The sequence below is a fragment of the Pelobates fuscus genome, chromosome 3 (genome assembly GCF_036172605.1).
Source record: "Pelobates fuscus isolate aPelFus1 chromosome 3, aPelFus1.pri, whole genome shotgun sequence".
Lineage (NCBI taxonomy): Eukaryota > Metazoa > Chordata > Amphibia > Anura > Pelobatidae > Pelobates > Pelobates fuscus.
This window is the reverse complement of record NC_086319.1, coordinates 300,803,707-301,092,064: the sequence shown is the minus strand read 5'-3', so window position 1 is coordinate 301,092,064 and position 288,358 is coordinate 300,803,707. Positions and strand designations below refer to the sequence as shown.

Below are 288,358 nucleotides of genomic sequence, written 5' to 3'. Positions count from 1 at the left end.
CTTTTAAAACACAAGTACACATATACATTGCACATGTCTTGTTTAATTTATTAATAGACTGAATAATTCCAGAGAAATCTGGGCTCAAGATGTTAAAGCATTGAAACAATTATTTTCAGTAATTTTTGATGACAGGAAAAATACATGATATAAGATGACAATGTCAGACATGTCTCTTCTCTTGAACCAGCTCAAACTTCAGAGGCAGTCTGTGGCTGCTATTGGAAGAAAGTCTGATCTAGAGTATGGCTGCTCTGCTCCACCAATCCTGCTTTAATGACCTCTGGGCAGGGGAGGGCTGGCAGCCTTAGGCCTGGGGGGCAAAACCAGTCAAGTGGCCCATTGCGCCACCAAATCAGTTCACCATCCATGCCCACCTTTTCCTGGTTTTATAACGGATATTGATGTTATGCTAATCAGTAGCTCTTTGCCATACCCGCTCCTTCACGGCTCTGTCTTTCAATGTTGTCAGAGCGCAGGCTGAGAATCTCTGAGCCTGTGCTCTGACTCACTAACTGAGCGCCGGAACCACGAGGGAGAGGATATGATCTGACTGCACCTACTGCTGGTGCGCACCAGTGGACCACCAGCGAATCGTTTAAATTAAATATGCTGGTGTACCCAACTTGTGAGCTGTGTTGGCCGCCGGGTGCCTCTGTTGTCATGGCACCCTGCGTGACCGCACAGCTTGCCCACCCCAACGGCTGGCCCTGCTGACACACACTGACGTTACTACTTAGACATCCCTCAATATTAATACAGACATCAGAGTAAACATCAATAAACTGTGGAAACAGAGCTGATCCCCCCAAATTTATAAAGGTTTGCTTAGAGGATTTATTCAAGATTAAATCATGCCTCCTCCTCTCTCCCCCATGCGCTGCTCTGTAGGCTGGGAGGAAGTGAAGAGTAATCACAGTCTCCCAGCACAACGCCACCTGTGGCTGCATGGGGAACAGCTGTTTAATGTAATGCTTGCAGGACGGCTAGCTGCCGCAGAACCTCTTTGTTTCCGTCTCTGCAAAGGGCTCCAGGCACTGCTTGTTGTGAGTGTGAGCCACTGTAAATTAGGGGCAGAGGGCACTTGCACTGCGGTCAAGACGGGTCTGGGCAGAAGGAGAGTGCAGTGCAATCAGTGCACTCCCCTCCTGTGGGTCACCAGTACACTGGTGCACCTGCCCAGGATCAGAACCGGTGCAAGGATTTTTGCCGCCCTAGACAAAATATAAATTTGCCGCCCCCCCATGTGACATCACAATGCCCCACCCATATGATCTGCCATATGAACTAACGCCAGTGCTGCACACAGTGTGTGTTTACATTAAAAAGCCTGCAGGGACCAGCCATAGACACCAGAACCACTTCATTAAGCTATAGTGTCCCTTTAATGTGAGGTAAATTATAGATTAGTGTCACTAATAATATACTAGATTGCCTACTTACAATTAGATGAGGATGATGATGGGCTGCAGTTTGGCTCCACTGGTCTGGTGTAGAACAGGATCTCTGGAGGCTGTTTGCAACTGTGGTCACAAAATTCAATGTTCTGGGAGAATTCGAAGCAGCTCCATTTTTTGGGGGCCTCTTACACAGCTCAAGGTCTGGGCCCCAGTGCCTGACGGTGAGTATGCCCATAAGGCCCACTCATAAGTCCACTTATATGTTCCACCCACCCATGAGTTCGCTCACAGGGAGTGGAGTGTGTAGGGGATGTGTTATGTGTTATTGTAGAGGATCTAATATGTGTGCTTATGGTATGTAGTGTATAGGGATGCCAGTTTGTGCAGGTGATGCAGTGTGTATTTGTGTATAAGGGATGTATTATGTGTTTCTGGTTGTGTGTAAGGGATGCATTGTGTGAATCTGTGTTTGTATGCATAAGGGATGCAAGGTGTGTGTTTGTATGTGTGTGCATTGAGTGTAAGAGATGCATTGTGTTTCTGTGTGTATGTAAGAAAAACAGTGTGTGTGTTTGCATGTGTGTGTAAGGGTTTGCATTGTATGTTTCTGTGTATGTGTGCAAATGATGCATTGTCTTTGTGTGTAAGGGTTGCATTGTGTGTGTGTGTGTGTGTGTGTGTGTGTAATGGATGCATTGTGTGTTTCTCTGTGTGTAAGGGAAGCATGTTGTGTTTCTGTGTATGTATAGGGATGCATTGTGTGTTTCTGTGTATGTATAGGGATGCATTGTGTGTGTGTGTGTGTGTGCGTAGTGTGAAAGAGCTCCCTGTCTTGCCCCCTGTCCTGTAGAGCAGTCCCTTCTGCCCCTTAGAGCTCTCCCCTGCCTCTTGGTGGTCTCTCCTCTCCCCCACCCTCCCCTAGCGGTCTCTTCTCACACTCACCCACCCTCCCTGTGCTCTTCTCAACCCCCCTCCACCATCCCTGTGTTCTTCTCACTCCTCCCTCTGTGTGTTCTCCTCACCCCCCCTGTGTTCTTCTTACCCCCCCTCCCTGTGTTCTTCTTACTTCCCCCCTTGTTCTTCTTACTCCCCCCTTGTTCTTCTTATTACTCCCCCCTTCTTCTTACTCCCCCCTTCTCCTTCTTCTTACTCCCCCCTTCTTCTTCTTCTTACTCCCCCCTTCTTCTTCTTAACCCTCCTACTTCTTCTTACTCCCCCTTCTTCTTCTTATCCCTTCTTCTTCTTAACCCCTTCTTCTTCTTACCCCCTTCTTCTTCTTACCCCCTTCGTCTTCTTACCCCCTTCTTCTTCTTACCCCCTTCTTCTTCTTACCCCCTTCTTCTTCTTACCCCCCTTATTCTTCTTACTCCCCCCTCTTCTTCTTACTCCCCCTTCTTCTTCTTACCCCCTCTTCTTCTTACCCCCTTCTTCTAATTACTCCCCACTCTTTTTCTTACTCCCCCTTCTTCTTCTTACCCCCCTCTTTTTCTTATCTCCCCTCCTTCTTACTTCCCCCTTCTTCTTACTCCCCCCTTCTTCTTCTTACCCCTTCTTCGTCTTACTCTCCACTCTTCTTCTTCTTACTCCCCCCTCTTTTTCTTACTCCCTCCTCTTCTTCTTCTTACTCCCCCTCTTTTTCTTACTCCCTCCTCTTCTTCTTCTTACTCCCCCCTCTTTTTCTTACCCCCTCCTTCTTACACTCCCCCCTCCCCTCTTTTTACTCCCCCTCCTCTTACTCCGCCCCTCCCCTTACTCCCCCCCTCCCCTCTTACTCCCCCCCTCTTATTATCCCCCTCCCCTCTTCTTACTCCCCCCTTCTTCTTACTCTCCCCCCTCGCCTCTTCTTACTCCCCCCCTCTTCTTACTCCCCCCTCCCCTCTTACTCCCCTCTCCCCTCTTACTCCCCGCTCCCCTCTTCCTACTCCCCCCTCCCCTCTTCTTACTCTCCCCCCTCCCCTCTTCTTACTCCCCCCTTCCCTCTTCTTACTCTCCCCCCCTCCTCTTACTCTCCCCCCCCTCCCCTCCTCTTACTCTCCCCCCTCCCCTCTTCTTACTCTCCTCCCCACTCCTCTTCTTACTCCCCCCCCTTCTTACTCCCCCCTCCCCTCTTCTTATTCCCCCCTCCCCTCTTCTTACTCCCCCCTCCCCTCTTCTTACTCCCCCCCTCCCCTCTTCTTACTCCCCCCCTCTTCTTACTCCCCCTCCCCTCCCCTCTTCTTTCTCTCCCCCCTCCCCTCCCCTCTTCTTACTCTCCCCCTCCCCTCTTCTTACTCCCCCTCCTCTCTTCTTACTCCCCCCCTCCCCTCTTCTTACTCCCCCCCTCCCCTCTTCTAACTTCCACCCCCCTCCCCTCTTCTTACTTCCACCCCCCCTCCCCTCTTCTTACTTCCACCCCCCCTCCCCTCTTCTTACTTCCACCCCCCTCCCCTCTTCTTACTTCCACCCCCCCTCCCCTCTTCTTACTTCCCCCCCTCCCCTCTTCTTACTTCCCCCCCTCCCTCCCTTCTTCTTACTTCCCCCCTCCCTCCCCTCTTCTTACTTCCCCCCTCCCCTCTTCTTCTTACCCCCTCCCCTGTAGCGTGGCCGAGCTGCTCTCCGGTCCCGGCCAGAGTGATGGGAAAGTGCATGCTCAGTGTGCACTTCCTGTCAGTCCGGCCGGTTATAGGAAACAGAAACTCCGCGCGGAACAGGAGTTTCTGTTTCCTGTAACCGGCCGGACTGAAAGGAAGGTGCACACTCAGCGTGCACCTTCCCATCACTCCGGCCGGGACCGGAGAGCAGCTCGGCCACGCTACAGGGGAGGGGAGAATCTGTTCTGCAGCCGCCAGAGCGCTCTTTACAGAGCGCTCAGGCGGCTGCAGCATTTAAAGGGCCGGCCCGCCGCGGCCAGTCTCAATGGGATTTAGGGCGGCCTGGGGGGCAATTGCCTCCCTGCCCCCCGGCCCAGCCCGCCCCTGCCTCTGGGGGAGTGGCCACAAATCTTCTACCCTTCACAACAAGAGAGCTGAGATCTCTGCTTGACCCGCTTCAGTCTGGATTCTACGCTCGTCACTCTGTTGAAACAGATATGACCAAAGTATCTAACGATTTAATTGCTTCTAAATCTCGCTGCCATTACTCTATCCTAATTCTCCTTGATCTTTCTGCTGCCTTTGACACTGTTGATCATCAACAGCTTCTTCGCATTCTCCGTAATCTCGGTCTACGAGATACTGCTCTCTCCTGGTGCTCCTCCTACCTCTCCCAGCGCTGTTTCAGTGTTTCTTTCTCTGGCTCTGCTTCTTCTCCCTAACCCCTCTCTGTCAGCGTCCCCCAAGGTTCTGTCCTTGGTCCCCTGCTGTTCTCAATCTATACTGCCTCCCTTGGTAAACTCATCAGCTCCTTTGACTTCCATTATCATTTATATGCAGATGACACGCAAACCTACCTGCCCTCTCCTGATCTTTCTCCACCCATCTTGACTCGTGTCTCTGACTGCCTCTCCGCGGCCACCTGCAGATGGCATTATACATTTCTGCATGGATCCTGTTCGGGGAACTATCTTATCAGAATTATTATTTACCGGACTGTTTTTTTTTTATGTTATGAAATATATATTTTTAATATTAATATTCTGTGCGTATATTTGAGTATACGTATATTTCAACCATCATTCTGCAAGGCTGAGTTTGACGGCCCAGACCTAGACCATGTTGGTCTGAATTTATGACACTATAAGCCAATGGATATACCTGGTATTTAAATTACTATGATCCTGTCTATCTACTATGTCCATGCTGATGTCATATTATTTATGAATGATCTGCCTAACGTCTGCAAATCCTCAACTGTACACATGTATGCAGACGACACTGTAATCTACGCTAGTAAACCCAATCTGCCTCAGCTTGAGGCTGTGCTCCAAAACCAATTCACAGAGGTAGAATAGTGGATAGCGGATAACAAACTCTTCCTAAACACTGACAAAACTGTTACAATGATCTTTGGAACTGTACCTAAAGTACGTAAACTACAAAATCAACAACTGTGTATCAGAACAAATTCAAATGGCACACTGACAGCAGTCTGTTCTTTTAAATATCTAGGTATGCCGTTGGAGTACCTTGTGCCTGTCTGTAAACCTCTAAATGCACTGCAAAAATACTAAATATTTTTATTTTTTTTAAATTAAAATACATCACTAAATATCTAGGTATGTTGCTAGACCCCAATCTATCCTTTGGCCTTCACATTGAAAAAATCTGTTCAAAACTTTAACCAAAACTAGGTGCCCTGTACAGAAACAAATCCTGCCTAAGCCCTACAGTAAGGAAACAGATGCTAATGCCGGTCATTGATTATGGGGATGTAATGTATGCACCCGCACCGCAAACCCACCTTAATAAACGTAATACATTATATCATTCATTCTGCCGCTTTTTACTAGATTGTAATTACTTTAACCACCACTGTGACATGTTAGAAGAGCTAAACTGGCTGTCGCTGGAATCCCGACACAATCTTCATCTTTCCAGCCTTGTGCATAAGAGATTTTCTGGGAAGCTCCCACCCTACCTGAGTAGAAAGCTCTCCCAGGGTGTTCCCACCTCCTATAACCTCCGATCCAGTACTGGCACGATATTTAGCATAGCCCCATACCAAAAATAAAGTGGCTCGATCCTCCTTTTCCTACAGAGCACCGCAATTATGGAATAACCTCAGGGACACAGTCAAATCTTCATTCAATCTAAACTCTTTTTAAGAGATCTATGGCAACATACCTCAGCACAGAATGCACCTGTCATGGTTGAATATATTTATTACCTGTTATGTATTAAATGTATATATATATATATATATATATATAGTTTGTATATTGTATTTTTGTAATATTGTATCCTATTGTAACAATGCAATGTTTTGTGGACCCAGGACATACTTTAAAACGAGAGAAATCTCAATGTATCCATCCTGGTAAAATAATTTATAAATAAATATCTGTTCTGGTGGCACAAAGCATGTATCTCTGAAAAGCTATTTAGCCAGCAGCCAAGCAGTAATATTTCAGTGACAGATAAACCTCTTCAGGAAATGCAAATGTCACTTGTTATTTTATAAATGGTTATGCCACATTCATGTATTTAGTTTTACATGAAATTTAGATTTCTCTAAATTATTGTCTTCGAATATTTTTTATCAACACTCTCTGGGTCCCTCTAGTGGTGACATTCAGTTATATGACAGTAGAGCTAAATAATCATTAAAGTCTGAAAGACCCGTTTTGAGTGCGTATTTCATCCCAAGTTTAATCATACTAATTAAATTTAAATTATCAAAGGGTGTAAATACTAAATGTGTGTGTCTCTTACCTATATAAAAATATTGGGAAAATTTTTACAGATAAAGTATGATGAAAATATGACCAATGTTATACATGAGTGAACACATGGCTGTAACAGCCTAGCTTAAAATATAAAAATAGCAGAGCCAACTGTCATAGATTTTCACTAAAGTGAGAATTCCATGTGAATTTCAAATTTACGGTCAAAATAGCCAAAATGGAAACATTCTCAAAGTCACTCCTGCTTTCAGTCGCTGCTGGCATTTTCATGTAAACACTGGAGGTGCTTCCTGTGGCAGTGCTGCACAGTGCTCTGCATGGAGATGCTAAAGTTCCTCATAGAGTTGCTTTAAGAGTTGCATGGAGATGCTGATTGGCCAAGTCGGCGTTTGGCCCTCCCTCTATACCGCGTCCTTGCTGATTTCAGCCAATCCAATGCTTTCCCTATTGGCTGAAATAAAAAATTCTGATGATGTCAGCAATGAGGCAGATGTGTGGACCCACGTGGCACTGGAAATAATGTTTTATTACCTTTTAAGATGGGGGAGGGGGGAGTAAGCCACCTAAATGATGGTTTTAACACTATAGGGTCAGGAATATATGTTTGTGTTCCTACAGTGTTCCTTTAAAAAAAAAACACAAAAAAAACTTTGAGAAAACGTATTTTTCTGTAGAGAGTATAAATGGGGCTGTCTAAGCACCACAATTACTTCATGCATCATTTGACAATTATTTATTTTAAACCAGCAAGCAAACACTTTTAAACAAATATACAAAACAAAAGTAAGAAGAGCTTTGAAACGTATGTAATAAATGTTTATAAACTTAGTATAAACGTGGTCAGATTGAATTGTTAGAAATGCCTCTCAGCTAGGATAGTTTCTTCAACCTCCCTTTTACAAACTCTGCTCAGTTTCAGATCACTCCACTAATGACAGAAACAGGGCATCGTTGTGCAGCAGCAAGAGAGAGAAATCCAATACCATCGCCTGCTCTGCATGATCACACTGATCAGACTCCATCTTTTCACCCCTGTCAGATGTTGCAAAGTGAAGAGATCCTCCAACTGAACATGTGTATACCTGTCAAGCATGCCCAATGCACTTTTCCAACATTCCTAGGGATAGGACACTGATTGGTTAGATCAGTGTGTCCCCTGAAGTGGGTGTGGAAAACATAAGAAAGAAGAAGGTAAATATGAGTAAATTATATTTACCTGCTAAAGCTTTTGAATGAGACTATGGTCTCAAAATGATGCATGTCTCTATCATGTAGCAGTTTTGGTGTGTAGAAAATGCCTCTTAAGCATTAGGAGTTAAATGCAGATGTTAGTTGCACTAGTCTCAAACAGTGCAGGTGCCTTTCAAACTGTGCATTACAGAGAACCAAGATAAAGTGCTTAATGAATGTATCCAGAACCCCAACATGGCATAATTTCCCCCAAAATACATGTTTTCAGCTATATGTGTGTGTTATATTACATGACTTTTAAAAATATTAGGTTAGTGTTTCAAAGATAATAGTGTAGCAAAAAATGCTGTACAGGATTGTAATGAACTATTTGCTTGTTCAAATAATGTATTTTGTCATAATATGGTTTTAGGAAATTATTGTTTAGCTGAACATTAATTCTTTTTTAACTATTCTTCCAATATTCATATTGGATATGAAGTGCTCAAATAAGCCAGAAGCTACATTATTAGTAATGACTGTCTTTGTTGGTGTTGAGTAGTAATTTATTCAGTCTTTTTAAGTCAAGTGTATAATACAGAACTGCAGAATATAGATTATAGGTTTTTCTCCATTTGCTTCTGGCACAATACTTAAAGGGACAATCCACTGCTGAAATAAAAAATGTAAAAAATCTTTTTTGTAGATAAACCCCCACTGAAAACATGCATGCATTTATTATGTTTTTTTTTCATTGGGGTAAAACAACTTGCAAAATCTGCAGATCTCTTGTCTGCGCTCTTTGCTCCCCTCCTAACCCCGCCCAGACTTTCTGTGTTTGTCCAATCACAGACTTTCCAATGCAGCTCAATACAAAATCTTTGCTAAACAGGTGCTGTAGGCAATTGCTGCCTCTTGAGTATACCCTGTTTCCCTGAAAATAAGACATCCCCAAAAATAAGCCCTAGTTTATTTTGGGGGGGATGCTCGTAATATAATCCCTACCCTGAAAATAAGCCCTAGTCGCGAATCACCAGTTCGCTAATATACATTCAGGGATTTTTCCCCGAACGTAGATTCATGGGATTCCATTTGCGAGTAAGCTAATCTATGTTCGAAAGTGTTTCTGAACATAGATTCGCAGGATTCCATGCACTATTGAACTGGTCTATGTTCGGGGGAATTCTCCCAAACGTAGACCTGCTTTCCAGCGAATGCTTGAAGCCACTTTCCCCCTAAATAAGACATCCCCTGAAAAATATTTATTTATTTATTAAATATTTTACCAGGAAAGATACATTGAGATTTCTCTCGTTTTCAAGTATGTCCTGGGTCCACAAAACATTGCATTGTTACAGTTAGGGTACAATAAAATACAAAAACAATATTAATACACAATATATACAAAATTTAACATAGAACAGGTAGGAAATATATAATCAACCATGACACGTGCATTCTGTTTTGAGGTATAAAATAAGCCCTAGTGTGTTTTTCAGGGGAAAAATTAATATAAGACAGTACGGTAGCTCCACTGAGCTAACCAGCCAGGAACAACAGGAAGTGTTGTCTGATTGACAGCCAAGGGGTGTAACAAGGTAAGGTTATAAAAACTAACGTTTCTTGTGAAACCTGCACCTTTTGCAAAATAAAAAAATAAAAAAGTATTCACTCTTCACACATAAAACATTTTAGCAAGCTAAAATGCTTTAGGGGTCCAGAGTGTCCTTTAAAGAATCACTGTCACTTCCCTGGCATTTACACCACTGAATAAAATAAAATTATCAACAACTTGTTCATGAGATGCTCTGTTTCTTTTAAATTTAAAGAGTTAACAAATGATAGCCACATCCAGTTCAGACAAGGCATGGAAGGGGCAAACATTGGGTAATTTCTCCTCTGTATGCTTTCTCTATGACGACTGCCTGTTGCAGAGGACAGAGCTTGTAACAATGATTGACAGACCGGTAAGATGGAGGTTCTCAGGTGCAGGAGCCTCTGTAAGGCCACTCTAATTATGAGGTTCCAGTGTGAAATTTACCCTACTCTCAGCACTCCAGACGCTTGCATAATTTTTTAAAGACCATTCCCAATTTTTTTGCACCTTTGTCATTTTCACACTTTTCTCAGCCGACCAAATACTGGTGCCAATCTCTAATTTTGACTCACCTGCATCAATTTCTTGTCAATTTATTTCATCCATATGCAGCATCCCCACAATTAATCCTAAAATAACCTTTGCGCCTTTTATTAATTATAAGTTGGTATTTTGTTCAACACACCGCGACTACGCAAACCTGACACAAATGTGAAGCAGAGACTTGCCCATATATAGACCCCTCTAGTTTTTGGACTAGTGCCCTTTTATGATTTAAACAACGTTTAAGTGCGTTGTTCTTCATTTAGTATTATTACTGTACTTTAGAATTGTAAATCACAGATTGCTAGAGAAACTAAAATTGAACACCAGGTGGCCACAATGCATACGCTACCAGTTGAAACATAATTGAATCAACTGGGGTATAGCACAAAGAATGAGGCTAGAGAGTGACTGATCTTAAACAGTAAATTTAATCATCCTGCCAAAAACTTTGTGGCCTGAATTCATCGCAGAGTGATGAGGCCTAGCATTTTATATCTTCTTTCTAAGTAAGAAACACTAGCTAATCAATCAAACGTGTGTGTGTCAAGCATACTGTGTTAGGCAGCAAACTCCAAAGAATATCTGCTACATTTTACTGGTTAAAGTCTATTAATTTGTATCAGAATATCACTGTCCCACTCTATTACAAATGTACTGCCTAAAAACCTAGAGCATAAACATGCTGTTATTTTCCACTTAAAGGGACACTATAGGCACCCAGACCACTTCATCCCATTGAAGTGGTCTGAGTGCATTGTCCCTGTCCCCTTCACCCTGAAGCATTTACTTCACCTCTCGTGGCTGTCTACCAGACTTAAGGTCCGCTAAATTACGCTGGACGTCTTCCAACGTCACCTAAAACCACATAGGAAAGCACTGATGCAATGCTGATTCCTATGGGGAAGTTCTAATACGATCAAGGCACTCTCCACGCATGCACATTAGCCCCCCCCCCGTCAGCTGACGAGGGGCATCGGTGCTGGAATCAGGTAACTGATAAAAGGTTCAGTTCTGGGGTGTTGGAAGTGGGGTGGTCAAAAAGGAGGGGGGCACTATGGCGCTAGGAATACAACTGTATTACTAACACTAAATTTTACCTTTAAATCCTTTTGGAATGTAAATCGCTTAAAGAATAGTAAATTCAAAATTGTTTCTTTCCAGCACATAGCGTATCTAACCATGGTTTTCTTCACTAACCATGGAATTTGTATTCTGAGAGACCAGAGCACTTCCTGCAATGTCATCGGCTTTCCAAGAGAACTGGGTCACTGTTGTTTTGCATGCTGCTCCAGTGCACACAGATATATATGCCTGGTCGCATGCATGACTCGATGTGAGAATAGCCACTTGTGTTCATGACACCTCGAAAATGTTATATTATATTTAATTTTAATGTTATTATTATTATTACTGTTGGTATTTATATAGCGCAAACTTATTCCGCAGCTCTTTACAATATAAAGGGGAAAATTTATTAATAAAAGGGACAATTAGAAAATGGTAAATGGTAGATAAGGACCCTGTTCAGATGAGCTTAAAGAATCATTAGCATTTTTGCTTAATTTGATATTATGTATTCCCAGTTTTGGTGCAGGTTCCGTAGGATGTGTGAATACAAGGGCAATGTGGCAAAACTGGATAACTGATTTATGTCTGATTATGACTCCTGCATTTACTGCTGTTGTAGCTGTTGGTAGTCAGTACCACGGACAGGGGTTAGGCTATGAAGGGCATTATCACTAAAAAGGGTTACAGCTGTCCCATCCCCCCAAAAACAAATCTTACAATCTCAGCAACATTAAACTAATCTGCTAAGCTGTTAATAGACCAATGATCAATGAACTGCATTTTTCATATATTCATGAATAATGGTAGAATTTTAGAGGCAGACAACAATTCTCGAATACGGATTTACGTCTATGTAGAGTATTTTGTTTTACCTTTGTGTCAACATAACAGCAGAGACTGCACCGCTTATGATCTTTCTCTCTCTCTCTCTCTCTCTCTCTCTCTCTCTCTCTCTATATATATATATATATATATATATAAAGGAACAAGGTGTCACGTATTCATCCGCTTATAAAAATGTGATTAATGGAATTTACTGTTCTGACAGGAAAAGTTGTGCCGAGCAACATTGCTGTCCTGACAGGAAAAGTTGTGCCGAGCAGCAATCAACTCCACAGGAGGGTTAATGCTGAGCAGCAATTATGCGAATGGGAACCTGATAACTGCCTTTGGGGTCAAAGGCCGATTACAGCCTATCAGATCCAAAGGAGGGGTATTTAGGCACAGTTCTCATCCTGCTCAGTGCCCTGTCATGGTTTCCCTTGTGGTTGTCCGAGAGCGCGTTATTGATTCTGGTTATTTGACTTTGGCATTGTTTTTGACTTCCCTGTTTTCTGGTATCCCTGACTCCAGGCTTTTCCTTATCGTTGTGTCTCTTTCTGTATCCCATGACCTTGGCTATTCCTAACTATTCTTTGGTACGTTAGTCCGGCCATTCTAAGGTCCGGTATACGTTACCTATCAGTTGTTACACAATTCTACGTGCTGGATCATTCTGTAATCCTGACACAAGGTCCTAATATATGTTATATACAATACATTGAATAGGATATATATCTCAAGTCAAAAAAGATGCAACTTCTTATTAAAAAGAAAATAAATAATAACTAAATGTGGTATATATAACACAAATTAATAAACCTACTGATATAAGCTTATCACGTGCACAGTTCTGTGACTTCCTCTGTTTGATCTAATATGTGGATTTTATTTATCCTTTTTTCTAGTTTGATATATATGCTATGTACTGCTGTTTTTTACCATAATTTTGGAAGAGCTGGTGAGTTGTATCAGTTAGTCGACTCATTTTTAATTATATAATTGTTTGTTTTAATTATATTATTTATTTATAAAATATTTTACCAGGAAAGATACATTGAGATTTCTCTCGTTTTCAAGTGGGTCCACAAAACATTGCATTGATACAATAGGGTACAATAAAATACAAATACAATATGAATACACAATATATAACATAGAACAGGTAGGAAATATATAATCAACCATGACGTGCATTCTGTTTTGAGGTGTGTAGAGAGGGATCTCTTAAAAGACTTTAGACTTGGGGAAGATTTTAAAGTGTGCGGGAGGCCGTTTCATAATTGCGGTGCTCTGCAGGAGAAGGAGGATCGGGTATCACGTGTGTTTGAATTAATTTTGTAATTTTTCATTAATTGATTATGTGTGTATATAAATGCTCATTTTCTGATGTGGTGTTAGCTTGATAAAGACCTGGGTACAGGTTGAAATGTTGCGGTGTCCAATAAACCTATTAAATCTGTCACAGTGAGTGCCTGAGATTTTGTCTTTTATACTTGTTCTTATGGGATATGCTGACCCATGCTCAGTTAGCACCCTGTGATTTTATGATTGAGTGCAATCCTCTTTTTTCTTTTGTTACTGTTGATATTGTCATGGTTGCCGTTACACTTACACACAGGAAAAAGGATACCAACAAAGTGAGAGTTCAAAAGCAGTATTACTGGACCTTAAAGTGCCCAGATTTAAGAAAGAATCAAAGTAAGGAATAGATGACGTCAGAAATACAGAGATACGGATTCACCAAAATTCATCCAGGTCAGGATACCAGAAAGATTCAGGTCAAAATACAAGCTGGGTCAGGATACCAGAGGTTAAAAGAGTCAAAATGAAACCAAGGTCAATGATAGGAAATCACAAGAAAGTCGCAGGTGCACTAAACATGAACAACCATAGGGCAATGAGTAAGGACCCGAACAGGCTTTGAATAGGTTCAAATGAGTTCTCGTAGGTCCACATCATCTCTGCAACTCCAAACAACATGGGGTCACCTAGATGACATGGTCCCTTTAAGGGTGTGATGTCATTATTTTCAAATTTATTTAAGGACACCAAAGAAAAAAAAAAGTTACCTGTGCTTTTTTCCAAATCCCTATGTACATTTAAACAAATGGAGGTTTTTAGTTCCCTCCAATGGCCATGAGAGGGTATGCCCACCTGCCATGTCAAGGCAGACCTCTTAGGTGGGTCCTAACTGTAACCATTCATTAGCCAGAAGCTCAAGGAAGCAAGGTGAATGGTTAGAGTTAGGACCCACCTGAGAGGTTTGCCTTGACGTGGCAGGTGGGCATACCCTCTCATGGCCATTAGGGGTAACTAAAAACCTCCATTTGTTTAAATATACATAGGGATTTGGGAAAGAGCGCAGGTAACTTTTTTTTCTTTGGTTTTTACTGTATGTATTTGAGCTGATGTGTACTACGGTGGTTGCTGCCGCCCAGGATTAATGGGAGTTTGAGCGCAGGACTTGTTTTGTGTATTTATTTAAGGACACGCCCTTAGAGTGGGCAACGTCCTAACATCTCTGTTGGAGCATGCAGTTCTGTCTGCAAACCAGCAGAGGGAGCTGTTCGGGGGACCAAAGCTAAGTATTTTTCCTATTCAGGCCTGAGGACAGGAGCATTGCGGCTGCACAAGTGGTCCAAGGAGGGGTGCAGCATGGGCGCCAGGTGCAGGAAAGTCCATGACAGTTACCTGGTAGCCTCAAAATTATTATTTTTTTATTTTGTGTAAACATTTTGTGTGTTTATTTCCACATTCTGTCAGGACATAATTCCCTTCTACAGGATGGCATGAAGATGCCTGAAGTAGCTGCTGGCAGTGATTCCTTCAAGATGATCTTCATATGGGGGGTCTGCTTCTTTCACTTGAGCATCCAAGTTGAGTCCTTGGTTGATAGTAGCATTGATCATCCAAAGAAAAATCTAGCAACTAATGATAGATGGTTGGAGGACACGTAAAAGCTGGAGACCCCTATAAAACTAACCTTAAATGGTTACTCCAAGCACTATAACCACATAATTGATTTGAAGTGGTCATGGTGTGTGGAGTCTGTATCTGCCGGGTTTCACTACGAAACGCTGCACATACAGAGATTAACACTTTTAAGAAAAGTTTTACTCCATGTCTAGCAGTGTCATTAGTCAACCTTGAACAAAGTTTTGGTCTTGCTAATGTAAATTCTGTGCAAAATTGGTGTCCAACACCAGCAGGCACAGCATGCTGACGCCAGACAACTAATGGTGACATACCCCACTGCCTCCCCTGTCTTCACCTCAGTCCGTCCTCACATCCCCTCCAGAGAGGGGAGTGACTTCAGGCAAAGAGAATAGGCCTGCTAAGAGAACTTGGACTAGATGGTGGAACGTAGTTTTAGCATTCATTTATTTTTTTTAATTTTGGCGTGGCAGACCATCGCAGAAAGGGTAAGTCTGACCAAACCCAGTGATTTATGGATTTTTGTTTTTTTATGATTGTTTTATGGTTTTTAGTTAAAGTAAACATTTAAGCTTTTATTACTGAGCAATGTGCTTTGTATGCATACCTATTACCTTTTCCCATTAAATTGAGGTACAGATTAGTACAGAGATAATTTTACCAAAATGTATATATTTACACATCCATATACATGTACGTTACAGGATTAGGCAGCATGTACATCTGCTATTGCAAAGATACATTAAATTAATATATGTTGTGGCTAAAGTCACTGAAAAAAAAGATAAACAAGCAAAAAAGGCGCTAAGTAGTATAAATTAAGGTGTAAATATTAAAGTGAAAAAGGTAGAGCAGCACCTAAATGTGTACAAGCTCACAAAACACCATACAAACAATATAAATAAAAAAGGTGCGCTGTACCTTTAAAAATTTAAAATGCGAGTATAAAACACCATACAAACAATATAAATAAAAAAGGTGCGCTGTACCTTTAAAAATTTAATTTATTTATAAAGTCACTGAAAGACTACAATACTTCCCTGGACCTCTGTTCCTTCCCCCCTCCATAGAGCCCAGCCGACACTCATGTCCATTCACAAGTTATTTCCTAAAACAGCAACGTACCGAACGAGTCAGCGAAACTTCTTGTCGTTCACCCTGGAACACAGAGTTCTTTGTCCCGGTTAACTTGCTCTTTGGTTTTCATACCTTTCCCGATACCACAGAAGAGCGCTCTTTTGAGGGGAGCCATGAGGTTGGGAGAGGACAATCGCTACCTATGAGCCAGTGGGAGCCCCGCTGCCACAGCCGCACAAATACGCAGTTTTAAATCCCACCAGACACAGAAAGGCCTGAGCAGGATCAATGTGTAAAAGAATGGAGACCCCATGCGGGGGGTCTGGGCATAAAAGGCTGCATTCTGAGCAATAATAACAGATTACCCCCAAAACTATGTCTCGTCTGGTTACTGGGGGAAAGAGAGCTATAATAACGAACGGTTCACGAGAGAAGATTCTAGCGGAGGTAACCAGTCGGGTTACCAGGGGTCTGGTACATATGTGATTTAATCTTTGTTTTCCACAAAGAATGGTGTACAAAATCTTGGCAATGTACTAATTGCATTTGTGCTAATTATTTGTGCATTTTAATCACACAATAATGCAGTAACTAATAAAAATATATATTGACAATTTGTAAAACATGGTATGGAGTGGTGGCAGACAGAGACAGTATCCTAAACATAATCACTAATAATAAGCATCAGACTGATATACTCATCCAGGATGACTAAAGGCAATTTTTGGATGAAAGGATTTATTGATATTTGCTTTAGCACTGACTGTTTAGGGAATATAGTTCATTAACTATAGACTACAGAGTGTGTTTGCCTGGCACTGTTCCATGGTCCTGACTTTACTTGGGAAACTTTTGAAGAAAGGCAATTCCTTTGTTTCTTGTACAATATCACAATGGTGTCTGCACGGGGTGATATTAATTGATTTGACAAGTGCAATGCCAGTTTTTCCTGAACATATGAAACGGTTATATGTAGTGCTGGATTAAGAGCCTAGTGGTGATTGTGACAAACACTCTTGTCCATGGACATTTGCCATGAACTCCTGGAGGAGTGTGGATGCTGGCCTCCTGCCCACCGACTATGGTCCAGGTCGGAGACCCCGTTCGGGTATTACCATGCCCAGCCACCATTTGCAGCTTACCCTCGGTGCCCCTGGTTCGGCTCTTTCCCTTCTCTGTGATTGAACCAAACATTAGCTTCCTGGCGGCCGTTCGCATGAACAAACCCACCCAGCAGTACTTAGCCGTGACCGGAATGGAACTAATTTCGGCATGAGGACTACATGGTTCGAGGTCAGCTCAGCAAATGTTATGGAACTGTTTTCGGTTAGGTAATCTTGCGGTTCCCGGAGAACTTTGTCCAGGGGTTTTGAACCACTTTGCGACCCGCAAGGAGAGAGCTTTTTGGAGGGAAGGTGCCTGAGACTAAGTGGAACAAATGTTCCCTGAGAGCCAGGTGGAGCACCCCGTATTTTGGCCGCAGGAGCTCCCAAAATTTGACCGGCAAAAGGACCAAACGCTCTGGAACTATTTTGGGCTATGATCACGTGTGGGGCAGGTCACAACTTTGTCCCTGTGGCGTTTCCCATATACTGCAAGGATCTGAGGGCTATTTGTACAACTTGGGTGCTCAGATCAGGGTTGTTTGGGGATGTAGGACATGTGGGGTTATTGTATGTTTTTATTATGTTTTGGGATACTTTTGTGTTTGGCTCTCTGTTCCTGCGAGATAATACGCTTACCGATCTTCACTCAATTATCTCCCAGGCACAGAGAGCTCTGGGAGGGGCTTATATTTTATTGTTTGGAGACCCCATGCTGGGGGTCGTGTATATACGCAGGCAACTTGAATATAATAAACTAGTTCCTATTCACCCTTCACGCAGTCTGGACTGGTGTTTGGGTGGATCATCTATACTCTCTGCAGGAGAGCTTACTCACTTGAAGCTGTACCCAGGATCCTGTCCCAGGGCTGCGGGTTGGGGCTGAAGCACTACTGGTGTCCTGGTGATAGCTAGGAAGCGAGCTTGACGGAGGTACCCAGTCGGAGTGCCAGGCTGTCTGTCACAGTGATTATGATGGATCTACCTACACCATCCTACAGCTAGACAAAAAACCTTGTATTCCTCCCAAATGTCCTAAATCTGCAAAAAAAAAAAATGTTTGGCATTTGTATGGTATTCTGCTTCTCAAGGAACCAGCTCTCATTTAAGGGCAACACGACCCCTTGTAATCACCAGATGTATGGTGGATGTTTCCATCGTTTTTCAGGTAAAATATATTAAGAGGCAATAAATAAATAACTTTGGTTTGGCAAACAATAGATAAAACATTATTAAAACCAATGTGATGATAAGTATAAATATCAAAGGGGTCTTATCTTCTTCCAAAATATGTTTGACCCTTGGGGCTTCCTCATGTGATTCAGAGTGTTAGGGTTGTCCCTCTGATAGCTCAGGACGAGGTAGGCAGGGGTGAATATGTGGACCTGCTGTCTTTGGTCCCCATGGATAGAGAATCTGTGGATAGACCGCGGAGAAGAGACGTGCATGATTTGGATAAGAGCAAACTACTCCCTCACACTTTTGGGAACTGGTTACAGGGTTTCATGCATTTTGCTAGCATTTTAACTATACGATTCCATGAGAAAAAATTAGTTGTTTGTATATTTAGATTTAATTTCGGGTGCTTATAAGGTGTACGGTGGGCAATGTAAGTTTTATTATGACCTGGTGTTTCGCCAAAACATACTGGCTTTTCCAGGGATGGACTTTGGGATTCAGGACAGTAGCCTATAGCTACTGTTAAAGTGACACTGTCACGCCAAACGTATCTTTATCCGACTGTTTAATTTTCTCTTTCTCTCTAAGAATCTGTTCTTTTTTTTCATATCTGATCTAGTTTTCTTAAATACATTAGATAAAATAGGGACTACTTTGTCTTATGCATTTTTCCTACACTTGACCTTCTTTGACCAAAGGAGGAGCTTAGGTCAGCTCCATTTCCTGTGGTCAAATACATTTTTCCACAATACTCACCCTCATCTGTGTACTCGTGGTGTCTCCTTTCACTATTCCTGAACATCATGTCATGTTTACAGGGTTCTGGCAAATTCACAGAATTTCGTGGGAACTGAATGCCCAGAGTTTCTCCATTTGTGTTCAAATGAAATTCGGTAATTTTGTTCGGTTCCGAATCTCATTAGGAGAATGAAATTCCGATCCGATTCTTGCCGCGGCTGCATCTTGCAGCCGTTTAGTAGACAGCCCCCTAATTCCCACAGAATTAAGGAGCTATCAACTAAAAAGCTGAAAGACCAAAATTGGTCTTTCAACCAACTTGAAGTAAAATTATTTAGTATTAGTAAATAAGGGAGATAAAAATAATCTACTTCCAAAAAACAAAAAAATATACTCTTACCATCTTATCTTATATCTTAATTACACCATAACGAGATAACAAACCAGTGACCTTCTGGTACAGCCCCAGCTGGGAAATAAAAATAAACCAGAGAACCATACAGCAACACAAATATAACAGCTATGGACATGACCCAACTCACCACCACAACTCAACGCCAACCACCTGTATTTGGAGGCGTACACAACACTACATGACATAAACTTTCTCACAAAACGAAATATAACCAAAATATAACACTGTGAATGTATGCGTGCAATACGCGAAACCTGTACAAACACGTGTGTATCTATTCAAGCCTTAACCAGTAATTTCATACTGTTCCCCCCCCCCTTCCTTTCTGTACCCCCTTTGTTACTTGGTTTATACGCTGACAAAAAATAAAAATTGTCAAATAATTTTTACAAATCTACTTCCTACTCCTACTCGCTATGCCACGAGTAGAGGCATGTCTACAAAACAGTGCACCCATGAAAATAAACTAACAGGGGGGACATAGTGAGGTGTATAGGTAGAATTTTATTTTATTGGGAGCGATGACAAGAGTCGCCAATGGATGAGGGCTGGGGGGACAATAGGTTCCCCCCTTTTGTCACTTAGGTCCCCACCCACTACTCATGGGTGGAGGTTGGAGCAGGGTGTCATGAACTTACCTGTACCTGATGCCCGCTCTGCTCTCCTCTTCGGTGTGTGCAGGTTTTACTCTGGTCCTCAGGCCGCGTGGCCCGATCGCTCCACTTGGCCATGCAGCCTGAATAAGATTATGCTCACATGCGGTCCGCAAACAGTCCCCTCTGCTGGTTCGTGGGCTGAACTACAGCCTCTTAAAATACATTTTATTATTATGACGTCATGCCCTTAAAGGGACTGCATCATCTAGGCGACCACATGCTGTTTGGGGTCGCAGACATCACGTGGACAAATGAGAATTCATATGAACCAATTACGACCTGTTCTTGCCGTTACTCATTGCCGTATCGTGGTTTCTGTCCTGATACACGTTAGTGCTAGTAGCAAGTCTCTCTTGTTATAGCATGATATTTACCTCGGCTTGTATTTGACTTTACGTAATTCTGATATCCTGACCTGCTTGTTTCTGACTTTGTCTTTATCTGTTTTAACTATAAGTCCGGCCACTCTAAGGCCCATTTATACATCTATCTAGTACCTCTGTTTGTGGGATTTGCCATTCCTGTAAGTTGGGGTACGACCCCTGTGACGGGGGAAGGCAATAAGTCATCCCCCCCTTTTGTCACTTAGGGCCCCCTACCTGCCGGTCATGGGTAGGGCCCAGGGGGAGGCAAAAGGTTGTCCCCCCTTTTGTCACTTAGGGCCCCCACCCGCCAATCACGGGGCGGTTCCTTTTTAATCCATCACGATTTTCCTATGGTGACTTGATATCAATTTATTTTTGGATTGGTACTGCAACCCAAGCAAGTTTTCTTGGATTTCTTATTGAGGTGCTTCAACAGCTAGGTAGATGGGTATCAGATCATTTTCAACTCTGTTACTCTGTATCATGTATAAAAAATAATAAATTAAAAAACAAATTGTCTATGGTTTTCATCTGTTCAGTTTTATAGATGAGTATCCCTGATATTTATGGATCCTGGGCTATTTTTTAATATATTGGGCTGCTTGTCGCACAGAGGATAGGAGAAATGGCCGCAATTCGGAATCTGATTATGAGGTTCTTCAGACTGGAGAATTGTAGGTGCAAGTTAAATATGGAGTGTCAAGATTTGTTTGCCGCACATGGGGTATAGTGGTTCGACATGAGGATCTGAAGGGTGATAATTCTAATGTAATGCGGTCTGACTGGATGCACTTAACTCCTGCAGTTTAGATATCTTTAATCTGGGCTTATAGGGGGGTTTTGAGGTTGGAGGGGGTATTCCTTGCCAGTGGAATAGAAAACATGAGGTGCCAAGTCGGCTTGGGCCGTCATAGTCTGCTCAGGGCTGATGGCAGTAGGTGGACTGTGTTGGAAAAATGTGGAAGACTGCCCATTGAGAACCCCCCAATGGTCAGCAGGTTGTTAAGAATGTTAAAATGCTTGCTGATTATAAGTTTGTTAAAGCTGGAGCTGTTGCCATTATCCACATATTAATGTGTTATTTGGAGACATTATTATGTGGTTGAGATGGTTGGGTTCTGGATCAGTGATCATGTATTATTCATCCTTATATGCTAATACTCCATGCTCTGAAACGGTTTGTCCCCATTTTTCCGTACAAGATGAATGAAAACTGTAAATTTGCATATGTTATATTTTAAGGCATTCTTGAATTGCACACTATACAGAAAATTCCTGTTTTATCCCATGTTTCTGCACTAGAGTTTACATAAAATATTAGGAAAATACTGCCTCAGACAATTGCATTTATTGCCTGCTTACATGCCTGATATATTTAATATGGTATTATTTTACATGTAATTGTAACAAATCCCCTATACCCCGGCTGAGTATATCCGCTGTAGTTCTCCCAAATCCCCAGTGAAGCAGTGATTATAGCTCCCAATTCCCCCAAACATCAGCCTAGACTTGATAAAGGGCAGAAACGAATGTGTTTAATCTGGCCAACTGGCCCACTTATATACAAGATCAGGAGGCTGGAAAACACGCCCAGAACACTCCCACAACACGCCCACAAAATGGTTACAAATTCCAGAGTCAGCATGACTAGGCATAAAATAAAAAATGTAAAAAACACATAAAAAATACATACAGGAGGCGGGGCCTGACAGCCAAGATGGCCGGACGCGCATTCTGAATCCTCCTACACCGGCAGACACGAATCCACTAATCCTGCCCAAAGCACAGGGGCTGGCAACTTCAGGTGTTTGGGGCAAGACGCAGCACCTTGCAGGGATTACAGTGATACCAGTTTGGCTCCGATCCGACCTGGTAAAGCCTGAACCGGCCACGCGGCCTAAAATGGAGCGGTGCCTGCAGCATGGGGGAGGCGGCCGATCACCCGGCAAGGGATCCGCTCCCACCCGAGATACACACGCAGCCCTGCTATCCCCCCCCATGGACCGGCGGGGGTTATCCCGGTCCCCGCTGGGGACGGTCACCCCCAACCAGGCGACAAACTCAGCAGACAAGCAACACCACATGGGCCCACCCAAGATGGCGGCTCAGACGCGGCCCGCGAAGGGGAGAACCCGTATCAAACCGCCTATACATACTCTGGAGTTCTTTGACCGGCTTGGTGCGAGCCTCTGGTCGGCACTCCACATTAAAGGCCAGGCCTTCAAAATGATATTGCAACACGCAGCGGCGTGGATACGCCCTACAACCCGCCACCGCTTAAACAGACACCCGCCAGCGGCTCCCAGGACGGCTACCCGACGGTGGCTACGCCAGGCACCCAAACGGCAGGGACAAGCAATGCATCACCCGGGCCCTAGCTCCAGCTTGCACGCACACCAGGGGGAGACCACCCTTCATGCCAGAACCACCTCTCGCCCAGGGACATCAGCGACCTGCAAAGCGGCGCCATACCGCATGGCCGAACTCCCAGACCTCTGCACCCGAGAGAACAAGACGGCTGAGCCGACATCCCACACAAGCTACTCACAAGCTCTAAAAGCCGGCGTCCAACCAGGCTTCCAGCTTCCCTTCCACGGCACAGATGCACACAAGAGAGCAGCAACCATGATCGACGATGCCAAGGCCTCATGGGACTTATCGGTATGTGATCTGCCAGAGCCGACCACAGGTGTAGGTTGACACCCACTGACTCCCGCTGCCGCACGGCGGCCTGGACTGCTGACATGCTACCACATCTACGCAGCCCTTGCGGACTATGTCCCTCCAACTCTTTATTTTTTATTTTCCATGCCTTGACCTTCTTGTGACAAGCGAATGTTAGAAATTTTGATAGTTGTTTTTACAGCGTTTAATGTAATGCTAATCACACACCTTACTGTTAAACCTATAACGTTCCACTTACGTATACAGCTATTTGCACGTAAGGAATAACCGTATAACAGCAACCTTATCTGTGGTTAGCCAGCAACGTAGGCTGCATAACTAACTGTACATAGCTTCTGACCCAACCGATAGATAATAGGCAGCGGGCGATTACTAGCGGAAGGTTTAACATATGCTGGAGACTATTTCTCGTGTTTGTATTTGGTATATCACCTGTGGCCTGTTATTTTATTTTTTTTTATTTTTTTGCCCTATCTACTAAGCGGTTCAATGAAGGCATTTTGTGGCCCGCCTCTCTAGCAATACCAATCCACTTAGGCTGCCTAAACTACCCTCCGCAGGGCTTCTTAGCCTACGAAACTCAATTACTAGCATACATTGCATACTTAAGCTTATACTAATCGATTCAGAATGTTACGCCAGATGCAGCCAAACACTAACATATATATTACGTAGCAACATCAACTTGGACAACTAGCCTGCACTCTGTTCTCTATTACCATTGTAACCTGTATTCATTATATTAACAGTCAGCCTTGATAGAACTCTGTGTTAAACGTTAAAATTTTTAAAATGTGCAAAGTTTTTCCACTGCCTACTTGCTGTAAACATGTGTTCAACTCTACATACCCTGACTATTGTGGCACGGTGTGCTATTTGTGAATTTCCATGCACAAATAAAATAAAGAATTAAAAAAAAAAAAATACATACAAAACAAATAGGAACCCCCACAAATTATATATCGTTAAATAGCCCTGATCTGAGCGCCCAAGTTCTCAAAATAGCGTTGTTGATCAACTTCCGGGAGCTCCTGTGGCCGCAATACGGGGTGCTCCTGCTGGCTCCTAGATAGCATTTGTTCTCCTTAGTCTCAGGCATCTTCACTCAAAAAAGCACTCTCCTGGCGGATTTCAAAGTGGTTCAAAACCAGCAACCAAGTTGTCCGGTCACCTCATGCGGAAAACAGTTCCATAACATTTGCAGATAAGTCCCGCTGAGGTGACCGGGAACCCACAAAGTCCTCATGCCGAAATTAGTTCCATAGCGGTCGCAGCTAAGTACCGCTGGGACTTTTCATGGGTTTGGTTCATGCAAATGGCCGCCAGAGAGCCAGCTTACAGTTCCATTCGCATGAAGGGAAAGTGCCGAACTAGGGGCACCCAGGGCAAGCTACCCATGGCAGTTGGGGAGATTTAACTCCTGAACAGAGTCTTTGTATATTGCCCATAGTCTGTGGGCAGGAGGCCAGCTTCTACACTCCTCCATGAATTTGTGGCAAACGTTCAGGGCAAAGAGGTGTTTGTCAGAGTAATCTATTCTATAAATTTGCCATATGTCATTGTTTCATATAAATATGATTTTCCTTTATATGGTGTAGTAAATTCTACATAGAGGAAAGGTAACATGGCTCATAATTAACCTTTATTAAATGTTTTATATTTAACTACTGTATGCAAGGGAGGGGGTATATCTGCATTTTCCTTCATTGCATGAGGAAAATGCAAAATGTGCCTCCAAAGTCCTCTTTCCCAATGTATAGCATTTAGCAGAAGCAGATTCCTTTAAAAAGCAGTGGAAAACCTCTGTTTAAAAACTATTAATTTAGAATGAGGTTTTAGTAATATGCTTTGTAAGCCCTTTGTGATTTGCCCAAATCCCGTTACTAAAACCTCATATTAAACATATTAAATTAATAGTTTCTAAAAAGAGATTTTCACTGCTGTTGAAATTAATTTTGTTTTCCAGTTTGTAAATCTGCAAAATTAGGACTTTCTCCCTCAGATATATTAAGACTTAAAACTGTACTGGGTTGGTAACAAACTAGACATATTAATATAATTTGATGTAAACCTGGCAAATTAATATAATCAAAAAAGAAAATGTCTGTGTGGTTTTAACACTTGTGTTATGTTGCGGCTCTAGTAATCTGACAAAATTAAAATGGATCTGAGTAATTTTTTACTTAGGGCAGGGGCAACTTTCGGCACGCCAGATGTTGTGGACAGGGCCGGCCTTAGGCCTTTAGGCGCCCTGTGCGAAAAATATTCACAGCGCCCCTCCATGGTCACATGCCCTCGTCCATCTTGTAAAAAGTGCTAAGCCTCCATTACATAGGTGTTACGTATTAATGTGATTTCTGGGCATATCATGCATATTCACGTATATTAATACATTTGTAAATGTTATAGGCATAATAACACATATAATAATATTAATAATACACCCATATTAATATACATGTATATTTAAATATTACTCTCAGAAATCATGTTAAATTCTACTTATTATGGTACACACAATTTCTGGTATTTTTAACCCCTTAAGGACACATGACATGTGTGACATGTCACGATTTCCTTTTATTCCAGAGGTTTGGTCCTTAAGGGGTTAAAGAGCAGAACACACACACACACACACACATATATATATATATATATATATATATATATATATATATATATATATATACTAGAAGAATTCCTCCCACATGTATAGATTTGCATTAGGAGTAAAAACAAATTTCTAACAAGAGTGTCCTGTCTCCCTGAAGTTGCCATGCCATTATGTTGTGTGTGGAATAGGGATGCAGTGTGTGTAGGGAAAATAGTGTGGTGTGGGATAGGGATGTAGTGTGTGTAGATTATGTAGTGTGTGTGTGTGAGTAGATTATGTAGTGTGTGTGTGTGTGTGTGTAGATCATGTAGTGTGTGTGTGTGTGTGAGTAGATCATGTAGTGTGTGTGTGTTTGTGTGTTAGAGTGTGTGTAGTTAACACAGTAAGGGTGGGATAGTGATGATTTGTGGGTAGGAGGGGGTGACATAAGGCTTTAAATTAGGAGGTGGGAGAGCAATTTTAGGTTTTGTTTTCTTAAATTAATTGTTGATTCCCCCTTTCTGCCCCCCCTCCCTCTTGCATACCTTTGGGCAGGGATGGGAGAATACCGATTACCTGGTGGTCCAGCGGTCTCTGCGAGCTCTTGAAGTTCTGCACCTTGCAGAACAGGAGCCCTCCTCTCGCGAGCTCCGCGTTGATAGTATGAGAGCGTTGCCGCGGCAACACTCCGAATGCCGAGCTTGCAAAAGGAGGGCAGAATCAAAGCGCTCACTGCTCGCTCCCATTATCCAAACAACGGGCCGGTGAGAGAGGTCCTCAATAACCTCACCAGCCAATACCAAAGCAGAGCGCACTCTTAAGGGCCGGCCAGGGCGCAATCTTTCACCCACCAGGGCGCCCTGAGGTAGGGCAGGACCTGGTTGTGCAAGCTGTGTCTGCTGCCCGGCGCCCCTGTTGGCATGGCGCCCTGTTCGGCCGCACAGCTCGCACACCCCTAAGGCCGGCCCTGGTTGTGGACTTCACCCCCCTGATGCTTTGCCAGCATTATGGCTGCAAGAGCATTATATGAAATGTAGTCCACAACATCTGGAGGGCCGAAGGTTCCATTATTGCATGTCAGGATCATTTTTAGTTTAAACTTTTTAAATATTTATATAAATATATATATTTTTTGTCAATCTGTTTCTATTGTCAACCCAACGGTAAGACATGCATGACAGAAAAGAAAACAGGAATACATGACAAAACCGGCATAGCATATCACATCACATATAACAGTATAGGTTGCAACTGGACTGGGGTTTTATAGTGAAATACCAAGGAAACAGTAGCAATATATTGTGGTTGAACTAAGAATACTACCCTTCATAGGGAGACCATCGGAATAATCCATAATCCATTGTTGCTGAGGGGCAGAGAAGACCATACGCCTCTTGAAACACCCTATATGGGGAAGGTGATATCACCAGTAAAACAAAGATCAAGGCTTACACCCACTATAGTATGTTGCTCGGAGCTAAAATCAGTGGGTATGGGGGGGGGGGAGAAGATGGGTACGTACACCCCTACGCCAGCAGGAAGGAAATGGGTGGAATGTGTCTCAAAGGACATCTGTAAGAAGTATTTATATTTTAATCATGTTTCATCAAACGCTATTAATTGTGTCAGCATACGTGTTTTAAATTCACACATTAAATGGAGTGAGAATATAACAAGTACATATTGTGATCTGCTTACGGCAATTGCTGCCCACCTAAAATTGGAATAAAACAAAAAATAGTTCAATACAGCAAATAATCCCCCTGCCTTCCTTATAAGAACTCTATAGTCACCCAGACCACTTGATCTAAATGAATTGGAATCAAATACTGCTATCAGATGATTGGAGAAGCACAGTATTTTGGTGCTCATGTGCTCTCCAATCCAATGCTTCTCTACGAAAAAAAGCATCAGATTCGACAAAATTACACGTGACGTTCACATTCTTGCTGACATCACTCAATTCTGAAGCAGCAGAGTCCAGGTGCTGTAAAAGAGGTGAGCAATATTTATTTTACTTTATTTTTACACGACACAATAACAAATGTTATTTTGGGGACTATAGGTTCCCTTAAAATACCCAAACTCACAGAAAAAAGCTGTACACAGGTTGTGTATTAATTGCCTTTTCATAAAACAACTTAACAAAAATAAATGCTAAACTTATCTTCTTTCCAGAGAAATGCCTATCATGGAAATGCTTTGTGCACTTGATTAAATGAGGTGGTGACTTTGCATGCACCATTACACCTTGCACATCTGCCTACTTTGTTATAGGTTTGTCTTATGGAGAGTTCTAGTTGTGAGCACCAATACAATTTTCAGGGCATTCTTATCAGCACTGGGTTTAAAGCAACCCAGAAACTTTTTGGGCACTGTAGTGTCCTAGCTATATTTTGTCCTTTTTGTGCAGGACTGACATTTGGCATCTTCATGCTCTGCAGGGAGATGCAAAATGCTCCCAATAGAGATGCTTTGACTCAATGCATCTCTATGAGAAGATGCTGATTGGTTCAGTGTGGTAATTGCTGCACATGTGCACTACCTTGTCCCCAAAAATCTAACTATCTAGTATAACACTATAGTGTTAGAAATACATCTATGAATCCCAAAAAACTCACTCGTTACTGAAATGAGTGATAATGTATATCTGTCTGTCACTGATTTCCTCTAGTATCTAATGATCTTACTACACTGCTCTGCTGTCTTTTACATTGTATATATTGCTTTATGTTTGGACCGGAGTTGCTTCAATGGAGAAAATACATTATTTTAGTTAGGGATCTGGCCAAATAGGGGGGCATTCTAAATAGAGGTTTAAGTCATGCTTCCCTGCATGTGTTATCTCTAAGGGATTTCAAAGGCGTCTGTTCCTTCCTGGAGAGATTATCACCAGGAAAGGAGTCAAGATTATTAGTATCAATGCTGCCAATCTCACTTTTTACTGCCTCCAAGAATAAGTCAATATTTCTAAATGTTGAAAAATTAGGGGTAAAACGACTTTTAGCTTTAAGTTCTGTATATCTTATAAGAGGTTGTGTCTCATTTTCATCAAGGAGAGACATCAAGGCATTAAAACCTTCGATGTCGCTACGAGAGAGGCCCATAGACCTTGCCTTCTTTTCTTTATTTAATTCATGAAATTTATGTAACGCCAGTTTCCATTCAAACAAATGAAGATCTTTTACCCAAGTAAATCTGTCAAAGGCAGGGGTCGGAACAAAAGAAAGGTCTTTTTCTAACACTTTAAGATGGAACTCATCCAACTGGTAGGCAGACAAATGATGATTTGTAACTTTGGAGTACTAATGAGATGTGGATCAGGTTTAGATGCTAATAGCGTCTCTTCCTCCCCCCTTTTCTCCCTTCCCTCCCACCCCGAGTTCTAGATCGGTATAGCGTTTGATAGTTTGGGAATTCCTCCTGATGGTCCTTCTCTAAAAAATCAACTCCTTTCTTTAGGGTACCCCGGGGGTTAGGGACAGAGGGAGTCAGGGTTTGTAAAATAGGGGGTGTCGTAGGAATCGTATTCTGACGTTATGTAATTCTCAGAATTGCGTCTCAGACGGCGAGCTGGAAAGTTATACACATTACCCGTTTGGTAATCCCTAGAATCTCTGATAAATTTCTGGTGTTTCCTGAATTTAATTGACTCCTGATATCAATCAAGGTTCAGTTTCAGTTTGTTTTCCAAAACAGAGAAACTGGATTCACCTTTGAACTGGTTAATTTTCTCAATCTCCTCTCCCACTTTTACATTGGTGTTTTCCAAATTCTGTTTTTCAAAACAACAAATGATCTCCATGAACCTTTTAGAACAGGTGCCCACCGATAGCTCCCATTCTTTCATAAAGTCGGGGTTATCGGTATAGGATGTATGGATATTTCTTACCCTCAAACCTCTCGGGATCATGTCTTTCTTTATATAATTCTCTAGGGAGGACACCTCCCAACATGTCCTGATCTGTTGTTTGTATAGTTTTGTTGCTATATTAAATGATTGATTAATGTCCAAAGACGTATGATTATTCTCAAGATTATCGTTCGAGAAGACATTCTCGGTGTCTTTGCACCGTGTGTTGATATCCTGTTTATTCGATAGAAAAACGGCCATAGTAATGTCAAAAATTATCAAGTGATCCTCATGCTATATTATCAAAATGTGCATTGTATTTTCTCTTGTTTTGCTTTTATAAGTCACTGTAGATTGTCATAACGAGTGCATATGTTATTGGGGCAATGCAACCGCAAATGTAACTGTCTAACCTCTTTATGCACGCAAAAATAAAGAATAAAAAAAAAATTAAAAAATTATGAATTGATGAGTAACCTAGGTATTAAAACCATAAAGCTTAAATTGTCTACTTTTTACCTGGCTTTGACGGATGTTCGCTTTCATTATTTATTTATTTTTTCCAAGTATGTGCTTACATAAGCTTATAGGGATTTGCTAGGCTGCCTTGAAGCAGCAGTTTAGTATTTATGGCCTGCCTGTGGGCTAGATAGTAAGCCCAGGGTTTTCTAGGATATTGTCTCCTTTCCTCTAAAGTTACTAATTTCGGAGGGGGCTTTTTAGATTCAAGGTACTGCTGTTATATACCGCTGTGGATTTTATGTATCTTTTAGTCTCACACTAGGGGATATATCACTATTGGATTTCCCCTATAGTTTATATTGCCAAACGAGACATATAGCCTCCCAGAGAGTCTGTACAGCAGGGTCGGCTACATATCTCTACACCCGCTTGTGCTTCTTCGTAAATTTATTTTCCACCAGTGAGTTATCTTGATATACTCTATTGAGACACTATTTATAATGACCACAGTTTAACTCCAGTACCATATCGGTATTTCTACTATCGCTAGGTACCATGATCCCAGCTATATATATTACTTACGGATTTTATCGTTTTAGCGCGACTGTTTATTTAATTTTCATCTTTTGTACGGAGCAGTCTGTACTTATGTTCCGTTTCTCTTATATATTGGTCCACATATCGGATGCTCCTATAGTCTTACTTGGTCCTCTTTAGAGGCCTTACTACTATTTATTTTAGCGGACTTTATACGTATGTGCACATACAATATATATATCATTTTCTATAAGATTAAGGAACATATCCCCAGGTTTTTAATTCCTCACCACAATTTTCTATGGTGTTTCTATCCAGGGTAAGCTTTATACCTATTATATATATTTTCTTTGCTTAATTTTAGTTTAATAAAGGTTATTATCATTTTCTTTGTTACGTTTACTTTAGGAGGTAATCTTCTAGAGTGAGATTGAATCCCATTGACTTTTGAGTGAGTGTTTTTTTCTATCCCACTCTTTCAGTTGGTAATAATGTTATCTTGTTGATTTTTAAGTCCTATGATTGTGCTCTTCACTTTGGCTGAGATCGTCAAACTTGATGATCTCAGTCAATCCAATGTTTTCCCATGGGAAAGCATTGGGAGGCAATTGTGCACGCATGGCAAAACACTCCGCCAATCAGCATCTCCTCATAGAGATACATTGAAGCATTCAGCGACCCCATGCAGAGCGTGGAGATGCTCAATGTAGATGTTGCACATTGCGTAGCAATGGACTAGGAAGCACCTCTATTGGCCGTCTGAGTGACTGCAACTGGAGGCGATACTAGCAAAGTAAACAATGCCTTTTCTATGAAATGTCAGCATTTACAGTGCTCGGCTTGCAGGGACAGGCTATAGACAGGCTATAAACTGAAGGGGTTCTGGAGACTATAGTGTCTGTTTAATAAGACATCTTTCTCTCACCTGTCAATCAACTCAGAATTACAGGGAAATCACCTGCGTTTCTCTATGCCCCAGCCCCTTTGTCTCCCCTTTACCATATCTTCTGTGTGCCTCTTTTTTCTGCCCCAGCACACTGGCGTCTATTTCCCCGCAGGCCCTCTGTGTGTCTCTTGTTCACCTTCCTCAGACCCTCTGCGTGTATCGGTTCCCTTTTCTCAGCCCATTTGGTCTCCCCAAGCCTTTTTGTATGTCTCCCCCACCCCTCTGTGTGTCTTTTGCGTCTTTTTCTTTCCCCAGCACCTATGAATGCTTTTTCTCTCCCCAGGTCCTCCATGTGTTTCCTTTCTTTCCCAGTTCCTTCATGTGTCTTCTCCCCCTGCCACTCCATTTCTCTTTATCCTACCCCAGCCCCTCCATTAATGTCATCCCCCGAGCCCCTCCATGTGTCTCCTTACCCTCAGCCCATCTATGTGTCTAGTTCCCCAGCCCATCCATGTGTCTCCTTACCCTCAGCCCATCTATGTGTCTAGTTCCCCAGCCCATCTATATGTGTACCCTTACTCCCCAGTCCCTCCATGTGTCTTCTTCTCCCCAGCCCCTCCATATGTCTCATTTGCCCCCCAGCTCCTTAATGTGTCTCCTTTACCCTTAGCCCTTCAATGGGTCTCCTTCCCACCCAGCCCCTCCATATGTCTCCTTACCACCAGCCCAAACATATGTCTCCTTCCCCACACCCCCTCCATGTGTCTCTTTCTCCCAAACCCTCCATGTGTATCATCCTCTGAGCCACCCTATGCGTCTTAACCCTCAGCCCCTTCATGTGACTTCTCCCCCCGTCACCCCATGTCTCTTCTTCCCATCCCAGCACCTCCATGTGTCTCATCCTCCTAGCCCCTCTATGTGTCTCCTTTCCCCAGCCCCTCCATGTGTCTCCTTTCCCCTGCCCCTCCATGTGTCTCCTTTCCCCTGCCCCTCCATGTGTCTCATTCTCCCCTCATTGTCTCCTTCACCCCAGCCCCTCCATGTATCTCCTCCCCCCAGCCACACCATGTGTTTCACACCCCCAGCCACTCCACGTGTCTCACACCGCAACCCTCCATGCGTCTCCTTCCCTCCAGCACCCCCATGTGTCTCCCCCTGCCCCTCCTTTACCTTCTTGTATCGTGACTGTGTTGTGGACCGTGGTTGAGGAGCTCATGTTTCACTCCCCAGTCTGACAGGAAGCAGTTCGGCGCTCACTGAGTGCACTTCCTGTCAGGCCCGGTAGGAACACAGAAGCTCCTCCACCGTGGTCCCCAGCTCGGCCATGCTACACTCTGTGACTCTAAGGAGGGGAGCACTTCATTGACTTTCACTATTAGAAGTGAAGCTGCTAGCCTAGTTGTTGTGTGCAGAGCGTGGAGACGCTCAATGTAGATGTTGCACATTGCGTAGCAATGGACTAGGAAGCACCTCTATTGGCCGTCTGAGTGACTGCAACTGGAGGCGATACTAGCAAAGTAAACAATGCCTTTTCTATGAAATGTCAGCATTTACAGTGCTCGGCTTGCAGGGACAGGCTATAGACAGGCTATAAACTGAAGTGGTTCTGGAGACTATAGTGTCTGTTTAATAAGACATCTTTCTCTCACCTGTCAATCAACTCAGAATTACAGGGAAATCACCTGCGTTTCTCTATGCCCCAGCCCCTTTGTCTCCCCTTTACCATATCTTCTGTGTGCCTCTTTTTTCTGCCCCAGCACACTGGCGTCTATTTCCCCGCAGGCCCTCTGTGTGTCTCTTGTTCACCTTCCTCAGACCCTCTGCGTGTATCGGTTCCCATTTCTCAGCCCATTTGGTCTCCCCAAGCCTTTTTGTATGTCTCCCCCACCCCTCTGTGTGTCTTTTGTGTCTTTTTCTTTCCCCAGCACCTATGAATGCTTTTTCTCTCCCCAGGTCCTCCGTGTGTTTCCTTTCTTTCCCAGTTCCTTCATGTGTCTTCTCCCCCTGCCACTCCATTTCTCTTTTTCCTACCCCAGCCCCTCCATGAGTGTCATCCCCCGAGCCCCTCCATGTGTCTCCTTACCCTCAGCCCATCTATGTGTCTAGTTCCCCAGCCCATCCATGTGTCTCCTTACCCTCAGCCCATCTATGTGTCTAGTTCCCCAGCCAATCTATATGTGTACCCTTACTCCCCAGTCCCTCCATGTGTCTTCTTCTCCCCAGCCCCTCCATATGTCTCATTTGCCCCCCAGCCCCTTAATGTGTCTCCTTTACCCTTAGCCCTTCAATGGGTCTCCTTCCCACCCAGCCCCTCCATATGTCTCCTTACCACCAGCCCAAACATATGTCTCCTTCCCCACACCCCCTCCATGTGTCTCTTTCTCCCAAACCCTCCATGTGTATCATCCTCTGAGCCACCCTATGTGTCTTAAAGGACCACTCTAGGCACCCAGACCACTTCAGCTTAATGAAGTGGTATGGGTGCCAGGTCCAGCTAGGGTTAACTAATTTTTTTATAAACATAGCAGTTTCAGAGAAACTGCTATGTTTATCAATTAGTTAAGCCTTCCCCTTTTTCCTCTAGTGGCTATCTCACTGACAGCCGCTAGAGGCGCTTGCGTGATTCTTACTGTGAAAATCACAGTGAGAGCACGCAAGCGTCCATAGGAAAGCATTATGAATGCTTTCCTATGCGACCGGCTGAATGCGTGCGCAGCTCTTGCCGCGCGTGCGCATTCAGCCGACGGGGAGGAGCGGAGGCGGAGAGGAGGAGGAGAGCTCCCCGCCCAGCGCTGGAAAAAGGTAAGTTTTAACCCTTTTCCCCTTTCCAGAGCCGGGCGGGAGGGGGTCCCTGAGGGTGGGGGCACCCTCAGGGCACTCTAGTGCCAGGAAAACGAGTATGCTTTCCTGGCACTAGAGTGGTCCTTTAACCCTCAGCCCCTTCATGTGACTTCTCCCCCCGTCACCCCATGTCTCTTCTTCCCATCCCAGCACCTCCATGTGTCTCATCCTCCTAGCCCCTCTATGTGTCTCCTTTCCCCAGCCCCTCTATGTGTCTCCTTTCCCCAGCCCCTCCATGTGTCTCCTTTCCCCAGCCCCTCCATGTGTCTCCTTCCCCCTGCCCCTCCAGGTGTCTCCTTTCCCCTGCCCCTCCATGTGTCTCATTCTCCCCTCATTGTCTCCTTCACCCCAGCCCCTCCATGTATCTCCTCCCCCCAGCAACACCATGTGTTTCACACCCCCCAGCCACTCCACGTGTCTCACACCGCAACCCTCCATGCGTCTCCTTCCCTCCAGCACCCCCATGTGTCTCCCCCTGCCCCTCTTTTACCTTCTTGTATCGTGACTGTGTTGTGGACCGTGGTTGAGGAGCTCATGTTTCACTCCCCAGTCTGACAGGAAGCAGTTCGGCGCTCACTGAGTGCACTTCCTGTCAGGCCCGGTAGGAACACAGAAGCTCCTCCACCGTGGTCCCCAGCTCGGCCATGCTACACTCTGTGACTGTAAGGAGGGGAGCACTTCATTGACTTTCACTATTAGAAGTGAAGCTGCTAGCATAGTTGTTGTGTGTGATAACCCAAAGGAGATGGTGCAAAGGGCTCCTTCTTGGTCATGTGACCATAGAAGACCAACATGAACTGCATAACCCTAGCAGTGAATGGGGCACAAGAAAGGAAGAAGGAAGAGGAAACGAGAGGTTCAACAGTAGAGGCTGATATTTCGGCCTCTATAGGAAAAGGTAAGTAAGGACTAGGGAATTGGGATTCTCCTCACAAAAAACAAGGGACAACTTGAGAATGAACAGGCCGAGAGTGGCCACAAGACAAACTAGAAAAATGCCCTATTTCAAAAGATAATCAAGCAGGAAAAGAATAAGATCCAACAGGATCCCAGTCAGGTTACAGGTTTGCCGCTTTCAGCTTTTAGAAGTGGCAATGGAGCAAGTAATATGCATGACTAGCATTTCTGCTTGAAACACTGACCATCCTGAGATATTTGCACTTTTGTGCCAGGGTCTAGTTGCACCCCCGACAGACTCTGCTCTGGGCTGCCTAATATCAATTCTGTGCAAAAATGATGTCCTGTCATAAGCACGCCCTGTGCTCTGGTGACAGACGTTGCCAAATTCTACCACTACTGAGAAGCCTAGCTCCCCCCACCTTCCCTCGGTAAGCTCCCTCCCCATCTCCCCATGCTGAGAATGACGATAAGTTTTCTTCTTTAATGTGCATGCGCTCTGTGCTGGTTGAGAGCGGTCCAATCAAATGAGGGAAGAAATTACTTCCAGAGCTGGGCAAAGCTCTTCTCAAGCATTCCACGCCGTGTCCAACATGACGTTCGACATGGCGTGGAATGCTTGAGAAGAGCTTTGCCCAGCTCTGGATTCCAGGTAAGTTTTTACTTAATTTAAATAGATTTTGGGGTTATAAAATGGAGGAGGGGTACATGTGGTTCTTTTCTACTGCCATCAGTGCTCAGATTTGCACAAACAGATTTGATACATTGCTCTGCAATACACAATATATTGTTCTGCACTGCTATATATAGTGCATAGTTCTTCACTGATACAGGTAAATCATTGCTATGTACCAATTAAGTCAATATAAGTTGTCATGCAGGGCTTGTACAGCTCTGAACTGATGCAATGAGTACATTAATCCACTGATTTAGATTACTCTGCAGTGGTGTATCGAGTACATTGATATGCATGATGTAATCAATACATCGCTCTGTGTGGAAATAGTTAAAACACTGTTTTTCACATATGAAGTCAATACATTTTTCTACACAAATGCAGTCAGCACATTGAATTGCACTGAGGCAATCGATATGCTGCTCAACACTCAGACAATCAATACGCTGTTCTGCACTCAGTCAATACTCTGCTCTGCACTCAATCAATACACTGCATTGCACTCAGACAATCAATATGCTTTTCTGCACTCAGTCAATATGCTGCTCTACACTCAATCAGTACGTTGCTCTGTACTCAGTCAATACACTGCTCTGCACTCAGACAATCAATATGCCGCTCTACACTCAATCAATATGTTGCTCTGCACTTAGACAATCAATATGCTGCATTGCACTCAGACAATCAATACGCTGCTCTACACTTATTTATTTATTTTATTATTTATTAAAAATTCTTAAGAAACGCAGTCTTGTTACCCATAGGGTCTCGATGCGCATACCAGCAATAAAAACAGATAAAACAATATCCAGCAAACAACAGCATTAAAATCAAGTGCATTTAAACCAGGGTTAAAATTTTCATGTAATCCCGTACGCCTGAGCAAATAAGACTGTTTTTAAGCTCCGGCGGAACTTCAGTAGATCATTCTCAAGTCTTAATGTCAGGGGCAGGGAGTTCCAAAGTTGCGCTCCCTGAACATCACTCGTCCTCCCTCCGCACTTTTTCTTTTTGAAATTTGGAATCTTCAATAAGTCCAAATCAGCCGATCTCAAGGATCGACTGGGAGCATAGCGTGTGAATTTATCCTTCAGATAGTCTGGTCCCATGCCATGGATAGCCTTGTATACCAAACAACCAGTTTTAAACAGAACCCGTTCACGAACGGGCAGCCAGTGCAAGGCTCTTAATGATGGAGTGATATGGTCATTGCGGGCCACACCCGTAAGTAGCCTGGCAGCTGCGTTCTGTATCAATTGGAGCTTGTGTATGATGTTCTGGGGCAGTCCAAGGTACAGAGCATTGCAGTAGTCCAATCGACTACCGATGATGGCGTTGACCACCGAGATTTGATCGGAGGGGGCAATGAATCTAAAAGTAGACCTCAGAAGTTTCAGGTGGTAGTGGCAAGAACTTACCACCTGATTAATCTGGGGCTTCAGTGTCAACCTGGAGTCGAGGATGACTCCCAGATCTCTGACCTTGACGGCAGGACTCAGAGATGGAGAAAACGAGTCCGGCCATGAGGGAAAGATACTATTCACCTCCTGGTTACTGAAGATGATACATTCAGTTTTGGAGCCATTGAGTTTTAGATAATTGGCTCCCATCCACGACTGGATATCCTGTAGGCAGGAGGAAAGATTGATTTGATCAATACGCTGCTCTACACTCAATCAGTACGCTGCTCTACACTTAATCAATACGCTGCTCTACACTCAATCAGTACGCTGCTCTACACTCAATCAGTACATTGCTCTACACTCAATCAGTACATTGCTCTACACTCAATCAATACACTGCTCTACACTCAATCAATACACTGCTCTACACTCAATCAATACACTGCTCTACACTCAATCAATACACTGCTCTACACTCAATCAATACGCTGCTCTACACTCAATCAATACGCTGCTGTACACACTGATGCAATATATAGCTCGGCTTTGATCTAATCAATACAGTGCTCCTCGCCTATAAAAATACAGTTTTCATTGTTCTGCACAATCAATATGCAATTAGTATGTTGCTCTGCACTCATGCAATGAATACACTGCTCTACACTGCTGGACATAATTAATTGCTCTGCACGGGCACAATCAATACATTACTCTCCACTGATGCTTTTCATTCATTGCTCGGCAGTGTAGCAGTCTGTGCAGTTTTTTTGTGTTGTAGCAGTCAGCACACTACAGTCATGTACTGATAGACGTACACATGCAATGATGCGTGTACTATGGTGCTTTGCACTGGCATAGTCAGTACACTGTTGTATACTGATGCAAGTTAGAATTACTCTGCATTACTCTCATGTAGTTAATATCTGTTTCTGCACTCTTGCAGTCAGCATGTTTCTCTGTACTTTCAGTTCACTGACTCAACTTCATCTTAACCACCGGAAACCCAAACTTTTTGCACTAAAGGTTTGTGAGCAGATGAGAAAGAGGAATCAAGCAGAACAGAGGGAGGGGAGCCGAGAGTTGGGGCTAGTTAGGTTCCTCTCGCTCAGCCTGTCAGGACCCAAGGTCCAGCCTGGGTGGGTGGGGAGTGTAGGGAAGGGGGTGCATGGAGGAGGACATCTGGCTTCCCTTCCTGTAGAGGAGGCTCAGGGCTGGGAGAGCGAATCCTGGGGACAGGCTGACCATGGAAGATGTAAGTTACACATCACCCTGTCTGTGGATCCTCCTTATATGTCATCTACTTGTACAGCTCAGAGTTTGGAGTTACAAATCCATGGAGAATGTGTGAGTGTTGGGATGCCTTTTAACCCCTTCACTTCTAGTACAGCCAATATCCTTGGCAATCAGAAATGTGACAGCGTGCAAGTGGCAATCGGCTAGTCACACATTTAATGATGCCATTGCCTAGTCGCTTTCTCAATTACTGCCAAGTATTTTGGTTTCTGCAGATAGGAACGAATGCCGAGTGCTGATACACAGTGTAAATCGAGTAAAAGAACCTTTTTGTTAGAATAGAATGTAGGAAACTAAACTTCACCAATAAACTTCTGCAATGAGTATTAAAGAAGTGAAGATGCACACTTCTTAAATCTAAAATATTAATAAGGCAGTGCAGATACTTGTACGTAACCTTCAAAATGGAATATCCCAAAAGTTATATAAAGCTCAATTTGTAGCATCAACTTTAATTATAAAATCGGAGGGGAATCATAAGATATTGTGTCTTTTTTTGCATTTAACTTACGGAGAAGATGAAACTGTTAAATAGGTGTCTTTCATACCACGAGATCATACCACCGCACACTGCCACAGCAACTCGCATAAAGATGCTGAGCTCGTAGGTTCACAGTAAAAACAGAGCCCCAAGGAGTCTGACTTTGCGTTGTACACCTCTGGACTATATTTGTTCCACAAACGCATGTCCCTATGACAAAAAAAAAAAAAGAATAATTAAATATAAGACGCGGGATAGTTAAAGATCCAAAATGTTTTCCTGAATGTACAATGACATATTTTGTATATTCTACCCAGAACAGTTTGTGGTAGCATTCTCTGTGTGTCTGAACCCATTGCCAATACCGATGGTAATGTAAAATAGATTTTGCCAATGTTTTGTAAAAAGATGCTCTGCAATAGGAATAATCAACATGCTTGTCATCAGCAGTTTTAGGGTTACATTTCCCGTTGTTTCAGTATACCTATGTGTGAATTTGTCTCTGCAGCAGAGGGGTTAATCTGCTAACAGCTGTGTGTCAAGCTGCTGTGAGCTGTCTATGTGCTAGGGCTGTGCTTTGAAAGTGGAAATGTTTTGCGGCTGATAAAAGTTTCTAACTGTGGCCTAGAAAAGGAACACTGCGTGTTAACTCATTGATTCTAGAGTGCAGCATAGAATATTTAGGGAAGTGGTGAAAACTGGCAGGGTTAATGAGTACCAACAATAAAATCTGAAATGTAATACTGAGACAAAAACAACCAATCTATGACTAGAGCCCAGTTAGAGAATGTTTCCAGATCTGCTGTTTTTTGCCTCAATTTTGCAAGGCAGATTTTAATTTGGTAGAATTCAGAGTTAAATGAATAACCCTAGAAATGTTTAACTATTAACTATATGATTTTCACGTATTTATCTGCTATACTCCGTACACAGCTGGTGTGAAATATACTCATTTTTAACTCTCCCACTCCCCAAATTCTGTTTAATTGTATTTTGTTTTAGCATTTCAGCAAATCTATTTTGTTATATTATGATAAGCACAGGTAGACGTAGATAACAAAAAACATGAAATCTGAAAAAGTATAACAGTATCTGACGGTTTTTAAGGTCACAAAGTTTCTTAAAGGTGAACATATTTTCCATATAAAGATCCCCTGGCAAGGCATGTCACAGTGTAGGTGGGGGTAGCAGGTGGGAAACCAACCAATTCAATTATTTTAACCCATGCCTGACTGCACAATTGGGTGAATTGGAGAGAGCATGCGGCTACATCATGGCTAAGAGGGAGAGAGGGAAACTGTGTTTCATTGCCCTTGTTTGTACATGGCATAGTGACAATAAAATGTAATCTGAATCTGAGAATCCGTCACCTACCATACATGGGTGAGAAGCAAGGGCAGCTTTTTCATATTTTGTATTTCTTATTTAAGTAGAGAGCGTTCATCAGACAAATATGATCTGAAGGTAATTTAGGGAAAACAGAATATCATCTCTATATTGTTTTAGACAAACTGCTTGCACGTAGATAACATTTTATGTTACTTTAAGATTTAAGCTGAAATCCCAAAACAGACATATAAGCTGTAGATATCTCGTTTTTCATAGGGGCGCAGGGTAGACATTTTTGATGCAGATATAATGTATACCACTGCTAATAGCACAAAATACAGGAAGAGCAGGCTGTCTCTACATGTGTGTGTGTGTGTGTGTCCCTACATGTTGCCACTTCTTGGTGTACTGCCTTGGAGCATCAGGAGGGCGTGATATGGCATCACATCATCCCAGTGCTCTGATTTAAAGGGACATTACAGTCACCAGAACCACTACAGCTTAATATAGTGGTTGTAGTGTCTATAACATGTGCCCCCAGGCTTAGCACTATAAACACTTTTCAGAGAACAAAAATATAAAAATGTTGGTTGGAAAACAAAGAAATATGGAGGGGGATATATAAGCACTGAAAAAGAGACTGTCAGGATACCCACAGCTTCAACATATTTAGTATAGCGCAATTCCTTACTAGAGAAAATATAATGCAGGAAATGAATAGAAGGCGTATTGCCAGTAAATAGAATTGTCAGGTTTAACTCCAGAAAGAGTAAACAATTGCAGTCAAGGCCTAGCCGAGGTCAAGGATACCGTAAAGACACTACACAAATAAATAATTCGGTGTCAATTGACAGCAACAACATATACACACACTTTGGAAAAAACAGCGACAGAGGATGGAAGGGTGGGACAGGACATTCTACAGTGGAGCCAATAAAAGATGCAGGTTAATAGCACATGTCATCCTGGTTAGTTCTCATTATAGACAGGGAAGTGATACTCAGTGACAAGTGTAGTGGTAGAGAGAGCACTAGAAATGTGGATAGATAGGGCAATGGAATGGTGGCATAGGGATGGAAATGGAAAAGGAAGTGGGTTTGTTACCATCTTAAGTGCTGAGCTCGGCCCACCATCCACAGTAATGTTGTCGTAGGGTCTTGGTTGCGGTGTTGTGGTTTGGGCCGTCGGGTGAGGACCGGGATCACCCCCACCGGTGCATAGGGGGGGGAACGGTGCCTAAGCCACTCAGAGCTCGGACCCTGACTGGGCTCCGTTTGGTAGGATAGGAGGGCAGCGGCCGTCTGCCCCACTCACCACCAGGGAGGGCCCCGTCTGAGACATCCATGGTTTCTTCTCCAGGGGACTGTAGCTCGGTGAGCCAGCCTCTCCCTGGATCCAATGTGCCCCAAGCGTTAAGGTCCGTCGCTGCCATTCTGTTTCCAGGCTGTAGGCCATGATTTAATGCCTTAAATTATAAAGGTTTTGCAGGAGCTCAGCCTGCATGCGACTATCCAGCTCGGCGGTTCGGCCCCGCCCCAATAAAAACTAATTTTAATCATTCTTGTAAATATAATATAGTAAAACAATTTTTCTATGTTTCGTTTTTTATATTTTGCTCATAATGTTTGGACTTGGCACGACAGAAAATATTACTAATACTACAGTGTTAATCATAAAAAATATATACACAGTTATACAGGGAGTGCAGAATTATTAGGCAAGTTGTATTTTTGAGGATTAATTTTATTATTGAACAACAACCATGTTCTCAATGAACCCAAAAAACTCATTAATATCAAAGCTGAATATTTTTGGAAGTAGTTTTTAGTTTGTTTTTAGTTTTAGCTATTTTAGGGGGATATCTGTGTGCAGGTGACTATTACTGTGCATAATTATTAGGCAACTTAACAAAAAACAAATATATACCCATTTCAATTATTTATTTTTACCAGTGAAACCAATATAACATCTCAACATTCACAAATATACATTTCTGACATTCAAAAACATAACAAAAACAAATCAGTGACCAATATAGCCACCTTTCTTTGCAAGGACACTCAAAAGCCTGCCATCCATGGATTCTGTCAGTGTTTTGATCTGTTCACCATCAACATTGCGTGCAGCAGCAACCACAGCCTCCCAGACACTGTTCAGAGAGGTGTACTGTTTTCCCTCCTTGTAAATCTCACATTTGATGATGGACCACAGGTTCTCAATGGGGTTCAGATCAGGTGAACAAGGAGGCCATGTCATTAGATTTTATTCTTTTATACCCTTTCTTGCCAGCCACGCTGTGGAGTACTTGGACGCGTGTGATGGAGCATTGTCCTGCATGAAAATCATGTTTTTCTTGAAGGATGCAGACTTCTTCCTGTACCACTGCTTGAAGAAGGTGTCTTCCAGAAACTGACAGTAGGACTGGGAGTTGAGCTTGACTCCATCCTCAACCCGAAAAGGCCCCACAAGCTAATCTTTGATGATACCAGCCCAAACCAGTACTCCACCTCCACCTTGCTGGTGTCTGAGTCGGACTGGAGCTCTCTGCCCTTTACCAATCCAGCCACGGGCCCATCCATCTGGCCCATCAAGACTCACTCTCATTTCATCAGTCCATAAAACCTTAGTCTTGAGATATTTCTTGGCCCAGTCTTGACGTTTCAGCTTGTGTGTCTTGTTCAGTGGTGGTCGTCTTTCAGCCTTTCTTACCTTGGCCATGTCTCTGAGTATTGCACACCTTGTGCTTTTGGGCACTCCAGTGATGTTGCAGCTCTGAAATATGGCCAAACTGGTGGCAAGTGGCATCTTGGCAGCTGCACGCTTGACTTTTCTCAGTTCATGGGCAGTTATTTTGCGCCTTGGTTTTTCCACACGCTTCTTGCGACCCTGTTGACTATTTTGAATGAAACGCTTGATTGTTCGATGATCACGCTTCAGAAGCTTTGCAATTTTAAGAGTGCTGCATCCCTCTGCAAGATATCTCACTATATTTGACTTTTCTGAGCCTGTCAAGTCCTTCTTTTGACCCATTTTGCCAAAGGAAAGGAAGTTGCCTAATAATTATGCACACCTGATATAGGGTGTTGATGTCATTAGACCACACCCCTTCTCATTACAGAGATGCACATCACCTAATATGCTTAATTGGTAGTAGGCTTTCAAGCCTATACAGCTTGGAGTAAGACAACATGCATAAAGAGGATGATGTGGTCAAAATACTAATTTGCCTAATAATTCTGCACTCCCTGTACTGGGCCTGTTCTATGCAGAAACAGTTGTACAGAGATCTTTAGACGTCCTTAAAGGGTACCTGTCATGACAAATAAAACTTAATCTTAGATGATAGAGAATCAAATTTCATCAAAAATTTCTAGCAATCTCTAGATTTTACTAAAATCAGTTAAAAAATTTGTTGTTTTCCCCTCCTCGCAGGCAGTTCAGTCTGTGCTGAACCTGTGCCGATCAGCATAGAGAAAAAAAAGCTGTGCTCTACATGTCTTTTATTCTCATTGTGTCTCTCTTGCTTGAATGCAGAAACTGCCTCTCTAGAATTAGAGAGCACATATGACAATGTTGTGTACAGGATCTGTGTCAGGATCGGGACAGGGATCCAACACGCAGAGTACAAACAGTAGCCAGATACGTATACCGGACCTTAGAATGGCCGGACTAACGTAAGTAGTACAGTATAGAATGGTCAAAGACAAGCCGAGGTCGAGGGTAACAGAAGACAGGTAAGCAAGAGACAAGCCGAATCAAGGGTAACAGAGATAAGCAGAGTAAGGTAAACAAGCCGGGTCAAAACCAAAAGGGATAATAGAATACACAAGCACTGAGTGACTAGAACAAGCTAGAACCACGACAGGGCAATGAGCTAATGAAAGAAGCTCTGTTAAATACCCTGTTCAGAGCAGTAACCACGCCTCCAAGGCGTCCTGATTGGTCCTGCAGCAATTGAGTGACAGGTCGTTCCGGAGGAGTGTCCTGATGACAACTTCCTGCCTAGATGCTGTAAAAGGCAGTCACTCCCTCGCGGCCGGCCTTGCATGACCGGATAGACCGTGGGGAAGGGAGCCATCAGGCCGTCTGGATGGAGGAACAGCTAAGTCTCTACCTCTTTCGGAGGTAGAGACCACAGGTACCCTGACAATCTGGAGGAGAGAGAAAACACGCAATTCCAGTCTTGCACTAGAGGCAACTTCAGGTAACACACAAACAACCTTTGGCTCCCACAAGAAAAAAAATAATATTTATTCTGCCACAACGCAGTATCCAATGTGATTAATTCTTGAAGAAAAAAAATACACTGCTCAAAAAAATAAAGGGAACACAAAAAATACCACATCCTAGATCTGAATTAATTAAATATTCTTCTGAAATACTTTGTTCTTTACATAGTTGAATGTGCTGACAACAAAATCACACAAAAATGAAAAAACGGAAATCAAATTTTTCAACCCATGGAGGTCTCGATTTGGAGTCACACTCAAAATTAAAGTGGAAAAACACACTACAGGCCGATCCAACTTTGATGTAATGTCCTTAAAACAAGTCAAAATGAGGCTCAGTAGTGTGTGTGGCCTCCACTTGCCTGTATGACCTCCCTACAATGCCTGTGCATGCGCCTGATGAGGTGGTGGATGGTCTCCTGAGGGATCTCCTCCCAGACCTGGACTAAAAACATCTGCCAACCCCTGGACAGTCTGTGGTGCAACGTGACATTGGTGGATGGAGCGAGACATGATGTCCCAGATGTGCTCAATTGGATTCAGGTCTGGAGAACGGGCGGGCCAGTCCATAGCATAAATGCTTTCATCTTGCAGGAACTGCTGACACACTCCAGCCATATGAGGTCTAGCATTGTCTCACAATTAGGAGGAACCCAGGGCCAACCGCACCAGCCTATGGATCTCATCTCGGTACCTAATGGCAGTCAGGCTACCGCTGGTAAGCATATGGAGGGCATGCGGCCCCCCAAAGAAATGCCACCCCACACCATTACTGACCCACTGCCAAACCGGTCTTGCTGGAGGATGTTGCAGGCAGCAGAACGTTCTCCACGGCGTCTCCAGACTCTGTCACGTCTGTGCTCAGTGTGAACCTGCTTTCATCTGTGAATAGCACAGGGCGCCAGTGGCGAATTTGCCAATCTTGGTGTTCTCTGGCAAATGCCAAATGTCCTGCACGGTGTTGGGCTGTAAGCACAACCCCCACCTGTGGACGTCGGGCCCTCATACCACCCTCATGGAGTCTGTTTCTGACCGTTTGAGCAGCCACATGCACACTTGTGGCCTGTTGGAGGTCATTTTGCAGGGCTCATCCTGTTCCTCCTTGCACATCCTGTTCCTCCTTGCACAAAGGCGGAGGTAGCGGTCCTGCTGCTGGGTTGTTGCCCTCCTACGACCTCCTCCACGTCTCCTGATGTACTGGCTTGTCTCCTAGTAGCGCCTCCATGCTCCGGACACTACGCTGACAGACACAGCAAACCTTCTTGCCACAGCTCGCATTGATGTACCATCATGGATGAGCTGTACTACCTGAGCCACTTGTGTGGGTTGTAGACTCTGTCTCATGCTACCACTAGAGTGAAAGCACCGCCAGCATTCAAAAGTGACCAGAACATCAGCCAGGAAGCATAGGAACTGAGAAGTGGTCTGTGGTCACCACCTGCAGAACCACTCCTTTATTGGGGGTGCCTTGCTAATTGCCTATAATTTCCACCTGTTGTCTATCCCATTTGTACAACAGCATGTGAAATTAATTGTCACTCAGTGTTGCTTCATAAGTGGACAGTTTGATTTCACAGAAGTGTGATTGACTTGGAGTTACATTGTGTTGTTTAAGTGTTCCCTTTATTCTTTTGAGCAGTGTATAGAACATTTAATATGGAAAATCTGTAATGGTGACACATGTATCACAAAAAAAAATGAATTCTCAGAATTCTGATGACATCTCACAATTACTTCTGATATCTCAAGAATGTGTTCATGACCGGTGTATAGTCGCCATATGGGCTGGCGGAACCTTGGACAAAAAACCCCCCCACATACCTAACCCAATAACACACTGACACCTGGTATATGGGAAAATTTGTCCACAGCTTTATTAAATAATTTATATAATATATAACGATAATATTGCTTTAAATAAATTAACATATAAACATGGGTCATTGCCACCACCTTCCGCCCCTCTCATCCGTATCCTTCTTTTTAATAGAGGGCAATGACCCCCAACATAACAAATACAAATATATAACGACATTTTCCAACCTCGCCAACTTGAACCGAACAAGTGCCAACCATAAGTAACCATGGCAGGGGTATACCCGGATACCCCTGCCCCACCAGGTTCTGAGCCACCTCCAGGACTCGAAACCACCATTGACCATAATTCCAATTTTTTCCTGTTCCTCACGTTCCTCATAGGGAGCCTATGTCCTCTCTCTCAGCTCCCTATCCCGCCACAAGCTCAGACCTTGACCCCTTAAGCTGTCTGAGCTCCGCCACCCCGAAGAAGGAACGCCCTCTGCATCCCTTCCTGCAGACCCAAGTTCAGCAGGTCGTAACCTACAGCCGAAAGGTGTACACCGTCCGAGCGGTAATACCCATCCAACCCCTCCTCCAGCTCCTGGTGCCTTACCACCACTCCCCCCAGTTTCCTGACAAAACTCGCCATCAGGCTGTTCACCTTACCCCTGCATCTGTCAATGGCTACCGGGTCCCGTGCGTACCGCCACCGCCGCCTCGGAACAATCTCAGACCATACCAGCATCACCCCGGGAAGCAGATCAACCAACCGGTTAAGATCCTGCTTCATCCATTTTACCAGCCTCCGCTGTGGGGTGAGGCCCAGGTCATTACCGCCTGCATGTAAAACCAGCATATCCGGCCGCGCCCCGCCTGCGACCATACCAAATATTGCCCTGCAGACGTCCCCCCAGCAGAAGCCCCGATACCCCCACCAGCGCACTACGAGCTGGTCCTCCGGAAAGCCCAGCTGCTGGCCTTGAGCTCGAGCTGCAGCCCTCCGTCCAGCCCAGAAAATGAAGGAATGACCCACGATCCAAGCGACCCAGCCTGGGGAAGAAAGAAAACACAGGATAAAAACCACCCGTACCCCCCAGGCCGCCCCAATGCCCCTTAGCGTTCCAACAAACCCAAGCGTACATATGAGCGGAACCTAACAGATTCCCATCTCCCAATCCGCTTGACTACCTCATCCCCCAAACCTAGCCTCCGTGGCCGCCCCAATACGAAAGGAGTGAGTACCGTATGTGCCGGCATCCAATCCCATCCGACCCAGACCCAGACTGAAAACTTTCTGAAATTGGAAGCGAGAGAGCGACGAGCCATCCGCGTGGACCAACAGGGACCCGCCAACCGCGGGCCTCTGATCCAAATACTCCGACACCGCAGCTACTGGGCACAGTGCCGAGCCCGGCAGAGCCCCCAGCGTAACGTCCCGGCCCTTACCTTCCACATCCGTCTTGGACCTAGCCAAGTGTACCACCAGCTTCCCATCCAGTATACGTACCCCGGACACCTGTAGGCCCCCCGTGGCCGCCCGGGTGTTGCTCACCAACTCCCCGACGCGGAACGCCCCAAAGAAAGCCAAAAGAAATGCCACACGGAATAGCGACACTTCAAACGCATTGAAACAAATGGTGGGCAGCACCTGAACAAGCCCTTCCAGCACATGCACCGACACCGGGCGCCTAGCGTCGGGGGCCCTCCGAGCCCTCCGATACCCTTTGAGTGCTTGCCGGACAATAAACGCCTTGGTAAGGTCCGCTCCCCCATGGAGCTTGAACCAGAACGCCATTGCCGCCATGTTCCTGTCAATCACCGCCGGGGAGGCGCCCCCCGCCAGTAATTGAAAGGTAAACCACAAGAAGGCGTCCAGAGGCGGCTCCCCTCTTACCCCTCGGCCCAGCCCGCCCCAGGAACGTTCCCATGAACTCCAGACCTTACTGTATGCGGCCCATGTGGCCGGTGCCAGCGAAGCCTTCACGAGTCCGCCAAGCAGGACGCTCCTAGCTGCCACATCTCGATTGGGCACGGCTGACCCCTGTCCTGGGCCTCCGGGGCCATCATTCGAAACCGGGACCACTGAAAACGAGACAGAGCGTCAGCCACCTCGTTCAAGTACCCTGGTACATGGCGCGCGCGAAAGACCACATTCAGGGACATGCACAACAAAACAAAGCGACGCAGCAGAGTCACCACCGGCCTCGATGCCGCAGACTGATTATTAACCGCGTGCACCACGGACATGTTGTCCGAGAAGAAAACTACCTTCCTGTCCCTCAATCGGTCCCCCCACAGAGCCAACGCCACCACTAGTGGGAACAGCTCTAGAAACGCCAGGTTACGCATGAGGGGGCTCCGCCCCCATGCCTCCGGCCACTTTTCTGCACACCAGCTCCCGCTGAAGTAGGCCCTAAAACCCACGCTACCCGACGCGTCGGTATACAGCTCCAGCTCGGCTGTCGACACGCCCCCTTGCCGAAAGAACACCGTCCCGTTAAAGTCCCTGAGGAAGGTATCCCACACCCCCAAGTCCGCCCGCATGGACGAAGATACCCGTATGAAATGGTGAGGGGAACGAATCCCCGCGGTAGCCGCCGATAAGCTGCGGCTAAACACCCTACCCATGGGTATCACCCTACAGGCGAAATTGAGCATACCGACCAGCGACTGCAGCCGGCGCAGGGTCACCTTCCGTGCCCGACGCACCTCGGCCACCACGCCGCGCAACCCTTCTAGCTTTGCCAGCGGCAGCCGACATTCCCCCCGCACTGAATCAAATCTCCAGACCCAGGAAACTAAGGCACTCAGTCGGGCCCTCAGTTTTATCCGCCGCCAGCGGCACCCCAAAGCAGCCCGCCACCCATTGAATAGTACCTAACAAGTGCTGGCACGCGGGAGAGCCGGCCGGCCCCACACACAGGAAATCATCCAGATAGTGTACCACCGCTTTATCTCCCGCTTCCATCCGCACCACCCACTCGAGAAACGAACTAAACTTCTCAAAGTAAGAGCACGAAATGGAACACCCCATGGGAAGGCACAAATCCACAAAGTAGCCCCCCTCAAAGAAGCACCCTAACAGGTGGTGGCACGCCGGGTGTACCGGAAGCAATCTAAAAGCAGCCTCGATATCCACCTTGGCCATCAACGCACCACGCCCGGCTCTCTTCACCAGCTCGACCGCCTGGTCAAATGATGCATAAGAGACCGAGCATAGGTCCCTGTCAATGTCGTCGTTCACCGACTCCCCTTTAGGATAGGAAAGATGGTGAATGAGCCGAAACTTCCCTGTTTCTTTCTTGGGGACCACTCCGAGGGGAGAGACCCGCAGGCCCTCCAACGGCGGGGCCGAGAAAGGCCCCGCCATCCTACCCAACCGCACCTCCTTGTCCAGCTTCTCCCGAACCACCTCTGGAAACTCCACCACCGACTTAAGATTATGGGGGCACGCAGTGCCATCCCTCTCCCGAAAAGGAATGACAAACCCTTGCCCAAACCCCGCCCGAAGCAGCTCCGCGTCTGCCCTGTTACCGTAGCGGTTTAGCCAGGGCTCCATCGCGTCTAGTTTCACTGGGGTTAGCCCCCGAGGTAGTGGGAGACCCCCCGCCGCCAACCGCGGCAGAGGCTCCTGTCCCCCCGGACTTTCCTTTCTTGAAACATCGCTGGAGCCCATGAGCCCCACCGCAGCCCGAGCACTCGTGCTTGAAGCGGCAGGCTGCGCCCCACTTGCACTGGCCCTCGTTAAAGAGCCAGCATAAGCCCTTCTGCGAGGCGGCCGACGAGGAGGACTGACCCTTAGCGCCAGCCGCGTGCTGAAAGGGCTGCGCCTTCTGCGCCATCATGAGCTTCATCCAGAGAGGCAGGTCCATCTGGTCCCACCGCATGCCCGGATTCGCCGCCAGCCGCTGCCGGAACTGCTCATCGTACCGCCACCATGCCAATCCGCCATAGGTGCGGTACGCCTCCCATATGCCGTCCAAGTAGCAAAACAGGGACGAGCAGGAGCCCGGCGATTTTTCCCCGATTACGCTGGCCAGGATACAGAATGCCCTTAGCCAGTTACCAAAAGACTTCGGTATCTTGCGATACCTCCGCCGTTTCTCCTCCTCCTCCTTCTTTTCGTCCTTCTTGTCCTCCTCCTTGAGGTCAAGAAAGTCCTCCAAGGGAAGAAGAGAGAAGATCTCGCAAAATTCCCCCTTCCAGATTTTATCTTTCACCTCCTGCTTGAGGTGCACCCCCAGCGGGCCCGCGAAGGACACATACGCATGCTGCCTCGCCGCTTCCGTCACCCCACCCGTCAACTCCGCCCGTTCGCTTCCCGCCTCACCCGCGCTGGAAGCCGACACAGCTTCCCCGCCCGCAACTGCCGCCGGGGTCCCTAGGCCGGACCCCGCCTCACCTCCCCCTTGCGTCCACACCTGCCCTACGCTACTTTGTGTGCCACCCCCCGCTCCCCGTGAGTGGAGTAGTGACTGCAGTGTTTGTACTAGTGCACTGGACTGTAACGATTCAGTAGACTCACCGGCCAAGCCCCTGGAGCCGAGGATACCCGGGGCTGCGCAGTCCGTCACTGCCCGTCCAGGATGAACGCCATCCGCCGATGTCCCGCCAACCAGGGAGCCCACCCGGTGCCTGGAAAACTCAGATGAGGAGCGACTCCGGGACCTGGAAAGAGGAGAAGAAGTCCTGGGCAAGGCGTACTGTTCCCCCACTACCTTCCCGTCCCGAACCGGGGAGCGCCTGCCAACCGCCAAAGCCTCCCGCCGGGTATCCTCCCGCCGTCGCGCCCCAAAGGCCCTGAGAGCCCTGCCACGTGGACTACGACTCCTACCGTCACCTTTGGATGCCAACCCCCGTCGATGCAACCTGGGGGACCCGGACCCTGCCGAACTTCCCGACGTTGCGCGCCTGCGCCGGGGCCTCCGTCTGCGCGTCCTGGGGGCCCTAACCGGCGAGGGGCTAGCACTACCAGACTCTGAACTAGACCCGCCCCCCCGCTTCCTGCCCCGCGCCCCAACCCCGCTGCCGCCCGACCTACCCCCGCTCCTACAGAAACCAGACCAGGGACACCTCCCCCGGGGCCCTCTACGGACGCGGACGGTGACACCCCGCTCCCCGAGACAGCTATCCCCGACCGACCGGACCTCGGAGCCTTACCTTTCCCCTTACCCTCTACCGCCCTCCCAACATCCACCGAACCCGCAGGCACTACCCTCCGCCCCGCAAGCGAACTACCTAGGGACCCCCCACCCTCCCCCACTGAAGTCTGCCCAGTCTGCACTCCGCGAGACCCCTTTGCAGCATCCCCTTGGGCCGCTCGCCTACCCGCCCCCCCGTCCGCCCGCTCCCTGGAATCGGGCCTTACTCCCCGCCTGCCCACCACGCCAAGGGGACCCCCGGGAGGGGCACCTGCACTTGCCTGCTGTACGTTGGGCCCGTCGCGGACCGTCACAGTCCGCGTGCCGCTGTCCACTGCCAAGACCGATGGGGGCGCCCTCCTGGGCCGCGACCCCGCCCCGCCAGGCCCCGCACTAGGCCGTCCGGCCGCCATTTTGGATCCTGCTCCGCGCACGGCCCCATCCGTGTTTGGGGGCGGTGCAGCGATGTCCAGGGCAGCCGCCCGTCTCGACTCACCACGCCGAAGCCCCGGCCGCACACTGGGAGGCAGAGCCTCGACCAGGCAGCTCCTGGGCCTGCTGCGACTTCCACTGGCTGTCTCCTGCACTCCCGTGCCACCGACCTCCGGTTCTCCTCCCGGGCTCAAACGCCTCGGGGGCCTCCTGGCCCGCGCCGGGCGCGAGTCTCCGGCCTCATGTCCCGCCACTGCAGCAAGGACCGGGCCCAGCTGGGCCTGCACCCAATCCACTCCTTGTTGCCGCGCCGCTGTCCTGATCCCCTCCAGAAGCTTCTCCACGACATCCATGGCCCTGCAGAGGAGACAAAGAGAGAACCCTACCCAGCAAGTATATAGAGCACCGGGATGCACACAAACTAACCGGGTAGGAAATTAGAAGTGAACCTCACAAAATGGCTCCTCCCTTAAATAGCCAAACCCCCATATCCCATAACCCACCTGTCCTGTCTGTTCCTCCTGGGCCCGCCTCCTAACCCCTGTCAAGGCCCTGTTCCGCTTAAGCTGTGCTTTTGGCTACATGGGGCTACATTATGTTTCTATTTAACACGCACACCAGAAAAAGACAGACAGAAAGAAATCTCCCCATTACTGTACTATTATACAACTTACAATTACTACTAGTAACAGAGTAGAGTTTTGTAATGTTGGAAAATTAGCCAACCTAATAAGGAATATGTAGTTACTGACATTTGTTCCACGCAGTGTTTTGTTTGCGGATGGCAACTTGATTTCAGCACTTCCCCACAGGAAATGCTTTGCGGTCATAATGTCACTTACTGCATTGAGCCACATCTACTTCATCCCCGAGATGTTTATCTATTTGGCACTCAAAAGAGTTGAAACGTTGTAAATGTTATTATTATTTTATTATTTATTTATATAGCGCCAGCAAATTCTGTAGCGTTGTACAATGTTCACTTATTATCTCTTACATTTAGCAATATCAACCTTTGTGTTGCCAATCATGTGCTTGTCCCTCACTGATATAATGGGAGGTTAAGAAAAGATTCTATGACTATGGCATTTGTCGTGTCACAATATTTTATACAGAGTTTGTAATGTGCATAGTGTGCTTAAAGGAACATTACTGCAATAGGAATACAAATATAAGTTAAGGTACACTATAGTGGCAGGAAAACAAACTCATTTTCCTGGCACTATAATGCCCTGAGGGTGCCCCCACCCTCAGGGTATCACTCCCGCCGGGCTGAAGGGGGAGGAAGGGGTTAATCACTTACCTTTCTCCACCGGGCTCTCTCGGCGCTGGGGAACACTCCTCCCTCTTCTGACGTCAGCGTTGAATGCCGATGCGCAGCAAGAGCCGCGCACACATTCAATGAGTCCATAGGAAAGCATTACTCAATGCTTTCCTATGGACGTCAGCGTCTTCTCACTGTGATTTTCACAGTGAGAAACGCGGAAGCGCCTCTAGCGGCTGTCAATGAGAGGCTGGATTAACCCTAATGTAAACATAGCAGTTTCTCTGAAACTGCTATGTTAACAGCTGCAGGGTAAACCCTCGATAGACCTGGCACCCAGACCACTTCATTAAGCTGAAGTGGTCTGGGTGCCTATAGACTCTCATGCAGTGCAAGGGTTAATTATGCCAGCGCTTGCAAGCCAGCCACCACCAGCCAGCATTTGCAAGCCAGCAACCACATAAAAAAACACTAAGACACAAGCTCACCTCTGAACATTATAGTTAGGCCCTCCACCCACTGCCAGTGTGTGGGGGCTGGGGGATGGACTTTAGATCCCCCCTCCCTTTTAGGGGGAAAGGATGGCACTAGGTCCCTCCACAGTATATTACAACAGCCCCCACCCGCTGACTACGAGTCAAACTGGGAGGGGGGACAGTGATCTATTCACAAGCCATTATTTATTTTAATCTGCAACACCAGATGCCCACAGGTGGAGCAGGGGCGCTGCACCCCACCACGGCGCCAAAGGTTTGGGGGAGCCGCGTGGAGCAGGCCAATTACTGTGCCAGAGGTCCCAGGAGGTGGTGCACTAATTAACCAAGGCAGAGTAGGCACCTGCTTACCTGTACGGTAGGTGCCTACTCTGCCGTAATACAGTGTGTCCGGGGGAAGAGGGAGCCAGTCGACAGCGGTGGCAAGTGAGAACTGATGCTCTTCCTGCTCCTCACTGCTCCCTGGTGTGCCCTATCTAGCCGGAATAAAACTTAATTTTGTCCCTGCATCACTAAACAGTGCGAGGGAGCAGTAAAGAGCTGGAAAAACATTGAAGCCACTAACCCCCAGTGAGAGGACACAGAGGATTTCTAAAAGTAGGTAGCGACCTGATGGACCTAAAAAAATAGATCCACAAGAAATAAAATTAATTTGAGTGTGTGTGTCAGAATGTGTAAGTGTGCCTGTCAGTCTGTGTGTCTTTCAGTGTGTGTCTAGGCAGTCTATATGTTTCTGTCAGTGTTTGAGTGTATGTGTGTCTGTCTGTCTGTCTGTGTGTGTCTGTCAGTGTATGTGTGTGTGTCTGTGTGCGTCTGTCAGTGGAGTGTGTTTCAAATCAGTGAGATTGTGTATCTGTTAGTGTGTGTGTCTGTGTGGAAGCTGGCCTCCTGCCCACCGACTATGGGCCAGGTCAGCGACTGCAACGACCCATATTTTATTCCCCCTGGCTCTCCTGGATCTGCACTTTCCATTCACGCGCATAGAACCGACCCTAGCTCCCTGGCGGCTGTTTGCATGGACCAAAACCGCGAATAGACTTCAGGGAGACTTAGCCACGAATGCCCTGGAACTATTTTTGGCATGAAAACTTTAAGGTTTCCGGTCGGCCCCAAGCTGAACTTGGCAACGATTCTATGGAACTATTTTTGTCAAATTATGACTTCCAGGAAATTCCTAAACCAATCTGGGTGATTTTTGGATATGTTAGGGCTATCAGGGGATGTAACTTTTGTGGGGATTTTGTGTGTTTTTAAGTTTTTTTTAGGGTTTTGTAAAAATTTATGTTTTCTGTGCCTGGAGATAATTGAGTTTAATACAATGCGGTGCTCGCAAGTACTAGGAAGCATTGATTGACGGAGGTACCCGGTCGGGGTGCTAGGCGGTCCATCACACACACCACTCACTGATTTGACACACACTCTCAGTGAAACATGCATGTCTGGACTTGACATTCGCAAAGGGCAGGGGTTACAAATATGATCATGCCCACCTGGGACACAAAAAATTATGCACCATGGCGTCTGTGACCCTAGGATCTGCCCAGGGTTGAGGCATGGGGCAGGACTATGTCCCTGCATTATTTAAGAGGCTTGGTTGGGCCCTTTCTAGTTTTAAAAAATTTGTAGTTATGCTAAGCCTAAGCAAGGTTTCAAACCTCCTTGGCCTTTTTATTTATTTTTACCTATTTACCAAAGGTTTTTAACTATTTGCCTGCTGGCTACTAGTGCTGCCAGGAGCCAAACAATTTAGATTTTATTTTTTTACATCAAGGCCCATTTTTAAAGGTATCTGGGCCTGGATTTGAAGCATGTGCTCTGAATTTCAACTGCCCAACTGCAATCAGTCCTGCTAGAATCCGTACCAAATTCAGGCTTGTTTGGATTTTGCAGTTCAAAGGGCCCCGTATGCAGCCAGATGATTTTGGCATTAACCCCTTCACGACGGGTGACGGACGAGGTCCGTCATCCTGGGGATGCCCTTAACGACGGGTGACGGACCTCGTCCGTCACGCGGTAAAATTAACGCCGCGATCGCGCAGTGCCGGCGATCGCAGGGTTAACGCTGTTGCTGGGTCCCTCTGAGTCAGGGGCAGACCAGCAACAGCAAATCGCGATGTCCCAGCACATGTGATCGCTGTAACAGCCAGTCACAGCGGTCACAATACTGCTGGGATATCTGATCCGCCTCCCTCCACCTCGTGTGGGTTTGTGAAGTGGAGAGAGACGGATCGTTGCAACATTGTGTCCCAGAAGAATAGTGAATATCTTTAAAAGGTTCCTAATCCCTTTCCCCTTCCTTTAAAAAAAAATATTAACCCTTTCCCTGCTGCTTGATCACTGCTAGCAGTGATCAATATACAGGTCACAGTACTTTACTGTGATCTATTTTTTTTTTACACTTAAGGGTTACATTTTATTTTTTTTGTAACCCTAAGGGGTTAAATTTTATTATTTTATTTTATTAATTTGTGATTTAGTTAGTTGGTGGGTGGAATTTAGTGGTAATTTGGGGAATTTAGTTAGGGGTTAAAAAAAAAAAAGTTTAGTTATTTAGTTAGTTAAAGTTTTCTTAGCTGTGTTAACTGTATTAAAAATGTTGCGAAAGTATAGCGCAGAGGAGGCTTATGCCCTGTTAGCCGCCGACTCAGAGGCGACCGACACTGCCTCAGAGAGTGACGCAGGGAGTGACGCAGGGGACAGGGACTATGTGCCAGATAGTGCAGTAACATCAGAGGAAATCGCTGATTCCCCTAATGTTCAATATGGCGCAGATGACTGGGTACCCCCTAATCATTTTTCGCCAGACATCCCAGTGTTCACTGCCAATCCTGGCATACAGGCTGACCTGTCTGGCTATAATGCGCTGGATTGTATGGAGCTGTTTTTGGGGGATGATTTTTTGGGGGAGTTAGTTACCCAGACGAATCTGTATGCGGAGCAATATCTTGCACGCAACCAAGACTCCTGAATCGCCAGGACAGAGAGATGGTACCCAACCAGTGTGCCAGAAATTAAACAATTCTGGGCACTGACCATGTTAATGGGGGTAGTTAAAAAGCCCACAATTAGAATGTACTGGACTAAAAATCCTATTTTTAATACCCCCATGTTTTCCCAGACTATGCATAGGGAGAGATATGAGGACATACTGCGTTTTATGCATTTTAATGACAATATGAAGTGCCCCCCAAAAGGTCATCCGCAGTATGACATTCTTTATAAAATACGCCCTCTAATTACCAACTTAAATGAAAAATTTGCCACTATTTACACCCCCAAAAAACAAATTTCAATTGATGAGTCCCTCATGAAATATAAGGGAAGACTGGGATTTAGACAATACATCCCATCCAAAAGATCCCGGTATGGGATAAAATTTTATAAATTATGTGAAAGTGGCAGTGGCTATGTATACACCTTCCGTGTATACGAAGGAAGGGATAGCCACCTTGATCCCCCAGGTTGCCCAGATACAGTAGGGACAAGTGGGAAAATTGTCTGGGACTTAATAATGCCATTACTCAACAAAGGTTATCACTTATACATCGATAACTTTTATAACAGCATCCCACTCTTACAAATGCTGTACTGTTTTGAGACCGTGGCCTGTGGCACTATCAGGAAGAGTCGCACAGGTTTCCCAAAGGCTCTAGCAGAAAAAAAATAAAAAAAAGGGGGAAACAGCAGCTCTCTGCCAGAATGAACTGCTGGCACTCAAGTACCGTGATAAAAAGGAGGTTTTCATCCTAACTACGATCCATGGGGAAAACACTCGCAGGGTCGCAGTTCGTGGCAGAGAGGAACATAAACGGGTGCCAGTCTGCATTCAGCAATATAATCGGCACATGGGGGGAGTTGATCTATCCGATCAACTAATGCAGCCGTATCTAATCATGCGCAAAACCAGGGCATGGTACAAAAAAGTGGGCATATATATAATGCAGACGGCAGTCCACAATGCCTTTATTATTTTTAAAAAGGCAAATGCTGAGCTGAAATGCACATTCCTTTCATTTCAATTTCAGCTCATTTCTGGGTTACTTGAGTGCCACAGAGGGGGACCATTAGTGGAGCCTAGCAGAAGAATGGAGGCAGGTCACTTCTGCTTTAAGATTCCACCAACCCCTAAAAAACAAAACCCCCAGAAAAGGTGCAGGGTGTGTTACAAGAGGGGCGTAAGAGTTGAGACAAGCTATTACTGCCCTGATTGCCCCTCTCAGCCCGGCCTATGTATTGGCCATTGTTTTAAAGTTTTCCACACCCAGGCCGAATAAGCAGACCCGTTTTGGGGTGTGATTTTAGTCAACTGTCTGGTTACCAAATCTTGGCTTTGTCTCCCGTTTATCCTGTCTTCTCTGATCCTTGACCTCGGCTTGTCCTATCGTTGTTCCGTTTCTCTTTACCCCCTTGACTTCGGCTTGTACCTTGACTATTCTCTGCTTGTATAGCCCAGCCATTCTAAGGACCGGTATTACAAGTTTCTCTCTCTGTGTTCTCTCTCTTTGTGGTCTGTCTGTGTTTTGGAATCCGTGACAGCGTTGCCCGTGACAAATTGTTGCACTAAGAGGACATAGCTGAGCAACATATTAGGTGTTATACTGCCATAGCACACATAAGGATTGCAAAATATACAGTAACATCTCCAAGTGTGTGTCAAAAAGGCAGAAAAAAATGCTAATTGCAACTAGACTTGGTACAAACTAACAAAAAAATGATCCTACGCTAAGGTTTAAAATATGCCTTTTGAAATGCCCTGGGGTGTCTACTTTAAGAAATGGTAGGCCTTTGTGGAGTAGTTTGAACTTAAAACCTGCTAAGATGCTTGGAAATTGCACATGGGCCGAGCGTCAAAATTCAAAGTTCGGTAAAAACTGATATGGCTTGGTCTCCAATGTGCCCCTTCAACATCCACATATCCCCAAAAAGGGTACACATGGGGGTATTGCTGCACTAAGAGGACATAGCTGAGCAACATATTAGGTGTTCTACTGCCATAGCACACATAAGGATTACAAAATATACAGTAAAATCTCCAAGTGTGTGTCAAAAAGGCAGAAAAAATGCTAATTGTAACTAGACTTGGTACAAACTAACAAAAAAAATGATCCTACGCTAAGGTTTAAAATATGCCTTTTGAAATACCCTGGGGTGTCTACTTTAGGAAATGGTAGGCCTTCGTGGTTTTTTTTTTAACTTTCCAACTGCAATAATGCCCCAAATTGAAGCATAGGCCAATTAAATCCATCTCTCAAAATTCTACTGTAAATACTGAAATGGATAGGTCTCCTATATGGCACTGTAGCTTCACGAAATAGTGCCAAAGACATACAATGGGGGTGTCATTTTACTCAGAAGACTTAGCTGAGCATAATTTGGGGGGTTTGAACTTAGTGGCACATGTGAAATATACACAATGCCTAGCAAAAATGCAATCCATATGTAAAAAACGCACAAAATTATTTTTTACCACATACTTTGGCATATATTGGTGAAATAATGGGGGCATGTTAAGGCACAATATGCACCTTATGAGATACCCTGGAGTGTCTACTTTTACAAACGGTAGGCCTTTGTGGGTTTTTTTTTGAACAGTCAAACTGTTATAATACCCCAAATGGACACATAGGCTCATTAAATTCGTCTCTCAAAATTCTACTGTGAATACTGAAATGGATAGGTCTCCTATATGGCACTGTAACTTCACGAAATAGTGCCAAAGACATACAATGGGGGTGTCATTTTACTCAGAAGACTTAGCTGAGCGTAATTTGGGGGGTTTAAACTTAGTGGCACATGTGAAATATACAAAATGCCTAGCAAAAATGCAATCCATATGTAAAAAACGCACACAATTATTTTTTACCACATACTTTGGCATATATTGGTGAAATAATGGGGGCATGTTAAGGCACAATATGCACCTTATGAGATACCCTGGAGTGTCTACTTTTACAAATGGTAGGCCTTTGTGGGTTTTTTTGAACAGTCAAACTGTTATAATATCTGAAATTGAAGCATAGGCCAATTAAATCCATCTCTCAAAATTCTACTGTAAATACTGAAATGGATAGGTCTCCTATATGGCACTGTAGCTTCACGAAATAGTGCCAAAGACATACAATGGGGGTGTCATTTTACTCAGAAGACTTAGCTGAGCATAATTTGGGGGGTTTGAACTTAGTGGCACATGTGAAATATACACAATGGCTAGCAAAAATGCAATCCATATGTAAAAAACGCACACAATTATTTTTTACCACATACTTTGGCATATATTGGTGAAATAATGGGGGCATGTTAAGGCACAATATGCACCTTATGAGATACCCTGGAGTGTCTACTTTTACAAATGGTAGGCCTTTGTGGGGTTTTTTTGAACAGTCAAACTGTTATAATACCCCAAATGGACACATAGGCTCATTAAATCCGTCTCTCAAAATTCTACTGTGAATACTGAAATGGATAGGTCTCCTATATGGCACTGTAACTTCATGAAATAGTGCCAAAGACATACAATGGGGGTACCGTTGTACTCAGCAGAAGTAACTGAACACATAATAAAACTTTGTACAGGAATAGCACACACCAACTTTACAAAATACACATGAGAAGTTCTTTGTTATAAGTTTGTGTGCGAAAACCCCCAAAAAACAAAATTTTACTCCAATATTTAGCAGAGGTTAGCGGTAAAATGGCTACGTAGAAAGTGTCAAAACAACCTTAGGTAAATAGCCTGTGGTGTCTACTTTATATAAATATATACTTTTGTGTGGCAATTTTGTTTTCTTTTATGGCTATTAGGCTTACAAGACAAACATACCAAATTCTAAAATCGCTCCACATTAAAATTTTATTTTACTCCTTGTGCTTTGTGACCTGTAACTACCACAAAAAACTTAAAATCCCAGACACATTATATATTCTGTAAATCAGAACAAATAAATGAATTTATTTTTAATTACTTTCCTTAACCTGCACTAATTATGCACACATTATGATTGCAAAAACTGTAAAAAAAAAATATTTTTCATTTTTTTTGCATTTTTCTGTATTTTTTTTATAATAAGTAAGCATTTATATATATATATGGCATATCAAATTAAAGCCCTTTCTGTCCTTTAAAAAACAGTATATAATATGTGCCGGTGCAATAAATGAGAGAGATGCAAATTGCAGTTGAACGCAAACAGCAAGAAAATGCAAAAATTGCTTGTGTCATTAAGCGTAAGTCAAGCTTCTGAAGCTGTGTCCTTAAGGGGTTAATGAATGCTGTTCACATTAGCTGGACAGTGCAACAAGTTACAAAGCTTTGCTACAAAACCGTGAAGAGTCTTTAGAATGACAAAACATTATGCAATCTATAGTTCTAAAATATCTAGGGATCTACCTTTTGGGGACTTCTGATTTAGGTTCAGGCTGTCCCAGTAAGTTGTTTGAAATGTGTCTTTTAAGGAGAAAGTAAAACGTCAGTTTACCACAGCACCAAAAGTGTTACTTTCATGCTCATGTAATAGGGATGTGCGGTTTGGTTCGGAAATTTGGGTAAGTAAAAAAAATAGTCTGCTTCGGCAATTCTGACCAATGGCATTCGGTTCAGTTCGGCACTTCCAAAATTTGGAACTTCGGCAATTCAGAACTTCCGGGAATTCGGAACTTCGGCAATTCGGACATTCGTAAGCATCCCTCTCTTGTTTTGCCACTTTTCAGAAATCCGAAGCACTTTGCCACCACAACCACTTACACATCTGTAGGGCTCCCTAACCCCTAACCACCACAACCACTTGCAGATCTATAGGGCTCCCAGTGCCTGGACTGCCACCACAACCACTTACACATTTGTAGGGCTCCCTATCCCTAACCACCACAACCACTTACACATCTATAGGGCTCCCAGTGCCAGGAATTAGCTTATTGGTCAAGATTCCTGTCATCATTCACGTAACTTTCTTGTTGTGCCACTTTTCAGAAATCAGAAGCACTTCGGCACTTCGGCAATTCGGTTCGGTTCTGCACTTCGGAAATTCGAACTTCGGACATTCATAAGCATCCGAATGTCCCAATTGCATGAAATTCGTCCGAATGTATATTCTGAATGATACGAATTGCCCATGTCTATTATTTAACAGGTTATGCACATGTTGTGAGAATTGTGGGTGCAATTCTAAGCAATCATTGGGTATTTTTAACTGTTAAGTAAAATATCCCAAGGTTAGTGTAGGATCGACAGCTTGCAGGTAACTGAAATGCCTGAAAAAGGTGTCTTTTAAAAGGACACGCTAAGCACCAAAACCACTTTATCTCAATGAAATGGCTTTAGTGCATAAGCCCTGTTCCATTTTTCTGAGAAATGGCAGTATTTACATTTGTCAAAAAACACACATCAAGTGACTGTCATGCTTTTTAATTGTAAAAGGGGAGATGAATCTAATTCAAGAAGGAACACACAAAGGTTAAAAATGTATTTAATATCTGGATCCATGGTTTGGTTGCTATCAAAACCCCAAGATACACTCACCAGAGCACAACACAAACTTGTGGCTAAGCTCGCATTAGTCACCAGACGCACAATAGCTGAACAATGGGGCAACTACAACAAACCCTCCCTGGAGATAATGCTTTGTAAGACAACCAAGGTGATGGAAATGGACAAACATTCTGCCATAATACGAAGAATTTTCACAAAATCTGGGACCCCTGGATCCTGGAGCAAAACCTGAGTCCGTAGGAAGGAGGGTCAGTGGCGTGCGGCCGTACCCCGAGGGAACCAAACCCCCCACTACCCCCTATCACAAGCCCCCCAACTCCTCTCCTCATTCTTCCCCTCCTTAACAGAAACCCCCCTCCACCTCTTTGCCCCCTCTCTTCCCCCCACCCTTCCTACACACATATCCCGCCTTACACCCCCCCACAAAGGTGCACGCTTCCACACAACAACCCTTACACAAGGGAAAATAACAGACACCAGCCACACCAACTCAACACCACTCTCTAGAGCCCCACCCCTACCTAAAGCACTTTAGATACATAGACAGACATACTTACAACTAGGCAGAGGCCTCCCAGGTCCCAAACACGATTGGACACCAACCATCACCATGGCAACAATCAGCTTTGTGGTATAAACCCAACAACTAACTAACAGAAGCAGGGCTACACCTGTCTACTCACCCCTGATGAGAGCAATACAGCCAAACCTACCCCTTGGAGTATTCAGCTACATGATGCTTAGCTACAGATCTATTAAACAGGAATTCATTAGATAAGATCAGATCACAGAGCAGAGCAGAATGAATGTCTCATATACTATATACGATCCTATACGTTTGTGGTTACTGGTCTAGATAAGCGAAGATGAAACAGACTAAAAAAAGTCTGTCTCTCCTTATATCTTCTCTGTTTAGCTCATCTTACTTCTCTATAAAACATCGTCCTACTTCTATATTTGTCTGTTTCACATTATGTGTCGGACTTCCTCTGTGTGATTTCCCTTTGTCATATTACCTGCTCTTATCCATAGCACGTCCTCATCTCAGTCTGACATAGAAACTGTTATCACAGAATCCATTCTCGTGGGGGGAGATTCTATTCCTCTTACGTGACACCGTGACAATTATACACATATAATGTTTTACCTTGGTTAATCCTTTTACTAGATTATGTTAAAGTTTATTACTTTAAACCTAATAATTAGGAGTAAGGGGGCAGGTGGGTATTTTATTTGGTGGGAAAATAAGAAGGGGTGTTTTTTCCCCGCAAATAACATATTCTCCTGTAACATTCAACAGAGGGGCAGTTAAGAGAGGATTTTGAGAATCTGTGATCCTATGATGAAATGGTGGCAGATAGGTTTGGGTGCGTTAGTTCACATGTGCACATATGGTGTTTAATGCATTTCTCGGGAAGCACATGTGCATGCAGATAAAGTGATGATTATCAGGAATTCAAAGCGAATTTAAAAATTAAATATAAAGCTGAACTTGGAAGATTTTTCTATTTTGGATATTTTGGCCTGAAATTTTATATATATATATATATTTTTTTAATTCTTTATTTTAGTTGTGCAGATGGTCGCAATATTTCAACAAGCGCCACAACAGTGTATTTCAAGTTTCATACAAGTTAGACAGTGGCATGATAGTTTGCACAATTTTTATGTTTAACATGCTTAACTAAACAGTTGATTTGTCCGAGTAAGATTAGATGAAATAAAATAAAATATAGTAAAGATGCTGGATGCTGGATGCTTAACATTGCTAAGTCATCTATGCTATGGTAGATATAGCATGAACACATTTTAAAACAGAGCGGTATCTGGTTACAAAATAAAGCATAGTAACGTTATGCTATGAACGTTTAGGCTAGGGAGCGTCATATTGTGAGTAACATTGTTAGTATTTGCCTATATTGTAGGTCAACATCACTATCCTCTCTAGGCATGATTAGTCTGTGTTACAACTGGTCATCACTGAGTAATAAACCACTGGGAACGAGTGTAGTCAGACATATCATGTTAAACATCGGTTAATGCTGGCATGGGTGTATAGTCTGCATAGGATATGCATGAGGTCTCTGAGTCCGGGTGTTTCGTTACAGTGTGGGCTTGGATCAGTCCAGGCTAAGAGGGCCCGTGTACGGCGATGTAATGGGTGCTTCAGCTGATACCTAGTGCTGGTAAGTCCCGGATTCTGTTCCCCTCTGTATCTCCGTTGTTGCCCCATGGCTTGCTTGCGTTGCTTCGGGAGCCGGCTCTGGCGGTACCCCGTGGGATATGTTGCCGTGCTGTCGCTTGTGTAGCATAGTTTTTTGTGTAGTGTCGGACCTTGCTGCACTGGGAGCCGGAATGTTGGACAGGTGAGACTCTTGTTTGCTTTATTTGCTTCGTATTTCCGGGTGTTTTAATTTGCGAGTGGGAGAGTGCGTCTGATGTTTCCTCTCTGGGCCCGCTGGTATCTGTAGTGTCAGACAGCCATTTTGGATGCTTGTGGTGTTCGCTTATAATAGCTGTGTCATGCTGCAGGCCGAATACATGCGGTTACCATTCTCTCCGCTTGGCGGTAGGTCGCTCCTCTGCTCTGCAGGGTTTCCCTAAAGCTTGTACATAGGTGGTCAAATGTCTCCAGGGGGTACCTGGGTTGCTGGGTTCGGGTGTTCCGCTCTTTGTGCTTACATTGGACGGCCATCTTGGGATTGCCTTGTGAGCCGTTTACCCCAGTATGGCTTGTGGCTGAATTGTCTACTTTTCTTCCTGGTCGTTGTGTCCAGTAGGGACCGGGATATCCCCCACTGGTCCAAAGGGGGGGTTGATTGAGTGGAAGTCGCTTGAGGGCTCTTGTGCCGAGGAAAGTGGCCGCCTCTCCTCGGCTTCAGCCTCAGAAGGCCGTGTTTGTGTCTCCGTGTTCCCGGCCTCGATGTGCCCCGGGGTGGTAGCGTTGGGTTCTGGAGGGCACCCCCGATGTGGGTGGCGCACCCCTGAGTGGTTTTGGGCTAAGTAGCTGTTGCTTTTGCCCCAGATTATGCCCACTCGGCGGGAGCCCGTGTCAGACACGTCTGAATGGCTTGATGGTCAGGCTCCGCCCCCCTGAAATTTTATATTTGATTTGAATTCCTAACAATTCTCACTTTAGTGAATAAAACTGGTGATAATTTTAACTGCCTTCAGCGTTTTTCTGGATAACTTTTATTGGTATTTAATGAGAGTGCTGAGCAAATCCTATAAACACCTGCTCCTCCGGTCTTTTAACACCTGCTCATCAGGTCTCTTCCGTAGTTTGTGATGAAAAGACATAAAATAAATAACTGAGCAAGATAACAGAAGACATGACGCAACTTTTATTACCTAACCAAAACTTTTGGCACTTTTTTTTTTGCATATCTTTTCAAATAATTTTTATTAAAGTTTTACATATTTGTATAACAACAGGAATATAAACATTGTATTTGGGGGTAGGAAGGGAAGGGAAACTTGGAAATGGAAAAGAATAACCATCCAGTATTACAATAGGCATAACAGTGTATATGGCAAAAATAAAAATAATATGTTTTTACATCAATGCACTTTAATAACAAATATGTCAAAGACCATATGCTGTTTTGATTTTTTCTTCCCACTTGTCCCAATTATATTTTAATATTGGGAAACCACGCATATGAGCTCTATGTGATAATTTGTGTGCCTTGTTTTCTAGAATCAAATTCCAATGTCTAGGTAAACAGGATGTAGCAGCGATCAAAATGTGACCTATGATTATTTTGTCTGTTCTATTAATGGATTCCGGGAGTTTTTTAAATAAGGCTAGTTCCGAGGTTAAAATGCTAATGGTCCTGTCCACTTTAATAATTAGGTCGTGAATCAATTTCCAATATTTAGTTAATTTAGGACAGAACCACCAAATATGGGCCATATTGCCCACACCCCCACAATCCCTCCAACACCGGTCAGAATACATATTGTTCATGTTGTGCAATCTAGACGGGGCTAGGTACCAACGATATAAAATTTTATAATGATTTTCAAAGTGGTCGGTGCAATACGAAATACCTTTTAAAGCTTTAAAAAAACCGAACCATTCTTCTAGATCGTACTGGGCACCCAGCTCCGTCTCCCATGACAACATGTGTTTTAATTTAACTAGGGGCTTGGCGTTATAAAACGAGTAGCATAAGGATATCGTGCCTTTACTAGTGGGGCTGCATAAAAAAGCTTTCTCTAATGGAGACATCTCAAGCGTTTTATAGTTTTTATCCGTTTCAGGTACCTTATATTGTTCTTTCAATTTGTCAATGATTACCTTACATTCCAACTCACATACATTCGTTAATCCATACTTAAGTTTCAATTTTTCCAAAGAAAGAATAGCATTGCCGTGGAAAAAATTGTCAAGATTAGTTATAGAGCATTCCTTCAACAGTTCTATTTTTAAGGATGGAATATAATCTTTCAATAATTCAATAGGCATTGCTCTATATAGGCTGGGAGAATGATCATTTTTAAAAACAATATCCCAGGCCTTAAGTGTAGTCTTGGTAGATAAAAATAACTTTGTAATTCCAGGTCTTTTCTTAGAGTTTAACCAGGGTAATTCCGACAGTCTAACCGGTAAAATTCTGGATTCTTCTATTTCCATCCATCTGGGTTTATCAACCTGATTGCCAAAGCTCACAGCCACTGCAGCGTTAGTGGCGAAATAATATTTGCGGAAATCGGGAACACCGATACCGCCATTCGATTTGTGGTGCTGCAGGGAAGTGAGCTTCACTCGAGCAGGCCTATTCCCCCAGATGAACTTCATAATTGTCGAATGAACTTTATTAAAAAATGATAATGGGATGGACAAAGGGATGGTCCTAAAAAAATATAGAATTTTTGGAAGTATCGTCATCTTAACAGATGCGACCCTCCCCAGCCATGAAAGTTCCATTCCGCCCCATCTCTCCATCTCCTTTTGTAGGTCCGACCATGCTTTCCTCAAGTTGTGATTATGCATATTTACCAAATTTTTACATAAATTAATGCCAAGATATTCCATGTAGTCAGCTCTCCAATCAAATAAATATAATTTCTTAAGGGCAATAGTTTCCGAATTTTTTAAATGAAATGGAAGGGCCTGAGACTTAGACTCGTTTAATTTGTAGTACGATATTTCGCCAAATTGAGTTAAAATGTCTTTGAGGTGGCTCAAAGATTCTTTTGGGTTTTTGACAGCCAGAATTATATCGTCTGCAAACAGGCCAATTTTGTGAGCGGATTCTTTAACAACAATTCCTGCAATTTGTGGGGTTATTCTAATTAGTTCAGCCAGGGGTTCTATTGCTAAAACAAATAGAATTGGGGATAAAGGGCACCCCTGTCTCGTCCCATTGGTTAGAGAAAACGTTTTAGACGAAAAACCGGAAGCCGAGACATGGGCGGAAGGTGCACAATATAGCGCCTTAACTGCTGTGATAAAGGATAGTGGTATGTTGAATCTTTCTAACGTTCTCCATAAATATCCCCAATGTATCCTGTCAAACGCCTTCTCTGCATCTAGAGATAGAAGCAATGAAGGCGTTTTGGTCATATTGATGTGCTGAATCAAGTTTATGAATCTTCTAGTCCCATCGGGCGCCTGTCTATCCTTTACAAAACCCACTTGATCCTTATTTATTAGCAATGGGATTAATTTGGTTAATCTATTTGCGAGAACTTTAGAATAAATCTTTGAATCATTATTGATTAGAGAAATGGGTCTAAAATTGTGGCATCTATCAGGAGTTTTACCTGGTTTTGGTAAGGTGACTATTCGTGCGCTCAAGGACTCCTCTGGCATCGTTCCCCCGGACTTATAGGAATTGAATAATTTGGTCATGTGGGGAATCAAAATTTCTTGAAAAGTTTTATAATATAAAATAGTGAATCCATCGGGGCCAGGGGCTTTTCCGGATGGCATAAGTTTAATCGCCTCAGCTATCTCTTTTGCTGATATTTCACATTCTAAACTCTCCAAGTGTTCTGGAGACAACCGAGGCAACGTCACTCTGTCTAAGAATTTATCAATGGTTGTTGCAGAAGGCTGGGTAAGGTTCGAATCGCGTTCTAAATTATAAAGTTTACCATAATACTCTGCAAACATGTCACTTATTTTAATAGGATGAAACACTTTTCGCCCCTGATCATCAAGTAAATACGCTATTTTTGATTGTGCATTCACATGCCGGAGTTTGGATGCCAAAAGAGTAGAGGCCCTGTTGCCTTTTAAGTAAAACGTTTTCCTGAGACGTCTCACCATAAGAGATGTACGATCTAAATTAATTTTGTTAATTTTAGCCTTAATTTCTCCTATCATTGCTGATATGGAAGACGAGGGACCACATTTATTGGCCTGGTTCAAATTGTACAGTTCTTTTTCCAATGTTCTTAAATTATTGCTATTAAGTTTCTTCAGGTGAGACGCTCTAGAAATAAAATGACCTCTTAACACAGCCTTATGCGCATTCCAAGACACCTCGCCAGGAACCTCGGGTGAGGCATTTTCCAAAAAATAATCGCTCAAAGCTTTCTCCGTCAATGATCTATTCACAACATCGTTTAATAAATAATCGCCTAATTTCCAGGATCTATTCGGGGCTGAAGAAGCAATTTCGTCAATATGCATTATGATTGGAGCATGGTCAGACCAGTTAATGTCTAAGATATCAGATTTCAAGATGTGCGGAATTAAAGCGTTCTGGACCATAAACCTGTCTAGCCTGGAATACATATTTTTAGAAACAGAATAATACGTAAAATCTCTTTCATTCTCATGCATCAGTCTCAAGGAATCATATAAACCACATTCAATCATGTATCTGGAACATTTGTTTGCTAATCTGTCGCTGTCCCCTCTATGTTGTTGATCATTGTCTTCTCTAGCGTTATCCAATTCACCGTCCATAACAAAATTCGTATCGCCACACATTACCAAGCTGCCTCTCACATTCTCATTCACTAATTTTTTTTGCATATCTGTCCTTTGTTTTTGTATAAAGAAAGGTGCAACATAGACTTACCCATAGGAAGCTGAGAAAGAAGGTGCGTTTAAAGCAGCAATTCTTACAAATTACTAAAGTAAACGTTCATTAGGATCCTTAAGGTATATATTATTTTCTTTTACTTTTTATTGCACTGTTAAATGCACTATTGTTATACATTGTAAGGAAAACTATAGTGTTAGCAATAGTGTCCTCTAGCTGTTTAGTTTACCAGCCCCACCTTCAAGTGCATTGAAAGGTAGTCTACTTACCTTTTCTCCCATGTAGCAGTGCTCTTCCTACGGGTGCTCCCACCTCCATGGCTGAAATCGAGAACGATCTCAGCCAATCCAATTCTTTCTCATAAGAAAGCATTGGGAGCCTAGTGCGCGTGCGCAGCAAAATATTATCAATATCAGTAGACAGCCACTAGAGGCAATCAAACCTTGTACTGTAAACAAAATTTGCAATTGTACAGTTAAAACTACAGGGACATTGGACCCAGACCACTCCATTAAATAAGAGATAAAGAGGTCTGGGTGCGTATAGTGTGCCTTTAATTTTTTTGCATTGTTTCCCTTTATTATTCTTTATATAGGGACACTTTAGGCACTTAGACCACTTCAGCTCATGTTTGCTTTATTTGCTTCGTATTTCCGGGTGTTTTAATTTGCGAGTGGGAGAGTGCATCCGATGTGCCTGCCGCCATTTTTCCTCTCTGGGCCCGCTGGTATCTGTAGTGTCGGACAGCCATTTTGGATGCTTGTGGTGTTCGCTTATAATAGCTGTGTCATGCTGCAGGCCGAATACATGCGGTTACCATTCTCTCCGCTTGGCGGTAGGTCGCTCCTCTGCTCTGCAGGGTTTCCCTAAAGCTTGTACATAGGTGGTCAAATGTCTCCAGGGGGTACCTGGATTGCTGGGTTCGGGTGTTCCGCTCTTTGTGCTTACATTGGGCGGCCATCTTGAGATTGCCTTGTGAGCCGTTTACCCCAGTATGGCTTGTGGCTGACTTGTCTGCTTTTCTTCCTGGTCGTTGTGTCCAGTAGGGACCGGGATATCCCCCACCGGTCCAAAGGGGGGGGGGTTGATTGAGTGGAAGTCGCTTGAGGGCTCTTGTGCCGAGGAAAGAGGCCGCCTCTCCTCGGCTTCAGCCTCAGAAGGCCGTGTTTGTGTCTCCGTGTTCCCGGCCTCGATGTGCCCCGGGGTGGTAGCATTGGGTTCTGGAGGGCACCCCCGATGTGGGTGGCGCACCCCTGAGTGGTTTTGGGCTAAGTAGCTGTTGCTTTTGCCCCAGATTATGCCCACTCGGCGGGAGCCCGTGTCAGACACGTCTGCATTGCTTGATGGTCAGGCTCCGCCCCCCTGAAATTTTATATTTGATTTGAATTCCTAACAATTCTCACTTTAGTGAATAAAACTGGTGATAATTTTAACTGCCTTCAGCGTGCCTTTAATTTTTTTTTATTGTTTCCCTTTATTATTCTTTATATAGGGACACTTTAGGCACTTAGACCACTTCAGCTCATGGAAGTGGTCTGGGTGCAGTGTCCAACATCCCTTAACCCTGCAGTGGTAATTATTGCATTTTTAATAAACTGCAATAATTACCTCCCAGGATTAACTCCTCTACTAGATAGCCTCTAGACCAGAGGAACTTCCAGGTGGTTAGGCGACTTTTAGTCGCCTAACTAAAGCAGGACATCCTTATGAGCTATATGGTCCAATCAAGGGCCTGTCTAAACCTGCATACCTCCCAGTGTTGAGAGGTACGTATATAGTTTACACCAATAGCACTACACAGATCTGATGTGTTGACTGTCCTTTTAATATTACAGATGATTTAAAAAACTCTATTAGGAAAATAAAGAAACATGCAAATTCAGAACTAAAATGTGTGAACAGATCACACCCACGGTATTATTTATCAACACGTTAAATAAATATGAGGCTTGCTAAAAATAGAAGAGGTAAATGTACGATTAAAAAGTGAATTTACGTTTGAAACCGTCTAAAAAAATATATTTTGTTCCACGTGTATTTAAGCATCTAAACTTAGGGCCACTCTGTTGAAGAAAAAAAAAAACTACTTTACATATTAAATGTAATCTACTCTGTGACAAACTTGTCACATCAGTATAAACTTCCTATGGTTTAGTCATTCAGCGTAATAACTTGTTTATTCAAATACTACTTGTAGTGGTATTGCCATATGTCTTGGCATCAACAAACTGCATGCTGACACAGGGCAACAAATAGATTCAATTATTAAATTTATTTTTAAAGGGACACTATAGTCACCTGAACAACTTTAGCGTAATGAAGCAGTTTTGGTGTATAGAACATGCCCCTGCAGCCTCACTGCTTAATCCTCTGTCATTTAGGAGTTAAATCCCTTTGTTTATGAACCTTAGTCACACCTCCCTGCATGTGACTTGCACAGCCTTCCATAAACACTTCCTGTAAAGAGAGCCTTATTTAGGCTTTCTTTATTGCAAGTTCTGTTTAATTAAGATTTTCTTATCCCCTGCTATGTTCATAGCTTGCTAGACCCTGAAAGAGCCTCCTGTATGTGATTAAAGTTCAATTTAGAGATTGAGATACAATTATTTAAGGTAAATTACATCTGTTTGAAAGTGAAACCAGTTTTTTTTTTTTTCATGCTGGCTCTGTCAGTCATAGCCAGGGGAGGTGTGGCTAGGGCTGCATAAACAGAAGCAAAGTGATTTAACTCCTAAGTGACAGTGAAATTGCAGGGGAATGATCTATACACTAAAACTGCTTTATTTAGCTAAAGTAATTTAGGTGACTATAGTGTTCCTTTAAGTGTTACAGTTACTAGTACAGCAAGGCTTCAGAGGAAGCACCTCTATCCCAAAACAACCTCATTCATTTTCAGTTCACTAAAATGTGCTGTTTAGAGAACAAACTCCACAGGACTAACCATTATAGAATTAACTTTAAAAAAAATGGCTAAAATAGAAAATAAAATGGAAAAATTCAGAAAGACAGCAATTTTGAAAGTTTACAAATGTTGGCATAATCTTTGAATTATCTTTTGAATAGGAGACAATACACACCAGAAAAAAAACAGTAAATAGCTTCACCCCCTAGAACGTCTAATGCCCCTCACACCCATATACCATGCTGAAATAATATCCCTTAATTTAGTAAACCTATTATTTTACTGTTTCCCACCTTTGTCCATACAGTAATTTTTAATATCTGGAGTTCAGCAATTGCTGAACTGTGCCATACTGTCACAGAGCTCTCCTAGCATCCCCCATGACTTTGTGTGTGCCATGCATGCCAGTGTAGCTTACCATAAAGACCTTCCTCTTCTGTGTTGTGGGTAAAGAGAGTACAAAACAGCCACCAAATGGACCCACATAGATTGATCTCAGCAATGTCTGTTGGGGGGAGGGGAGGAGGGTCAGAAGAACCAATCACCTCTGCTGGAAAAGGGCGTAGAGCTCTCTGCTGGTAGATGGGTGGATAGCAGGCCAGCCCCCAAGGACTCACTTTTGGAAAAGAGCAGAATATAATGATTCTGTCTATTGGACACTCCCCAGCCAAGGGCAGAGAGATCAGAGGTAGGAAAGGCCACTAGGCTAAATAGGCAGGAGAGGAAGCCTTAATACTACAGGGAAGGGTAGTGGGATATGTCTCACTTTTAGAGAATATCACCTGGGCCTAATTATTCAGTAACTCATATACAGAGATATTGTGAGCAATTTGTCTGTCACTTGCACCTCATGGTGTCCATCCTTCACTTAGATATGTCCATGTGTAAGCATAGGGTGTTTAGATGCAAATATAAATAAATGATGGCCTAACTGAGAACTAGGTTCCTTGACAAATATCACTTGAAATATATGATAAGCCTCTATTTCCCTATGAAGAGACAGTTACAGAGTTAGTCACTATTTTGAGAATTCAGGGTTAATTTAAACTGAATTTCAAATTAAAGGTTAGAGTAGTAGATCTGAAAACATAGCTGACTTAGAGACTTTTTCAAGTTTGGCTGTCTTGACCTTAAATGACCACTATAGGCACCCAGACCACTTCAGCTCAATGAAGTGGTCTGGGTGCCAGGTCCAGCTAGGATTAACCCTTTCTTCTATAAACATAGCAGTTTCAGAGAAACGGCTATGTTTATAATAGGGTTAATCCAGCCTCTAGAAGACGCCAGCGTCCATAGGAAAGCATTGAGAATGCTTTCCTATGGACTGGCTGAATGCGCGCGCGGAGGAGAGTCCCCGCCTGGCGCTGGAAAAAGAGGAAAATTTAACCCCTTCCAACCCCTAGAGCCCGGCGGGAGGGGGACCCTGAGGGTGGGGGCACTATAGTGCCAGGAAAATGAGTGTGTTTTCCTGGCACTATAGTGGTCCTTTAAATTTGAAATTCGCTTTGAATTCACCAAGACGTTTAGTGAACTTTAGTGAACAACCCTGTTAGTTTCCTCCAGCTTCATAAGAACTGCAGCTTCCGCAAGCTTTTTACAGGGTTACTGTAATCCTTTTTAATCATGAGTTTTTGTTATTTTAATTTAGGATGCCCTATTAAGCATTTCTACTTAGGTGCCTGCCTTAAACAGTTAAAACAGAAGTTTTTACTTACCTTAATCCATCACCAGCACCAGGCATGCACATGTTGAACCGGCCTGGAGATTGTGTGGGGAGGTATAGAGGGAGGGATTTTTATTAAAATAAAAAAATAACGACTATAATGGAGAGAGGTGAGAGGTGAGAGGGAGCGCTCAGGATGGGGGGAGCATATTATCAACTTGCAGGCTCTGCGAGAGATGGAAAATATGGCGACAGACATAAAATATGCACAGAAATGGGCAGTGCGGAACAGAGATCTCTCTCTACAGGAAATGTGTAGTGAGACTGTGCAGATCACATGTAGGGGAGGTGTGGCTAGAGCTGCATAAACAAAGACATTTAAATCCTAAATTCCAAAGGCTTAAGCAGTTAGAATACAACGGAATGATCTATACACCAAAACCACTTCATTAAATTAAAGTTGTGTTGGTGCTTAAAGTGTCCCATTAAACTTATGCCTGTGCCTAGATCTGTTGAACAAATTTGCTTGACATTGACCTATACTGAATTTTGCTGTAATAATAGTTTTTTTTGCAGGATACACTACCATGTGTACTAAAAACAAGAACATTTTTAATCCAGTACATGTGGTTTCTATTACTTTTGTTACTCCTATGTTTTTTTTTTTATATATATTTAAAGTTTGCAAATCTGCTTGTCAGCTTACCACAATTCACTGACCAGAGAATTAACCTATTTAGAATCTCGCATCGAAAGCCTTCTGCACATATCAGAAGATAGTTTTGATGTTGAAGTGTAGTTTAATTAACTGAACAAATTCTATTCAAAATACAATTTTTGGAGAATGCATGGCCAGACTGTCTCCCTAATGCACTGTTTGTGTCAATGTGGGTAGCTTATTACATGATTAATTATAAAAATCATTAGTGCTTGGTATGATATGGGATTGTCCTATCCTACCACTCTGGAAAAAGTGCTTCACGTCATTCTAAATCATAATAGGAATAGCTCTGCCCTTGTGTCCTGATGTTGCCTTCTGCCACATGTTTCCTCCAGGGCCCTGAATTAGAGATTGGAAAACAATGCTGACAATCTCAGTCGATCGCAAACCTTTCCAAAATAAAGTCAATAATTTACCACACTCACGAGTTGGAATGTGTGGCTCATAATATATATAGTACTCTGCAAACCAATGACAAAATGTGGTCACAAAACAAGTTTCCCCACCCCAGCACTCTCGCTGAGTGTTTTTGTTTTATATGAACTGGTTCTGTAATGTAATGATGGAATTTCCTGCCTGTTGCTATGACGGTGTTCTACTCCATCTTTCTAGCAGACCGCCACCTTTTCTCTTCTTCATCGTCGTCCCACTCACTCATCATGCCTCCTCTGTCATATTTGTCTTCTTGCACTCATATTACCCCTCTCCTTGTATTTCTCTCTATTAGGGTACTTTGTGTTTGTGTATATCTCCCTTTTGTATGGTATGTGTTACTTGGCTTGTAAATTATCTAATATTTTTTTTGTTTGTATCTTTGTTATAATATCAGTATTGGTTGAAATAGAAAAAAAAAAACAGAAATTTGAGTACCCTCGTTTATACAGCCATTTTTAGTTTGTTTTATTTTGTAAAAAATGTTTAGTTGGAAAGTTTAAATGCATTGTTAAATTTAAATCTTTTTGATAAATAAAAAAATAATTCCATTTTAATTCACTGATAACTTTTTATTAAAACAGTAAAACATGGCAGGGAACAAAATGGTGTATATATATATATATACTATGTACTATATTAAAATGTTTACCAGAAGTAAAAGTTTTATGGACTGGATTGAAAAATTGTCTTATTTTAAACGTGACAGCTTCCACTTTAAACTATTCCATGTTCACATTAGTTCAATGTCAGTAGTCTTGCCAAAATGCATATTAATCTATCAGTTTGTACTCTTTGTCCCCAGGGTGTGAAGGGGAACAGTAACACCACTCCAGTGTCTCAGGTTCCCGTCAAGGCTGGATGGTTAAAGAGAAGTAGCGGGTTGCTAGGCCTGTGGAAAGAACGCTACATTCTGCTACTTAAAACACAGCTTCTCTTGTGTGAAAGCGAGGTGAGTTACAAGTAATTTCAAGGCAAGCTAGAGACCTCACTGCACCGCTGAGCAAATTGATACATGTTCCTGCTATCAATTAGGGGGAGTGTAGGCATCACTGGGAATGATGCTGCCTCATAAAGATGACTAATGGGATTATTTACTAATGTGTGAACTGAGGTGTTCTGACAACAGAATTATAAATTGTTTCACCACAAAGGATAGTTTTGAAATGTATCTAGTTTTCCAATATACCGTTGACGAGTTTGTTAAAATAGCATCATTGGGAGATTTTTTTTTCTAACTTGACTACTTTGGCCTAAATCCTAGTGGTCAGTTCTTAATTTTCCACTTTTTGTAGTTTAGTGAATCGGTTTTTAAATGCTGCTTTCTCTCTGTGTAGATGATATTTTGTGGAGCCTGAGGAAATATTTTGAAGGCCAAGTCCTAAAGCTCCCATAGCGAGGGTGTGTGAAGTGGGTGTGTTTCCTGTGCTGTCACCGCTGGTCTCCACTTTGCCAGGAATTTCAGACACCCAACCCTTCTGCCAAGTGAGACATTTTTTTGTGAATAGAATCTTGGCAAGAAATTGTGGAAAATATCAGTGCTACAAAAGCTTGCATATGTGAGATAAGCTGGGCTGACACCTGTCAGTTCTGGGTAACTTGCCAGATATTTACCAGTGATAGGTGCTCTTGTCTATTGTGCAGGAACACATGTGGGTATAAAAGTACACAAAACTCTTACTGCTCAGTAAAAGCGACATGGCTCACAAAGTAAATAACATTTAGAATTAGTACGTGGTGAGGGGGCTTGTTTCAGTCATACATTGTCACAACACTAGTTAAAGACTAGGCTTTGAGGCACTATGAACAAAATGGTCTCTTATACTGGTAAGCATTGCAGGTTAACAATATCATTAGGTCACATTGGTGGCTTCCCTTTTTAAATCTGCTTCCCTTTCCATTCCTGCTTAACCAAGTGTGGAGAACTGACACGAGCATTGCATACTTAAGGCCAAAACAGCTGGGCTGGAAAAAGAGTTGAGCTAAAAAAAATTTTTCCATTTCAGCTCATTTTCCCTACAAATTGTAATTCCCTTGTTAGTTACTTCAGTTGCCAGCTGAGTGAATAACCGTGAATTACAGCCTACTTAAGACTATAATATGTCAAAGAATGCTGTGTTCTAGTGATGCAATACAAATTAACAAACCACTTACTGTCCAAGCAAAGAGCAGGTCTCTCACTGCACCTAAGCAACCAAATGACAGCCAACACATATCGGAATCGTTCACGAGAGACTTATTGTGGTGTAAACACTAAAATCATTTAGTTGTAATGAGTAGTGGAGTTCAAAAACATTGCACATTTTTTTAAAATAAATTAACACATTTTAATGGGAAATGTTTTGACAAAACACAATAATATGTTTACTGGTAAATGATACAAGATTTACAGACTAAATGCTAAATTTCGTGATTTAACAATGTATGTTGACCTAAAATGAGTCATTTCCTAGTTTATTCTACACTATTCTGTGTTCAGTGTATAAACCCGGCAGTGTATAAAAATAAGCAAGATGTCAATTTGCCACATTTCTGTTAGTTACTCTGTTGAATTCTGTTTAGTTAATAAACCCTCCAACTTCTTTTGAATTTGGTCATCTATAAAATACAGGTAGCCAATTGCAAGCTATACAAGTCTGTCCGGAAAAAGTTCGGCCATTGTTATTATAACGAGAACGGTTTGCGCAACATCAATGTAACCTGGCCGCCAAGGAGAGCAACCTGGAACGCGCATGCTTGAGCAATGACAACTTCACTGTGCTGGTCCGTGGGGGCGCTAGAGCATGTGTACTATATGGCCATCGCATTCAAAATAACTGAGCGAGTAAAACAAAGAATCTGCATCAAATATTACGTTAAGCTTGAACATTCTTCTGCGTAAACTATTAGGATGATTCAGAAGGCTTCCGGGGACGATGCAATGAGTGCAGCGCAAATAAAAGTGTGGCACAAATGCTGTCGATAATCTGTTTAAAGATTGGCCCTGCGACTTCTGACTCTTCCGAAAACTAAAATAACCTTTGAAAGGGAAGAAATTTCAGACCGTCGATGAGATTCAGGTAAATACGGCAAAGCACTTGATGGTGACAAAGCAGTTGATGGTGATTCTAACAAAGGATTTTGTAGAGTGTTTTGAACAGTGGAAGAGACACTGGGAGAACCGTGTGAGGTCCCAAGGTGCCTATTTTGAAGACGACTGAGGCGCCATTGTCCTATGTACGATGTTTGTTGAATCTTGTATCTTTCTTCTTTTCTATTTTTCATATTACACGGCTGGATACTTTCCAGACAGACCTCGTAGAGCCATTCAGTTATAGTAGGGCATTGTGGTATCATGCTGCAGTAGAATGATCACATATGAAGTAAGCAAAAAAGGCACTGCTAATTATTGATATAACCTCTCTAGAGCAGAGTCTTTATTACCAGTAAGTGAACGTTATTTTATTGAAATGACTTGTCTCTTTCACCAGTTGTACAACGCTGCTGACTATGATAGTACTTTATTAATAATGATAATAGCAACATAATTTTGCAGGATGAACAAAAATGTCTGGAAACACTGGAGCTTGGAAGTTACGAGAGATGCCAAGATCAGAAAGCCTTCCTTAAACGCAAAAGACATTTTACACTTATCCCTTCCCCAGGAACCAAGGTAGGATTTGAAAGATTCACTTCCTTATTTTCTAGAATAGAATTCATGGGGAAAGGGGAGTAGGAGTATATTGTATATTATTGCAATGGGAGGAACATGTTTCTGGTGTACATTGGCCATTGGGCTTCGGTTTTACCATGCTCGTTACATGATAAAGATTTCAGAACAGTTATTGAAAAAAGGGTTAACTCTATAACATTCAAGGTCCTTCTGCAAAGTGTGTGACTCATAGTGAAGAGGTGACTTCTCAGAAGAGCAGCCCATCAGGAAGTGTGAGAAAGAGGTCCGCCTGCACCGTCTTTAGACACAACTTAAATATTAGCAGCTGCTTGACAGGAGCGAAATCTAAAATAGAAAGGATTCAACTACCAGCGCTGCAAATAGATAGCAGCATATAGGAGTCCACTGACAGCCACATAGCCTCTATAATCAAACCAGAGATGTTTTTAAGCAGATAAGTCTTATTTTTGCAGATTGTACCTGGATAGCTGTGAAATGCAGTAGATTACAGGAAATTATACAAGTAGATGTTCAGATATAAATAAAGTTATGATCTTACATACAGTTACCTATTAAAGTGCATACAGAAAGTTGTTGGTTTGTTCAATAAACAGTGAATTGTGGTTAATGGAACACCATCTTGAAAAATATAGACAAAACATGTCAAAGTTGTGAAAATCTCCAATATGGATAATTTTTCCAATTTGCAATAAACCCATAAGTGCCTCGTTTGTTCCATGTTGACTAATATAAGAATTGTAACAGTCATCATAAGAACAATATTGCTCCCAGATTGCTTAGTGAGAGGACGAGAAATCAAATGTTTAGGTCTCAGTTAAGTCGATAGTCTCACCTACATAATTAAGTTTGTGATTCTAAGGGGTAGGTGGGATGATCTAGCCTCTGTCAAACCGTGACTGTCTGGATGGCAAACTGAATACATTCATTAGAAGCAGTCCTATCGCTATCCCCATGTTCATAATGGTTACTGATAATGGTCCGACAGCCAAGGGGTTATAGATGGGAGATAATCCTCATTAAACACCATCAACTTTGTCACACTCTTCTAGAACTCGTTTAGATTACCCTGCACAGAGAGAGTGACTTTAGTTTTCTTTGATTGTAGACAAAATTTTACAGCTCAGCTAATCATAAACCTACATGACAACCCTCCCACAAAGATAATAAAGCCATGTGTTTGCTACTGTTATTGAAAACAGTGTGTTGATTAGAGCAAACTCAGCATAATTCTAGAATGTATCACAGAAAGTACAACTGATCATCAACTTTACTTGTCCATCCTTGTTGGTCAAACACCTCTAAGATCATTCATCACCTCATGCTTACAGTTAATGTAGATCTTATTTGTAAATAACTGATCCGCCTATGACAAATATCGTGTTTCCTGTATTACAACAATCTGATTAAGTTACAGGAGGATTCTGGAAGAGTGACTTTTTTTATATCACATGAAAGGTTCAAAACGCTCTCACTTCTCACATTTGGAGGATTGAGTAACACATTAACCCACTAATTCCAATAAAGTATCAGATGCTTCCTTTTAAGGTGCTAGAAAAAGTGCAGAACTGAAAATAAGCAGCAGACACTGCATAGTTACACAACAACAACAAAAAACACAAGAAGTGCTTGTAAATAAAAGTGTACAATTTTCAGTGTTATTTCCAATACAATTGTGCAAATTATATAATAAAAAATAATACTTATATACACTAAATAATACTTATTTATACTAAATAATACTTATATACACTAAATAATACTTATATACACTAATTCCTCAGGGTTGTGCATTCTAGAAAATCAACAAAGTGCAAAAGGTTGTGCTTACTGAATAAATAAAATCAGCTAATAATCCCCCCAAAATTGTAAAACTCACATATACCAGAGCCTATTCTCTGGCTCTGGGTAAATGTTGCATAACCGACATGTTTCTGTCTCTTTAAGATGAATGTGCTGCAGCAATAAAACATGAAACAAAGAGGTCCGGAATGGTGTAATACCTTCAATTTATTTTAGCCCCAAAAGATTTAAAACACTTACGTTAAAATGTTGTGAGCTCACAACACATGAAACCCACGATATTTGCTTTAAATTTAAAATAAACACCAATTTCAAGTAGTTGAGCGTTGTCCTGATCACGTGGTACACTTTTTCCCCTGTGACGTGTTTTGCCCAACCCATGTGGGCTTCAGCCAGGGAATAGGCTCTGGCATATGTGAGTTTTACCCTTTTGGGGAGATTGTTAAAGAATTTTATTTATATAGCAAGCACTGTGTTTTGCACTTTGTATTTTTTCTATGACACAAAACCCTGAGGAATTAGTGTCTATAAGCATTATTTTTTATTTTTTATTTACACAAGTATATTGGAAATAACAATGGAAATGGTGCACTTTAATTTCAAGCGCAACACTATTTATGTTGTTTTTTGTTTTTTTTTAATGAGTAACATGTTGTGTCAGATTATAAACATTTACTTTTATGGACTTGGGGAGTAAAGGGTAATTCAGAAAATATCAACTACTGTAATTCCAGGAAAAACTTAATAAAAGACAGACTCTTGCATTAGATAAATATTGTGCAAGTCAAAACTGTATATTATTACAAGCACCTCTCTCCTACTCAAAAACAAGGCCAATAAATTTCAGCTAAAATAAGAGGAATTTTTGGATCAAAGGGATATAACTTGAAAAATTAATGTGGAATCCAGTGTTTCTGTTGATCAGTTAAAGGAGACATAGAGGAAGTATAATATAATGAAGTTTCAGTAGGGGCGGGGTCAACAATGTGGGAATAAAAAAGCACAACAATGTTGTTAAATAACTGGATGGAAAGGCCACAGGAACAAGATAGAGGTGAGGTGTATGGATACATACAATACAGGAACGGAATAGGGGTATGAAGGGGGAAAAGGTAGAGAGCTGTAGGTAGAGTGAGCTACTTTGAGGGCAAGGTCACAGTGATGATAATTTTTCTTCTAGGTGCAAGATGTCAAATTTCAGGCCAAAAATGCAGAAGAGAGGGATGCATGGATCCAGGCTCTGAATGAGGGAATAAGCCGAGGCAAAAACAAAATCTTGGATGAGGTATTGAATCATAGAAAATATTAATGTATGATACATGCAACTAGCATTAGCTTTTAAAATGTGCTTGTATTTGCATGACATTTTCATCTCAGAACTGTACATTTCTTTCCTTGCTAGAACTGTATGTGTTTAAGGTGATACTTTTTAGGACACAGATTAAAAATAAGCAATTTTTACAGGTAAAGGTGGACAACACCATTTCTTTAGAGCATGTGACTAGGGACCGAGTAAAGATGGGAGCTGCGAAGAGAAGACCACCTACTAGGGTACACCTCAAAGAAGTAAGTTACTTCAGCAGAAAAACCCCGGGAAGCCTAATGTTTATCATTTCATAATTTGGCAATATGAGCTTCCAGAGTTGTACAATGCAGTACAATGGATGTTATTTATAACCTCCAGTATTAAGGAAAGGTTGTATAGGTGGGACAATCAGACAAAACATTCTATTCCATTCCAGGTTTAGAATTTGACCTCCATGGTTCATTTCTCTGTTCATTAGACACGTACAATTCATGTAGTTTCGAATTTAGACAAGTTTGGCAATTTGGTAGCTTTCAAATTCTTTACAAATCAAATTCAAAGCTAATTCATGAGGAATCAAAACCATAATTTCGGATCTACTTGTTTCATAAAGTTATCAAGTTAGGGACTTATTTACTCTAGCACTGAAACAGCAAAATTAAGAAAAAGGACATTTTGTTTTTTCAGCTGTATAGTAGATAGCTCCCTAAAATGGGTCCCTTATGTGGGATTTCCATATTTAAGGATACCAAATTAGGGACCTGTTTAGTATATAGCTCCCTTATATGGTACATCTAAATAAGTCAACCACCATTTGAGTAGAATACCAAATCAGGGAGCTATTTACTAAACAGCTACAACAGTAAAATAATAAAAGGCCTTTTTCTTAAATCTATTCCTAATTTGGTATGCTTATAGAACCACTATAGTCACCCAGACCACTTCAGCTCAATGAAGTGGTCTGGGTGCCAGGTCCCCCAGGTTTTAACCCTGCAGCTGTAAACATAGCAGTTGTTTACATTGCAGGGTTAATCCAGTCTCTAGTAGCTGTTTCCCAGACAGCTGCTAGAGGCGCTTCCCCGATGCTCAATGCGAAAATGGACCTGACGGAAGACTACAGTACAAAGTTACAGACCAATAACAAAGTTGTTAAAGTACATGAAACTCCCATACATAATCAGATAATCCCTCCTCTGTGCCTGGGAGATAATTGGATCAGGAACTGTACTAATCTAATCCAATTATCTCCAAGCACAGAAAAAACATAAATTTTTATAAAAAAACCCAAATACCTTTAAAACATACAAAACCCCCACAAAAGTTACATCCCCTGACAGCCCTGATCTGGGTGACCAACATATCCAAAAATAACCCAGATCAGTTCAGGGGTTCAGGAATTTCCTGGAAGTCGTATTTTTGACCAACCGACCGCACGCATGGTCCCATGCCCAAAATAGTTCCAGAGAACCAGGGCTTGCGGTTGGTCTAGTTCGGTAGTTTAAAAACTAATAAACTACCGAACATAGTCAATGTTCTTATCCTGGAGCTTGTTCCCCTCATCCAGACGAACGATTCCACCAAACAGTGCCCTTCTAACTTGTATAAAAGCAAACGCAGGCGATGTTGGAAGTCCAGTGGTGTTCGGGAGTTTCTGTGTCCGATTTTGGTTCCATGAGATTCATGCCCAAACACCGCTGCCTGCGTTCATGCGAACAAGATGGCCACCACCTCGTGGTTGTCCATAGGAATTGCGGCCACCCAGACGAACAATTAGAACACTGCGGTGAGAAACGTTCCAAGTTGTTAATAGGTGTTAACAAGCTCCCAGGTGGTCCCTGGTTCGTGCGGTTGTTCGATAGTCGAACGGTACAATGTTAAAATAGGAGGGGAAGGCAAACTACGGAACAGAATAGCCAAAAAGGCACGAACAAGGTCTTTTATGAGACTTTGTGCATGACTCATAGTCCTGAGACAGGAGGCCTCCAAGAACACGTGGCGAGGTTACTTTCACCACAATCCTTTTTAAATGAGGATGACATGAAGAATACTCTTAAGTCTCTACAGAGGAGACTAACCAATTTTTTTTTAACCCCGAACAGTATCTTTGTCAAGCATTTACCTTGCCAAAAACCCAGTTTGTGGTTAAAATATAGATAGGCCCCCCTTGTGGTGGCTGAAATGTATTCTTCATGTAATCCAGATTGGCAGAGCTCTTCTTTATTTTATTTTCACTTGACACTTTTTTTTGTGGAAACAGCAAATATACAAACAAAACTAGAGCAAGAAAATCTTTGAAAAGTATGTAATAAGCGTTTATAAACTTACTGTAAACTTGGCCAGGTTGCATTGTTGGACATGCCTTTGAGCAAGGGAAGTTTCTTCAGTCTCCATTCCCCCACCCTCGTATCCACCCAGTCCAGTTTTAGACCAGTCCTCTAATGACCAAAACAGGGTATCACCTGGCAGCAGTAAATGAATCACACTAAACAAACTTCTGTCTTCCCCTCCCTGTCAGATTTTGCTAGGTGAAGAGATCTTCCAACGGCACATGTGTAAAACTATCAGGAGTGCCCAATGCACATTTCCACCATTCTTAGAGATAGGACACTGATTGGTTAGACCAGCGGTTCCTAAACACAGGGACGCCGCAAAATGTTTAGCTGGTGCTATGATCATAGCACGTGGAAACGTGCTTCGCACTCCCCTGCCGGCTGTGCAGGACCGGAAGGGAGATCAGAGGTCTCCCTCACCGGTCTGCTAGCACAGGAGCTAGAGTTCACTCTCAACACTTGGACCACCAGGGCTTCTAAACCGGACCACCAGGACCAGGGCTTCTAAACCGGACCACCTCCCCCTCCCTCTCCAGGCAAAGGTAAAAAGAGAGGCGAATATAAAAATGTTGTTTGTTTTTTCATTTAAAAAAAGTGTATATTTATGTGCCCCCCACAGACCCACAATAACTTCCCCTATACACACACACTGCCCCCCATACACACACACACAGTGTACCGCTCACTCACACTGCCCCACCCCCCACACACACACTGTGCCTTCATATATACAAACTGCCCCCCACACACACACACTGTACCCCTCACACACACTGCCCCACACACACACATTGCTCCCTCACACACACTGCACTCCTCACACACACACACAAACACACTACATCTTTCACAAACAAAATGCACCCCGTTACACACAGTGCACCCCTCACATGCACACACACACACACTTCACCCCTCACAAACAGACACACATGCTTATTCCTTCTATATCTGTCCTGGTATTTTTAGACAATAATTTAACTTGCTCTTTTAGGTAGCAGAGGCTGCATCAGACGATTCTTTAAGGCTAGGCCTTGATATTTTGAAGACTGAAGTTTTAACAGTTGTCCCTCGCATCCCTGAAGAAGTGAACATTGGTCTCTCTGTGGACCCTCGCATCCCTGAAGAAGTGAATAGTGGTCCCTCTGTGGTAACTCACATCTATGAAAAGTCTGAACAGCAAAAGGAACCTGAAGAGAAGGAGAAAAAGACTTTTAAAATTCCAATGCCCCCCTCCAAGCCAATTCCTCCTACATCCACTGAGGTGCTCCACCCAGACACAACAGATAGTGACTCTCAGATACCTCGCCCACCATCCCCCCCATCAAAAACACTCAAGGAATGTGTTTATGCCCGAGAGAAGCTTTTGTCAGAGGCAGAAGAAACAAACGATATAATGAAACCTGAACTCAAGAAACTTAGCCTTGAAAATCTGGAAGTTACCACAAACACTCCTCCTAAACCTCCTCCAAAGATCTTATCTGATAAAATGAAGATTAAGTGGGTGGGATCTTCATCCAATCATATGGAGTTAGAAGGTATTAAATCACAGGAGAAAGGAAGCAAAGAGAACCTGGTAAACTTTGACTCTGATGAAGGTAGAAGATCACCAAGTCCTCCTCCAAAAGTGTTATCTGAAGTTATGGAAGCTCAGGACTTGAAACATAGCCTAAGCAGTCTTGATGGTGAAAGTAAGGACGACTCTAACCAATCAGATGATCAAGAAATAGCTGATGCAATAGATGATCTTCAAGAGCTGCCTGGGGAAAGCAGTGATGAACAAATGCCTACTATGGCAGAAGATGAAGAACAGTCAGAAATTGATGAAATCCAGACAAATGAAACTCTTGAGAAAAAAGAATCCTTTGAACAACTAAATGGAGTTTTAGAGACCTCAAAAGTACCAGACGCCGTACCCCACATGACTTGCAAGTTAGCCGCATCGAGTATTTTGAACACAAAACAAAGATCATCTTCCATGGGAGATTTACTGTCAGAAGCTAGCACAGATGATGGAAGTAAGAACAGGCAGAAAACCAATGTGTTGCAGTTCACTAAGGACTACTTTTATGAGATGGAGATGAAGCTGGCTAGTGGAAGGGAAAAAACTGAGACCCTTCTAAACCAGGTTTTGCAGGGTCAGTTGATAAAGAGTAATGAGGGCAATGGGCCAGAAGTTAATGCAGAGGAACTTCTGAATGAGGCAGTACAACAACTTAGAGAAGCATCACAGGTATTGCAGGAGATCAAAGAATCCGGAAATTTATCAAACATGCCTGAGACAATATCTGAAAAACAGAAAGAGAAGCAGAAGGAACTAGTGACTCTCTACAGGAGGAGTGTACCATAGCGCTGTTTTGGGGGTTTTATTTTTCCTCTTTTTTTACATTTTTAAAAAAAAAAATATTTTTAGTGATATATTGAGATGACGTCTGGGAGACAACCAACTTCAAAAACCGCTTTGGAACCATTTTACATCTCCGTCTTTCATTTTTATGGCTACCTTAGGATAAAATGAACAAGAAGTCATGTAATTCATACTGTTGCCTCTTAGTATTTTGCAAACCACATTTCTATATTTTGTCTGTGGCTGTTCTCTACATGTTCCTATGCTCAATCAAGACTTTTCTTTGTAAAAAAATCTTTGAAGGACTCTTGAGAAATACTTACGTAATTTGTCATAAAATGTCCATTAATAGGGTTACCATCTTGCAGTACTCAATATCCAATATCCAATATCTCATTACACTGAGACAGCCTGGTCCTGAAAAGTCATCTATTATATCACTTCACTGTTTTGTATTCAGGGTTTTGCTCCACATAACACTGTACTGAGGAGATAGAGTTTTTATTTAGGCATTTCCCTGTTAAAAAGGGGGAATATGTTTGCTGGCAGTCTTTGACAAAGAACTGGTTAACATTACAAGTCGTATTACAGTCCCATTTCCAGCGAATGTTCCCGGTTTCCCTTGTGATACAAAGTTGTTTATTTCCTCTGCAAGCAGACTCTTTGTCACCCTGTACTCTCCTCCCTCCTGTAGGTCTTCCATCAAATGTAGGGTCTATTCAATAGAGAAAGGGAGAGAATTGAGAAGGGATTTGTGAATTTCAAACCAAAATAGCAAATCTGAATATTTTTTAAGTTGTCCTTTTTTCCCCAGCCCATATATTGGCCCCAAATTGTCAATTCCCTTTTCACTTCTCAATAAGTATTTTTTTAAAGCACCCAGAGTCTGCTATATATATGCAAGCTGTATATAAAAATATTTTCCATACTGCTTTTTTTTTTATTTTATCAATTGGTAAACATTGGTAATACATGTCATGGCATTTATTGTGCAGGCACATTTTTTAATATGATTTCTTTTGTCGATTCAGCAAAATGCACATGTCATGAGAGGATATGCAGAGGAGAGACAAAGGAAGAGAACATGACTTGTGCAGCGATTTTGTAAACAAGGTTATGTGTACAAGATTCTACAGTTAGGTTCATGCTAGGCTGATTAACGTGGTGATTGTACTTCTCTCATGTCTGCCTAAGCTGTGATTGAGTGGTTACATGCTATGCTAGACTTAAACTAGGGTGTGGGTGTCTTGAAAGCAGAGCTGAGAACATAAAAGCAGTGTCCACAGTGTAGAGTATACTTTGTTGTTTGAAGTGACCACCCCATGCTGGCCCCTTGTCAGCCAGACGAGTATCCGTGTAGGTATGCTAGGCGACCCTTCTTTATGCAGTGAAGATTGCTTTAACGGAACAGAGACTTGGTGACTGCAGGATTACTTATAGTCCCGTTGGGTGTCGTTATAGGGGGTGCGATGTTCCCTTTGTGGGGCATTTTGCAGTCCAGCCGGGTGTCTGTCTTGGACGTGAGGCGTGGGAAGGACGTGAGAGGAGTCCCAGTATGCCATCTGTAGGTGGTCAGGCCTTGCGTTACGGCCCTCTTGTGGTAAGCTGTGCAGTATGGCAGGTTAGGTCAAGGCCGTGGAGCGTTGTCCCATTGTGGGGTCAGTCTCCTCCAGCATGTCGGATATCGGTGCTGCTCCTCTCTGGCTTGTGGGATCTTGGCGCATATCGCCGGTTCCCGCTCGTTCCGAGTCGGTAATCCGCCTGTATGGTATCAGGAGAGGTGTGTACATCCGGCGACTCTAGTGGCTGGGTTGCTCGCCAGGTGGTCTCTGCCATTTTGGAAGTAGACCCGCCGGTGTTGCGGCACTCCGGTGGGTCTCAGGGTGGGGACCGGGATGACCCCCGCCGGCCGAGAGGGGGGGGGGGAACAGGGCCAGACCTGCCTAGCCTAGTGCTGCTGCCGAAGTGCTGGTGGGCAGGATAGCTGGGCGGCAGCCGTCCACCCCGCTCACCGCCCGAGCAGTCTCCATCAAGTGCGACGGGGATCGCACCTCCGGGGGATTAGAACCTTGCGGCAAGCCTCTCCGCAGAACCAGGGCTGCCTCTTGCACTAGGGTACCGCTGTCAGTCGTTGGGTAAGTATAATGGTGGTTTTTAGAGGCTTAGATTAGGGAGATTTGCAGGAGCTACTCCACTGTGCATCCTCTCTGCATGGTGGCCTGGCCCTGCCCCCCTGCTTTTGTTTTGCACAAGATGATATAATAAATTAATTGCCTATACACTTCTTTCAATATTGGAAGACTGTCCAGCAAGTAGGCACATTTTTTAACCTGTTCATTATTCATCCATGGCTTCTGGTCTGAATGAGTCATTTGACCCAGAGATGTCACCATGGAGTAATGATTTAATTTAAAGCAATCTGTACAGAATGTATCAGGATTTTTATATTATAGTACTTTACTTATCCTCTATGTTTAACAAATGTGGATGCTTCAGCTTAGCTTAGCTGTCAATCAATGTTATAAGCTCTGTCCATTGACCCTGGAAGTCTGCACAGAGAAAGTATACAGAAGACGAGAAATGGTGTAACTTGCCAAAACTGTAATGTAAATTTAAAAGATATGGAGCATCAAATGGGAAAAAAAAGGTAAGGACAAGTTAAAAGTGATTTTGAATGTTTTACTCATTGATGTAATTTCCAGAGAAACAACAGTTTCGCTTTAAAAATTAAGAATATCCCTTAAAATACATAGTTACTTAGTGGAGAAATATTTGATGGAACTTTACTGCAGGAATAAGGTCGGGTTTGTGAATGGACACATCACCTCAATAGGTGCATTCATTCCCAGGTTGAGCAATGATGTTGGCCAGGAGCGTCTGGATATCAGGTAAGTTATATCTTAATTTTATTTTTTATTTTTTTACAGTTTATGGGAAGGAGGGGACCTGAAGAATAATGCCCTTTAAGGCATTGTAAAAAAAAAAACAACAAAGGCAAAAAAAGGGTTGGAGTACTTCTTTAACCTTTTTTTTAGATTCTATGTAATTTTAAAAATGTTATACCTATATTATGGTTGCTGGCACCCTGTAACTATTGGAAGCCAATGCTATCATCCTCCATCTGCTTGGAACTGAGATTGGCAATATAACCTTTTATTACAGTATTTTAATTTTTTAATTATGTGGGTTTTACACTCAGCAGCGAGATTTTGCTGGCTGTAATTCCAGGCTTTTGATGGAATGACACTTATTGCTGCTGGCAAGGTAAGACTGATGGGAGTTACAATGTAGTTATATTTGTGAAATTATCATTACACAGCTATAGGTTAATACTCCATATGACTCCTGGGCAATAAACATGTAATACAGTGAATCATTTCATACACTAACAGTTATTGATAATGCAAGTATGACTATTGATTAGGGTTGTGTCTCTTTGTGTATTTCTGTTGGTTTCCATTTGTAAAAATCTTTTTATGCTTGCATTTTGTTTCTCTGTGATATACTATAATGGTAAGCCGTGTCTGGGTAAAAGGTGTGACTGTGTTGTCAGTTTGGCTGTCTACAACAGACCGATCTCAGATAACAACTTGAATAGAATGTGCAGAATAGATTGCTATGCAGTTGTATGTAGACGTTATTGTGTATCCTGAGGGAAATGTTTAAAGAGTCAACAATCCGATGCTATTATAAAATACATTTTGATAGCAGTGGCTCCTTAGAATATTGATGAATGTATATTAACATTGGTATTTGTATAAATGGAGGTGTCTGTTAGCCTGTCAAAAAAACATGTTGTAAGGGAGGACACATTGTGATAACTATCTCAGGGATTTCCTAAGGTAACAGGGATATTAGTAGAAAACCAGAAACATGTCCATTTCCTTGAAAGTTAGTTTGTAATTTGGACAGTATAGAAGCACAAGGTCACAAGTCAGACAGAGAACATCTTATATCCTTAAAGAATATACCATCTAAGCCACATCTTTACCAGCTAAGATTTCCACCTTCCTCCCCTCATTCTTCTTAACGGATGGGCACACTGGCCATTGCCCGGGGCCACGGGCATAGGGGCCCCATAGGCTTATCAACCTTTAGTATATTATATTCCAGGAGATGTATTCAGAACCTTCAAACCCTCTTTACTAAACCGTATACGTGGACTAGTCACCTCAGTATTGACATACTGAAAACCAATTACTTCATGCCAGTTTTAAAGCCATTATCTGCAAAGAAATTTTGCAAATGTTTGTGTTGATTACTTGATTACTAATAAATCATTCAAGGAATTTCGTACTGTTCCATCTCCATCTGTATGATTTACCAACTGAGTACCATTTTTAAGTTGAATCTCTTGTTTTGTTTAACTTCAAGGCTCATGTTATATTGTCCAAACGTTTGTGAGGATTCATCTCTGCTGTACAGTATGTTTTTAATGTTTAAACACTGGTTTTATTGGAGATACCAATAAATATGAACTTCATTTGATCAATAATCTAAATTATTATTTCTTATTATTAGTGGTTGTGAAGGCAGGGCCTCAGTGCACTGCTTTGCCCGGGGGCCTATAATGCTTTTAATACAGATTAAGGAACAACGCACACATAAAAATACATGTATAACTTTTGGTCACTACTTCACAGTACCCCAATATTGGTGTGAAGTAACACAATATACCATACAATAAGTCTTTACATGCAGCGCCAACATTGTGCCACCATTCCACTTCAATCTCATGCACCCACCAGCCCTATCACACGCAGCCATTACAATTCCTCCTTACTCCTATACAGCCACAGTGACTAGTTATGGAAGAGTCTAGTTGTGCGGTCTCCTGTGGTCACCATTTTGCTGTAGCTTAAAAAAAATAATCATGGAAGAGATTAGAAAGGCTGAACTTGATTGGCGCATGTCTCTTTTCAACCTACGTAACTATGAAACAATGTAACTGCTGTTTTAGATAATAGTGCGTATTCACTATTTTTATTGTGATACTAACTTTTTCTAGAAATAAAGCCAGTAAAACCTCCACACAGCTTGCAGTGACAGCGGCCTGAGTGGCCTCCTTCTCACTCAATGCCGTAACAAGCAGTTATATTATACACGTGCCGACTAATCCAATATCGTTTTGTATATACGTCTATAGAGGACACACAGGGTTATGCACTAAAGTGGAAATTATTAGCAAATGAATTCAAAGCAAAGTTTAAATGTCTGGTCAAAACAGCTAAATGTTAAAGTCAGTTATGTTTTTAGTTTGGCTTAAATAGCACTGTGAGTGAACAACTCTGATAGCATGGTCACTTTTAGAACCTGATTAATTTGCAACACTCAGCATTTCTCCCTCCTCCGCTATCAGATATTATAGCAACACTTTGGTATCCGAGTGCGCAGCAGCACAGTGGTTAGTGTGAAACATATTCCTGACTGTTTTTGCTGTGTCCTTGTGAGCAGAGAACACTATTGTGATAATGACACGTAGAGTCATCTATCCCTCATCCTGTCTGTAGATGGTGCGGCCCAGCAGTGGAATCTCCCCCTCTCCCCCCCCCCCCCCCCCACAGTGGCATCTCTGCCAACAACAATATGGAGAACAGCAGCTCACTGTGAACTCTGCCAGGAGATGGAGAGCCTGCAACAATGAGCCTTTATACAGCGAGCTAGGACACGGCATGTAGAATTAAATCATACACCAGGAGGTTAGACATGTCTTTGGATATTTTGGATGCTTGTATCCAGATTGTCAGAGAAGAATAAAACACAAAAGCTGTTGTACTTTTTATATGCCAACTGCAGCTCTCATCATGCTCATCCAAATATACGATGAGCGTTGCATTCCACAACCTGCGTGTTGTGCCAAAGCATGCCAATGCCTGCCAAGCACCGATGGCTCATGCATACTCTTGCTAGTGCATAGCTAGTATTTATAAATGTATTTAAATATCAATACATTCCTGTTCTAACTTTTTTTTAAAAATCCCAGGGTTATTTACTAAAGTTAGAATTTAAAAACAAAGATGTTGCTAAACTACAGCTCCCACAATTCTATCTCCATCTATTGCTTTCAAAGAATTCCAAGCCATCAACATTTGGGGTGACAGATTCTAAAATACCTGAAAGTCCATGCCTCCCAGCTGTCCCGATTTCGGCTATAAAGTCCCGATTTTCAGGTACCATGGTGTGCCACTTTTGGGGAAACCAGGGAAATGTCCCAAACAATCATAGCACGTGCACATCATAAGGCGTGCTTGCACTATGTTTAGCGCACTAGGATCCTGCAGGGAACACTGGAACAGTTCTCCTCGCATGTCCTGCCCTCAGTGGACAGGCCTCCCCTCTACCAGTGTCCAGATTCTCAGAAAGGTATGCAAGTCTATGTCATATATGTACACAAAATAAAAAAGGAACTCTATAATGCAGAATTTATATTTATGCATAGTAAATGTCAATTCTGTCCAACCTGAACACCAATGATGAGTGCTGGACCAGCTCACCCTGTAGTGTTACCAGCCTACCATTGGCTTCCATGTTGAACAAAAATGACAGACATCAATCTATCTTCTTCCTCTTACAACAGGCCTCGGCCTCATCCACCATCTTTAAAATTACACTTACTGATATAAAACTACTAAAGAACACAAGTGGCTTCTATGATCCATACAAAAAAAAAAATCTCTATACGGCTGACCTTTGTACACATTTTATTTTTATTTTATTAATTCCAGATGATAGCAACACCATGCATCAAAAGCAGTGATGACTTCACTTAGTTCACCAGCATAGTATGAAGTGTCATATATTTTCTTTGATCTTGCTGAGATTGTTTTCAGTTAAAATGTGGAACTAGTTCGTTGCTAGCTGTAAGAATTGCGAGCAGGTACTGGAGGAGGTCTGCACAAAATAATCCAATATGCAAGGAACTAAAATGAAATGTTTTAGAAAGGAGTATGACCAGACTTTAAAATGGTAGGACTTACCAGGGTAACCAATACCTGCCGACAAGTTACAGTCTAGCATAAACTGGGATACCAAGTTCAGGATTATAGAAATCAGGGTAGTCACTCTACATTGTCTATATATATATATATATATATATATATATATATATAATTATGCCGCATACGCTAAATACAGTTGACTCAATTTGCACAATGTACAATTAGACAAGACCTCGACATGCAGATGTAACACACCTACCTAACAGATAGTGAAAGAAAACAGGATAGCTGTGTATTATCAGACCAAAGGGTGGCAGCGATTATTGTGCTGCCCTGTCCATCGGAAGCTGAAACATGTCTGCCAAGAGATGAAGAATCGTCAAGAATGGAAAAGGAAGATCAATTTAAAAAAGGTAAAACAAGTTAAGGCCAAGGATTGCAAAAAACAGACTAACACCCAGAGGTGTAACTAGAAACCACGGGGCCCCCGGTGCGAAAACTGTGCTTGGGCTCTCCCCCTACCATACGTCTACCCCCCACTCCACCCATCCCATATCCCCACACATGCAAACACACACATAGACACAGACACACACATACAGAGGGCCGGCACTTCCTATGTGCTAATTAGGCGGCCACCTAGGGCGCTGCTTAAAGGGGGGTGGTGGCCCTGCGGCTTTATGATCGTCTGTGCCACCCCTCTATTATTTCTAGTGGGACGCGGGCCATGTTCCCGGTCGCTAGGGTGCACTTACATTGCTGCTCACTAGCACCCGGTAAAACACCGGTCCAGCGGCATACACATCAACGCGCTCAGCCAGACCCCCTCCATCCAGACATCTATTGTGTCAGGCGGAAGCAGCGCGAGGGCGCTTCAATTCCTTGCTCCCGCCCCTTCCCCTATACGTGGGGAGAAGTGGCCGGGAGCATTTCTAAAGAAATGTGCAGAAAAAGGAAGTACTGGGGCAGCCAGGCGCAGGCAAGATGGACATAGAAACAGCAACGAAGGTAAGATATGTGTGTTGGTGTGCTTCAGTCAATATGTTTGTGTATGTCAGTCTGTATGGGTCAGTGTGTGTGTGTATGGTGCATTGTGTGTCTGTATGGGTCAGTTAAAAAAAAACCTCACTAAGTCTTCATTAAATACTATTCTACCAATCTACTTCCCTAATACTTCCCTTACCTTTTGTGTCATTACCCCACTCCCTCTAGCAGGTAAGCTCATTGAGCAGGGCCCTCAACCGCTCTGTTTCTGTGCGTCAAACTTGTCTGGTTCCAATTACATGTTTGTCAGTAATTTTAAAGTGCTATATAAATATAATAATATGAATTTGTTGGCGCTATATAAATATAATAATAATAATGTATCGGTCAGTGTATGTCAGTATGGGTCAGTATGTTTCCGCATTGGGCATTGTGTGTGTGTATGGGTCAGTGTGTGTCTGTATAGGTCATTGTGTGTCTGTATGGGTCATTTTGTGTCTATATGTGTGTCTCTGCATGGATCAGTGTGTGTATACGGGTCAGCGTGCGTGTTAGTCTGCATGAGTGGGTGGAGCAAACGGGGCGGCAAAATATTTTTTGCCTAGAGCGGCAAAAATGCTTGCACTGGCCCTGCACATACATGTAGACACACACATACATACATACATACACACACACATGCAGACACACAAACACAGACAACATACAGACGCACATACACACATACAAACACACACACATACACAAATATATACAAGGTGGAGTATCTTACCTTTACATTAGGGAATAGGTCTTTTTGAGTATTCTCCTACAATAAAACATAAAGAGAGAAAAAAATAGCGCAATATTGCCTGTGGTATGTATTAAAGTGCCAACGTGTAATTAGATGCACTCACAAGTGCGGAGCCAATGTATATGGCTCAGATTTCCAGCAATGTGGAATGAAAAGGGTCCCACTCCCTTCTATGTGTGCTGAATTAGCCTCCACTCTTTTGATTGCAGTCTGGTTCAAAAAGTGCTTTATTCATATAAAGTGCACAAAGAGTTAAAATAAATTTAAAATAAATTAAAAATCTCCAGGAGGCTTCCTCAGTTGCCTTCTGTCTGTGTTGTGAGTTGTGCTTCTTATAATCCATTTTCGATTGCTGTTTCCAGGTGCCGTCTGTCTCCGGTTTACTTCCGGTTCTGATCTGGTGCGTTTCATCGTTGGAACGCATAGTGTAACCTTTCATCCATTTCCTGTTGCGTTCCACTGATGATTCTTGTATCCTCTTTCATATGTCCTCCTTCATTTGGAACGCTTAAATGCGTTCCACTGCTTGAAGTGTAAAGACAATGTGAGGTGTGCATTTGCACTGCTGAATCAGTCCATCAAGAGGGTATGGATAATATTTTTAAAGGGACACAATATTCACCAGAACAACTACAGCGTATTGTATTTGATCTGGTGAGTAGAATCATTCCCTTCAGGCTTTTTGCTGTAATCACTGTCTTTTCAGAGAAAATGCTGTGTTTACATTACAGCCTAGTGATAACTTCACTGGTCACTCCTCAGATGGCTGCTAGAGGTGTTTCCTGAGGCAGTGCTGCACAGAGGCAGCTCTAGACTTTATGAGGCCTTAGGCGAAACTCAAACATGAGGCCCCACTAACACTAAAGTGAAAAAAATAGAGTTGCAATACATGCACACATATACACATTGATGCACTGTCTACCTGTGAATGTGCCTGACAGGGAGTATCCTTGTGTGTGTGAATGTATGTCTCTGTGAGCATGTTTGCATTTATTTATGGGACCGTATGTGTATGGGGTAGCTGCTTGAAGTGTGTTGTGTGTATGGGGGTCTGCCTGTGGCCTTTGTGCATTATGTTTATGGCAAAGCTATGTTCCTGACTGTGTGTGTATGATGAATGTCTTCAGGTGATGACTATGACAAGGTGAGTAAAGGGGTACCAGAGGAGAGCGTGACTGGGCAAAGGGGGTAAATGGGACAGGGTTGGGGGGGGGGTTGTGAGAGAGAAGAGGGAGTGTGACAGGGCGAGTGGAAATAAGTGTGTCAGGGCAATTGTGGCATGGTAGGAGGGATGAGTTTGACAGGATTAAGGTGTGTGGGGGGGGTTAATTTGACAGGGTGAGTGTGGCAGAGTTGACAGTATAAGAGGCATTAATGTGACAGGGTGAATGTGGCAACCCGCGTCAACGCTCTGATTGGGCAGTTCTCGTGAGACACATGGTCTGCAGCTTTGCACACTCTGGAGCTGCTCCGGTGTCTGTGATGGGAGCTCTCTGGCAGGGCAGACTGGAGTATGCCGCCGGGTCCCCCCCTGGTGTCGGGTCCTCGGTCACTGACCGAGGACCCGACACAGTCTGCCCTAAGGTGGTTAAGGCGGCCGCGAGGCCTTTAGAAAGCCGCCTTTGGTGCTGCACAGTAAGCAGCACTGCCATTCAGTGTCTCCACCCTCTGCATGCAGGCACGGAATTTTCCTCATAGATATGCTTTGTTTCAATGCATCTCTATGAAGAGATGCTGATTGGCCAGGGCTGTGTTTGACTTGTGCTGGCTCTTCCTCTGATCTGCCTGCTTGACAGTCTCAGGAAAGCATTATGATTGGCTAACAGAATCCCTTCTGATGATGTCAGGCATGCAGGCAGATCGGGGCAGAGGTAGTAGATGCAGACTTGAATATAAGTAAGATTTTACTATATTTAGGGAGATGGGGGGGGGGGGGGTGCAGAGGATAGGTAGATGGTGGTTTCAACACTATAGGTTCAGGAATACTTGTTTGTGTTCCTGACCCTATAGTATTTACAATTCTTCTACTACACATCTGACACTGGTAAAATGAGTCTACAGACCAAACAAACCAGAAGGTTAATAGTTTCATTGTTAGTAAAGACAACACAGCATGACACATATTTTGGGTACGAGGGTCAGTTTCTAGTGGGGCAATACCACTGTTAAAAAGGAAGTGGTTACAATGTGAATGCATTTGTTTTTTACATACTCAAGGAAATGTATATGAAGAAATAAACTAACCACAGAAATAGCATTTTTGTAAATGTTGCTTCCTTAATAGTAGTTATTTTCACATGATTTTGAAGCGTATAGAAGCAACTTTTGCTTAATTCTACAAATTGGTTGATACTATATGACTTAAAGGAACACTGTAATGTCAGGAATACAAGCATGTATTTCATATATTTGCAGGAATCGATGTTTAGGTTTGCAGCCCCCCTCTCTGTATAGATGAAAGAATTAAAGCTTACATTTTCTCCCATGCCGCGCCGATCTCTTCCCAACTGGACCCACCACCATGACTAAAAATCACCAGTCTTGATGATCTCAGCCATTGAAAATAATTAAGAGGCTATTGCGCATGTGCGTCAAAATGACGCTCTGTGCCAATCAGCATCTCTTCATAGAGATGTATTGAATGAGTGCATGTCTATGGGGAGTGTACAGCATCTCCATGCAGAGCCTACAGACGTTGAACTCCACAGCCCCAGGAAGCACTTCTAGTGGCCCTCTGAGTGACTGCCACTAGAGGTGTTACTAGGCAACAATGTAAACACTGCCTTTTCTCTGAAACACCACAACTACTTCACTTTTTTATTTTGCCTAAAACTAATAATAATATTGTTATGTTTTAGCATAATTTGTAAAGCTTGTTAAAAACAAAACTCAAAATAGATATATAGCTACACAGATGTATACACAAAACTGAATTATTAACGCTAAAAACAACAATGTAACCAACAAAGTTAATTACCAAGTTGCGTTATGTGATGCATTTTGAGGCTATTTCCAGATTTATATCTTTTTATATATATTTACAGATAGCATCTACTCTGTATACTTTGTGGATAGAGTTTGTGTCCTGTGTGTACTGAAGCTCTGTAGCATATAGAGTTCATTATTCTGAGTGTGTGCTTATATCTTAAATTATTTGGAAATGTGGCTGATTAATGTTGACATCTCTTTGGCAGGTGAGTTCTCTCTCATTTTGTAATTTGTTATCATGGTTTGTGATACAGTATGTCAAAGTCCCTGACCTGAGTTTTAGTAATAACATAACTCCCCTTCTCATTGCTCACTTTGCCTCTCCCCATACTTCCTTCCTTCACTTCTATTCTGAATTTTATTTAAAAAAAAAAATAGATTAAACATGTCTCTTGTTGCAACAAAATTCAAACTCTGCATAAATGCAAATCTTGATTAAAAAATACTACGAACATATATACATGCATACATTAAACAGCACAGTGTACATGGCCAGTTTGGGAGCAGTACTAAATATATTGTCAGTTTTCTTAGAATATACTATGGGCTACAAGGTGAATCCAAGAGAATTTAAAGGACCACTCCACACTTACAGAAAAAAACAAACAAAAAAAAAAAAACACAGTTTATTTGATATACCCCATTCAACACATGCATATTTGTATGTATGTATTTATTGGGTGTATAGCCTAAAAGAGCTTACAAAAGCTGTAGTTCTTATGACTGCAGCCTTTTTGAGCCCTACCCTATTTTTCCCTGGAAGAGACTTTCAGTCTCTTTACAGCGAAATAACCAATCAGAAGCTTCTCATTGAGAAGCCTCTAACTTGGTCCCCACGTGCATGTGCGAGCTGACTCACACCATGGCTCATGTCTAGAGCTATGGAGCTGGTCTGAGGTCTGTGAGGGATGTGGAGGCAGGCACACTTCAAGTAGAGCGTGCCTGCCACTTCTGTTAGCAAGTAAGAAGGAATTCTTCATGGCTGTTTGATTGACAGGCAGGGGGGTGTTTCCTAGTTAATTTATTAAAGTGCTGATTTCTTATAGAAATCAGCACTTTTCTAAACTGGGCTTAAAGGGACACTATAGTCACCAGAACAACTACAGCTTATTGAATTTGTTCTGGTGAGTAGAATCATTACCTTCAAGCTTTTTGCTGTAAACACTGTCTTTTCAGAGAAAAGGCAGTGTTTACATTACAGCCTAGTGATAACTTCACTGGCCACTCCTCAGATGGTTGTTAGAGATCCTCCCTGGGTCATGGCTGCCTAAAATGCATCCAAACATTCTATATCTCCTCCCAGGGCTGAAATGTTGGGGCCCCTGACACAGTTTAAGTCTGGGCCCCCTGGACCCGCTCCTGAGTCTGCCCACGGGGCCCATCTCTGATCTCCCTCTCCGGTCCGTGAAGGCACATTGCAGGGCTAGCGCCTGCATGTGCTGGCAGGGGAGAGGGAGACCCTCGGTTTTCTCAGGGGAGGGGGGGCAATTGCATCCCTGGTGGAGGTGGAGGGGGTAGATTGCATCCCTGGTGGTCTGGTGGAGGGAGCCAGCCGCTGTACAATGTAGACAGGGGTCAGCCAGCACCATCTTAACTTTCCAGCAGCTCCTGTGCCTGTAACTCTCGCGAACTGTGCCTGTTTGCCGCGCGGAACGTTGCCATGGTAACCCGTGACAATGCTCTGCCGGCCACGGGTCTCGCGAGAGTTACAGGCACAGGAGCTGCTGGAAAGTTAAGATGGTGCTGGCTGGCCCCCGTCTACATTGTACAGGTAGCCAGGGCCCGCAGGTAAATATATACATAGCGATAATTGCCATCTACATGAGCACATATGAAATGTGGGGCCCGGAACTCCCATTATGGTTGTCATACCCTCATGGCGGCCCTGTCTCCTCCCTCTGCATGCAGACACTGAACTTTCCTCATAGAGATTCACTGATTCAATTCATCTCTATGAGGAGATGCTGATTGGCCAGGGCTGTGTTTGAATTGTGCTGGCTCTGCCCCTGATCTGCCTCTTTGTCAGTCTCAGCCAATCCTATGGGGAAACATTGTGATTGGATCAGGCTACCATTTCTGCTTATGTCAGCAGGCAGTGGGCAGGTCTAACAGAAACAGGGACATTGCATGCAGCTGCAGACTTGATTACAAGTAAGATTTTAGGTCTAGGGGCTGCAAAGAGACACACTGAGGCCTGAGGGAAACAAAGAGACACAGCGAGGGTGGGGGAGGAGACAAAGAGACACACAGAGGGCATAGGGTGACAAAGAGACACCCAGAGGGGTTGGGGAAGAGGACAATGGCACACACAAAGGGGCTGGAGAAGGGGACACAGAGAGATACACATAGGGGCTGGGTAAAGGGACAATGACACACACAGAGGGGCTGGGGAAAGGGAAAGTTAGACACACAGAGGGGTTGGGGAAAGGGGACACAGAGACTCTCAGGCTGGGGTAGGGGAAAAAGAGACATTTAAAGGGACAGAAGACACAAAAAGGGACTGGGGAGAGACACACAAAGGGGCTGCAGAAGAAAAAAAGGGACACAAAAAGGAGAGAAAGAAACACACAAAGGGGCTAAGGGAATGACACATAGAGAGGCAGGGGTTGGGGTGACACACAAAGGGGCTGAAGGGGAAAGGAATACACAAAGTTGGCAATATTTTTTTGGGGGGGTTGCAAGTAGCTTGTCTTGCCTAGAGCCCATAATAGTCTAGCACTGGCCCTGCATAATGGCCATTTTTGACACTGTACATTAGCGTCATGTAATACTCTTGTGCGAAAAATGTTTGGAACTCACTTTAAGAAAATATATTTTATTTAAATAAAGAACTTTAACCTTGGCAGTTTTCTGCAGCAATAACGTTTTAAAATAATAATGCATGAAGAATGGGAATCTTGGTTAAGTGTAAGTTCACAAGACAAATAGTAATTGGTTGGAAATGGAAGTAAGGAATGCTTAATTAGCAACAAGCAGTATAGTTTATTAACTTCAATATAAAGTTGACAGAGCAGGTGATTCCTATAGTAAAAAGTAACAGTCTTTTAACTTGAAATAAGTTTGATAACGAAATATGTCCTGGTATGAGAAGTGGTTGTAGTCATTAGACTCAAATAGTAATATTTAACATTTGAGTAATTTGGCAAATTACATTCAATAGAGATAGAAAGGAGAATCCCAGATGGCAGATTATAGTATTCCTTATCCTTCCCAGATAACTTAAGATAAGAACCAATTAATAATTGCAATAACTGGAGAACTTATCTTTCCTTTCATGAATGATGGGAGTTGAAGTCCTTTCCAGAGTAGAATGAATTATGGTTCTCTGAATTAAATGAAGAGAGGCAGGAATCCGAAATTAAGTCTGTTCCTTGAGAGGGAGAGTGGAGTAGCGCGTAGCCAGGATCAAAGCCAGAGGTTCGGTACACAGGAAATCAGTTTAGCAGAGCTTGTTTTATGCAACCTAACCATGACTTTTAAACATACATGATTTTTTTTTTCAGATTTATACATTTATTGTTTTTTTTGTTGGATAAAGTGGCATACATTTTTCCACTACTATAAATGTGATGGCCATCTGCAAATAGAAAAGTCTGCAAAACTGGTGGAATTGCTATAAAGAAAACTTACTTTTTACATCAATTTAATAAATAGCACCATTTAAACATAATTTTTCAGAACAGATTTATAAATGTACCCCATTGTCTTGGTGACACTGACTGAGAATTACAGATAGGGCACAAGAAAAGCTATAAAGGAAAAAAAATTTGGCGAGATTAAAAAAATAAATAAAAATGAACCACCTGCAACGCGTCAGGGATTTGATTCCTTTGGCTACATGAACAATGAAGTTTGAACCTGATGGTGGGAGGTGAGCTTAACCCCTTAAGGACCAAACTTCTGCAATAAAAGGGAATCATGACATGTCACACATGTCATGTGTCCTTAAGGGGTTAAAGTAAGATCAGTTGAGTTCTTCCTTCAATTATGTCAACAAACCATTTCTATAGAAACCTTGCTTTGTGTATATAGACAATAGTAGTGGGAAAGTAACTGGCAGATTTCTTATAAAGAAAACTATCACTTTTTAGATTACTTGAATGAATATGATCAAAATAATGGCACCATTTTTATCCGTCGCTTTTTAGAACACTTTGATAAATATCCCACAATGTGTTTTTTTTATTGTTCAGCTGCCACTTCAGATAGAAAAGCTTTTGTTTCATATCTCTTTTTCACGCCCCTGTAAATTTGGCAGTATTGTGAATTAGACATTTCTGAAAAAACAGGTGAAATTTAGTATAAAGAAAACTGTCACTTTTTAGATCACTTTAATAAATACGATCAAAATAGAGATTGATTTTAACTGATTCATTTTAGAACACTGTGGTACATATCCCTCATTGTTACAAGATCTAGTAAAAAGCTTTGTGAGAAAAATGGAGAATATTATAATATCCGAGATGAGATAGATTCTGTATCAATGCTAATGACAATCTAATGTGAAGATTGATAAGTAGATGATCACATATTTTTGGCCATGTAGTGTATATAGCAAAGGAAACAAACTAGCATTTTTATATGGCAACAAAAAAAGATATACGTATATATTAAAAAAATAAATAAAGATAAAATAGTACTGTGCAATTAAACAACAGTAACTTAAGAACATGTTAAAGAAAAACAGCCTCCCATCCCATGTGTTTTCTATTAAGGGTTAATAGGTATATGGGGTGTATATAAAAAATACCCCTTTCTGTCTCAGTGGAGATATCTTTGCCAGAAGCTCAAGGAAGCAAGGTGAAGGGTCAGTGTAGGACCCGTTTAGGGGGGTCTGCCTTGACGTCGACAGGCGGGCATTCCCTCCAATGGCCATTGGAGTAACTAAATGACCTCCATTTGTTTAAATATACATAGGGATTAAGGAGAGAGCGCAGGTAACTTTTTTTCTTTGGTTTTCATAGAAAAACTTGTAACGGACCGTTTTGCACACAAGAGGTTAAAAACCGTTTAGGCGATATTCCCCTTTCCAGATGCACCGACAGCTACTGTAAGCACCAATCTCCCGAACTGCAAACACATGAGTTCACCAACTCCCGAACAGGAAACACACGAATACTGGAAACAGCCGAACAGGAAAAGCATACCATTAGCTTACACTCCTGGCAATCAGCATACAATCCAATTCCCCCCAAGAACGAGACGACACTTGTTATGAGGGTCAAGCAGAGTCTGGTTTACTGGGGCTAACTGCCTGGCTTTTATGCAGGTCTCCCACCTGGTGGACACTCCCTTAGGGGACCAGATGGGAAACTGGGAAACATATTGGACATTGACCAATCACAAGCTTACAATCCCACAATGCATCACAATCCCTCCTCTCTGTCCTGGAGATAATTGGGAAGTAATCCAATTATCTCCAAGGACAGAGGCAAAACTCCATTAGCCACATGGCAGACAAAGGACAATAAAAGACATAAAATTACATACTGTTACATTTATCACATAGAACATACACATTCTACCTATCCCCAGATAGCTTAGATCTGAGCGCACATTATTACCGGATGGCGCTCAGATCACATACCTACAGTTCAATCGCCATGGAGCCAAAGTCTTTCATACAGTCTTTCAGTATACGGCTGGGCTCCATGGCATAGCTATCTGGGGTAGCATGGCTTTAACGGTCCGCAGAAAGACACGAACCAGCCTTTCTGCAGGGAAAAAGAACAGGGGCCATAGTCCAGCGGCAGGAGGCGGGCGACCAGGCTCCTCCAGTGGACAGTGGCAAGGCTGGTTTTGCCACATTACTCCCCTTTACCATCCAGACTAACAGGGTATCTGACCTCCTGTCGGTCGGTGCCCTGGTTAGTCCAGCAACCCACCCAGAAAACAGAATCCACAGTATAACCCACCCACCAGAATTGGTTACTACACCTGGGGTAGTGGGTAGCTTGTCCATGTCCAGGAGCTCCATCTCGGCTCTGGGGGGTACTAGCGTTCCGGATCGGTGGGTTGCTGAGTGGGCAGAGACCAGCGGTACTCTGCCCTGCTGCCAGCGCTACCACGGGAGTAACCTGGTTGGAGCCCAGTTGAGGGAATGGCATAGTAGGCTCCTCATTCTGGGCCTGGTACTGCTGCTGGAGGGCAAGACAGGCTGTCTCCCCTTTGGATGAACATCCCTGCTGACGGGGTACAGGACCGACCGTCCCTAGCCCCTGTGAGGCATGTGCAGAGACCATGGTCCCATCTGCACTGGTGTGGGGCTTATCATCTCCCCTTGGTGGGCTAGGCTGCCGTTGGGGAGAGGGAGTAACAAGTTCCTCTCCCTTACCCACTTTCTGTCGCTGGGGAGAGGGGATGACAAGCTCCTCTCCCTGACTCTCTCTCTGCTGGTGGAGGGGGGAACCGACTGTCTCCCCTTTCAATATACTGTCCTGCTGCTGGGGGCGAGACCGACTGCCTCATCTGCCCCTTCTGGGAGAATAGGGTCTCCCCCTTGTGAAATAAGCTGCCGCTGGGGAGAGGTGGTCACTGACTCCTCTCCCTGGAAAACTTTCAGCCGCTGGGGAGAGGGGGCAGCAGGCTCCTCTCCCTGACACTCTTTCTGCTGGTGGAGGGGGGGCCCAACTGTCTCCCCTTTTAATGTTTTGTCCTGCTGCTGGGGTGCGAGACCGACGGTCTCTGCTCCCTGCAGGACACTCTGCCGCTGGGGAGGAAGGACGGTACCTTCAGCTCCCTGTAACACACACTGCCGCTGGGGAGGAAGGACGGCACCTTCAGCTCCCTGTAACACACACTGCCGCTGGGGAGGAAGGACGGCACCTTCGGCTCCCTGTAACTCGCACTGCTGCTGGGGAGGAAGGATGGCACTTTCAGCTCCCTGTGACACACACTGCCACTGGGGAGGAAGGACGGCACCTTCGGCTCCCTGTAGCTCGCACTGCAGCTGGGGAGGAAGGACGGCACCTTCAGCTTCCTGTGACACACACTGCCGCTGGGGAGGAAGGACGGCACCTTCAGCTCCTTTTGACACACACTGCCGCTGGGGAGGAAGGACAGCACCTTCTGCTCCCTGGGACTCACACTGCCGCTGGGGAGGAAGGACGACAGGCTTCTCTCCCTGTAACTTGCTCGGCCACTGGGGTCTCTCCCAACCTGCCAACTCACGTGCCCGTCCTGCTCCGACCTGCAGGTACTCTTCTACATGTCTCCTAACGAGCTGCACGCATCTCTCCGGGGGGTTGGGTCCAAAGAAAGCCAGCCGTGAGGTAAACTCTCTGTCAAACTGCTCCTGAGTGTAGCTGGGTGCCATGCTTGCTCTGCTGAAGTTGGTTCCTTTGTAGATAGGGGCGCTGTACGGGTAGCGTTGCCCTCAATTTGTAAATCAAGGGAATGGTGTTGTCTTGTAGCTGTCCTTCTGGGCTGTGGGAATGATCCCGTCGCTTGCCACCAATTGTAACCGACCGTTTTGCACACAGGAGGTTAAAAACCGTTTAGGCGATATTCTTCTTTCCAGATGCACCGACAGCTACTGTAAGCACCAATCTCCCGAACTGCAAACACATGAATTCACCAACTCCCGAACAGGAAACACACGAATACTGGAAACAGCCGAACAGGAAAAGCATACCATCAGCTTACACTCCTGGCAATCAGCATACAATCCAATTCCCCCCCAAGAACAAGACGACACTTCGTTTTGAGGGTCAAGCAGAGTCTGGTTTACTGGGGCTAACTGCCCGGCTTTTATGCAGGTCTCCCACCTGGTGGACACTCCCCTAGGGGACCAGATGGGAAACTGGGAAATATATTGGACATTGACCAATCACAAGCTTACAACCCCACAATGCATCACAATGCCTCATCTCTGTCCTGGAGATAATTGGGAAGTAATCCAATTATCTCCAAGGACAGAGGCAAAACTCCACTAGCCACATGGCAGACAAAGGACAATAAAAGACATAAAATTACATACTGTTACATTTATCACATAGAACATACACATTCTACCTATCCCCAGATAGCTTAGATCTGAGCGCACATTATTACCGGATGGCGCTCAGATCACATACCTACAGTTCAATCGCCATGGAGCCAAAGTCTTTCATACAGTCTTTCAGTATACGGCTGGGCTCCATGGCATAGCTATCTGGGGTAGCATGGCTTTAACGGTTCACAGAAAGGCACGAACCAGCCTTTCTGCAGGGAAAAAGAACAGGGGCCATAGTCCAGCGGCAGGAGGCGGGCGACCAGGCTCCTCCAGTGGACAGTGGCGAGGCTGGTTTCGCCACACAACTAATGCCAGATTCTGATATTTGATATAAACATGCTATTATCCTTGTAATTCACTCAGAAAATAAAGTATAGAAAGACATATTCTGAGAGTTGGCCAATATACACAATAATATCCAATAAAAACTATTATTAATTATTTTAGTGTTAGCAGTGGTCAATGTATTCACAATTTATTCACTGCTCACAAAAAGTAACTTGCAGGGAAGGAAGATGATGTTTTTTTTAAACAAAAAGCGAAGTGAATCTGTGTGGTTGTTACAATTTCTGGCAGTCCGTGTAGGTCAATTATAATCACTTAGTGACATCTAGAACTTTGGTTTATGTGACTGCTGGAACTTAATCTGCATTTGTGCAGAAATCAGTCAACATGACAAACACAAAGTCAGCATCAGGCAAATTTAAGGTCCTGAAGGACAGCACAAGCACACAATCAGGCACACGGCCCATGGTGAAGTATGTCAGAGAAAAAAAATCTACATACATGGGGTCAGGGTAAAGAATTGGACTCTGAGACAAAGCACACAAAGAGCCCTAAGCAAGGTCTTTTCAAGACTTGTACAAACATAAAGTGAAGTGAACCCTGGGGGATTCGATTATGCTCCATCTTGACTCAAAGGAGCATGCACCATATCACTTCATTTCACATGCATCCTTACTTCAACACCTGGCTTAGGAGTGGACAGAGCCACCTCAGAAAGACCTGTGGGTCCTTATGAATTACTTGGCACATCAGAATATAAAGGGGGCTGATGAGACACCCAAAAGTATAGAAACAAGCAAACATGTTTTTTCCTGTTTCGGTACAAATAAATCAGTGTCAGCTGTAGAAATCAATAGCCCTGAAACCCTAATGTACATTTGCTGGCCAATACTCACTGTTTTATCATCCATTCAATTTGGCTTGTCTCACACTGGCTTGATATCTGAAAAACTATTACACTTTTTGGTGAGGAATCGAGGAATACCATTTTTTTGTTTGTTTTGTGAATCATCTCACAAGCAACATACCTAGTGGGAACCTAAAAAGATGATTTCTTTAGTAGGAAATAGCCTAACCGTTGTAAACATTTTATTCCACATGTCTCTGGGATTAAAAATGGACGTTTGTCATACAAACAAAGTCACTTAAACAAGCATGTTAAATAAACAGTTTATATTATAATGATAAATCAAGCAAGCTACGGTTTCCCGGAACTGCAGGGGTTATTTTGTATGAGGAAATAGTTGCATGCATGTGGGATGTTTACTGCTGCCAAATCTGAATACAATGATGTGACTGGAGCTTATAATATCCTGCATGTGAAGCTTTATCATAATACAGAAATAACCAAGACAAAACTAGACAGTCAAGTCATAGGTCACATCTTTTTGGTCTTCCTATGCATCATCAGGATCCTGTACCAACCACCGCATATAACACTGAACTCCAATGATAATGTTAGATGAAACAAGATTCTAGTATCTCTGTTCTGCAAACTGGGTCATTGATTAACCGTATAGTCTTGCCACTGTCTACAGTATTTTTTCAGGCCCAAAGCCAGCTAATGCACTGGTGTGCAGAACGGGTTCTGCCTTGACAAATCTAATGCTGGGTCGTTTTGACTTCTACGGCCCCCAATCAGGACCCTATATGCTTTGCATCAATGCTAATTCTACATTATCTGGCTGATGGTAAAGATTGTGAAAATTGACAGTAACATTCACAGGGAGTGTTGCAAAGGCTTCAGCCAAGAGATCTGTAGTGTTTGTAAGCTGTTTTACACATACCCAGAATGAAAAAAAAATGCATAATTAAAAGCATGCATGTTTTTATTGGAGGCATATCTACTAATTAGGGACTATTTTTGTATTTGGGCAGTGGAGCGTCCCTTTAAAGTGAACAGGCCATGACAGTTTCACTTTAAACAATAGCTTCTCCTTATGCACTTAAAGGTCCACTAAATTCAACCAGGACACTTCATCTCAATGCCTGGGTGCAGCGCTTCTGTCCTTTTAACCCTGCAATGTGAAATATTGCAGTTTTTAGAAACTAGTGCAGTATTAAATCCACCTCTAGTGGCTGTTATACTGACAGCCATATGGGTGCTTCTGCTGCACTGCCCAAGTAAAACACGATCGATAGAAGCCCGCATAGGAAAGAATTGATTCAATGTTTTCCAGTGGAGAATCTTGAATGTGTGTGAGGCGCTCGCTGCTCATGCGTATCCGGCTACATCTTGGAGTAGACCCATGCCTCCTCTGTGATGTTGTGGGTGCAGAAGACGTAAGCAGGTAAGTAAAAAGCTTCTTTAAAAACAATTTTTAGGGTACACGTAGAGACCTATATAACTAGTGACAGGGATGCTAAAACGTTAGGAAATCAAATCTGTATTCCTAACAGTTTAGTGTTTCATTAAAATATATTATTCATCATAGTGACATGTTATAGATTTCATTATGTTAGAAATTGAAAATTAAATGCCCACCCCCTTTTTCAGAACAGGCACGATGCCCAATCTGCCGGTGTCCCACTAATGTAACACTCCCTGCTCCCACCAACATCCTGACTCACCCCTACCAAAATGTCTCTGCTTGGCAATGCCTCCCAAGTAGCGCACTCCTCCCCCTGATGCTGGTACACAGACTCCACTACCGTAAGCATCACAACAAAGTGAAATCTGTAACCTTGATCGTATATTCCTCTAGCAAAATGCAAGGTAGTCTCACATGAGGAATAATTTCAGCTTTAGGTTACTTTACACTGTAGTTGCTTTGAAAGAGCAGAATTTCCTGTAGCGATGTATAGAATTTCATTATTAACACTGCCCACTGTATAGTAAAAAGTATATGACACCTCTTTTAATTCATGGATTTGGCCATTTTTGTTCAGACCATCTTAGACCATTGGACTCTGTAGAAAGGTAAACAATTCTTTGAAATGATGAATGTCGCTTCAGCATCTGGTAGGCAGATAAAGGACTTGGTGGTTGACAGTAAAATACTTCACTGCATTATGTAAAATGTGAATGTCGTCAGGTATTTTTCTACACCTCTTGGTTCCAGTTACAGTGACACCCTCGATTACCCTGTGTTTCCAAATTTTTTGGCAATAATTTGGTAAAGGCATTTTCCTCTTTCACCGTGACAATACCCAAAAACGAGGTCTATGCACAAAGTAGAGTTCACATAAACGAGTATTATACTATTGTATTGTCAAACTGCGTAATATGTCAGTTTGACAGAACTTATGATGCATTCATTGAAAGACAGAATCTAAAAGCAAAATATACTTGCAAAAGAAAACATTTTGTGTACAAATGTTTCAATTAATATCAGCATTTTAGGGATCAGGCTTCCTGTTAGCAGAAAAAAACATCCTGATTGACAAAGGGAACATTTACAGATGCATAAAGGTTATATGCAGAACTGTGGATAATAGAACTGGGAAACTTCAAGTGGTTTACTAGGGTAGGGGTTATTCAAGTAACCCCAGCAGCCTCGGCGAGTTCTGTTTTATACACGTATAGCAGACTGGGAGCTGCCTTTCAAATCTGTGTTGCCAGGAAGCGGTTCTTTCCTGCGCAACTATTTATTGCTCAAATATGTCAGGAAGGGCAATATGACCAAAAAAAAAAAAAACCCATACACGGGAACTTAATATCCACCCTTCTTCTCACTACAAAAATAAAAAGTACCCTATCACCTAAGCATTTATTTGTTAAATAATTTGTTGTCAAATAAAAACTAAACTGCATAACTTAGACTACACAGCTTAAAATAGATTAAAGCTAAGTTGAAAAATGTAAAATCTTTTTTTCCCCCTAAATTTTGCAATTCTTTTGTTTTCACTGTGAGTTAAGTAATATTCCGAATTACTTGCTATAATTTTCCAATTGATGATTAACAGCCAGGAAGCATGCGGTGGCCATCTATTATTAGCATATGAAACAATGTGTGTAGTTAATATTAATATAGATGAACACAGCTATTATACATATGTTAAGCTATAAATATATTTTCTTTTCATGAATTACTTAATTTACAATACCTCCATCCATCGACTGGTTACTTTTACTGCTCGAGAATGAATGGACCTTCTAATATAGCCTTAAGAAACAAAGTGCTAAAATAGGGAAAATAATATCAGAAAACATAAACTTTAAAGGAACACTCCAAGCACCATAACTACTACAGTGTGCTATAGTGGTTATGCCCCCCCCCCCCCCTTTGTAAGGTGTCAAACTGTTCTGACCCTCCCAGCCAATGAGCTAGCTTTGCAATGCAGGGCTTAGCTTAAAAGAACTAATGGAAGCTCCTGCTATAGGAAGCAGTGGAGGCGGGAAGCAGCACCTGAAGGATCCAGGTAGACAGCCAAACTGTTCTAAAATGGTCTGACTAATCCTGGAACCATAACTATTACAGTGCACTGCAGTGATTGGAGTATTCTTTTAATTCTTATTTTTTTATCATTTGCCAATTTATTGTAGTTAGAATGTCTTTTAAATCACCATGACAACATGTGCACCTTTCACAGGTTATACGGGCCCCTATTCATGTCTTCCTACATAGAGTTAGCTTATGTCAAAGAGGCTACAGATGTAATCATGGTCAAGATGGACAGCTCCATTTACTAACGCTGATAGCAATTACTGACCACTGCAAAGTTGGCTGGTATGGACAGACTGTGGATCTGCTTGACCAAGAATGTCAAGATGATGAACCACCACTGCAGAATGGGGGTCTTCATTGCAACAACCACTTTTCCCACTGGTTGATCATGTTTGCCTGAAAGTTTCTCGGCAATAGTGGAATGAAAGCTCAGGAGGTATGTGGATATTTGAGAGAGTGTCTAGGCCAGGACCCACAGCTCAAGGTCAGATCAGATAGAAAGTCCAAATGATAGGGCGGGCACATCAAACAAACAGCAAGGTTGGTACACATAGTCTATCCAGAACAATGTCAAGATCACTTACATTAACATGAGTAAACACTTAGTGAGGGCAAGGCTAAGTGACAGAAGACTGCTTGCAAATGGTAACATTTTGATAAGTGTTCTGCGCATCATACTAGTGCTACTTTGCCAAGGGACAATAAAATTTGCATGCAACAACATCTATGTACCATTTTCGTGCTATATAAAGGCAAATGCATACACACTTGCTGACTGACATCATGGGTGTATTGATATTTACTTAAATCAGCACTGCCAGTTCTGTCCTCTTCGCAGGTTGTACTTGTGGAATGCTTTCGTGTGTCATTTCCTATTGTGCCCACTCAAATGGCACGTCCTTAAGTGCAAACAATTTGCGCAAAGTCACTTCTGGTTCTAAGTTGGTCATGTCACCCAGGCAACCTAATTTCTGCACTTTTTGGGTTTCCATGAGTGATGTGGACCAATCAGAACCTAGGTAACCATATTTCATCCTGTTTTGACCCTAGTTCTGTGCCATGTCACTGTTTCTACCTTAGTTCCCGCTCCTTGCGTTTTCTGTGTATTTTCTGGTTTTGACCTTGGCTAGTGTTTTGGAATTTTGAGTACCTGTATGATCCTGACCCGGCTTATTCTACGTTTTCTAATTGTCTGTAACTCTGACCTGGTTAATACCTTCCGTTTATCTGTCTATCTGTATGCCTGCCCTTTGCTAGTAGTCTGACCTTGTCTCTCTTTGTTTTACATGTTAAACCAGGTCATCCTCAGGTCCGGTAATACGTCTATCTTGATTTCTCTTGTTGGGCTTCCCATTACCTGCGTGTTTAAGTATACATATTGGGAAAATGGGATATTGTATGCTGAATGCGTTGCATGGCTAGGTGGTTTTCTCCTCCAGCTGAAATCTTTAATACATGGAACCAGGGGTTTCAAAGAGTAAGTGGCAAACTCCATGGGAATACCTCACAAGCCTTCACTCCACCATTATCAACACATGGGCAGTTATCTAAGAACTCCATACTGGATGAGGTCTGTGCAAATTAAACATTAAAAGCTAATATACATCACCATATATACTGTCATGTGTGTTTAATTCAAATGTGTAGATGTCCTTATTCATATACATACAGTCAAAATTCTACTTCAAGATAGCTGCTTGGAACAGTTGAATTTCCTGAAATGATGTTGAACACAATTACCAGATTTTACAAATTTCATGACCTAAAGTTATGATTTTATTAAGGACACAGAGTCGAGTATTATGCTTTATTTCTTTCTTTATTCCTCAGCAGCAAAGAAAGGATATTGAAATATTCAAAGAAAACAAAATAACATGTACCACAAAGGGTTAACCACAGTATAACTTATTAACCAATGAGAATGCTCCTTGCACTATAATGTCCCATGTGACCATAAGCCACTCCTCTTTCCTGATGGTGCAGACGAACATCCCAACAGACAAGAACCATAGGCCGAATTAGACGTGAAGAACCTTGCCTCCAGGTAATTGAACCGTAGAACTTGAAGGAACCCGGAAACAAATGCTCAAACGTTTCATGAAACGACTGGTATCGGTACAGAAGATCAATTACGAGGCTGTAAGAAACAGAGAAATAAGTGGTAAAATATGCTCCTGGACTGTAATTACATCAATACATCCACAATTTAGTAATTATGCACCAAAATGTCTATTGTAAACATTAAATTAACAGGAATTAGGTAAATCAAAACATAACCAACAGTGTCATGGAGGTTAAATGCCCATTAGTGATGTAGGGAGGGCGTAACTTACCTTTACCGGGTTGGATGTCGCCTCCGTGTCCTTAAAGGGAAACTCCAGTTTTCCTGGCACTGGAGGGTCCCTCTCCCTCCCACCTCCCACTCCCCGGTTACTGAAGGGGTGAAAACCCCTTCAGTCACTTACCTGAGGCAGCGGTGATGTCCCTCGCCGCTGTCTCCTCCTCCGCGCCGCTCCTCCCTGTGCTTCCATCGGCCGGTGGGCGAGACTGATCCCGCCCACCGGCCAAGGAGACCTAATGCGCATGCGCGGCAATACCGCGCATGCGCATTACGTCTCCCCATAGGAAAGCATTGAAAACGAATTTCAATGCTTTCCTATGGGAATTTGAGCGACGCTGGAGGTCCTCACACAGCGTGAGGACGTCCAGCGACACTCTAGCACAGGTTTCCTGTGCTATAGAGCAGGAAGTTCCCTCTAGTGGCTGTCTAATAGACAGTCTAGTGGCTGTCTAATAGACAGCCACTAGAGGTGGAGTTAACCCTGCAAGGTAATTATTGCAGTTTATAAAAGGGTTAGGAGTAGTGGGAGTTGGCACCCAGACCACCCCAATGGGCAGAAGTGGTCTGGGTGCCTGGAGTGTCCCTTTAATAAAGTTTACATCATGAAATTAGTCAAATCTGGTAATTTTATTAAAGGACACAGAGGCTCATATTATGCTAGTTCAAAGCTGTGTCACCACCGTGGAATAAAATTGTGGAATTGAATGAAAAAAAACTCCAGAAAAGTAGATTCTTTTTTAGATCTTCATTAGATCAGCAGCGCATAGGAGGTCTTCCAGTCTGCATCCGAACGAGAAGGCTTTCGATGCTATAGCGCCTCTAACAGCGTGTGCTCCATATGTGGAAGTGTCAATGTCAGCTGATGTCATAATCCATTTAACCCATCTAGATAACGTAACCGTGGAAACAGGGCAATGTGGATGTCGAAGAGCTATAAACAAGTCAGGGTATAAATTGTCATGTATTGAAGATGTCCGGTCTTCATATTCCTTGAGGCAATCCACTGGACATAGGTTGATATTATGTGGAAAGGCTGGATAAAAAAAATATGTAATGGATGCCTTCATATGTCTAGAAATGTGACAAGTTAACACCGTCCGGAGTAAAGGAACGTGTTGTCTAGTGCACAAACATCTGAAACACGTTTACAGAAAATTAAGCATAATAACATGACCAATTTAGCCATGATCTGTTTAAGTAAAAGGTCTTTATTCTGAGGCCAGTTATCAAACAATCTGAGAACGATGTTCACATCCCATGCCAAGGAATATTTAGGACGAGGTGGACGTGCAAATCTGTTGCCATGAAGGATTCGACACACTAAGGGGTGTTGCCCTGCTGGGAATCCGTTCCAACCTTGGTGGCCTGCCGATATAGCCGATCTATAATGATTCACCGTACGATATGCCAATCCGCATTCAAAAAGTGAAGTGAGGAAACTCAAAAGGTGACTCACATGCGTAGATAAGGTATCCAATTATTGTTCCATGCACCACCCATTCCATGAGTTCCAGGCATGGAGGTAGGATTTACTTGTTCCTGGAGCCCAAGCTCCTGTCAAGAGATCCAGAGTTGTTCGTGAAACTTCTGTGAGGAGACTGAATCCCTGGAAAGTGTCAGGATCGGGACAGGGATCCAACACGCAGAGTACAAACAGTAGCCAGATACGTATACCGGACCTTAGAATGGCCGGACTAACGTAAGTAGCACAGTATAGAATGGTCAAAGACAAGCCGAGGTCGAGGGTAACAGAAGACAGGTAAGCGAGAGACAAGCCGAATCAAGGGTAACAGAGATAAGCAGAGTAAGGTAAACAAGCCGGGTCAAAACCAAAAGGGATAATAGAATACACAAGCACTGAGTGACTAGAACAAGCTAGAACCACGACAGGGCAATGAGCTAATGAAAGAAGCTCTGTTAAATACCCTGTTCAGAGCAGTAACCACGCCTCCGAGGCGTCTTGATTGGTCCTGCAGCAATTGACTGACAGGTCGTTCCGGGGGAGTGTCCTGATGACTACTTCCTGCCTAGATGCTGTAAAAGGCAGTCACTCCCTGGCGGCCGGCCTAGCATGACCGGATAGACCGCGGGGAAGGGAGCCATCAGACCGTCTGGATGGAGGAACAGCTAAGTCTCTACCTCTTTCGGAGGTAGAGACCACAGGTACCCTGACAGTACCCCCCCTCTCAGATACGCCCACCGGGCGGAATGAACCGGGACGAGATGGGAAGCGAGAGTGATACGCCCTGCGGAGACGGGGAGCATGAACATCCTCCTGAGGTACCCAACTCCTCTCCTCAGGACCATATCCCTTCCAATCAACCAGATATTGTACTCTCCCCCGGGAGATTCGAGAATCAATAATAGAGTTAACCTCATACTCCTCCTGACCCTCCACCTGAACGGAGCGAGGAGGGGCTATTGTGGAGGAAAATCTGTTACATATGAGTGGTTTCAGCAATGAAACGTGAAACGAGTTCGGGATGCGTAAGGTATTAGGAAGAGCTAAACGATACGCAACTGGATTGATACGGGTCAGCACCCTGTAGGGTCCAATATAACGAGGAGCGAACTTCATGGATGGCACTTTTAAACGGATGTTCCTCGTGCTCAGCCATATCCTATCACCTGGAACAAAGACCGGAGCCGCCCTTCTACGTTTATCAGCGTGTTTCTTAACCAACATAGAGTTGTGCACAAGGATTTGTCGAGTTTGATCCCACAACTTCCTCAAATTGGCAACATGAACATCAACCGACGGCACCCCCTGGGAAGGAGAATCCGAAGGAAGAATAGACGGATGAAAACCATAATTCATGAAGAAGGCGCTTGAATGAGTAGAATCGCAAACGAGATTGTTGTGTGCAAACTCCGCCCAAGGAATCAAACCGACCCAATCGTCCTGGTGTTCTGAAACGAAACAACGTAGATATTGCTCAACTTTTTGGTTAGTGCGTTCAGCAGCTCCATTGGACTGAGGATGATAGGCAGAGGAGAAATTCAATTTGATGCCTAGTTGGGAGCAGAATGATCTCCAAAAACGGGAAACAAATTGGGAGCCTCTGTCAGAGACAATTTGGGAAGGTATCCCATGCAACCGGAAAATCTCCCTGGCGAATATCTCCGCTAATTCGGGCGAAGATGGGAGTTTAGGTAAGGGAATGAAGTGAGCCATTTTAGTAAATCTGTCTACCACAGTGAGGATGACAGTCTACTTTTTAGAGATAGGCAAATCAACAATGAAGTCCATTGCCAGACAGGACCAAGGCTTTTCAGGAACCTCTAAAGGGTGCAGAAATCCGCATGGAAGCGAATGGGGTAGCTTGGTCTTGGTACAAACTTCACATGCCCCGATGAATTCTTTAATATCCTTGCGTAAGTCAGGCCACCAAAAATCTTTAGAGACCAGCGCATAAGTCTTGCGGATACCAGGATGCCCAGCCACCTTGCTGTTATGGAGACAGCGTAGCACCTCCAGTTGGAGAGCGGCAGGAACGAAGTGTCGATCCCCAGGAGTCTGTTTGGGTGCCAAATGCTGAAACTTCATGATCTCAGAAAGCAATGGAGAGTGAATCCTGAGATTCGTGTTCGCGATGATATTCCCCTTAGGAACTATGGATGACAGAAGTGGTTCAGTTATAGTGGATGGTTCATATTGACGAGACAAAGCATCGGCTTTAGAGTTCTTAGAACCAGGTCTATACGTAAGTACATAATTAAAGTGAGTGAGGAACAAAGCCCAGCGAGCCTGCCTGGCGGACAAGCGCTTAGCCTCCCCAATATAAGACAAGTTCTTATGATCCGTTAGGATAGTAACAGGGTGTAGTGTCCCTTCCAGTAAATGTCTCCACTCCTTTAAAGCCTTAATGACCGCTAACAGTTCCCTCTCCCCGATGTCATATCTGCTCTCAGGCCCAGAATTTTTTTTAGAGAAGAAACCACAAGGGTGTAACGGTTTATCCACCCCTAACCTTTGAGACAGAACAGCCCCAACTCCTGTCTCAGAAGCATCGACCTCGAGCAGGAAAGGCAGAGTCGTATCAGGATGAACTAGAATGGGAGCTGAGGCAAAAAGTTCCTTGAGAGTCTTAAAAGCACCAAGAGCTTCCTCAGACCAGAACTTAGTATCAGCCCCTTGTTTCGTCATATTGGTAATAGGCGCAATGATAGAGGAGTAACCCTTAATGAAGCACCTATAGTAGTTGGAGAAACCAATAAACCTTTGGATAGCCTTGAGTCCTTTGGGCAAAGGCCAGTCTAAAATAGATTGGAGTTTACCAGGATCCATTTTAAAACCTTCCCCAGAAATCACGTACCCAAGAAAGTCTACCTGAGACTGATCAAAACTGCACTTCTCCAATTTGCAGTATAGACCATGTTGCAGAAGTTTGAGTAACACCTTTCTGACCTGTCTATGGTGAGTCTCAATCTCCTTAGAGTGTATTAGTATGTCGTCCAGGTAAACAATAACACAATCATGCTGAAACTCCCTAAGTACCTCATTAATCAACTCTTGAAATACTGCAGGAGCATTGCATAGTCCAAATGGCATAACAGTGTACTCGTAATGGCCATACCGGGTATTGAATGCCGTCATCCACTCGTGACCTTGCTGGATTCTCACCAAATTGTAAGCCCCTCTGAGATCTAACTTGGTGAAGATTTTGGAGCCCTTAAGACGATCAAATAACTCGGTAATCAGTGGGATGGGATAGGCATTTCTGACAGTTATTTTATTTAAGCCTCGGTAATCGATACAAGGTCTCAGCGTGCCATCTTTCTTTTTAATGAAAAAGAACCCCGCCCCGGCCGGAGAAGAAGACCTCCTGATGAATCCCTTTTCTAAATTCTCCTGAATATACTCCTCTAGAACCGAGTTCTCCTGAACAGACAAAGGATATACATGGCCCCTCGGAGGCATAGTCCCGGGTAGAAGCTTAATTTTACAGTCAAATGACCTGTGTGGCGGCAAAGAATCGGCATTCTTCTTGTCAAACACTGCCCTTAAGTCTAGGTAAAGGTCTGGTATTTGTCTTTCTGTGGACTGAGTAGGATTCTCTTGTATGTTAATATTAGCTAATGGAGAAACCTTGCACAAACACCGATCCTGGCAGCCCTGGCCCCACGAGAGTATCTCCCCTAACTCCCAATCAATAATAGGGTTATGTTCCTTCAACCATGGGTACCCCAGAACTATGGGAACGGAAGGAGACGAAATGAGCAGAAGAGATAAATTCTCCACATGTAGGATGCCAACATTTAACTCAATGGGTATGGTTTCACAAAAGATAACAGGGTCTAGTAGTGGTCTACCATCTATGGCCTCAACGGCCAAGGGTGTCTCCCTTAGCTGGGATGGGAAATTGTTTTTACTGGCAAAGGCTTGGTCGATAAAATTCTCAGCAGCACCGGAATCTATCAAAGCCATAGCCCTTACTACTTCCCTCCCGCAAGTTAAGGAAACTGGTAGCAGAAGCCTGTGATCTTTATACTTAGGATTAGAGGACAAAATAGAAACACCCAAGGCCTGTCCTCTAGAGAGACTTAGGTGCGAGCGTTTCCCGGGCGGTTAGAACAGTTTGAGAGTAAATGACCCTTAGCTCCACAATACATACACAAACCCTCTCTTCTCCTGTACTGTCTTTCCTCCTCAGAGAGGCGGGTATACCCTATCTGCATAGGTTCAGGAAGCAAAGATACCGTGGAGTCAGGACTTGGAAAAGCGGGGGCTAACCTAATAGAAGGTCTCCGGTTCTTCTCTCGAGTGTTCTGTCTCTCTCTTAAACGTTCATCTATACGAGAGATGAACGAAATTAAATCCTCTAAATTCTCAGGGAGTTCTCTGGTAGCAACCTCATCAAGGATTACTTCAGATAAGCCATTCAAAAATACATCCATATACGCCTGCTCATTCCACTTGACCTCTGACGCCAGAGACCTGAACTCTAGTGCATAATCCACCAGTGTTCGGTTCTCCTGTCTCAGACGCAACAGTAGTCTGGCTGCATTAACCTTTCTACCTGGAGGGTCAAATGTTCTTCTAAAAGCAGTTACAAAGGCGTTATAGTTATAAACTAATGGGTTATCGTTCTCCCATAATGGGTTGGCCCATCTCAGAGCTTTCTCAATAAGTAGGGTGATAATAAATCCTACCTTTGCCCTATCTGTTGCAATTCAAAATGGATACTAATTTGGTTTAAGAAACCACGACACTTCTCAGGAGCCCCACCATAGCTTACTGGGGGGGGTAATGCGAGAAGAAGCACCCACTGTGGCTACCTCTAGACCTGAACCGGCAGGAGAAACAGGGGTATTACGTATCTCCTCTGGTGGGTTATTGGCACGAGATAATAGAGCCTGTAGCGCAAGCGCCATCTGATCCATTCTGTGATCCATGGCTGCAAACCTAGGATCAGGAGAGGCAAGCTGACTGTTTGTACTCGCAGGATCCATTGGCCCTGTCGTAATGTCAGGATCGGGACAGGGATCCAACACGCAGAGTACAAACAGTAGCCAGATACGTATACCGGACCTTAGAATGGCCGGACTAACGTAAGTAGCACAGTATAGAATGGTCAAAGACAAGCCGAGGTCGAGGGTAACAGAAGACAGGTAAGCGAGAGACAAGCCGAATCAAGGGTAACAGAGATAAGCAGAGTAAGGTAAACAAGCCGGGTCAAAACCAAAAGGGATAATAGAATACACAAGCACTGAGTGACTAGAACAAGCTAGAACCACGACAGGGCAATGAGCTAATGAAAGAAGCTCTGTTAAATACCCTGTTCAGAGCAGTAACCACGCCTCCGAGGCGTCTTGATTGGTCCTGCAGCAATTGACTGACAGGTCGTTCCGGGGGAGTGTCCTGATGACTACTTCCTGCCTAGATGCTGTAAAAGGCAGTCACTCCCTGGCGGCCGGCCTAGCATGACCGGATAGACCGCGGGGAAGGGAGCCATCAGACCGTCTGGATGGAGGAACAGCTAAGTCTCTACCTCTTTCGGAGGTAGAGACCACAGGTACCCTGACAGAAAGGAGCCAATAGCCTGAGATGTCCCTGGAGTAGAAGCAGATGACAGTTCCCATTGGAGTCCAGCACAAGATCCGAGAAGACCGGGAGTAATCTCGGGTAATCTATGGACATTTCCATGAGTGTCGGGAACCAGGGCTGAGCCGTCCAAAATGGGGATATGAGAACCCGCGAAGTCCGGTAACGCCTGAAGTGGAGAAGTGTCCGGGCAATCAGAGCAAATGGAGGAAAGGCATAATGTCGAGTGTTCAGCCATGAGTGTAGGAAAGCATCTGACACCAGAGCGTCCGGATCGGGTCTCCAACTGAAAAACCATGGTAGTTGGGAATTCAACGGTGGTCCAGGCTCTGCGATTGCTAGGTTTACTAGCATAGGTTTGATTTTCATTAATATGGACTTGCGTCTTTCCGTGGCCAGTGCCATATTGGCATTACCAAGTAAGCACACAGATCTTTGTATCCAACCCCTGATGGCCAGTAAGTCTGCGGGGGTACCGCCTGCCAAGGCTGTTTAGAAAATGTGGGCGCTTGGCCCTAGGACAACTAGGATTTTATCCTGGCAATTATGCATGGGAAAGTCCACCCTGTTTTGCCAAGGAATTGGGCAATTTTGTGATCCACGTCTGTCGTAGTACAGGCCATATCAGGGAGTGTGGGATGTGGGCATTCCGCCCTGAGCTTATATCGTGCTTCCTTGTCAAGAGGTTTCACACGGCAAGGTACTTAGCCACATGATCCAAAGGGTACAACGCTGAAGATCGCGGATGCTGTAAGCTGTCCGGATAAAAGAGCGGTTCTCCCTGAGGGTCCAAGAGGGTGGAGCCATCCACCCCGGCCTTGGAATTGACACCAGGCCCTGACAAGGAGCCGTGGTCAGGCAAATATGCACCTGAATCATAAGAGTCCTCATCTGACTCGCTCAATGCCTCCTCTTGTTTCGATTTGGAGTTGGAAGATTCGATGAGGGTTTTAGCCCTCTTCCGGGTCCTCACCGATTTTGCCCGGTGGGGGACTCTTTGTTGTGTTGTAACCACATCCACTGTGACAGGACGTACCCTTTCCGTCTCAAAAATTTTGGAGGTCTCCTCGTCTATGTGACAGGATTTTTTAGCGGATTTACACCCACTAGAGGCTACTGGCTTACTCTACAGGGGGGGGGGGGGTTAGGAGCACTTAGGGTAGGTGGTCTCTGGGAGGACAATAAGACATGTGTGATGGAATGTGACAGGTTATCTGTCATGGTCCCCATGGTCGTCAAGATGGCTTGTGACACTTCGCTATCGTAGTGTCCAGTAGTGACTGAAACTCCACAGAGTTGATTTGCTCCTGTGATGCATCCACCAGCGCAGCCTGAGTAGGTGCTTTGACTACCACCATGGGCTTAGGCAGTCTAGGGGCACTAGCCGAAGGAGCGTCTAAATCCTTCTGGGACTGCATGATAGGATGATCCATACTAGGGGTAGTAACAAAAGGGGGAACAGTTATGGTACACACAAACAGTGTGGAAAAATCAACACTGGATACAAGGGACTGTGATGGCAATCACAGTTTAAGGCACAATATCAGACAGGCACAGTAATAAGACAGGCAAGCACAACCTCACTGAGTGTTACCTCAGGAATGAGCCGTGGGAAACACTGGGAGCTTGCCAAACAACCCAGCCGGCCAATCAACATTGACCTGCCCCCCAAATGACTGGAAAATGGCCGTGCGAAGTGAGAAAAAATTGCAAACCCAAAAATGCCCACCGCAATGCACATGAGCAATGTGCGTAGCACCCACATACGAAGTCGCCAGCTGCGGAAACCGTTGGAATGTCGGTACCCGGCAGCGAGGCTCACGGTTCAATGGAGAGGTGCGAAGGAGCTGGGTTGGTCAGTGTAAAGTCGGCAAATCAACAAGCCGACTAGATACAGGGAAGAAGGGGGAGGGAGGCTGGGTGAATGGGAAAAAAGTGGCACTTAGTGCCAGAAGAGTTCACAGGCAATAATGCAACATAAAATAGGACTATAGATATATACACAAATACAGATAATAATGTTAAAATCAGTAAATCGACAAATTAAAGCTAAAGAAATATGTGAGAAGTACTTAGCTGAGGAGGCAGCAGCAAAGAAGGAGGAGTGGCTTAAGGTCACATGGGACATTATAGTGCAAGGAGCCTTCTCATTGGTTTATATGTTATACTGTGGTTAACCCTTTGTGGTACATGTTATATTGTTTTCTTTTAATAATTCAATATTCTTTCTTTGCTGCTGAAGAATAAAGAAAGAGATAACGCATAATATAAGCCTCCGTGTCCTTTAATAAAATTGAGATCTGAGTGAAGTTGTCAACAAAGGTTCCTTGTGTCCCAAATATGAAGAGGGTGCCATCTAGTGACCAGACATGATAACAGCTACCACAATATAAATTGTTCACATACAATATCTAGATGTTTTATTTACTTAAATCTGCATTTACTAAATGTCAATTGATGTGATTCTACAATACTCCCGGCATGTATGATTTGCTATACTTCCTGCATTTTGCGGACCATTCCTGCATTTAGCTCTCTGGTAGACAGGGCTGGATTTGCAAGTCAGGTGTCTGTAGGCACAGAATTCTTCAGTTTAAGAGAAGTTATAGATCTGGTATGAGGGGTATTTAGAATTATTCAGTTTAGTGTAAAGTTTAGTATTTTGTTTTCATGTAGACTGTGTGAGTCACAGCCAGGGGAAGTGTGGCTTGGGCTGCATAACAGAAGTCACAAAAGTGATTTAACTCCTAAATGGCAGTGAATTGACAAGTGTGACTGCAGGGGCATGATCCATACCAGGGATCCCAATTATTTTTTTCCCATGTAACTGTTTGACATAGTGTATCGACGTAGAACACCCCCAAAAAATGTGTGCGCCATAGAATAAACCATTCAATTAGAAGAGCGGAATGTTTTCTTTTTTGCTCAATTTAATTTTTTTTTGCTATATACACACTAATTTCTACAGACAGTAAACAGATTGTAGTACTTAGGAGCAGGTGTGTTTCTGTGTGTAGAGTTGGTGTTTGTATATAATTTTAGCGTTTTAATACAGGGATGTGTTTGTATGTAATGTTTGCGTGCAGAGGTGTGTTGGGATGTAGTGTTGGATTTTAAATGTGGATGTACATTTATTTCATTTTAGAGTTAGAGTTCAGGGGTGTCTTTGTATTTGCATGAGTGTGTGTTGTGTTGGTGTTTGATTGATGGGATGTCTGCACATGCACTGCCACATACATACTTACACAGATATACATACACATTAACAAACAGAAACACACCGACAGTGTCATATACACCCTAACACATACACACATAGACACAGTGGCGTACACACAATCCATGGGGCCCCGGTGCAAAATTGATCCATGGGCCCCCAATCCGTGCCCCCCCCACCGATCCGTGCCCCCCAGACACATACATACAGACACACACACATACATACACACAGACATATACACACATACAAAGACACATACACACAGACACACACATACATACAGAGACACATACACACAGACACACACACAGACAGATACATACAGACACAAACACACATATACCCCCCCCCCACAGACACATACATACATACATACATACACACATGCATACAGACACACACGTACATACAGATACACACACCCCCGACAGAAATACACACACAGAAACACACACACACACATACAGACACATACATACAGAGACACACACACATACAGACACACACACATACATACAGTCTGTATGTGTATCTGTATGTGTGTGCGTCTCTGTATGTATGTGTCTGTATGATACAGACACATACATACAGAGACGCACACACATACAGACACGTACATACAGAAACACACCCCCCGACAGAAATACACACACAGACACAAGAACACATACATACAGACACACACACACACACACACGACAGACATACACACACAGACACACACACACATACAGACACATACATACAGAGACACACACACATACAGACACACACACATACATACAGTCTGTATGTGTGTCTGTATGTGTGTGCATCTCTGTATGTATGTGTCTGTATGATACAGACACATACATACAGAGACACACACACATACAGACACATACATACAGAGACACACACATACAGACACATACATACAAACACACACATACACACACATATACAAAATGTTTAGGTCACCCTCCTGTTTCCTACCTTTTGTAGGAGGGTTACTTTCCCTGATTTCCAGTGGGGGGTCAGCCAGAGGGGAGTCAGAGTTCCCACTCTGACTCCCTCCTCTGCTTCCTGCCGTGCGGCTCTCTGATAGCTGGGATAAGTTACCGGGGCTGTCACTTCCTCCCAGCTCTGTCTGATGTCATCACAGGGGGCCAGGTCGCGCTACGTTGACTGGGCCCCCTGAAAATCCATATCCATCGGGTGGCCCTAACAGCATGGACCACCCGATGGACCCCTTCATGTGCGGCCCCGGCGGTTTGACGCACGGGCCAGGGCCGCAAAACATGGCGGCGGGTACCAGGTCAGAGAGGTCCGCAGGGCGGCCGGGCTCCCTGGAGTGACAGGCTCAGTCACAGCTGCGGCCCCTGCAACAGCGGTATGTAAGCCAGTGCATAGATACACGCATTGACACAGATACACACACCTTGACACACAGATACACACACTGGCACATACAAACACAGATACTATTTCTATAGATTGTAAGCTCATTTGAGCAGGGTCCTCTTCAACCTATTGTTCCTGTAAGTTTTCTTGTAACTGTCCAATTTATAGTTAAACCCCCCTCTCATACTATTGTATAGCACTATGGAATCTGTTGGTGCTATATAAATTGTGATAATAATAATAATAATACACACCCTCTGGCACAAAGATTCACACTGGCACGCACACACACACACACACACACATACACACACTGACAGATACACTGACACACAGATACACAAACTGGAACATACACACACAGATACACACCCACTGGCACATACAAACACAGATACACACCCATTGGTACAAAGATACACACTGAGAGGTGGTACAAAGATACACAATGACACATAGTTACACACACTGGCACATACACACACTGTCAGACACACACTGACACACAGATACACACACCTTGACTCACAGATACACACACTGGCACATAGGCACACAGGCACATAGATACACAAAGTGTGTGTGTGTGTGTGTGTATTTTTTGTATAAGCTTTTAAACTTACATATATACCAACACCAAGAACATTTCCGAAGTTATGATGCTTCTCTATGAGAAATGCTGGACATGTTCTGTGTCAATAGCTGTTCTTGGTAGAGCCAACAGGGTTATCTTTTTTTTTCTTCAATAACAAGTTTTATATTAGGGTTTACAAGACAAAAAAAAGTACAGCAGTGACAGGTGGACACATATGAGAGAGTGAGCTACCGAAAACATAGTCTTATTGCAATGCAGAGATCTCTGTATGACTAACATTAGTAAAAAAACTCTTTATCTTAATGTTCCTTTAACTCCGTTGCCACCTGTGTGGAAAATAGGCACTTATGCATATGACATCAGCAAGACACTGTGCAAGGTAAAAAGTCTCAGCCACACTTCCACCAAATATAGAACGTCTGCAATTACAGTGACGGTGGAGATGTCAAAAAGGAGTAGAAAAATGCAAGTTACATGGGGATTAGAGAGATATGTGGGTCATGTGGTGAGGAGTGAAATCTGGCAAGAATCAAAACACAAAAGTCACGTGCTGAAGATGGAAGTGTAGAGAGGGTATAGGTAAGAATTAAGGGGGTGGAGAAAAGAAAAATAATTGATATGGAGGGCAGTAGGTAAGTGACACAGTAATGGACATTAACATGGAGAGGGAACTTCTTAAAAATGAGAGCTAGCTCATATCACATCATTATTGTGAACTCTGAATGGTCTTTAACAAGTTGTTCATCGGCTGAAATGCTGCTGGGTGCTTTGATGCAAAAATAAATAAATACATAATTGTTTATCACTATGGAGTGTTGTGTTTTTGTTTATTTTAACATGCGGAAAAACTGGGGCAACACACGCTTCACAAACCTGATATTGGATTTGCTTACTGTTCTGTTATATAAACTATTGTGCAAAGAATGTGGGCAGGTGTGAAAAATTACTGTAATGTAAGAATGCTTTTCAGAAACAGAAATGCTAATTTGTTTTATTAAACGGTATCAATTTTTCTAGTTATATTTGCACACAGTTTTGTAAGGAACTTGGCAGATGGGTGTTTGAAGAAGAAACCACAGTATATAAGGCCAGAGTAGCTGAACTAGAAGCCTGAATACTTGAGTTAGAAAATCTTTCAAGTTTGGCTATTTTGAGTTTACATTTAGAATTCACTTTGCATTTTATTAAAGGACACAGAGGCACATATTATGCTTTATCTCTTTCTGTATTCCTCAGCAACAAAGAAAGGATATTTACATATTAACAGAAAAAACAAACAGAGGCGTAACTAGAAACAACGAGGCAATAATTGCCTTGGAGCCCCCCCCCCCCCCATGTGTCTCACCCATCCCCCCAAGTGTCCCATTACCCCCTCACCAGACCCTCCACATGTCTCATTCTCCCCCCTTTCCCTCCACGTCTCATTCTCCCCCCAGTCCCTCCACATGTCTCATTCTCTCCCTCAGCCCCTCTATGTAACTCATTCCCCCTCAGTCCCTCTACATGTCTCATTCTCCCCCATCCCCTCCATGTGTCTCATTCCACCCCAGACCACCATGTGTCTCTCCCACACAGCCCTACCATGTGTCTCTCCCACCCCATGTGTCTATCCCGCCTGCCCAGCCCCTCCATGTGTCTCTCCCACCTCCCCCAGCCTCTCCAACCCCCTATGTGTCTCTCCCAACACCCTAGCTTTTCCATGTGTCTCTCCCCCATGCCCATCCATGTGTCTCTCCCCCCACCGTGTGTCTCTCCCACCCCCAGCTCCTCCTTGTTTCTCTCCAAACCCCCACATATGTGACGGACACACACACATTCACTGATAGACACTCACTGACAGATACACACACACACACACTCACTGACACACACACTAACAGACACATACACACTGACAGACACACACACTGGCAGACACTCACTGACAGACACACACACACACACACACACTCACTGACAGACACACACACACACACTCACTGACAGAAACACACATACACTGACAGACTCACACACACTAAAAATATTTACTTTTTTTTAGGCCCATCCAGCCTCCCTACCTCTCCCTGGGGTCCAGTGAGGGGCTGTGATGTGATCTTACAGTTTGCTATGCCGAGGCCTGAATGACATCATATTCCAGCTCTTGGCATCACAGAGGACGCGCAAGGGAGGAGTAAGTAACTGCAAGATTAGGCTCCCTCGCCACCAGATGCCTGCATCATCTCCCTACCGGTCCGGGATATATCGGCAGAGTAGGCACCAGCCATGTGGGGTAAGCAGGTGCCTACTCTGCCTTACTAAATAAACACAACATCGAGGGCGCCCTAAGGGGCCCTCCACCTTTGGGCGTTCGACGGTCACATGAGTCGACAAGGCGGCCGGGCCCCCTGAAATGTCGGGCTCGGTCGCAGGTGCGACCCCTGTGACCATGGTAGTTCCGCCACTGCAAACAAATAGCCCCCAAAGGATTTAATTATATAATGTATTAGCCAATGTGAAAAGTCCTCATTCCATAAACTCCCATGTGACCCTAAGCCACTCCTCTTTCTTTGCTGCTGCCTCAGTCAAGTACCACACAATGGTTGCTCTGTCATTGTTGGTGGCCATTGCTTTTATTTATCTTTTATCAATTTTACCTAGTTTATTATACTTGTCTAATTTATTTTACTTGTCTGGTTTAATATACTAGTTTCTGTCTGTGTATCTTGTTTGGTCAGGGCCCTCTTTTGCTGGCCCCCTCCTTTGTCAGTTTCCCATGTAAGGCTTTCCACCCCCCATTGCGACTAACCCTCCCTCAACTACCCCTTCAAGTGTTTTATTACCCGGTTATCCATTTCATTTGGGCGGCCTCTTTGTTTTGGGATCTCCCTTGTGCTACAGGATTCATCTCCCTGACGGCTGATGGTTCGCGGCCGTGGGCATGGCCCACCCTGTTCACACATGTGTACTTTGCGTCTGCGCATTGCGGAAGCCATCTTGCGTGTCACGTATTTTTGTCACAATTTTTCCTTCGGCGTGCGATGATCATTTAGGGGCGTAAACGTGCTGATTGGCTGCCTGTGTTGTTGGGCAGCTTACCGGTGCTCCCCAGAGGCCATTCTTGAGGGAATGCTCGGTAAGCTAGCCCATTACTTTATTGTGCCTATATTGTATTGCAAGAAAAATAACAAAAAGGTGCCAGTAGGGAACCAAATAACCGTAACTAAGAGGCTATATGTGAGGGTAACTCACAACAATTCAATTAGATTACAAAATAGACAAATAGGCCCCAAAAAATAAGTCCAAAGATGGAGATCCCTCCAATATATAAAATAATGGTAGAACAACTTTATTAGAATATGCAATAACTAGAAAAATTAGAGTAAGACATAGTATGGATGGGGGTTAAACACTGGGTTTATATGTAAGAAGGTACATATAAACTAACCATTTCATAGAAGGAGTAATTTACAAGGGTCTTAGACAGGGATATACCCATATGCCACAAAGATCCAGACAAAATGATATATAATAAGTGTGGGTGCACTTAATATGAAAGGTAAATTATGGTTGAACAGACATATAGCACAAATTCTAGGTTTTGTTTTGGTCAGAACTTGTACAATTGCCTCCGTCCTTAAGGGGTTAAATTACAATTACGTTGGAACAAACAAAATTATAGGCTTTGTTTTGGTTCAGAAGTTGGACAATTGATTCCACAGTTAAGGGGTTAAGGTCTCATACATAATCATTTAGTGGTTTGTTGACATAACACAACATGAATGGTGACATATGATCTGACATATACACAGTACATGACTAATCTCTAAAAGCAAGCAAAGGACACTAAGGACACTACACTCCCTTTCGCGTACTTGAATGAGTGCATGTGCTCTTAGACATTCCTTCAGCAGTGCCACGCATGCACATGTAGGTTTTGATTTCACTTGTATACCATGCTCAGTGTGGCTAGCAAGAAGTTTAACTTGAAAAATAAATGCTGGTTAGATTTTAGGAAGCAACACAAATAATAGATATTATTAGTTAACAATTGCGTTGTTCCAAAGTGTCAGAGTTCATCTTTAAAGTTACACTGTCATTTGTGAGCACTGCATTAAGAAATAAGTGGGTGGGGGGGAATTTATCAAGGTAAAACAAGTGATATGCTCGGGTTAAGTGCTGAATTGGGTGCAATCAACATGGAAACCAGATTCGTCTCTCTTATTAGGTGACATAAGGCCTCCTGGTCACTGGGGATTCGCAGCTGACTAACTCACCCAGTGTGAGATGATGTGTACCCTTATTCAAATGCTGGTGGGGGGCTCCAGGTTAACACCGTAGCACTCTGACTCATTGCCAAGCGCCGGGCAGAGTTGACATGGACATGGAGTGGAAATGAGAAAAAGTTGAGACACAAAAAACACCCAGCCCAAAATCACAAAATTAATTAAGATCATCACAGCGGTCTCTCTACCTTTAGATCCCAAAACCCTTATTTTTGGGCTCATTAAGGGACTGACGCACAAACCCACCAACATACTGGTACTCCACCTACTAACGGCAGCAAATCTACTGATACCCCTATTCTGGAAAAGGCAAGCAGCTCCTTCTATCAGATTGGTTAATGTTTCCGCTGATGTATACACCGCTAGACAAACTGTGTTTTATTTATACGATTTATTACGCATTAAACCTTTGAATGCTTATTGATAATCCATCTGAGTGGTGTGACTTCATTGAGTATTCCCAGCAGCAGATTACAGAGATACAGGAAAGAAGAAACGTCTTTGCTAGTGCATAAGACCATGCCAGCATAAGTGTTTCCAGACCCTGTGGTGATTTCCAACCTAACCCTCAGTAACATGCCAGTACATTGGCTGGTGATGTGGCATTATAAAGAACGACATACAAGTGCCATATTATAACTTACTAGATCCTTGTCAAAATTGATATATCATCACATATCTGTGGCAAGACCCCTCCTTGTTTTTATAGTTCCTATTCCCTTAAATGGCTGAGGGTATGAGTTATAGTGCAGAAAGCAATAGATGTGGGTTATATACAATGTCCTAACCTGTAAAGCCACCTTAGCCTATCTCTCCCCTGCCTCCCAGCCCATCTAACTGAGCTCACATCTCCCCAGCCCATCTCTCTCACTGAGCTCACATCTCCCCAGCCCATCTCTCTCACTGAGCTCACATTCCCCAGCCCATCTCTCTCACTGAGCTCACATCTCCCCAGCCCATCTCTCTCACTGCGCTCACATTCCCCAGTCCATCTCTCACTGAGCTCACATTTCCACAGCCCATCTCTCTCACTGAGCTCACATCTCCCCAGCCCATCTCTCTCACTGAGCTCACATCTCCCCAGCCCATCTCTCTCACTGAGCTCACATCTCCCCAGCCCATCTTTATCACTGAGCTCACATCTCCCAAGCCCATCTCTCTCACTGAGCTCACATCTCCCCAGTCCATCTCTCACTGAACTCACATTCCCCAGCCCATCTCTCACTGAGCTCGCATTTCCCCAGCCCATCTCTCTCACTGAGCTCACATTCCCCAGCCCATCTCTCACTGAGCTCGCATTTCCCCAGCCCATCTCTCTCACTGAGCTCAAATTCCCCAGTCCATCTCTCACTGAGCTCACATTTCCACAGCCCATCTCTCTCACTTAGCTCACATCTCCCTAGCCCATCTTTATCACTGAGCTCACATCTCCCCAGCCCATCTATATTACTGAGCTCACATCTCCCCAGCCCATCTATATTACTGAGCTCACATCTCCCCAGCCCATCTATATTACTGAGCTCACATCTCCCCAGCCCATCTCTCTCACTGAGCTCACATCTCCCCAGCCCATCTCTCTCACTGAGCTCACATTCCCCAGTCCATCTCTCACTGAGCTCACATTTCCACAGCCCATCTCTCTCACTGAGCTCACATCTCCCCAGCCCATCTCTCTCACTGAGCTCACATCTCCCCAGCCCATCTCTCTCACTGAGCTCACATCTCCCCAGCCCATCTTGATCACTGAGCTCACATCTCCCAAGCCCATCTCTCTCACTGAGCTCACATCTCCCCAGTCCATCTCTCACTGAACTCACATTCCCCAGCCCATCTCTCACTGAGCTCGCATTTCCCCAGCCCATCTCTCTCACTGAGCTCACATTCCCCAGCCCATCTCTCACTGAGCTCGCATTTCCCCAGCCCATCTCTCTCACTGAGCTCACATTCCCCAGTCTTTCTCTCACTGAGCTCACATTTCCACAGCCCATCTCTCTCACTGAGCTCACATCTCCCTAGCCCATCTTTATCACTGAGCTCACATCTCCCCAGCCCATCTATATTACTGAGATCACATCTCCCCAGCCCATCTCTCTCACTGAGCTCACATCTCTCCAGCCCATTTCTCTCACTGAGCTCACATTCCCCAGCCCATCTCTCTCACTGAGCTCACATTCCCCAGCCCATCTCTCTCACAGAGCTCACATCTCCCCAGCCGATCTCTCTCACTGAGCTCACATTCCCCGGGCCCATCTCTCACTGAGCTCACATCTCCCCAGCCCATCTCTCTCACTGAGCTCACATTCCCCAGCCCATCTCTCTCACAGAGCTCACATCTCCCCAGCCCATCTCTCTCACTGAGCTCACATTCCCCAGCCCATCTCTCTCACTGAGCTCACATCTCCCCAGCCCATCTCTATTACTGAGCTCACATCTCCCCAGTCCATCTCTCACTGAGCTCACATTCCCCAGCCCATCTCTCACTGAGCTCACATCTCCCCAGTCCATCTCTCACTGAGCTCACATCTCCCCAGTCCATCTCTCACTGAGCTCACATTTCCCCAGCCCATCTCTCACTGAGCTCACATTTCCCCAGCCCATCTCTCTCACTGAGCTCACATTCCCCAGCCCATCTCTCACTGAGCTCACATTCCCCAGCCCATCTTTATCACTGAGCTCACATCTCCCAAGCCCATCTCTCTCACTGAGCTCACATCTCCCAAGCCCATCTCTATTACTGAGCTCACATCTCCCCAGCCCATCTCTCACCGAGCTCACATCTCCCCAGCCCATCTCTCACCGAGCTCACATCTCCCCAGCCCATCTCTCACTGAGCTCACATCTCCCCAGCCCATCTCTCACTGAGCTCACATCTCCCCAGCCCATCTCTCTCACTGAGCTCACATCTCCCCAGCCCATCTCTCTCACTGAGCTCACATCTCCCCAGCCCATCTCTCACTGAGCTCACATCTCCCAGCCCATCTCTCACTGAGCTCACATCTCCCAGCCCATCTCTCACTGAGCTCACATCTCCCCAGCCCATCTCTCTCACTAAGCTCACATCTCCCAGCCCATCTCTCACTGAGCTCACATCTCCCCAGCCCATCTCTCTCACTGAGCTCACATCTCCCCAGCCCATCTCTCACTGAGCTCACATCTCCCAGCCCATCTCTCACTGAGCTCACATCTCCCCAGCCCATCTCTCTCACTAAGCTCACATCTCCCAGCCCATCTCTCACTGAGCTCACACTTGTCTCTCCCTTCCTGCCCAGCCATTCCCTCCGGACTGCATCCTCTGCCCTTGACGTCACTCCCCGGCCAGCTCCTGCGCACTGCAGGCCCCTCCCCTCTCCGGGCGCAGGCTGCCCTGGATACCCGGCGTCATGTGTGTTGGCTGAGTCTGTGTCGGGGATGGAGAGCGCCTTGCTGTGTGATGATGAGATCTGTAAGTAGCGGGGGGTACACGGGGGTCAGGGCTGGTCCTGCGCATGTCCAGGAGGGCTCTGCCAGGGATAAAGTGCGAGTCCCTTCCAGCAGTCACTGGCCACCTGGGGGCACAGGGCATCGGGGTGAGCCAAGGGGTGAGATAGGGACAGGGTCAGCATATCACCAATATCATCCCCCACCTCACCCTGCTGGGCTGGCATGGGGACTCACAGCCTGGAACCACGATAACAATAGCAATTAAACCTGGGTGTTATATTCCTTATATTAAACATGGAGAGCATTGTGTGTACATATTATATTATACATGGAGAGCATTGTGTGTACATATTATATTGTACATGGAGAGCATTGTGTGTACATATTGTATTATACGTGGAGAGCAGTGTGTGTACACATTATATTATACATGGAGAGCAGTGTGTATACATATTATTATATTATACATGGAGAGCAGTGTGTGTACACATTATATTATACATGGAGAGCAGTGTGTATACATATTATATTATACATGGAGAGCATTGTGTGTACATATTATATTATACATGGAGAGCAGTGTGTGTACATATTATATTATACATGGAGAGCATTGTGTGTATATATTATATTATACACGGAGAGCAGTGTGTGTACACATTATATTATACATGGAGAGCATTGTGTGTATATATTATATTATACATGGAGAGCAGTGTGTGTATATATTATATTATACATGGAGAGCAGTGTGTGTACACATTATATTATACATGGAGAGCAGTGTGTGTATATATTATATTATACATGGAGAGCATTGTGTGTACATATTATATTATACATGGAGAACATTGTGTGTATATATTATATTATACATGGAGAGCAGTGTGTGTACATATTATATTATACATGGAGAGCAGTGTGTGTACACATTATATTATACATGGAGAGCATTGTGTGTACATATTATATTATACATGGAGAACATTGTGTGTATATATTATATTATACATGGAGAGCAGTGTGTGTATATATTATATTTTACATGGAGAGCATTGTGTGTACATATTATATTATACATGGAGAGCAGTGTGTGCACATATTATATTATACATGGAGAGCATTGTGTGTACATATTATATTATACACGGAGAGCAGTGTGTGTACATCAATGTGTGTGTGTTGCATTCCTTGTATAATACATGGAGAGCATTGTGTGTGTGTGTATATATATATTATACATGGACAGCATTGTGTGTGTGTGTGTGTGTGTGTGTGTATATATATTATACATGGACAGCATTGTGTGTGTGTATATATATATATATTTTTTTTTTCTTTTTCTGAAGATAAAGGATGCACACACAGGACTTAAGTAAGCACACTTGTGGTTTAATAAAAGAAAAAGAAAAATTACATCTGCACATAAATTGACGTTTCGAGACTAACTGGGTCTTTCTCAAATAGAAACGTTGATTTATTTGCAGATGTAATTTTTTTTTTCATTAAACCACAAGCGTGCTTACTTAAGTCCTGTGTGTGCACCCTTTATCTTTAGAATATATATTTCAACGCGGGTAGCATCCAGGCCAATTGAACGGATTTAGCATAAGGCAAGTGCCAAGTTCAAATTTTTTGTGTGTGTGTGTGTATGTCCTAGTTTGTGTTATATTACTTATATGATACATGGTGAGTAGTGTATGTATACATATTGTGTGCGCGCGCGAACGCTGTGAGTGATATGTGTGAATAAATTCGTCTTTTTCTCTTGTGTGTATCAATATTTATGTACGTATGTTTATCTTTTTCCTCTGTGTATGTAGGAAGCAATATCTATAATGAGAAGCATAACATTTATTTATTTTTTTAATTGGAATTCCTCTTGTTGGAAACAATGAGAGGAAGTAAAGGCTGGGACAAGTCACTGTGGCAATAAGTTTCACTATCAGGACAATGACACTGGGTCATGTCTGTAGCACAGGACACCACATTCAGTGCCCCAGCTCCTTGCTCTATCCTGTTCTTAGAATAGTCTTTCATTTTACTAAGTAACCCTTTTAGAAGTTCCATTAACTGTGCACTTTCAAATTACACATTTTGCAGTTTCCTCTCTCTTTCAGGTAACATATAAGGCTTTGCAAGAATTAATTAACCGTATCTGTTAGATTCATAACATATTTTTTAGAAGTATATTTTATCTGTCTACATGTCTTTCTTTGGCATATAAGAAACTAATCTATTTCTATCCCCTTGTATAATACCATGGATTATGTATTAGATATTTTATTTATAAATAATAATTAGGCAAATAATCAATGGGAATCATTTATCATGTTTCCGACATTTCACCTCCACAAATACACCCTTGTAATTTAAAACATATCATGGACTACAGATCTTTAAAGCGGCACTGTCATGGCCGCATCCTTTTTTTGATTTTTTTTAACCCCCCTCCAGACTCTAATACATCTAATAGCCCCCCTGGTCGCCCCCAAATGCCCCTAAGCCCCCCATATTAACTATATTTAATTTTTATTTTCTGCCCAGACCTAGGTCCTGGGCGCCGCCATCTTTGTGTGGGTAGATGAAGTCCTTGTGGGACTTCAAAATGGTGAACCCCCCATCTATTACAAAAGCCCCTACCCCATATCTATTAATTAGCGGAGGGGACACAGTGTCCCCCCCCCCCCCCCGAGCCTCCACCTGTGCCCCTAGAGTGTGGGCTATGCCCTATGGGTGGGGACCCTAAATGACAATGACACCTATGGGCCACGGGTGGGGGCCCTACATAAAAATAGGGGGGGGAAACATATTGTCGCCCCCCACCCCTTGGCCCCCACCCATGAGCAGCGCGGTGGGGGCTCTAAATGGCAAAGGGGGGGCCTATTGCCCATGGGTGGGTGCCCTACATAAAAATAGGGCGGGGACCTTTTTTTTTTTTTTTTCATTTAGAGCCCCCACCCACGACTCACCTCGCGGCATAGCGAGTAGGGGCAGATTAATTACTAATACTAAGTAATTTTTTCTTAGTATTAGTAAAGTTAGTAAAGTTGGCTGAAAGACCAGTTTTGAAAGCTCCCTAATACCGTGGGAATTAGGGAATTATTTACTAAGCGGCTGCAAGAATAGGATCGGAGTTTCATTCATTTGAACGAAATTCTGATACGAACAGAAACTACCGAATGCCATTCTAACACGAATGAACAAACTGTTCATTCTGTTAGGACGGAATTCGATAGTTTCGCCGGCGTCCTCTCTATATGACAGGACGCTGAGGAATAGTGAAAGGAAGCATCGCGAGATCAGGTGAGAAATGTGGAAAAATTACTTTGACCGTGAGAAGTGTTTCAAAGCTGGTCAAGCGTAGGAAACCTCCATAAGACAAAGTAGTCCCTACTTTGTCTTATCTTTTAAAGAAAACTAGAGCAGACAGGAAGAAATGAAGATACTGATATAAACAGATACTGACAGAGGGAGAGAAGAGGAATCAATTAAAGAAAGGAAAGGTCAGCACGACCGTGCTGCTTTAACTTCTGTTCTTATGTCAGAGCCTTATGGGATTTGCAGTCCACCATAACAAGAATCTTGCTTACACCATAATGTGAATGGTAAAGAAATGAAAAGCAGACATAACTTACTTTAAAGGAATGCAGTCAGGGAACACAGAAAGGATGTGTCAGTGTAGAAAAGTACTTCTTTACTAAGCCACTCTGCTCTGGTTAGACCAAAATTTAGATTTTTTTTTTTTTTTTTAAATTCTTTATTTATAACAAGGTTGAACACCATCAATACAAACAAAATCAATAGAAATACCGCATATCGGACATATTCACATGTTTAGACACATAAATCGTATATCTTGTAGAATAAAGCCCACAAGTGCGACTGTATCCGTTGTATCATTAGGAAATCGTCTCTAAAGTGTCCAGATATGAAGATGGTGATCTCCCAATTTTTAAAATATACATAAAATACAAAGAAATCCGAAATGGCTATGAAGCCTGTAGTCGGGGATCTAGTAGAAGAATTACACTTACGTGGTGACATAACCTTCATGCTATCTTAGATCCCCCCCCAACCCCGGTATCAAGGATACCCAGCGGGCCCACCACACGAAACCAGAAACGTTTCATGTCGCGGTGCCCCTCACCCAGCATACCAGATCCGGGGCTCAGGAGACTTTGGAGTATAACATGAAGCCATTCAGATGAAAAAGCGAGTGAAAATAGAAAAGGAGAAGAAGAAGGGAGAATAAGAGAGACGTAGGAAAGTAGGGGTCGAAAAAGATCAGGGATAGGGGTGGAATTTGGGGGGGGGGGGGGAGGGGGGGAGGAAGGGAGGGGATGTGTGTGCCCGCTGCTCCTAATCGCCCATGCCGCTCTCTACCCAAGGTGTCCAGATTTTCTCAAATTTCGCATTTGTGCCCCTGACCCTCGCAGTCAGTTTATCCATGAGGAAGTTATCTTTAATCTTTTGCATTAAAACCTGAAGCGATGGCGCCGAGGCCTGAAGCCAAACTTGTGCGAGGGCCCTCCTCGCCGCTAAGTTCACCCTATGTACCAGCTTCTGTTCAGTCCTGGTCCAGTCCTCGAGTGGCCTGGCCAGGAGGAACACCCACGGGTCCAGCTTTATCTCCCTGCCAAAGAGATCCTTTAATAACCCCGCCACTTGCCTCCAAAAATCCTGGGCCACAGGACATTCCCACCACATGTGCAAATATGTTCCTTTTTGTCCACAGCCTCTCCAGCATACATCTGAAGATAACCTATGCATTCTGCAAAGCTTTACCGGCGTGGTGTACCACCGAAACATAGTTTTATAAGCTTGCTCCTGCATGGTTACACATATGGAGGAAGTCGCTGCTGCCTCCCAAATCTCCTGCCAATCCACCCCTTCCAGTTCTTCGCCGAGGTCAGCTTCCCATTGGGCTATATAGGTAAGCTCTCCCCATTCTGAGGTAGACGCACTCAAGTGCGTGTATAATTTCGTGATGAGGCCTCTTGGGAACCTTTCCTCAAGGCATAGGGTTTCAAAGTATGTAAGGGGTTTCAGCGCACACCGCTTATTCACCGGAGTCTGTGCGTAGTCCCTAAGTTGGACATACCTAAAAAAATCCGACGGACGTAGAACAGCTCTAGTTTGTAATTCTTCAAACCTAAGGAATGTACCGCCCTCATAAAGTTGACACAAGCGCTGAACGCCCGTGCCCTCTATTCCTTTAAAGTCCCTAGCTTCCAGACCTGGGGTGAAGGCTTTGTTCCTCAGATAGGGGGTCAGCGGGGACTCCTGGGAGGTTAGCCCGTATTTAACCGATGTTGCGTCCCAGATTTTCACTGAGTTCGCTATGGCTGGACAAACAACCTGCGTCCTCGGTCTATGGTCCCGAGGGACCCAAATATAGAACTGAGGGAGGTCCGGACCCAAGAGAGAGGATTCCAGATCCACCCACCTTCTCTCCTCCGGGGGAGAATGCCAATAAGCGACTTGCGCTAGCTGGGCCGCCAGATAATAGAAATAAAAATTGGGTAATCCTAAACCTCCCCTCGACCGTGCTCTGTACAGGATATTGCGGGACACCCGGTGTTTCCTATTCTGCCAGATAAACCTCCCTACCGCCTGTTGGAGTACCCCCAGGTCGGACTTAGTCAGCTTAACCGGAAGGGCTTGAAAAAAAAATAAAATCCTAGGGAGCACATTCATTTTAACTGCATGGATCCTACCAATCCATGAGATTGGTTTATCCTGCCAGTGTTCCATGTCCGATATCAAAGAGCGAATCAATGGGGCGTAATTCTGCTTGAAGAGCTGAGCAGGATCTGCCGTCAGACATATTCCCAGGTATTTGATGTGGTGTTTCTCTATTCGAACATCATGCATACTCCCTACGTAGGCAACGTCGGAATCGCGCATGCAAATAGGGAGTGCACATGATTTAGGTAGGTTCACCTTATAACCTGCTAATTGACCATAGGATTCCAGCACCGCTGCTAGCGCGTCCATCGACTCCGGCGGATGTGTCAGAGTCAATAGGACGTCGTCTGCAAAGGCGGAAACCACGTATCGTTTGTCCCCTATCGATATTCCCCGAATTTCGGGAGTGATACGTACCTTCTGTAGCAGGGGTTCCAGCGATAGGGCGAAGAGCAGCGGGGACAGAGGGCAGCCTTGTCTGGTGCCATTGCCCAAAGTGAATGGTAGAGCCTTTGCTCCCGCTATCCGTACCCGAGCTTGAACATCCGTATACAGAGCCCTAATTGCAGTGACAAAGGATTCCGGTAAGCCAAAATGCCGAAGGACTTCAAAAAGATAGGGCCATTTAACTCTATCGAAGGCCTTCTCCGCATCGAGCGAGAGGATCAAGGTTGGGATCCCCTCCGTCGCCTGCCTCCATATTAAATCGATGTTGCGCCGAGTATTTTCATACAGTTGTCTGCCGGGTATAAAACCCACTTGGTCGGGATGGATTAGGTGTTTTAGATGTGGGTTTAGGCGGGTCGCCAAGATCTTAGCTAATATTTTAGAGTCATGATTTATCAGCGAGATCGGGCGGAAGTTTTCGGGAAACGAGTCGTCTCTGCCCGGCTTCGGCAGGAGAACTATGTCGGCCAGCGACATGTCCTTGTCCGGCCTCCCCCCCTCCATGAGATCGTTAAACAACGTCTCCAGATGAGGCGTTAACGTTTCCCGAAAGATTTTGTAATAACCCCCCTCGAACCCATCCGGTCCGGGGGCCCTATTGCCTTTCAACGTGGAGATTGCCGCGTCTATTTCATCCGCCGTAATTCGCGCTCCCAGAACAGCGGTGTCCCCTGAACCCAGCTTGGGCAGTGCCAGGTGCTCCAAGAATTGTCTGGTTTCGTCAGTCTCACGGCTTAGTTGGTCACTGCCTACTATCCCGGAGTGGTTATATAACGCTGCATAATAATCAGAGAAAACCTTTGCGATGTCCGTGGGGTCAGTGCGGTACACCCCAGCGGAGTCCCTGATTCTAGTGACATGGGAATGACCCTGTCTCGGGCGAAGCGAACGAGCCAGCAGTGTGTCCATTTTATTGGACTTTTCATAGTACGTCCTCCTGGACCAAACCATTGCTCTGGCCGTATCATCGATAAGTGTCTCACGCACCGAGGTGCGTAACTTCTGGACATCCGCCAAAGTGTCGGCGGATGGGGCGGTTTTGTGTCTCTCCTCAGCCTTGCCCAAAGCCTCCAAGAGAGACGACAGTAGCTGCATTTTACGTTTCTTCTTTAAGGTGGCTTCGCGGATAAATATGCCCCGTATAACCGCTTTATGAGCGGCCCACACGGTTGCTGGGCGAATGTCGGGAGCCACATTCCTTCCGAAATAATCGGACAGTTCCGTCCGGATCGTCTCCACCACGGCCGGATCCTGCAGCAGAGAAGTATTTAACTTCCAGGACCACGGCGATGTTGTGCACAACTTATCTAGAGATAGCGTGATCTCAGCATGGTCCGACCACGTGATGGATCCGATCGTGGATTTCAAAGTTTTTGCCGCTAAGTGTGAGTTAACCAGGAATAAGTCAATCCTAGAATACGTACCGTGAGGAGCGGAATAAAAGGTGTAGTCTCGATCATCAGGATGGTGAGCTCTCCAGATGTCTAATAGGCCTGTGCGCTGGATGAATAAACGGAGCAATTTATCCTGTCCCCCCCTCCCGTGCGATCTTGGCAACCCGCCCCCCTGGCTCCGGTCTACAGCTGGACATGGGGTGGCGTTAAGATCTCCTCCCACAACAATCAAGCCATGCGGTAGATCATTAACCGTTTGGGCCATAGTGTCCCAGAATGCAGCAGAGGGGTCATTGGGAGCGTAAATGTTGAGGAGATGGATCGTATGGGAGTACAAACTCCCCGAAATCACTAAGAAGCGACCCGCCGGATCAGCTGTCACCGTCCCTATCCGGAGGGGGCATCTATGGTGCACAAGTACCGCCACACCATTCCTCTTGTTTAAAGCCCTCGCCTCATGTACTGTTCTATATGCGTGGTCCCTCAAGGCAAACTTCGCGGTCTTTGGTACATGTGTCTCCTGCAAAAATGCTATGTCAGGATTAAGGCGCTTGAGTTCCCTAAACATAAGGCGTCGTTTTCTTGGAGCATTGAGTCCCTTAACATTTAAAGATAAGATCTTTAGAGGCATATCGGTGAGTCAAGAGGCAAGCTGATGTTATTAGTCGAACCCGCAGAGGGTCGACATAATAGCTGCGTAACGGGCACAGCGACCACCCCTCCCAGTAGGGCATAAGGAGGGTAACGGGATGGGGGTAGGGCGGAACTAGGGAAAGTAGAATAGGGCGAGAGAAGGGAGAATAGAGAGAGTAATAATGAAAAGAACTTGTGCCTGGTCTTACCTGTTGCCAGGACAATACGGGGTATATGTTGACGCCCCTCTAGGGCACCAAATGGACCCCAGATCGGCATGAACACAGACCAATCAGGAAGAGCACCTCAAGGGTGCCAATCACAACCAATATGGAGACAGGACAGCAACTCGTAGTCAGTGGGGAACAATAAAACTGCTTTATAAACGTCAGGGGGGGGGGGGGGGGGCTACAATTGGGCGGATTGTACGACCCAACCCAAGGATGTGCCGACCGAAGCAATCAGGGGAGGGCAGTGAAACATTGTCACCTCCCCACAGCCTCTGGTATAGTATATAAACAGGGGGAGTCTAAACACATTATCTGTAAAAGGCCTATCCACACATCATTGGGTATGCTTAACTATGAACATCATTTATACAAGTAGCTAGTTATCAACCCTAATGTAGGTGAACCATAATTTCAAGTGTTTCAATTCGGTACCCCACATGGTGATTGTGAAACATATTGTCTGAACATAGAACTACTTTAAGGGGTACATAGAAATGGTTATTTAAGCAGCCTGTGGGGGAACCGATTGTGGAGGGCAGAGAACGGGCGAATATGTACGTATTGCATATCCCAATATAGCGAAGGGGGGGAGTGATAGATTATCCGATTCCGGGTTACCAAAAGGGGCAATATACACTGCCTCCCCCTCCCCCAAGCACACCCTCCCGAATCGATGGGCCCCGGGGCAAGGATAAGACCTGCTACAACAGAAAGGCAAAACATAACTTCAGGCCCGGGGAGATAATAGAAAAACACGTAGCAAAATGCAATCAAAAAATGGAACACCCAGAAGCCGTGCCCGCCGCCCGCCGCCCCGCAGCGCTCCCGCCTGATCATCATTACATAACAACAATATACAGATGACCCCAGCCCCCATCAGCCCAGCAAGGAAAAACCCCCATAATAACCGGGTGGCGGAGCTTGTCGAGTCCGAAGGCAAAGAGGGGGCCTATCCAGCCTATCAATTAAGTAACACACAAAAACAAAAAAAAACAAAAAACACTGTTAAAGCAAGCTAAGTATACGTGCGGGATAGATGAATAAAAACACATAAAAACGATAACCACCTCGAGCCCCCGCCGCCCACCGCCCCATCCCGATTTCCGATCCCGGCCATAACATGTACCCAATACATAATTGTCAACAATCCACTGATGTTCAGCTGAAAATGCAGAAGTAGAGCGGTGAAGCTCACCATACAGTGGGGAAGCATTAGTCCATGTCCACGAGGCAAAAAAGGGAGTCGAGGCCAGGATTGGGACAAACGATCAACCCTAACCCTCCCCAACATCAGCGGACCCACCCGCGAAAATGCGCCCCATAGGCCCAAGAAGGCCGCATCGAAGGTCTCGGATGCCAGCGCCCATAACAAAAAAAAAAGGGGGTGGGGGGGTGGGGAAAGAAAGAACCCCCAATGAAGGGCCCAACATCCCCCACCCAAACAAGACATCCCACCCGCAGGGCCTTACCATCCGGGACATCCGCTAGCCGCCCGATAGTAGAGACCGAGACAGCACATCACCTCAGTCCTCTGCCGAATACCATTCACGGGGAAGGGCACTAAGGACCTCCGCCTGCACCGTCGGGATCACGAAGTCGTCGGGGGGACGGATCCCCAGCTCATTCAAGAACTTCGTTGGATCGCCATCAGGAAACAAGACTTTCGTACGCCCGTCTTTGAAGGCCAGCAGCCGAAATGGATGACCCCAGGCATACTTGATAGAGTGGTGCTGCAACAGTTCGGTAAGAGGGCGCCATTCCCGCCGTCTCTGCAGGGTCTGAGGGGTCAAGTCCTGGTAAAGAGCAAGGTCTGCCCCATTGTGAGTAATCGGGTGGTCCCTGCCATATCGCATCAAGGCCTCTTTCGTTTGGAATGATAGGAACTTGATGATAACATCTCTGGGGCGCCGGTCGTCCGCCCTCTTAGCACGGAGCGCTCTATGCGCCCTTTCAATATGCCAGAGATAGTCAGGAATATCGGGGAGAAGCGGTTTAAAAATACCCAAGACCACCTCGCTGAGGGCTCCTTCCCCAGCCTGTTCCGGCAACCCCCGTAGGCGGACATTATTTCGCCGCGATCGATTCCCCAGATCATCTATAGCAGAGTGAGCAAACGACAATTGGGAGGTGAGGTGATTAATTTGGGCCGCGGCTGCATTGTGGGCCACAACTGTAGACTCCACCCGCTGTTCGAGGGCCGCCGTCCTTACCCCCAAAGCCTGAATCTCGGCCTTAACTTCCGTCGTGGTACGGACAATCTCCGTGGCTAAATAGCTACGCACTTCAGCCAGCTTAGTCAGAATCTGGCTGGTATCGGAGTCCGGAGACCCCACTGCCCCTCCGCCCGCCGGGCTCGAAGGCGAACGGGGTGTACCCGGGCCTTCACGTCCGCCATCTTGTGTGCTCGGTCGCACAGCGCGAGAGGCCGCGAACATTTCAGGTACAAAGACCTCCGTTACCTTTTTCGTCTGTCTTCGTGGGGCTTTCTTGTCCATCTCGGTGTCCCCAACTAATGTAGCAATTTTCGGGGTCTGTCTCCGCTAATACAGGCTATTGGCACCGCGGTCGCAGCAGAGCTCTACCCGGACACGTCCAGCTCGCTCGGCTGCAAACCACGCCCCCCAATTTAGATTTTTTTTAATTTATTTTTTTTTAAATTCTTTATTTTTGGTGCAAATAGAATTAACAAGCATTCCTGTGATGCCACGACAGCAGGCACAGGTGGAATAATGCGTACAGGTTCATGACGATATACTGTTGCACATTTTTTTGTTATGAAATAGGTAAACGGGCTTATTGGTGAACTGTAAAATAACAGACTTTGTTAACGTTAGTATTCAGCCATTTTTTAACATGTTTGAGTTAGTAGCTGGGTAGTCGGTGGTAACACTATGTTCAAGAAGGTAATTAGTATTATAATTATAAGACGAAAGATGTACTTGTCAGTTAAGTGCCACATGGAACAGTTGTCAGGCTGTTGTAGCCTCTAGAGGTAGGTATAGCTATAGACTAGCAACTGTGCAGGCTAAAATGCTTGTCAGACACTGGGAGGTTAAAGCCACTGAGGCACCCAAAACTTTAAACACGATACTAGCATCAACTGTTTCAGTATGCAAGATATTACCAGTAGGAACATAACACACATGACTTAGGTATTTATGGCATGTCTGGCTATATAGCTAGGTGTAGACTGATCAGAATCAGGGTAATTCAAGTTTATAGCGGCTATACAAACTTGCTGTACATGCTAGACACGTGGGTGGTTGGGAGATGAATGCTTAGGGCAGGAGCCATGCTAAACTATGCTGGCATTTGGGTAAAGGTGAGGAAACATATAAAAATAAACGTCAATGTCCAACCAACTGTGTGGTAACTGTGGGTCAATATCTTGGAGGTGTTGAGGAGAAATAGCAGTGCTGCAGTTTTCGAGTCCGGTGCAGAGCTAAGCGAGGATCTCTCCGGTGTCTCTCAGCCTATGCCGCTAACGGGCCAAGTTTGAGTCCCAGGTTTAAGGCTGTCTCCCTGCCATGATGGGCCCTGGCGGGTCGGTGTGTGGAGGAAGCAGGTAGGCATTCCTGTTAGGCTAGTAGGGAAAGGCCAGCTGCCGCCCCGGCAGGGTGGGTGCCCAGAGCACCTTGCAGTGCTTGTGTGCTGGTTGGTATGCTTTTGGGCTTTTGTGGAGGGACTGCTCTGGGTCGGCCCTCGCCGTGGGGCCCGGGGTCTCCCAGCCCGTGGCCGGTGGAGTGCAGGCCGCTGATGGGGCAAACCTGGGGTGAGTCTCTGTGGGGGCTCCCGGCGACTCACCGCTGCTCGGAGACCCAGACGGCCCATCCGTGGGCGTTGGTCAATGAGCTTTGGTCGGCTCTTCCCCGCTCTCTGTGGCCCTCTTGGGGCGTTCGTCCGTGTTGCAGACTTTAGCTTGGGTGTCTGTTTAGTCGTTTTCCCTGGGTTTTCATTCAGGGTGTTCCCGCGGTTGGAGATCTTAGCCCAGAAATCGTCGAGGATGCGGTGCAGCCGCACCGATAGTGGGGGCAGATCACGCTCTGAAGCTGAGGCCCACGTGGCATCCGCCATGGTGTATGTCGGCATGTCGGTCGTTTGAGGTTGGCGCCTCCATGCTGGACTACAAGCTTTAATTGCCGGGATATCCCTCACCGGCAGGGGGGGAGAGGGGAGAGGGTGGCTCTTGGAGACCTTCAGCGTAATGTGCCTCGGGCGGCTGAGGGATCGGCCGTCTCCCCCGCGCCTCCCAGGTAGGCCTCATGTAGGCCTCCGGTCCATCCATCGGTTGTGGTCGCCCAGCCGGGTCCATATTTCGATTTGGCCTTCCTCCCGTTGCAGGCCCATAGTTCTGGGGTTTAAAGTCAGGAACTTTGTCGTGTGTGGAGGAGTTTATGGCTTAAATTGGGCTATTTCGCCCGGAGCTCTCCTGTGTTGCGACCGCTCGGCTGGGCTGTCAAGCTCCGCACCCTAGATTTTTTTTATTAGTCAATTCTCTACAATTCCAAGTTTTATGAGTAAACCCCACCATGTTAAAGGCAGTCTTAGACTAATGGCTACATTAAGAGCCCAGAAAATACTACATATTATTCTTAGATTTGTTGTTTTTTTGTGTGTAATAAACATCTTGTATATATTACAGACCATACTAACACTCAAAGTATTAAATGCTTGGTGTGATTGACTCTCATGTAAATATACATATGATTCCAAATATTTAGGATTTTTAAAATAAATTCTTAAATAGCGTCCTTATTAAGGAGACTTTCAAAGGATCACTCCATGAGCACTTCAGTGATTTAAAGTGGTTGTTGTGCCCGGAGTGTATATGAAATGCGGCAAATACAGATTTTGACCCTTCAGCTGCTGAAGATTTAACTCCACCTCCAGCAGCATTATTGGGGCATTATAAACCAGACCCAAACAAGAGTTATTGGCAGTATAATGTAAATTCTGTGCTAATTTGGCATCTGTCGTCTGCACGCAGAACATGCTGGAGGCAGGCTGACTACATCCTCCACTCAGCCCATCTTTCCCCGATATCCCTTGCTTGGCAGCTGGGGTGAGTGATATCTGCATTGGAGGATAGGGCTGAGGGAAGAACTTGGCCTTGCCGCTGCCCTAGAGGTAATTTATGCCTTAGTAATGTATTTATATATGTTTACCTTTGATCAGGGGGGACCAGAACAGAAAGGGCTACTCTAACCAGAACCTGGTTTTGGTTGGAGTAACCTTTTCATTATTAACAGCTAAGCACATATCTAGCGACTAACATAATTGTTGCTGAACTTGGAACACTTGCTGCCATGGATATGTTATTTGGCCTTTTACCACAGTAAAGCTATGTTTAAAGCAGGTTTATGTGAAAGAGCTTGTTACTAGAGATACTACAGTGAAAACAGGGTGAGGCACAGGCCAAATAACAGTGTTAGGAATTCCCTGCCCTCTTACCAAACTGGTATATTATCTCTCTACTAAAGCTTTTGTTTTGTTACAGCATACAAATAAGGAAAGTAACAGTATAAACAAATACAGGTCTGTTCACTAGAGTGACTATAGTTGGGAATGCAAAGTGACTTTTACAATTAAGGCCACGGTAACTAAATGGTTAGCATAAGTAACTAATGGATTTAAGAATTTCTCCAGATTTGCCATATATTGAGATTCACTTTGAATTCACTTAGAATTCCTGACCGTTCTCACGTTCGTAAATAACCCTGATAGTAGGAATTTACATTTTAGCAAAACATAAAGACATGTAAATCATCCTTAAAGGATCACTATAGTCAGCCAGACCACTTCAGCTCAATGAAGTGGTCTGGGTGCCAGGTCCCCCAGGTTTTAACCCTTCAGCTGTAAACATAACAGTTTCAGAGAATGTTTACATTGCAGGGTTAATCCAGCCTCTAGTGGCTGTCTTCCTGACAGCCGCTAGAGGCGCTTCTGCAACGCTGAATGCGAAAATCGCATCCCGTGCAGAACATCCATAGGAAAGCATTGAGAAATGCTTTCCTATGGGCGTTTTTAATGCGCGCACGGCTCTGCCCATGCATGCGCATTCTGCTCCACTCGGGAGCTGACGTCGGAGGGGGAGGAGAGGTCACCAGCGACGAGGGAGCCCGGCGCTGGATTAAAATAAGTAGCTGAAGGAGTTTTAACCCCTTCAGCCCAGCGGGAGGGGATCCTGAGGGTGTAAAGTAATCCAGGCACTCCAACGAATTCCAAAATATAGGCAATTTTATTAGAACCAGGAACTACACAGCAACGTTTCAACCCCTTAGGGTCTTTGTCAAGCTTGCCTATATTTTGAAATTCGTTAGAGTGCCTGGATTACTTTCTACATTTAACTTTTTATGGGTGACATGGTTACCTTCTGGCATTTGATGGTTCTCTACTGTGAAATGGATCTGGGGTCCAGGTCTGGTATGTGCACAAAAGAAATATAAGTGCATCTCTCTCCTGAAACAGTGCTCCCTGCATGGAGGGGGCCGACCTCAGTGATGGACAGGCAGCCTTGTGTGCATTCTTGCCAAGCTTACCTACAATTAAAGGGACACTGTAGGCACTCAGACCATTTCAGCTCATTAAAGTTGTCTGGGTGCTGTGACCCACTTGCACTTAAAGGGCTTCCGCAATCCAAATCGACTTTTGGTCTGTTATGTGACGCTGGACGTCCTCACGGACCTCCAACGTCAGATTTTCCCCATAGGAAAGCATTGAATAATGCTTTCCTATGGTAAGGTATAATGCGTCCGCGGCCATTGCCGCACATGCGCATTAGGTCTCCCCCCACCGGTTGACTTTGTCAGGGGAGGAGTGTGGGCAGAGCATGACCAAGCGCAGAGGGACATCGGCGCAGGATTCAGGTAAGTACCTGAGGGGGTTTTAACCCCTTCAGCCCTGCGGAAGGTTGTTGGGGGCGTGCGAAGGTGGGGGAACCTATAGTGCCAGGAAAACGGCTTTGTTTTCCTGGCACTATAGAATACCTTTAACTCTGTTGGACCTGCCCTCTTTCCAGTGGGTCTTTTGGGGCAGAGCGAAAGACACAGTAAAATTTCTGTCATACCCCCTTTACCTCCCTCCCACCTGCGTCATGATTCTCAGGGAGTCAGAGTTGGACGGTATGGTTCATAACCATGTCCACAACCCTCCCTTCCCACCTTATTGCTAAACAATTATAGTTTAATAACAATCACTCATCTAATTTACAGCACTGAGACTGCTTTGGTGCCTCTGCCCAGGGCCGCCACCAGAAATTTTGGGGCCCCTAACTCAGCTCAGGGTCTGGGCCCCCTGGGGCCCGCCTCCAAATACCGCCCACTGGGTCTACACACAGACACAAACGCACACACTGATACAAAAGGACACAGATACATGCTAACAGACACACATACTGAGACATACATATAGGCATACATACTGACACACACATTTACTGAGACATACACACAGGCATACATAGTGACAGACTTGCGGCTGCTTTTTTTTTTATTTTTTAAAGGGGCCCGGTCGCGCTATACAACGGCCACAGCGCTGACCAGGCCCCTGAAGGAGGGGGCTCATCGGGTGGCCCTAAGTGTGTGGGCCACCCGATGGGCCCCACACGTGGGGCCCGGGCGGCCGGGCCCCCCAGGGCCGCCGGGCCTGTGACAACTGTTATGGTTGTCACCCCCTGATGGCGGCCCTGCCTCTGCCCTCTCTATTTTCGAAGACGTCAGCATGCCTGCTGACATCTTCCGCAAACTCCTCCAGTCCAATGCTTATCATAGAGAAGGATGGATTGGCCGCGTAGGGCCGAGTTTTGCTCTGTTTTGAAGGAGAAAGTTCCTCTAGTAGGAAGACAGACATTAGAAGTGTATTTTCTACAGAACAGCAATGTTTTTACATTTCAGAGTTAAAATGACAAGACCACTGCACCCAGACCATGTAATTGAGGTTAAGTGTTCTGGATGATTTTAGTGGTCTGAGGTGCAGGGCTTTACTCATTGGTCAATAGTGATCAGCACTGCATGACTTAGCTCAGGATAGCTAACTGAAGCTCATAAGCAGAAGTAGTGGAGGTAGGAAGCCGCACCGGACAGAACCCAGATATAAAAATCAAACTGTTCTAAAATAGTTTGACTATTTAAAGTTAGGGGGTGCGTGGGCACTCCTGGCACCAAACCACTACGCACAAAGAGTAAAATAAAAAAAATATTGGATTTCTCAATCCTTTACAATGGTACACTAAAGGGTTACGTTTGCAACATGACACACACTATACGAAACTGCTATTTTGTTCTCTTTTTATTTATTTATTTTTTTACTGACTGAATTTTCCTTACTTTAATTTTTCTGTTATGAAACATACTTTGTATTTTCTCTTCCTTCCTCGTTCTTTGTGTTGAGTGCGGTATGAGTGCGGTTAAACCTTTTGTTCTGCAATATTGACTTTGTTCTGTGATCATCAGTTTATCTTATGTACCATAGATATATGTAGTAGATATACAACTTATATGTAAATATTATTTCTTTACGTTGCTCTGTGTGTGCTAACTCCATTTCCCTGTGATAGGTACAGAAATAGATGGGAATATCCCCAATAATTATTCTATTTCCCTCTTTAGTAAGAAAAAAGGCCCTCAGGAAATAAAAACATACATGTGAATGATCTTAATATGGTTCCGCCTGTGACCTTGGAAGGTGGCGCAAATGTTGGTGTGAGGTGTATTCGTGAACGCCGCAGGGCGAAGCATGGTTATCCCTGCAAGTGGACAGTGGTTTGTGCCAGGTAGACTGTTCTATGAAAATACTCAAAAGTGAGCTGTACTGACATGGTGCATGTCAGGCTCGGGTGGGGCTTCTCTGGCACTGTCCTTGGACGCTAAGAAGGCCTTCGACAGGGTCAAGTGGCCGTACCTCTTTGGCCTACTCCGGGCATGAGGCTTCCTGGAACCCTACGTGGTGGCGATCTGGGTGCTATACACAAACTTCAGAGCCTAAACACTGATAACTGGGGCCCGTCGTACCCCCTTATCCTCAAATATCACCACAAGGCAGGGTTGCCCCCTGTCCCCATTGCTCTTCACGCTCTCCCTGGAGCCGCTATTGCAGTCCATCCGACAGCATGCACACATACGACACATACGACAGTATGTGTAGCTGGACAACAGTTCAAAACATCAGCATATGCTGATGATGTCGGCCTTACACTCACAAACCTACTCAGCTCCATGGAGCACCTGACTAAACTGCTAGATCACTACGGAGACCTGTCTGGGTATAAAGTCAACCTGGCAAAATCCATGGCAATGCCCTTACACCTTTCAGCCCCGGATATGGCACAGATCAGAGACACATATAAGTTACGCCTCGCTGACAGCACCCTCCCCTACCTAGGCATTAAACTTGCAGCTGACCACACACTTTTATACAACCACAATTACCTGCCAACTCAGCTTGATCCAGAACCTGGAGAAATGGACAGAGAAGCCTATCTTGTGGCTAGGCAGACTTCACTCAGTAAAGATGAATATCCTCCGCAGGCTATTGTTTCTCTTCCAAGCCCTACCAGTGCAGGTCACGAGAAAGGACTTGGCGGGTTTACAAAAGGCCATAGACATATTCATCTGGCAGAGGAAGCGCCCAAGAAAAATTACTATACTGACCCAAAAATAGAGGTGGGCTGGGGTTGCCGAACATGTACTTCTACTACTTAGCCTCACAAATAGCCCAAATTGTGCACTAGCACTCTCCCCCAGACCACAGGAGCTGGATAGATATCGAATTACTCCTGATGGGAGCTGACCTTCCCCAGTTTTTGATATGATTACCCAAGAAGAACAGGGCCTTTATACGCATTACTTGCCCAGCGATACTAAATTCGATCAGATTATGGGAGCAGTTAGCAAAAAAGTCCTCTCAGTAATACACTTGTACGTCGACAAAGCCCCAGTCACATTCGATAAGAGCAAGGAGGTCGCCCGACTTTGCATCCAAACCAGAGGTGCAAGTAGCAGCTGCCCGCCCACTTACATTTTTTGAGCAAATGTGCTTTCAAGAAAAACAGCCAAAAAGCCTCATATCCCTCCTGTACAGCCACCTTAGTGTGGAGGCTTACAAATGGGGAAACCTCAGATATACTGATCTGTGGGAGGCCAACCTGGGCGAGGTACTGGAGGGCACGGATTGGCAAGACATATGGGAGGCATGCGCACAGTCTTCCATCTGCATAACCCTCCAAGAGCAATCGTTCAAAACACTATTTCAGTGGTACACCATCCGATTTTAAAAACACTACATTAAACCATAGCCCCACTGACACCTGCTGGCGATCCTGTGGTGAAAAAGGAACATACATACATATGTGGTGGAAATACCCCACAGTCAGTCTTTTCTGGAAGGGAGTGGTAGAACTAGGTTCTAAAATATTTAAAAGGACGCTAGATTTAGACCCATGGGCATGCTTATTATCCAAGCCTACTGATGGACTACCTGCCATGAACAGAAACTACTCAACATGGTATACTTAGCAGCCAGACGAGCCCTGGCACAGAAGTGTTTGAACACTGAGACCTCTCCCTCTCATTGGTAGTGGCCAAAATAAAAGACAACTATCTTATGGACAAGCTGACTTCACAGGTCTGCAACACCATTGCCACCTTTCAGAGGTTATGGGATCTGTGGGAGCAATACACAGAGGAAATGGGATTGTAGGTCGTGAGAACAATTACACATAACGACATACAACAACACCCCCGTGCCGTGGGATTCTGAGATTCTACTATTCTATCCCTTCCTTTAATTTCATTACCTTCCTTACGTTTTGACACAGTGCCAATGTCAGTGTCTTCTATAGGGTATGGTAAGACTGCAGTATGCATCCTGCTTGTAAGTACCTTCCAACCTCAGTGTATCCTATCATTGAATACTGTCATCGCAAAAACAAAGAATAAAATAAATAAATAAATAATTGGTTAGAAAGGTTGAGTCTACCCTTTGGATAGAGTTGCATCCGGGAAATGGAGATCCCCATCCGCCTCTATTCCCTGGTCCTCACCCACTTTCTTCTCTTTTGTCTCTGTCTTCCCTTCATTTCTTGCTCTCTAATTGCAAAACATATAGGTTCGTTCCACGCGTTCTCTGTTGTTCTTCCTATATTTACCTCTCCCCTATCTTGTTCCCTCCCCCTTCCTCTTTATCTGTCTAGAACTAGAGAGGTTACTTATAATTAAGGTTACAATAATTAATGATGACAACATTCCTTTCTACACTATAAGTCATTCTTTATTGCATTTGACATTGTAGTAATGTTTTGCATTGGTTCTTTCCTTGATTGTTTTGTGTCTCCTGGGGTCATCTTTTTAGTCTTCTGCTTTTTTGACCTTGGTGAGATTGACATTTTTCTGTGATCATCTCAATATAAATTACTTTAAGAAAAAAATAATTGGTTAGAATTGAAAAGAAAATAATACTTTTTTTTTTTTTTTTGATGTGCAAGATATAACAAGCATACTTGTAATGCCACAACGGCAGTTACAGGCTATTTGAATACAAGCATAGTTAAACAGTTACGTGGCATTTAAAGAAAAAGCACAATTTTATAGAGTTTATAATGCAAGCTGAGTACAAGCTAAGTAAGTATGTCCAATGTGGTGGGTCACGTTAAGGACCGCAAGCTTGAGACATTAAACATATGTTGCTTCTTGGATATGTAAGAGTTGGCTTTACAAGGAGGTCAGGTTCGCTTCATTATACAAGAATAAACAATGAGAACATATTGAACAGAAACTTAGTATGAGTATTTAGTCTAGCTATGCTATTCCTTAGGCTCAGATAAATGGACATGTCACTTTTTGTGTTAACTGTTCACTAAGTGCTGCTGCTGGATTGTGGAAGATTGACAGGGTGAAACATTAACTTTGTTTGTACGCCATGGGTGTTATTCCCCTGAATGCTGAGTAAAATAATATACATGACATTAATGTGTTATACTGCTAGACAGAATGCAGGATGGAGTTAGACAAAATAATATAATATAGCCAGTGGGGAGCTAGGCTAGTAAGATGGTTGCTTATAGTGGAGCAGCAACTCTGTATTCCCCACACCCTGGGTGTGAAGCTTGACCCCATGGGACCTGTGAGATACAGTTTAGCCGATGCCTATCTGTGGCAGGTTATTGTCCTTGGATGGTATGAGTCCATTCTGGTAACAGGTACTGACCCGCTTGTGATCGCGGTAGCCATCATGAGGCTGCAGATATCCATGCAGGGTGTGTGGCTGCCACTTGTGACGATCTTGTCTGGGGTGCAGCTCCCTTTTGGGTTGATGTCCAGGTGAGTGCTGTATGCTCTCTTCAGTCCCCCTCTCCGGCTTTAGGTAGGTCGGGCAATGCTGCGTGTGTGGCAAGCATGTGGTTGGCTGATCGCCACGTGGCAGGTCCCTATCTCTACGGCTCCAGGCTGTAAGGGGAGCTGGTGCCCTTAGTCCGTGGATCCCCCTTCTCCCAGCGGCGGGATCGTGGACACCCGGGGCTTCTGGGTAACGGCTTACTCCTTGGGTCAGTGGACTGTGGCATGGAGGAATCTCCGGTTGGGCCCCTGGCCCGGAAGAGGGACAGGTAGCGGTGGCTGCTTTACTTACAGTTGCCATTTCGGGAGGGGTGTGAGTGGGTCTCCGCTTGGCGAGGCGGTCCCAGAAGGCCTGGCAGATCGCCTCGAACCTTGCATCGAAGGCCTCCATCCAGCTCGGTCCCATTAGGCTTGTTTGGTCGCTTTGGGGTTTCAAAGTGGCGGCCATCTTAGTTGAGCCGCGTGGCTTACGGGTTTCTGTTTTTCAGGCTTTATGGAGCCGGCTTAGCTGGCCCTGTGGGGACCGGGATAACCCCCACCGGTCCAAAGGGGGGGGATAACGGAGCTCTGAGCGGTGTGTTGTGCACCTCCCGGCAGGAGATCGGCCGCGTCTCACCACCGGTGGTCCGCCAGCTGCAGTAGGCCTCAGACGTGCTGTCCCGCGGTCCGTCCGACCCGGGCTCCCCACTGTTTGCTTGGCTGTGGGATGTTAGTTTTAGAGTTGAAAAACTTGTTTTGCTTTCTGTTTTTGCCAGATTTGTGCTGTGTTCGTGTGTTTGTGGCTCATATAGTGAGGAGCTACAGGCAAACACGTCCAAAGATCAGGCCCCGCCCCCCAGAAAATAATACTTTAAGGCATAGTTGTCATCTCAGAGACTTCACAAAATAATTCTGGGACCTCAAAAGTACAGAAATATGCATTGTTAAATGATTTAGTGAAAAATAAATACTTCTTAAATTTACATTAAATGAACAGTGAACGCTACTCCCGATGGACACATGAATTGGAATATAACTTGATTTATGCCCGTGTAATATGAATATTGGCGTTATCTTTTAAAATGTTAGCTAATAAATAACTCTGTCCCTTCCTGTGATTGGTTTCCTGGGAAGGAAGGGGGGCCCTCATGGGATTAGATTGGTAGAAGGAAAGGCTAGCGAAAGACTCGTGTTTCTATTTGAGATTCTTCTCTAGACTAGCTTGGGTTTTGATAAAGCTTTATTCAGGACCAACATTCTCAAATTAGAGCAAGCACCTTGGCAGCCAATGGAATTTCCCTGAAGAGTGTTCCAATTTTAGAACCTTGCCCAAGAAGTGGATCTTTATGAGTTACTTTCAATATAAATACTGGATAGTTAATCACGCAATATCATGACCTTTTGATCTCATTGCATTTTTCTTCTGAAGTTACAAGGGGATTAAACGTTATCACTTTTATTAGTCATATTCTTCATACTTATTTATATTTATTTATAAACAAAATAGTTGCATTGGCAACTATAATGTAGAAAAAACAGTTGTAATAGAAATGTACGTAAGAAGAAGGTGGGACAACCCTGGTTTTTACTGATCTGTAAAACCTACCGGTTCGTTCCACGCGTTCTCTGTTGTTACCACACGTCATCTTCTTCCAGGTCAAGGTCTAATTGAAAGCTTCTCATTGAGAAGCATTGATGAACTTTGAGAGTGCCAGTCAGCTGAAAGTATAGAGTAAGGTCTATTGTTTTGGGGAAAGGAGATGGCTGTCATAATGGAGGAAGGAGATCTCTGTCAATATGGAGGGAGAAGTGAGTGTTGTCATGAGGGAGAGAGGTAAATTGAAGCACTGCAAGTGAACTAGCTAAGTTACTAAGTATGCTTGTCGTCATCACGTAGTCCGCGCTGACACGACATATGATGTTTGCACAGAATTGACATTAGGCACCCCATAAGTCACGTATGCGGAGTACAACTAGCCCATGGCACAAAAGGGCAGATATCTCCGTATGTGCAGTGTTTGAAGCCGAAACTATGCATATACAGATTCCTTGCTTCATGATAACTTATAAAAGCAGAAGTAGTCATGGAGGTTGGAGTAACTATTTAAGCAGTTATAGTAAGTATATGGATAGTAGTGTTATAAGTGTCGGGAGTGCAGGATAGAGAAATGAGATTAGAAAAATAGTATGCACACAGAGTCCAATATTAGGACCATGAGATATGTACAACATTACAAGGAGTGTATAAAAAAAGACAAGTGGAACCCAGTCTTCGTGGGTCCAGACTCTGTAAAAATGACTTTGAAGTGTCTATAAGGGCAGTAAATGTATGCCTGTTTGCCATGCCATTGATTTGATGTATATCTGTAAAGAGAGATGTTGATTAGGACGATTTTCATAGTTCTGCTATCTTTCTGTGGGCTGTTGGGTTAATTATAGTGATTGGCTTGTTTTGGTGAGCTTTACAGGTTTGTGCTGGACTAAGATTAGCTTAACTATAGAGATCTGAGAATCAGATTTAGACAGGATCTGAGGCAACAGCAGTCTAGTCCTGTCTCACAAGAAATGTACAGTTGTAATAAATATTGTTCTGTATATGGGGACAGGTCCACCAAAGGTGATAGAGTATTGTTTTCCTCTATGCGCACAACTAAGATCAAACTGAGTATACGTTTGAGTAGACAGGGAGTATGGTATACGTTTCAGGGTGTAAAATACCAGAAACAAATGCAGGCAAAAAGAGAACAAATAATGTCCCAGATATATCTCTAGACATCAAAATCAGTAGCGTGAGGTTGATCACAGTCTTTTTCTGCAATTACATTTCTAACATTCAGGATGGACAATATGGAATGTGGAAAGAGATGGAATCTAGGTATGCATGCACAGCTTATCTAACACGAAAATGTGCCCCCCATTCCTGCATATGCAGCTCATCTACCCAGTGTTGGGAAACAATGTATACAAAGTATTAGCCAATAAATAACTTTACATGCACCACACATTATCTAAGCGTGTACGTCCAAAATTAATATCTATTTTACTGGGGTTTCTTTACAAAACACCATTGCTGTTGCAGAATCAGGGGACATATACAACAAGTAAAAAGTATAATGTGATTTACACAATACAACACATGCAGTGCTTCATAGATTTAAATCTATTATTAAAATAATCTTAGAGTTACCCTACCGATTTTATCTACTGATTTTTATTCCACTGCATGATGGTGAATACGGTATAGATAAAACTGCAAGGCTATTAATAGAAAATTAGCAAATTCTAAATTGTTAAAAAAAAAAAGAAGAAAGTTATCATAACATATGGCCAGATTTTTGTTCTTCATTAAATGTGTTGACAGATTGTTTGCCTCTCTATTTAGATGTAGTTGTTGCAAATACGATGATTGCATGGCTACATCCTGGAAAGATCAGAACACAGGTGTGGTAGATGCAATTGAAGGCTTTAAATTGTAATGTCACCTTAAAAAGTGTATTTACATATTCACAGCCAGCAAGGATCAACATGAAACCAGAGACAGCTATCGGTCATGACAATGTACAGCATTACTGAATAAGTTGGTGCTTTTTTTATTTTTTTGTTTTTTTTATTTTGCAGTTTATAAGGTACAAATACAAGACGTGCTTTTCTCAGTAAATACAATTTCACAGTGCGAGTGAAGCCCAGTATGTGGACAAGCTATTTAACCTTCGTGGTAGTTGTACATTCCATTGTTTTACATTTTCACCTTATACATAGGTCTAAGTGTAGGAACCAGCTATTAACAATCATAGTAGTTTTAACATTTCACTTTTAACAGTGTCACCGTGTAAGTGGAACCAAGTTTATAAGCATATCATTGACCATCATAGTAGGTATTCATTTCATAGTTTAACCTGCCGCTGGTATCATATATCGTTTGTGTCTTTGTTGCTCAGCGGTCTGGGACACTCTTCGTTGCACCAAGATGAGTCTTTTGGCCTCTGATTGTACCTGTTTTAAATTAGGGTGAACAAAACTTTATCCCTATTAACTGGGGAGAATATGGGGGGGAATGTTGGATGGGGGGAGGTATGGTTTTCCTGAGAACATTTGTCTAATTCTCTAGTTTTGTTGTATTCTGTTCCTGTGAAAGTAATAGTTAGGGTTTCTTATGAGCTTAATTTACAGCTTAGTTTATAGCGGGTTTAGTATCCTATCTCTCTCTTATGGCCCACACTCCTTGTGTGTCTGCCCAATTCTGTGCATCCTATTTCGGGGGATCTCTATATGCATCCCACATTCTCCATGCCTCCACCCAAATTTTTTGTGGAGCTCTATATGCTCTGGTGGTACATTCATAAAGTTTGATCGTGTCCAGCTGTAACATACTTGTTTCTATTGATGGTGGGTCTTTTTGCAGCCAGGCTTTGGCTATAGATGTGATTACCGCTATGGTGATGTGAAAGATAAGATATTTTTGGGGTTTAGGCAGGTGCGGTGGGATATGTTGCAGAAGAAATATTTCTGGTGTTAGTGGTACATCTATGTTCCCTATTTTCTGTATGAGGGATTTTGCATCTTTCCATATTTTGACGATGGCGTGGCACGTCCACCAAATGTGCAGAATGTCGCCCGTGTCATGTCCGCATCTCCAACACACTCCTGTTTGTTTCGGGTCTATGTGTTTCAGCTTGGTGGGTACCATATGCCATCTGTAAAGCATTTTTTTAGACATCTCTATTTGGGAGGTGCTAGGTGTTAGTTGTTTATTGGCTACAAAACTTTTCTGCCAGTCTTCGTCTGGTAATTGTCTTCCTATATCTTTTTCCCACCTTTTTATAAAGTTCATATGCCGTATCTCTTTTATGGGGATGTAGCTGTCGTATATTTTGGAAATGATGCCGGGTGGCTTTTTAGCATTTTTACATAATTGTTCCAGTGTCCGCATGTTCCCTTTTGTGTTTGCTGTGGATTTTGACTCTCTATGTTTCTTAATCCGGGAGTTTATTTGTCTGTGCGCAAACTCAGCAGTGGTTGGAAGTTTATACTTTTTTTGTAATGTGTTGAAGGGAATGTGTTCGTTTTTGTCTATGAGTTGGTGTACGTGTGTTAGAACTAGGCTAGCCCAACCACGTATGTTTAGCTGTGGGATTAGTATGTCGAAGAATCGGAGTAGCATCGTTGGTAGGATTTAAGTTGGTGCTTTTTAAAACAAACGTACAATAAAGAATGCATTCTGTGTGTGTATTGTAAATCACAGCTTTGTTTAGAAGATGCGAAGTGCTGGAAATGAAACATTTAGTCCAGGTTGCTGATTTGGAAAATGTATCCAAATGACATTTTTGGTCTGAAATTTGAGATTCAGTTTGAAATCCTGAAGATTCTCCCCAGGCAGTGTTTCTAAGCCCTAGGGATTCAGAAGTGCAAATACTACATAACTGCAATATTTATACAGCCACTGTAATTACAGCTATTGTGGTAGCTTTGTATTCTTTCTGTCTGGCAGGAAGGGAGGAAAACATGCATAACCTGAAAATATTTGGTTTTGACTGTTGTTAGTGTAACAAAAGACATGTTTATTATAAATAGTGTTTTGTGTTTTATCTTTTAATTATTATTATTTGTTTAACCAATGCCAAAAGGTAGAACATTGCTTTAGAATATTCTAAGTCCCTTTTTTTAAACTTGTATAGCTTAGCCTTAAAATATCTGTACATTTTCTAGCGGAGTGTGTTGGTGAGTGATGTGTAAGCCTAGAGAAATTCAATAATCCCCATCCTGTCATATCTATTTGAAATCACTGTCTTCAGTCGTACTACACTGTGCATTCATTCAGTTAATTAAAGAGGATTTTTGAAGTAGATATAGTTAAAAATATAGGTCAAAGTAATGGTGAACTCTCAATGCTATAGTTGCATACGGCACATTCAGTACATTACATACATTAATACTTAGAATGGAGTTATTAGGTATTGATTTGTAACAACAAAACTACAAAGGGATACTTACTGGGTTATTAAATAAAGTATGAATTTAAAGTCAATTTCAAATTTCAGGCCAGAGAAGCCGACCTGAAAGCAGAATTTTTCAGATTCGGCTATTTTTACCTAAAATTTGAAATTTAAATTTTAGTGAATAACCCTGGTAGGCTTAAAACGTATCCTTCATTACAAAATGATTTGCTAGGCAATAATAACATACCTACTCATTATGCTAGATTATTTCTTGTCTTATAAATATTGTGTGTATATATTATATATTATATAGAGTACAAGGGAGACTGCTCATTGCACGGATTAAATAAGAATCCTTATTCTAGGAAGCCACGTGCTCTAGTTTATAGGAAGGACTCCTCATGTTTTGTAACATGTTTAGCTGTTCTGGAGACAGTATCTGGATGACAATTCAACACGTCTTTATCCTTAATCTGGGAGCCTCCATCTTAGCTCCCTGTCAATTTTTTGTGTTTTTTGTCTGTCATTTGTCCCTGGTAGTCAGCATACTATTATTTCTATCGTAGCTACAATATAGTTCCCATAATTTTACAAGGACTGGATACTAGGGGAGAGTCTTTTGGCACGAGGTAGGGAATTCCATAGGAGTAGGACAGCCCTGTGAAAAATCCTGTGATGAGAGTTAGCAGTCCGGGAACAAGTGATGACAGGAGAAAGTAAGACCTGGGTGTAAAATGATGCCAAGACAGCGAGCTTGAGGGGCTGGGGTAATAGGTGTCCCATTGACACGCAGGGAGATAGATGGAGGTAGACTATTTAAGGGGGCAAACATGAGGAGTTCAGTTTTAGAAATATTTAGTTTTAGAAAACGGGAAGACAGTTAGGTGTGGAAGAGGCAGTTTGTCATGACATGTTCAAGGAGGGCAGGAGAGATAAATCTGAGTAACATCATCATAGAGATGCTATCGAAATCTAAAAGAGTTACTATGGTTACCAAGATAGGTGGTGTAAATGGAGAATTAAAGAGGACCAAGTGCTAAGCCTTGAGCGTAGTATAGAAAAAAACATACAGAAAAGAAAGAAATTAGACAATAATTCTATTTCATCTCCTCATTTGTAATATTTTCCCTGGTTTTTGCCTAGATTATGATGTCAATTGCATTTGCGTTAATATAAATTTAAACGAAAACCGAGCATCTCATGAAAATAAGGTTAATGCAAGTTCTAGGTGATTTTCAATGTTGTATTCAATGGTAAAAAATTCAAGTGATAGATCTCCTTTAACCCCTTAAGGACACATGACATGTCATGATTCCCTTTGGTCCTTAAGGGGTTAAGCACATCTCTCAGTATATTTTGTGCTTTGGTAAAGTTGCACATTTCTGCTCTTGAAACATTTCGACAACCAATAAAGCAGATTCTTTGTATCAAACATCCAATATGCAGGATTACATTTTGTTTATGGGCTTTGCTATTACCAAAATGTATTTCCTTGTTACGCGAACTCTTTGCTTATGCTTGGTGTTCTGTTTTAGTGTTGTCTATTTCTAAGGTCTCATACAGAGTTATTGACTAGATTCTGAATTGTATTGAACCTATTTCAGAATGGCAAAATATAGGCTGCTTTAGCAACGCTTTGACTATTGTGAAGTTGGAGAATTGTCTCCAAACCAATTTCAATTTCAATTCCAAGTCATTTCACTTCAATTCAGAGTTTACAGAAAAACATAAATGGTTTTGGATGCACTGAATAAGGATGGAGAGTCACTTAAACATCTTAAAATTGTTCAATACATTTTTTTTTACAGAATAAAAATATGTGGGTAACTAGGAACTGCTTTAAATTGACAATGTTATACTATAATACCAGAAATGTTTGTAGCCTATTTGAGTAATCTTTTTGCACATTATTTCAATCCCTTATAGACCATTAAAAATTGTGAGATATTGCAGAGCATTGAAGAGCAGCTCCTGAGTCTTTCTGCCTTCTTTGCTAAGATATTTACCTTGCATCAGGAGCTGGGGTCAATTGCTGTGCTTGTACCACACCTGAATCCAATCCCTGGGATCCATGCATAGCAGCCCTTGCAATTGAGGTATTCCCAGGCAGTGAGTGGGGTAGATGGCCGCCGCCCTGCTCTATTCCTCCAGCACACTATCATTTTGCAACTGAATCTTACAGGACCCTCCCACCCCCCTTCCCTTTTGGACTGGCAGAGGTCATCCAAGTCCACCCTGGAGACCTTTAATCTGCTGACATCTCTGGTGTTCAGCATACACCTAAGATGGCGCTGAGTCCTTGCCAGTTTCAGTGTTGATACGAGACTAGTTACCCTTAGTTATGGCAACTTTTCTCAATGCCTTTGATGCCCTGTGTGATCGATTTTAAAAACTTGCTAGACTAAGCCAGTGATTCTGGTTTGAGACATTTCCATGCTCACCCATGGAGCATATTGACCATGAGGCCTGATCTCAGACTCTTAAATTGCCACGGCTCTTCCTCACTTACCTAGGCTGCAAGCTGTGAAGACCCCCCACGCTGAGCCACACCTGTGTTTCTGGCAGGCTACAGATCTTTGCCTGAATATTTCATATAACTTCTCCGAATTGGCCCTCTGGGTGCAGATATCTACCTGGCTGAAGTTATTAGGCATCGGTTGCTCTTTATATCTTAGAGACAACGTAAGGCGATTTCTAGCTTCCCTTGGCACTTTGGCTTGCCTGATGCGCTCGTGAGGTGGGCTGTCCACTTGCTCCCTGATAGAGGATTCGGTTGGAAGCCCATAAGCTGATGGACTGCACCTTTACATCCCGGAGAGTTGACTGTTTGTCATACAGGACTAGTGTAGAGGAGCTATCGTTCACAGTTGTTTTATTTTATTTTGCTATTTCATTGTTTATTCTCTTTTATATATCTGCTGTTTCTGCATCACAGGTTTAACCCCTTAAGGACCAAACTTCTGGAATACAAGGGAATCATGACATGTCACACATGTCATGTGTCCTTAAGCGGTTAACGGACCACTATAGGCACCCAGACCACTTCAGCTTAATGAAGTGGTCTGGGTGCCAGGTCCATCTAGGATTAACCCTTTCTGCTGTAAACATAGCAGTTTCAGAGAAACTGCTATGTTTACAAATGGGTTAATCCAGCCTCTAGTGGCTGTCTCATTGACAGCCGCTAGAGGCGCTTCCGCGCTTCTCACTGTGATTTTCACAGTGAGAAGACGCCAGCGTCCATAGGAAAGCATTCTCTATGGACTGGCTGAATGCGCACGCGGCTCTTTCCCCGCATGCGCATTCAGCTGATGACGGCGAAAAGGAGGAGAAGAGTTCCCCGCGCCGAGGGAGCCTGGCGGGGGAAAACAGGTAAGAGCCCGGCGGGAGGGGGGCCCTGAGGGTGGGGGGGGGACCTAGAGACCCTATAGTGCAGTGATGGCGAACCTTTTTGAGCCGAGTGCCCAAACCGCAATACATGCCAACTTTTTTTCCTTAAAGTGCCAACACGGCAATTGCGTGTGTGGGGGTGGGGGGGGGTGCGTGTGTGTGTGTGTGTGGGGGGTGCGTGTGCGTGTGGGGGGGTGCGTGTGTGGTGTGTGTGTGTACGAGGGGTGCTGTGTGTGTGTATGAGGGGTGCTGTGTAAGTGTGTGTGGGGTGCTGTGTAAGTGTGTGTGGGGTGCTGTGTAAGTGTGTGTGGGGTGCTGTGTAAGTGTGTGTGGGGTGCTGTGTAAGTGTGTGTGGGGTGCTGTGTGTGTGTGTGGGGTGCTGTGTGTGTGTGGGGGGGTGCTGTGTGTGTGTGGGGGGGTGCTGTGTGTGTGTGGGGGGGTGCTGTGTGTGTGTGGGGGGGTGCTGTGTGTGTGTGGGGGGTGCTGTGTGTGTGTGGGGGGGGGGGTGCTGTGTGTTTGTGTGGGGGGGTGGTGTGTGTGTGTGTGTGGGGGTGCTGTGTGTGTGTGTGTGGGGGGGTGCTGTGTGTGTGTGTGGGGGGGTGCTGTGTGTGTGGGGGGGGTGCTGTGTGTGCGTGTGTGGGGGGGTGCTGTGTGTGCGTGTGGGGGGGGGTGCTGTGTGTGCGTGTGTGGGGGGGTGCTGTGTGTGCGTGTGTGAGGGGGGTGCTGTGTGTGTGTGTGTGAGAGGGGTGCTGTGCGTGGGGTAGGGGTGCTGTATGTGTGTGTGAGAGGGTTGCTGTGCTGTGTGGGGGGTAGGGGTACTGTGTGGGGTGTAGGGATACTGCTGGCGGGGTATGGGCACTGCTGTGGGGGGTAGGGATACTGTGTGTGGGGGGTAGGGGTGCTGTGGGGGGGTAGGGGTACTGTGTGTGCGGGGTAGGGGTACTGCTGGGAAGTAGGGGTACTGCTGAGGGGTAGAGGTACTGTGTGGGGGGTAGGGGTACTGTGTGGGGGGTAGGGGTACTGTGTGGGGGGTAGGGGTACTGTGTGGGGGGGTAGGGGTACTGTGTGGGGGGGTAGGGGTACTGTGTGGGGGGTAGGGATACTGCTGGGGGGGTGTAGGGGTACTGTGTGTGGGTAGGGGTACTGTGTGTGGGTAGGGGTACTGTGTGTGGGGAGTAGGGGTACTGCTGGGGTGGTAGGGGTACTGCTGGGGGTGGTAGGGGTACTGCTGAGAGGGGGTAGGGGTGCTGGGGGGGTAGGGGTGCTGGGGGGGTAGGGGTACTCTTGTGGGGGAGGAGGGGTACTGCTGGGATGGTAGGGGTACTGCTGGGGTGGTAGGGGTACTTCTGGGGGGGTAGGGTGCTGCTGGGGGGTGGGGTGGTGCTGTGGGGGGTAGGAGTGGTGCTGGGGAGATAGGGGTGCTGCTGGGGGGGTGGAGGGGTGCTGCTGGGGGGTGGAGGGGTGCTGCTGGGGGGGTGGAGGGGTGCTGCTGGGGGGGTGGAGGGGTGCTGCTGGGGGGGTGGAGGGGTGCTGCTGGGGGTTGGGGTGGTGCTGTGGGGGGTAGGGGTGGTGCTGGGGGGGTGGAGGGGTGGTGCTGGGGGGGTGGAGGGGTGCTGCTGGGGGGGTGGAGGGGTGCTGCTGGGGGGGTGGAGGGGTGCTGCTGGGGGGTGGGGTGGTGCTGTGGGGGGTAGGGGTGGTGCTGGGGAGATAGGGGTGGTGCTGTGGGGGATAAGGGTACTTCTGGGGGGGGTAGGGTGCTGCTGGGGGGTGGGGTGGTGCTGTGGGGGGTAGGGGTGGTGCTGGGGAGATAGGGGTGGTGCTGGGGGGGTAAGGGTACTTCTGGGGGGGTAGGGGTGCTGTGTGTCAGTATCCCCCCCCCTCCCTCCTTCTTACCTTTAATGAAGGGGGGGGGGGGGGCACAGCCATCCCTGGTGGTCCGGTGGTGGCAGGCAGTGCTTCCGTGTCGGTAGGCAGGGGGAGGGATCTGTGATGCTGATCCCCTGTCCTCCCGCGCGATGCTGTGTGGAGCGTTGCCATGGTAACGCTCGACAACCCTCCACACAGCATCGCGCGGGAAGACAGGGGATCAGCATCACAGATCCCTCCCCTGCCTCCCGACACGGAAGCAGAGTAGGCGCCTGCCGTTTCGGGCAGGCAGGTGCCTACTCTGCAGTGATGGCGGACCTGTGGCCGCGTGCCCACAGAGAGGGCCCGGCGTGCCACCTGTGGCACGCGTGCCATAGGTTCGCCATCACTGCTATAGTGCCAGGAAAACAAGTATGTTTTCCTGGCACTATAGTGGTCCTTTAACAGGACACTATAGTCACCAGAACAACTACAGCTTATTGAATTTGTTCTGGTGAGTAGAATCATTACCTTCAGGCTTTTTGCTGTAAACACTGTCTTTTCAGAGTAAATGCAGTGTTTACATTACAGCCTAGTGATAACTTCACTGGCCACTCCTCAAATAGCTGTTAGAGATCCTTCCTGGGTCATGGCTGCCTAAAATGCATCCAAACATTCAGTATCTCCTCCCTCTGCATGCAGACACTGAACTTTCCTCATACAGATTCATTGATTCAATTCATCTCTATGAGGAGATACTGATTGGCCAGGGCTGTGTTTGAATCATGCTGGCTCTGCCTCTGATCTGCCTCTTTGTCAGTCTCAGCCAATCCTATGGGGAAGCACTGTGATTGGATCAGGTTACCACTTCTGATGATGTCAGCAGACTGCTTGTTTTTTTTTGTTTTTTTTTGTTTTTTGAGGCAAACAGCATGCAGATCCACAGCTTCTGGCTTGAATACAGATTCAGATTTCGCTACATTTATGGAGGCATGAGGGGCTCAGGGGGGCTAGATGGTGGTTTTAACACTATAGAGTCAGGAATACATGTTTGTGTTCCTGTCCCTATAGTGATCCTATAAAAGCTGCTCCAGTGGTTTTGCAAAAGTCTTCTCCAATTATAAATCGTGTTGTTCCTATCCAAAAACCGCTCGCATATACATCATCTTTTTCTATATTTTTGCTTGTATGTTATTATTACATGTGTTGCTAAATTTGCAGTTTGACTTGTAATGTAAGGATATAAGAATAAAAAGTAAAAAAAAAAAAAAAAAGATTTTGTAATTTCTAACATCATATATCTATGCTTCTAGCTATACATACTTACTACTTTCAATCTGTCTAGGTATGTATAATTTTTCAGACCTTCCAATAGTTTAGTAGAGGTTTAAATTCTTTAAATTTTTCTTTTGTGCATTTATGTCTTTATGATGAATAGATGATCAACAATACTTTCCTATGGGGAGGGCCTAAATAGGTCTGTGATTACTACGGACTGCCCCCTAGCCCCAGATTTTTTTGTGGTTAGTACAATGATGTTGGAAATGATGAGGTTGATACAAAAATGAGTGTGTGCTGCCGAAAACGGGTCAAATTTGCCACGAAAAAAATAACACAATGAAAGATAGTAATAACATGAAAAGTCGAGAATACTGCACTTGGGACCGGGGGGGAGAACACTAGGGACGGGGGGGGGGGGGCGAGAACACTATGGGACGGGGGGGCGAGAACACTATGGGACAGGGGAGGGGGGGAGAACACTATGGGACAGGGGAGGGGGGGAGAACATATGGGACAGGGGTGGGGGGAGAACACTATGGGACAGGGGAGGGGGGAGAACACTATGGGACAGGGGAGGGGGGAGAACACTATGGGACAGGGGAGGGGGGAGAACACTATGGGACAGGGGAGGGGGGGAGAACACTATAGGACAGGGGAGGGGGGGAGAACACTATGGGACAGGGGAGGGGGGGAGAACACTATGGGACAGGGGAGGGGGAGAACACTGTGGGACAGGGGAGGGGGAGAACACTGTGGGACAGGGGAGGGGGGGAGAACACTGTGGGACAGGGGAGGGGGGAGAACACTATGGGACAGGGAGGGTGGAGAACACTATGGGACAGGGGAGGGGGGGAGAACACTATGGGACAGGGGAGGGGGGGGAGAGAACACTATGGGACAGGGGAGGGGGGGAGAACACTATGGGACGGGGGAGGGGGGGAGGACACTATGGGACAGGGGAGGGGGGGAGGACACTATGGGACAAGGGAGGGGGTGGAGAACACTATGGGACAGGGGAGGGTGGAGAGAAAAAAACACTATGAGACAGGGGAGGGTTGAGAAAAAAAAACACTATGGGACAGGGGAGGGTGGAGAATAAAAACACTGTGGGACCGGGCAGGGGGGACACTATGAGACTGGGGAGGAGGGGGAAAGAACACTGTAAAAGAGGGAGGGGAGAGGAACATTAAGCAGGGGGGACCACTAAAAGAGAAGGGAGAAGGGAAGTCTTTCATATTAGATTAATTACATTTATTAAAAAGTGTAATATTACAAAAAGTTTGGTAAAAAAACATTTTTAAAATAATTTGAGGAAAAAAGTCATTTTCGGTTTTCAGGCCAAGGGCATCTTGAATTTTCAGTTACGGTGCATCCCTAGTCTGTGCTTGTAGCCGTACTATCACAGAAGCATGTATTCCTGGAATTTATCCTCTCTTTTATATAAATGGCTATTTGTAGGTCATGAATTAATTTAATTAATACGATTAGTCACACACCCTAATTCAATTTTGTCTGTTTGAAGTGTGGGTAAGTGTGTTGATAGGTCATATTGTGTATTGTGTTGTGTATGTTTATACTGTTTACAGTTGCATCATTGTGCATTGACACAGCATAACAGTGTATTAACAATCACTTAATTTCAAGTTTATCTCTTAATACTTTTTCACACTGGTGAGTTATGGGGATTAGGTTAGCACAGGATAAGGCGGAGCCAGCATGAGTCTTTATAATGCTCAAATGATCTGTATTGCAAGCAAAGTTGGATTTGTTAAGGCCTTGATTTGTTAATGATTGTATGAATACTGGAGTCCAGCTGATTTTAGTAGAATCTTTGTACAACTTCCCATTGTCAGTGATAAAATGAAACAATGGATGAAAATTGATGTCCTATTTTAAATTTATGAACTATATCAAGCGTCTAATATATTACATTGAAAGATACTTCCCTTCAAATGTTCCTGTAGTTGTGCGTTTTAGCAAGGCTGCTTACAGCTACTTGTAGAACTCTCCCACGCCAAGAAGAGACCATTCCAGTTAGGAGCGTCCCAGTCTGTTGTGTAAGGTCCTGCAGTTTATCTATAATTATCTATAGGCTTATATTTGTAAATTACGTTTCCCATCATGCACAGCTGACTTTGGAAACAACAAGATGAGTACACACACAAGGATTTAGATTGGTAGTAATGGCTGGAGACTAAGCACACGGTGAAGCATTCCCAAGAAGAGTGTGTCCCCTTGTTTCTATAGTGCTCTGCAAAGCACAAGACACACCTGTCAGAAAAATAATCACAGCAACTACAACACATGCACTGTAGTTGCTGTGACAGAAAAAGCAGGAAAACTGCCTATATGATGGTTCTCTCTTTTGTCATTCAAATATTAGCACAGTTACCCTCCATGCCGTGAATTGAATAGCAAGAGAGAGGAGAACCATATATTAAATTTAAAACAATCAGTGTTTACCTTGCTGAGTAAATTTTAAATAATAACTGTTTGAAATAACAAAATATATATATAAATAGTTGCTAGGTAAATCTGAAGGATCTGGAGATAAACTGAATATTTTTGAGAATGCCGCAGTAAAAATTATTAGTATTGCGTGACATGTTCTGCCAGGTAAACGTGTTTACACCTTTATTTTTTTCCCAGTGCTCTACTCAGAGAGAGAGTTCCACAATGCTGCAAAAACCAACAACGTGGAGAAGATGCGGCAGCTGATCCAGAAAGGAGTGGATGTTAGGGCCAAGAACAGTGTAGGTACAGTATTATTTCTGGATACATTGGTATGGTTAGGCTTTGCAAAGTCTTGATATTAGGTTTAACACCAAGACCTGGCTTTAAATACCCGTCGAATTGGTAACATAAATGTTTGGATCAAGATGTAAAATCTGACCCCTGCATTTGTTTTCAATCATACAAGTCCATGTAAGTAGCCTTCAAACATGTGTTTGTAGGATCCTTGTGAGTTTCAGTGTGTGGATGCTGCTTGCGATGTTGTGTTCCTGTATGTCAACATGTTGTGTTAGAATTGTCTGTCTTCTTTTACCTATTGTACTGCGCTGAGGTGGGTGGAGGGGGCATTGGGTTGAGGTATGTGCCGGGGGCATAGGGCTGAGGTGGATGCTGAGGGAGATGGGGGCTGAGGTGGGTGAAGAGGGGTGGGTACTGGGGACTGAGGTGGGTGAAGGGGGAGATAGAGGCAGAGCTGGGTGGAGGGGGGCATGGGGCTGAGGTGGGTGGAGGGGGGCATGGGGCTGAGGTGGGTGGAAGGGGGCATGGGGATGAAGTTGGTGCAGGGGGCATGAGGCTGTGGTGGGTGCTGGGGGCTGAGGTAGGTGAAAGGGAGATGGGTGCTGAGGTGAGTAAGGGGAGGTGGATGGAGGGGGCTATGGTCCAGGTCTGGGACACCGTTTGAGAGTTACCTTGCCCAGTCGCCATTAGTAGCTTGCCCTGTTCTGTTAGTAGCTGTCCCTTCTCTGTTAGACTTTCACCCAGTCTCCACTCCTTCAAAAAATCACACTTCTTTAGGAAAGCATATAATTTAAACTGTTAGCGGGTTTTCATCTCCCCCTCCCCCCCCCCCCCCCCATTACTCCTCACCTGCAGCTGTCAAAAATAACCTACTAAGTTCTCAGTGATTACTTTTCTAGCAACCTGTTTCATTACCCCTCCTTATACCCTTTGTGTCACTATACCCAACTTCCTCTAGCATGTAAGCTTATTGAGCAGGGCCATCATCCCCTCTGTTCCTGTGCGTCCATTTGTCTGGTTACAACTGCTTGTGTCTGTTATTCCACCCATTGTACAGCGCTACGGAATTTGGTGGCGCATTATATATAATAAAATAATGTTAATAATAACCGCTCCATGAGTGCTTCTCAAGACTGGGAGAACTTACAAGGCTTCCTCGTTTGGGTTACACTGAAACAGTGAGTTATAATATAAAGCTAGCCTGTAGTTGTTGGCCTTTATCCTATTCATTTTGTTTTATTGGTCCCCTGGGAATTAAATACCATTGCAGCTACAGTAGCTGATTAACACAGACTGTTACTTTGCTGCCTGCAACATTTTTATTTTTTTTGCTTTCATGGCGTTTTACCTTATATTGGCATTACTGGGCTGTCAGGTATAGGAATACTAGATTAACCGTGTGATGTGATGGGATGTTGCGTAATTGACTGATTGGGGACTATACTCGTTTTAGAATTATTGTGGCCAATCGCTACTTGCTGCTATTTTGTTTCTCTTTAAAAGGGGGAGGGTGTCTTCTACAGCATTTTAAACACAATTTAACACTGTGTTTGATATTATATATTTCTACGGGAAGCAGCCACTACTATCTTCTTATTGCATTTATGTATTGAATAAGTGATATATATGATTTAAATCTGACATTTTGTATTGATATCACTATTATTTTGTGGCAACTATTTATATCTTTAGTCAGTTTAGGACCCGCTTAGGGGGGTCTGCCTTGACGTTGGCAGGCGGGCATTCCCTCCAATGGCCATTGGAGTAACTAAATGACCTCCATTTGTCTAAAAATACATAGGGATTAAGGAGAGAGCATAGGTAACTTTTTCCTTTGGTTTTTAGCTATATATTGGGGCTGATGTGTACTGTGGTCATTGCTGCCGCCCAGGAGTGATGGGAGTGAGCGCAGGACTTATCTTTTTGTATTTGTATTTATATCTTTAGTTTACTGTATATTGGCTTGCTTCAGGAGTGGCTGCTTAGTAGACAGTAGCTTATATTTAAGTTTTCAAATCTATTTATTAAAGATTGAGCACCCTCTATACTGTGTAGTGTTTTCTTTTATAAACATGTGAAAATGAACTGGTATCTGCACGCATGTGGGGAGTTATTTGGAGTCTCTGTGTACAGATAAGTTGGTATCTGAGTGTACATATGGAGGAACAATAATACTACAAAATAGTAAGATACGCAAAGTGTTTGTGAAGTCACTACAATAGTAATTAAGAATATACTTCCCCTCAGATTTCCATCAGGAGTATCAATATACAACCCCTTTTTGATACACTTTATCAAGATTCTGGAATAACATATAAACATTGAAAACAGAACACAGTAAAAATCATAGCATATAATGCACAAAATAACAGTAAAGTGATTAAGCCCACTCACATAACATCGAGTTAAACAACCTCTGTGACTTCACATAGGCACTTTGCACACCTCACTATTTTATTATTATTATTATTATTATTATTATAGTTTCTGGATGATTGTGTGAGGAGCAGTATGCACACTTTCTAATGAAAGTAACTATGTAAAAAAGTAAAAGTAACTATGGAAGCCTTTAGCACTTAAGCTGGGATCTCTGAAAATGTGGAGATAAGATGGTATCTCTGTGAAAATGTGGACATAAGATGGCATCTCTAAAAATGTGGAGATAATATAGCATATCTGTAAAAATGTGGAGATAACATGGTATCTCTGTGAAAATGTACAGTGTGGAGGTAAGGTGTTATCTCTGTGTAGGTGTAAAAGTAAGTTGGTATCTGTGCATTTGTGGAGGTAAGGTGGTATGTGTAGATGTGAAGGTAAGCTGGTATCTCTGTTTAGGTGTGGAAGTAAGGTGCTATATGTGTATATGTGGAGGTAAGGTGGTATCTGTGTTTATGTGGAGGTAAGGTGGTATCTGTGTATATGTGGAGGTAAGCAGGTATATCTCCTTGTCATGTGGCAGTAAGCTGGTATCTCTCTTTCATGTAGAGGTAAGTTTGTATCTCTGTATACATGTGAGGGTAAGCTGGTATTTTGTTGTGTATTGGAGGGGTAAGTTGATTTCTGTATGTGCTCTGTGACTGTTCTCCTTGAAGACACTGAATCATGCACTCTCGTTATACTTTCCCTTTTCCTTCAGGTAGACAGGACAGGCCTACACTGGGCCGCCGGAGCTGGGCATGAGCAGGTGGTGAGGCTACTGCTGGAACATGATGTACCCTTGGACGAGGAGGACAGTGTATGTGTTTCACTTTCAAGGTGACATGTCATGCTTCTCATATTGCCCATACCGTTCTAGCTTAGAGCCACCTCCATTTTATTTATTAAAAAGCTTCTGAACAATCTCAAAATGGAGAGACCAAAAACTTCTCTGGTTCTGTATTTATTTTCTCTCTCTATAAGTAGCTGAGAACAATTGCTGTGTAGTGCAAGCTTGCCATCGATGAGCGGCAGTGATGTTAATGGTAACTATTACCACTATTGGAAAATCTCTGACAGTGTAGAAGTTGCCCATAGCCTTACCACACATCTGGTCTTGGAGAACTGTGTCTAATAAAACAAAAAACACACCCCTAAACTTTCTGAGGGGTACTTAAAATGACATTTAGATTTCTTCTAGAAACAATATATATGTTATTTATGAAGCTTGATGTGCCCTTAATTGAGTGTCTCCAAGTCTAAAGGTTTTTCTTAATCGTAGTAATTGTTCTCCAGGCGCTCACACTTTATTGCTTGCCTTTAAGATAATTACTGAACTGAAGGAAAAGAGAGATGGATTGCATTGATTTTCGAAAATCTATGGGGTAACCTTTACGTGGCCTACTTGAGCTAGGAACTACCCATCACAATGAAAATTACCTTAATGGTTCAGGAATAAACATTGGTACAACCATCTGATAAAATACTTCATCCAAAGCGGATCTTTGATTCGAGATTACTGCATTTCCTAGTTATAAATAGCACAATTCTGTCATTGCCTGTTTCAGGTCTACCATAATGGGCAATTCCATTATCTATGTGCTGTGAGCCTCTCAATGTTTCAGCTTGCATATTTAGGGAACTGATATCATTAAAAATAAATGTATACATATAGATAGATAAATATATATTATTTATTATATATTAAGCATAGTGTTATCCAATTAAATGCTATAACACAGCTATACCTAATTGAATATGAATAGAAACAAATAAAAAGGGTTATAAAAAAAACAAAATAGCACAACCCACTTTTAGTAAGATGCTGGATTCTGCAAATTCCAATGACTGTTGTTGTGTACGTTAGTATGTGAGGTAAGCTACTTTCCATGCAACATTTATAACGTTTCATGACTTCCCTGTCCACAAATGTCCAATGTCCCAGAGTACAAATGCTAAACACACTACCTGCCACATATCAAATGATGATACTAAAAAAAAAACAAGTACTAAATAAACCACACTAGTAACTGTAAATATTTTTACTAGACTTCATTTACCAAGAAATCAGAGGTAAGTTTAAAACACTATACAAGCACAATGTTTCTGTTTTTATGTATATCATTTCTTCTTTATGTAATGTCACTGTGCAGTAGACATGTCTCGGACCTGCCCTTGAGTTATAGTTTGCAATATGGCCGCTGTTATGCAATCCTATAGATCAGTATGTGAATTAAATTGTTAAATCTGTCTTTAGTTTGGGATGAATGCACTCCTCCTGGCAGCATGGTTTGGACACCTTCGGGTACTGCAGATACTTGTCAATGCAGGAGCCAAGATCAGCTGTCAAAACAAGGTAATGTTTGTTCTGCAAAATTCTTAAGCAATCTTTTTTAATTTTAGTAGAATCAGAGATTTAAAAAAAAAAACAGTGTTCGGTTTAGCCCCTCTTTTAATACAGCCCTACAAAATGCAAACAAATAAAAACATACTTATTCATTCTGGCGAGTCTGCACTGACATTTCTTGAGAACAGGAAGTAGCTAAAATCTTTTAAAATCCTTATTCTCCTATAGGTTTCAGTATAAAAATGGCGCATCAGGAGGTTATTTAGCTTTGAAAAACTCAAATGAAGCCACTTGCTTTGGTTAATATTAACAGCCGGATAGCTTCTGTCAGCTTTTAATGCACTGGTTATAAGCCTGTGGGCAGGAAGTAAATTTTGTGAGTCCCCAGTGGTTAGAAGAAACACATCAAATGCCAGCAGTTGGTTGTTTACTATGTCATTGTAAACTCTCTTTGACATGCAGAGTCGGATGAAGATTACCCATGGCCCTCAGCATATTGTCAGTTTGTGGCCCCCTCCTAGAGCCCTGGGCTCTGATTCTGTGAGTTTTGTATGTATGTCGGATAGACTGTGTTGTTTATGTGGACGAGGCTGTATGGTGATAGGCTAAGTTTGCCTGTGTTTGCTGGTTGAGTGTTGTTTGTTTGGTGACTTTGTGTGTGGAGTCTGACAGTTTTGTGTGTGGAATGGCCCTCTGGGGTTCATATCTCAGCCCAGGCTCTAGGAGACTGTCTATACCGCTTTAGGAGTAATCCAGCTCATCCTAATCTAGGAAAATGTATATTAATGTAAACTACAGTCTGTATAAAATAAAAAGTTACACTGATATAATTTTGTAATTGTGGCAAACGTAGATCCCAGATGTATTTGAATTACAGTTCCATTGATTCTTTGTCAACCTTAAATCAACTCTGTCATCTATAATGTATTTGCATACACCCCCAATAGTGAGATCCCTGCCACCTTCTTTTTCATTTATTTTTTATTTATATTTTATTAGAGTTATAAGCATGTATACATCTGTGACATTATATGCGAGGAATAAACAAATAGAGAGTATAAGGTTTAATATGGTCCAGCAAACACAGTAATGCCAGCAAGAGATGAAGAACATGGACAAAGGACAAATGGAAGGGACAAAGGACAAATGGAAGGCATCGGTCAAAAACAATAGCATTGGTCCATACATTAGGTGTAGTGATTGACCATATAGGTCATCAGAATTAGCTTATAATCTGTCTAGTAGCAATCGCTATGGAGTGTCCGAACTGTCCCTGACGGTAGGTACGTGTTTTTTAGTCGGGCTGGTGCGCTCTTCCTGAGGTTCTTTTCTCAGGTGGTGTATCTGCCCCGGTTGCTCCCTCTAATGCGTTGGTGGCTGATAGGCCTAATTTATGATAGAGCGTCTCTGGGTCATCCGAGGATGTCAGGGTGAGTGTTTCCGCGCCTTGTGTGACGGCCAGGGAGCCTTCTGAATTCCAGCGGTACTTGACTGAGCAGTCTCGCAACTTCTTAGCCACCGGTGCCAGCTGCCTCCTTTCTGCTAGGACAAGGAATGGGAGGTCACTGTAGATGGATAGATTATGGCCCTCAAAATGTACTCGACCCATTGTTCTGGATTTATTCAGGATGGCGGACCACACCGCAATGTCTTTGGTAGTTGCAATAATGTCTCTCAGTGCGTCCGCTGGTGCCGCTGCAGCTTTGCGCACCTGAAAAGCAGCTAGGATGCATGGGGGGTCGGTAGCCTTTTGAACTCCCATTGAGATAATCAGCTTTTGGACATATGACAGTATGTCCCCCCCTCTACCTGTTCAGGTATGCCTTTCAGGCTTACATTTCGTCGCCGGTGCCGGGACTCCAGTGTGGTCACCATTTTGTGCAGTTGCTTGACCTGTGAGGCGAGACCCTCCACCTGTTGTGTAGTCGTCTTGAGTTGAGTGTCCCGAGCCTGTTCTCTGACCTCAGTCGCTGATACTTTATGATGCAGGGCCTTTATGTCAGCTTGCGTTTCTTGGAGGTCTGACTTCCACACATCCCTTAGGTCCACTAATAACTTTTTAATGTCTCCCTTTGTGGATGGGGATGAATCTTCGTCTGAGTCAGCTTGCAGGTATACACCAGCTGGGTGAGGAGAGTTACTTGATTCCATCTCCTCAGGGGAGTCATCTGAGGCCCCTTGCTCACTATAATGGTCGGGTGCCAGTGCCGACCTTGCGGGTTCTGGCAGGGGTGTCCTCTCAAAGGATAGCCTTATATCCTGTAGCGCTTGCCTTTCTATCTGCATCTGTCTCTTGTGTTTGCGCCCCATAGTTGCTGTGAGTTGTTAAGGGTGCCAGCAATTACCCTTGCCGGCGTGGGGGGGGGGGGTGCGGTGGTCTCTGGTGGGGTCTACACCGGCCTTTAAGCCTTCAGGTACCTGAGCAGCGGGGCCGGCCGCCTCCCGTCTGCGCACACGTGGTAGGCCGCGGTTTGTGTTTCCGCCGATGTCAGAGATGACACTTTGGTCGCGGTGTAAAATGTTCACCGGGTGTCCCTCCAGCCTCTGTTGAGTGGCCTGGCTGTGGATGGGCTCGGTTCGAGCGGTATATACCCCAATTTGGGCACTCTTTTGCCGGAGCTCTGGGGAGTTGCGTCCTCCTGGCTCGGCAGTTAGGCTCCGCCCCCCCACCTTCTTTTTTCATCTGTAGCTGCTAGCTATGACTGTGGAAAGTGGCAAATCTTAAAGGACCCTATGACAAACTCCCCTTCCCATGTGAGTTTGCCACGAGCTCCTGGAGGAGCCTGCTTGCCAGCCTCCTGCCCACAGATTGTGGGCCCTGCAGGGGAACCTGTAAAAGACTGTTTAACTGGCTTGGTTCGTGCCCTTTCTCTATTCTGTTCGGAAACCGAACAGGCGCACCAACCATGGACCACCCGGGAGCTTGTTAAGCCTAATTGACAGTTTGTAAGACGTTCCAACGCAGTGTTCTAATTGTTCATCTGGGTGACCGATGTTCACATGAACGACCACGAGGTGGCGGCCATCTTGCTCGCGTGAATGCAGACAGCAGTGTTTGGTCGTCGAGTTCATGGAAGTGAAAACGGACACTGAAATTCCCGAACACCGCTGGACTTCCATGATCGCCTGTGTTCGGTTCTACACCACTTAGAAGGGCACTGTTTGGTGGAAATGTTCCCACGAACAAGGTGAACAAGCCCCAGGGTAAGACTATTGACTATGTTTGGTAGTTTATTCGTTTTTAAACTACCGAACTAGACCAACCGCTAACCATGATTTCATGGAACTGTTTTGGGCATAGGACCATGTGCACGGTTGGTCAAATATTTGACTTCCATGAAAATTTAGAACCCCTAAACCTTTCTGGGTGATTTTTGGATATGTTGGTCACCCAGATCGGGGCTATCAGGGGATATAACTTTTGTGGGGTTTTCATGTAGTTAAAGATTGTCAGACACCACTCTTTGTCTGAATTGTGACCAAAAAGCATTTTGCAGTCAAGAAATGTAAACCTGTTTGTTTTTTTTGTTTGTTTTTTTAACATGCAATGCTTAACCATAGGTGGCTTGAGTATGGAAATATCTACTTTTTAGGGCTTGAAAGCAGGGTTATTTCAGTGTATGCTATATTAAAGCCCTTTCTGTGTTATTCTATTCTTAAAATGACTTATTTTGTGTTATATTGCAAATTGCCCTCCAAGCCATTTTGATTATCAGTATGTATGGTCGGTCATTCTGGGATTCCTGCTTGTAATAAATAATAATTTAATTGTTTTATTTACAGGATGGCCTAAACATTCTCCACTGTGCAGCGCAGAGAGGTCATATCAAAGTTTTGGAGTTTATTATGGAGGATCTTGAAAACATCAAGTTGGACAAGGTGGACAAGGTAAGTGTGCCTGATATAGATTGTAAGTTCTTTTGAGCAGGGTCCTCATCAACCTATTGTTCCTGTAACACTTTTCAATTGTCACATTTATTGTTAAATCCCCCCCCCCCCCTTTATACTATTGTAACCCCCTTTATAATATTGTATGCCAATAATAATAAAAAAAGATCAGCCAGCTATATTATGTATGTTTAAAGGACCACTATAGTGCCAGAAAAACATACTCCTACCAGGGTTTGCAGCATTCTCCTCCCTCCTTGGTAAAAGGTAAGAAGAAGGGATGGGCAGACATTAATATAGATTTTCACATCTCACCCACCTACACACAGCATGCACCCTTCACACACAAACATACACACTACACCACTCACACACACACAGATTCCTTCACACACACCCACACACACTGCACCCATCACACTCTGCACCTTCACAAACTACACAGAACCCTTCAGACACATACAGCATCCCTCACACAAACACACACTACACCTTTCACACACAAACATATACACACAGCACTCTACAAAGTTAAAAAACAAAAACACTCCTTTCTAAAAACAAATGGTTACTGCGGCACTGGTGGGCGGTAAGGAAATTTTACTATTAACAAATATACAAAAGTGGGCGGTAGGTATAAATAGGTTGACTACCCCTGATCTAATTAAAGCAATATTGTAGTCACTTAACCAACTTTAGCTTAATGAAGCAGTTTTAGTGTATAGATCATGCCTCGCAGGTTTCACTGCTCAAATCACTGCCATTTAGGAGTCAAATCACTTTGTTTCTGTTTATGCAGCCATTGCCACACCTCCCCTGGCTTTGACACAGCCTACATGAAAAAAAACTGGTTTCACTTTCAATCAGATGTAATTTACCTTAAACAATTTTATCTCTTGCTCTGTAAATTGAACTTTAATCACATACAAACCCTCTTGCAGGGTCTAGCAGGCTATGAACATAGAAGGGGATAAGAAAATCTAAATTAAACAGAACTTGTAATAAAGGAAGCATAAACATTAGATGACTCTTTACAGGAAGTGTTGGTGAAGGCTGTGCAAGTCACATGCATGGAGGTGTGACTAGGGTCCATAAACAAAGTGATTTTACTCCTAAATGGCAGAGAATTGAGCAGTGGGACTGCAGAGGCATGATCTATACACCAAAACTGTTTCATTAAGCTGAAGTTGTTTTGGTGACTATAGTGTCCCTTTACGTTTAGGGAGCAACACAGCCAGATAGTGCTTTATGGTATGTTTCATGTAACTGCAGTATATGAATACTATAGAACACAGAAACGATTTGGTGAGTAGCTAACTGAGGGCTTAATATTCATTTTATTTTTAAACAGAAGATCATTGCAGAACCCCTTTGTAAGCAAGGGGGTCTTTAGAAACCCAACACCATGCTTTTTTTGTTTATTTTTGTGTTGTTTTTTTTTTTAATACATTGAATGTTAGGATGTTTCTTTCTGGCAATTTGCCTCCCTCTGTAGCAAGTTCATCACGGATTGCTTTGACTCAAGTGTGGGTTTAGAGCCTAGAAAATATATATATATTTTGGAGGCAAGGGATGGTTGGGGGTAACTCAATGGGAAATTACTTATTTTTTACAATTCTTTGTCCTGCTCTGTATTCACACAGCACATTCAATGGCTGTTGGATGTTTCTGTGCCATAAGTTTCTATTGGGTCAAAATCTAGTGACAGGGCAGTAATCAGTGTGCATGCTAAAATCTGTTTGCAAGTAGCACTTTGAGAATGGATTTTGTGACAACCCCAGACAGGAAGTTCAACTCGTTTTGAGCACCTGCACACATTTCCATTGATAGGTTCCTACAGAGGTTTCTGACGGCTTACTGAATAAAAACAAGCAACATTATATAATCTCTTTGGAATGGGGAAATAAGAGGAATAATAAACTATTAAATCATCATTTAACATCTGAGGAGCTGACCTCACTTAGCAAAACTCCGTGAAACCGAATCATAAAAATTCCACAGCAAAAACACAACACACCTGCCTGCTACCCTTATATTGTTTGTTTAACAAAGGTTGGGGATGCGTGTATACTTTACAACAGCGCAATGTAATTACTTCTTACTTCATAAAAATAAAACCGGATTTTCCACCAGTGCCACACGGTGGAATGTTAATATTTCACTTCCCTTAAAAGCAAGGTTTTTTCTTTAACATGGAGATAGCTTTAAACTGGTTAACCTGAAATTAGAGAGAAAGAGCAGATAGTGTTACTATTGCAGCAAAAAAAGTAGTCCTATTTCTTCAACTGCACAGTATTTCCCTTGCCATCCGGTGCTGAAACAAATAACGAGTTGTCTCTTTAAGATCCCTCTCATTGTACAGGCACCCCAATATTGAGTAAAGTCTTCAGCCTTTGTTAAGCTTTCTACCCAGGCGTTACAGAGCCAGCTAATCATATTTAAATGTGATATCTTTGTGGATATTTGTGATTTTGTTTCTCCTATTTCGAACGCTGACAGTCAGTGTCATTTACTAAACTGTGAATTATGGAGAATGTAAAATTAATTCAATGTGAATTTCACATTTTAGGTAGGCCAGAGTATCCAGATTTGAAATGTTCTGTAAGTCAGCTAGGTTTCCAGTTCAGCTATTTTGGTTTTGTTTTAAATGTTTTTTTCTTTAATTTGTTTAGCAGAAGAGCAGTCATATAGCAAATTATAAGTGCAGTTTTACATTTGCCTATGCAGAGGTTAAAAAGAGTAATGAAAGGCAATAACATATGCTATTTTGATCTGTGTGAAATTTGAAATTCACTTCTAATTCGCAACAATCGACACTTTGGTGAAAAATTGACAGTATACGAAGTGAGAAATGAGTAGGTGAAACTAATGCTTTTACAAAATTTTGATTTGTATTTAATACTTGAGATTACATTTAGTAACCAGTAAGTAACCAATCAAATGTACCCACAAACCATCAGTAAAATCAATCCCACAGAAAGAAAACTGAAGACCTCTTGGACAGAGGAGAATAAAATGGCTGCACCCAGATATTGATATCCAGCATAGACAAGAAAATATAATAAATATAAACTAAAGCAAGTGGCAAGGAGGGGGAGTATAATCATTAAGATGCAGAGGGGTATAAGGAAAGAAACTAAAGAAAAAAAAAAGACAGGTCAACTTTAAGTAACGTGTTTTGACGAGCTGGAGGGTTAGAGTAGGTGGATGTTTACTAAAAATCTATGGTAGGACAAGTTTCTGTTCTGTTCTGCATGACATAACAATGCATCTATTGATTTACCAAAAATGCAAGATGATTTACTTTGTTCTCGGCCATAACGATCCTACCTGTTTAGTCACACTGTCTCCAGGGAGAATGTTGTAATATGAGCTGTGTGCGTAGCGTGACTTAAACAGGGCTTATCACCTTGATGGCTCACACTCTTGCCCGGGAGGGTTTTAGAGGACCAGCAATGGCGAGGCTGAGGCATAAAATACATGAAAATTGTAGCACTGAGATATATAGTATCAATTAAGATTGTATACAAAGCCAATTATATAGTAACAACAGAAAGTATCACATTATCACCCATGCACCGTCCATTAAATATGCATCATCCTTTGCACACATCAACGACATGGCATCCATATACGCACTATTGTCACTGAAATAGCACAGATCATGCTGTACTTTAACCTCTGAGGTCCTGGTTTTTGGTAGTTGTCTTGTACAGTGGCTGTTTTTAAGCAGATACGAACCTACACTATATGCAGAGACATATGACGTCATGTGGATGATTACCGGTAGCTTAATTTTACTTATCACATCTTGCTGTCTAAGTTTACATTTCTACACTAGAAGATTGCAACTCTGTCAGTGGGAAAAAAGATTGTAGCATGAAGTAGGTTTCTGGTGTGAATCAGAAACATGCAGCCATAGTGAGACAAAACAAAGGTCAAGGCACAAGTAGAATGTATTTTAGAGTGACAATGCATAATTTAAAAGAAGAACATTGTCTGATTAATGCAGCACTGACACCGTTTGGGTTAATGCAGCACTGTCACCATCTGGGGGCTTTGCAGAATTTGTGGTCTAGTGGTGGTCTAGTGGCCAGGTATGGAGCAGGCAATGGCAAGTTCTACTTATCTGAACCTTTACTTCATGGGTGCCACCAACTTCTTGTGGCAGCTCCTCTTCAACTCCAGGAGCCAATGTCACTGAGGTCTATTGGAGGTCTACTGAGTTCTATGGAGAATCCTCCATAGATAAATCCAATTTCTTGCAACTGTCACTGGTGATGGGTGGGGGTGCTGACATTTCTAGATGGTGGTAGCTCCGCTCAATGCCTAGGAATGTCTGGTGGAGGAAATATGTAGAGACAAAGTCTCAGTATATCTTTTGACTTAAATTCAGTGAAATTCCAATCCAGTCAATATGATTCTATCTTTATGAAATGCAAATTGTTCAGGAGGAAATGGGGCGGGGGGAGGTATGACAGTGCCCCTTCAATGTAGGTGTGCTCATACAAGCTACTTATAAGACACACAAATACATTTCCAAATAACCTCATATGCCAGTTGTTGTCATGGTGACAGAGCAAGACCTTTGTAAGAGTTTAATGTTTTAATAAGTAAGGTTATTTAATTAGTGAAATGGGTGTAGTTTTAAATAAATGGGGGTTATTACTGAAGAAGTACGTTTTACTTCTCTTACTGTTAAAGATACACTAAGCCTTTTGTCCCCAATAATTTTAAGAAGCGTGTATAATTGTAATCTTATGTGCCACGTTAGTGTGACAAATTTGCAAGTCAACAACATTTATAACATTGCGAAAGGAAACAGTCGAAAAATGAGGAAAGAGGAGAGGTTTTGATTGGTGGAAAACTGACATCTTAACTTTTTCTCTATAACTAATGGAAAGCTCTTATAACTTACATTTTTCAAATGCATGTCATTTTATACTGTACGGGAAGCCTCCATTCCTCATTGTTAAGCCTGTAGGCCGGTTCAATATCTGACATTATAAATAGGAAGTGTCTGCTAAGGAATGCACACTTTCTACTATGCTTCAGGACATTTTAATTTCTAAATTTGGTCTCTCAGTTTTTTGTGATTTATGTACTCCATAACAATCTGTGTTTCTATTACAGCTAGGCAAGACCGCTTTTCATCTGGCCGCAGAACATGGAAAGATGGAGGTGGTTGAATTTCTGATTGGCTCTGGGTGCCAGCACAGCTTAAAGGACAAGGTAACAAAGTTACTCAAACCCTGGTAGAGTGTCAAGTGTCTGAGAATTACAGCACAAGTCTATGCTGTGCCACAGCAAGCAATGGGTCCTTTAACTGCTAGCTTCGAACAGTGTATGTTTTGTCCAGAAAGATATATTTTTTGTAAGGTCTTGACACACTGTTTTGGATTTGACAGTGTGTAAATATGTAGTAATTGGATGTACATTATTAACACTAATTAACCCTTTCTTACTAATTCATTTCAGGAAGCCAACACAGCACTGCACCTGGCTGCCAAGAATGGGCACGTTGACATCCTGCAAAGGATTGTGGAAATTGGAGTTGATCTCAATGAAAAAAACCTTGTAAGTGTATTCATAATGTGCCTTTCTTCGAGGTTGCATTGTAGGTATCAAACTTCATAGACTATTGTAAAACATATTGCTGGGATATAAACGAGCATTTTGGGGGCGACCAGTTTTTTAGTTGTTTATGGTAGTGTGTAAATTACTTGGAATTGACCTACCATTTCCTATGCCAATAATCAAAATACTGAATTTCTGATAAAGGAACCAGGAGTTGAAATTGCTTTTGTAGGATCACATTCTAGAACCATGTCAGGTGACATGTGAATTAGGATGGAAAAGGCCAATTGCAAAATCCCAGTGAACGTTAATAGGTATTAAATCAAATGATTATGGGAGGATAACAATTAAATGGCTGATACCTTTTTAGCAATGTATTCTAGACAGTGCATTACAATGCAAAGTGGAATATTTAATATATTCATTCATTTACAGTACAGGAAATGGATTAAATGAAAGCTTGGCACTAAGTCTGCAGAGCTTCATAAGTGGAAACAGCATATATAGATAAGATATTTACTGTGATAGAACACTGATGGTTTTTCTGTCATATAATGATGTGTCTGTATCCTGATTGTCAGCCTCACAAATCACTTAAGACCAATGCATGCAAGTAAGAATGGTTACTTTACATGTTTGTTTATATATTGCTGGTCTTGATCAGTAACATGCAGCCATAGTTAGACAAAAGTAAGGTCAGGGCACAAGCAGACAGTGATTTTAATCTAGTAAGAAGGTCAGTTACGAGTAAATTATTGTGTCACGTCTATTTTGTAAAGTATAGTAACACTGGATTTTGTATAGTTGATGCAAAGGAAGGAGGGGTTTTGATGATACCTGAGGATATTGGCAGGTAATTGATTTCAGGGAGCAGAAACCTCACTGGCTGAAATAAGCCTTGTGACTCTGGAAGTCTAACCATGTCATTGCTCTTATTGGCTGTGAAACATGATGTGAAAGGCTAAAAATAAGATGCTATTAAAAAAGAAAATTCTTAAACTCAGTAAGATTGTAAAAGTCTTCGGTTCTCCAAACATGTAATTATGAAGATAAATCCTTTAAAAGCTGTATTGCAAAAATGATGTCAGCCACTCCTGGTCTACGTAGACGTCACTGTAGATCCTACGGCTTAAAATTAGAGATGTCCAGAGGCATGTTTCAAGTTTTTGCGTGTTGGTTTTTAAGTAATTTGTTTTTTATATGTTTACTCCTTAATTTAGAATGCTTCATCTTGAATTGTTCTGCCATGTAGTATGTATAAGCAATTACAAAGTGATTTAAAATGCAAGCTTTCACCATTTAGGTCTATTTGTCAGGTTTGTTTTCCTAAATCTAGTTATTCAGCCATTGAGTTCATCACACTTATCAATTTCTCTTATCTTTAAAACTGAATTGTGAATAGAAACTTGTTTTAAATAGATAATAATGATTGTATTATGTTTTAGTACAATTGTGGCCATGAATGATATAATTATATAGATGCAAAGTCTCACCATCCCCTGCTACTGTTTGTGATGGTACTTAAGAAGTATTGGTGTTTTCTTCACAGGAAGGCCTTACAGCTTTACATCTTGCTGCAGAAGGTGGACACTTAGACTGTATCAGAATCCTAATCGATGCTGGGTGCGATGTGAATGTGCAGACAGAGGTAACCTTTTCAGCAGATCTTTACATGGCAGCATTAAATGCTTTAACTCCTTAACAGTCGTGGCTGTATGGGAGTTCCATGAAAAAAATAGTGCTGGAGCCCTTTGTCATGTGATCTCTAGCAATTCAGCCAATCACCAACCTCTGACTCTGATTGGTTAGAAACATGCAAATACATTTTATTCCTTAGATAGTTTACTTTGCACTTTCCATACTGCTGTATCTCAGCATAATGCGGAAAACAGTAGACACTCACACATTTCAGGCCTTAATGGCACTTCACCCGCAATTTTAACATTTCTTAAAGGAACACTGCAAGCACCATAACCACTAGAGTTAGCTGTAATTGTATGATGCCATGAATGCCTAAGCAAACTTCTGAATCCCCTCATTCATTATCAAGCTGGAGCAGTGGTGTATTTTGGATTTGTGCTGCCCTAGGCACGACTAAACTCTGGCACCCCCAAAATCTAAATTGCGCCCCCAATTCTCGTCAAGGCCATTTTTTTTGACTGACAGACACATGCCCTGACAGATACACAGTCATTGGCACACACTGTTTAACCAACACACTGACACACCGACTCACTGGCAGGCACACACTCTACGATACACACAAAATGACACTCACAGGCACACCCATTCTCACTGAAAAGACACACACTGACAGCTACACTCACTCACAGCAAGGTGGACAGCCCCAGAACATGATGCAAACAAGGCATTTGTCTGGGAGCTTGGGGTGGCATTTTTTGGCGCCCGCCCTGAAAGTGCCGCCCTAGGCAAATGCCTTGTTTGCCTTGTGGTAAATACATCCCTGAGCTGGAGTGAGAAGGAGCTTGGTATAACAGACAACTCTGTAATGTCTCCTCCCCCTTTTCTGCTTCTTGTGGGTGACTATAAACCTTGCCCCATTATCCCCATCCTCCTCCCCCCCCCCAAAAAAAAGTTGAACTTGTTACCATTGTATTACATCGTATACATAGTATACACTGTATTACATAAAAATTAATTTTCCTCTAAGTCTGCCTGATTGAGAAAAAAGAGAGAAAAAAACCCCACTGTATTATCAAATTTGTTACTCACAGTGACTATTAGTGACAGAGAGAAATGGATACGATAAAATCACATTACATTTATTTTTTGAAATAATATAATTTGTGGAGTTTTTGTATAACCGATTAGTGACAAAATAAGTAATTGATTTTTCTTTTCTTTCATAAAAACAATGAATCACATGTATGAACGTAATATGTAAGACATCAGAAAATTATGATTGAACCCTAATGGGATTAACGGGAAGCTACTCAAATAGGCTTGTTTTTTATACACAGTATGCTTGATCAGCTGTTTGAAACAATGTTAAACTAAAGTAAGTGTGACTCATGTGCCCTCTACTGGTTGAATTACAAGTCAACGCTAGCAAACTTTCACAATATTGAACTAAAGGCAGGGTTTCACTTCTCCACTTCACAGCCTATATAAAATGCCATTTTTGTTCTGCAGAAAGGAATGAACTCACTCCATTATACGGCTTTCCACGGCCATGTGGACATTGCAAGAACTCTTATTGATGCAGACATTAACATTAATGCCGTAAATCAAGTGAGTACAGTTTGCACAAAAACACACTTGTCTGTTCAAGTCCAGCTCTGTGGGCTACACGTTCTGTAAGGTAAACAATCCAGCATTAAGTACTCTTTGGAACATTTAAATGGTACTTAGGTTATTGAAGCATCTTCATCCAAAAATAGCACATTATATATTCCCTTTAAATGAGAGGAGGTAACCTGAGGCTATATTCATAGATTTCCTTGGCTTTTCTTTCATTACCAGCATTTATCTCGTCTATACCTTTGTTGCATCATTTTTTGCCAATTAACACTTCCAATGATGTGCATGGTTTTGTCAGATTTCAAGCAGTGTATATAAAATGAACTAATCTGGGTAATGCCTGATATTTACATTTTGCATTCCTTGTGCAAGTTTTGCTGTTACTATGACTCTTCCTGAAATTGTCATCATCTCCGGGAGGTGAATTTATGTTGATGTTAATGAGGATTGGTCTCAAGAGTTTGTTCAGAGATTAGTCCACATTAACTTTAATAAAGACTGCTCTTGGAAGTAAATATGTGAACGCTAAACCATTTCTTTTTTCTTCTCTTTTTTTGCAGCAAAATTCATCTGCTCTGCATATCTCTGTTCTGAGGAACTTCTCGTCCATAGTCAAGCTTTTCATTGACTGCGAGTGTGATCTGGATATCACAGACTATGTAAGAATTGGTTATTAACCCCCTAAACCATGGTATCAGCAGGTACTGATGAGATGTGTAAAGGCTCACAGAAAGCTCAACGGGAAAGTAGGACACCGAAATACAAATTACCCTATCAAAGAATTAGAAGGTTAGAATGTCACAGGGAAAGGATTGAGAGGCAGAAGGAAAGTCAAGAATAAAACTCAAGAGCAGAAGAAAGGTTAGGCAGAGGGTGTCTCACAGACAAGTACACAGGAACAAGTGAGAGACACATTCAGAACAATGTGAGACGTAGAGTAAGACTCACATAGACAGGGACATGGGAGAAAGTCAGTGAGATTCTGTTAGATAGAAATGTGGGAGAAGAATAGTGAGACTCAGAAAGAAGGGTGGGAGAGTTTAATGGGACTTACTCTAACAGGCACCTTATGGTTTCAGAACACTTCAGATAGGGTGCAGGCATATTAACCTGGAGAGAGAGTGTGTGTGTGTATATGTATATATAAATATCTTTGTTTTCTCACAGAGGCTTCAGACTCCTCTTCATATTGCGGCTGAGAATGGACGACAAGATATGGCTGAAATGATCCTCATTGCTGGAGTAAACCTGAAGCTGCAGGATAAGGTGCAATAAACAAACCATTTATACCCATCCGCAGGAGACTATGTTGCATATTATGTTGTTATCTCATCATTTCTCTTTCCAGCAAGGGAAGACATCGCTTGATGTGGCTGCACGTGGCAATCATATCAACCTTGCAGACATGATCATCAAGGCAGATCGTTTCTATAAGTGGGAGAAGGTACACAATTTACATTGTAGATACACGTTTCAGAGACTAACTCCTGATGATTTTCACTTTAGTGGATAATACTGCATAAAATGTGTCATTGCAAGTGAAGCTTCCCATATAGTAACATTAACATAGTGTCGTAACCATGCAGGGATGCTTGTCATAACCATAATCGTAATGATGGCAAGGTGTGATAAATAGAACGTTTCTACTCCTCGTTATCACAGGACAATATGAACAGTGATTCTGATTCGTGGGTGCCCAGAAACCTGACCTTTAGACAGGACCATCGTCTGGAAACACAGCACATCCGGTCTGTTATCTGGAGACTAGCAACAAAATACCTTAAACCCAACGAGTGGAAAAAGCTGGCACAGCACTGGAAATTTACTGATGCGCACATACGGGCTATAGAGCAGCAGTGGACAGGTGCAGAGAGTTTCTACATTGATTGATCAAGGGAAAAGGGCTGTGAAAGTGTATTTTGTCTGTTGTATGATGTAGCTAAAAGGAAGGTAATTAAACCGTATTTCACACTGGCAGTAAAGAAGCATTGACATTCTCCTAGAAAATCATGTTTTCATTGGAATCACTGTACATAAATCATAAAGGCTTTGTTTTTATTCAGGAGTGTATAGGCTTTGTGCTGCTCTGTTGTACCCTTTTCTGACCACTTACAAGAGGATTGAATTGAGTGGAGCTATGGTGCTAGTATTTGTAGATTCAGAGGCTGATTGACCACTCGGGAACATCAGTCATTGATCCAAGGCAGTCAGGGACCCAGCTGCATAACGATGCTTTTGCTGCGGATATTAAAAATCTCCCCAACCTCAAAGGCATCATCTTGAGAAATTTCAGCGAAAGATTGCAGGGGGCATATGAAGGCAAATTAATTTTCCTGCTCAGTGTGAGACCTGGCAGCATACCAGCTCTCTCTCAGTGCCAGGCCTCCTCTTTGCTTTACCTGCACATTGCTCTGTGTGAATTAGAGGTTGGGATGGAAAGTGACATCACATCCTCTGCTCTCTCCTTTTACACGGAGAGCTCTCACAGCATGCATGAACAGTGAGAACAAGCAACGACCTGGCAGGCACAGCAGATCCCTTTGAGGTATGATGCTTACACAAGATGGAGGGAGGAAAAATCAGGTTGGTGCAAAGAAACAGGCTAGGGGTGAAAATGGCGGAGGCATATGTGGGATGAAGGCGTGAGGGTCTACCACTTCCTACAGTTGTGTTTTGACATGTGGGTTAGACAAAGGTGTGATGTAAGACAAATGGGTTGTTTGGGAAGGAGAAGTGTGAGGTGACATAGAGGCACAGGTGAGTGGGGTGTGAGGGCGGACAGAAGTGGTGAAGAGGAGTGTCAAATTGTGTTAGATAGAGAGTCACAAAAGGGGAGACAAGGGTGACAGACAAAAGAGGGGGGTAATGGGAAGACACACATATACAGTGGGAAAGATTGAGAGAGACCGAGACTTAGAAGTTGGTTGTGGAGTCCTAATAACAAAATTAAAAAAACACTTGCCTATAAACACACACCTCATTATTAACATGCGGACACTGATTTTAAATACACACTTTATATTCACACACACTTAAATATACATCCCTGAAATCACACTCACACTGACTCCATACAGATATACTCCTACGTTCTCATACAAACTGCTCAAACCTACTCCTGCATTCACACACAGACAATGCATACAAATCTATGCCTGCATTCATACAGACTTCCCACACTAATTATACTAAATCCAAATATATGCCCTGCAGGACATTCATATACCATCACTCCCCTGTGTTCACACACACAAGTCCTCCACAAAAATACACCTTTACATTTATCACAAACAGACCCTTACAATCACACATCAACATTACACACAAACGCTACATGAAAGTAAATGTCTGCATTGTATACTCTCTGGCACTACCAAAAAAATTATACTGCAAGACTTACACTCACTAACATTACATACACTTTTGCTTTGACACTGATAACATGGAAGTACATACAAATATGTAACGGTTTTAACATACATTTCTTTAAATGTGTCCTTCCATTCACACTTCACACCAATCATACTGACATTATATGCAAAAAAAAAAAAAAAAGCACAAGCATCCACACAGACAACGCACAGGTGTATTCACACTGACTTTACACACTCAAATACAAACATGCATTGTAACACACAGATCTTTACACTACACACAACCAAAGGAATAGACACGGGGTTATTCATTAAAGTAAGAATTTTCATGAATTTCAAATGTAATCCCTATATAATCAAAACAAACAACAATATTGACTTTGAATTGAAAAAATATATTTTGACATTTACTTTTCTCTGCAATTCTCACTGGAGAAAATATCCCAGACAGTTTTTTTTTTTAATTTTAAAATTCTATTTAACATTTACTTAATACACATATATTTGGTCTTCAAAGGGCCCAGGGTCTAATTTTGTCATGTCCCTGTGTAGGTTTTTTTATTGTTTTATAATTTTATTTTTTTTCTTACTGCTTGCATCAAGTTTGCATCTTGCTTTGTAAGCACAGATGTAACACAATATCTAACATGGCAACTTGCTGTTTTGACACCAGGAACTAAAAGCTACCGGGACCATGGTCATAGAATGCTATTGATCTGGCTGCATGGTGTCATAATGGCTGGCGAAAACCCAGTAAAAGGACTGTATGAGGGGCTGGTCGGTATTGACAGGAGAGACCTTGCAGGTCAGTGATGTAGTTTGGTCTGCTCTATGCTGAATGCTCACTAAAGTAATCTGAAATATTTGTATTACAACAAAGTCTAAAAATGGTGTCCATTTATTGGGTTAAACAGCAAGAACGATTTCGACCATTGTGTAAGTTTAGAAGATAAAATATATCTCTACTCAAATGTTGGAAGGTCATAACCACTAGAACAGGGGTAGGCAACCTTTGGCACACCAGATGTTGTGAACTACATGTCCCTTAATGCTCTCGCAGCCATAATGCTAGTAAAGCATCAGAGGAGATGTCCGTAACATATGGACTGCCAAAGGTTGTCTACATCTGCCCTAGAAAACTGAATGCTATACAATAAAAAGGAAAATAATCCAACATAAAGAAACAAGAAAACCAAAAACTGTACACACATTTACATTTATCACCTAACACATGTATGATACAAGGGGTAAACAGATTCAAATGAATGAAAATCTACCTGACTACCCAGAAGAAGTAACTAAATGTTACTATTTCCATTACATGGTTTCTATGTTTCTTTGCTAAGCTTAGAGTATTTCTCTCAACCTGATCTGTAGTCTGCTGCCCTTGATAAGTAACCATTTTGTTTTGCTTTCTGTCGTCATCTGTAGAGAGTATCAGGAAAATGGCAAATGCAGATGATTCTTCTCCGAAGAAATGTACTGCAATGTGAACACCTATACTGAACCAATCTAGCCACGGAAAGCCAGTGCCGCTAACCGCATCACAGGCCAGCGGTCGTAACAGAGAATCTTCTCAGCACATAGTCACCTCAAGGGCTGATACTAAATCCAAATATATACCCTGCAGTGCCATTTGAAAACAGCGTCAGTATACAACCATCCTGATGTGACCTACTTGGAAACCCAGAGGTCTTTCTGGGTGTTGGGCTCCTTTATAGCACTTTCTATACACTGGATTTATAAAACTATTTAAATAAAAATGTTATTGGGGATTTAATTTATCTGTTCTTTAAACACTTTGTGACAAAGTTAGGCAAATCCCATGATATATATGACACAGCTTGTGTGTAATATCATGAGGGGGTTAAAAGTCTCATAATTATCTGTTCTTGTTTTTTTTTTTACTTTTTTCTACTCTTGGTTGTCACTTTGCGACACGCTAAAGCACATTAGCAAAGACCAAGAGTCTATAACTGCAACAAATTATAACTTTTTTTCTTTTGTAATGAAATTTTATATGCACAGGAGGGAGAGATACGGGTTTCTAATCCATTGCTCTGCTCCCTAGAGCAGGAATTTTTGGTTACGTGTGTTGTGACGCATCCAGCCTTTCTTATAGCACATGTCCCCAAGTATTGCGTTCTAGCAACTGCACAGGGATAACCGACTCTCCCCCATGTGAACTGGGAGTGCAAATGAGCTTTGTGTGAAATTGTGATTGTTTGTGAAAATATTGCTTTATACCGTTTTATGTGAGCAAAAAGCACAACAACTTTTTATTCCTTGGAACAAAATAGTTTTGTAAGAACCCAGTATACACTTTAGGAACAGAACATTTGACAACCAATTTGGGTTTTGGGTTCTGATGCGGAGTATTAAAAGGTGCACATCTTGATTTAAAGACATAATTAAGACATTAAAGTTGGCTTGTCTTTACTGAACTCAATGACATCTTTAGATAATATTTAATAAAAATATAGTTCTGGTACATATTACAATTTCTGTAACTATACATTTATCTGAAATTTGCATCTGGCTCTTTGAGAGTTGCAATCATCTTGGTGATTTCCCATAATGCTGGGGATGGCAATCTCACAATTAGTAGAACAGAGATATACATACATATTGTGTGTTCCTTTGTGTTGTATATACAGTAAAATACTGTTTTATAAAAAATCTCCAATTGGAATTTATGAATGAATGTCCAAAGAGTGCAGTCTGGCCATATTTACATGATATAAGCATTTTAAACATTAGCAGTAACTACACCACTTAAAGATCTCTCAGTTTCAGTATGGAGATGGCCATTTTGCAGTTGCATAACAAAGCTAGAAAAATGTTATGTCAGAGGTGTTCAGATCATGTGATTTATTTAGTTTGTTCTCCCAGCATTTCGCTGTACCGGACAGATGAAAAGTGTGAGCACTGTGTCCATGCAAAAATTGTAATTGGGTTTAGCAGCTTTAGAAATAATCAGGAACTATTAATGCATTGTGTAATGGTGCAGGCATTATGTTTGATTTTATTAGTTCTTTAAAAGGTTCTTAAACAAGAAGTGTACCTTTTTAATATTCTAAATCGAAAGCTTTTTAAATTGTTATCCATTAATTTACTAACCTTACCAATTCTAAAGTGATCTCATTCTTTTATATAAAAAGCAAGAAAAAAGAATATAATTCATTTATTCTATTATTGCAGCACATGAGGGTTAAACTGCACTAACACCCAGCCTTAGGTGCCAGATCTTACAAAGTCACATGGTGCTTTCTTTGTGCCAATATATCTATGCAACTACTTATGAAATGGAATGCCTTTCATTTACCTGGCACTTTCAGCTCAAAAATGGGTTTTCGTCATTCTCTGTCAAGACTGGAGAAAATATTAACATTCCACTATGCGTAGCAACACTAGCTTTATGCAAGTAGATTTGGGAGCTTACGTGCTCGAAGACGATCTATGGAAATGAGTCCAAGTAGTAACACTGACTGCATTCCTCTGGCCTTCAGTAGGTAAATTCCAAAGCCATTGTAGGCTGGCAAAGCATCATAGGAGTTTTAGTTCTACAATAAGTGGGGATCTAATTTTGTCAATACATGGCCCTTATTGTTATGCAACAACCTATCCTAAGACTTTGGCTGTTAGTGATGGTATACCCTTTACAAAGTTTCGAATAACCTCATATGTGTTTAAGAGAAAATGACTGAATTAAGCAGGCCAATGTATATCTAAATGTATTAATGACTGTAGCATTGTTGCTAGATGAAAGGATTGTGTTATGAAAGTATGCCCAGATGTTACAAATAGAAAGCATTCATTTCTCTACCTGGGGCACTTAACGTCAGAGCATTAAATGGGTAAGAGGGATACATTGGTAAATTGCTTATTACTTGTGGTGGTAATGAAGATGTTTTCTTGCCAATTTTTGCTGCTGGAAATCTAGCAAGAAGTTTTAATCTGTACAAAAGTTTTATTCTGTTCATTAAACTTTACGCAGTGTATGTGTTGGTGGTTTCTCTGAATAATTTGTTATCTGTACAAACAATATTGAAAGTAATTCCCCACAAACCTCTGTACAGTGAATTTCATTGTTGTATGTTAAGGTGGGGAAATTGCTAGTTTGTGGTTGTTGCTGGATTAGTGGAGGATAAAGACATTGTATTCCAAGCTAACTAGTCGGACACATGGCATCACGTAACAGTATTTCAGAATAACAGTTTTAAAAGTTATACACCTGTTATGTAATATATGAATTAAGGCTGTGTAGGGCACATTTTAAAGGTTAGTTCAGCTCGTAACCACGTCAGTGATTTGAAGTGGTCATGGTGCTTGAGGGCTGTATGTGTAGTGTTTTGCTTTCAAACACTGCACATACAGATATTAAAAGGGACACTGTAGACACCCAGGCAACTTGATCTCACTGAAGTGGCCTGGGTGCCATTTCCCTTTCATTTACTCTGCAGTGTAATTTACATTGCAGGATTTAAATGCCTCTATTAGCTGTCACTCAGAGTAAAACTGTGTAAATCAGGTGGTTTCATATATACCATCTGACTGGCACTGTGTAGCATTTTGCTGCACATACATGCTAGCCTCTCAAAGTATTGGATTGGCTGAGATCGTGCGATCTGTGATATCAGCCAAGGATGACCAGTCTGTGGGAGGACTTGGCCTTGTTTAGGAAGAGTAAGTTGAAGCTTTTTGCAAACAAATGAAACTTTGGTTATGCTTTGTGCTCAGAGGGCTCTCTCTGCAGCATTCATAACTAAAGCCAATGTACTTGTCAGACTTCAGTGCTGGATGAGTCTCACTGTCACACTCTGCAACCCTTTTATATTGAATTGTCCCAAGGGACCCTGTAACAGAGTTTGGTACTCAGCTTGAGTATCTCTGCATGTCTCCCTCCAATTCTCTGCAGAATACCTAGAGTAATTATAAAAGCACTATCACTGCTCATACAAACATCAACTGAGAGTTGATGAAGGGTGAAACAAGCACATTTATTACACAAAACCCACATATACTTACAGCTCATTTGTATTGAATCTGCAGGGAGTAATCAGAGAGAATGAGGGAGAGTATGACATGGTTTGATGAGGGAGTGCGACAGGGCAATTGTGGCATGGTAGCAGGGACAGTGTGACAGGATTAAGGGGGTTAATATGACAGGGTGAGTGTTGCAGAGTGAGGGCAGGTGAGTTTGGAGGGGGTGAGATTAAGAGGATTAGGAGTGGATAATGTGAGTGTGGATGCCTGAAGAGGGTGACAGTATGAGTGGATGCTGTGACGACAGTGTAGGGAGGGGTCACAATGTGTGGGGAGGTGATACTGTGTGAGAGAGGGTGATGGTGATTGATGGGAAGAGGGGGACTAAATACATTTTTTTTTTTTTAATTTTTAATTCCCTGGTGGTCCAGTGGCGATATCCGGTCTGCAGCTCTGCACACCATGTGTTTAGCGAGACCCAGTCAGAGTGTTGTGGTGGTAATCGGTAATCAGACACTGCGGAGCTGCAGACCAGTGTCTGCGATGGGCGCTCTCTGTCCGGGTCGGGTAGCCAGGAGGGGCCTCGCACCCGGCGGCATACTGAGCAAACCGCCGGGCCCCCTCCTGGTGTCAGACCCGACACAGTATGCTCTAAGGCGGTTTAGGCGGCTGCAAGTCCCCAGCTAGCGCGAGGCCTTAGGCGGATGCCTAATTAGGGAACCACCTCTGCTCCCATCAACTTGGATTGGATTACTAGCGCCCTTATGTCTGGGGCATCCGCTCCCCTTAGATCATAACTCCATTCACCAATTCCCTGTACCGGACAGCCCCCCCTCTTTGCCCCATCTACCTAAATAGCAGCTTGATAGTCTGTATGGTGCCCAATAACCACCCAGTTGAAGGTTTGGCCATTCACAGCTGCATTCCGATCTGATGAACAGAACCATGCAGTTTCACAAAACAATATATCTGCATATTTTTAAGGAACGAAAGAAGTAGTGTATGTAAGTAGAATAGTGAGCATATAACCAAAGAGATGTAAAAAAAGGGTAAGTAACATGCTTTAGTTGGTCTGGGTGCAAGGACAATCCTGCCCAAAATCTTTTGCAGATGCAGTCAAAGGTTTCCAAGATTTCAGCCCCTGATGAGCTTTGTGTCCATCTTGGAAGAATCCACTGTTGGCCTGCTGGTCCAATGTGCACCTTGCCACCCATATGAACTAACAGCCTCATCGGGGTGGGGGGGGGGGCCATCATAACCATTGCAGTGCGTAGGGGAGCAGGGGAACTCAAAATTAGAGTAGCAGAGGGCTGGTGCTATCTAGGGAGCATCCTTCCAGACAGAGTGGCTACTTCTAGCAGGTTATTGCAATAAGCTACAGTATATTCAATGTAGATAAAAGGCCTTGGCAACCAGTGTTCCATGGGATGTACAATACCCACACTCTTTAGGCAGTTAACACTTTTCAGCACCAAGTTTATAGGTAGTTACTCAATTCATGGAGGAAATAAAAAGTTTCTGATGCAATCCCAGTTTTATTCAAAACTATTAAAGAATTCAGCATATGGAAATATTAAACAATAAACTGACAGTTTTGCAGAATACAATAGGATATTACAAACCCTAATACTGATAATCAGGGAGATCTTTAAAGGACAGGATTTCTAACTTGGCACTTTGAAACGAAACAAAAAATTACATAAGCAACAAATTACAGTACATTTCACATACACTATATACACCTGGACATAAAAATCAATAAGGCACTCAATCTGCATGGATTTTAAGGAAAATACTTTTGATAGTCCATCTTTAACATGCAACAGTGACAACAGGTGTTAAATGTCAGTAACTTCAATCTTGTATGCGGACTAAATCTTCGGCATCAAGACAATGCTTTTTTTTTTTTTTTTTTATTCTGGGAATTATTTCAGAAACAGCTGTTGGAACAGAATAATACATTCGTAATGGCTAAAGGTTGGCTGAGCATCATGTATAGCTAATAGCTACAGCTGCCTCAATAGCCCAAAAGAGAGAACCTCACTGAAGATATATATTTGGAATTTCATTCATATTCAAAACCAGAACAACCAACATTCTTCTTGTGTAGAATATTCTAAATAATTTATGGACTTCAACGTGTCCATGCTTCACAGCCAGCAACACTCACAAAAAAAGGTCACTGGCTCAGTATGGGTCACCGAGGAGTGGAGAGAATGCATTAGATTTACATCCTTAGATTGATTTTCAGAACCTTCCAAAACTGGTGACATTTAAACCTCGGTGTAGCTTCTGGCAGCTCAGTTAATTATCCAATACACAAGGAGCTAATCTTGCAGAAGGTGATCTGGAGCAAGTTTTAGAGCATGCTATGGTAGACCTGTTAAGCTGCTAATATGGACCCTGGATTCCAAAAAAGTACACTTAAGACAAAATGAACATTGGAGAATGTGTCAGTGACAGCATAATCTATAAAACTTCAGTGCCTGTAGTCACCAATAAAGGCAATAAACTTGTCTAAAGATATGAAACCATTCACTGGTCAGTCAGGTTGACTAAAAGAACCTGAAAGTCTTAGTGTCTATCTTTTTGGATAGCAACAGCATCATGGATACAAAAAAACATGACTCAAAGTCTTCTCCAGGAATAAGGGGGAAAAACAGGTTGTCCCTCCAGGAACTTGGAAATAGATTGGCTGTAACCTCATGGAAGCCAGCTTATCAGATGCTGACAGAATCACCCATGTGAAGTGGAAGTAGAATGAAGATTATTCCTACAGAGTACCAGAACTTTCCAATGGCTTCCAGAAGATGTGTGATCAAACGGGGGGGAATAGCCCTAGATTTTAGTTTTATTGAGTATACTCCAGCTTTAAGTCTCCCAATTTTTACAGTTCAGCACAGGAATGATTGAAGTAACCTGTCTGCCAGCAGAGAAGGAGATTATTGGGTCTGGTGGCTCCGATGTGATAGTTGGGACAAAGTTTAGCTCTCCTCTGTCTCTGTGCTGGGTGCAGAGCATCCTTTCTGCACCTCAAGCTCTTCAGCACTCACCATCGATGGATCTATTGCTGCATATCTGGTGCCGTGAAACTGTCGCAAGTGAATCTACAAAACAATAACAGAACACAGTAAATATATCTCACCAAGATTCTTCTGAAAGTTTTAGGAACAGTTCTTATAGAAATGTAGTCCTACAGGAAGCATCTTTACAATGATTGCTCCCATTTTGTATTCCAGTATACAAGTTTGCTGGGGTTCGGTTTTCCTACAGAGACAGGCATTTAAAACATAGCGGTCTATACCATGCTCAAGTCGTATTTTCAGAAGAAACCCCACCAAAAATCCATTCTAATGACTACCCCAATGACCATTCTAGTCTTGGGATAGACAAGCCAACGGGCATAATTATTATTAATATAGTAAATCTATTCCAGGCTGGTTACATTTAGTGTTATTTATCCCTGTAAATGAATACAATTATCTGGATTTAGACTTCCCTCTGGATAGTTCAGCCAGGAGATGCTCTGGTTGCAAAGTAATTCTAATCATCTTGTAAAATAATTAAATGCAATTATAACCTACTTATATTGCATGAATTCTGAGATACCTTCATGCATACTCAATGTACACATACACGTAAACACCAGAATGATTGGTCCAGATAGAAATGTGTTTGTCTGTGTACAAATCCATACAAAAATTGTTAGTGTGGCTTACTTATTCTTCAGTGGGCTACATTCACACAGATTGGTAACCCATTTTAATAAGCAAATATTGCCTTTTAGCTGATCAGTAAGAGGCATGTATGCAAAGTTTACACAGTCGCATAACATGTTTTAAAAAAAAAAAAAAAATCACAAAAGAATGCTTTGTTCCAGGATTCTTTAAGATAGGACAGGAGATGTTTGCAAAATTAAAGGCCAAGTTTCATTTATCATTTTGTTATAAACCCACAAAAACAATAGGAAAAAAACTATTTCAGGTATTTCTTTTTTTTTTTTAAATTCTTTATTTTTATTGCGCAGGTGAGTACAAACATGTCAATAAACGCCACAACAGCGTACATGTGGGTATAAAAGAGTGGAACTGTGGCAGGGACAGTTGCGCATTTTACATTTTAACAGAATTACTTTAGTAACAGGAGAGTTAATGTTTAAGTATTAGCTACCAAAATAAAAATAAAAATAAAAATAAGGAGGGCCTGGCTTCTCATGTTTAGCGGGCCGCCTTAGCCAAACTTTTCATTGCTTCAGTGAGATACATCATAGAACAAACGTGGCAATAAACGCCACAACAGCGTACCTGTGGGTATAAGCAGGTGAAACTGTGGCAGAGACGGTTGCGCATTTTACATTTTTAACAGAGTTACGATAGTAACAGGAGAATTAACACATAATATCGCTAAAGGTCGATGATCATACAATCTAAGTAATGTTTAAATATTAGCTACTAAAATAAAGTAAAATTAAAATAAAAATAAAAATGGAGAGAGCCTGGCTTCTCATGCTTAGCGGGCCTCCTTAGCCAAAGTTTTCATTGCTTCAGTAAAATACATCATAGAACAAACATGTCAATAAACGCCACAACAGCGTACGTGTGGGTATAAGCAGGTGAAACTGTGGCAGACACGGTTGCGCATTTTACATTTTTAACAGAATTACGATAGTAACAGGAGAATTAACACATAATATCGCTAAAGGTCAATGATCATACAATCTAAGTAATGTTTAAATATTAGCTACTAAATTAAAATAAAAATAAAAATGAAGAGAGCCTGGCTTCTCATGCTTAGCGGGCCTCCATAGGCAAAATTTTCATTGCTTCAGTAAAATATAACATATAATAGAGGTATTAAGTGGACTAACCCTGCGTGTCTAGCGTTTTCATGTATAGAAGCTAGCTAGATAGGGGTAGTTTTATTTATAGTTGAGGGAGGATTTTGCTGTAAAGCTCTGTCATGGTGGCCCCTCGGCTGGTGGTTGTGTCCTGTCAGGTCCGTGTCTGCGTGTGTCTGCGCCGGCCCAACGGTTAGTGTTGCCTGTGCTTTAGTGGTGCACATTAGTGCACCTTTGGTCAAGGCGGGAAGGCTAGTGAGTCTTGTTCACGTTAACTGTATCTGCGATTGGCCTTGTGGACCTTACAATGTGGCCAGATATGAAAATTTACATGTCCTCTGTCAGTGTATGCTAGCATATACCTTAGAGCTGTGTTTAGGAGACCTCCTTACTGACTATATATCTTTCCTAGCTAAGTCTTAGAGGTGTGTGGCTTTCTGCCACTTTTGGCGGGTATAGGGCTACCAATCTTGTATGCTTAAAACATCTCTAGTGTCCAGGTAGGGCTACCTTAATGACATAGTTAAACAAAACGAAACAAAACAATAGGTACAACGTTGGTGGAGGGCAGTAGCTGGAAGTTAGCTGTTCAGACCGGTTGTCCGTGTAGTCTTCGAGGTAAAGTTATTATTGATGGTGTGGGGCTGGTCTCGGTCCTCTGGCCTCTAATGTTGCCTAGGTCGAGGGGGGTCCGGTTGGCTGGTGCCCATCTTTGCCAGTGGTGGTTTCTTGGTGCGAGTAGTGCACAGTAAGGTTTGTCAGGGAAGCATGTCCATTCGGGGTGGGGGGTGAGTCTATAATTAAGTCTTAAAGCAACTGGTCGTAATCCCCGTCTAGGGGTTTGTTGTAGTTCGGGTACCTGTCCCTTCAAGTGTCTGCTTGATGTCGGTTCACCCGTTGCGCCTTATAAGCGGTGGAAGGTGCGGCGTTTGTGGTTGCGGGTTGAAACGGTCTGACGTTCGAGACATCCCAGGTGTGACAGGACTTTGGCCTTTGTTCGGTTGTGACTTGGTCCTGTCTCAGTTGCAGGCCCAGTGCTGCCATTACGGAATCAATTTCTGAGGGGTCAGCGACCCGAGTTGTTGCGCCCTTGTGTGTAATGATTATGCTTCTGGGGAATGCCCAGCGGTATGGGATTAAGTTTTGGCAGAGAGCGGCTGTCAGAGGTTTGAAGAGGCCTCTCCATAGCAGCGTGGGCCTGGATAGGTCCCGGAAGAATGACAGACTGGCGGTCTCAAAGAGGTGGGATGCCTTCCCTCTCACCGCCGCCATGAAGGCTGCTTGGCCTGTCCTCGTTTGGAAGCGGAGGATAATATCTCTCGGGGTGTCTGCTGGGGCTCTGGCGGCCCTCGGGATTCGGTAAATCTCGTCTATAAGGGCAGTCTTCGCTTGCTGTTGCGTGAGTAGGAGGGCGATGAGTCGTCCAATATATTCTCGTGTGTCCCCTTGGGTCACTGTTTCGGGAACCCCTCTTATCTTTACATTCCGGCTTCTGTGCCGGTCCTCTACCGCATCCAGGCGGTTGGTGAGCAATGTCTGGGAGCGCTGCAGCTCTGCGTTTTGCGCTTCTAGTTGTATGCAGCGTGCGGTGAGGCCCTGTGAGTCTACTTCTGTTTTTTTCACTCGCCCCTCCACGGTGTGGATCTCTTCTCTTAGGACCGCCATGTCAGCCGCAAAGAGGGAGCGAATATTGCTTAGAAGGGCTTTTATGTCGCCCTTAGTGGAGGGCAGTTCATTGTCTTCGTCGGAAGATATGTTGTGTAGGCCCCCTGTGCTGGGGAATTCGTCTAGTTCGTCTAGGATGTGTTCTCCGGAGGAGGCTGATGCCGAGTCGCCATCTTGGTTTGGCGCGGGAGTTACTGCGGCCTTGGCAGGTCGGAGGAGAAGTGCTCCGATATCGCGGGTCCCCCCCGTTTTTACGGCCCCCTGGTGTCTGGATTTCTTTCCCATCTCGTGGCGTTATCTTTTAAGTCGTTGTGGTTGAGTTAAACTCATGTAATTTGCGATTTACAGGCTTTTGGATGCGGAGCTCTGGTGATGCACGTCTGCTTTGGTCGGCTGTTGGCTCCGCCCCCATTTCAGGTATTTCTTGACTCATGTGTATGACAGAGCAGCAAGGTTAAAACAAAATTAGTCCTTTGTAAATTTAATTATATTAATTTATATACAAAAGAAAAAATCACTAGGCGTGGTGTTTTGATGCCTATATCAACACTAGTCTATCCAGCTGGGCACATACTACTACAGCCTACAAGCAATTGACTGTTCAGAAAGCTTTGTGGCAGGGTATTTCTGTTCTTGATTCATTTACCAACTATTATTGGTAAAACCATACCCAATGTTCTTACATTTCTCAACAAAAATAAAAATAAAATTGAACAAACTATTGGTTCAGGTCAAAGAGATTGGAAAACAATACCATTTGTTTTTAAAGGAAAACAAAGAAAAAGGTCGGTAAGAATACCTGTACATAGAGATTGACCTCTGCACTCCGACATAAGTACGGGAAGTTTCCTCCAGTTTTCATGTGGGCTCTTCTTGCATTGGGGTACAGTTTGTACATTTCCTCCTTGGCATCCGTGGACAGAGCACTCTGGTCAAAAACCTACAAAACAGTAAACAAATCATCAATACATGGGTTGATCTCGTGAATAACCCTGCGTATGGTTATCCAGACCTCTACTGCACAAGGCAATCTCTTAGACTGGTACAAGAGTGTAGGAGCTTGGGCAACAAGGTCACGCTGACTGCACAAAATAGTCTCAGGAAAGAGAAATTGAATTTTGCCCAGCTCTGCAGAATCGCTCTTAGTTGACGTAAAAGTGTGCTCAGTAGGATGCCATTTAACCCCTTAATGACCGGGTCCGTCATCCTGGGGAAACCCTTAACGCCGGGTGACGGACCCGGTCCGTCATGCGTTAAAATGAACCCCGATCACCGCGGTGCCAGCGATCGCGGGGTTAAAGCTGTTGCTGGGTGCCTCCGAGTCAGGGGCAGACCAGCAACAGCAAATCTCGATGTCCCAGTGCATGTGATCGCTGTGTATAGCAAGTCACAGCGGTCACAATGCTGCTGGGATATCAGATCCGCCTCCCTCCAGTTCTTGTGGGTTTTTGAAGTGGAGAGAGACGGATCGTTGTTACTTTGTGTCCCTAAAGAAAATTCAACTGTCAGAGGCGACCGAAACGGCCTCAGAGAGTGACGCAGGGGACAGGGACTGTGTGCCAGATACTGCAGGACCATCAGGGGAAATCGTAGATTCCCCTAATGCTGTACATGGTGCAGATGACTGGGTACCCCCTAATTATTTTTCACCAGACATCCCAGAGTTCACTGCCAATCCTAGCATACAGGCTGACCGGTCTGGCTATAATGTGCCGGATTGTATGCAGCTGTTCTTGGGGGATGAGATTTTTGGGGAGATAGCCACCCAGACTAATCTGTACGCGGAGCAGTACCTTGCACACAATAAAGACTCTCTTATCGCCAGGAAAGAGAGATGGAACCCAACAATTCTGGCCACTGACAATGCTAATGGGGATAATTTAAAAGCCCACAATTAGGATGTATTGGTCTAAAAATCCTATTTGCAATAGCCCCATTTTTTCCCAGACAATGAGTAGGGACAGATATGAAGACATACTGCGATTTATGCACTTCAGTGACAATACAAAGTGCCCCCCAAAAGGTCATTGGCCGTATGATCTTCTATATAAAATACGCCCTCTAATTGCCCACTTTAACGAAAAATTTGCCACTATTTACACCCCCAAAAAACACATTTCTATTGATGAATCCCTCATGAAGTTTAAGGGAAGACTGGTGTTTAGACAGTACATCCCATCCAAAAGATCCAGATATGTGATCAAATTTTATAAATTGCGTGAAAGTGGCAGTGGCTATGTGTACACCTTCTGTGTATATGAAAGAAGGGATAGCCACCAGGTTGCCTAGATATAGTAGGGACAAGTGGGAAAATTGTCTGGGACTTAATAACGCCATTACTCAACAAAGGTTATCATTTATATATTGATAATTTTTATAATAGCATCCCACTTCTAAAAATGCTTTACTGCTTCTAGACCGTGGCCTGTGGCACTATTCGGAAGAGTTGCACAGGTTTCCCAAAGGCTCTAGCGGGAAAAAAAAATTAAAAGGGGGGAAACAGCAGCTCTATGCCAGAAAGAACTGCTGGCACTAAAGTACCACGATAAAAAGGAGGTTTTCATCCTAACCACCATCCATGGTGAAAGCACTCTCAGGGTCGCAGTACGTGGCAGAGAGGAATTTAAACGGGTGTCAGTCTGCATACAGCATTACAATCTACCTATGCGGGGAGTTGACCTGTCTGATCAACTGATGCAGCCATATTTCATCATGCGGAAGACCAGGGCATGGTATAAAAAAGTGGGCATATATCTAATGCAGACGGCAGTCCACAATGCCTTTGTTCTATTTAAAAAGGACAAATGCTGAGCTGAAATGCATTTTACTTTTATTTCAGTTTTAGCTCAGGGTTGCTTGAGTGCCACAGAGGGGGACCATCAGCGGAGCCTAGCAGAAGAATGGAGGCAGGTCACTTCTGCTTCAGGATTCCACCAACCCAGAAAAAGATGCAGGATGTGTCACAAGAGGGGCATAAGAGCTGAGACCAGTTATTACTGCCCTGATTGCCCAACTCAGCCCGGCATATGTATTGGCCACTGTTTTAAAATTTTCCACACACAGGACAATAGGTAGACCAGTTTTGGGGTGTGATTTTAGTAACCTGTCTGATTGGTTACCGAATCTTGGCTTTGTCTCCCGTTTATCCTGCCTTCTCTTATCCTTGACCTGGGCTTGTCCGATCGTTATTCCCTTTCTCTTTACTTCTTTGACCTCGGCTTGTACCTTGACTATTCTCTGCTTGTATAGCCCGGCCATTCTCTCTCTTTGTGGTCTGTCTGTTTTGGTTTCGGAATCCACAACAGCTTTGCCCGGGACGCAGATGACTGGGTACTACCCCCTGATAAGTTTACGCCAACTATTATCCCTTTCACAGCAAATAGTATGTACTAGTTCATAATTTGAACTGATGAGCAGCTTATATTTAAAAATAGATGTGGCCTTTGAGAGGTAATTTGCAATACTGAGCTGCTAAAATGAGATTTGGGCCAGGCATCCACTTTTGAAAAATATGTGGTGCGTCTCCAATGTGTGTCAAAAAGGCAGAAAAAAAAATGCCAATTGTTACTAGACTTGGTACAAACTAGCAAAAAAAATAATCCTACGATAAGGTTTAAAATATGCCTTTTGAAATACCCTGGGTTGTCTACTTTAAGAAATGGTAGGCCTTTGTGGGGTAGTTTGAACTTAAAACCTGCTAAGATGCTTGGAAATTGCACATGGGCCCAGTGTCAAAATTCAAAGTTTGGTAAAAACTGATATGGCTTGGTCTCCAATGTGCCCCTTCAACATCCACATATCCCTGAAAAAGGTACACATGGGGGTATTGTTGTACGAAGACTACATAGCTGAGCAACATATTAGGTGTTATACTGCCGTAGCACACATAAGGATTACAAAATATACAGTAACATCTCCAAGTGAGTGTCAAAAAGGCAGAAAGGGGGAGAAGTCGCATGGAACAGGAGCTCCTGCAAAAATGCAGACTTTAAGCCATCCTGACCGCAATTCAAACAAACTATCCGGGCTACACACTTACCCGCTTCACAGAACCCATGGCAGGATCAGACTGGGAAATCATGGAGTCTCCGGACGCACTAACCGATGCAGGCCCGACCTGCGGCCTAGCAGTTGATGCGGGGCGGAGGACGCGGCTGGTCATCCAGTCCCGAAGTCCTGCAGATGCAGTCCTCTCCCCCCCCCTTGGACCGCTGGGGGTCATCACGGTCCACCACGGCACCCTCATTAGCCTGCTATCACAAAAGCGGGCCCTGCTGGAGAGACGCGGACGGGAGAATGCCACAACATCCCACACATCTAAGATGGCAGCAGGCCTCACCACGATGCCGTGCACAAGCAAGCTGCCCCACACATCGGAATGACGGGCGGCTAACAGGCTCAGTGCAACAACAGGGCAGAGGAAGCCGGGGAGGTTGGTGGCAACCATTTAACATCGGCAAGCAGAGTGTCTCACGACAGGCGGCAGAGAGAAGCTTTACCCTCCCCCTCCAGCACTAAGCGCCGGCACACAGAACGCATCAGCGGCTGCATGATAACGAAGCACGACCCCCCCCCCGAAGCCTCGACCCAGGACTGCATGACCAAACCATAAGAGATGGCGAGGGCTCGAGTGGCATGGACTGACCCAGGGACTAAACTTAACAGAAAAGCGATGAAAACTCCTTACTCAGTCGCAACCACTGACACACATCCCCTCTACTCTCAACACCGGGAGTTACCTGCTGTGACTTATAACAATCTGACACTTCAGATTTAAACATTTTTTATTAAGCTGGTGTATCATCTTAGTTTTAACCCTTTCATGTTTGAGTTTAAGCATGTTTGAGCTTGTGTACCCAGGGCCGGTGCAAGGATTTTTGCCGCCCTAGGCAAAAGTAAAGTTTGCCGCCCCCCGCCCTCCCCCCCATGTGATCACAATGCCCCACCCATATGATCTGCCATGTTAACTAACGCCAGTGCTGCAGTGCCGCCATGTTTACATTAAAAGGCCTGCAGGGATAAGCTATAGACACCAGAACCACTACATTAAGCTGCAGTGGTTCTGGGGACTATAGTGTTTCTTTAATGTGAGATAAATTAGAGATAAGTGCCACAAATTCTATACTAGATTGCCTACTTACAACCAGATGAGGATGATGATGGGCTCTAGCTGCAGTCTGGCACCACTGGTCTGGTGTAGAACAGGATCTCTGGGGGCGGTTTGTAACTGTGGTCACAAAAATCAATGTTCTGGGAGAACGGGAAGCAGCTCCCTTTTTTGGGGGGCCTTTACACAGCTCAGGGTCCACCTTCATGTTCCACCAATGAGTTTGTTCACAGGGGGTGGAGTGTGTAGGGGATGTCCTGATATGTGTGTAAGGAATGCATTGTGTGAATCTGTGTTTGTATGTGTAAGGGCTGCATTGTGTGAATCTGTATTTGTATGTGTAAGGGCTGCAAGGTGTGTTTCAGTGTATGTACGGGATGCAGTGTGTGCGTCTGTAAGGGGTGCATTGAGTGTTTCTGTGTGTGTAAGGGTTGCATGATTTTGTGTGTGTGTGTGTGATGGATGTCACTCTCCCCCCTCCCTCCTCCCCCATCCCTTTCTCCCTCCTCCCCACTCTCTTTCTCCCCCCTCCCTCCTCCCCACTCTCTTTCTCCCCCCACCTCTATTGTAGCGTGGCCGAGCTCTGTATGGTCCGCGGGTACAGGGAGCTTTTGTTTCCTGTACCCGGACGGACTAACAGGAAGTGCACACTCAGTGTGCACTTCCTGTTAGTCCGGCCGGGTACAGGAGACAGATGCTCCCTGTACCCGCGGACCATACAGCGCTCGGCCATGCTACAGTGAGGGAGTGACAGGAGGGAGCGCTGAGCGCTTCCTTCCTGTCAGCCCCTCTCCTCATACTGCGCACCAGCCCAGGCAAAGCTGCAGCTGCCTGAGGCTCTCTACAGAGCGCTCAGGAGGCCGCAGCATGAGGGGAGGCGGCGCCCCTTTCCCTAGGCGCCTGCCTAGTCCGCCTAACAGGTAGCGCCGGCCCTGTGTGTACCACTCAACTACTACATCTCACTTTAAGCTGGCTTACAGGTTACCTTACATACTTGAGTACCCATCCTGTCAGTATAATCAACCTGTCTATAGCCATTAGTCATTTACTGAATCATTAAAAGCATGTTTATTTTTTGTTCCTTTAGTATTAAAAAGTGCATATTTTGACTAAGCAAAGCATACCTCACACATATTAACGTACCCAACACCAGCATGTTCATAACATAAAAGTGAAAAATGACTAGTTTAAATCGATTACTCTTACTATAAAAAGTGCAGTATTCCCTAAGTGCCATGAAACGGTAACAGAGGCGGCTCTCTAATTAGGCGGTTTAGGCGGCCGCCTAAGGCCTCGCGCTGGCGGGGGCCTCGCGGCCGCCTAAACCGCCTGTTGGCAGAGTGTGTCAGGTCCTCGGTCACTGACCGAGGACCTGACACCAGGAGGGGGCCCGGCGGCTTGCCCGGTATGCCGCCGGGTGCGAGACCCCTCCTGGCTGCCCGGCCACCATCGCAGACACTGGTCTGCAGCTCCGCAGTGTGCAGAGCTGCAGACCATGTGACTCGCGAGAATTGGCCAATCAGAGCGTTGCCGCGGGTTACCACGGCAACGCTCTGAAATCTCGCGAGATTACACGGTCTGCAGCTCTGAGGAGCTGCAGACCGTGAGCAGTGGCCACCGGACCACCAGGGAGCCCACTGGACCACCAGGGAAAGGTAGGCTCTCCCACCCCCAGCTTCACCCCCCACCCCCCACCCCCACCACCCTCAGCCTCACCCCCACCACCCTCAGCCTCACCCCCACTACCACCATCACCCCCCACCACCCTCAGCCTCACCCCCACTACCACCATCACCCCCCACCACCCTCACCCCCACCACCACCATCACCCCCCACCACCATCACCCCCACCACCCTCAGCCTCACCCCTCCCCACCATCACCCACCATCACCCCCACCACCCTCAGCCTCACCCCCACTACCACCATCACCCCCCAACACCATCACCCCCACCACCCTCAGCCTCACCCCCACTACCACCATCACCCCCCACCACCCTCACCCCCACCACCACCATCACCCCCCACCACCATCACCCCCACCACCCTCAGCCTCACCCCTCCCCACCATCACCCCCCACCACCATCACCCCCACCACCCTCAGCCTTACCCCCACCACCATCACCCCCACCACCCTCAGCCTCACCCCCCCCACCACCATCACCCCCACCACCCTCACTCCCACCACCCTCAGCTTCACCCCCCACCACCATCACCCTCAGCTTCACCCCCCACCACCATCACCCCCACCACCCTCAGCCTCACCCCCACCACCATCACCCCTCCTCAGCCTCACCCCCACCACCATCACCCCTCCTCACCATCACCCCCCACCACCCTCAGCCTCACCCCCCACCACCCTCAGCCTCACCCCCACCACCATCACCCACCATCACCACCCTCAGCCTCACCACCATCACCCCCCACCACCCTCAGCCTCACCCCCCACCACCCTCAGCCTCACCCCCCACCACCCTCAGCCTCACCCCCACCACCATCACCCACCATCACCACCCTCAGCCTCACCACCACCACCCTCAGCCTCACCACCATCACCCCCCCACCACCCTCACCATCACCCCTCCCCACCATCACCCCTCCCCACCCTCACCCCTCACCACCATCAGCCTCACCCCCCACCACCCTCAGCTTCACCCCCACCACCCCTCACCATTACCCCTCCCCACCATCACCCCCCACCACCCTCAGCCTCACCCCCACCACCCTCAGCTACACCCACCACCACAGTCACCATCACCCCCCACCACCCTCAGCTTCACCCCCACCACCATCACCCCTCCCCACCCTCAGCCTCACCCCCACCACCCTCAGCCTCACCATCCCCCATAACCCCTCCCCACCCTCACCATCCCCCATAACCCCTCCCCACCTTCAGCCTCACCCCCACCACCCTCACCATTATCCCTTCACCCTCAGCCTCACCCCCACCACCCTCAGCCTCACCATCCCCCATAACCCCCCACCACCCTCAGCATCACCCCTCACCCCCTCAGCTTCACCCCTCTCAGCATCACCCCTCTCAGCATCACCCCCCTCAGCATCACCCCCCTCAGCATCACCCCCCACCACCCTCAGCATCACCACCCTCAGCATCACCCCTCACCACCCTCAGCATCACCCCTCACCACCCTCAGCATCGCCCCTCACCACCCTCAGCATTAATCCCCACCACCCTCAGCATCACCACCCTCAGCATAACCCTCTGTCACCACCCTCAGCATCACCCCCTCCTTCTCACATCACCCCCTCTCACTCTCACATTACCCACTCTCACATCACCCCCCTCTCACTCTCACATTACCCACTCTCACATTACATTACCCCCCTCTCACTCTCACATTACCCCCCTCTCACTCTCACATTACCCCCCTCTCACTCTCACATTACCCCCTCTCACTCTCACATTACCCCCCTCTCACTCTCACATTACCCCCCTCTCACTCTCACATTACCCCCTCTCACTCTCACATTACCCCCTCTCACTCTCACATTACCCCCTCTCACTCTCACATTACCCCCTCTCACTCTCACATTACTATCACCCCCCGCTCCCTCTCACATTACCATCACCCCCCACTCCCTCTCACATTACCATCACCCCCCGCTCCCTCTCACATTACCATCACCCCCCGCTCCCTCTCACATTACCATCACCCCCCGCTCCCTCTCACATTACCATCACCCCCCGCTCCCTCTCACCATCACACCCCCCGCTCCCTCTCACATTACTATCACCCCCCGCTCCCTCTCACATTACCATCACCCCCGCTCCCTCTCACATTACCATCACCCCCCGCTCCCTCTCACATTACCATCAACCCCCTGCTCCCTTTCACCATCACACCCCCCCGCTCCCTCTCACCATCACACCCCCCGCTCCCTCTCACCATCAGCTACCCCATACACATAGGGTCTCAGACAAAAACGCAAACATGCTCACAGAGACATACATTCGCACACACAAGGATACTCTCTGTCAGACACACTCTCAGGCACATACACAGGTAGACAGTGCATCAATGTGTATATGTGACACTTTTTTGTTAGTGGGGCCTCATGTTTGCGTTTCGCCTAAGGCCTCATAAAGTCTAGAACCGCCTCTGAACGGTAACTTATGTATGCATATCAAATGCTTGTTTATTTATGTTTGTACTTACCTGCACGCTATAAATAAAGAATAAAAAAAAATAAAAAATGCCAATTGCTATTAGACTTACAAACTAGCAAAAAAAAACACGATCCTACGCCAAGGTTTAAAATATGCCTTTTGAAATACCCTGGGGTGTCTACTTTAAAAAATGGTAGGCCTTTGTGGGGGGTTTTAACAGTCAAACTGCTATAATACCCCAAATTGAAGCATAGGCCCATTAAATCTCTCTTAAAATTCTACTGTAAATACTGAAATGGATAGGTCTCCTTTATGGCACTGTAGCTTCACAAAATAGTGCCAAAGACATACAATGGGGGTATCGTTGTACTCAGCAGAACACAAAATAAAGTTTTGTACATGAATAGCACACAGCAACTTTACAAAATACACATGAGAAGTTCTTTGTTATAAGTTTGTGTGTCAAAAAAATAAAATAGGGGGCGTGGCCTGACGGCTAATGGAGACGGACGCTTGCTAGATCAGCTCCGTGCGGGAGTCCGACGAACACAGCGATTAGAGAAGCAATTTTTTTACTTACCCTTCTATACTGACATAGGGGAAGCCACCCGAAACCATGGCACACCGCAACATAAAAAAACCGAAGCTGAAACCAGCTGCATTACAGATCACAGCGATGCAATCTCCGCCACGCCGTGTGCAAGATGGCGCCGACAGGCCTTCATCGCCAGCTTCCAGCTCCGACAGGAGCGACGTCACCTCTGTATCGACTAAGGTCGTTCCAGCCACGGATGCATCCATCCAAAAAATGCTCAACGATCTAAAGGCATCACTAACTGCTGATTTTGCCAAAATGGCCAAGGAAATCAGGGCAGACCTCCATTCACTCGGTGAGAGGACGGATTATTTGGAGAACAAGACGGAAGAAATAATTTCGGCGCACAACAATGTGACCACAGCCTTTGAGACCATGCAGGCGCAAATGTCATCCATCGTGGCTAAATTGGCAGACCATGAGGACAGGGATAGACGGAATAATATCCGAATCCGGGGCATCCCTGATGGCATTAGCCCTAAAGAACTAGGCCCCTATGCCAAACGTCTATTCCTAATATTGGTGCCAGAACTCACAGAAGATGCAACACTGATAGACAGGATCCATAGACTGCCAAGGCCTAAGCATCTCCCGACTTCCATACCGCGGGACACTGTTGCCAGACTACATTATTATACCACAAAAGAGAAGATAATGCAGGCGTCCAGGCAACAACCAGCACTCCCTGAAGATTTCAGTAAAGTCCAGCTGTTTACCGATCTCTCAGCAACTACGCTGACAGCAAGAAAATCGTTTAAACGGATAACTAAAGCGCTGAGAGAAGCCGACCTGCCTTACAAATGGGGTTTCCCAGCAAAGATCATAGTGCGACGCAACGGCACCGAACACCATATGCTCAACCCAGCAGACGGCGAGAAACTCCTGAACGCCTGGAATATCCCGATGGAGGACATTGTGCCTGGGGATGGTGTCAAGAAGCAGGCTATTACCTCACCGACGACATTGGCCCACGAATGGCAATCTGTAGCAGCAGCTAAGTGACTCTAACATGTTGACCCAATAGGGCCATTTACCCCTAAATTAACAGGACGTGGGGCTTTCCCTGCGTTAATATAGTTCATCCACGTCTGCATGGTTTAATTGTTTAAGGTTTAAAGTTTCAGACACAGATGATAGGTTATCATAGTGCCGCTTCTGGTATAAGGCAAAGCTTACCGCACAGCCCTACTAACTAATATGGAGCCCCTAGATAGATTGATGTAATATACTCTCCCCTCAGTTGTGCCGTGCGATCCGGCTTGCTTCTGTACACTATGAGAAGTGTATAAGTATCATGGGCACCAACCCAGGGCTAACATGTCAAACTTAGGGAGCACGAATGTCACCTACTATACGCATCCCACCGCGGATTGCGGGCACCTTCCTCAAAGATTTTTAATGCTCGCCCATCACATTGCAATGTTCTGATTTACGACGCATAGTCCCAATGCCTATTTAAAACCAATATCACACAATACCTGATGTTTAAGAATAGACCCGTACACCTCTGGTAAAAAGAGCATAGCCTTAATGAACTCCACTAATTCCCATGTTGCGGGAACTACCCAGTAAGACACGAACTTGTCCTTTATGCTATAGAAGAGGACAAAGGTTCTTCTTTGAGATGTACAGGTTGATGTCTAGATTGTGGTTTAGATTTAGATTTCTTAATGTACTTCTGGGGATTGTAAAGCTATCATTGTACCGTGAGATTATGAAACACAGTTATGATCAAAATTCAATATGTACTATATGGGAGAGTTCAAATAGTGTACACCACCTACCCCTATGCGAAACACTCACGAACAACCCCTTAAGGGGTCCACAGAAAGACTCCTCCCCCCATGCGAGCTTAATTGCTCACCTGTCTATATGACATCTAGGTCCCACTATGGAGACCATCTTAATGTATATAGTTCTACCCAAGTTACTTCTTCCCCCTCTTCTCTGACTTGTCCCACTTCCCTAACAATATACCGACAACAAGACAGACTTATGCACGCTCTGCCAGGCTTGGATACTGGTCTGACACCATACCAATTGCCTTACTACACTACCCAGATAATACTGGGGATAACCACCAGGCCTAATGAAGAGACATACCAATTGCTCAAACCCTTGACATGTAAGGGAATCCCGTATACGCATAATAATCATAATCACAATTATACACTCCATGAATATGGCTCTTAATGTCTTCTCCTTAAATGCCAAGGGCCTCAATTCCCCTCATAAACGGCGGCTTGCGCTCAAGGAGGCCAAACAACATAGAGCACACGTTGCGTTCTATCAAGAGACTCACTTCCAATCACTGCATACACCTACTTTTAAATCCAAAAATTTTCCGATAGGATACCATAGCACATATAGGAAAAAGAAACGGGGAGTCACGATCCTAATAAGTAGCGAAGTCTCATTCCAATTGATTAAAAAAATCAGCGATAAGAAAGGGAGGTACCTGATTCTGCAATGCATAATTAATAATACTCAATACACACTGGTCAACCTCTATGGTCCACACAACGACCAGCATATTTTCTTAGATTATGTTTTATCTCTTACACATGCTCACAAATATGGCAACATTATCGCTGGTGGTGACACCAACTTTCTTATAGATCCCCTTTTGGATACCACTTCATCCTCACAGGTAGCGCAGGCAACGTCACGTCGGAGACAACGTAACACCACACTGATAGCTAATACTCTTCTCACTCACGGATTCATCGATGCATGGAGAGCCCTAAATCCTCTTGGAAAAGATTACACACACCATTCATTAGTCCACAATACCTATTCAAGAATTGACCGCTTCCTCATCCCAACAACGCAGTTAGCGCAGATCACAAAGGCCACCATAGGTATTACTACCTGGTCTGACCACGCCCCGATCACGATTGCATACATGACTCAACACCCAATCTCTGGCAATAGGTCGTGGCGACTCAATGACACGCTCCTTAGGGACCACACGTTTGTTACACAGATCAAAGGGGATTTGGAGACGTATTTCGCCACTAATGATACGGCAGATATAGAAATAGACACACTTTGGCAAGCTCACAAAGCGGTCCTCCGTGGTCAATTCATTAGACAAGCAAGCTACAACAAACGTCAACGCATGAAAAATTACACAGAGACGACAACCAAGCTGGCGGAACTTACCCGCATAAACAAAACATCACCAACACATTCCATAACCAAGCAAATCCTCCACCTACAAGCAAAACTAGGGGATATGGAACTCGCGAAAACTACTTATTTTCTGACTAAAATGAAGCATAAATTCTTTAAAGAAGGCAATAGAGCAGGCAAAATTTTAGCGGCCCAACTAAAGGCGCGAACGACACAGTCTAAAATTGCATTTATACATGACCGTGAGGGCCGAAAAATTACCAATCCGCAGGAAGTAGTGGAGGAATTTGGCAAATACTATAGTGATTTATACAACTTAGCACACAATAGCGAAACACATTCCCCTAATCAGGCTGATATCGATAAATTCCTCCAGGATATCCATCTCCCTGCCCTATCGGCGGAAGATTGTTGCAGGTTGACACAACCGTTTCAGGCTCAAGAAATCCTAGATATAATCAACCAATTGGCGAAACAAAAATCGCCTGGGCCAGATGGATTCACTAATCTCTATTATCACACCTTCAAAAACATTTTAGCGCCATACATGACAAATCTATTTAATAGATGCTTCCAGTTGGGATCTATGCCTATGGAGATGCTAAAGGCACATATTTCTACATTACCGAAACCAGGGAAGCCCCCTACACACTGTGCCAACTTCCGACCCATTTCGCTTTTAAATTGCGATACCAAAATTTATGCCAAACTAATAGCGAATAGGATAGCATCGATACTCCCGAATTTAATACATAACGATCAATCGGGATTTATAAAAGGTAGACAAGGCTCGGATAACACTAGGAAACTCTTGAATATACTCTCCCACATTGAAGAAGCAGGCATGGAAAGTTTATTGTTAGCCTTAGACGCTGAAAAGGCGTTTGATAGACTCCATTGGGGATATATGTCCTCGGTGTTAGCTAAATATAGGTTCCCACCGGAATTAATCCAGGGGATCATGACTCTATATAATAACCCGTCTGCCCAAGTGTCTCAATCCGGCTTTCTCTCCACATCCTTTAGCCTTACCAACGGAACCCGTCAAGGGTGCCCCCTATCTCCCCTTCTTTACATAATTGCTCTGGAACCTTTAGCTATTAAGATTAGACAAGACCCGACCATCACCGGCATCAAAATCAAGAGTTCTGAATATCGCATGACTATGTTTGCTGATGACATCCTCTTAACCCTGAGCGACCCGGAGTCATCCCTACCTAGGCTTATGTCATTGTTACACGAATTTGGACGCATCTCCTATTATAAATTGAACACTACCAAAACGCAAGCTTTACCATTACACATACCCACGTCATGCACACAAAACCTCCGTGCCACATTTCGCTTTGACTGGCGGCAGAAATATATCACATATTTGGGAGTTAAATTAGCTTTGCACACACAGTCAATGATAGCATTAAATTATAACCCCCTCCAACACACTTGCGTTTCCAGCTTCCAGAAGTGGAGACAAGTCAAGCTGTCATGGTTAGGCAGGCTACACACCACTAAAATGATATTATTACCTAAAATCCTGTACATATTCCGCATGTTGCCGCTACAAGTTCCGCCTAGTTACTTCAAATCACTACAAACTACCTTGAACAGATTTATTTGGGACGGCAAAAAACCTAGACTACCCCTCTCCTTACTCCAAACCACTCAATCGGGAGGAGGCTTAGGCCTCCCGAAGCTCAGCACGTATTATGAAGCAGCCATTCTCGAATCAGCAATACGACTACATGCGACTCCACACATGTTCCAATGGGTAGACATGGAGAGAGATCGAGTCTCCACATCTTCACTGAAAACTATCTTGTGGACACCGAAGATATATCGAAAGAGAGGGTCATTGTGGTACCCTACCACCTCGTTAACAATGAAGATATGGGATAAGTTCCTAACTACCAAACCTGACAAGGGAAAATACAGTGTACATGCCCCTCTGGAAGCAATAGAGGAACTCTCACCATGGCTCTCACTAAAACCCTGGATGGCGCACGGTATCCGACGAGTTGGAGATGTGTGTTCAAGGTCAGGGATTTTAGCTTTCCCGGATCTACAAGAGAAATATAATTTGCCAAACTCCCTTATCTTCCCATACCTACAATTGAAAAGCATTGTACACGACAAGATAAACCTGCAAAAGCAGACATCAAAACCACAAGAACATATGGTGACATCCCTTATAGAGAGATGTCACTCAGCCCCTACCAAACCCAAATCACTATCCCTCTGTTATAAAACTCTCTTACACTCCCCACCCCCGAGGTCCTTTGCTTATGTGGCACAATGGGAAAGAGATGGCTTGTTTGGACTCTCAGATGAAGACTGGCTGCGGGCGCTCAACGCGCTCAAAGGCAATACGTCTTGCTTCTCCCATGTGGAAGCGCATAGAAAAATGGTCTACAGATGGTACCTCACTCCCCAAAGGTTGCAACAGATATTTCCTAAAGCAGACCCCTTATGTTGGAGATGTGGAGTACACATAGGAACCATGATGCATTTGTGGTGGGATTGTAAAGGGATCAGACCTCTATGGGAACGAGTCCAAGCGATCATAAAAACCATGATACCCAAAACACAACCCCTCACCCCACGGGAAAGTCTTTTGCTACTATTTCCAGCAACATGGCATAAAGCAGCAAACACGGTGATAACAATTCTTATACTAGCAGCGAGATACCTTCTAGCCAGACATTGGAAATCTACCTATTGTCCATCACATAAGGACCTTTCTGACAAAACCTTCCAATTCTACAGATACGAACTGCTCTCCGCAGATTCACATGAGTCTGCCAAAAAAACAGAACAAATATGGTTGCCTTGGCTCACAATTCTAAACAAAACACTGCCCGATACAAAGTACGGGGATCAGCCTAGACACCCATGCACGAATGTTACAACATAAGACGCTCACCCTCGAACCAAGTCGGATACACATGGGACAGCATACTAAACACTGTATGCGAATAGCATACCTTTACCATAGAGATAAACTGGAAAATAACTTAGGTGCATTATCCAGAATACACACGAGAGTATTTCATCATTCCACTAAACTAGGACATATGAGCCTCAAACACTCTAAAAATTATGTGTCCCATGACTATACTCCCTGGGCTTAGTATGGTAGTTCAGGCCCCCACGGCCGAAACCTATATTGAGTGTTATACTACGACTCATGGGTATGTCTAAAGTACACACCAAACAATGTGTTAGCAAACATAGGCGACTGGGGTATAGATATCTTATCCAAGGTTACATATCAGACTCGTCTATGCCTCATGAATGCTATATGGTGAACATGTTTAGTGAAAAGATCATATGAATACATGCCAATGTACTATACCATCATGCATCGTTGTAATCTTGCCCTAATGCAATGTATGTGAAGAAAGCAGAGAGTCCTAAGACTTTGTTGTCCCCCCCCCCCCTTCTTCCTTTCTGTATCCCCATCCCCACTACTTTCTTTGTTTCCTGAAAACAATAAAAACTCATAATTAAAAAAAAAAAAAAAAAAAAAAAAACACAATTTTACTCCAATATTTAGCAGAGGTTGGCGGTGAAATGACTACATAGAAAGTGTCAAAATAACCTTAGGTAAATAGCCTGTGATGTCTACTTTATATAAATATATACTTTTGTGTGACAATTTTGTTTTATTTTATGGCTATTAAGCTTACAAGACAAACATACCAAATTCTAAAATCGCTCCACAATAAAAGTTTATTTTACTCCTTGTGTTTTGTGACCTGTAACTACCAAAAAAAACTTAAAATCCTAGACACATTATATAATCTGTAAATCAGAACAACTAAATTGATTTATTTTTACTTTCCTCAACCTGCACTAATTATGTACACATTATTATTGCAAAAACTAAAATAAAAAAATCTTTTTTTCTGTATTTTTTTAGTGTGTGTGTGTGTGTGTGTGTGTGTGTGTGTGTGTGTGTCATCAAATTAAAGCCCTTTCTGTCCTTTAAAAAAAAAAAAAAAACAGTATATGTGTCGGTGCAATAAATTAGTAAAATGCAAATTGTAGTTGGATGCAAACAACAAAAAATGCAAAAATTGCTTGTGTCATTAAGTGCAACACAAGCTTTTGAAGCTGTGTCCTTAAGGGGTTAAAGGGCTATTGATCAGAAAGGTAAACAACGAGCTACAACGTTCAAGGCTTCACATTTGGAGAGTCCGATCATAAAAGACTTCTCCAAAACCAGACAGGAGAGCATATAGGAGGAACCAAATCAGAGGCAACACAGACATTTGTAGATTACATTCTAAGATAATTCTTAGATAATGATGAATTAATTCCACTCTTAAATGTGTGTCAGATAGGTCAGCAAAAGACTGCATTCACTGAATGACAGAGCAAAGCTGTGGAATATTCTGCAGAATATAAAAATAAATAAACTAAATTGACTCATTAAAGGAACACTATAGTCACCTACATTTTAGTGCATATATCATTCCCCTGCAATTTCACTGCTCAATTCACTGCTATGTAGGAGTTAAATCACTTTGTTTCTGTTTATGCAGCCCTAGCCACACCTCCCCTGGCTATGATTGACAGAGCCTGCATGAAAAAAAAACCTGGTTTCACTTTCAAACAGATGTAATTTACCTTAAATAATTGTATCTCAATCTCTAAATTAAACTTTAATCACATACAGGAGGCTCTTGCAGGGTCTAGGAAGCTATTAACATAGCAGGGGATAAGAAAATCTTAATTAAACAGAACTTGCAATAAAGAAAGCCTAAATAGGGCTCTCTTTACAGGAAGTGTTTATGGAAGGCTGTGCAAGTCACATGCAGGGAGGTGTGATTAGGGTTAATAAACAAAGAGATTTAACTCCTAAATGGCAGAGGATTGAGCAGTGAGGCTGCAGGGGCATGTTCTATACACCAAAACTGCTTCATTAAGCTAAAGTTTATCAGTTGACTATAGTGTCCCTTTAAATAAAAATGCATATAGCCTTTATCGCCAGAGAAATTAGCTAAAGTGATGAGATGAGGCATTAGGAAACATTTGTATAAGAAACAAATTATGTGCGCACTATGATAAGCTAATAGTGGCTCAGTCTGTCATTGTTTTGCAGGACAACTGCTCATGTGGAATTTTAAATTCCACATTATCAAGGTGGCATTGGAGGGGTGTTACAATGCTACTAAATGGCCTAGGTTGCACCCCTAGACTGTTGGCAATATAGCAATTAGGTTATTGATGATTTAAAGGGACGCTATAGTCACCAAAACAACTTTAGTTTAATGGAGCGATTTTGGTGTATAGATCATACCCCTTCAGGCTCACTACTAAATTATCTGCCATTTAGAAGTTATATCACTTTGTTTATGCAGACCTAGTCACACCTCCCATGCATGTGATCTACACAGTTTCCCTACACATTAACTGTAAATATATATTGAAAGTTTAAACTGATTCCTCTCTTGCAACTGTCATTAGTCTAATACTATCCTTACCTTTTGTGTCACTTTACCCCACTCCCTCTAGCATGTAAGCTCATTGAGCAGGGCCCTCAACCCCTCTGTTCCTGTGTGTCCAACTTGTCTGGTTACAAATACAGCCACCCACTGTAAAGCACTGCGGAATTTGTTGGCGCTATATAAATAATAACATAATACACACACACACAATGTTAATCACTATACAAGAGGTCACACTTACATCCATGATGGTAACTGCAAGGTCCCGAATCTTGTGTGGTTCCACATAGGAATTTTGGCAATTGAGGGTGAGACGGGCGGCCAGCTCGCTCTGATTCAAACTCTCAAGCTGGATGAGAACAAAATCAACATAACTCATCATTAGCCTAAATGTCAAGTATATACAAAACAGATCTGGCAGCAGACCAAAACACTACAGACAGAACACAAATGTTTTGCCAACATCATTAATGCCAACGATCAAATACAATCATCATTCTATGGGAAAGGATGTAAGCCTTATTAAGCAGTAGTGGGTGTTCTGTGTTTCCAGTAAAAAAAAAAAAAAAAAGTAAAAAAAAACAAGATTTTTTTGCTGCAACTACTAAATTCTGGTCAATGTATTTAGAAGCTTTTTCATGGCACTACCCACGTAAAGCCATTTAAAGGATTTTCTAAAAACATTTTGTACTGCATCTAATGCTCAGCTAAACAGGATGTGCGTCCATAGAACAAACGTGACCCTCTAATGGACTAGAAAGCAACCAAACCCAAGGGAACTGGTATGTTAAACAAGTCGGCAGACCCTCTCCCAGAAAGGTATTAGGACATTTTCACCGGTATAGTATACCAACAAAGTAGTGTCTGGAACGCTTGTTCTTGTAAGGTTACACATATAGATGTTTTCGAGTTGGCTTCCTCCCAGTTGCCTCCCTTCAATGTATCCCCCAATTCCCAGAGATCCTTTTTGAGGCGTTTCGTTAAGGCAGAGCTTTTCAATGACTGCAAGTTTGCTTTTTTTTTATATCTTCTTTAGTATAATGTATCTAAAGTAGTCCTCTGGATTTAGTTTACCACTTGTTTTTAACTCTGGAAACAAGACTGCCATCAGGAAAAGATGACAATCTCTGGAAAGCATAACAAGTGGAAATGTACGGTTTCTGAGAAAAGGGGTCATGGCAGAAGGAAGGCTGTGAGAGAGTGTATGGTGTCCCATATGTGAATGGATTGGGCAGTTGGTTCGTAATATTGCTTAATTGCATGAGTTCGTGGGACCCAATTGAGAAAGGTTAGCACCTGTTAAAAGGCATTCCGGGTCTGCCCATCTCATCTTCTCTCAAGGTAATTGCCAGATCTCAACTGGGGCCAATAGGCAGTAAAGGAACAAATTGGACAAACCCAGACCTCCTGCTGATTTAGGTCACAAAACATTGTGAGCAATTCTAGGTCTCTTGTATTGCCATATGAATTGGTCAATGGCAACTTGAAGATTAATTCGATCCTGTTTGCTAAAGGGGAAGGTAAGAGATTGGAATAAAAATAAGATGATGGTTATGGCTCTGAAGATATGACTTTTTAATAAATGTATTCAGTCTATCCATGATATGGGCTTATCGGTCCAATTATATAAATCTCTAATCAAGGTGCGGGTTAAAGGAATATAATGTTTCTCCAATAGTTTGGGAGGATCCAAAAGTAATATGCATCCCTAAGTATTTAAAAGGAGTCTTTAGTTTAACATCACCTATCTTGATGTGATATCATAACTTCTTCTGTTTGATATATTCTTTCTTTATATGAAAATACACCACAAATAAAGAGTGTTTATTTATCTTTTTAAAAGGAGTTCTTCATTATTTGTAGGTGTTCTGACTACTCAACAAGTGCCAGGTCGTCAGCCTAGACCAGGGGTGGGGAACCTTCGGCTCTCCAGATGTTTTGGACTACACCTCCCATGATGCTTTGCCAGCATTATGTGTGTAAGAGCATTATGAGGGATGTAGTCCACAACATCTGGAGAGCCGAAGGTTGCCTATCCCTGGCCTAGACACATATCGGCATTACTACGGATTTGTTTAAATTAACTTTACAACAAGTCCCCAAAGATATATAAAACCTACTTCAAATGAAGCATGAAGAGCAGAGGGCCAGTTAGAGTAAGTAGCAAATCATCTGTATGCGCTGATACTGTAAAGGCAGTTTCTGTAACATTTACTCCCAATATCCCTAGGTGATTTAGCATGATGTATGACAGCAGTTCTAGCAATAGGGCATAGGATACAGGTGACCAAGGGCAACCTTGTATTGTACTTTTCCATATTGTGAATATCATGAGTTTGGACCCTGCGATTGTTTGGATGTGTAGGTGAATATATAGCCACGGATAGCTGTAACGCAAGCTAGAGGAAATCCCAAATGGAGGAGAAGTTCAAAATGATATGGCTGAATTTTAACTGATGGGTACAAGCTGGATTATAATCATCATCACCTACTGACTGTTCTCCATGTCACTTCCCTGTCCATTTGCAATTATTTGTGTATTTTGTCGAACAAAATGTGTAGTCCTGGTTAAACTAGAGGTTACTATTTGCTTTATTGAAGCTATTCACATAAGGGAAAAATCCTTCATCAGATGAACAAACAGAGGTAAATTCTGTACACATGTACATGCACTCCACTTCTTGTGGACTGTGTATGTAGTGACACCAAGATATTCAATGGGCTGAAACATGTGGGTCAATGGTTAGGATTACTGAAAATAGAGTTGTGACATTTTTGGGGAGCTCACATTTTTTTTTCATTAATTCAACAGTTTACTACATAAGCACAAGCATAGAATACATACCCTATCAACCATGAAATCTATTGCGTCAGCCATGACTGGGTCTACAGGACCAGATGCAAAATTCCCCAAAACAATCTTCTTTAGCATGAATGCAGGCATTAGCCAAAAGCTGGAAAGCACACAAAAAAAAAAAAAAGGAAAAAGGCCAGAAGTTAGATTTCGATTACAATTAGAGCTCAGTAACTTGTGATAAACAGAACATCCACCTGTACAGTCCGTTGACAAAATGAGGAATGCACGGTTACCTGCACTGTACTGAAAAGAATAAATAAACCATATTCACTTACAAATACTCTGCAAAATACCTCTAAGCAGGAGGCTGCAGTAATGCGTAGAATGAAGTGAAGTCTGTAACAAGAAAATGGTTACCCTGGTAGAGATGAACAAATGTTTCACTAAGTGATACCTTCCAACATTTCAAATGATCAAAGATGGATACTTTACATTTAGGGGTGTGAGTAGGGGTGTGGCCAGGGGCTCTACTGAGAAATTTTAGGTGGCTCACTAATCATTTATGGAACTAAAAATGTAATTTTATTAAAGACACGGAGGCTCATATTATGCATAACTCTTTCTTTATTTCCTCAGCAGCAAAGATAGAGGAATATAAATATTGTCAAAAAATGAAAGAAAAACTGTATAGGCATAACGGGTAGCCAATCACATGGTAGAGGAAGTGGCTATATAAGTCCTGTGTCTCCCACAATCCCCCTCTTTCTTTGCTGCTTCCTCAGACAGATAAGTGCTTTTGCTTCTCTCTGACTAAGTTTTGATAATCGTTTACTTGTATTGATTTTTCGTTGTGTACTGTTTATAACTTGTACGGTTTTTTACCTGTTACCGCTAGCGTTCCCCCTGGGACCCCTTAGTGCTCTTCTCCCTCCCGGGGAGTCCTGTAGCCTGCCCTTCCCTCCTCGTGCTTCCGCACGGTTCCCGGCTCTGTGCCTTGCCGCGACCGCTCTATTTTCGGCCGCGGCTGCGCACGCATTCTTCCCCGCTGGCGGGCTCGGCGGGTCGGGTGCACGAGCCCCTTCCCCCGCCGAGTGCCCGGTCGCGTGCGCCTTCCCTCACGTGCGGCGGCCATCTTGGGCGGACCTCGATCCTTCCCCTGTGCTGCCGTGCGGTCACCTTTGCTTTGCCGGGTCCCCTGGGAACGCTAGACGGTCTGTGTGTATCGCTTTCTGTGGGTTACTCAACCCTTTGCTATCCTTTATTCACCTTAGTGTCATTTAGCGGTTTATTTTCTTTAGCTGCCCACTACAGATTTACATCATGCAGGATGGGGAGGATGGGCCTACAGGTCCCCCTGGGGATTTTCACTCAGACAGTGCTGAGGGTGCTATGGCCTCCCAAGAGTTTCAGGCCATGCTGGAAGCCACTATGGCCTCCTCCATTCAGAAGGCTATTGCCTCGGCCATGGGGGCTGTTACTACCTCCTTTTCGCAATCCATGCACTCCCTAGTTTTGCCTGCTCTGGCCTACCCCGCCCCTACGGGTGTGGGGTCCCCCTCCCCTGCTCAGACTGTGCCTGGAGCCCGTAAGGCAAAGGCCAAGTCCAAACATGTCGGCTCCCACTCCTCGATGCAGGTTCTACCTGCCATGACTGACACGCTTGAGGCGGTCACAGATGGCGCGCACCTCACGCGCAAAAGAGCCCCTGGCCGGGCTAAAAAGGCTAGATTATGGAAACGGGCTAGAGCCCTTGATGATGGGTCGGATACCGACCGGAGTGTGGAGGAGGAATCCGACTATATGGAGTATGACTCCTTTGATGATGATGAGGTATCTGGGGAGGATTTGCCCCTTACGGGCGTTAACCCATCAGAATCCTCCGCCAAGGCCCGGGGTCCAGTATTAGGCCCCTCTGGGGATGACAAAACGATCCTTGATCCTCAGGGTAATCCCCTGTTCGACCCAGACGACCTGCGTCACCCCCGGTCCGCTGAATGGGTTCCCCCGGATCATATTGCCCAATATGTGGCCAAACGTATCCGCACACCCCTTTCCAGAGAAGGCCGCAATAAGCTACGGGCCGAATGCCCACGCCCTTCTCTCCCGGGCGCTGCGGGCAAAACCCCAGATATTGACCCACAGATTGCCCAGTTCCTGGGTAAGTCGGGCTGGAAGCCCAAAAAGGGTCTTGACAATTCCCTGAAGGGATGCCAGGACAAGATCCTGGATACACTGGGACCCCTCTCGAAGCTCTATGAGCTTCTAGATGCTGCTAAAGCTGGGGATTCAGTTTTGGACGTAGACGTGGCCATAGGTTGGGTCCAACGGGCCATATGCTTGCTGGGGAACGCCAATACGGCGATGTCTGCGGAAAGGCGCAAGGCGATACTATTAAAACTAGACCCTAAGCTGGCCACTATGACTGTGGCGGAACCTGACCCGACAGAAGAGGGTTTACTGTTTGGTACCTCCTTCGTGAAAGACATGGGCTCGTATGTCAAGACCTTCACGGCAATTGACAAGGCGCAGGCGAGCATGAAACGCGTGTTCGCGCCTAAGGTTTTCGGAGGGGCCGGGCGTAGCAGGAACCGTCCACCCGGCCGGGGTTTCCGAGGCGCATTCCGCGCCACCAGAGGTTCCTTTTTTCCCTCCCGGGGATTCCAAGACCAAAGAACCCCTCCCTTCTTCCCAGCCAGAGGTCGAGCTTGGGGCTCCAGATACCCCCGCAGTGGTACCACCAGCAGACGTCCTTACGGTGAGTACCCTTTCTTTCCCTCCCGTTCAGGTAGCAGGGAGGCTGGCCTTATTTTACCGAGAGTGGGTGAAGCTCACCTCGGATGCTTGGGTTCTGCAGTGTGTAAAGGGGTATCGCCTAGATTTTGTTTCAGTGCCTGTCCAGTTTTATTCCCCCAGAGAACTGTCCCTTCCACGGGAACAAGACGAGATGATCTCCGCGGAGGTCGGAGAGATGCTCTCCAAGGGCGCTATAGAGGAACTGCCGTTCGCCGCCAAGGGCTTTACGAGCAATCTGTTCCTGGTGCCCAAGAAAGGAGGCGGAGTTCGCCCTGTAATAAATCTTCGTCCCCTCAACGCCTTCCTGCGTTACCAGCACTTCCAGATGGAAGGTATACACTGCCTCAGGGACCTTCTGCGCCAGTCGGACTGGCTAGCCAAACTAGACCTGAAGGACGCTTACTTCACGGTCCCCATTGCTCTAGAATTCAGAGATTATCTCCATTTCACATGGCACGGGCGGCGTTGGCGTTTCACCTGCCTGCCTTTCGGTCTCTCTTCGGCCCCCTGGTGCTTCACCAAGCTTCTGAAGCCTGTGGTGGCGTTCCTCCGTACCCGAGGGGTTCGCCTCATTGTTTACCTGGACGACATTCTGATTTTGTCCCAATCGAAGGAGGATCTCCTTCTACACCTGGAATGGACTACCGCCCTGCTACAGAAGTTGGGTTTTCTGATCAACTGGGACAAATCGGTCCTGGATCCCGCCCAGTCCATAGAGTTCCTGGGGTTCAGAGTGGACTCCGTCCAACAGTTCCTGTTTCTACCGAGTTCCAAGGTGAAGGCCATTCAGAAGGAGATTCGAAGAGCTCTGCGTGTCGCAGACCTGTCCATCAGACAGCTGGCGAGAATAATTGGCCTTCTCGCGGCCTCTATTCAGGCGATCTTCCCGGGCCCACTACACTACCGGGCCCTCCAGCGACTCAAAGGGTCACACCTTCGGTCAGGTCACTCCTACGAGTCTCGGATACGCTTGGACGCAGAGTCCAGAGACGAGCTGGTGTGGTGGTTAGCACACATGGAGGCGTGGAATGGGAGAGCCATCTTCGGCTCCATCCCGGACGTGGTGATCGAATCAGATGCCAGCTTGCACGGCTGGGGTGCTCGTTGTGGCGACGTTTCCACAGGAGGCAGATGGTCCGACGTGGAGAAATCGTTGCACATCAACTGCCTGGAACTCCTGGCTGGGGCTTTCGCGATCCGCAGCCTTACCCCAGGACGGGCGAATTGCTGCGTTCTCCTCAAGATGGACAACGTATCAGCGGTCCGCTACATAAACCACCTGGGGGGTACGAAGTCCAAGATGTTGGCAATTCTGGCGAAAGATTTCTGGCAATTCTGCCTCTTCAACAACGTTTCGGTAACAGCGGAACACATTCCGGGGCTAGACAATTCGGGAGCGGATTGGAATTCCAGACACTTAAGAGACTCTGGAGATTGGCGTCTACACACTTCGGTGTTCCAGAGCCTGGACATGTTGTGGGGAAAGTTCCAGATGGATCTGTTCGCATCTCGACTGAACACTCAACTGCCGAAGTTCTTCAGCTGGAGGCCGGATCCGGCAGCGGTGGCGACCGATGCCTTCCTTCAAGAATGGCCGCGGGGTCTGCTATACGCATTCCCTCCATTCAACATGATAGCGCGCACGACTGTCGTGTAGCGCTAATCACCCCGCTTTGGAGATCTCGACCATGGTTTCCCCGCTTGATGGAGTTGTCGATCGATTATCCTCGGTTGATTCCAATCTTCCAGGACCTCCTTCTAGACCCGGATGGGAACCCACACGGGCTAGTATTACAACACCAGCTACCCCTGATAGCGTGGTTCCTTTCAGGGGACCTTGGATTGTCCCAGACGTTCCGCAGACAACTCTCCTACTCCTCGATAATGCCTGGGCCCCAGGCACACGAACTGCCTATCGAACTTCATGGAGATCGTGGTCTGGTTGGTGCATGGAACGGGCAGTGGATCCCGTATCTGCCCCTTTGCCTTTGATCCTGGAATTCCTCACGTCCCTGTTTGACTCAGGCAAGGCGTACCGCACGATTAACCTCTCCCGCTCGGCTATCTCGGCCGGACACAGGGGTTTGGATGGTTCCCCTGTCGGCAGGCATCCTTTTGTATGTCGTCTTCTCAAGGGTATCCGCCTTGCTCGTCCTCCTCGGCCTCGCTTCTCTGCCTTTTGGGACGTTAACATGATGTTGCAGTTCCTCTCCTCATGGTACCCTAATCAGGAGCTGACTTTGAAACGACTGTCATCCAAGTTGGTGATGTTACTCTGTTTGATCTCTTGCAAGAGGGTCTCTGACGTCAGGGCCATGGATTGGGACGCCATTGCATTCACCCCAGAAGGTGTTACTTTTGATATATCCAGGAGGACTAAATCTGCATCCAAGTCTTTTTCGTATCCCAGGTTCCCTGGCTGTCCGGCGCTCTGTCTGGTGGATTGCCTCAGAGTTTATCTGGATGTCACGAGTTCCCTTCGCTCTGCCGATCTACACGATTTGTTCATATCTTTCAAGTCGCCTCATCGACCGGTTTCTACACCTACCCTGGCACGTTGGATACGTGAACTATTATCCTCTGCGGGTATAGACACCTCTGTGTTTACGCCCCATTCTGTACGAGGAGCGATGGCTTCTAAAGCCTCCTCAGTCGGGTGTCGTCTGGAGGATATCATGCGGGCGGCAGATTGGTCCAGAGAATCGACTTTTAGAGACTTCTATTTCAGACCTATTGAACACATCGCATCTCGAGTAGTTGCACAGCTTTGAACTTGCATAATATGAGCCTCCGTGTCTTTAATAAAATTCCCAGATTTTACTAGTAACATGACGTAAAGTCATGATTTTATTAAAGACACGGAGGCGAGTATTATTCCCTCCCGCCCTCCCGGTGTGGAATGGGGATACGAGATGCTTGAGACTCTACGGGTTTTTACTGTTCAATTAGGTATGTATTGATTATATATGTTTATTTATATGATTGGATGGTTTGGTACGTCTTATTATGTTTACTAATTATTTATCTTTTGTATTTCAGAATCCAGTTTATTGTTTGTGACTCCTTATGATGCTGTTTGGTAAGTCTACAGTTTTGAGTCTGGAAATTACCATATTTCTCTGTCTTTTTTAGCTTGATGTTGTCGCATTGTTCCTGTTTCCTGTGCTGATCAAGTAGGACATCGTTCTTCTTACCTGGTCTTCGGTTTTCGCAAGAAAGAGGGGGATTGTGGGAGACACAGGACTTATATAGCCACTTCCTCTACCATGTGATTGGCTACCCGTTATGCCTATACAGTTTTTCTTTCATTTTTTGACAATATTTATATTCCTCTATCTTTGCTGCTGAGGAAATAAAGAAAGAGTTATGCATAATACTCGCCTCCGTGTCTTTAATAAAATCATGACTTTACGTCATGTTACTAGTAAAATCTGGGAATTTAGAACAATAATTGTATCTTCTTTACAGACTGATTTCTAAAGACATTTATTGCAGTTTAAAGACACATTACAGTTAGCATTATTGCTGTGGAGCTCGGTTATACACTCAGAAACACCAACAATATGAAACTCCTAGAAATCAGGGACTTTTGAATTGAGAAGTGGAGCAGAAGGATTTGTGTCCAATATAAGGACACTCTTGAGTAGGGACACTTGGGTGGTATGCTAAATGGCTGTGAAAAATCTGCTATATATCCAGTCTGCAAAAGCAGTAAAACTAGAACTTTGCATCTGGAAGAATATTTTCTGAAATACTAAAATGATCTGCAAACAAAGAAAGATCCTGAAAACTTGAAATGACACCATGTCCACTTAATGAGAAACTTTTTTCCCCTTAATTTTTCTTTACAGAAATTGACAGGTGAATGGATATTCACAATGCTTTCTTTGTATAGCTACTCAAGAGTTCCACCACACCTATTCTACAATTATAAAGGAGTGATACACAAACACTTTAAGGGATCTAGAAAAATCAATTGCCATAACAGAAACCAGAGTGCTACGGAGGTTTCCTGCACAAACGTAATATGTACTCAATCAAGAGACGGCCAACAGAACGACTGCTATAGGGACAAAGGCTTCTGGACAGGACTGGTATCTGGCACACAGATCAGTGACAGCAAACACTGCTGCTGTTTTTTTTAGAACATATTTTTCAAATGACTAGCGAAGTAGCAAGGTTAACATAATCCACAATAGTTGAATAGCCAACAGTTAGCCATTTAAATTAGTTTTACATAAATACAAAAGGATTGCCACATAACGGATATAACATGCAGTGGGATATTAGAGAATCATGTATTCACAAGATCAGATAATTGCATGCACCACATTTTAGAAAATTCAAACATCTCTAAAATAACTAAATAATCTTATGGTACGTGGTTGAACTGTAGTTTCATGCAGTTGAACAATCATTAAGCCTCTCCAATATGCACAGTCACACTCCTATATTGTTTAAACTCCCTTCTTCCTTTTAAACACATCTTACCATACAATGTGTATGTTTGTATTGCTTGACTTATCTCATGAACCTTGGATAAAGTTACACAAAGGCTGTTTAACCCCTGCATGTGGAAGCAATATATCCACCAAGATCTATGCAAATATGCAGATAATTGTACTTTATCAAACTCCACGTACAGAACGGACAACAACAGCAAAGGACAAGGATTATATATTACCTGTTTGCTGTCCAGGTCTGGTTGAAGATTGAAGTATCGCTGAAAGAGTTGCATAAAATGAGGGACTGGACTCGTGGAGATTTGTGAGTGTATTCTGCAAACTTCTGAGCGAGGAATCCCCCCAGAGAGGCACCAAACAGATGTACCTGTAGTAGACACCACAATGCATATCAGACCGCACAAACATTTATTATATCCATTAGCATACTTGACAAGTACAACAGCAGCGTTCGAGCTGATCGCTAAATAATGCTTGCCCAGTGGGCTAACAAATTCAATGGATGTCTGCATTCTCTCTGCCCTGTGCCAATGTTGAGCATTATTAACAATTCAGATTTATGTGCAAAATGGAGAAACCAATGGTGCTTGCTTTAAGGACAAATAATGCAATAATACCATCAATCCACTGTTTAAAGATACTTTACCACTTTTTTAAAAATACCAAAATGTAATTAATATTGAAAGGATAGTATAGATATGCAAATGATAAATAAGCAATGCATTCTATAAGAGAGAGTTTTTAGAGACCAACATGAAATTACATTAAAGAACACTAGTCCTTAAGTCTAATCTAAATGTATCTATATGCATGCGCACGCACACACAAACTATGCTATCACTTGAGGTATAGTGGTTCTGTTAAAAATAAATTATAACCGCAGTAGATACACCTCTACATTAAAGAAACAATCCAAAACCCTAAATCAATTTAGCTTGTCCCCCATTTGTCTTATTTTATTATTAAAAATAAATACTTTATTTTTAAAAAGCATGTATCACATCTCACGGCTATATAGTTGCCTTACTCACATGCTTGGAGTGCTCCCTGAGAGCAGAAGTGAGAGTTTCTCATAGATGGCAATCTATATGAGAAGCAATGCAGTCAGATTGGTCACATGCACTGCAATTGCTGCTGAGTCTAAATGCTGCTCTATGAGTCAGTAGATCATCACTAGTGTGTGTATTTATCTTGAACATTGGAGTGTCCCTTTAAACTGAATTTGACAGCTAGCAGAACATTTTTCTTCTTTAAAAAATAAAAAAATAAAAACAGACACGAAGAGTGCTTGTTAATGGGTTTAAAATCTGGCAGATCGGGGGGCGGGGCCAGGCTGCCGAGCTGAGCGGTCGCAGTAAGGATCAGCTCCTGCACAACATGGCTCATTAAGCTGATAAACAGCGATTTTGGTGGCAATAAGGGACCGAAAACCACGACCCTCGATGTACAAGGGCTACCGGAGCTGGGGAGAGGCTTGCTCCCGGAGTTTTAGTCCCCCGGAGGAGGGACTCCCGCGGCACCATGCGGGATCCCACCTGGCAGTGAGTGGAGTGGACGGCCGCCGCTCCACTATCCTGCCCAATGGGGCCCGACAAGCGTATGGAACCTCGGCAGACCCGGTCCTGATCTCCCCCCCCTCCCCCCCCCCTCGGGGGTGATCCCGGTCCATGCCACACAGCCACACCCAGAGGCATTACCAAACCACCATGCAGGCCGCGGCCTGAGGCTAAGATGGCGGAGGCCAAGCGTGTAAGACCCGAACTGCAGAGATCAAAGCAAACCGCAGACACCTGCTGCCTCAATGCGCAGGGCAACAAGCAACAAACGATGCATGCTAACAAGCAACACCCAAGTCCGGAGATGCACCGGACACACGGCGCCAGTATCCTAACACACATCGCCCACGTGGATGGGGCTGCAGAGGAGACCGCTCATCACTCATCTGAGCTCGGTGCTCAACAGGAGGAACCCCTCCATAGCCAGCCATACCCCCAGGGAGAAAACCGATCCGAGATCCGGCGGAACCTTGGGCCCACGATCCTGTTGATGGGATCAATAGCAAACAGGCACAAGCACGTACTAAAGCCTTGGGCCAAAGATGGGCAGCTCTTGGAAGCAGTATCATCACGACATCGGGACCGCGGCGAACTGGAGCGGATCTGCATCCCAGCAAAAAAACGAGACCAAGGGATGGTAACGGACTCGCTAGCTGTTGCCCTACAAACTTAACGACACGCACCTAGGACTTGAGCCAAATACCCTGACAGATACCAGCAGAAACACTCCTGTATGAGGTTTTCCCACAAGTAACTAAAACATGCTAAACTGCTAGAATAACCGAATATCCACTCAATACAAGTTAGATGGTATGCTTTTAGGCTTGTAATGGGTCTATTTTACTACACTCCGCTTGCCTACTAAAACACCTTAATTGTAAAATTGGGGCAATTGCTCTGCATGTTATGGTGTAACTGTCAATTATGTCTTTTCTCCACCTACCCTGCCGTTGACCCTAAGTAATGTTTGTTTATACCCCAGGTCACCCATGTTTAGAGTGAAAAGCGATGTTCTTAGGCAATATAGGCTAGTTTCAGCAATGTCGTCTATTATATAATGCTTGATAGCCTAAACTCTCACAACATATCGTATCTAGGCATTACTTTGTACCAAGCCTATAGTGTAACTAACTACTGTTATCCCACACAACGAGCTACCACACCATACCTACACTAGTATGGATGACCTAGCAGTTCTAAGCAACCAGCATTATTATTTCATTTTATTTTATTTAATCATACTCTTACGCCATAGCCAAGTCCTCGCCTGTATTTAAGTAATCTGCAACTGAATAACCGCCTGACGTAACCTTACTATTCTTAACATAAAATGAGGCTAGCAATCCTTTAGAGATGATATGCACTGCATTGTATTACTCCCGACCTGTATGAAACTTTATTGCCTCCCTTCTTACATTCTGTACCCACAAATTTTTATGCCTCAATAAAAAAGAGATTTACAAAAAAAAAAAAATCTGGTAGATCAAGTGGGTGAAGAAGCAGATTGGTTTTTTTTTTAGCCAAACATCAATTTACATCTATTTAGGATTTTTAGAGAGTTACAGTTAAAAGTGCCATTAAAGATTTAGTAAAGTACATGAAAAAAATTAAGTAGTTTGTGTGAGCAGCGGAAAACAAACTTGATTGAATTGTCTGAAAGTTTCGTGTGTGTGTGTGTGTGTGGTAAAATAATTGCACAGATTGCATGCAGCTTGACATGCAAAGCATACACACACAAAACAAAGAAACAAACAACAGACAGCATTTTCTTTGCAACTTGTAATAATCCTAATCAAATGCCTTGGCGGTGACTTGTTGAAAGACAACTAGTGTGCAGAGATCAGAGAGATCTGGATGGAAAAAAATCAGACATGAGAACAGAACAGAACAGGGCTGGTGGATAATGACATAGCACATGACGAGCAGTGCACTCCTTAAATAGACAAGAGGTTTTCTCCTTTCCCAAAGCTGTGTTATCTTTTCTAAACGATACAGGGATAGTGTGTTCTGAGTAGCATTAACTCATTAATCCGGCTTTAAGACATCACCAGTTCCCTGAACTAACAAGCTCTCAGTGGGAAAATGTACTCCATAAAAAGGGCCTTCCTAAACTAGAGCCTTAGACACTGCTGTACCCATAACAACCAATGCAGACATAGTGGCTTTTCGACATTTCTTTCATAGATTTAAATTACAATATAGTAATTAAAATAATGTAATCATTTAAACACACACAAACTAAAATAGGTTCACTGCCCCTTTAACAACGCAAGATTTGCTCACCTTATCCAAGTGTAGGTCGTCCAGAAGCTTGCGGAACCCATCACAAAACTCTAGGAGGTCCCAGTAAATCGGATACTGTAACTGAAACAAATGATTAACAATTAATCATGATTTAGGAGACCATATAGGGAATATTACATATTTTAGATATAGATCATCCAACATGAACCAGTCTATCCAGAAGGCAGGTAATAAACAAGCTGTATGTCCATTAGAGCATTTTGGCAAGGTCCCCAATGAAATCATACATTTTAGATAAAAAGAAAACCTTAGTAAATACGTGGTCTACTAAAACTGGGGAGACTAAACCCAACCACATAGAGGCATGAACTATCTAGTGAAACCTGCCACATCCCCACTTTTTATTTTAGCATTCTATCAGAATAATAATATTTTCCCCAGTTTTTGATGATCTAGGGCAAGGACAACAAAGGAACTAATTTTCTTGACTGAAGGCTGAAAAATAAGAAGCTGATCCTATCCAGAATAGAATCTGTGATCCTAAAATTTAAACAGGTTATGTAGTTCATGCATTGATTAATGAGCCATTCCATCTTACCTAGTTGGATTAGAAAAGTACCAAAGCAGACAGCTGGTCAGTAAATCTTTACACTCTCCTCCAGTACATTCCACCTTAATCTTTTAGGAGTTAAAGAACACTCCACACAAAGAACTTCAGCTTGCTGAACTGCTTTATGTGTCTGCAGCCTGTTACAATTTAGAAAAGTGCTGATTGAAACCGGAAATGTGCTCTTTTATAATTGGGGGCAGAAACACTGACAGCCAGGGAGCTTTCTGTCCCCTTCTGATAGCTCTCCCCTTCTCAATGAGCTGTATTACATCTCTTTGTAAAGCGCTGGACAGTCATGATTGCACGCACGCACGCACGCACGCATGCATATGTGGCTCCACTAAAGCCTCCAACTGATGTTTTCTTTCAGTCGGCACTGGGGGAAAAAGGTCTCTTGTCTGCAATCTCTTGTGTGCAAATGAAGCAGGTGAGAACTGTAGTTTATGTAAGCGATTTTTAAAAATACCACCAGTGGGGGAAAAAAAAAAAAAAATCATTAATAAATGTAAGGATGTTTTCATTGTGGGATATATCTACTAAATAGTGGTTCAGACATTTGAGGGGAGCAATGTAGTGTTCAATTATTTACATATTCATACAAATTTGTTACATTAGATATATTTTATAGGAAATTCATTTTGCAACATAAGATCTTGCTCCAACCCATCTGTAAATACTCACACACACACAAAAATAAAAATACAAATATTAAAAACAGAAAATGTTAGAACAGAGTGCAACCCTCTACATTATTCTCCAGTAAACATTTCAAAAGTGGGGAGGACATACTGAGAAAATGCCACTCAGAGACATGACTGTTTCTCTTTAAAGATGCACCTCTTTGGTATCTTTGGTATGTGCTCACATACGATCACATGACTTGCAACTAGTCACTGAACAATACTTGAATTCATTAAGTCCTTTGTTTATAGCTTAATGTGACGAAGTGCCCTTCGCCACTTGGTCCTGGAGAGGTCTGCTTGCCAGCCTCCTCCCCTGTGACTATGACTCTGATGTATTTGGCTTTAAAGCCCCCATTCTACCTTCAGACAGACTATTTATGTAGGTTGCTTTATTTCTCTTATGTTTTAGTCACCCTGTACCCATTATAGGTGCAGGGTGTGTGTAATGTAATTGTTTATAGGGTGTGTGTGTACTGTGAAATGTATTGCCTGCTCTCCTGTACTGCTGAGGTTTGCTACCAACTAGGTGGATTTGGCTATGGAGCTTGTTTAGTGCCCTCTGTTGGTAGCAACAGCAATATGCACTACCTGAATAGCAAGACTGGTTCATTTGCATATTCGGGTAGATTTGCATATTGCTAATTATGCAGGCACATGAGATATTTTCTGTTAAATATTGTCTCCCCCATGCCATTGTGTTATAATAAGTCAATGTATGTTGCCTGCTATGATTTGACTGTTTGTAATTTTATTGCGTTTTCACAGCAATGTTAACGTAATTACCATATGGGCTAGTCCCAAGTAAAATAACGTTTTAGACAGTTCTTCTTGATCCCTCAAAATGTAGTCTTGTCACATTATTGGAGGGAGCTATTATAATCACACTGGGGATTGCTATGCTCTCCATACTCCCCTGAGCTTCAATCACTTAGCTCTTTTAAGAGCTATTCCTGTTACACTCTCTTTGGAGGAGAGGTCTTCCCCACACAGTCCTGTATGCTGGAGTTTCATACAGGGTGGAAGGAAGAGGTCTTTCCCACACGATCCTGGAGGACAGAAGCTGATCCAGGGTGGAAGGAAGACAGCGGCCGTTGCGGAGTCTGCGGTGCTTGTGGTCCTCGGCGCAAGCTAGGAAGCATCCATTAACAGAAGGTTCCGTTACACTTAATATGTAAGGAAAAGGTTTAGCCTTCTTTCGTGCTTCCTTTTTTAAATTTACATTCCTTCAAATTTAAAAAAAAAAAAAAGGCTTAGATAACTATGGTTTTCACAGAAGACCAATTCCTCTTATATTCGAGTTGGTCATTTGTTAGTCTATGGCTTTCCTTTGTATAACAAATAATAGGAGTGGACACCATTTTTTCAACTGTGTAGGAATATCATCTCCAACAGGATAAATGAAAATTTTATCAAATAGTACGGCAATCCTTAAATGGAATCAGCAGCGCTGGTAAATTCTAGGTCCACAAAACATATACAAAAGATGATAGGAAATCACTGTGAATAGCATACGCATGCTGCGGATCAGAAAACCTAGCATAGTGCACACAAGAAATACATGTCTATTAAAGATAGAGGAGGGGATAAATGTTATAAACAATATTAAAGAGTTACTCCAACCACCATGGCCACTTCCGTGATCTGAGGTGGTCATGGTGATAGGACAAGTCTGGATATACAGAGATATACTGGTAATCGCTTTTGTGCCCAAGGCTAGTTGCAGCCCTGGCACACGTGACTTACCAGGCTGCTTACCATCTACTTATGCAAACATGATAATCAGTCATCAGTGCACACAACATACTGGTGAAAGATGTAATCAGCTTCTCCTTTGTAGGCAACACACCTGCCCGCTTGCTTCCCTCGCCCTCCAATGGCAGATTTTTTTGTTTTCTTTAAATTGGCGAGGTTAAGACATTTTAGCCTTACCCTCGCCAGCTCAGAGAATGCACGTGCCAAGACGGCAAAAAGGTCCAATCAAATGCTTTGTTATGAGAAGCATTTTATTAGATGGTGAAAGGCCCTTGGGGGTGTCAGACAGGTGTGAAGATCAGCACCAAGAGTTTCTCTCTGTGCTGGATTACAGGTAAGCTTACTTGTCTTTTTTTGCACTTTTAAAAGGCTGGGATCTAGCGAGTAATGCTCAATAGGGCGCATATATATATATTAAAAGGGATAAAGTAACCATTTAAGACTCTTTTTCTATTATACTATTCAAACATTTGATGAGGATGATATTCTCTTTAACAGAATTTCCATTTGCTTGCTATGCTGATGGAAGGCACAGCTGACTATTACAGGTTTACCAATAGAAAGTTGCCAAAACAGTTTACTGGGGCAAATATTAATTACCACATAATAGCACTAATGCCTAACCCACTAATTACCACCACCTCAAGTGTCAGGACAGAAATGGGAGTATGTAACACTTAATGATCCTCTTGTAGGGGTGGAAGGGCAAAGGCATCAAGATTTCTGACGCTGCATCCAGCTATACCTGCATGTCTTTCGATTGGGTTACACATTATAAATAGATGCCACAACAGCTAAATTTGTAGCATCAAAAAGGTGTGTTGTGAAAGAAAGAATCCATAGAGGTAAGTATCTTGATAAAGTATGGGAGGGGAAGAGAGAATAACTGTTCTACTTTGTATGTATAATAGGAGGTAAGAGCACGTAATTGACAAGTATTAGCAGAAGAGTCACAGGACTTCATTTTTACATTTTGAAAGTGGAGCTGTTTTGGTTCCTTACTCACAGTGATAACTCTGTAACCCCATGCAGTCAATGCCAGTATTTGGTGGAAGAACACGTCAGCTGTGCCACTCACTGGGGGCAGAAATATAATTGGACAACGTACTGTACGAGGGCCAGCATCATACAGAGACCACACTTTGGTATCATCATCATCAACAATGATCTGAGGAAGAAAACAAAGAACATGGACATCAATCAATACAACCTTTACTAGCAGATGACGTTGTAAAGGCAAAACCTTATGTTTATTTAAACAAAACTTAAGCCCTACGCTCAAACTCCTACTACTCCTGGGTGGAAGCAATGAATATAGTGCACATCAGTCCCAATACATAGAACATGAACCAATAAAAATTTAAAGTGTTAGCTCACCTGCCACATCAAGTCAAACTTACCTAAGATGTTTGCCTTGACTTGGAAGGTGAGCTTACAAGTTAATGGCCACTAGAGTGATACTAAAACCCTCCAGTTATTTTAATGTGCATAGGGATTTGGGATGGTGCACACTTAACCTTTTTTATTTATGTTTACATATTTTTGCATTTGATCACAGTACAGATCATCGTGTCAATGGTTCCCAAACCTCAGGCCCTGCTAGAGATACAGCAAATAATGTTTATTCCTGGTCAGACTTCAACACGGAGGTACAGCTGATACCACTATAGTGAGCAATGGTTCCACCTCTGGATTACCCACTAAACATAGGGTGCTACTCTGCAAGTCATAGAATTTGACTGGCTGCTGGTATCACATATTATTTGAACTCTGATTTATTTATTTTTAAATCCGTAACAGTCACAGAGTTTGAAAACTGTATTTGCATTCTGGAAGAACCAAATGATTGTTTGCTGACTCTGTACATAACCTCCTTCCAACTTTTATATATCAGTAAACCAAAAAAAAAAAAGTAATGGCTGTGAAGCTGGATGCTATTGAAAAGCAGCAGTCAATGAAAGAACAACAAGCTTGCTAATGGAGTGTTTCCTTAAACTTATGTTAAATGTATTTCGCAAAAGACATCACCAAGCAACAGGTCCACTTGAAATAACAGTGGCTAACCAACCAAATGTACTAAATATAGAATAAATGGAAGGAATGCAGTAACCATCTAAAAGTGGAGTTAAATTGTGCATACCTTCTTTAAAGGAACAGTGCTTCGGAACCAATTATAATCCGGAGAGATCTTGATGGCACCCATGCTTCAAGCAGAAAGTAATGCAGATCTGTTGGTGAGAGAGAAAGCATGTGATATGTGAAACCCGGGGGGTAGAAAGAGGATGTTAAGCACACGCAGTGATTAATCTTAAGACACCTCCCTCTTTATTTACATAGTCAATCAGCAATATTAATTTAACAAACAGTAATACAAACTGCAAGCATTTCTAAACCGTCAAAATACAATCCAAATATTCTACAATTGTATTAACCCTGTGAGAGACCATATGGAAACATTTTTCTTGAAGACTTATTTTAGCAGCTCGGTTACAAAAAATTTGTATAAAACAATATATGACATGGCTTTACATTTTACTGTAACCAAACTGCAGTAACAAAAAAATAAATTATTTACAATTAGAGAGTGCCAACCTATGTTATATCGCTTTACATTGCTCTCCTATTTCTTATTTTCTCAGGCTATGCCACCTGGCAAGGCTCCCTGAAACCAGAGAAGGACTCTACTTTGCGAATCGTCTTTGGTCCCCATTTCTTGTTTTCACAAGCTTGGTTTCACTTTGTTTAAAAAAAAAAAAAGAAGCTTCAAGCTGCTTTTCTGGTAATGATATAAAACAGAATTATGGCACTTGTCTGTGAACCCAACTGGGAGTGTCTCAAAGAACAAACAGTGGGCCAAGGAGCTTGCACTCCACGGCAACAGGATTTTATATATTCAACTATTTTAGCAATTCCAAACAAAGGTAAAAAGCCGTGGAGGGACAAAAAATATATACAAATTAATTATGTTCAATAATACAATAAGATCGGAGGCAGAGCCAAGCTACCAAAACGAACGGTCGCAAGCCACTGCAGCTCCGGATACAAAGCAAAAAAAAAAAAAATTTTCACGGGCACTAACCGGCAATACCGAGCACCCACTCAGTGCACCCGTATATTTAACCACCATGGGAAGTAAGACAAAAAAATCCGGGGGCGTGGCCGGACCGCAGACTAAGATGGACGTGTAGTCTGTGAGCTCCGCAGCATCCGAGCACAATCTACCCACTATCAGCAGCATCGAGCCCCCAAAACCAGCTAAATTACCCCTAACATGTCAGGGGCGCAGTCCGGAGCTAAACCGCAGCGAAGAAAAAAAGGTGAGCAGAAAGAAGCCGCGGTCTCAGTAGCCGATATGCTTACCTCTCCACGAGGCTCACAGGCCGCACAAGATGGCCGCCGGATCAGCCCTCAACACTCACCGGCAGCCACACCGGGCCCGGACTCACACAACCCCATTCAGCCAGACATAGCCAGCGTCCTGAACAAACTGACAGAAGTCAGACATTACCTGGCAGGGGAGATCTCCAAGAGCACACAAGCGCTGACGGCAGAGATACACGCTCTAGGCACCAGAACCGCAACACTGGAGGCCAGAGCTGACGCTGCTGCACAAGCCCACAATCAAATAGTGGCCCACTCACAAGCCGCTGAAAAGAGAATTACCGACCTGGAGTTGGAAATAGAAGATCTGGCAAATCGTTCCCGCCGGAATAACGTTAGGCTGAGAGGTGTACCGGAGGAACAAAACGAAGGCCCCCTAACACCAAAGATGGAGCTCTTCTCCCACCAATTACTACCCGACATCCCCAAAGATAAATGGGCGATTGACAGGGCGCACAGGGCACTGCGCGCCCGAAGAGCAGAGGGGATGCCGCCAAGGGACATTATCATCAAGTTCCACTATTACTCCTCAAAAGAAGCGGTCATGCAATACACACGCCAAAACACCCTGCAATACCAGGGTGCAACCATCACTGCATACCAGGACTTATCACCGACGACATTACAGAGAAGAAAAGCATGGAAACCACTGACGGCGCTACTACAACAACACACAATAAAATACACGTGGGGCCATCCCTTCAAGCTGGTGGCATTCAAAGAGGGAGCCACTCACACCCTCTTGCCAGGATACGACCCAAAGCGCTTTCTTCGCAGCCTACGCATCGAACCCCCACCGACCCTCAACCTGCAAACGAACCAGATGCCAGAACTCTCAACGCTCCAAAGTGACTGACTAAGTCGCTAACAGACATAACGGACACGATAACTCTACAACTGGGGACACTGAGACCAATCTGGTACAGGCCGCAACAACGTATCGCAGCTAAGTACCGCTCATTTTTCCCAAAAGGGAAGGACTTAAAGATTGGGGGGGGGGGGGGGATCCTACTCCCAAAGCCCATCACCCCATGACCTAACACCCCAAAGTGAGAAAAAAGAAAAAAAAAACCCAAAAAAAAGTATGTACAATTTGTTTAAAAAAAAAAAAAAAAAAGGGGGGGATGAAAATGTATGTGCAAATGTAAATGTAACAGGTAATGAGTGGGGGACACACAGACACCAGAGAGCCACTCCCTACTCCGACCTACAAAATGGAGGGCACTATAGGCCATTTGGCATGTGGGACACACGCTCACTCACTACGAGCAAAGGTTACAAGGCACTCCCCAGGGAAGAGCAAATAGAGAGAAGGGAATGTCTTGTCGCCACAACTACTACTACCCGGTTGGTAGCGGGACTGCACGATAGGGGGCAAAACACACACACCACACAATAGAAGGATGATGTTAGGAGCAAATAGGGGGGGAGAGGGCCACAGGGTGCAACTACCAGAGGGGGGGACAAACAACCGAACACGGGGCTCACGACACCAAGGCTCGAAAGATGCGAGGAGCATCCACACCTTCCCGGGTATTAACAGAAACACCCGAGAGATAGGTGCGCGCTCACCAGTTACTCTGGCGACTTGTAAGACCAGAGAAAATGTACAACTGTATATATGCAAATCTGTTTATTGTTATGTACTTAATTATTATGTTAACGTTTTATTTGTTTTGAATGATGTCACAAAGTCACAGGTTGTTACGAAACACACGGAAGAGACTGACCTTTTACAACACCCACCCCACCCATCACTAGATCACTGGGGACTATACCCATACGATTCGCATATCAGACGACTGACGCCATGACTCTGAACATACTGACAATTAATGCCAAGGGCTTAAACACACCCAACAAACGCAGGACCCTACACAGAGACATTAAGGCTAAACAAGCGGATATCGCTCTAATACAAGAAACCCATTTACCCAGGTCGGCACGCGTACACCTAAAAAATCATATTTATAACACAGTCCACGAAGCGAGGGCTCTGAGGAAAAAAGCAGGAGTGGCCATCCTGATACACAAACGATGCCCGTTTAACCTGACCAAAGCACATATAGATCCAGAGGGCAGATATTTAGCTCTCACCGGCACCATACACTCCACGAGGATACATATAGTAAATATATACGCCCCCAACACTCCTGAGACAGGATACTGGGATTCATTGAAAACACTATTAACGCACCTCACAGGTGGCATCTTAGTGATGGGGGGGACTTCAACGCGGTCCCCTGCCCGGCAATAGACAGGAGTAGCAAACCAGGAACGACTCGCGCGCAGGGGGGGGGGGGAGACAAGACAAATTGCTAAACGCTTTTCTTACACACACAGGGCTATTAGACGCCTGGCGCATACAACATCCACACACAAAAGACTACACATACTACTCAGCACCACACAACACATATTCAAGGATAGACAACATATACTTAAACGGGGCTGGCATGTCCAAATTGAGCCAAACAGAAATACATAGCATCACATGGTCAGACCACGGAGCAGTAACAGCGACCCTGACTAAAATACAGCACCACAGTAGCTGGACATGGAAATTAAACACATCACTCCTACAAGACGAAGCCATACTCAATGACACCAAAAAAGCTATATCAGACTACTTTACCACTAATGAGGGGGAGGATATAGGCCCAACACCACTATGGGCAGCACACAAGGCAGTCTTGAGAGGACACTTCATTACAATTGCAACCCATAAAAAGAAAACCAAAACGAAGCAACTCTTCGAGCTGCAGACTAAATTACGGAAAGCGGAAACTAGACATAAACAGGACCCCACCGCAGATAACTTCCAATCACTACAAGACCTTAGACATGCCCTGAAAGAACTGTCCATAGGCGAGATCACCAAAGCCCTTACGTGGTCTAAACGCTTTTTCTATGAAAAAGCGGGCAAAATGGACACACTATTGGCCAGGACCCTGAAACCCAGGCCCGGATTTCGACCAATCACGACCATAAAAACACATACCAACACTATAGCCAGCACACCTGAAGATATCAATAGGGAGTTCACTAACTACTTCAGTCACTTATATAACCACTCCCCCCACAACGACAGCGAACACCACCAACACTTGAAAAACATAGAGACCTTCCTTAACCACTCGGATCTGCCCACAGTAACAGAGGGAGAAGCCGACCTCTTAAACGAACCGATCGCGCCAGAGGAAATCGCAGCAGCGATCTCAATACTCAAAGGCAACAAAGCCCCAGGCCCTGACGGCTATGATATCCAATACTACAAAGCATTTAAAACAGAACTGATCCCACAACTGACCAAACTATATAATCATTTTATGACCGGAGGAACCCCAGACCGAGACATGGCCACAGCAAACATAGTACTGCTGCCAAAACCCAACAAAGACACCACTCAGACCGCTAACTATAGACCAATCTCCCTAATCAACACGGATTTAAAGATATTCGCAAAAATTCTAGCGACAAGACTAACTTCACTACTGCCTAAACTAATACACTCAGACCAAGTGGGTTTTATCCCGGGCAGACAGTTATACGAAAATACCCGCAGAGGGGTAGACTTACTATGGCACATGGGACAGACCAATTCCCCATCACTGGCCCTGTCACTGGACGCAGAGAAGGCCTTTGACAGGGTACAGTGGCCCTTTATGTTCCGACTCATGGAAAAGCAGGGATTCCCAGAAAAATACATAACAGCTACCAAAGCACTCTACACGGACATACAAGCCCAAACACTTATAACCGGTGCCCAAAAAACGCCTTTCAGTGTAAGTAATGGAACGAGACAGGGCTGCCCCCTGTCCCCGCTCCTCTTCGCGATGGTGTTGGAACCCATGCTGCAAGCCATCCGAAACGACCCTAACATCAAGGGGATACAAATAGGAACACAACAATACAAAGTGGCGGCGTACGCAGACGATGTTCTACTCACGCTGTCCGAACCAAAGCAGTCACTGGCACACCTGCATAAGCTCCTACTGGAGTACGGTGAGGTGTCGGGATACAGGGTAAACCTCACCAAATCGGTGGCTCTCTCCTTCCATATCACTGATGAGGACAACACTCATCTAACCAACACATACAAAATTAAACTAGCTAAAGAACAATTCACGTACCTAGGGATACAGTTAACAAAAAACTACTCTATGCTGTACAGGCAAAACTACACAACCCTAATACACAAACTGAAAAAAGATCTGGAGAACTGGTCGGACAAACCAATTTCTTGGATAGGGAGATTGCACTCCATAAAGATGAATGTCCTGCCCAGACTCCTTTTCCTATTTCAAGCACTACCCGTTAAAGTCACAAAAAAGGATATAGCCGACATCCAAAAAGCAATAGACGAATTTATATGGCAGGGAAAAAGACCCCGGATAGCCAGAGCGGTGCTATACAATCCAAAGTGGAGGGGGGGCCTAGGACTGCCTCACTTACACCACTACTATCTAGCAGCACAGATAGCGCAAATAGCGCATTGGCACAGCCCTGAGGGACAACATCAATGGGTAGATATTGAAACCACCCTCATGGGCAAAGACCCACCACAACTACTCATATGGACCCCTAAAAACCACAGGGTAATCCTCAGAACCACCTGCCCAGCAATCCTAAACTCTATAGACATATGGGACAAAACAGCCATGAAATACCAACTCATGAACAACCCCTCCCCCATGACACCGATACTACGTAACAGAGCGTTCCCACCAGGACTATGTACAGAAGCTTTCCTAGGAATTAAAAACACAGGGACACACAGATACGCTCACCTGTACCAAGATAACCAGGTAATCACCTTTGATCAGCTAAAAACTCTAGCACCCCTGACAAACCATGACTTCTTCAGATACATCCAAATCAGAGACTTTGCACAAACAACAGAAGTCAGAACAGCAATACGCAAACGCAAAACATTTTTCGAGGGCATGTGCCTTAGGGAACACATGCCCACGAAAATGATAACAACACTGTATAACCATATAGGGGAGGAATCAGGGGAATGGGGTACGTTAACCTACACGGACAGATGGGAAACGGATCTGGGAGAGAAGCTAGAGGGGGAAGAGTGGCGAGACATATGGGACGCAAGTTCCAAGATTTCAATATGCACCACCTTACAGAAACAAATGTACAAAATCCTATTCAGGTGGTACACCACCCCGACAAAACAATGCCATATGGGCCTGAGCCCCTCAGACACATGCTGGAGACTATGTGGAGAAAAAGGCACTTACATCCACATGTGGTGGGAATGCCCCAAGGTTAGGATATACTGGAAAGAGGTGACAGACCAAAACTCACGCATATTGCAAAGACCTCTGACTGCAAACCCATGGGCTTGCCTCCTGTCCAGACCGACTGAGGGGTTAGACAAACACAGTCAGAAATTACTAAACTCACTAAATCTGGCAGCCCGCAGGGCGTTAGCACAACATTGGAACAAAACAGACACCCCACCTATCACGCTTGTACGGACGAAAATTAGAGATAACTGTCTGATGGACAGGTTGACGGCCCAGGTGCGAAACACCTCATCTACCTACCGAAAAGTATGGAAACCATGGGAACAGTTTGACACATGATTTAGGGGACCTACCTCTCAACTGGTACAACCAACGGTTCAGATAATAATGTTGAGCCAAACAACCCTGTAATGCGCAACTATGTGACATATGTTAAATAGTTTATGTTATTTGTTACATTATTGTATTATTTAATTACAAAAAAAAGAAAAATGGACGGTTACTATGACGGAAACAACGGGCTTCTGCGTAAGCCTAACTAAGCATATGTATTACTATGTAACTGTCAAACCAAAAATAAAGAATTGAAAAAAAAAAGACAAAAAAATCCAAACCAGACCGACCTAACCTAGGGATGAACATCGGCGAATTATGGCGCCAGGCACATAGCACGAGCAGGCCCAAGATGGCCGCGTTATCAGGCGGCTGTTCCGATCTCTCGGACGACCTGGCCTCAGAGGAGGATGAGACTTTCGTGCACACACCGGCGAAACCCCTGCCAAAACAGAACACATCCCCGGTCACAATCCCGGTCCTGAAGGGGCTCCTTGCGGAACTACAGACCACCCTACAAGCTGACATTGCCACGATAAGAGGGGGTCTGCAGGGCCTGACAGACCGATCGGGAACATAGAAGTAACTGCTCACCAGGACTCCCAGTGGATACAGGCGCTGGATGTACAGGACCTCCAACGGCAGAATCAGGCCCATGAACGCCGCTTTGCGGCCCAAGAAGACCTACGCCGAAGTAACAACCTGAAAATCAGGGGGGTACCCGACGCGGTCCCCGAAACGGAGCTGCCGCACTTAATCAGGAGAATGATGGGAGATTTGCTGCCGCCAAAACAGGCCAAAGCAACTTCCCTGGACGGTCTTTTTCGTATACCTAAACCAGCCAAAGCCCCAACAACCGCAACGAGTGACCTGATCCTTCAATTCCGGAATGGAGCAGACAAGACGGCAGTCCTGAAGGCACTCAGAGGTAAGCCAAACTACCGCTTCGAAAATATGGCCTTAGAATTCTACAGCAACCTATCAGACAGCACAATGGCCTGGCGGCGGTCACTCAAGCCCCTCACCTTATTGCTCCAACAGCGCAACATTGGATACTGCTGGCACTTACCCCGCACGCTCCAAGTGACACATGGAGAGACTACTTACCCTCTCCAGCACCTGAGAGATGCAGCCGCACTCTTAAGGGACCTAGGACTCCCGCAGGACTATCTGACACAGCCACAACCCACTAACAGACCCTCGCACAACTGGGACCCAAGCAGGGTCACTCCGTTCACCCCACGAAGACCCACAGCGGAACCGTATGCTACAGCAACCACATGAAGCCCTGTAAGGCTCTCTGATCGGGACTGATCATGATTGGGATGCTTCCCTGATTGCCTCCCGTTACCGTTTCACATTTTATGTCCGTTACGGTTTTACATTTTATGTTCCTCATTTGGTCAGATTTCTTACGACATATTAAACTGGGCACTATATGACTAATAGCAAGTATAGCCCTCACACTGTCATGACCACCCCTTAGCTCCAGCCGTAGAGCCCCCTCACCTCAGACCCTTTATAGCTAAAGAGCCTTGAGTCAGCAACGCACATAAGACACACGCTGCACCCGACAAGCTGGATAGTAAGCTCACGCCAGTCTGCTGTACACTGTGTTTTTGGTATTTTTATGTGAAATTGTGTGATTAATTCAACAGTGAAACTTAGCAGCACTATCATCTGTGTGTTAGCGCCTTAATAAATTGTTTGTTTTATTTAAACCAACAATATGGTGGTCCTAGAAAAAAAAGGGACATTAAGATTTAAAAAAACAAAAATAAAACCAAAACCGGGACAGAGGGATTTGGAACCAAAATAGGGGCTGCTCCTTCTATATTGGGACACTTGGGAGAAGTGGCAAGCTGTAGTGATTATGCAGCTTGGAGAGTACCTTTAAAAGGGTTTCTCAAACACTTTCTAAAATGTTTTAATTAATGCCTTGGGGCATTTTTAATAGGTCTACAGAACACCCAATCCCTGTAAAACAATTTTAAAACTTACTTGACATTCAGTGCCAGTGTTCTATCATAAAACCCTACCCGGTGGACATTCCCTACCCCCGTCACTTCTGGTGGCACTGCCGCACGGTAAGTGAGTCAAATCAGCTGTAGGTTGGCTTACCTGTGTGAGACGCCTGCACCCCACCCTGGGGGGGTAGATGATGCCTGGTCCAGCACATGCGCAGTAAAATACATCAAAATACTTTTACAGTGTATGCGTACCACACAGCTGATGCATGTGCACTTGCACCGTGAAATGTCCTATTCCACTACTGCACATGTGCACTTCTAACGCCAGACTGATTTTCCTCTCTAGTCGGTTCTCTCACACCTTACCTCTCTGTCAGTCCTAACATTGGCTTCCTGTATCCCATAGGAGTCAATTCAAAGTGCTAACCCATACCTATACCTATAAAAGCACTGAACAATTCTAGCCCCTCTTATATCTCTTCACAAATCCTCCCTGTTCCCTCCGGTCTGCCCGTTACCACCTCCTGACCGCTGCTCGCACCCAAACGCCCAACTCGTGCTTGCAGGACTTCTCACGAGCGGCTTCTTTCCTATGGAATAGCCTGTCTACCGCCATCAGACTCTCCCCTAGTCTTCAAATCGTTTCAGAAGTGCCTTAAAACCCATCTCTTTAGGAAAGATTATGGCCTCCCAGAATAACTTCTACCTTACACACCTGTCTCTTGCTCTCTCCTCCAGCTCTGCTTCACTCCCACCTTATTTAATTGATATTTCCTGTCCTATTGTGTTTTATACCCCACCTTCTATAGACTGTAATCTCGTTCGAGCAGGGTCCTCTTCAACCTATTGTCCCTGTAAGTTTTCTTGTAATGGTCCTATTTATAGTTAAATCCCCCCTCTCATAATATTGTAAAGCGCTACGGAATCTGTTGGTGCTATATAACATAAATTTTACTTACCGAAAATTTCTTTTTCCTGAAGATTAGAGGCAGTGCTTACACCATAGGGATATCCAATCTGGAGGGAAAAACAGGCAGGCAAATCTCCAAACATTTTAACCCCTCCCCTAATTACCTCCTTTCCAATAAGTAGCAGCTCCTCCTGATCATCCCCAGACAATACATAAGCCAAATAGCTGCAAAATTACTTAGTTTATTAGAAAAAGGGGCGGGAATTGTAGCACTGCCTCTAATCTTCAGGAAAAAGAAATTTTCGGTAAGTAAAATTTATGTTTTTCCTTTCAGATTAGAGGCAGTGCTTACACCATAGGGATATAATAAAGCAGATCCTGAGGGCGGGTTTCAGTTCACTACTGCATTGAAGCACCCTGCGCCCAAAAGCTGCATACTCCGAGGCCAGTATGTCCCACTTGTAGTGTCCTGAGAACGTATGGAGAGAGGACCGATTAGCAGCTGAACAAATTCGAGACGGAGAAGTAGCTGCACGCAGAGCCCCTGACGGCGAAACAGCTCTAGTAGAATGTTCCTTTATAGGGCCTGCAAATTCCGAGCCACTCTTAGAATAAGATAACAGAATACAATCCTTCAGTCATCTAGCCAGAGAACTCTGCGAAACCAACATACCTTTCTGTGTGCCTATGAACAAGACAAACATACCGATATCCTAACGGAAGGATTCCGTAGCTTTAGATATTGCCAAAGACCTATCGTTACGTCTAAGCAGAGAAAATTACTTACCAAGGCATTAGACGGATTCCGACACAAGGTCGGCAAAACCACTTCTCGGTTGACATTGGCAACAGAAAAAACTTTAGTGATACCTGAAGGATCGAGCTTCAGAACCTCCTTGTCCTGATGAAAACCAAAAAGGGAAAATACTCCCGAAGCGCTCGGAGCTCACATACTCTTTTAGCTGACGAATAGCCATCAAAGGAAAACGGTATCCAAAGAAAACATCTTCAGGGAACTTCTTCCAATGGTTCAACAGGCGGTACTCAAAGCGCGGAAAGGACCAAATTCAGATCCCAGGGAGGACAGGTTTCCCTAACAAAGGGCACCAAACGTGTCAGAGCTCTGAAGAACCTTGAAATCAGAAAATTCGAGGTGAAACATCTGAGGGAGAAGAAACCGATAGCAGAAACATGTAAACTAAATGAAGCAGGTTTAAGACCTTTGCCAATCTCATCTGAAGGAAGCATAGCATCTTCTGGATGGACGCGGAAACAGGTTTGACTTCAAACCTACAACATCGCTGAAACTTCCAAATCCTAACGTAGAACCTTGAAGTAGATGCCAACAAAAAATTTTATAACTTCAGGATCCAGACCTTTACACTCTAAATCTGGAGTCCAGAAACCAGGCCGTCAATCGGAATCTCCGAAGGGCCGGAAGAGGCACCAAGGCGTCCTCTAGAATTACTCCTGAAAAGAGGAAGCTTCCAAAAGGTGGCCCCCGGAAAGTTCAGGAGAACCGAGAACCAACTACTTCTTGGCCACCCTGGACGGATTAGGATAATACTTACATTTCCCAGCCTTACTTTTTTGAAGTATTCTGGGAATAATCACTACTGGCGGGAAGATATATGCCAGGTTGAACTTCCATGGTAATGACAGGGCATCTATGAAATCCGGCCTGTCTGCTGGAGTTAGGGATGCAAAACGTCTTGTCTTCCTGTTCACTCTGGGTGCCATCAGGTCTATCTCCGGAACACCGAAGCGGACTGTGCTGAACTTGAAAGTTCTGCATGACAGGGACCAAACTGCTTGTTTCAAATGATGCCTGCTCAGGGCATCTGCCACCACATAGAACTTTCCTAAAATGTGAACTGCAGAGATTGACATCAGGTGCACTTCTGCCCACAGCATGATTATTGAACAAAGGCTTTCTAATCTCGTTGATCTCGCACCTCCCTGTATGTTCAAATATGCCACTGTCGTTCGAGTGTCTGAACGAATTCGAATATGTTGAACTTTGATGAGAAACTGAAACGCCAAGAGTGCCATCCATACGGCCTTTAATTCCCTGAAGTTCGAGGAACTTCTCATATCCTTCTCTTGCCAGGACCCCTGCTTCTATACGTCTTCCAGATGGGCCCCCCAGCCCAGCGCAGAGGCGTCTGTTGATATGATAGTAAAGGACTTCATCCGGAAAGAAAGACCCTCGTGGAGGAATCGAGAAAATGTCCACCACTGCAGACTTTTCAAAATTAGATCGTTAAACCTCATCAGCCTATCTAGGCCGAGTGCCTGTCGATACCAGACCTGCAGAATGTAACTTTGTAGAGGTCTCATTCTGGCTATTGCCCAAGCGACTGCCGGGATTGAGGCTGTAAACAGACCCAGCAAGCACCTGGCATCTCTGATTGAAAACATACTTTTTTCTCAGAGATTCCGGATTAACCGCTTGATCTTTTAGTATCTTCCCCTCTGGCAGGCATAACTTCATCGCGATAGAATCCAAAAATAGACCCAAGAACTGGATCCTTTGAACTGGCACTAGTTCCGATATGTTGAAATCTATTAGCCAGCCATGCTTTTCCAGCGATTTGATGGCTGTCCCCAGGTCTAACTGTAGTTGAACTTGGGACTCTGCAAACAACAGCCAGTCGTCCAAATATGGAATGACAGCGATGCCCATACTTCTTAGAAAGCTTGAACTACTACTCGAAGCTATGTGAATACTCTGGGCGCTGATGCCAGGCCGAAAGGTAGTGCTCTGAATTGGTAATGTATGGTTACCAATTGGCAGCACACCGCATCCGTAGAAAACTTTTGCTGGATTCTGCTATGGATACATGAAGATAGGCATCTTTCAAATCCAGGGAAGCAAACCAATTTTATGGGTGCATAAGCAGAGCAGCCGACTTTACTGTTTCCATGAGGAATTTCTTTATGATAATCCGCTTGTTTACGGCCTTTAGGTCTAGGATAGGTCCGAACGAACCATCTGGTTTTGGCACCAAGAAAAGTCTTGAATAGGTGCCTTGATGTCTTCCTTTAGAGGAACTTCTTCCACCACTCTTTTAGTAACAGAGTCGATACTTCTTCCTATAATCAAAGGCTCTTTCTGTTGACCCTTGAAATAGTTTCTAAGAGAGGAACTTCTAAATGAGGGAAGTGTCTCTGCGTTACGGCTTCTAACTGCTTCCCATACGATACTGGTAAAGCATTCCTTCCTTCCTTCACCTGTTTCAAAAAACTCATCCAGCTTTGAACCGAAAAGTCTTCCAGGTTCAAAAGATAGTTCACACAGTGAATTATCAGGTGTCGCATCTGCTGACCAATTTCTAAGCCAAAGTGCTCTTCTGGCGACTGTTGAAATACCTATATTCTTGGCCGATAATTTCAGGCTTTCTGCAGAGGCATCCACTAAAAATCAGATGCCATACTGATATTTTATAATAGCTTTAACGGGTCTTCCTTTTCTAGTTCTTCCAACCAAAGAAATATGGGCCTTGGCAACGGAAGACCTCGTAATCAAAGCTTTAGCTTGAGCTGCCGAAGAGATGAACAACATCTTTAAGGAGGAGTCCATGCAATCAACCATGACCTCCTTGAGGCCGCTTGAAACTCCAATTGGTAATGTAGTTTTCTTACCTATTTGAGCAATAGGAACGCCCACTACAGGGACAGTATCCAGCATACAGTCTTGTACCGCTTCTATGGAAAGAGAGAAATAAAAACTGTCTAGCCAATAAACAGCATGTGACCTGGGAAATTTCCATTCTTTTAAATCAATACCCCAATCTGTGGGTGAAAAAGAAACCTATAGGACTTTTACCCTGTTTCTTCAAGTTCAAATGCAACTGCACTTCTTTAATCAATTCCCCAAATGGATTCTACTGGGAATGCAGATTCCTCATTTGATGAGGCACTGCTGAATTATCGCCATACTCAGAACCACTAGTTCCAAACTAGAATCGGAACTTCCCAAGATCTTAGGCTTTTTGTTAGCATGTATTACAAGCTGAGAATCCTGGGCAACCGAAGCCTGGATTGTCTGTAATGCTGCTGATCACATATCCACAACTGTTCGCTGCATACTTTGTTGCAACCAGCTGATAAAGTGGACATTACTGTTCTTTGTGCTTCCTCTGAAGCTTCTTTGAACACACAGAGCAAAGTTTTCTTTTTACAACCATCTGGCATAAGATGGCCACACACAGAGCACATTAAATGCTTGGCTAGAAGTACATTTCCCCTTCTCAGCAACTTTATCCAAATTTTCAGGATTATATACTGGAACAGAAAACAAACAAGGGAAAATAAACAAAATTTTTCCCTAAGGATTCAGGCTAGAACCATTTAAATAAAAACTTAATCAGTCTTACCTTAAAAGGCCCGAGAGTGTGTTGGAGGGCAGGTGAGAAACACACATTGCAAACCGTTCTGAGAGCTCCTGGCAAACAGAGGTTGCTGCTGGGGATGCTCCTTTTAAGTCCTGTAAACCAAACCAAATGCCGAGTTCAAATTTGGCGCCTGAATCCAGGTTCGCATTGCGCATGTGCATAGCGCTCTGCGACTCCCTGGTGGAACGCAACGCAACCTGTGTGTGCGTTCCACCGACAGGACCTCCCAGCCGACGCACGCCTGCGTCCTTCGTCAGACCGGCACCTGGCACGGCAAGAGACGGAATAAATTCTGAGGGACCACGCCGTCCGGCGTGTTAAACGCTACTTACCCGAACATCAAGGAAGCAGAGCCTCCCGAGCCTCAGCCCTTCTCACCTGCTTCCTGGAGAACCTTCCTGCATAACCTCCCCTGCCGAAGGCAGGCAAAGAACTGGGGATGATCAGGAGGAGCTGCTACTTATTGGAAAGGAGGTAATTAGGGGAGGGGTTAAAATGTTTGGAGATTTGCCTGCCTGTTTTTCCCTCCAGATTGGATATCCCTATGGTGTAAGCACTGCCTCTAATCTGAAAGGAAAAAATGGCAATAATAATAATTCACAATAATTCACCCCCTCAAGCGCATGCGCTCTAAACATGTTCCCAGTAGCAGCACAGCGCACAAGGAGAATCCTCTACCCCCATCCTGGTGGGGCACAGGCGCTCAACACAGGGAAGTTGACCTACAGATGATTTGGCAGTGTCACCAGAAGGGGTAGGCAATTTTTCCAGGGTAGGATTTTTTTGATACAACACGAACAAAGCTCCTGGCTCTGATCTCTTCTACTCCTCCTGACGTCAGCTCTGCACTTGCGCAGTCCAATCACAGGCTTCTCATAGACTGTGATTGATCCATTTTGCCGGCTCAGATGTGATATCAGACTTAAAAGAACACCCCAGGCACCTAGAGTGCAGTTTAGTGCTTTATGTATGAAAAATGTGTCCTCTTTTTTTCATTGTACAAAAAAAGTCATATTTCAATAGAAATGGGCACTTTTAGAAATTAACCACTTTCTGGCTGTCGGATAACCAGTCCTGTTACTTATTGACACAGACTTGTCATTCAGCTGCATTGGGGAGTCTGTGATTAGACAGCCACAGAAAGTCTGGGGCGGTGTAGAAGGGGAGGGCTTGCAAAACTACAGTTTTTATTATAATTACGTATGACAAAACAATGTAATTATATGCATGCTTTCATTTTGGGTATAGCTACTAGATAGCGGTTTTTTTTTATATACAGTTTGAATAATAAGAACCCTCCATCCACCACAATAACAGAAACACACACATAACAAGCACTTCTGTGTGCTGTAAGCAAAATACTGTTGTTATCATAAATGTTCCGGTTCCTCTTTAAAATGTCAGATGGACTGTCATTGGTGGAACGATGCCAGCACTGGGACAGCAACCACATAAGGAACAAAAACCTTCCACTGTTGTGGTGTAATTTTTTATTTTTTTTTAATACATCAAAAGATAATCGGTAAACTGTAAGAGGTAAGCAATGTTCTAAAGGTCAGAAGACCAGATGGCATTGAGAGCATTTCAAACAAGTAAATATTATAGACAGAAATTACAAACTTGCAATTACAAATTTTTCTTCAAAATAAACCTGGAAACATTTTCCAAATTAGCCTTTTCCACCGTGGCTATTTTGAATGAAAATACGCCATTTCTGATCATTCCCATTGTATTGAACAACCCTAACAGCTTTATTCAGTAAAGTTGGATATTTTGGGAAACTGACCAGGGAACTGCAAGTTTGTAGCCAAAGCAGGAGAATTTGAAAGAAATTTGATCTCTTTTTGTTTTCAGCAGAGTTAATGTTGTCTCGAAGAATACTAATAAAGATCAAAAATGCAACAGGAAACAAAACTGCATAAGGGAGAAAAAAACACCAATTGCCAAGAAAAAAAATAAATAAACTGCCTGAACATGTTAGATCACTGAAAACCAAATATATGTTCCTAAACATATTTAAAAGATATTATTGTGTAAACATGAATACAAGCACCATTTAAAAAGGCTGCAGATCTTCACTTATACATTAATGTTACACAAATATCAATAAAATGTTCCAAGGTGTGGTGGTTTTTTTTTTTGGTTTTTTTTTTTTAAGGGCACCTGTCATGCCCCAAACAACTTATACTAATTTGCAAGCAAGTGTAGATTAGGAGAAAAAACTATTTACAAATAGTTCTCTCCCCCACAGCACTGCTCTCCACCCATAGCAACCACAACGCATGGGCTGTGGTTGCTATGGAAACTCGCTAGCCGGTGCTCCAAGCACTGGCTAGGGAGTATAGGAATGGAGTGACGTCACGATGCCGGCATGCTGGCAACGAAGCCAGTGTGACAACGTTACTGATGAGATTTGCCCTGCTTGAGGATGCATCCCAAACAGGGCAAATCAAAGTAGATTTTGGGAGAAGCGCAGGCAGAGCAGAGGATGGCCAGGAGGTGGCTGTTACACGAAGAATTACACCAATGACGCAGAGCTGGAATAGAGGAAAAGTTAGTAAATCTTTATATTTTAAAATGAATACGCCATGTATCTTTGTGATATATGGTATATTCAAGGTATATGGAGCGATTTCAGGTAAGTACATTATTTTCAGAATAAGTTTCAATATAAGCCAATTTTATACACAGGACCATTCAGAAAAGTGTGAGTTGTCTGGAATTTCAAGGTTTAGTTTACTCAGCCAGATTTTCAGTGTGACTATGTTCGAAATGTATGATGAGGTTTATTCACTAAACTCTAAACTGTATTAGCCTCAATCCAAATTACCAAACAGAGTCTAAAATAGCCACGTTGTGAGTCTAGTGGAGCCATATGAACTATTTTGGCCTCATTTTCGCAATTCAGATTTTAATTTGATGGCATTCGAATTTTAGTGAATGATATTGTTTGAATACTCAACAATTCACACTAGTTGAAAAATAGATCCAGGCACACAACTCTGTAATAAAATGTTCAGGTTATTCACTAAACTCTGAAGGTAAAGTTGTGACTAGAGGGGAGTTTTCCCAGAACAGCCATTTTCAAACAGGATTTTGCCATTCAGGTTTAATTCACTAAAATCTGGAGTTTAGCCAATGTATGGAGCATATACAGAGATGGTGCATACTATTTATAGTGGGGAAGGCTAATACACAGAATGTTTGCATCCAGCAAATCTAGACACAAACACATTCGCAAATCATTTGGTATCTCCACCATCTCATTATGCCTCGGGTCACACATTTTGTATCCTTGTATGTGTGCTCTTGCTTTTCTTCAGCATTGCAAGAGTTAACTAAAATACATTCTTTGCCCGCACCTAGATCGCAATATATGCAAGTAAAAATGTAAGGAGACAAATTTATTTGTTAAAAAAAAAAAAAAGTTGTATTAACACCAGCTCACGTGACTTTTTCTAGGTTTGGCATTGACCGGGGTTGTTAAACTGTGACCTCAATGCACATGAGGTGAAAAGTTTGAGGAATTCTAAACACAGAATAAAAAGAGCTGCTATCACTGTAGCAAAAACAATAAGATATCAGTTGCCAAAAACAAAACAAAACACATTTGTGATATTGGTCTATTAAAAATCAGATTTTTTTTTTTTTTTAAATGATACTTGATAAATTACACCAAGAACACACAGCAATCTCTATCACTTACCCTAGTCTTTGTTAATCAAACATTACAGTATCCATGCTCTGAGCACACCTTATGTATCTTTAATGTGTCCAAATCTGCTATTAATCACGACAATAAAGAGACACCTTGGGGTCCGATTACATTTTTTTTCCCCACACCCTCCATACATGAAGAGCCACACGTTCACACAACTAAAATCACTCTCAATTTAAATATGGAGGCTCCAACAGGAAGCATCCGGCATGATAGCACTGATTTCAACACAGCCTCACAGTATACACATGCCAAGCTGAAAAACAACAAGGGGAGGTCCTATCCATGCAACACACTGCTCGTATACCCCATTACTCCTACCCATCCAACACACTGCTCATACACCCCATTACTCCTACCCATCCAACACACTGCTCAGACACCCCATTACTCCTACCCATCCCACACACTGCTCAGACACCCCATTACTCCTACCCATCCCACACACTGCTCAGACACCCCATTACTCCTACCCATCCCAAACACTGCTCAGACACCCCATTACTCCTATCCATCCAACACACTGCTCATACACCCCATTACTCCTACCCATCCAACACACTGCTCATACACCCCATTACTCCTACCCATCCCAAACACTGCTCAGACACCCCATTACTCCTATCCATCCAACACACTGCTCATACACCCCATTACTCCTACCCATCCAACACACTGCTCATACACCCCATTACTCCTATCCATCCAACACACTGCTCATACACCCCATTACTCCTACACATCCAACACACTGCTCATACATCCCATTACTCCTACACATCCAACACACTGCTCATACACCCCATTACTCCTATCCATCCAACACACTGCTCAGACACCCCATTACTCCTACCCATCCCACACACTGCTCAGACACCCCATTACTCCTACCCATCCCACACACTGCTCAGACACCCCATTACTCCTACCCATCCAACACACTGCTCATTCACCCCATTACTCCTACCCATCCAACACACTGCTCATACACCCCATTACTCCTACCCATCCAACACACTGCTCATACAAGCAATTACTCCTACCCATCCAACACACTGCTCAGACACCCCATTACTCCTACCTATCCCACACACTGCTCAGACACCCCATTACTCCTACCCATCCAACACACTGCTCATACACCCCATTACTCCTACCCATCCAACACACTGCTCAGACACCCCATTACTCCTACCCATCCCACACACTGCTCAGACACCCCATTACTCCTACCCATCCAACACACTGCTCATTCACCCCATTACTCCTACCCATCCAACACACTGCTCAGACACCCCATTACTCCTACCCATCCCACACACTGCTCATACACCCCATTACTCCTACCCATCCAACACACTGCTCATACACCCCATTACTCCTACCCATCCAACACACTGCTCATACAACCAATTACTCCTACCCATCCAACACACTGCTCAGACACCCCATTACTCCTACCTATCCCACACACTGCTCAGACACCCCATTACTCCTACCCATCCCACACACTGCTCAGACACCCCATTACTCCTATCCATCCAACACACTGCTCAGACACCCCATTACTCCTACCCATCCAACACACTGCTCAGACACCCCATTACTCCTACCCATCCAACACACTGCTCAGACACCCCATTACTCCTACACATCCAACACACTGCTCAGACACCCCATTACTCCTACACATCCAACACACTGCTCAGACACCCCATTACTCCTACACATCCAACACACTGCTCAGACACCCCATTACTCCTATCCATCCAACACACTGCTCAGACACCCCATTACTCCTACCCATCCCACACACTGCTCATACACCCCATTACTCCTATCCATCCAACACACTGCTCAGACACCCCATTACTCCTACACATCCAACACACTGCTCAGACACCCCATTACTCCTACCCATCCCACACACTGCTCATACATCCCATTACTCCTACACATCCAACACACTGCTCAGACACCCCATTACTCCTACCCATCCCACACACTGCTCATACACCCCATTACTCCTACCCATCCAACACACTGCTCATACACCCCATTACTCCTATCCATCCAACACACTGCTCATACACCCCATTACTCCTACACATCCAACACACTGCTCATACATCCCATTACTCCTACACATCCAACACACTGCTCATACACCCCATTACTCCTATCCATCCAACACACTGCTCAGACACCCCATTACTCCTATCCATGCCACACACTGCTCATACACCACATTACTCCTGGCACTGTCTGCACATTGTGCAATAAAGAAAGCCGTGCTTTTCCAGTATTCACAATACGATGCTGTGTGTCACCTTGCAGGGTGTCGCCTTTAGTTCCCGTTCCGTTATCCTTGCTGTTTCCGTGCTGTTTCCTGGGTCGGTATCGATGCTCCAAACGCCCCCTTCTCTACCTGCACCTGCTTCCGGGTTCTGTCATGTGCGCCATGAGCCAATGACGTCAGGGTTGAGGTCAGACACGTGACTCATCATGTGCTGGGTCCTTGTCTCATGGATAATTCTTTATCAAGAGCATGGGACTTTGGTATTAAAGGAGATAATGCAAGGGTTGTTTACTTGTACTCAAATACATCTGTAAAAAGCTATCCAATATAAATAATACAACTTTTTTCTTCTCTGTAGAATACTTTTGACAATTCTTTTTATTCTGACATGTATTAATTGCTATAGGGGACCTCAGCTCACAAAGAATAGTATGCATACCCCCCAAAATAGCAAATGGACAAAAAGGAACCATTTAAATGCAGGGATTCTGAGAGTTGACTTTTTTTTTTTTAGTTTTTTTTTTTTGTGTGCAGGGTTTATGACAATACAGCCCGTATAGCCATAACAGCCGTCCAGGTTTCTGAGTTTTCATGATATCACAACATATTTCAGGCATACGTCATTCTGTCAGTTCTAACCTGTGATGTCAGAGATTTCTGCACTTTTTTATTTGTGGGTCAATTGAGGTCAAACTAAGGCTTCTTTGGGGTAGAATTCGAGGTGTGTGTCTGTCCCCTTCTATTTCTAAGGTCGTGTTCGCGTGGAGGGTGGGTTGCCCGAGGATCGTCTGTCCTGGGTTAGCTGGTCGTGTATTCGTCCCCCTTTATGTGCTTCAGTTGGGGTGGTTGAGTGTATACATAGCGGGCCTTAGTGGGGTGTATGTCTTCGAGTGAGTATTGTGAAGTCTTCGTGTGTCCAAGTGTGTTCACTTGTGCGTGTACAACTGGTTGTCGCTCTGATACCGGAGAAACTGACGGAAGCCAAGCACAGAGAAGTGGACACAGGTTTCTTCAGGAAGGAAGAGATTCTTTATTCGATTCACCGACCGGGGCTCAGAGGGACTAATGTCACCAAAAAACAGCAAAGTCTGAGCCCAGAACTGACTGTGTAAATGCATGATATAGACATATAGCTCCTCCTATAGTTAACTCTACCCACATATACTCCTTACCCAATCAGCTGAGCAAAGCCTAACTTCCCTTACCTGTTAGACCACATGGCTCACCCAGAACAATGGAGGAGGGGAAGTGTTTTCAGTTCCTGCATTCCTGCACTTGCTCAGTACACTGTTGATTGTATCTTAGCTACGTGTAACTGACTAACTGATACACCAACATACACATATGCCACGTGGAAATCTCGGCCTACTAAATTTAATTTCTACCGAGCTTCCACCACATTCCCCCCTTTGATGCTTCTGATATATATAATAATTCCAGATGCATCACCTAATCATCGCTTACTTACACCTCAAGTTGCCATGAATCAGAACAGACCTTGTAAGCATCTTAGCATCATTACAAATTTCTTCAGCACTCCTCATCCTGAATATATTCTCTCTGGGCTAAGGGTTCATACTTGCAAACAGCCATTACATGCGCAGCTGTTTTCCTTTCTGTCGTGCTCTCTATGACACTCTGTATGGACCTAATTACCAATGGAACCAAACATGGTAGAAAGAGACACAACACTATAATCAACATGACTCCCCCTACCAATGTCTTGATCCCTCCAAGCTGCTCGTACCTACTTCCAAACCAACTACTAGAATTGTACCCGTTCCAGGCTTAAGTCGGTACATGCGTCAGTTTAGCCATGTGGCTTGTGAGATCAGCCACTGCCTGCCCTTCATCATCTATGTGCAGACAACAGTTGCTGAGGTTGAACTTTCCACATACACCTCCTTCTATTTGCACTGGAAGTGAATGGAGGACTTTATCAACAGCCCAACTGGTTTACCTGGTAAGAAGGCTATGTGCTTTACAGAGGAATCCATAATTGCCTAATGGTAGAATGAGGCTTGAATCCCTGTATTAGAATGCAATAACACTTCATGGGCATACAGTTTGGCTGTTAACCAGTTCCCTCACATATGACATCCCTCCTATTGGCAATGAAGCGCGCTAAGGTAGCCAGTGCCACTCATTATCTTCCGTGCTACCTACATTCAAGGATGCTAGCTTCTTTTTATGATTCACATCATAAACTTTAACTCTCAAGGTCTCTCCTGTTTCAAATGGCAACAAGAAGAAGGATGGTTTGAGGATACCTAACACACATGCCCCTTCCCAGTCCTGTGGTAACTCCGAATAGGCTTTCTTACCACAGATCCAGTACAAATTTGCTGGGGCTTTCCAACTAGATGTAGCAGATAGGTCAAACCACACATCCTTTAAATTGGTATAAATTGCAAATGGATTAGGTGGTTCTGGGACATTTGAAGCTGACCACCAAGTTGTATCCTTTGTACTATCATTATAAGCTTTTTGCCCTAGACAAGTCAATTCTCCTACAGATGTATTAAACATTATTCTTTTCCTTGCTATGCAAACATAACCTATAATGGAGGTCTTTAATCGCCACTCAGATTTACCTCTAACACTCACTTGATAATCAGTCTGAGAAGATATTAACTGTTCAACTGTCTCAGAACCGGAATACATTACCTCCTTTGCTTCCCATGGCCATTGGTCTCCCATGTTAGTACCTCCACACACATAGCAGTTGGTTACATTAAGACTACCAGCAATGCTTTCGGCTAGATCTATAAATAAGTTTTTCGCATTATGGGGGATCTTATTTTCCACACTCATCTCCTCATAGAAGGAATGAAAGACCTGATGAGTCCGGGTTGCCACAGTATCGGTCTCTATTCATATAAATAATATTGTCCCAGGATCCAAACCTGTTCCATATATCTGGAACCCAAATAAGTTCCCAAACCTATCTATGAATCGTTCTGGGTCATTGATTAGTATATGGACTGGGTTACACTCCCTTGACTTACAATATGGCTTGGTAGGCAACTTAGTGACGATCATATCCTTATCTACTGTCTGTCCCCAGGTTGCCCACCCTACACAGGACCAATACGGACAATAATTATATCTTTATTTGGGCACTTTGGATCCATATATTTGTACTTACTACTGGGGCAAATATATTTATCATTAGACCCATACGTTCTTTCCCATTTAAGATCACCACATACATTCCACGGTTTCCTACCACCTGATATCGCCTTACATGCATCAAATAGCAGAACACCTGAAGAATGTACGGTTTCTAGTATGGTCTTATTTATCAGAGTCCCCCGTGAGTCTCCATTCCGAATAGTCAACCAAATTGTACGGGGTTGATACTCTGGACTAAAACACTTAGGTTCTCCTGCTCTTAGATGGCATACACTATAATCTATACTCAAGTATCTACACTTAGATACATGTCCTTTACACTCATATTGTGAATGCCAAATAAGGGTCTGGGAAATATGATTACCTGTTTTCGTAGTCTTAATGCAAACCTCACAGCCTGGTGTGTCGGTACCTCTACCTTCCTGAATAATTAAAAAACACAAATATACACATTATCAAACACATCACTCCTGACATCTTTGTCCTGACTCTTCGACCGTGCGATGGCACCTCAGCTTCCAGGGTGTGAGGGCTGCAGGGAATGGAGTCCTTCCGGATCCTCACTTTTCTTCACAGGTTTTTCACAGGTTTTTCCTCTGGCTTAACGTTGGTAGGTGGTCAGGCTTTATTGTGGCCGTCAAAACACCTACTTGTAGATCTTTGTTGATGTTCCCTTTTAACAATATTCTCTTCGCAAAAAACACTTTTAATCCAACTGGGTCACACACTTCAACCGGATCTTGCAAGGATTCTCTGGATCTATGGTAGCTTGTCAGGAATCTGCCACTGTTTTTTTTTACCCTAGAGTGATGAATCCACAGAGTCACTTCTACAACCTTTACAACTGTTGGGGTAGATAAAAGAACAACATAGGGACCTCTCCACTTGGAACCTAATGGAACAGTGTTCCATTCTTTTATCCACACTTGATCCCCTGGATGGTAAGAATGAACAGGTGGATAAATATTCACAGGTAATCTATCTTGTACCCATTTCTGTACCTTCATCATAGTTTTACTCAACTCAGCCACCTACAGCCGAGTAATTCCATCATCAAACTGACATAAATCTCCTCCTAAATTACTGAGTATGGAAGGTAGATGCCCATACATAATTTTCAGCAGTACCCCAGAAACAAAATAAAGCATATTTGAGGTCTAGGAAGGTATAGTAGGTTGCCCCACCTGGTATTAAAGCAAGCAGATTATAGGGGATGGGTACCACTGATGTAGAATTATTAAAAACCTGTATTGAACCTGTGTTGAATTTTTGCACTAACTCCATTTTAAACCACATTACCTGACAGATCCTCCATTTTAAACTACATTACATGACAGAATTTCCTAACAGCATTTAGTGTAATGAATAGAGACTGTATTTTCTATAAAGACATGACTAACCCCGGAATTATTGAATCTCCTGTAACATGCAACAAAGTATAGCCAAGGCCATGGGAAAGCTGGCCTAATGAAATGTTCTATTCATAAAAAGAACCCTGAACCTGACCACGAGTCTGACATCACTAACTACGCAAAATGACGCCCAAGCCCCCCTTCCGACCGAGTAAGCCTCGTGCTGGGTAAGATGGCGCTTGAGCCATCTGTCCACACCCGTGTCCAGAACAATACCACCTCCCGGTGGGAGGACACCTAGCTAACCACTTAGTTCTTGAGCCAATTAATAATATTGATGGGTGGACATTGACATAGCCACTTAACATTTAATCCAATTAATGATGTTTATTTACTGATATCTTGATATTCAATGATGATGTAATTTTGCTCTTATAAGGGTCTGTGAGCCCGCTTTTAATCAGATGCCATTAAATTTTCTCGAAGTTATTTTAACCTGTCTCCGTGTGTCAGTGTGAATTTACTTCTGCGTATACGCAATTTAATCATCTCAGATTTGGACAGGAACAGATAGATATTTAAACATATTTGTTTATTTCTAAATTAATCTACATCAATTTGGCGCCCAACGTGGGGCACCGGGCTATGGCCTCCGGCCGGTAAGCCGTCCTAAGGAAGACGCTGTTGGACGGAGGAATCCGGGGGGAAGGAAAGGAGATTGATCACCTCCCTGTACACGGTAGAGACTACTGCAGAGCATATCCGGTATGTTCCAGCCCCTTTGATTGACCCGTCCAAGTGTCTGTGACTGCTACCGGGAGGACATCAAAGACAGGTAATATCTTGCCCGGTGCCTTATTGTTACCCACTTGTTTACCTGCATTTAGTCTATCTGTTGCCTGGGTGTGTTTGTATTGGCCTGTCTCTAGCTTAAGTGCCCAGGTAGAGTGTTTGTCTGTTTACCCCTTTTGGGATAAAGGGGGGTGGACCTGTGGTAGTTTGCCTGGGGGTCCTCTGTTGCCTGTTTACTCCTTTTAGGAGCCACGTGGCTGTGGCTGTAGGGAAAAAGGGGGGTGGACCTGTGGAAGTTTTCCTGGGGGTCTTCTTTGCCTGTTTACCTCTTTTAGGTGCTGGGTAGCTGCAGCAGTAAGGAAAAAGAGGAGGGGGGAATCTGTGGAGGGGTGTAGACTCATTGCTTCCTGGGGATTCCCCATGGTGTCACTTTGATAGCCTAGCTAGCCTCATTGTGCACATAACTCTGCTTGCAGAGAGGGGGTACCCTCCAGCTTCGAGCGCTGAGGCTGGTGGAATTCCAATTTTATTTGTGGCGGGTGGATTCAAGCAGGCATTGCTGTCTCCAGCACCACGTGGTAGTGAGACTTACGGGTGGGTCCGTAGGGGCGCTACGGGGGTGAGGATAGTGGTGGCCACACTTAGTGGACTGCTGTAACAAGGGAGGCTATACAGGATTCGGGTCGGTGATGGTTGCTGTTTCCTGTGGCCGCTGGTAGTGAGACTTGAGGAAGTCGTTCTCCGAGCGGGGACACTACGAGGTTGAGGGAGGTGGCTTTAGTCACATGAGTAAAGGAAAGGGATTACTGTTGAATTTATGTGAACTGTGATGCATGCACTGTATTTCAATTGAATTGTTGTTTTTTGTTTAACTCCTGTGTCTGTCTCTAAATTTCACTTTACTTTTACTTTTACTCTACTTCCTGTGTTATTTACACTATCCACTCCTATTTCTCTTGTGAGAGAAGTGATTGGTCACACACTTCTCACCTCGCTCCTAGGCGGGATTAGTGACTAGTCTACGTTTTGGGAAGACGCACTTGGGGGGACCCACCCTTCCGAGTGGCAGTCGAGCATTGTAGACGTTCTGTTTCATTTTCCTTTCCCTATATCTGGGACGCCTTTTATAGGGGGATATGGGACAGGGATTGAGTAAGCCCAGTAAGGGCTGGTTAGCGTGTGATCTAGTTGAAGATAGAGAGGGTGAGGAAATGGTTAAGGGGGTTGAAAAGATTGCTAAAGTGTGTAAAATTGCTGTGCCTTCATGTGGTAGATTGCAGCCAGAAAGCTGGCGTAGATTACTGACAGAGAAGAAAGGCAAGCTTACAGATAATGATTTATTACGTACTGCTGAAGCATGGTACAGAGTAGCGAAGGCTATTCAGCAGGAAGGTTGGGTTGAGGAAGAAATAGATCACAAAGGTGTAAAATTGTTTGTGTATCATAATAATTGTGTTGCTGGGGCATTCCCTCAGCCAGCGCCCCAAAATGGCGCCCAGGGGATGTCCATCCCCAAGGTTCAGTCAGCAATAAGTGACAGCCAGCTGACCATGTTCCCCACTCCCAATCCTCCCATCACCCATCCCGTCATTTCCCCTGTTTGTCCGGTCCTGAATTCTGATGGATCATTATTTTCCCCATCATCATCCCTAACATTCCCATCATCCTCATCCATCCCTGCACTACCTTCTCTGCCTAATCCAAGCATTTCATCCGCCATTCCTTCTCTACGCTCTCTCTCCGTCAATAATCCTACCCTCCCATCTGCATCCACCCAGTTCTCTAACCCCTCCTCATCCGCTGCTGTCATTCCTACTACACCCGCTCCGGCCCCTCCTACTACACCCACCTCTGCTAATCTCTCTCCGCTCTCTCTCCTTCCCACCCCTCCCACAGCCCAGGTTCCCACCCATTCAGTTTCATATCCGTATCCCGGATGTCCCACCTCCTTCCCTAATCCCTGCCCAACTAACCCACCCTCCCCAGGTTCCGCCCAAAACCCTACCCAGTTGTCTTGGCCCTACCCCTTCCCTTACCCCTTGGCCCTGCTCTATCCAAACCAAGCCTACTTCCTTTCCCAAGCCACTCCCCAGACCCCGGTCATGCCCAATCCGGCACAGTCTGCCCCGGATGTGCCCACATCCAACATGGCCGCCACTTCTTCCCTTAACCCTAACGCAGCTTCCTTTCACGCCTCCAATATGGCGGCCCCCAGTCATCCAGCACCCCTAATGCCGGTACTTCCCGGTGATTACTCACCCCAAGCTCATAATCCACTGGCCACTCCAGCTTCTGGGATTCCCTAATTTCCCCCGGTTCTGACACCTCAAATGGCCCCATTACTCAGAGGGGTCCAGGTCACAGATGAAGATGAGTATGAGGAGGGATCCCAGGGCTCACAGGATGCCACGGGGCCCCCGCCCCGCCGTTCCCTCGATGATCCTTTCGGACAAACGGGCCGGGGGGATCGGGCCCCTCCTAAATATGTAGCTTTTAATCCTACTCAGGCTAGTGCCCTGATGAAATCACTCCCTGACCCAGAAAAGCAACCTATGCCTTTTTACCGAGGAATAGTTCAGATTCAAAAGACTTATTCTGCAGCATGGCGTGATTTACTGAGCATTTGTGCTATTAAAGCCGGGGATGCATACTGGCCCAGCATGGCCCGCCACCTCAGTACAGATCTGCTTATAAGTGACATTGATTACCCCTCCGGAGTAACTTTTTGCAACCAACTAAAGGAGTGGGCAAAGGACAAACTTGCAGATCAGGCTGCTGGCCTTACTGATATTGTGCAAGACAAAGGAGAATCAGTGGAAAGGTTTCATGCAAGAATGTTTCAAATGTTTACAGATTTGGGATTTGATCTTACAGACAAGATCGATTCTCAAATGCTGTCTGGTGCATTTGTCCAAGGTGTTAAAGACTCCATACGCAAGGGAATCATTGCTGCACGCCCTGAATATAAGGTAGTCCCTCTGGATACCTTACTCTTAGTTGCTAGGGGTCTGGAATCTGCCCAGACTCCTAGAAGGCCCAGTTCAGCTCCTCTCATGGTGTCCCGCACCGGACCTGTCCCAAAAGGCACCAAACCCGAGGATGGACATTGCTTTAATTGTGGTGCTAAAGGACATTTCAGAGGTGAATGCCCAGAGCCCAAGAAAGAGCCCAAGAAAGTGACAAAGGCTGCACATGTCCCCAAGCCCAAAAAACAGTTCCAATTGTTGAGGAACCAGATGATTAGGAAATTGGCAAGCCTGTGTCATTAACCCCTGTCATGGCAGTGTCTTCAGGGGATAAGGGGGGGCCACTTGCCACTGTGACTCTACCCATTGAAGGACAACCTACTACATTTCTTGTTGACACAGGTGCAGCCCGAAGTGTTCTACGAGAACAAGACCTGCCAGACCCATCATTTCTGTCAAATATCGATGTCTCTTGTGTAGGAGTGGATGGCCAACCAAGACACAATCCCTTAACAACTCCATTACGAGTTGGCAACTACCCTAGCTTGCTTGCTCGTTTTGTGGTATCCTCCACATGCCCAATTAACCTGTTAGGCGCTGATGTCCTCTCACGCCTGCAGGCATCTATCATCTTCACTCCAGATGGACAAGTAGAACTATCTACCCCTCTATCTGTATCAGATACCTCAGCCTTGTGCTCCCTGCCTTTGATGCTCCATTTAGAAGAACCCCATGGGGAAGCAAAGGAACAGAGGTCCAATTTCCCGGATTCACTAAAGACAAAGGTACCTGCAAAATTATGGTCCTCAGGCCCAGAGGACATAGGTCACCTAAAAGTTCCACCTGTGGTGGTAAAGCTCATTTCAGGAGCTAAGTTACCAAGAAAACCACAATATCCTTTAAAACCAGCTCAAGCTGCAGCTATCTCAAGTCAAATCAAAGCACTCTTGGAGAAGGGTGCTCTCGTGAAATGTGAATCAAAATGCAACACCCCATTATTTCCTGTGAAGAAGAAAACTCCAAAAGGTGAACCAGAGAAGTACAGAATGGTTCAGGATCTCCGTGCAGTCAATGAAGCAACAGTCCTGGACACCCCTATTGTGCCTAACCCACACACTCTGCTCTCTGGGGTCCCACCCTCAGCAAAATACTTCACAGTCATTGATCTGGCCAATGCCTTCTTCAGTGTACCACTGGATCCAATTTGCCAATACCTGTTTGCCTTCACACATGAGATGCAACAGTATACATGGACTGTCATGCCCCAAGGGGCACAAAACTCTCCAAGTCAGTTTGCAAAGGCCATGTGCTCTATCCTTGATCCATGGCAAGCAGACCATCCAAAAGTTGTCCTGCTCCAGTATGTGGATGATCTACTGCTCTGTGGAGATGACATACCAACAACTGAAGAATGTTCAATTAGTCTCCTTTGCTATTTAGCAGAAAAGGATGCAAAGCTTCACTTCTCAAGCTGCAATTCTGTCAGCCTACAGTAATCTTCCTCGGACATTGTCTATCTCAAGGTACCAGACATCTCACCCGTGACCGAGTCAGAGCAGTACTGGATATTCCACCTCCAAGGACTTCAAAATCTCTACATGCCTTCTTAGGCCTCATTTCCTACTGCCGAGCATGGATCCCAGAAGCCTCTCTGCTCATGCAACCACTCTATGATGCGCTCAAGTCAGACCCATTCTGCCTGACCAATGTAGCACTGGATAATTTCAATACATTAAAACGTGCCATTGCATCTGCTCCTGCTCTAGGCCTACCAGACTATACCAAACCCTTCAAATTGTTTGTCTCTGAAAGACAAGGCCATGCTACAGGAGTCCTTACCCAAACAAATGACTTAAGAGGCCGTCAAAGGCCTATTGGATTTTTCTCCTGCCAGCTGGATATCGTGGCCAGAGGGACCCCTTCTTGCCTTAGGGCCGTTTTTGCAGCAAGAGAACTCATTGAAAGAACTGCAGACCTGGTCCTTGGCCACCCTCTAGTTGTCTTGGCCCCTCATGACATTTCTGCCATCATCAACCAAGTACAACTCAAGCATGTGTCTCCTGCAAGACACCTACGTCTCCAATGTCATCTCCTGTTACCTGACAACATTACCATACAAAGATGTCAAGTTCTCAATCCGTCCACTCTTCTCCCACTACCTGAGGGAGGTATCCACTATGGGTTTATCATGGATGAAACCTACATCTACCTTCTTACTGGTACCATTAAGAAAATGCATCCTGATTTATCCTTTCATGATGGACAAACACCTCTCTGCGAGGGAGCAGGATATGCCTTCTGTACCATGTGGTACAAGCAAACATCACTCCTGAACCTTGCTATGAAGATGAACTCTATCATCTGGTGGAGGTGAAACTCACTGCACAAGACTTCTACTGTGACTCTGAAGGCAACAGCATGGTCTTGATTCAACTGCCTTCAGAACTCAAATACTTGTACCATCATTGGGATACTGCTATTCCACATGTCCCTGTCACCAAGTTGAAAACAAAATCATGGAATGATCTTGGGCCCATGGCAAAATTATGGGCCACCATGGATGAATCACAGCTACAGGAAAATGGCATTGTCAAATACCCAACAACTGACCAGCTTGAAGCATGGCCACGCCACTTCCTGGAAAATGAATTTCAAGATCTGGTCATAGTGAATGATTATGACCCAGAGACACCTCATGACTGTTTTGAACAGATGAAAATGGAGACAATACACTTACCAACTGTACATGAGAATCCATTAACAAATCCTGATTTCACTCTGTTTGTGGACGGTTCAAGGTATGCTGATGAAGAAGGAAAATACCACACAGGATATGCCGTAACCACAACAGATGAAGTTATCAAATCATCATCTTTACCACCAGCAATGTCTGCACAAGAAGCTGAATTGCAAGCCCTGACTTCAGCATGCAAAATCTCCGAAGGAAAACGTGCCAACATCTACACAGATTCAAGATACGCTCTGGGTGTGGCACATGACTTCGGCCTAATTTGGAAAACAAGAGGATTTCTTACCACTGCCGGTACACCAGTCAAACACAGCTCTGCAATCAAGGAACTAATGGATGCCCTCCTACTCCCCGAAGAAGTGGCCATCTTGAAAGTGAAGGCACATGGGAAGTTGGATACAGATGAAGCAAAGGGCAACCACTTGGCTGATCAGGCTGCTAAGCAAGCGGCAAGAAAATTGCAGGAAGTGGATGAAGAAGTGTCCGGACACAAAGAAATTCCTATTTTTACCTTGCAGACCCTTCCTACTGACCTAAGAATCTTACGGGAACAGCAAGCTACAACTACCCCCGAAGAAATACAGAAGTGGAAGAAGAAAGGAGCAGTCCTAAAGGATGGAGTATATTACAACAACTTTAGATTCTGCCTTCCTAAGAATTTATATCCAGCAGTTGTCCAATGGGCACATGGACCTGCACATCTGTCAAAAGACTTAATGGCCGCCCTCATACAAAAGTATTATGAAGCACCTGGAATCACAACATTGATCAACAGCTTCTGTAGGGCCTGTGTCATTTGTGCAAAATGCAACCCAGGAAAGCCAACCAAAGTGCCATTGAAACACCTGGCTAAGCCCACGTACCCATTCCAGAGAATTCAGATTGATCACATACAAATGCCCAAGAGTGAGCCTCATGAATATGCACTAGTAATAGTGGACATGTTTTCAGGCTGGCCTGAAGCCTACCCAGTAACCAATATCACTGCAAAAACAACTGCAAGACGCCTACTTACAGATATTGTATGTAGATTCGGACTTCCAGAAGTCATTGAGAGTGACCAGGGCCCAGCCTTTACAGCAACAGTGACTAAAGAAATGTGGACTGCTCTGGGGGTGACCCTAGCCTTTCACACCCCTTACCACCCACAAAGTAGTGGCAAAGTGGAACTCATGAATGGCACCCTAAAAGCCAGAATGCTAAAAATGTCACAAGAAACAAAGATGCCCTGGCCAGAAAGCCTGTCAATAGCTTTATTCAGCGTTAGGCACACACCTAGAGGGAAGCACTCACTATCCCCATATGAGATTCTATTTGGGACTGCACCCAGACTAGGTTGTTATTACCCGCAACAGTTACAACTTCAAACTGATGTTTTAGTAGACTATGTAACTGAACTTGCAAATGCCTTGAACAAAATACATGCCCAAGTTTTCTCTTCAATTCCAGATCCTGAATCTGATACGGGTACCCACAACCTGCTTCCCGGAGATTGGGTTCTGGTCAAGAAATTTGTGCGGAAACACACCCTGGAACCAAGATTTGACGGACCATTCCAAGTTCTCCTGATCACTTCAACCTCCGTCAAGTTGGCCGGCAGGCCACATTGGATCCACGCTTCCCATTGCAAGAAAGCTCCTGCCCCAGAGGAAGCAGATACCGCACAACCATGTACCTCTGGTACATCATCTCCTTAATTAGCCTAATTAAGGCCCAGCAAGTAGCCATTACCAAAGATGCCAGTGGGTATACCTTCTGGTACAATTCTTCATGTACCCGTGTGGCTACTTACACTTTTGATTACTGTGACATTGTAGATTGCCCATTCCCTACGTCACAAATTCAAAATATCTATAGAGATATCCCTCATTCAAAGGACCCCTATGTTTGTGTAGTTGACAAACAATGGGGGCACAATTGTAACCATTGGGGGGCGGCGGGATGGAATGCCGGACCTGCCTGGGGTTACAAACCAAAAAGTGCCTTATCTAAAGTAGATGATCATGGTAGATCCCTTCTCCAAAGAATGACTCTGAGGAAGCCTGGAGGAGGTATACCTATGAAATTAATCCTAAATATTGAGCATCCCAGCCCAACAGATGCAGACCAGTATGTAATGGGAATGTATTGGAAGAAAGGTTCCTATAACAAATTAGGGCACTTCTACCTAAAAGATATGTGTCACTCTCCAGAGTGGCAAGGGGCCACCCATATGGTCTCAAATCCATTAAAACCACACATCCAGTCCTTTAAAGACATGATGGCCATTGCTAATCCCACCTTTGAAGATACCATGGCCGCTGAAACAGGTTTTAATGATGTTAATCTATGGTTGGAATGGATGAAATATAATGCCAACAAACATAACAGAACCGCATGTCTTGCCCCCTGTCCTATAGAGCTGTCCCTTCTGTCCCTTAGAGCTTCTTATCCCTCCTACTTCTTCTTACTCCCCCTTCTTCTTCTTACCCCCTTCTTCTTCTTACTCCCCCTTCTTCTTACTCCCCATCTTCTTCTTACTCCTCCTTCTTCTTCTTACCCCCCTTCTTCTTACTCCCCCTTCTTCTTCTTACTTCCCCCTCTCCTTCTTACTCCCCACTCTTCTTCTTACTCCCCCTTCTTCTTATCTCCCCTCCTTCTTACTCCCCCTCCCCTTCCCCCCTCTTTTTCTTATCTCCCCTCCTTCTTATCTCCCCCCTCTTCTTCTTACTCCCCCTTCTTCTTCTTCTTACTCCCCACTCTTCTTACTCCCCCCTATTTTTCTTACTCCACCCTTCTTCTTACCCCCAGGGGCGGGCTGGGCCGGGGGGCAGGGAGGCAATTGCCCCCCAGGCCGCCCGAAATTCTTTTAGGACCGGCCGCGGTGGGCCGGCCCTTTAAATGCTGCAGCCGCCGAGCGCTCTCTAAAGAGCGCTCAGGCGGCTGCAGCAGCTTTTCCCTCCCTCCCCTCCCCTGTAGCGTGGCCGAGCTGGTCTCCAGTCCGCGGTCCCGGCCGGAGTGATAGGAAAGTGCACACTGAGTGTGCACTTCCTGTCAGTCCGGCCGGTTAAAGGAAACAGAAACTCCTGTTCCGCGCGGAGTTTCTGTTTCCTGTAACCGGCCGGACTGACAGGAAGTGCACACTGAGCGTGCACTTTCCCATCACTCCGGCCGGGACCGCGGACAGGAAAGCAGCTCGGCCACGCTACAGGGGAGGGGGTAAGAAGAAGGGAGGGGGGGAATAAGAAGAGGGGAGAGGGTGGGGGGAATAAGAAGAGGGGAGAGGGTGGGGGGAATAAGAAGAGGGGAGAGGGGGGATAAGAAGAGGGGAGGGGGGATAAGAAGAGGGGAGAGGGGGGATAAGAAGAGGGGAGAGGGGGGATAAGAAGAGGGGAGAGGGGGATAAGAAGAAGGGAGGGGGGATAAGAAGAGGGGAGAGGGGGGGATAAGAAGAGGGGAGGGGGCATAAGAAGAGGGGAGAGGGGGGATAAGAAGAGGGGAGAGGGGGGATAAGAAGAGGGGAGAGGGGGGATAAGAAGAGGGGAGGGGGGTAAGAAGAGGGAAGAGGGGGGAATAAGAAGAGGGGTGGGGGGGATAAGAAGAGGGGAGAGGGGGGATAAGAAGAGGGGAGAGGGGGGATAAGAAGAGGGGAGAGGGGGAAAGAAGAGGGGAGGGGGATAAGAAGAGGGGAGAGGGGGGATAAGAAGAGGGGAGAGGGGTGGGGATAAGAAGAGGGGAGAGGGGTGGGGATAAGAAGAGGGGAGGGGGGGGAATAAGAAGAGGGGAGAGGGGGGAATAAGAAGAGGGGAGAGGGGGAATAAGAAGAGGGGAGGGGGAATAAGAAGAGGGGAGAGGGGGGAATAAGAAGAGGGGGGAATAAGAAGAGGGGAGAGGGGGGAATAAGAAGAGGGGAGGGGGGAATAAGAAGACGGGAGAGGGGGGATAAGAAGAGGGGAGAGGGGGGAATAAGAAGAGGGGAGAGGGTGGATAAGAAGAGGGGAGAGGGGTGGGGATAACAAGAGGGGAGGGGGGAATAAGAAGAGGGGAGAGGGGGGAATAAGAAGAGGGGAGGGGGGGAATAAGAAGAGGGGAGGGGGGATAAGAAGAAGGGAGAGGGAGGAATAAGAAGAGGGGAGGGGGGTATAAGAAGAGGGGGGGAATAAGAAGAGGGGAGGGGGGAATAAGAAGACGGGAGAGGGGGGATAAGAAGAGGGGAGAGGAGGGGAATAAGAAGACGAGAGGGGGGATAAGAAGAGGGGAGAGGGGGGGAAGAGGAAGAGGGGAGAAGGGGGGAATAAGAAGAGGGAAGGGGGGGAATAAGAAGAGGGGAGGGGGGAATAAGAAGAGGGGGGAATAAGAAGAGGGGAGGGGGGAATAAGAAGAGGGGAGGGGGGAGTAAGGAGAGGGAGGGGGGAGTAAGAAGAGGGGTCGGGGGGAGTAAGAAGAGGGGAGGGGGGAGTAAGAAGAGGGGAGGGGAGAGTAAGAGGGGAGGGGGGAGTTAGAGGGGAGGGGGGAGTAAGAGGGGAGGGGGGGAAGAAGAGAGGGAGGGGGGAGTAAGAGGGGAGGGGGGTAAGAAGAGAGGGAGGGGGGAGTAAGAAGAAGAGAGGGAGGGGGAGTAAGAAGAGAGGGAGGGAGAGGGGGAGGGGGGAGTAAGAAGAGAGGACAGTAAGAAGGAGGGGAGAAAAGAAAAGGGGGGAAGAAGAGGGGGAGGGGGAGTAAGAAGGAGGGGAGATAAGAAAAAGAAGGGGGTGAGTAAGAAGAGGGGGGAGTAAGAAGGAGGGGAGATAAGAAAAAGAGGGGGGGTAAGAAGAAGAAGGGGAAGTAAGAAGAAGAGGGGGAGGGGGAGTAAGAAGAAGAGGGGGAAGGGGAGTAAGAAGAGGGGGGAGTAAGAAGGAGGGGAGATAAGAAAAAGAGGGGGGAGGGGGAGGGGGAGTAAGAAGAGGGAGAGGGGGAATAAGAAGGAGGGGAGATAAGAAAAAGAGGGGGGAAGGGGAGGGGGAGTAAGAAGAGGGAGAGGGGGAATAAGAAGGAGGGGAGATAAGAAGAAGAAGAAGGGGGAGTAAGAAGAAGAAGGGGGAGTAAGAAGAAGAAGGGGGTAAGAAGAAGAAGAAGAGGGGGTAAGAAGAAGAAGGGGGAGTAAGAAGAAGTCGGAGGGTTAGGAAGCTCTAAGGGACAGCTCTATAGGACAGGGGGCAAGACAGGGAGCTCTTTCACACTATGCGCACACACACACACAATGCATCCCTATACATACACAGAAACACACAATGCATCCCTATACATACACAGAAACACAACATGCTTCCCTTACACACAGAGAAATACACAATGCATCCATTACACACACACACAATGCAACCCCCACACAAAGACAATGCATCCTTTGCACACATACACAGAAACAGACAATGCAAACACACACACACACTGCTTTTCTTACATACACACAGAAACACAATGCATCTCTTACACTCAATGCACACATACAGACACACACCTTGCATCCCTTATGCATACAAACACAGATTCACACAATGCATCCCTTACACACAACCAGAAACACATAATACATCCCTTATACACAAATACACACTGCTTCCACTACACACAAACACACTGCATCACCTGCACAAACTGGTATCCCTATAAACTACATACCATAAGCACACATATTAGATCCTCTACAATAACTCCTAACACATCCCCTACACACTCCACTCCCTGTGAGCGAACTCATGGGTGGGTGGAACATATAAGTGGACTTATGAGTGGGCCTTATGGGCATACTCCCCGTCAGGCAAAGAAAAGGGGGTATAGGATCAGCGCTGGGTGGTCTGAAGGAGAAGAGACAGGAAAGAAGCTGCAACCTATGGGTATGAGGTTCCCTCTAATGTCCTCAATAAAGAATATGGAAAAAACAAAGTAATAGGTCGCGCTGTACAGAAATAGTACAATTAAAGGATAAAATGAGAGATAAAAAATAAACAAAAATTTACTCACATATAAATATACAATAAAATAAATATAAGAATACGCGTAATAGTCCCAATATGTAGTGGATTCCAATAGACTGATGGAAACTTGATACTGTAGTCAAATAAAACGCTGGATCTTCTATGGTATAGGCAATCTTGACTCAATGATGAGCATGCAAATAGAAAGACAGGGAGACTCCAATAGTGCAGACTGTATTAGCATAAATAAAGTAAAAAATATAAAATGGGTGTAGGGGAGGTATTTCACTCACCTATGCTAGAGCATGTACTTGCTCAAGTGTAATCAGCATTCAGTGGCGTTTTTCCCCCACTGGCGGGACATAGATGTGGGTAATTCCTCGAAGTAAAGGAAAAATAAAATATAGTGCTCACTGTATATAAAATATAAGAGTAAGGCTTAAAAAATAGAGAACGTACTCACATTTGAATGAGCAGGATATACTGCTCACTATGATGGCGTGGGTGGTATAATCCCCACCTAGGATTCTTTGAACAATAGTCAGCTCCAAAATGACGTGTAACCAGGTTAAGAGAGAAAAAAGTAATATAATATAAAATATAAAGATAAAATAAAATAAAAGGTATATGGCAAATGTATGGTGAAAAAAGGCTAATTTTATTTATATATTTTATATTTGTACTAATAAAGGAATATTGGCTTTTTTCACCATACATTTGCCATATACCTTTTATTTTATTTTATCTTTATATTTTATATTATATTACTTTTTTCTCTCTTAACCTGGTTACACGTCATTTTGGAGCTGACTATTGTTCAAAGAATCCTAGGTGGGGATTATACCACCCACGCCATCATAGTGAGCAGTATATCCTGCTCATTCAAATGTGAGTACGTTCTCTATTTTTTAAGCCTTACTCTTATATTTTATATACAGTGAGCACTATATTTTATTTTTCCTTTACTTCGAGGAATTACCCACATCTATGTCCCGCCAGTGGGGGAAAAACGCCACTGAATGCTGATTACACTTGAGCAAGTACATGCTCTGGCATAGGTGAGTGAAATACCTCCCCTACACCCATTTTATATTTTTTACTTTATTTATGCTAATACAGTCTGCACTATTGGAGTCTCCCTGTCTTTCTATTTGCATGCTCATCATTGAGTCAAGATTGCCTATACCATAGAAGATCCAGCGTTTTATTTGACTACAGTATCAAGTTTCCATCAGTCTATTGGAATCCACTACATATTGGGACTATTACGCTTATTCTTATATTTATTTTATTGTATATTTATATGTGAGTAAATTTTTATTTATTTTTTATCTCTCATTTTATCCTTTAATTGTACTATTTCTGTACAGCGCAACCTATTACTTTGTTTTTTCCATACTCCCCATCAGGCCCTGGGGCCCAGACCTTGAGCTGTGTAAGAGGCCCCCAAAAAATGGAGCTGCTTCTAATTCTCCCAGAACATTGAATTTTGTGACCACAGTTGCAAACAGCCTCCAGAGATCCTGTTCTACACCAGACCAGTGGAGCCAAACTGCAGCTCATCATCATCCTCATCTAATTGTAAGTAGGCAATCTAGTATATTATTAGTGACACTAATCTATAATTTACCTCACATTAAAGGGACACTATAGCTTAATGAAGTGGTTGTGGTGTCTATAGCTGGTCCCTGCAGGCTTTTTAATGTAAACACACACTGTGTGCAGCACTGGCGTTAGTTCATATGGCAGATCATATGGGTGGGGCATTGCGATGTCACATGGGGGGGGGGGGGCGGCAAATTTATATTTTGTCTAGGGCGGCAAAAATCCTTGCACCGGCTCTGATCCTGGGCAGGTGCACCAGTCTACTGGTGACCCACAGGAGGGGAGTTCACTGATTGCACTGCACTCTCCTCCTGCCCAGACCCGTCTTGACCGCAGTGCAAGTGCCCTCTGCCCTCTGCCCCTAATTTACAGTGGCTCACACTGCAACAAGCAGTGCACAAGCAGTGGCTCACACTGCAACAACCAGTGCCTGGAGCCCTTTGCAGAGACGGAAACAAAGAGGTTCTGCGGCAGCTAGCCGTCCTGCAAGCATTACATTAAACAGCTGTTCCCCATGCAGCCACAGGTGGCGTTGTGCTGGGAGACTGTGATTACTCTTCACTTCCTCCCAGCAAACAGAGCAGCGCATGGGGGAGAGAGGAGGAGGCATGATTTAATCTTACAATAAATCCTCTAAGCAAACCTTTATAAATTTGGGGGGATCAGCTCTGTTTCCACAGTTTATTGGTGTTTACTCTGATGTCTGTATTAATATTGAGGGATGTCTAAGTAGTAACGTCAGTGTGTGTCAGCAGGGCCAGCCGTTGGGGTGGGCAAGCTGTGCGGTCACGCAGGGTGCCATGACAACAGAGGCACCCGGCGGCCAACACAGCTCACAAGTTGGGTACACCAGCATATTTAATTTAAACGATTCGCTGGTGGTCCACTGGTGCGCACCAGCAGTAGGTGCAGTCAGATCATATCCTCTCCCTCGTGGTTCCAGCGCTCAGTTAGTGAGTCAGAGCACAGGCTCAGAGATTCTCAGCCTGTGCTCTGACAACATTGAAAGTCAGAGCCGTGAAGGAGTGGGTATAACATCAATATCCGTTATAAAACCAGGAAAAGGTGGGCATGGATGGTGAACTGATTTGGTGGCGCAATGGGCCACTTGACTGGTTTTGCCCCCCAGGCCTAAGGCTGCCAGCCCTCCCCTGCTTACCCCCTTCTTTTTCTTATCTCCCCTCCTTCTTACTCCCCTCCCCCTCTTCTTCTTACTCCCCCTCCCCCTCTTCTTCTTACTTCCCCTCCCCCTCTTCTTCTTACTTCCCCTCCCCCTCTTCTTCTTACTTCCCCTTCTTCTTCTTACCCCCTCTTTTTCTTATCTCCCCTCCTTCTTACTCCCCCCTCTTCTTACTCACCCCCTTCTTTTTCTTATCTCCCCTCCTTCTTACTCCCCCTCCCCCTCTTCTTATTCCCCCTCCCCCTCTTCTTCTTACTCCCCCTCCCCCTCTTCTTCTTACTTCCCCTCCCCCTCTTCTTCTTACTTCCCCTCCCCCTCTTCTTCTTACTTCCCCTTCTTCTTCTTACCCCCCCTTTTCTTATCTCCCCTCCTTCTTACTGCCCCCTCTTCTTACTCCCCCCTCCCCCTCTCCTTCTTCTTACTCCCCCTCCCTCTCTTCTTACTCCCCCTCCCTCTCTTCTTCTTACTCCCCCCTCCCTCTCTTCCCACCCCCCCTCCCCTCTTACTCCCCCCTCCCTCTCTTCTTACCCCCCTCCCCTCTTACTCCCTCTCCCCTCTTACTCCCTCCTCCCCTCTAACTCCCCCCTCCCCTCTAACTCCCCTCTCCCCTCTTACTCTCCCCCTCCCCTCTTCTTACTTCCCACCCCATCTTCTTACTCCCCCCTCCCCTCTTACTCCCCCCTCACTCTCTCCCTCTTCTTACTCTCCCCCTCCCCTCCTCTTACTCCCCCCTCCCCTCTTACTCCCCCTCACTCTCCCCCTCTTCTTACTCCCCCCTCTTCTTATTCCCCCCTCCCCTCTTCTTATTCCCCCACCTCCCCTCTTACTCCCCTCTCCCCTCTTCTTACTCCTCACCTCAGTCTCCACCTCCCCTCTAACTCCCCCCCTCTTATTCTCACCCTCCGCTCTTCTTACTCCCCACCCCTTCTTCTTACTCCCCCATCCCCTCTTCTTACTCCCCCTCCCTCTCCTCTTCTTACTCCCCCTCCCTCTCCTTACTCCCCCTCCCTCTCCCCCTCTTCTTATTCCCCCCTCCCCTCTTCTTATTCCCCCACCTCCCCTCTTACTCCCCCCTCCCCTCTTCTTATTCCCCCCTCTTCTTATTCCCCCCTCCCCTCTTCTTATTCCCCCCCACCTCCCCTCTTACTCCCCCCTCCCCTCTTACTCCCCCCTCCCCTCTTCTTATTCCCCCCCTTCTCCCCTCTTCTTATTTCCCCCCCTCCCCTCTTCTTATTCCCCCCTCTCCCCTCTTCTTATTCCCCCCCTCTCCCCTCTTCTTATTCCCCCCCTCTCCACTCTTCTTATTCCCCCCCTCTCCCTTCTTCTTATCCCCCCCTTCCCTCTTCTTACCCCCCTCCCTTCTTCTTACCCCCCCTCCCTTCTTCTTATCCCCTCCCCTGTAGCGTGGCCAAGCTGGTCTCCGGTCCGCGGTCCCGGCTGGAGTGATGGGAAGGTGCACGCTCAGTGTGCACTTCCTGTCAGTCCGGCCGGTTACAGGAAACAGAAACTCCGCGCGGAACAGGAGTTTCTGTTTCCTGTAACCGGCCGGACTGACAGGAAGTGCACACTCAGTGTGCACCTTCCCATCACTCCGTCCGGGACCGCGGACCGGAGACCAGCTCGGCCACGCTACAGGGGAGGGGAGGGAGGAAAAGCTGCTGCATCCGTCTGAGCGCTCTTTACAGAGCGCTCAGGCGGCTGCAGCATTTAAAGGGCCGGCCCGCCGCGGCCGGTCCTAAAAGAATTTCGGGCGGCCTGGGGGGCAATTGCCTCCCTGCCCCCCGGCCCAGCCCGCCCCTGCCTGTCTCTCTACACTTATGATAGCTACAGCTAGCATATCTGCCTTCATCCTCATTTTACGTTCTTCCTCCTGCTTTGTTTCAATCTCCCTGTTCATATACACCTGACTTGCAATTTCCATTAACTGTGATATGGACATTCCTACAAATCCCTTTAACTTTAGCAATTTTCTTTTGATATCACCTTGGGTCTGGCTGACAAATGCTGAGTTGTTCATTCGAGAGTTCTCAGGGGCCTCTGGATTAAAAGGAGTATATAATCTATATGACTCCAGCAATCTCTCATAGAAAGCACTAGGTGACTCGTCGGCTTTCGTAAAGGAATTATGGGTCTTCCAATTAAACAGATCAGTCATGGTGAAAGGGACATAAACAAATACAGGGTCTGCCAACTGTAATTGACCATTAATATCAATGTGTGGTGGACCAGGGGTAAGCTGCAGTGGCATTTGTAAATGTCAACGTTGGAGGGCACCGGTCATTTGTCAGGTTAGGGTGGGACTTAGATAGGGTTGTTTAGTCATAGGTTCCGGTCGGGGAGTGGTGAGGTAGGTGGAAATGGATAAATTAATTTTACTGGTCAGTAACTCGGTTAACAAAATGTTTCGCTAGAAAGGAGAAGATTCATGCCAATCACTCGGCAGCTGAGAGACTGCGGTATTAGATATAGATGGGGGACGTCTGGCACACTGGTGGTGCCGCACGGGGACAGAGTTCTTTCGCTGTCAGCAGAGGAAGACCCCACGGACTTCCTACAGGAGCTCCAACTCCCTCAGCCCGGACTCCCTGGACAGGGGAAAAGCAAGACCCCCAGCTCCACCAGCGACAAAGCAGCACTGGAGAAAGGCTCCGAGGAGACAGGAGCACAGAGAAGGCCACGTCCACAGAACCCTCCATAGGACTGTTAGAACGTTAAAGGACTGGACATACACCTGCCTAATGGGCAAGTTGGGGACATTCGGGCGAACCAGGCTCTTCACAAGCCCCCAAGTATCTATTTTGCCATGTATCCCTGTTTTTACTATACTTCCACCTCTTTTTTTTTTTTTTTTTTTGCTTGTTTCTTAGTTTGTTTCTTCCCAATGTGTTTATTTTGACTTCATTAATCTTGCCAACATGTGATAACGAAGTGTTTCCGTCCACCTCACACGAATCGCTGAAGAGGTCGGCCAATGTAACATGTACTACCATCACGAGAGTCGTTCACATATGGTACCTAGGTGGTTATTTTCACCCCACAAGAGCCAGCAACACGCTCCACTAATGGGATCATGTTACCTACATATGAGAAACTAAAACGTATTATAGAAGTATAGTGTACAACTCCACATGAGGTGCTAACTCGTGCTGTCCACGAGCCTATTTTAACCCCACGAGAGTAGCTAACATGCTCTGCCAACGCACTCACCCTTACTCCACTAGAGCTACGAACAGGCGATATCACTGAGCGTACGTTCACTCCACGAGACACGCTGATGTGACCTGCCAATGTGTACAGTTTGCCTTCCCAAAAACTATTACCAAATGTTCCCAATGTGCTTAACATGACCCCACACGAGGTGCTCCGTTACACCATCAATGTGCTATGCCATTAACGTTACAAAAGCCATTAACGGGAAGTACCACAGTGTCCTTTTTTTTTTAAAACCCACGTGAGCGGCCAGTATGTCTCAACCCCACATAGGCGGCTAGCGTGTTATATCGTATGGCTCGTATTGGGCCCGCCTGAGCTGCTAACATGCTGGACTGAATAGTTAGCTTTAAACTCTCATGAGATATCAGCTTGATATACCAAGCTACACACTTTAAGCCTGAAAGAGCAACTGGCAGGTTACGCCAATTTTCAATAAGCTTAAGCCCTCATCAGCCACTAGCGTGTTATACTATAGTGTACACCTTAAACCCATTGGCGCTACTGGCGTGCAGTACCAACCCGCTAATCTTAACCTTGAGGGCAACTAAAATGTTAGAATGCCATAGCATATTGTACATCTCGAGGCCGTGAGAAAGGCTTGCACAATGTACAGACCTGTGTGCTTATTAACTCCTCAAGAGGTTTGTTTCAGTAAGAGGATGCTAGAGCAATTATCCCAGAATGACTCATGTTAACTATTAACCAATGTTAAAATTGCCTTTTTGCCTTTTATCCTTTTGTACTGGATGATTGTATGTTACCACGAAAAATAGTGGAAACTACTCCACAACAAAAATAAAGAATTAAAAAAAAAAAAAAATGTTTCGGACAGGGCTAGAAGGAGCCTGACCAGTAACCAAAAATGGTAAAAGTGTATTCCAGCGTCCTATACCATTGACCATTTCATCCAGTTGTATTTCAAAACTAATTTACTGTTACTAAAGGCACACAAGGCTCAGTAATTATAGTGTTATGTCAGTGGTTATGGTGTTTTGTAATTGCTGAGAATTATCTGATTCAGTGGACTCAGTTACTGTTATTAAGAATTCTCCTCACAATTTTGACTGCTAATAATAAAACTGAACAATAATAAAAAAACACTAAAATACCCTTCCACCAAAAAGGGCCTCGGGGTACAAAGAACCAGTTGGGGGGGTAGGTAGGCACAGAAATAGGAGGGCTTAAAGCAAGGGGACAGGCATCTGAGAGCCAGGGACAATAGAGCACAGGTGGACATACCAGCTGCACCAGTTCTTGCTAAAGAATTTAGTTGAGGGATGGTCAGATGGGTCAAATTCCATTGGGGATGGACAAACCAGTTTTGGTAACCATCTAGTAACACAAACTGTTTAACATTCAAAATATGGAAACTGGTCATAGAATTCAAGCATAATAGATACAGCCACATGTACACGCTGCACTAGATTTAAATCAAGACAGATTACCACAGAGGCCATTCTCTACTACATAAGGTAGTCAGGTGATTTGGAGCCAATTTAACCCCAAAATCACACACATTATATCCCTTTTTAAAGTTTCTTTGAATCCGACGCACCCATAACAACCGAGCGTCTAATTCAAAGAAACACAACAAACACACCTCCTACAGTCACACTCGTTTCCTTGGCAACAGCACCACGTGGTACAGTTACTAAGCGAAACGCACACAACAAAACACTCAGGGAATTCCCGTACACACACAGCTGTTACACCAGTCACTAAATAACTATTACTGCGCCTCTTGGCGAAACTATACAGTCACCCACGCTATAATTCCCTATATCTGAATTACCCGTCTAAACCATACCCCGGTAACAACGTCTTTATAAACAGTAGTTATAGTACGGTTAGCATTGGTTAGAGTACAATTTAAAGTCACAGTTCAATTAGTAGTGGTTATGGTGTTAAACATACAACATAGATGACAGTTATTAGTAGTTATTTACAGTATCAGTAATTATACATGGTTATGGTACCATGCGCTATAATACAGTTACACACTATTCACACTCTCGATAGACGGCAGAGCTCACGCTATCTAGCAAGATATACACGCTACTACAAAAATCTTTAACACATTTACAATTCCCAACTAATCTATTGGCCAGTACCTTGATGGACTACCTAAAACTATTTACATCCGTTTTGGTTAGCCACGCTGCCCAAGCACCACATATAGCGAACTAGAGGGCGGAATTTACAACAGCACCCTCTTAGTCTATATACTCTATCAAAAATCTAGTGGGTTCCAAATTTACACGCCTTCCCACAAGATAGGTTGAGATCTAGCGGACCGAATTTACACAGACGCCGCTTAGTCTCCCGGTCCCTCCGACCTAGCGAACGAAATATACACCCTAGAACGCTAGTCTAGACAAGACACCGGTGTCCGGCTTGGGCTATTTACACAGAACCCAGCCTGACTCCAAACCAAAATTAAACGGGCTGACTACAGGGCGTTTAATTACGAGCGGTGCGCCTTCGCTCCTTCCCTCTACTGGAGGGGGCAGATTCCATACACAAATAACCCCTTATGGGCCTACCGCACAATCGGTATCCAATACCCCTAGTGGGTCCACCGTCTAAAACAGTGATCGTCTTACCTCCTTGTTCCTGAACCTGAGTTCACACTCATCGACGGGGACACCCCAGCACTTACTACGTAGAGGCCGATGATCTCCTGGACAACAGACCAGTGGCGCCGAGACGAAAGGAGGTCCACGCAGAAGTTCAGGGGTGCAGCCGTAGAGAACATGGGCAAAGATAGACCGTCTCACGCCTCTGCTTCTTAGCCACCGTTAACGATGAGCTTCCCGGCCAATTGCACCAAATGATACCGGAGAAACTGACGGAAGCCAAGCACAGAGAAGTGGACACAGGTTTCTTTTTTTTTTTTTATAATTCTTTATTTTTCATGTGCAAAAAATTTTACATCAAGCGTGCATAGCCACGACAGCATACACAGGCAATTTGCATAATATTTCAAGTCGGGCGGGGCCTGACTAGCGAACAGGGCAGACGTGCTCTGTATCTGCTCCTGTACACCGAGCAAAAAACAGCGAATAATGCAAGCTACACTGCGCTCACCCTTCTACAAGTGGGCCCACTGGACTTGGGAAACCGACCCGAACCCAGGGACATCACACTCGATGCCCGGGGTCAACGGGCATCGCATCTGCAGACTGGGGCCTACAGAGGGAGGTGGCGGAGAAAGGCGGCCGCTTTCCCGCCAGAGGCACACGGCTCACAGTAAGCTGGTAGCACAACCTCCCCCCCCCCCCCCCTATGGACCGGTGGGGGTCATCCCGGTCCCCCCTGGATAACAGGGACAACACATCACAGATGCACAGGAATAAGCCTGTAAAGCAAGGGAGAAACTCGGCGGTAGAAGCTCATAAAATGGCAGAGGTAGCGCGCTCCTTCAACACCCTAAACGAGAAGCCAGTAGGGGAGAGCCGAATAAACAGGGCCTTCCAAATATTATGGGAGAAGCTGGAAGCTCTACTGACCCCAGTGATGGTGCCCGACACCCGAAAGCACACTCAGCTAAGCAGCACCACACGGAAGGCGGCACAGTCGCCACAGGCACCGAATCGCCCAGCGGGACAGAGACTGCAAGCACCTAACAGTCAAAAGGTAACTGGACGCTCTCCTCGCCCAGGCACTGTAGGTGCTACCCCACCAAAGCCCTGCTCCCCCCCCAGGACCAGCAGGGGTTATCCCGGTACAACACGGAAAGGCATCTTAAGTGTGAGAGCCCCAGTGACAAAAATATGGGAGCAGCCGAAAAACAAGCAGCTAAACAAAATGGCCGCCGCTACAGGCTGGGACTTTGATGCTAAACTCAACAACCTGATTACGGCTTTTTGGGACAAACTAAAAATGAGGCACCAACAGGCTCAGACGCAAGGCAAGCTGAAACACTCACCTCAAAAGACACCCTCCCGATCCAGTGGCAAACCCAAGCTGACCAAGGTGCAGAGAACCCGAAAATGGCGGACCACACGTCGCTCACACGCGGCCCACCGGAAAGCAGCCAGGCAACCCTGCGCAAGAAAAGAGACCCGGAGACCACTCAGAGGAGGCCTCAGCGCTTCCATTGCAAGGCGAGATGGCGGAGAGCCCCTAACGGGTCAGAGAAGGGACTACCTGCTCGAGCACATAAAAGGCATCGGGTGACGATTAGCAACTAAAGGGACTCATTATACCGCAGTTTAACACAGTCCCCAATTTTTACACTTGTTCCACATAACCTGAATTATTGCTTCCTAATGCTTTGCATTTCCCTAACTACTCCAGCAGTCTCAAGAACAAGCACAGCCAATATTTAACCTTTTAAGTAACAGTTAAGCTATGATGTGCACATGTTATACTCTCCTCTTGTTCTCACTGCTCTGGTTTACAGCAGGTACTCTACATACTGTGACTTAAGTTAAAATATAATTAACGTGGATTTATATATATAGTTTGTTTATGCTTAGAATAATATATCAGCCTGTACTGACGCTGACCTAACACGTATGACCCTCCTTTTAATCAAGCTTAGTTCCATACAAAATATGAGATATCTAGCATGTTGTGAAGCATTCTATTCCTATAACCTTATGCATTCCTTAATGCCTATCTAATGCGATACCATACTATAATAACTACCTACCCAAGCAATGTTAGCACTCTAAGCAGGACGACCAATGCTTTAACCTCTAGACCTACTCTTATGTTATCTCAGTTAACGTCGTTATATCTATTATTTTTACCTCGTCTGAACAATGCCTAAGTACTAATAATATATAAAATTTGTGCAGATTTTCTAATGCCATGTTTGACACTGTAAGAATCTATTTCGCCTGCGACTGCTGTTGTGGCAACACAGGCTCGTTTGTATCGCTTGCACAAAAAAAAAAATAAAGAATTAAAAAAAATATATTTCAAGTCGTAGTTGTTGTCAAGACAGCACATATTTTTTAAATTAACATGAGGTTAACAGGTCAGTAAACATTGGTGATTAGTAGTTTAGCATGCTAGGTTAAACAAGTTAATAATAAAGCTAGTTACACTGGTGTTTAGACATGTATTGCGTTCCATTAATTAGTAAGACAGCTTTTACGTTTAAATATTGGTTACACGTTGTTAACTGCAGGAATAGGTTATTAGGCCATTAGGCCCACCGCTGATTTGTACAGGTTTAAATTTACATTCAAGGTGTCCCTCCGTCTATGACTGACTAATTAGAGAGTGCATGGGTGGTTACAGAGATTAGCAGTGAAGCTTTATGACAAAAAACTCCTCGAGAGGAGATGTGCCATCATATTAAGAGCGACTATCGCTGATTAAATAATAAACATTCGGTAAGCAGTACTTATGGTACAAGGCATGATGTGAGGTGAAAGTCCGGCAGGAACGAGACATGCCTGCTAGTCCTCAGTCTCCAGCATATTCATCCGATCCCTTTTGGTTGCGAGATGCAGTCCCCGAGAGCCACTGTCTCCTGAGGCGTCTGAGGCATAGCCGTAGTGAGGTACTCGGTGACCGGGTTGTGATGGTGCAGTTGCAGTATGTCAGGCAATCTGCGCTGACCTGCTGGGTAGGGAGCCTCCGTTCTGCTACGGGGTTGTTGCGGCTTGGCTTTGTTACGGGTGTTTGTGGGGCAGGCCCTGCGTCGGTGCTTGCTCCGCCGGTTCCTTCGTTGGTTCCGTTTTGGGGAGCCTCTGGCGGCGTTCATTCCGCGTCCGCCCCTGGGGGCCAAGGGTGCCAAGTGTGCGAATGGTGGGATAGTCTGTTTGGCTGTAGATTTGGCCAGCGTTCTTTCTGCTATCCTGGCCCAAAAGGCGTTAAGGATCTCGTCCAGCTTAGCCATGTTGTCCATTATCAGCACTCCTCCTGTTCCCATGTTTGCTGGCTGGTTTGCGGCGGCCGCCATTTTGGAGGTGGTGACCCCCGATGCATGCGGTCTACGGGACATGAATGTCAGCGGTGTCCCTGTTGCTGGTGCCGGGATGACCCCCACCGGCAGGGGGGGAGGGAGGAAGGTTTGTGGATGGACCTCCGCAGATTGGAAGTCTGCTTTTAGGGAGCCCTGGGGCGGGTGATCGGCCGCTTCACCCGCGGCCCTACTCCTGATCAGGCTTGTGGTCGTTGCGGTAGGCCCCATCCGTGCTGCACAGGTTCCCAGCGTGGTAACGGTGCAAGAGTGGTCTTATTTTGTTCTCCCCTGTGTCCCCAGCTTGGGTGTCGCGTTTTTAGTCGGGTTTGTAGCTCAGGGGCCAGGGTTTTTCAGGCAAAACGGGATTGTAGATGGGAGCTCGTGCTGTGCACGTCTGTGCAGCGCCACAGCCAGGCTCCGCCCCTGGACACAGGTTTCTTCAGGAAGGAAGAGATTCTTTATTCGATTCACCGACCGGGGCTCAGAGGGACTAATGTCACCAAAAAACAGTAAAGTCTGAGCCCAGAACTGACTGTGTAAATGCATGATATAGACATATAGCTCCTCCTATAGTTAACTCTACCCACATATACTCTTTACCCAATCAGCTGAACAAAGCCTAACTTCCCTTACCTGTTAGACCACATGGCTCACCCAGAACAATGGAGGAGGGGAAGTGTTTTC

The 288,358-nt window shown here is 44.2% G+C and overlaps 3 protein-coding genes and 1 long non-coding RNA gene across 6 annotated transcripts in view; 3 read left to right on the top strand and 1 right to left on the bottom strand.

Moving 5' to 3' along the window:
• Positions 1-90,638, top strand: part of LOC134603136 (uncharacterized) — a 364,337-nt gene extending 273,699 nt beyond the window's left edge. The window contains exon 2 of the long non-coding RNA XR_010090454.1: positions 89,082-90,638. This is a non-coding gene — a long non-coding RNA (uncharacterized LOC134603136). The remainder of the gene's footprint in view (positions 1-89,081) is intronic.
• Positions 38,386-87,285, top strand: PLEKHO2 (pleckstrin homology domain containing O2). Its single transcript, XM_063448813.1, has 6 exons — positions 38,386-38,475; positions 75,699-75,845; positions 78,429-78,545; positions 81,547-81,651; positions 81,831-81,932; positions 84,997-87,285. Exons 1-6 carry the CDS (start codon positions 38,467-38,469, stop codon positions 86,350-86,352), a joined length of 1,836 nt encoding a protein of 611 aa, XP_063304883.1. The 5' UTR covers positions 38,386-38,466; the 3' UTR covers positions 86,353-87,285.
• A 42,161-nt stretch (positions 90,639-132,799) lies between the features above and the next one.
• On the top strand, positions 132,800-193,614 carry ANKDD1A (ankyrin repeat and death domain containing 1A). Of its 3 annotated transcripts, XM_063448810.1 has the most exons (15): positions 132,800-133,009; positions 168,789-168,896; positions 172,031-172,125; positions 173,563-173,661; positions 177,436-177,540; positions 182,674-182,772; positions 183,019-183,117; positions 184,667-184,765; positions 186,271-186,369; positions 186,939-187,037; positions 187,546-187,644; positions 187,727-187,822; positions 188,041-188,242; positions 190,426-190,557; positions 191,184-193,614. In XM_063448810.1, the coding sequence occupies exons 1-15, from the start codon at positions 132,976-132,978 to the stop codon at positions 191,243-191,245; spliced, it is 1,527 nt and encodes a 508-aa protein (XP_063304880.1). In that variant the 5' UTR covers positions 132,800-132,975; the 3' UTR covers positions 191,246-193,614. The 3 variants fall into 3 exon arrangements, with proteins under 3 accessions (XP_063304880.1, XP_063304882.1, XP_063304881.1); XM_063448812.1 differs by lacking the exon at positions 132,800-133,009 and having other exon boundaries at positions 168,821-168,892; positions 172,031-172,145; XM_063448811.1 differs by lacking the exon at positions 132,800-133,009 and having other exon boundaries at positions 168,830-168,896; positions 172,027-172,145.
• A 2,639-nt stretch (positions 193,615-196,253) lies between these two features.
• SPG21 (SPG21 abhydrolase domain containing, maspardin) lies at positions 196,254-258,983 on the bottom strand. Its single transcript, XM_063448809.1, has 9 exons — positions 258,858-258,983; positions 238,695-238,782; positions 237,561-237,722; positions 233,549-233,629; positions 229,931-230,076; positions 222,502-222,610; positions 219,898-220,005; positions 202,040-202,180; positions 196,254-197,845 (listed from the first exon to the last, which is right to left on the bottom strand). The coding sequence occupies exons 2-9, from the start codon at positions 238,755-238,757 to the stop codon at positions 197,723-197,725; spliced, it is 933 nt and encodes a 310-aa protein (XP_063304879.1). The 5' UTR covers positions 238,758-238,782; positions 258,858-258,983; the 3' UTR covers positions 196,254-197,722.
• Between the last annotated feature and the right edge of the window lie 29,375 nt (positions 258,984-288,358).

What these genes read in the sequence shown, in the direction of transcription:
- PLEKHO2 (XM_063448813.1), top strand. An exon ending in TTCTCTTGTGTGAAAGCGAG is followed by an intron (nt 75,846 to 78,428) that starts GTGAGTTACAAG and finishes ATAATTTTGCAG; the next exon opens with GATGAACAAAAATGTCTGGA. An exon ending in CTAGGGTACACCTCAAAGAA is followed by an intron (nt 81,933 to 84,996) that starts GTAAGTTACTTC and finishes TTGCTCTTTTAG; the next exon opens with GTAGCAGAGGCTGCATCAGA.
- ANKDD1A (XM_063448810.1), top strand. Translation starts at nt 132,976, where the DNA reads ATGGAGAGCGCCTTGCTGTGTGATGATGAGATCT. An exon ending in GCTGTGTGATGATGAGATCT is followed by an intron (nt 133,010 to 168,788) that starts GTAAGTAGCGGG and finishes TTTTTTTCCCAG; the next exon opens with TGCTCTACTCAGAGAGAGAG. An exon ending in TAGGGCCAAGAACAGTGTAG is followed by an intron (nt 168,897 to 172,030) that starts GTACAGTATTAT and finishes TCCTTCAGGTAG; the next exon opens with ACAGGACAGGCCTACACTGG.
- SPG21 (XM_063448809.1), bottom strand. Translation starts at nt 238,757, where the DNA reads ATGGGTGCCATCAAGATCTCTCCGGATTATAATTGGTTCCGAAGCACT. An exon ending in GGGGTTACAGAGTTATCACT is followed by an intron (nt 233,630 to 237,560) that starts GTGAGTAAGGAA and finishes CATTTGTTTCAG; the next exon opens with TTACAGTATCCGATTTACTG. An exon ending in AGGTCAATCTCTATGTACAG is followed by an intron (nt 197,846 to 202,039) that starts GTATTCTTACCG and finishes ATTGTTTTGTAG; the next exon opens with ATTCACTTGCGACAGTTTCA.